Below are 249101 nucleotides of genomic sequence, written 5' to 3'. Positions count from 1 at the left end.
TGAAGGAGGGGAAGGATGGGAGGGAGGAAGGAAGGGGAAGGAGGGAGGGAGGGAGGGAGGGAGGAAGGAAGGAAGGAAGGGAGGGAGGGAGGGAGGGAGGGAGGGAGGGAGGGAGGGAGGGAGGGAGCGAGGGAGGGAGGGAGGGGAGGAAGGAAGGAAGGAGGAAAGGAAGGAGGAAAGAAAGGAGGAAAGGAGAGAAGGAAAGAAGGAAGGAAGGAAGGAAGGGGAGGAGGAAGGAGAAAAGGAAGGAAAGAAGGAAGGGAGGGAGGAGGGAGAGAATGAAGGAAGAAACGGGAAGGAAGGAAGAGGAAGGAAGGAGAGAAGGGAGGAAGGAAGAGGAAGGAAGGAAGGAAGGAAGGAAGGAAGGAAGGAGAAAAGGAAGAAGGAGAAAAGGAAGAAGGAAGGAAGGAGGGAAGGAGCCAAATCATCTCTAAGGATCCCTTGCCGTAAGTTGTTGGTAGGCCTGGAGGAACAAATCGACCAATATGGACAGATGGCCATGACTCCAGAGGAGGACAACAGCAAGACATCGACAACGATAATAATATTCTATCTTCCTGCCTGTCAGAATGGGGTTGGACTGGATGGCCCTTGGGGGTCCCCAACAGGAGAAATCTGTGAGGAAGACGTTGGGAGAAAGAAAGAGGGGGAAGGAAGGCACAGGGAGGCCTTTTCAGACATTTCAAGATTATTCTGAAGCCAATATTAAGGACGGTTAAGACCAGAAAAGCTTGTTTGGAGGCCCCGCCCTGCTTCAGCCCACAAGGGCCACAACAAGGGCCCCAGAAGTCCCTTTCCAGTATTGAAATGCTTGTAACGTAAGCTGCTTTACGTCTCCTTGTGGAGGGAAAAAGCGAGGTAAACATAGTAAACACACAGCCCAGGCCCAGATTTCCACCCAGAGGGATACTTGTCTCCCACACCTTGTGGCAGGGAGTTCCCCAGGTTAGCGCTCTCCTCCCACCAGCCTTGTTTCCCTTCAGGCTTCAATATGAGGAGAGAGAAAGGTGGGGGGGGGGGGCTTCCTTCCTTCTGGGCCTGACTTTGGACCCCTGCATTTCTGCCCAATCAGAGCCCAGAGCCCCCCCCCCCCACCCTCTCCTCTTCTTCCTCCTGCAGCTAAAATGTCCCAAATGGGAGAGCTGCTCCAGCCCCTTCCTCAAGACTTCCTTCAGCTCTTCCTGCAGGAAGGAAACAGGGGAGACTGGGGGAGTCTCTCAAAGGAAGGAAATGGGGGTCAAGGGGGGGGTGAGAGCCAAGGAAGAGATGAGGAGTAAACAAGGAGGAAGGCTGTGGCCAGGAGTGGACTGGAGGAAGGAAGGAGGAAGCCCTGCCTTTCCATCTTCCCTTCTTTCCTTCCCATCTTCCCTTCTAATCTTTCCTTCCTTTCTTCCTTCCCATCCCATCTTTCCTTCCTTCCCATCTTTTCCACCCTTCATTCCTACCTTTCCTTCTTTCCTTTCCATCTGTCCATCTATCCTTCCTTGTCTTCCTTCTCTTCTTTCCTTCCCACCCATCTTTCCTCTGGTCCTTCTTTCCCATCTCTCCTTCCTTACCACCATGCCTTCCTTCCTTGCTTGCCTCTATCTCCCCTTCCATCCTTCCTTCCTTCCAATCTTCCCTTCTTCCTTCCCTTCCCATCTTCCCTCCTTTTCCTTCCTTCCCTACTTCCCTTCCTTTCCATCTTTCTGTCCCTCTTTCCTATGCTTTCCTTCCCATCTTTCCTTCCTTCCTTCTCTACTTTCCTTCTTTTCCATTTTTCTGTCCTTCTCTCCTTCCTTCCTTCTTTTCCATGTTTTCTTAACATCTTTCCTTCCCTCCCTTCCTTCTCTTGCTTCCTTCCCTACTTCACTTCCTTTCCATCTTTCTGTCCTTTCCTTTCTTCTTTCCCGTGCTTTCCTTCCCATATTTCCTTCCTTCTCTCTTGCTTCCTTCCGAAATTCCTTTCCGCCCTTACCTCTTCTTTCCCATGCTTTCTTCACATCTTTCTTCCCTACCCTTCCTTCTCTTTCTTCCCTACTTCCCTTCCTTTTCATCTTTCTGTCCTTCTTTCCTTCCTTCTTCCTCATGTTTTCCTTCCCATTTTTCCTTCCTCTCTTCTCTTGCTTCCTTCCTTACTTTCCTACTTTTTCATCTTTCTGCCCTTCTTTCCTTCCTTCCTTCTTTCCCATGGTTTCCTACCCATCTTTCCTTCCTTCCTTCTCACCCTTCCTTTTCTTGCTTCCTTCCCTACTTCCCTTTCAATTTTTCTCTCCTTCTTTCCTTCCTTCTTTCCCATGCTTTCCTTCCCATGTTTCCTTCCTTCTCTTGCTTCCTTCCCTACTTCCTTTCTGCCCTTACCTCCTTCCTTCTTTCCCATGCTTTCTTCCCAACTTTCCTTCTCTTCCTTCCTTCCCTACTTCCCTTCTTTTCCATCTTTCTGTCCTTTCCCACCCTCCCTTCTCTTGTTTCCTTACCTACTTCCCTACTTTTTCATCTTTCTGTCCATCTTTCCTTCCTTCCTTCTTTCCTATGTTTCCCTTCCCATCTTTCCTTCCTTCCCATCTTTCTGTCCTTTCCTTCCTTCCTTCCTGTTTTCCTTTCCATCTTTCCTTCCTTCCCAGCCTTCCTTCTCTTCCTTCCTTCCCTACTTCCCTTCCTTTCATCTTTCCTTCCTTCCTTCCTTGCCACCCTTCCTTCTCTTGCTTCCTTCCCTACTTCCCTTCCTTTCCATCTTTCTGTCCTTCTTTCCCATGCTTTCCTTCCCACCCTTCCTCCTCTTCCTTCCTTCCCTTCTTCCCTTCCTTTCCACCTTTCTGTCCTTTCCTTCCTTCTTTCTTATGCTTTCCTTCCCATCTTTCCTTCCTTCCCTACTCTCCTTCCTTTCCATCTTTCTGTCCTTTCCTTCCTTCTTTCCCATGCTTTCCTTCCCATCTTCCCTTCTTTCCTTCCTTCCCACCCTTCCTCCTCTTCCTTCCTTCCCTACTTCCCTTCTTTTTCATCTTTCCTTCCTTCTTTCCCATGCTTTCTTCCCATCTTCCCTTCTTTCCTTCCTTCCCACCCTTCCTCCTCTTCCTTCCTTCCCTACTTCCCTTCCTTTTATCTTTCCTTCCTTCCTTCCTTCCTTCCCACCCTTCCTCCTCTTCCTTCCTTCCCTACTTCCCTTCTTTTTCATCTTTCCTTCCTTCTTTCCCATGCTTTCTTCCCATTTTCCTTTCTTCCCTTCCCTCTCTCCTCCCTCTGGGCCTGGGCAAGGAGACCCACAAGGGGTCCTAACCCCCAAAATTAGGAACTTGGGGAGGGGCTCCTCCTCCACTTCCTGTTCTCCCCATCAAAGAGCAGCAGGCCTTGGGGTGGGCCTGGGCCAACTTGGGCCTTCCTCCCTCTCTCCCTCCCGGTGTGTTGGCCTCCCCCCCCCCATTCCTCACAGCCTTGGGGCCCTTCCTCCCCCCCCCCCCTCAGTCTGGGCCTGGGGCTGTGAGGAAGGGGGGGGGCAGAGGAAGTCCAAAACACCAGGAGGGAGGGAGAGAAGGAGGGAGGGAAGGCCCAAGTTGGCCTCCTTCCTTCCTGTTGGGGATCACCCATAATCATGGGGGGGGGGGGCTTAGCCACAGGCTCGGGCCCAGATTATTATTGGGGGGGGGTTCTCCACACCCAGCTCCCCCCCTCCCCAAATAAGACCCAGGCCGCCCGCCTTGCCTCCTTTTAGCCCCCCCCCCCATTAGACCATTTGCTCTTGCCCCTCCCAAGGCAAACAACCCCCCCCCCCCAATCATCATCATCATCACAACAACAACAACAACAATAATAACACTCCCCACTTACGGAATCCGTGAACTGCGCCCCCCGGCTTCCTTCTTCTTGTGCCCCCCCTTTTCGAGAGGGGGGGTCTGTCCTTCGGGGGGGGGGGTAAAAGAGGAGGAGGAGGAGGAGGAGGGAGCGCCTCGCCGCCAGACCCCCCCCCCCCTTTCGCTCCCTCCCTCCCTCCTTTCACCCCCCCATCAGGAAAAAGAGGAGGAGGAGGGGGGAATGAGGAGGAATCCTCAGGGAGGAGGAGGAGGAGGGGGGGCTACTCCCTGGCGGGGGGGTGCGGGCCCCCTCCCATCGCCCTTCCCCTCCCTCCCTCCCTCCCCCCCTCCCTCCCCGGGCGCCCCTTTTGCCGCTAATCAATGGGGGGAAAGGGGGGGGGAAAGGGGGGAGGAAGGAAGGAAGGAGAGACGCAGAGCCCCCCCCCTCCCCGGTGGCCCCCTCCCTCTCTAATTCGCCCCCCACCCCAACACCCCAAAATGGAGGGAGAAAGAGGAAAGGGCCCGATCCCTCCTTCCTTCCTTCCTTCTCTTCCTTCTCTCTCTTTTCCAAGCCGGGGGGGGGGGGGGGTCTGACTCCCCTCTTTTTTGGGTAGGGAGGGGGGTCTGTAGGGAGGGGCGTTGGTTGGCGAGAAAAGAGAGAGAGTGGGGGAAAGAGGGAGGGAAAAAGGGAAGGAAGGAAAGAAGGAAGGAGGGAAGAGGCTGGTGCTGATGCTGCTGCGGCGCTGCTGCCTTCCTCCTCCTCCTCCTCTTCTTCCTCCTCTTCTTCCTCCTCCTCTTCTTCCTCCTCCTCTTCCTCTTCTTCTTCTGCCGCGCGTAGAATCCTGATGAGGAAGAGGAAGGAAGGAAGGAAGAAGGAAGGAAGGAAGAGGCGCCGCCAATCCGGGTTCACTCCCGACTCATCCTCTTCCTCCTCCTCCTCCTCTTCATCAAGGCCTTTTTTGGGGGGGGGGTTCTCCCTCTCCCTCTCTGCCCCCTCCCTCCCTCTCTCCCCCCTCCCTTTTGAAAAGGTACCTACCCTCGGCCATTTTGGGCAAGCGGGCGAGCGTGCCTCTGAGCATGGGCAGAGCGCCTCCGTCGGAAGGAGGGAGGGAGGACACACAGGGGGAGGGGGGAGGGGAGGGGAGGGGGCCCTCCCTCCCCTTGCAAAAAGGAAAATAATACTTTATATATTTTTTATTTTATATATATTGTATAAATAACTTTTTTAAATTTTTTATTATATATTTATATTTTTATTTTATATATATTGTATAAATAACTTTTAAAATTTTTATTATATATATATATATAATAAAAATTTAAAAAGTTCTTTATACCATATATATATAAAATAAAATTGTAAAAAGTATCCTTTTCCTTTGGGCAGTTTTATTATTTTTTTATGAAAATGCATTTTATATATGTATAATAAATAACTTTTTAAATTTTTATTATATATATATATAATAAAAAATTTAAAAGTTATTTATTATACATATATAAAATGTATTTTCATAAAAAAATAATAAAACTGTTAAGCAGGCCTGGGCTGACTTGTTCCCTCCAATATATATGTGTGTGTGTGTGTATATATAATTTTTATATATTTTAATATATATATGTATATATATAGTGCATTTTCATAAAAATAATAAAGCTATTAAGCAGGCCTGGGCCAACTTGGTCCCTCCAAGATATATATATATATATATATATATATATATATATACACACATATTATTTTATATATTATATTTTTATATATGTGTGTGTATATATATATATATAGTGCATTTTCATAAAAATAATGAAACTATTACGCAGGCCTGGGCCAACTTGGTCCCTCTGATATATATATATATATATATATATATATATATATATATATTCATAATAGTATCAATATTTATTTATTGAATTAATATTCATCATTATATATATATATAATTTTATTTTATATATATATATATATATATATATATATATTGTGCATTTTCATAAAAATAATAAAACTATTAAGGAGGCCTGGGCCAACTTGGTCCCTCTGAGATATATATATATATATATTGTCGAAGGCTTTCATGGCTGGAATCACTAGGTTCTTGTGGGTTTTTTCGGGCTATAGGGCCATGTTCTAGAGGCATTTCTCCTGACGTTTCACCTGCATCTATGGCAAGCTTCCTCTGAGGATGCTTGCCATAGATGCAGGCGAAACGTCAGGAGAAATGCCTCTAGAACATGGCCCTATAGCCCGAAAAAACCCACAAGAACTGAGTATATATATATATAATTTTAATATATTTTAATATATATATGTGTATGTGTATATATATATATATATTATGCATTTTCATAAAAATAATAAAACTATTAAGGAGGCCTGGGCTGACTTGGTCCCTCTGAGATATATATATATATATATATATTCATAATAGTATTAATATTTATTTATTTATTGAATTAATATTCATCATTCTCTCTCTCTCTCTATATATATATATATATATAGTGAATTTTCATAAAAATAATAAAACTAATAAGCAGGCCTGGGCCAACTTGGTCCCTTCTATAAATATATATATAACAGTGCATTTTCATAAAATAATATGACTATTAAGCAGGCCCGGCTGTTAGGAATTGTGGGAGTTGAAGTCCAAAACACCCGGAGGGAAGGAAGGACCAAGTCAGCCCAGGCCTGCTATTAAGATACGGCTTTCATTTTCCTTATTTATTTTAATATTCATAATAGTATTAATATTTATTTATTGAATTAATATTCATCATCATAATATTTATCTATTAATTTATCGGGTGAGAAGCGAATTGAGAGTACTGCTATAATATATATTTTTTAAAACCTATAAAGGTATAACAATATATTATTTATTTATTTACTTCATTTATATACCGCTTTTATAATAGATGATAATCATAGAATCCTAGAATCCAAGAGTTGGAAGAGACCTCCTGGGCCATCATCCAGTCCAACCCCATTCTGCCAAGAAGCAGGAGTATTGCATTCAAATCACCCCTGACAGATGGCCATCCAGCCTCTGTTTCAAAGCTTCCAAAGAAGGAGCCTCCACCACACTCCCTCCGGGGCAGAGAGTTCCACTGCTGAACGGCTCTCACAGTCAGGAAGTCCTTCCTCATGTTCAGATGGAATCTCCTCTCTTGTAGTTTGAAGCCATGGCTCCCTTGCGTCCTAGTCTCCAGGGAAGCAGAAAGGAAGCTTGCTCCCTTCTCCTCCCTGTGGCTTCCTCTCACATATGTATACATGGCTATCATATCTCCTCTCAGCCTTCTCTTCCTCAGGCTAAACATGTCCAGTTCCCTAAGCCGCTCCTCATAGGGCTTGTTCTCCAGACCCTTGATCTGCTCCCTCCTCCCTGTGGCTTCCTCTCACACATTTATACATGGCTTTCATCATATCTCCTCTCATCCTTCTCTTCTTCTGGCTAAACATGCCCAGCTCCTTAAGCCGCTCCTCATAGGGCTTGTTCTCCAGACCCTTGATCTGCTCCCTCCTCCCTGTGGCTTCCTCTCACACATTTATACATGGCTTTCATCATATCTCCTCTCATCCTTCTCTTCTTCAGGCTAAACATGCCCAGCTCCTTAAGCCGCTCCTCATAGGGCTTGTTCTCCAGACCCTTGATCATTTTAGTCGCCATCCTCTGGACACATTCCAGCTTGTCAATATCCCTCTTCAATTGTGGTGCCCAGAATTGGACACAATACTCCAGATTAATAATTAAGTTATTATTATATGTCAATAAGAAGACTATTAAGATACAATGGGAGTGGGATTTTGTGCTTTCTTTTTATTTATTTATTTTAATAATCATCATAATAATAGGATGATAGGGATTAATGGTTATTTTGTTTTAATTTGTTTTTAGAGGGGAGGGGGCTTTAAAAAGGCACCCCCCCCCCTCCGGAGACTCTTCTTCCGGCTCAAAAGGACTCTGGGGGGTTGTTTTTGTTTCAAGGGGGAATTAGACCTCACGGCCCCACCCTCAAAACACCCCCCCCCAATGGGAAGAGACCCCAAGCGGGTGCCATTATTATTATTATTAACGTATTCTCCCCTACGAACCATCAAGATTACTAAGATCATCTGGAGGGGCCCTGCTCTCGGTCCCACCGGCCTCACAAGCGCGGCTGGTGGGGATGAGGGACAGGGCCTTCTCGGTGGTGGCCCCGCGACTCTGGAACTCTCTCCCGCCAGAGGTTAGAACCGCCCCAACAATCCTGACATTCAGGAAACAGGTGAAGTCATGGTTATGGAGGCAGGCTTTCGAAGAATGAGACAACGATCTGGATGGAAGACGGTGTGTATTCGATATTCGTGTTTAGTATGACGACTGACCACTGTAGTTTTAAATATATGTGCTTTTTTAATGTTTTATTGTAATGTGTATTTTGATATTTTACCGATTGTATGTGTTTTTATGGTTGGAAACCGGGCTGAGTCCCTCTTATGAGGTGAGAAGCTCGGTATATAAAACTTTGAAATAAATAAATAAATATTATAATTATTATTCCTAGAGTTGGAAGAGACCAGCCTTTTTCAGCCAGGAAGATAGATTATTGTTATTATTATTATTATTATTATTATTAGAAATTATTACTGACATGAATACTTAAAATGAGGGGATGAGAGACAGGGTCTTCCTTCTCAGTGGTGGCCCCTTGGCTGTGGAACTCCCTCCCTAGGCATATTATAGTTTTTATTGGTTTTTATACAGATTTTTATACGGATTTTATGTGATATTAAATGTTTTTAATTGGTATGTATGTACGTATGTATGTATGTATGTTTATGGCATCTAATTGTTGCCAATCTGTACGCCGCCCTGAGTCGCCTTCGGGCTGAAAAGAGCAGGATAAACATGCTGTAAATAAATAAAGTATCTATATATATAAATCTGTTAGGTTGGTTCAACGGGACAGCAAATCTCTAAAAAAACCCAACGAAACTTAACCAAAACTCCCATGCCCATAACACAACCCACAAGGTACAAACATATCTACTCAAAATGGAAAACAACACAACAACACACTCACAAAACGGCAAAACAGCAAAACTAAAAAAAACCAACGAAACTTAACCAAAATTCCCATGCCCATAACACAACCCACAAGGTACAAACATATCTACTCAAAATGGAAAACAACACAACAACACACTCACAAAACGGCAAAACAGCAAAACTAAAAAAACCCAACGAAACTTAACCAAAATTCCCATGCCCATAACACAACCCACAAGGTACAAACATATCTACTCAAAATGGAAAACAACACAACAACACACTCACAAAACGGCAAAACAGCAAAACTAAAAAAAACCAACGAAACTTAACCAAAACTCCCATGCCCATAACACAACCCACAAGGTACAAACATATCTACTCAAAATGGAAAACAACACAACAACACACTCACAAAACGGCAAAACAACAAAACTCAAAAAAACCCAACGAAACTTAACCAAAATTCCCATGCCCATAACACAACCCACAAGGTACAAACATATCTACTCAAAATGAAAAACAACACAACAACACACTCACAAAACGGCAAAACAGCAAAACTAAAAAAACCCAACGAAACTTAACCAAAATTCCCATGCCCATAACACAACCCACAAGGTACAAACATATCTACTCAAAATGGAAAACAACACAACAACACACTCACAAAACGGCAAAACAGCAAAACTAAAAAAACCCAACGAAACTTAACCAAAATTCCCATGCCCATAACATAACCCACAAGGTACAAACATATCTACTCAAAATGAAAAACAACACAACAACACACTCACAAAACGGCAAAACAGCAAAACTAAAAAAACCCAACGAAACTTAACCAAAACTCCCATGCCCATAACACAACCCACAAGGTACAAACATATCTACTCAAAATGGAAAACAACACAACAACACACTCACAAAACGGCAAAACAGCAAAACTAAAAAAACCCAACGAAACTTAACCAAAATTCCCATGCCCATAACACAACCCACAAGGTACAAACATATCTACTCAAAATGAAAAACAACAAAACAACACACTCACAAAACGGCAAAACAACAAAACTCAAAAAACCCAACGAAACTTAACCAAAATTCCCATGCCCATAACACAACCCACAAGGTACAAACATATCTACTCAAAATGAAAAACAACACAACAACACACTCACAAAACGGCAAAACAGCAAAACTAAAAAAACCCAACGAAACTTAACCAAAATTCCCATGCCCATAACACAACCCACAAGGTACAAACATATCTACTCAAAATGAAAAACAACACAACAACACACTCACAAAACGGCAAAACAGCAAAACTAAAAAAACCCAACGAAACTTAACCAAAATTCCCATGCCCATAACACAACCCACAAGGTACAAACATATCTACTCAAAATGAAAAACAACACAACAACACACTCACAAAACGGCAAAACAGCAAAACTAAAAAAAACCAACGAAACTTAACCAAAATTCCCATGCCCATAACACAACCCACAAGGTACAAACATATCTACTCAAAATGAAAAACAACACAACAACACACTCACAAAATGGCAAAACAACTGAGCATGTGCATTGGCGCCCAGCCACAGAAGAGAAAGAAAAAGGGGGAAGGAAGGAAAGAGGTACAGAAGGAAGAAATGAGAGACAGAGGGAGGGAAAGAAAAAGGGGGAAGGAAGGAAGGAGAGAAGGAAAGAAAAAAGGGAATGAAGGAAGGAAAGAGGGAGTGAAGGAAAGAAGGAAAGAGAGAAGGAAGAAAAGAGACCAGAAGAGAAAGAAAAAGGGGGAAGGAAGGAAGGAAGGAAGGAGAGAAGGAAAGAAAAAAGGGAATGAAGGAAGGAAAGAGGGAGTGAAGGAAAGGGGAAGATGTAGAGAAAGAGGGAGGGAAGGAAAGAAGGAAAGAGAGAAGGAAGAAAAGAGACCAGAAGAGAAAGAAAAAGGGGGAAGGAAGGAAAGAGATAGAGAAGGAAGAGGAGGAGGAAAGATGGGAGGGAAGGAAGGAGGGAAAGAAGGAGAGAAAGAGGGAAGATTGGCCACAGCAACACGTGGCGGGTAAAGGTTGTTATTTCTATTATTATTATTATTATTATGCTATTGTTCCTCTGAGACCCTTTTAGGGGGAATGGGAGAGGCAATGCATTGCATTACTGTTATTGTTATGATGGTGGTGAAATAAAAGGAAATAAAAAGTGAAAGAAGGAAGCAAACAGGGAGGGAAGAAAGGCAAAGGAAGAAAGGGGGAGGGAAGGAAGGAAAGAGAGAAGGATGAAACCAAGTAGTGAAAGAAGGAAAGAAAGAAAGAGGGAGAGAAGGAAGAAAGGAGAGAAAGGGGGAGGAAAGGGGGGAAGGAATAGGTAGGGACCTCTCTTTCATCATAGTCCAGATATCTACCTCAACTTTGAAAAGATTTACTATAGGCCACAGCAACGCGTGGCAGGGCACAGCTAGTACATTATAATGAAGTATGTGTAAATATCCAAGTGGGTGCCTTTGGGTGAGGGGTTTTCACACATGAAAAAATAACCCCTGGTGTGTCTTTTGGAGCAGGAATTAACACAAAGCCTGGTCTTACGTGCAGGGAAATGCAGCCCACTCAGCCAAGTGGAGTGGGTTGGTGAAGCGCTTCCTGTTGCTTCTGCCTTTCATTTAAAATTATTTTTATATTATGCATTTTGGTATTGTTGGGTTTTACGGAGCTAATGTGTTTGTTTGGATAGTTATGCTTTGTTAATTATGGTTTTGTTTTTTTTTTGTCTAGTAATCCACGAGTCTATAACGTTTACCTTGCACTGTTTTGTGCATTGCCTATCACCAATTATTTATTTATTTATTCATTTGCTTTATTTCTATACTGCTTTTCTCAGCCCTTAGGCGACTCAAAGCGGTTTACATAATACAAATTATCACAAGACAGTATCATAGGCAAATTAAAACACATTATACATTCTACATAACAATCAATATCAATAAACAATCATTATCATAGCGTCTCAACAACAAATCAGAATCCATTCTCGTAATCCTTTGTTCCATATTCCTATGTTCGATTGCACCGTGTTCCTATATTCCATTGCACTGATTAGCCAAATGCTTGTTCGAAGAGCCAGGTCTTCACCTTCCTCCAGAATGCCAGCAACGAAGGTGCCTGTCTGATGTCTACAGGTAGGGTGTTCCACACCTGAGGGGCCACCACCGAGAAGGCCCTGTCCCTTGTCCCCGCCAACCGTGCTTGTGATGCAGGCGAGACAGAGAGCAGGGCCTCCCCAGACAATCTTAATGTCCTGGTCGGTTCATAGGAGGAGATGCGTTCGGAGAGGTAAGTCGGGCCGGAACCGTTTAGGGCTTTATAGGCTAACGCCAGCACTTTGAATTGTGCCCGGTAGCAAACTGGCAGCCAGTGGAGTTGGCGCAACAGAGGAGTGCTGTGCTCCCTGAGTGCCGCTCCTGTTAGCAACCTGTCTGCCGAGCGCTGGACCATTTGAAGCTTCCGAGCAGACTTCAAGGGCAACCCCACGTAGAGAGCGTTGCAGTAGTCTAGGCGGGATGTAACCAGAGTGTGGACCACCGTGGCCAAGTCAGACTTCCCAAGGTACGGGCGCAGCTGGCGCACAAATTTTAACCAAGACATTTTAATGTTTTGCCTTTTTGTCTAGAAGTTGCCCTGGGTCCGCTTGGGGAGATATTTTTAATTAAAATTTTAATATAAATATTTATATTTTAATATATATATATATATATATATATATATATATATATATTATACTAGCGGTCCCCTGCCAGGTGTTGCTGTGGCCCAGTCTGTTGATCTGGAAAATAAAGTAATGAGAAAGTGTTGGTTTCTAATATATGTAATTTCTTTATGCTTGTGGGTAAACAGCGTTTCTTGTTCAATGTATTGTCGAAGGCTTTCATGGCTGGAATCACTCAGTTCTATGGGTTTTCTCGGGCTATAGAGCCATGTTCTAGAGGCATTTCTCCTGACGTTTCGCCTGCATCTATGGCAAGCTTCCTCAGAGGTGAGGTCTGCTGGAACTGGGAAAAAAGGGGGTTTATATATCTGTGGAATGACCAGGGTGGGACAAAGGGCTTTTGTAAGTTGGGCTGGGTGTGAATCTTTCAACTGACCACCTTGATTAGCATACAATGGGCTGACTGTGCCTGGAGCAAACTCTTCTTGAAAGGTGATTAGATGTCCCTGCCTGTTTTTTTTTTTTTTTGAAGTAATTTTTATTAAGGTATTTATCTAATACAACGAAAGAGGGGGAACATTTGAAGAGGATAGCACAGTAGGAAAAAGAAAAATATATAGGGAAAAAGGGAAGAAAAAGAAAAAGAAAGAAAGAAAGAAAAAGAGAAAAAAATACAAATACAAAAATACAAAAAACAAAACAAAAATCCATTTAAAAAAAGATAAAAAAGTTTGACTTCCATCTCCTCGTCAGGGGTTGTGTCTCCAATAATGTTACTGTTGCTTTCCCAAAATTGTCTCTTATTTACTTTTTTTCTTCTTTCTTGTACTTATCAAAGAGTATCCAGTCTGTCTTCTTTATTGGGTTTCCAGTATTTTTTTTTCAAAAAAAAGAGTCAGTTCATCCATCTCCCTTATTTCTCTGATTTTCCGTAACCATTCCTCCTTAGTAGGAGTACTTTCCTGTTTCCAAACCTTTGCTAGTACAATTCTTGCTGCCGTCGTCATATAAGTAAAGAGTTTGTCCTCATTCTCCTGTAGTTGTATTTCAGAGTCAGTAAAGCCCAGTAAGTAATATTCCGGTTGTCCCTGCCTGTTTTTCTCTCTGCTGTTTTTGCTGTTGCAATTTTAGAATTTTTTAATACTGGTAACTCTCAACTGGACTCTCCAGGCCAATGGATACTCCACCTCAGACCTCAGAAGAGCTGCAAGACCAAGAACAAGCCACGAGAGTCAAGATGAAGATCCACCCAGAGGGAAAGTGTTCCTGCCATACATCAAGGGAACCACTGACCGCAGAGGGAAGCTGATGACACAACATACAAACAATCTACAGACCCACCAAGAAAGTCCAACCAATGCTCCGTTCAGCAAAGGACAAGAGGGATCCTCTCACCTCTGCAGGAGTCCACCATTGTATACCATGCAGCTGTGGACAAGTCTACAGAGGGACCACCAAACGCAGCATTGCCCAGACACGCATCAAGGAACATGGAAGGCACTGCAGACTCCTTCAACCAGAGAAGTCAGCCATAGCAGAGCACCTGAGGAACCAGCCTGGACACAGCATATTATTTGAGAAGACAAAAATGCTGGACCACTCTCACAACCACCATGTCAGGCTACACAGAGAAGCCACTGAAATCCACAAGAAGCATGTGGACAATTTCAACAGAAAGGAAGAGACCATGAAAATGAACAAAATCTGGCGACCAGTATTAAAAAATTCTAAAATCGCAACAGCAAAAACAGCAGAGAGAAAAACAGGCAGGGACATCTAATCACCTTTCAAGAAGAGTTTGCTCCAGGCACAGTCAGCCCATTGTATGCTAATCAAGGTGGTCAGTGGAAAGATCCACACCCAGCCCAACTTACAAAAGCCCTTTGTCTCACCCTGGTCATTCCACAGATATATAAACCCCCTTTTTTCCCAGCTCCAGCAGACCTCACCCTCTGAGGAAGCTTGCCATAGATGCAGGCGAAACGTCAGGAGAAATGCTTCTAGAACATGGCCATATAGCCCGAAAAAAACCCCACAAGAACTGAGTATTTCTTGTTGTTTCTTTGTCAGTGCTGATGTAAAGATTGTCTGGCTTGCCCACTCTGGAACATGCAACATATAATTGTTCTTCTTTAGGGGTCCCTTTCAATCTATGGTACTATATCTGCTATAAACATGTGTGTGAATCATATATATTTATCTATATCTATGGCTGGTCTTTATCAGGAGGGTTTTATGTTTTCTTGCCCTGAGGAAGGGAGTTGGACTGGATGGCCTTCAGGCAGCATTTCTCAACCTGCGGGTGGGGGTCCCAGGGGGAGGGGTTGCAAGGGGGTGTCAGAAGAGTCACCAAAGACCACCAGAAAACACATTTTCTGTTGGTCATGGGGTTTCTGTGTGGGAAGTTTGCCACAATTCTGTTGTTGATAGGGTTCAGAATGCTCCTTGATTGCAGGTGAACTATAAATCCCAGTAACTACAACTCCTAAGTACCGCTCCGGTGGGAAGGTAACGGCGCTCCATGCAGTCATGCCAGCCACATGACCTTGGAGGTGTCTACGGACAACGCTGGCTCTTCGGCTAAGAAATGGAGATGAGCACCACACCCCAGAGTCAGATATGACTGGACTTAATGTCAGGGGACTACCTTTACCTTTACTAAAGGGAGCAAGAAGGAGAAAGAGTGAAGGAATCTTTACCTTTACCTTTTTACAACTCCCAAATGTCAAGGTCTATTTCCCCCAAATTCCATCTGTGTTCACGTTTGGGCATATTGATTATTCGTGCCAAGTTTGGTCCAGATCCATTATTGTTTGAGTCCATGGTAGTCTCTGGATGTAGGTGAACTACAACTCCCAAACTCAAGGTCAATGCCCATCAAACCCTTGTAGTGTTTTCTATTGGTCGGGGAGTCCTGTGTGCCAAGTTTGGTTCAATTCCATCATTGGTGAAGTTCAAAATGCTTTTGATTATAGGTGAACTATAAATCCCAGCAACTACAACTCCCAAATGACAAAATCATATTTTTTTTGAGTGATGGTCACTCCTTGTGTTGTGAGACGTTTTGTTGCCAAACTTGGTGTGATTTCATTCATTGCTTCTTTTGTTTTTAAGGTACTCATTATGCACAGATCATTTTTATACATATAGATTATTTCTAGAGACACTCGCTGGAGCACCTCAGCAAGCGAGAGTCCAAAAGTGGTAGGCTCAACCCCAGAACCTCAATCCATGGCTGATATCCAATGAGAGACTTCCCCCTGGGCACACAGAAGACAGGGCGACGTGGAAGGCGCTGAACAGACTGCGCTCGGGCACCACCAGATGCAGAGCCAACCTCAAGAAATGGGGCCACAAAGTGGAATAATCCTCGACATGCGAGTGCGGAGAAGAGCAAACCACTGACCACCTGCTGCAATGCCACCTGAGCCCTGTCACATGCACAAGGGAGGACCTTCTTGTGGCAACACCAGAAGCACTCCAAGTGGACAACTACTAGTCAAAGGACGTTTAATCAACTACCAAGTTTGCAAACTTTGTGTTTTGTATGTTTGTTTGTTAAAAATGCAATACAACTGTTTGGTTTGCTCCTGACACGATAAATAAATAAATAAATACATCATATTATTATTCCTGTTTGAAGCCATTGCTCTGCTTTCGCTCAAGGAGTTTGCATCGGCTGTTGTCATGTTTTGTTGCCGTTTACACCGTTTTGCATTTTCCCGGCGTGTTACTCTTCCTTCAGATTCAGCTGCAATCCATAGGCAGGAAGTGCAAAGGGGGGTGAATGCAAACCAGGTTCTGGAGTTGCAGATTGGCTTGAGGTTGTCATCCATCGAGATCAATGCAGCCATGTGAGTTCGGGAACCCCTGCCCCCCCCCCTGCTCCAGTGACCTCTTCCTCTCCCAGGTGAGCAGCAGCAGCTGCAGGTGAGAAGGGACTTTCTCTCCCTTCTCAAGAGAGCCTTTGGCCAAATATTCCTCCCCTTGAGGAAGGCCAGGCTTCTGGCCCCAAACCTATCGATAGAAGGGAATGCATGCTTTGGGTGCGTCTACACCAGTGCTTGTCAACCTGGGGGTTGGGACCCCTGGGGAGGGGGTCACCAGGGGGTGTCAGGGGAGTCGCCAAAGACCATCTGAAAACATAGTGTTTTCTTTTGGTCATACGGGTTCCATGTGGGAAGTTAGGCCCAAGTCTATCATTGGTGGGGATCAGAATGATATTTTATTGTAGGTGAACTACAAATCCCAGCAACTACAACTCCCAAATGCCAACGTCTATTTTCCCCAAACTCCACCAGTGTTCATTCTCATTGGGCATGTTGAGTATTCATGGCAAGATTGGTCCAGATCCATCACTGTTTGAGTCCACAGTGTTCTCTGGATGTAGGTGAACTACAACTCCAAAACTCAAGATCAATGCCCACCAAACGCTTCCAAGCCATTGAATGCCAATCAAGGTGATCAGCTGAAACATTCCCACCTAGCCCCAGCAGACAAAAGTCCTTTGTCTCACCCTGGTCATTCCACAGATACATAAACCCATTTTTCCTAGTTCCAACAGACCTCACTACCTCGGAGGATGCTTGCCATAGATGCAGGCGAAACGTCAGGAGAAAAATTGCCTCCAGAACATGGCCATATAGCCCAGAAAAACCTACAACAACCCAGCTTCCAATATTTTCTGTTGGTCATGGGAGTTCTGTGTGCCAAGTTTGACTCAATTCCATCGTTGGTGGAGTTCAGAATGCACTTTGACTGTAGGTGAACTATAAATCCCAGCCACTTCAACTCCCAAATGACAACAGCAATCCCTTGCCAACCCCACCAGTATTCAAATTGGGGCATATCAGGTATTTGTGCCAAATTTGGACCAGTGAATGAAAATACATTGCCGTTCAGCAGTGGAACTCTCTGCCCCGGAGTGTGGTGGAGGCTCCTTCTTTGGAAGCTTTTAAGCAGAGGCTGGATGGCCATCTGTCAGGGATGATTTGAATGCAATATTCCTGCTTCTTGGCAGAATGGGGTTGGACTGGATGGCCCAGGAGGTCTCTTCCAACTCTTTGATTCTATGATTCTATATCAGATATTTATATTATGATTCATAGCAGTAGCAAAACTGTAGTTGTGAAGTAGCAACAAAAACTTTAATTTTATGTTTGGGGGTCACCACAACATGAGGAACTGTATTAAGAGGTCGCAGCATTAGAAAGATTGAGAACCACTGGTCTACACAGTGCAATGAATGCGGTTTGGCAGCACCTGGGTTCCTAAGGCTCCATGCTATGGAATCCTGGGAGTTGTCTGTTCACAAGAGACGACTCCACTTTCTCTGCTCACACATCCCAAGACACTGTTGCATTCAGCCAAATGGGCCAAACTGCACGGACTCCAAAGTGCAGATGCTCCCAGGCTTTGGAGGGCTTTTCCTCTCTCAACACTCATTCCTCCTACTTTGTTTACCTCCAAACCTGAAAGCAGGAACATAGCAATACAACAATTCCAGTCTTTTTCTCTGTAGAATCATAGAGTTGGAAGAGACCTCATGGACCATCCATTCCAAGAAGCAGGAATATTTGTTTACTATATTTATTTACTTACTATATTTGTGTACCGCTCTTCTCAACCCTGGGGCGACTCGGAGTGGTTGGGAAGTAGCAGCCAATAGTGAAAGGACCAAGGAATTGGCATCTTTGGCCCATCCTCTATTCGGATATCAGGTAGCACTCTGTGACTCCTTACAGGTGCTCCATGTGCATTTAATGCAGATGAATGCACACTTCAGGTGGGCAGGACCCAGGCCAGGCTCAAAGTTAGTCCTTTGCTGTGGGAAAAACCCTCACTTTGTGCAACTCTCTCCAGACTGATGGGAAACCTTCCACTCACACACGCAAATCCAGCTTGCTAACTGCATCTTTACTCTTTGTCTAACAGACCATGGTTCTTACATCTGCTACAAAACAGGAGCTTTTTTGTTGAGTTCCAGGACCAGAGAAGCAGATGAAGACAGAAGAACGGCCTGTCTCTGGGGAGCGTGCTTGTTCCATCCATGTTCAACATTGACACAAATGATCAGCCACTGCCAGAAGGAACAGAGAGATTCATCTATGCTGACGATTGTGCCATCACCACCCAAGCAGGGAGCTTTGAAAAGATTGAACAGAAGCTTTCTGAAGCTTTAGGTGCTCTTACAGCCTATTACAGGGAAAACCAGCTTGCTGTTGTGGTTCAACAGCATGATGGGGATGGGAGTGCAGATGTTGGATTTCAGTTTTCTCAGTCACAGCCTGAGTCTGTAGGGAGGTCACGGTTCTCACAGGAAAGGAATGCAGATGATAACACAGACGCTGAGAACCAGGGTCAAGGTGGCCAGGTGTTGAGACGGAGCCCAAGGATTGCGGCCAAGTGTTGAGCTCATCAGTTCGGTGGGAAAGCTGATTTGTTTTGATGTTTAGTGAATATAGGCTCTGCTCTGGGGATTTCTCGGTGTCAGTTTCAACGTTACTCTTTGTGCTCATGTTCCTGCACCTTTGGAAGATTTCTTCATGTTGATTCCTGGATTTGGCACTGAACTTGTGCTTCATGCTGTAAGGCTTATATTGGACTCTTTTTAAGGATTGCATTTAACCTGACATATTGAACTTTATATTGCTTTATGATCTGTCCTCTCTTGGAAACCTTACAACTGTGGTTTGGTGTTGGTTGAGAGCAAGGTGAACCTTATTCTGAGACACAACACTTGCTCCATCAATGTTTAACATTGACACCAATGATCAGCCACTGCCAGAAGAGACAGAGAGTTTCATCTACGCTGACAATCATGCCATCACCACCCAAGCAGGGAGCTTTGAGATGGCTGGACAGAAGCTCTCCAAAAGCTCTAGGTGCTGCCTATTACAGGGGAAAACCAGTTGATTCCTAATCCACATAAAACACAGACATATGCTTTTCATCATAAGAATAGACAAGCATCTCAAGCTCTGAGAAAGCAATCTATGCTGATGATCATGCCATCACTGCTCAAGCAGGGAGCTTTGAAAAGGTTGAACAGAAGCTCTCCGAAGCTTGAGGTGCTCTTACTGCATCTTACAGGGAAAACCAACTGATTCCTAATCTATCTAAAACACAGACATGTGCTTCTCACCTTAAGAATAGACAAGCATCCTGAGCTCTGAGGATGACCTGGGAAGGAATCCCACTGAAGCTTTGCAGCATACTAAAATACCCGGGAGTCACTCTGGACCGTGCTCTGATCTACAAGAAGCACTGCCTGAATATCAAGCAAAAACTGGGTGCTAGAAATATTTCTCATTTGATTGCTATGACTCAATGCTATGCAATATCACAAAGGATTACTACTTCACCTCCTTCATAGGAAAGCTACTACAAAACAGGAGCTTTTTTGTTGAGTTCCAGGGCCAGAGAAGCAGATGGCGAAGATAGAAGAACGGCCTGCCTCACGGGAGCGTGCTTGCTCCATCCATGTTCAACATCTACACAAATGACCAGCCACTGCCAGAAGGGACAGAGAGCTTCATCTATGCTGACGATTGTGCCATTACTGCTCAAGTAGGGAGCTTTGAGATGGTAGAACAGAAGCTCTCTAAAGCTCTAGGTGCTCTAACTGTCTATTACAGGGAAAACCAGCTTGCTCCACCCATGTTTAACATTTACACAAATGATCAGCCACTACCAGAAGAGACAGAGAGTGTCATCTACGCTGACGATTGTGTCATCACTACTCAAGCACAGAACTTTGAAATGCTTGAACAGAAACTCTTCAAACTTTAGGTGCTCTTACTGCCTCTTACAGTGGAAACCAGATGATTCCTCATTCATCTAAAATACAGATGTGTGCTTTTCACCTTAAGAACAGACAAGCATCTCGAGCTCTGAGGATTATTACCTGGGAAGGAATCCCACTTGAGTATTGCAGCACACCCACATACCTGGGAGTGACCCTGGGCTGTGCTCCAACTTTCGAGAAGCCCTGCTTGAATAACAAGCAAAAAGTGGGTGCTAGAAATAATATAGTACGAAAGCTGACTGGCACAACCTGGGGATCACAACCAGACACAGCGAAGACATCTGCCCTTGCGCTATGCTACTCTGCTGCTGAGTATGCATGCCCAGTGTGGAACACATCTCACCACGCTAAAACAGTAGATGTGGCTCTTAATGAGACATGCTGCATTATGGCAGGATGTCTACACCCTACACCGCTGGGGAAATTATACCATTTAGCCAGTATTGCACCACCTGACATCAGTTTATTTATTTACTATATTTGTATATCGCTCTTCTCAACCCTGGGGCGACTCAGAGTGGTTGGGAAGTAGCAGCCAATAGTGAAAGGGCCAAGGCATTGACATCTTTGGCCCATCCTCTGTTCGGATATCAGGTAGTACGCCAATGCTTTAAATCAAGAAATAGCCTCCTAAGATCTACAGAGATACTCGCAGGAACACCCCAGCAAGTACTATATTCTCAATTCACTTCTGACAAGACAAATAAATAAACAAACAGCCTGGGCAGTATTCCATCCCCACTTGCTTGACTACCATCCAATCCTCTAGAGATGCCATTACAGTCAGTGTACCAAAGCTAGTGTCATCCTGAGGAGAGTGAGTAGGCCAAAGCCTGAAAGTCAGTGGGCCAAAGCTAGTGTCGTCCTGAGGAGAGTGAGTAGGCCAAAGCCTGTAAGTCAGTGGGCCAAAGCTAGTGTCGTCCTGAGGAGAGCGAGTAGGCCAAAGCCTGTTAGAGTCAGTGGGCCAAAGCTAGTGTTGTCCTGAGGAGAGTGAATAGGCCAAAGCCTATTATAGTCAGTGGGCCAAAGCTAGTGTTGTCCTGAGAATGAGTAGGCCAAAGCCTGTTAGGAATCAGTGTGCCAAAACTAGTGTCGTCCTGAGGAGAGTGAGTAGGCCAACGCCTGTTAGAGTTAATGGACCAAAGCTAGTGTCATCCTGAGGAGAGCGGGTAGGCCAAAGCCTGTTAGAGTCAGTGAGCCAAAGCTAGTGTCATCCTGAGGAGAGCGGGTAGGCCAAAGCCTGTTAGAGTAAGTGAGCCAAAGCTAGTGTCATCTTGAGGAGAGCGAGTAGGCCAAAGCCTGTTAGAGTCAGTGTACCAAAGCTAGTATCGTCCTGAGGAGAGTGGGTAGGCCAAAGCATGTTAGAGTCAGTGTACCAAAGCTAGTATCGTCCTGAGGAGAGTGGGTAGGCCAAAGCATGTTAGAGTCAGTGTACCAAAGCTAGTATCGTCCTGAGGAGAGTGGGTAGGCCAAAGCATGTTAGAGTCAGTGTACCAAAGCTAGTGTCGTCCTGATGAGAGTGGGTAGGCCAAAGCCTGTTAGAGTCAGTGTACCAAAGCTAGTGTTGTTCTGAGGATAGCGAGTAGGCCAAAGTGTGTTAGAGTCAGTGTACCAAAGCTAGTGTCGTCCTGAGGAAAGTGGGTAGGCCAAAGCCTGTTAGAGTCAGTGTACCAAAGCTAGTGTCGTCCTGAAGAGAGCGAGTAGGCCAAAGCCTGTTAGGCAGTAACATCTTTGGCCCATCCTCTGTTCGGGTATCAGCCAGCATGTCAACACCTTAAATCAAGAAATAGCCGCCTAAGATCTACAGAGATACTCGCAGGAACACCCCAGCAAGTACTGTATTCTCAATTCACTTCTGACAAGATAAATTAATAAACGAACGCCCTGGGCAGTATTCCATCTCCACTTGCTTGACTACCATCTGATCCTCTGGAGATGCCGGCCACAGGTGAAGAAATACTTCTAAATATCCAGGTATCGCACATACAATTTGGACTCTCGACCAGGGCTGCAACTTCTAATTAGCGGACAAGTCAAAAGCGAGAGGACTCAGTTAGGTTTCCAGTTAATTGCAAAGCGCATTTCCTAATTTCCTGACCGTTTGATTCTGTCAGAAGAAAAGAAGGAAGGACGACACCTTGAAGCCATCTCCTCACCTTCCTCTGAGAGGACACTTTGCTGGTTTGTTTACAAACCATTCCCCCAAAGACTCCATATCTTGAGGGTGGGGGGAGCACCTTGCCACTCATAGCCCACTTTAAACCACCACCACCCCCCCCCCACTTTAGTTGTATAACAACGTAAGGTCCTTCTCCCAACTTACTATCCCGTAAATAAAATGCCCCAAACCGTTACGATTAACTTATCTACATTCTCCAACTGGTTTGGACCCTTCCCACTCCACTCCCACTGCTTTCCTCTTGTGGTTTCCACTCATTTTACAAAACCTATTATTTAACCCAGATTTATTGTGTTTTAATTTATTACAGGAGTGTTAGGAGAGTGATCGGTGTCCATTTCTCCTTTTGTTGTTAATGGGGTCAATGGACTAATCAATGAAGAGATCTGCCTATCTGTTATGACGAGCAACATCTTAAGGAAAGATGGAACACTTCCATTATGACGGTGTTATGTTCCTATACGTTCATTGCTATTCCTATGAGAAATATTAAATATTAACTAGGTATTTTTTATTACAAAAGGGTGAGACAAGCACTGAAAGAGTGAGTAAGCCAAAATCCATTAGAGTCAGTGGGTCAAAGCTAGTGTCGTCCTGAGCAGAATGAGTAGGCCAAAGCCTGTTAGGAATCAGTGTGCCAAAGCTAGTGTCATCCTGAGGAGAGTGAGTAGGTTAAAGCCTGTTAAGAGTTAATGGACCAAAGCTAGTGTCCTGAGGAGAGTGAGTAGGCCGAAGCCTGTTAGAGTCAGTGAGCCAAAGCTAGTGTCATCCTGAGGGGAGTGAGTAGGCCAAAGCCTGTTAGAGTCAGTGGGCCAAAGCTAGTGTCATCCTGAGGAGAGTGAGTAGGCCAAAGCCTGTGAGAGTCAGGGTACTGTCAAAAGTACTGTCGTTCTGAGGAGAGTGAGTAGGCCAAAGCCTGTTAGAGTCAGTGAGCCAAAGCTAGTGTCATCCTGAGGAGAGCGAGTAGGCCAAAGCCTGTTAGTCAGTGAGCCAAAGCTAGTGTCATCCTGAGGAGAGCGAGTAGGCCAAAGCCTGTTAGTCAGTGTGCCAAAACTGGTGTCATCCTGAGGAGAGCGAGTAGGCCAAAGCCTGTTAGAGTCAGTGTGCCAAAACTAGTGTCATCCTGAGGAGAGCGAGTAGGCCAACGCCTGTTAGTCAGTGAGCCAAAGCTAGTGTCGTCCTGAGGAAAGCGAGTAGGCCAAAGCCTGTTAGTCAGTGTGCCAAAACTGGTGTCATCCTGAGGAGAGCGAGTAGGCCAAAGCCTGTTAGAATCAGTGAACCAAAGCTAGTGTCGTCCAGAGGAGAGCGAGTAGGCCAAAGCCTGTTAGAGTCAGTGAGCCAAAACTAGTGTCGTCCTGAGGAGAGCGAGTAGGCCAATGCCTGTTATAGTCAGTGGGCCAAAGCTAGTGTCGTCCTGAGGAGAGCGAGTAGGCCAATGCCTGTTATAGTCAGTGGGCCAAAGCTAGTGTCGTCCTGAGGAGAGTGAGTAGGTCAAAGCCTGTTAAGAGTCAGTGGGCCAAAGCTAGTGTTGTCCTGAGGAGAGCGAGTAGGCCAAAGCCTGTTAGTCAGTGGGCCAAAGCTAGTGTCGTCCTGAGGAGAGTGAGTAGGCCAAAGCCTGTTAAGAGTCAGTGGGCCAAAGCTAGTGTCGTCCTGAGGAGAGTGAGTAGGCCTAAGCCTGTTAGAATCAGTGGGCCAAAGCTAGTATCGTCCTGAGGAGAGCGAGTAGGCCAAAGCCTGTTAGAGTCAGTGAGCCAAAGCTAGAATCATCCAGAGGAGAGTGAGTAGGCCTAAGCCTGTTAGAATCAGTGAGCCAAGGCGAGTGTTGTCCTGAGGAGAGTGAGTAGGCTGAAGCCTCTTAGGAGTTAGTGGGACAGAGTGAGTGTCATCCTGAGTGACTAGGCCGAAGCCTGTTAGAGTCGGTGTGGCAAAGCTAGTGTGAGGTAAACCTCTGTGTGAGAGAAGCCTTGGGTGAAAGAAGCTCTAGGTTAAAGGCCTTGTGTGGAAAGCAACTATGTGAAGGTCCTGTTTAATATCGGTGTGAGAGGCGGCTCTGTGAGAGTGAAGCTGTTTATCTGCATGAGGAAGAAACCCAGCATGGAAGTAAAGAAGGAAGTATAAAGGACTTTCTGTGTGTTGTGGAAACTTTGTTCTTGTAAATATTGCAGCCATATTATTTTACTACAAAGAAAAGCCTCCAAAGGAAGAGAGAACATTGGTCGGTGCGTTGTTGTTCTTTGGGCTCCTGGTGCTGGGTCACACTGCTGCTTCTAAGTTACTCTGCTGTTACTAAGCCCACCCGCCCAACAATTCCGCCCAAAAGTGTCGTCCTTCGGCCCATCGCGGGAACAGACCACGCCTCAGACGCCCCAAGTACTTCATTTTCTTTTTGTTTAATTGTAATACCCAGTAACAAAATCCTCCCGCAGCCATGGGGACGAATCCAGTTAGCAAGAAGCCCGGTCGGGGAAGTGGTTACAAGTCATGGGGGGGGGCGATTGGGGGGGGCGGCGAGGGCAAACGGGGTCAAGAGGGGAAGTGGAGACCCGGCCATGGAAGAGGAGGCCTTTGTGGTCAAGGGAGGGGAAGGGAAGGGGGCAAAATAAAACCCACACTGTTGGGCCAAATGGCGGGGAAACGGGATGGAAGCCGACGGAGCTCACGGCACGGAGCGGAGCTCCCTCATGTTGGGGGATATTCCACCAGAGTGAGGGGCTTGGAAGACGGTGCCCAGGTCGCCTGATTCCCAACATTAAGAAGTATTATTATGGCTGATCCCAACAGGAAGAAGGCCTTAAGAAAGGCATGGGCAAACTTTGGCCCTCCAGGTGTTTTGGACTTCAACTCCCACCATTCCTGACAGCCTCAGGACCCTTCCTCAGGTCCTGAGGTTGTCAGGAATGGTGGGAGTTGAAGTCCAAAACACCTGGAGGGAGGGCCACATTTGGCCCAAGCCTTCTCTAGAACCGAGCCCGGAAGTAGGAGGAAGAGGAAGAGGGGGAGCCGGGGAGCAGTGACCCACTGCCCCCTCGCCCCCCCAGCCCCCCTCAAACTCCCCCAATCTGGACGTTCTCCACCTGGATGTTCTCAAAGTGTACGCCCCCGTCGGTCGGGTAGATCTCGATGGTCTCCAGCACGGGGATGGTCTCCATGATGGTCACCGTGTTGCCGTACACCTGCTCGCCCGGTCCCGAGGGGGGAGTGGTGGTCGTGGTCGATGTGGCCGCTGCTGCTGCCGCCGCCGCTGCCGCCGCGATGGCCTCGTCCATGACCTCCTTCTCGTGCTGCAGGCGCTGCTGCTGGTGCAGCTTGCGGTGCTTCCAGAGGTTGGAGAAGGAGCGGTAGGCCTTGCCGCAGTCGTCGCAGTTGTAGGGCCGCTCGCCGGTGTGGATGCGCTTGTGCTCGGCCAGGCGCACGGCGATGGTGAAGGCCTTGCCGCACTCCCCGCACTTGAAGGGCTTCTCCCCGGTGTGCAGGCGCTGGTGGTCCTTGAGGTGGGTGGACTGCCGGAAGGCTTTGCCGCAGTCCAGGCAGGGGTAGGGGCGCTCCCCGGTGTGGATGCGGCGGTGCACCTGCAGCGAGGTCTCCGTGCTGAAGAGCTTCTTGCAGTCGCCGCACTCGTAGGCCTTGGAGGGGGCCCGGCGGGGCCGTGGAGGAGGGGGTGGTGGGGCGGGCGGCTCCGGGGGCCCCTCTTGCCCCGGCGGGACTGCTCCAGGGGGAACGCCGAGGTCGCCGTGGAGGCGCTCGTGGGCCCGCAGCTGCGCGGTGGAGCCCACTTTCTTGCTGCAGACGGAGCACTCGAAGTGGCGGCTCATCTTGCCACACTTGTGTTCCCGCAGCTGCTCGGCGGAGACGAAGGCGGCCCCACAGCCAGAGGTGCAGCGGTGGGGCTGCTGGCCGGTGTGGCTGAGCTGGTGGACCTCCAGCAGGCGGCGGAGCAGGAAGGAGCGGCCGCAGGTCTGGCACTTGTAGGGGTACTCGCCCGTGTGGTGGTAGCGGTGCATGAGGAGGCGGTAGGGCCGGTGGAAGACGCTGCCGCACTCCTGGCACTTGTAAGGGTAGAGGCGGTTGTGCACCAGGAGGTGCTGCTGGAGGGTGGAGCTCTGGGTGAAGCACTTCTGGCAGATCTCGCAGCGGTAGGGCCGCTCGCCCGTGTGCGTCAGCCGGTGGCGCTGCAGGTTGGCCGGGGAGTTGAAGCTCTTGCTGCATTCTTTGCAATGGAAGGGCCTCTCCCCGGTGTGGGTCAGCAGGTGGTTGCGCATGTGCGACTTCTTCTTGAACATCTTCCCGCAGGTCGGGCACTTGTGGCGCCGCTCCATCTTGTGGGCAAAGCGCTGGTGGCGCGAGAGCTGGTTCTGCTTGGGGAAGGTCTTGTCGCACATCTGGCAGGGGAACTCCCCCGGCCCCTGGGCCCCGCCGCCCCTCACAGAGAGGGCCACGTCCCTCACCGAGCAGATGAGGGCCACCGGGACCACCTCGTCCTCCTCCTGCTGCTGCTCCGGGACCTCCATCGGAGACGCCTCCCCTTCCCCGTGCTCTTCTTCTTCCTCCTCCTCCTCTTCCTCCAACGGCTGGTCCTCAGGGGGAGAGCTGGGTGTGTCGGGGGCCTCGCCAGAGCTGTGGGAGCGCCGGTGGTAGAGGAACTTGGTCATGTTGATGAAGGTCTTCCCACAGGTGCAGCGGTAGAGCGGGTTGGAAGAGTGGGTGCGCCGGTGGGCAAGGAGCACAGCCTCCGTGCCGAAGCCCAGGCCACAGTCCACACACAGGAAGCGCGACTCCCCGCTGTGCTCCTCACGGTGCTTCTCCAGGGCGCCCGGCGAAGGCAGGACCTTGGCGCAAAGTGGGCACTTGAAGGCACCCTGTTGGTGGCTGCGCATGTGCAGCTGGAGCTTGTGGGCCGAGGGGCACAGCTGGTTGCACTCCACGCACAGGAGTGCTTTGGAGGCCGGCTTTGTGGCTTTACGGGGCGGCGGGGGCAGTGGCTGCTCCCCAGAGGTGTTCTTGAGCTCGTAGCTGTGGTCTGAGGCCGTGACGCTGGAGGGGGCCGCAGCCACTACCCCGTTGTGTCCCGCTGTCGCCGAGGCCGGGGTCTGCTTCGCCTCCGCCACTGTTGGCAAGGAAGCCAGGGCCTCTCTGACCTGGGGCCCTGGGGGTGCCTGGATGACGTGGTGGGTGGCCTGGTGCTCCACGAACTCAGCGGTGGACTGGAAGAGCTGGAGGCAGTCGCCGCACTCGTAGATGAGGAGCTGCACGGTGCCCCCCAGGGCGGCCCCCTCCTCGGGCTTCCGGTAGGAGTGCTCCAAGCTGACGAGGGCCCGGCTCTGGGGTGGGTGGGCCGGGGGGTGGCGGCTCGAGGGGCTTGCGGTGGCTCTGGCGGTGGGCGAGCCAGACGTCCTGGCTGGCAAAGAGGGCCTTGCACTCGGTGCACTCGTAGTGGATCTGGCTGGAGCTCACCAGCGCCTTGGCCAGGGGCTCCGACTCCTGGGCCGCCATCTTGAAGTGCATCTCCTGGTGCTCCAGCAGCTGGGCCGGGGAGAGCAGGATCTGCCCACACTCCAGGCACTGGTACTGGCTCTCCTGGACGGCCAGGGTCTGGAACACGGCACCCTCGCCCCCCGCCACCAGCCCGGCCTCTGCCAGGCCCACCACTTCATACTGCTGCGGCTGGTGGTGCTGTTGCGGCTGCTGCTCCGGGGAGCAGAGGTGGGTCTCCTGGTGCACCACGGCTTCCTCCAGGCTGCCAAACTGCTGGTTGCACTCCGAACAGACATAGTGGTGCTCCACGTACAGGAGCGTCTCCTCGGGGGACTCCGCCATGGCAGGGAGGGCGCCCCGGCTGCTGGAAACGAGAGAGAAAGAGAGAGAAGCCGTGAATGCAGGTGGTTTTTACTGAGCTTTTGAGAAGACATTACCAGGTCTGTTGAGAATTTTGCTTTCTCCCAGGATATAGCCAGTGAACGATTGTGTGTCTCCCCCTCCCTTCTCTCCTGCATTGCTAGGTACATTCACACACACACACACACACACACAATCTCTCTTTCCATGGTGGGATGGAATGGAGGCTAGTCAGGCTGCTTTCGTGTTCTCTATTAGAAAAGATAATTGGGAGGAACATAATCTAATCTCGCTCCGGTTGCCTGCACAATTCCACCTTCAGCTTCAGAAGAGAGAGCGACAGGACGCAAGATGGACCTGTCCTTGCAGAGACCCAGGGGGAAACGGATTTGGAAGCGCACAGCGTTCATCGGCCAGTCTTTTAAAAAAAATAATTACTGAAAAATGTTGTAAAAAAATATTGAAAAAAAGTTGTAATTAATCCAAGTGTTGCTACATCTATGAATGGAAGCAACCTCCATTCTAGCTTTCTCTCTGTCTTCTATGGGTATACGTATAGATTATGTTCCTTTTAGTTTTCAGTCAACTTACGCCAACTCCAAGAATTTCACAGCTGTTTCCTCAACAAGCTATTTTTCCAGCTTTGACCTCTACAATAGTGGTTCCCAGCCTTTGCTCATCCAGGTGTTTTGGACTTCAACTCCCACAATTCCAGTTGGCTGAGGTATATGGGAGTTGAAGTCCAAAAGAACCAGAGGACTAAAGGCTGGGAATCACTGCTCTAAAATACGCCCTCTGTGCATTTGTCATCGAGACACCTGTCAACTGATGAATTCTGACCCTATGAATTCCTTAGGATTTTTAAAAGCAAGGAGCCTTTCAATAATAATAATAATAATAATAATAATCCTTTATTTATACCCCGCTACCATCTCCCAGAGGACTCGGTGCGGCTTACAAGAGGCCGAGCCCAAATACATCAATAAAACAACACAGCAATACAGACAATAAATAAACTCATAAACAAAGCAATAAACAATAACAATAACACCACGGCGCATTAAAAACCTATGGCAGGGCCAAATGTAATAGTTAAAATTTTAAAATACTGGGCATGACAAGGTGACATATGACTAGGATAGGTATTTGGAGAGAAATGGGGCGAGCAGACAATCCTAGATCATTAGTAAAGTGCGATTAGGGACATGTTGCTTAGGTGTTCATCAAGATGGTCCCCCCTGAAATGGAGTCCACGGACCTGGAATTTGTTGACAGACTCCCATCCAAATATTAACCAGGACTGATCCTGTTTAGCTTCAAAGAGTCCATGGGATCTGGGGCCTTGAGAGTATTACTGCTTACTCTGTTTACTCACTCACAAACACACAGGAGGGAATGCGCTTTCACAATGGGCCTTGTATAATAATAATAATAATAATAATAATAATAATAATAATAATAATATGGCACAAACCAGTCAAGGTGGTCCCAGTGGTGTTTGGCACACTGGGTGCAGTGCCTCAAGACCTTGGCCTGCACTTAAAGACAATTGGCGCTGACGAAATTACCATCTGCCAGTTGCAGGCCACATTACTGGGATCTGCACGCATTATTCGCCGATACATCACGCAGTCCTAGACATTTGGGAAGGGTCCAACGTGTGATCCAATTCAACAGCCAGCAGAGTGTCTGCTGTGGACTCATCTTGTTGTGTTTCAAATAATAATAATAATAATAATGATAATAATCACACAGTCCTAGACACTTGGGAAGGGTCCGACGTGGGATCCAATTCAACAGCCAGCAGAGTATCTGCTGTGGACTCATCTTGTGTTTCCAATAATAATAATAATAATAATAATAACTACTACTACTACTACTACTACTCTAATCTTAAATCCCGCCACCAGTTCCTGAAGGGACTCGGGGCAGCTTACAGACGGCACAAAGTGCTTAAAAACAAAACATATGAATGAGCACAATATAAAATACAATAAAACACATGCAGGTATAAAAGCATCAACTCAGACTCAATCTCAATCTCTGGTATGACATATTGAGCAATTTAAAATGAAGAAAGAAACCAGTTTTCAAGCCTAATTTAGAGTAATTTAGAAAAAAGGGGGGTCTTGCTTGTCCAAATGGCCCTTCCCACTGAGAGTGGGTGCAAGCGCCTGTGCGAGATTCCTGCTTCTTGGCAGGGGGTTGGACTGGATGGCCCATGAGGTCTCTTCCAACTCTTTGATTCTAGGATTCTATGATTGGGCTGCATGAGTGTAAGTGTCCATCATAAAGGCAGGTGATGACCCACTCTTGCAAACTTAGAAGACCTGACGCCATTACACTATGTAGCGAAAATTGAAAAATTATTATTATTATTATTATTATTATTATTATTAATAATAATAATAATAAACTTTATTTCTACCCCACCACCATCTCCCCGATGGGGACTCGGAGCGGCTTACATGGGGCCAAGCCCGAACAACATAATACAGCAATAAAATCAAAGCATATACAACAGACAACAACAACATTATCAAAATGACATTAAAAATAATAATAAAATAATAATAAAATAAAATAAAAATTTCAATAGACACAATCACCTTGAAGATTGCCCGGAAGTTTGAACTGGTACAACAGACGGCAGCCAGGCTCCTCACTGGAGCAAACTATAGGGAGCATACAACACCCTTATTAAAACAGCTTCATTGGCTGCCGATAAGTTGCCAAGCCAAATTCAAGGTGCAGGTCATGACCTATAAAGCCCTAAACGGTTCGGGTCCCACCTATCTCCGCATCTCCTTTTATGAACCCGTGCGAACTCTAAGATCTTCCGGGGAGGCCCTCCTCTCGGTCCCACTACCATCTCAAGCGTGGTTGGTGGGGATGAGAGAGAGGGCCTTCTCTGTGGTGGCCCCCGCCTCTGGAACGCCCTTCCAAGGGAAATAAGACAGGCCCCCTCCCTCCCCTCCTTTCGTAAGAGCTTGAAGACCTGGTGGTTTCAACAAGCCTTTGAAAATGGCCAGATCGAACTCAGTCCTATACATTGTTGAATACGGCCTTATTCTTCCTACCAATTACCCAGATCATTTCCTCTATTCGGCCCCGGAATGAACAGCCACAGACCCCTACCTCATATTATTGTTGCCTGCCATAGCATTACACTTCATTCCTGGACCCCCTAAAATTTTTGGGCTTACAGTAATCTTGGCCCGGCCTTTACATTTTTTTTAATTGCCTTGAACAGGCAGGATTACTTTTGATATAGGTGTGTTATGGCGACAATTTTTATGTTTATATTTTGTTTTGTTAACCTTATGGTTATGTGGTTTTTACTTTGTATGTTTTGTGATTTTTACCTGGGAACTGCTGAGTCCCCTCAGGGAGATAGAGCAGTATATAAATAAAGTATTATTATTATTATTATTCAAATCAGGTTACGTTAAGGAGAAGGAAGCCACTGGTTTCCCAAAACCCTATGAAGAGTCCTTCTTATTCCTGCTTGGGGCTGACCCTCTCCCTGCGCTCCCTCCATCTTTAGGACAGCCGGGCAGCCGTTGCATTTGGCCCAGCCCACTGTGTTCAACTTTTATTATTTTACCTCATACCCCGTGTTTACCCGATTATATTATTTTATTATTGTTTGCATTTCATTTGATGTTGTTATCTCTATATGTATTCTACTTGGTTTTATTGTAATATCCTGTGTTTATCCTATAGTACAGTGTTTCTCAACCTGGGGGTCGGGACCCCTGAGGGGGTCGCGAAGGGGTGTCAGAGGGGTCACCAAAGACCATCAGAAAACACAGTATTTTCTCATGGTCATAGGGATTCCATGTGGGAAGTTTGAGCCAACTCTATCATTGGTGGAGTTCAGAATGTTCTTTGATTGTAATGAACTATAAATCCCAGCAACTACAACTCCCAAAAGTCAAGGTCTATTTTCCCCAAATTCCATCTGTGTTCATATTTGGGCATATTGAGTATTTGTGCCAAGTTTGGTCCAGATCCACCATTGTGTGAGTCCACAGTGCTCTCTGGATATAGGTGAACTACAACTCCCAAACTCAAGGTCAATACCCACCAAACCCTTCCAGTGTTTTCCGTTGGTCATGGGAATTCTGTGGGGCAAATTAGGTTCAAATCCATCACTGGTGGAGTTCGGAATGATCTTTGATTATAGGTGAACTATAAATCCCAGCAACTACAACTCCCAAATTACAAAATCATAGAATCCAAGAGTTGGAAGAGACCTCATGGGCCATCGAAATCAATTCTCCCCCAACCCCACTAGCATTTACATGTGGTTGCATTGGGTATTTGTGGGTCCAGTGAATGAAAATACATCTTGCATATCTGATATTTACACTATGATTTATAACAGTAGTAAAATGACTGTTATGAAGTAGCAACAAAAACAATGTTATGGTGGGGGGTCCCCACAACATGAGGGACTGTATTAAGGGGTCGCGGCATTAAGAAGGTTGAGAACCACTGCTATAGTATTATTTTGTTATTGTTTACATTTAATTTGATGTTATTATTTTTGTATGCATTTTACTTTGCCTTATTGTAATTTTTGGGCTTGGCCTCATGTTAGCTGCCCCGAGTCCCCTTGCGGAGATGGTGGCAGGATATAAATAAAGTTTATCATTATTATTTTACTGACCCAAAACCCAGTATGTCACAGCAAATGAGATCTATATGCTGGATTTCGTATCACAAAATCACAACTTGAACACTGCTCAATGATTATTATTATATTATACTAGCCGTCCACTGCCGCACGTTGCTGTGGCCCAGTCTGTGTATATGTGTTTTTTGTGTGTATATGTGTGTGTATGTATATATGTGCATGCATTGTAATGGGTTTTTTTTTACTTTTTAAGTCTCTTCTGCTTTGTTTTCCAGTATTTTTATGAGTGATGGTCACTCTTTGGCCTGATTGGCGTATTGTGACCAAATGTGGTGTCAATTTGTCCAATGGTTTTTGAGTTATGCTAATCCCACAAACGAACATTACATTTTTGTGTCACTGTGTCATTGTTTTTTATTGTTCTAATCCTTTGCTTGATGTTTTTATTTGCTTATGACTTTTATTGTGTATGTGTATGTTATTGTTTGTTGGCGGCCTTGGCCTTTGTAAGCCGCATTGAGTCCTTCGGGAGATTTTGCAGGGTATAAATAAAGTTAAAAATAATAATAATAATAATTTTATTTATATAGAATAGCTGTTCCCTGCCACGCGTTGCTGTGGCCCACATGGGAGTTCTATGTGGCAGGTTTGGTCCAATTCTATCATTGGTGGGGTTCAGAGTGCTCTGTGATTGTAGGTGAACTATAAATCCCAGCAACTACAACTCCCAAATGTCAAGATTCTATTTTCCCCAAACTCCACCAGTGTTCACATTTGGGCATATTGAGTATTCATGTAGAATTTGGTCCAGATCCATCACTGTTTGAGTCCACAGTGATCTCTGGATGTAGGTGAACTACAACTCCAAAACTCAAGGTCAACGCCCACCAAACCTTTCCAGTATTTTCTGTTGGTCATGGGAGAACTGTGTGCCAAGTTTGGTTCAATTCCATCGTTGGTGGGGTTCAGAATGCTCTTTGATTGTAAGTGAATTATAAATCCCACCAACTACAATTCCCAAATGGCAAAATCAATTTTTTTGAGTGAAGGACATACATTGGTTTGTTAGGTGTCTCGTGTCCAAATTTGGTGTCAATTCGTCCAGTGGTTTTTGAGTTCTGTTAATCCCACAAACGAACATTACATTTTTATTTATATAGATGATATTATATTAATAACATTTATTATTATTATTATTATTATTATTTGAAACACAATGAGTCTACTGCAGACAAGATCACTCTGCTGGCTGTTTAATAATAATAATAATAATAATAATAATAATAATTTTTATTTATATAGGTTATATTATATTAATAATATTTATTATTATTATTTGAAACACAATGAGTCTACTGCAGACAAGATCACTCTGCTGGCTATTTAATAATAACAATAATAATAATAATAACAATAATATTTTTATTTATATAGGTTATATTATATTAATAATATTTTTATTATTATTATTATTATTATTATTATTATTATTATTATTTGAAACACAAAGAGTCTACTGCAGACAAGATCACTCTGCTGGCTGTTGAATAATAAGGCTCCCAGCCTCACCTCTCTTGTTACGTTTATTGCCATTCCCCCAGTTAAAGAACTCCTTTAGTATCATATTTACTCAAATCTAATGCTCACCTTTTTGGGCTAAATGGGCTTCCCAAAATTCGGGTGTGCATTGGATTGGCATAATCCAGGTTTGTTTGTTTGTTTTGTCATGACAGGAGCGACTTGAGAAACTGCAAGTCGCTTCTGGTGTGAGAGAATTGACCATCTGCAAGAACCCCTGGATATTTTGATGTTTTATCATCCTTGTGGGAGGCTTCTCTCATGTCTCTGAGTGCGGAGTTGGAGCTGACAGAGGGAGGTCATCTGCTCTCTCCCCGGATTCAAACCTGCGACCTGTCGGTCTTCAGTCCTACCTGCACAGGGGTTTAACCCAATGCACTGCCCTACAATCCAGATGATCCACATGGTCTGTTTTGAGCTGGACTATTGTTTTGTTTTATGAGTTTATTTATTGTTGTAATTGTTATGCTGTTGTTTTACTGATGTGTTGGGCCTCGGCCTCTTGTAAGCCGCACCGAGTCCTTCGGGAGATGTTAGCGGGGTATAAACAAAGGATTATTATTATTATTATTATTATTATTATTATTATTATTATTCAAGGCAGATAACCTGGAAGCGCAGGAGGAGCCTCTTCCTGGTCCCATGATTGACACCCAGCAGGCCCTCCAGACTACAAATCCCAGCACCCTGTGCACCTCATTTTCTCCCCTTATTCTTGTTGTTCATTCGTTCAGTCACTTCCAACTCTTTCATGACTTCATGCTAGTCACCACCCCCAGCTCCTTCAAGGTCCTCCCCTACATCAAATGTATTCATGCGCCCCCTTCATTCAGCCCCTCACCATTCTCCTTCAGCATGATTGATACCTAGCAGGCCCTCCAGACTACAAATCCCAGCACCCTATGAACCCCATTTCCTCCCCTTATTGCTGTTGTTCATTCAGTCACTTCCAACTCTTTTGTGACTTCATGCCAGTCACCACCCCCAGCTCCTTCAAGGTCCTCTCCTACATCAAATATATTCATGCGTCCCCTTCATTCAGCCCCTCCAGACTACAAATCCCAGCACCCTGTGCACTCCATTTCTTCCCCTTATTGTTGTTGTTCATTCGTTCAGTCGCTTCCGACTCTTTCGTGACTTCATGCCAGTCCCCACCCCCAGCTCCTTCAAGGTCCTCCCCTACATCAAATGTATTCATGCGTCCCCTTCATTCAGCCCCTCCATTCTCCTTCCTTCCCTCCCTCCCTCCTTACGTCCCTTTGGGGGACTCTTATTTTTTTTGGGGGGGGGGCAGCCTTCCTCCCTCCTCCTCCCTTCTTCCCCCCTCCTTCTGCTTCATCTTCCTCTTCTCCTTCATTTTCCTTCTTCTTCTCCTCCTCGGTCACTTTCTTTTCCTTCTTCTCCTCTTTCTCCTTCTCATCCTTATCCTTCTTTTCCTTCTTCTTCTCCCTCTTTTCCTCCTTCTCGTCCTTCTTCTCCTTCCTTTCTTTTCTCTTTCTTTTCCTTCTCCTCCTTCTTCTTCCCCTTCCTTCTTCTTCTCCCTCTTTGCCTCCTTCTTCTCTTTCTTCTTTTAATCCTTCTCCTCCTTCGCCTTCTTTTTCCCCTCCTCCTCCTCCTTTTTTCCTTCTTCTCCTCCTCCTTCTTCTTCTTCCTTCTTCTTCTCCCTCTTTTGCTCCTTCTCCGCCTTCTCCTTCTTTTCCCCCCTCCTTCTTTTCCTTCTTCTCCTTTTCCTTTCTCCTTCTTCCTTCTCCTCCTCTTTCTTCTTTTCCTCCTTCTCCTTTTTTTTCCTTCTTCTTCTCCCTCTTTTCCTCCTCCTCCTCCGACTCTTCATGACCTCATGGACCAGCCCAGGCCAGTCCCCACCCCCAGCTCCTTCGGCCGTCCCCACCCCCAGCTCCTTCAAGGTCTTTTCCTACACCATATGCATTCATGCGTCCCCTTCATTCAGCCCCTCCATTCTCCCTCCTTCCTTCCTTCCCTCGTTACGCCCCTTTGGGGGATTCCTCTTTTTTGGGGGGCACCCTTCCTCCCTCCTTTCTCCCCCCTCCCTCACTTCCGGTGCCCCCCCACTGCGCCCCTCCCCCTCCTTGCCTCCGTCCGGCCCGGCCTCCTTCTCTCCTCTTCTCTTCTCTCCCTCACCCTCCTTCTCCTTCTTCCTCTCGTTTCCGCCCAGCAAGCCCCCTCCCCATTGGCTGCCAGAGATCGCCCAATCAGCGCCCGCCGTTCTCAAGCGCGGCGCCCAATCCGCGCCCTCGCCTGAGACGCCGGAAGGGGCGGGACAAACGGGGAGGGGATGAAACGTCGTGACGTCAGCACGCCCTTTCCCTGCTTGCGTGGGTCGTACCATTAGGAGGCCGAAAAAGGGGGGGATTTGGGAGGAAAGGAGAGAGGGAGCCGTTGGGCCGAACCAAGTGGGGCCAAAAGCGCGGGAAGGGCGTGGGCGCCTCAGAAATGGCTGGAAATGGAGGAATAATCACGCCTTTTGAGGGAGGAAAGGCCTCAGGACCAAAAAAAGGAGTGGATATAGATCTCTCATTTGTAAAATGCCAAAATATCAGTTTTTGTTTGTGAGGGGAACATAGGAAATTGAGGGAGGCCTCATCTTGGAAGGCAGGCCTGTCTATTTCCCACCAGAGAGAGAGAGAGAGAGAGGCCTGTGTGGCTCCCAGAAGCCAAGCCATTGAATGGGGGCCCGCAGTTGCGGGCCCCCATTCAATGGCTTGGCTTCTGGGAACCACACAGGCCTCTCTCTCTCTCTCCCTAGTGGGAAATAGACAGGCCTGCCTTCCCTGTCATGGAGAATGGAAAGATCAACAAGGCAGCCTGGCTTTAGGCCGGGACGTGGAACTGAGACAGCCTTGGTCGCCTCAGGGGATGATCTTCACCAGGAGCTGGACAGCGAGAGTGTGTCCCTCTTGGTTCTGCTGGACCTCTCAGTGGCCTTCATAGAATCATAGAATCAAAGAGTTGGAAGAGACCTCATGGGCCATCCAGTCCAACCCCATTCTGCCAAGAAGCAGGAATATTGCATTCAAATCACCCCTGACAAATGGCCATCCAGCCTCTGCTTAAAAGCTTCCAAAGAAGGAGCCTCCACCACACTCCGGGGCAGAGAGTTCCATTGCTGAACAGCTCTCACAGTCAGGAAGTTCTTCCTAATGTTCAGATGGAATCTCCTCTCTTGTAGTTTGAAGCCATTGTTCCGCGTCCTAGTCTCCAAGGAAGCAGAAAACAAGCTTGCTCCCTCCTCCCTGTGGCTTCCTCTCACATATTTATACATGGCTATCATATCTCCTCTCAGCCTTCTCTTCTTCAGGCTAAACATGCCCAGTTCCCTAAGCCGCTCCTCATAGGGCTTGTTCTCCAGACCCTTGATCATTTGAGTCGCCCTCCTCTGGACACATTCCAGCTTGACAATATCTCTCTTGAATTGTGGTGCCCAGAATTGGACACAATATTCCAGGTGTGGTCTAACCAAAGCAGAATAGAGGGGTAGCATTACTTCCTTAGATCTATACCTTCAATACCGTTGACCACAGTATCCTTCTGGGACACCTCCCAGGAATGGGCCTTGAAGGGCTCCGGTCCTTCCTTGAGGGTCGCTCCCAGAAGGAGTTGCTGGGGGACACCTGTCACGTTGGCAGGACTCTGCCTTATTTAGGTAGAGATGAATCAAACTTGTTTTATCAAACAATTTAATTAAAATGGCACGTACTTGCTGGAAGGAAGAGACATGCTTTTGAACTGTGGTGTTGGAGGAAAGTGCTGAGAGTGCCTTGGACTGCGATAAGATCCAACCAGTCCATACTTCAGGAAAGAAAGCCTGACTGCTCATTGGAGCGAAAGATACTAGAGACCAAGATGAAATACTTTGGCCACATCATGAGAAGAAATTAAAGCTTAGAGAAGACAATTATGCTGGGGAAAAGGGAAGGAAAAAGGAAGAGTGGCCGACAAGGGCAAGATGGATGGATGGTATCCTTAAAGTGACTGGATTGACCGTGAAGGAGCTGGGGGTGGTGATAGCTGACAGGGAGCTCTGGCCTGGGCTGGTCCAGGAGGTCACCAAGAGTTGGAAGCAACTGAATGTCCTTTGGCCACATCATGAGAAGACAGGAAAGCTTGGAGAAGACAATGATGGTGGGGAAAAAGAAAGGAAAAAAGGAAGAGTGGTTCGCAAGAGTGCCTTCCCTGTCATGGAGAATGGAAGGAGGAAAAAAGGAAGAGAAAAAGGAGGAAAAGAGGGAGATGACGCTAACTCTACCACTCTTTTCCACCTGTTACTAAGGAGGCTGTCCAAACCTTGAACCGGTGTTTGGCAGCTGTGATGGTCTGGATGTGCTGTGGGCTTGGCCTCATGTAAGCCACACCGAGTCCCTTGGGGAGATGGTAGCGGAGTCCAAATAAATTATTATTATTATTATCCTCACTACCTCTGTGGATGCTTGCCAAAGTGCAGGTGAAACATCAGGAGAGAATGCCTCTAGACCATGGCCATACAGCCCGAAAAAACCTACAACAACCCAGTGATTCCGGCCATGAAAGCCTTCGACAATACATTATTATTATTATTATTATTATTATTATTAGGCCGAACAAATTGAAATTGAATCCAGACAAGACAGAGGTTCTCCTGGTCAGTCGCAAGGCCGAACAGGGCATAGGGTCACAGCCTGTGCTTGACAGGGTTACACTCCCTCTGGACTGTGATCCTGGACTCATCATGGAACCTGGTAGTGCCTGTGCTGGTCTTCTTGGGCGATGGGACCCCAAGGCTTGGAAACAAACTTGCACGCCAACTGCACCCGTACCTTGGGAGGTCTGACTTGGCCACGGTAGTCCACGCTCTGGTTACATCCTGAATAGACTACTGCAACGCACTCTACGTGGGGTTGCCTCAGAAGACTGCTCGGAAGCTTCAGCTAGTCCAACATTCGGCAGCCAGGTTGCTCACGGGAGTGGGATACAGGGAGCGGACAACTCCCTTGCTACACCAGCTCCACTGGCTGCCTTTTAGCTTCCAAGCACAATTTAAAGTTGGATTATTGTAGGTTTTTTCAGGCTATATGGCCATGTCCTTGATTCGTGTTTGGGCGCTGTGTTTAAAGACAAAGATCCACCCAGAGGAAAAGTGTTCCTGCCATACATCAAGGGAACCACTTACTGCAGAGGGAAGCTGATGAGGAAACACAACATACAGACTATCTCTAGACCCACCAAGAAAATCCAACAAATGCTCCGTTCAGCCAAGGACAAGAGGGATCCTCTCGCTTCTGCAGGAGTCTACCATATACCATGCAGCTGTGGACAAGTCTACAGAGGGACCACCAAACGCAGCAGCATGGCCCAAACACAAATCAAGGAACATGAAAGGCACTGCAGACTACTTCAACCAGAAAAGTCAGCCATAGCAGAGCACCTGAGGAACCAACCTGGACACAGCAAATTATCGGAGAACACAGAAATGCTGGACCACTCTCACAACCACCATGTCAGGCTACACAGAGAAGGCATTGAAATCCACAAGAAGCATGTGGACAATTTCAACAGAAAGGAGGAAACCATGAAAATGAACAAAATCTGGCTACCAGTATTAAAAAACTCTAAAATTACAACAGCAAAACAACAGAGAGGAAACAATTAGGGACATCTAATCCCCTCTCAACAAAACATTCCCCCAGGCACTAACAAGCCACACCAAAAAACTGCCAGGCCATCAAATGCTAATCAAGGTGGTCAGTTGAAACCTTCACACCTAGCTCCAGCAGACAAGAGCCCTTTGTCCCACCCTGGTCATTCCACAGATATATAAACCCATTTTCCTAGTTCCACTACCTCTGAGGATGCTTGCCATAGATGCAGGCGAAACGTCAGGAGAGAATGCCTCTAGAACATGGCCATGTAGTTTGAAAAAACCTACAGCAACCCAGTGATTCCAGCCATGAAAGCTTTTGACAATACAATTTAAAGTGCTGGCTTTGACTTATAAAGCCCTTAACGGTTCTGGCCCAGTTTACTTGTCCAAACGTATTCTCCCCTATAAACTATCAAAGGTGTTAAGATCTTCCGGAGAGGCCCTGTTCTTATCCCACCACTTTCACAGTTGCGTCTGGTGGGGACAAGAGACAGGGCCTTCTCTGTGGTGGAACTCTCTCCTGAAGGAAGTTAGATCTTCCCCTCCTTCCTGACCTTTAGGAAGCAAGGGAAATCCTGGCTATGGAATGAGGCATTTGCAGAGTGATGGCTGAGACCGGTAAATGACTAAAGTGATTGAATACAATGTGTGGACTGAGTTGGACAATGTTTTTTATCTTGGCGAATGGTTTTATATGTATTTTATCTTATATGTATTTTTAACCTATTGTTTACGCATGATGTTTTAAAGGCTATTATTGTTAGCATTGAATTCTTGCTGTTAGCTGTTTTGAGTCCCTCTACGGAGGTAGAGAAGAATGTGATGTAAAAAGAGCTTGTTCTGCTTTGCTTGTAGGGAAAACCATGCTTCCCAAAAGAGAGAGGCTGCGGCATTGGGCTTCTCTTGGGAACCTCAAGGCAGCTTCCATTCGTGGGGAGCCCTTGAGGCAGCTGGTGCCTGTTAGAGAAAGAGGCCAAATGGTCCTGGGTCCCTGAAGGACATCCCAGAGCCAGGGTCCCAAAGTGCTCACCTTGGAAGACACAGGGCCATGGCCTCCACTTGCAAGGAGGGCGGCCTCTCCCTCTGGGCAAAGCAGGGTGGAAGTGGCTTCCACGCCTGTGATTGAAACTTCCCTTCTTTCGAATTCTTCCTCCCTTCTCTCCTTTGATCTTTTTCCTTCTCATTCCTTTGCCTTCCTTCTCTTTCCTTCCTTCTCTACTTCTTTTCTTCCTTTGTCTCCTTCCTTCACCTTTCTTCCACCTGCCCTTCTTCCTTCGTCTTCATCTTCCTTTTCTCCTTTCCTTCACCTTCCTTTTTCTCTTTCATTCTCTCCTTCCTTCCCTTTCCTTCCATTCGTTTTCCTTCTTTCCTTCACCCTCCTTCCACCTGTCCTTCTCTCCTTCCTTCCTTTACCTTCATCTTCCTTTTCTCCTTCTTTCCTTCACCTTCCTTTTTCTCTTTCATTCTCTCCTTCCTTCCCTTTCCTTCCATTTGTTTTCTTTCTTTCCTTCACCCTCCTTCCACCTGTCCTTCTCTCCTTTCTTCCTTTACCTTCATCTTCCTTTTCTCCTTTCCTTCCTTCTTTCCTTCACCTTCCTTTTTCACTTTCATTCTCTTCTTCCTTCCCTTCCCTTCGTTTTCCTTCTTTCCTTCACCCTCCTTCCACCTGTCCTTCTCTCCTTCCTTTCTTTACCTTCATCTTCCTTTTCTCCTTCTTTCCTTCCTTCTTTCCTTCACCTTCCTTTTTTTCTTTCATTCTCTCCTTCCTTCCCTTTCCTTCCATTCGTTTTCCTTCTTTCCTTCACCCTCCTTCCATCTGTCCTTCTCTCCTTCCTTCACCTTATTCTTCCTTTTCTCCTTCTTTCCTTCCTTCTTTTCTTGACCTTCCTTTTTCTTTCATTCACTCCTTCCTTCCCTTTCCTTCCATTCGTTTTCCTTCTTTCCTTCACCCTCCTTCCACCTGTCCTTCTCTCCTTCCTTTATTTACCTTCATCTTCCTTTTCTCCTTCTTTCCTTCACCTTCCTTTTTCTTTCATTCTCTCCTTCCTTCCCTTTCCTTCGATTCGTTTTCCTTCTTTCTTTACCCTCCTTCCATCTTTCTCCTTCCTTCCTTTACCTTCATCTTCCTTTTCTCCTTCTTTCTTTTCTTCACCTTCCTTTTTCTCATTCTCTTCTTCCTTCCGTTTCCTTCCATTTGTTTTCCTTCTTTCCTTCACCCTCCTTCCACCTGTCCTTCTCTCCTTCCTTCCTTTACCTTCATCTTCCTTTTCTCCTTCTTTCCTTCTCCTTCCTTCCACCCATCCTTCTCTCCTTCTTTCCTTTTCTCTCAGGAGATATGGTGAGAGTCACGGTCCCAAACACTTGGAGGGAGGGCTGAAGTTGTCTGGGGCCTTCTGGCCATCGTAGCAAGAGGGGTCTCCTCAGTCCTTCTCATTTGAGGGCCTTGAGGCCAGTGTGTGTGTGTGTGTGTGTATGTGTGTGTTCACGATCCGCATCCCCCCAAGAGAGGCCTCCAATTCCCTTCCGACTCGTCTTTGGTTGCAAGATTTTTATTTTGTTTTTGCTTTTTTTAATTAAAAAAAAGACAGGGAAAAAAACACAAAACCACGACAGAACCAAATGAAAGAACAAATAAAAAAATCACTCAGAATATTTGTTACATTATCATTATCATCATCATCATCAATTTTTTTTCAAGTCACTTCTAAGCCCCACAAGTTACAAATAAATTAACGAGACAAGGATCGGACCCCGGAAGATTCGAAATTAATTAAAAAAAAGAGTCAAAATGAATAAGTACTAGGAACTAACTACCTTTGGCAAAGTTATCACACGATTTCCCCCACGGCTCCGGGTGGGACTCCGCAACGGGTTTGGCTGGGGGGAGGGGAGGGGGCCGGGCTCCCTGGCAGCATCCCTCAGGCCGGGCCCACTTCTGGCCTCCAAGGGCCCCGGGGCCAAAGCAGGCAACGGCCAGGCGGGCCTTTGGGTGGCACAGCTGTGCCCTCCTGCCCTTTACACAAGGGTCCAAGGTGCCCTCAGCTGGAAGGGGGTCTCCCTCCCTCTATGTAAACAAGGCCCACAGGGCTTGGCCTCCCTCCCCTTTTGGGAGGAGGGAGACCCCCATTCAGGGCAATGAATGTTGGGCCTCAGCCCCTGCCCCATTCCAAGAGAGAGAGATGCTGCCGCCACGCCTGCCCCGCTTCCCGTTCCCTAAAGCCACCCCAAGACAGACCCGTCCGGCACACACACCCTTCATAAAGCTTTTCTATTTGGTTCATCATTAAAGTATATGAGGTATATGGCAGGCTATCTCCAAAGAGCCTTGTGGTGGGTGCCTTGGCGCGCGGCGGAGGGCCCGGAGGAGGAAGAGGAGGAGGAAGCAGGTCAGCTGTTTGGTTTGGCCCGTTACTTGGGTGGAGGCCACCAGGGGCCGCTAGAGAGAGAAGGGCAGTCCGTTTTACTGGGGTGGCCGGAGGTTTGGAGGAGGAAAACCATTTCCCTGTTTCCCTGTCATTCCCCCCACCCATGTCCCATCCTGGAAACAACCCTCCAACAAAAACAGAGGAAATGGTTTTCCTCCTTCACGTTTTCCGCCGAAAAGGGACAATCCTTCTCTCTAGCTCCCCCCAGTGGCCTCCACCCGGGAAGACAACAGTGCCCTTGCCTTTAAAGCTTGAGGTGAGCAGAGGAGGCCACTCTCCCTCTGGATCCAAGGGACCTAAAGGCAGGGATCCCCCTCCCCAGAAGAAACCCCTTTGGGCTGCTTCCTGGCCAAGAAGACCACCTTCCCTCAAGCTGGAGGTCGTACAGAAGGGCAGGAAGAGGGCCGAGCGAGGCCTGGCCACCGATCTGAAGAAGGATCCCTGCACGTGGCTGGCCGCTCTTCTGTTTGGCACAAAGCTGCCTCTGGTCAAGCTTCCACTCCAGGGCCCATCGTCCTGCTCCGGGCCTTCCTCCTCCTCCGTGCCTCCGCCGCTGCCATTCGCCCACCGCTCCGCTCCATGCCTGGAGATAGGGTCATTTTTGGTCTAGAATCGTTTTTTTATATAAAAAAAACACATTTTGGTTTTTGTTTCTTCTTTTTCCCTTGGTTTTTTTTTTGTTGTTGTTCAGTTTTTTTTCCCTTTTTATCTATTTTTTTGTGTTGCAAACCTTTTAGCATTTGGTTTGTCTTTTTCATTTAATACAGTCAGAAGCGATAAAGCGGAACATAGACTTTTCTCTATAAAAAAAAATAGAAGGAACCCCCCCGCCCAAAGTTTTTTTTTTTTGCAAAACAGAAAAAAGAAAGGCAAGAAAAAAGAAAGGAGAACAAAGATCACTAAAACAGTTACATTCCACCTAGTAACACGTTCAGTAGCACATGAGAGAGAGAGAGAGAGAGAGAGAGAGAAGTCGAGAGAGAGAAACGGGGCGCCCCAAATGTTCTCCTTCCTTCTCCCCCCAAACGTCCACCGATAATCAAGAACCGCACCTGGAAAGAGACAGGGAAAGCTCTGCCGGTTGGTTGGTTCTCTCTCTCTCGCGCACAGGATGGGATGAAAAACACCTTCTCTTTTTTTCGTTTCCCAAGTCAAGTCTTTTCAAAACGAGGTGTTTCCTGTTTGTTTCATTTTTGGAAAGTTTCACAGTATTGTTATTTTTCCGCTTGTTCTCTCAAACCCACCTGAACGCTATTATAGCACAGCAAAAGCAGGAGATAAAATGAGGTCGAGGTTTGTTTGTTTGTGTGTTTGTTTGGTTTGCTTTTTCGGCTTCAAGAAAGGTTTCAAAGTCCTTTCTTTTCTTTTTTTGGTGTGTGTTTGGTTCGTAGTTTATCATATTTTTTGTTTTTTTGTCACTCTGTCCTTTTGGTTTGGTTTTGGTTTTTAGTTTGGTGTTTTCTACCAGATCGCAAGTATGCCATGGCTAACTTCCTTCTCTGCAACAGCAAGACTTTGGTTCGCAGGAGTTGAAAAGAAAAGGCAAACATTCAAAGAGCCCCAAAACACGGACTGGCACCCCCCCACCCCCACCCCCACAAAGAAACCCATTGGAAAAGAAGCCCAAACTGAGCAGGACTGAGAAAGGGGGAAAAGGAGAAGAAGAAGAAAGAAAGGAAAGAAAGAAAGAAAACCAAGAATTAAAAAGCAAAAGGCTGCAAGAGCCAAACGAGAAAGAAAGAGCATTTTGAGAAGCCATTTTTAAAGCTTTCCAGTCTTCGGGGAGGAAGGGCCGGGACCCTCTCTTCTCTCCCTCCCAAGTCCTTTGATTTGGTTTATTATTATTATTATTATTATTGTTACTATTATTATTAGTTTTCGCTTGTCTCTTTGCCATTTACAAAATCCTGGCTTCTCAACACAGCTTTCCATGAGGTATTTTTTTTTTAGGACAGAGAAAGATGGTTGAGCCATTGTCTCACCAGAGAAAGTCACAGCCTCCCTTGATTCCCTCGCTCGCTTCTTCCTTCTTTCCTTCCTTCTTTCCTTCCTTCTTCGGTCAACGCTCCCCCTGTTTGCTTGGTGTGTTCTTTTTGGTTAAAGGTTTCTCTCTCGCCTCCGAGTCTCTGCGGATCCACACAAAAGGGGGTCTTTTGGCCCCTCTTTCCCGTGGCCTCGTTTCCTTGATTCCCGTGATCTTCGTGTCATTGTTTGTAGTGATATCAATTTTTGGTTTCTATTTGTTTCCTGGAAAATGTAAAAGTAGAGATTCCCGTTTTGTTTGGTTGTTTGTTGGGTTTTTTTTGGTTGGTTTGGTTTTTGTCAGGCACTGGAATATGAGTATTTCTCATTTTCAGAACACAGATATAAAAATAATAATAACAACAATAAAAATTACACATCCCCTGTTTTCAGAAAAATAACCCCTGATAGTAAGTAATCCCAGGCAGAAATCATCACTGGTTTAGGAAATGTTTAAAAAAGGCAAAATCAATCACGGGGCATCTAGACTGTAGAATTGATGCAGTTTTGTCCCACTTGCTCTGCCACCACTCAAGGCGAGGGAGCCCCCGGAGTTGTACTTTGGCACTCTTTGGCTGGGAAGGCTTTGCGAGACTACGGCTCCCGGGACACCACAGCCTTGAGACGTCAAAGTGGTGTCAAACTGCATTCATTCCACAGTGTAGACGCACCCTAGACAAGCGAGGGGCAGCCTGCTTAGAGCCACAGGCTGAGGCTTTCAGGGCGTCTCTGCCCAAGTGGCCTCAAGGGGTTTGTGCCAATGGGCCCGACCCCCAGTTGGAAAAGGGTCTGCAGAGTGACCACCCCCCACACAGGGGCCAAGAGGGGAGCTTGGCGCCTGGGCACCACCGCCTTTGAAAACCTAAACCTTTGTGGTCAAAGCAGGCGCATGAAACCCCTTGCTTGTCGCTTTTGGGTTTGAAAGGGAAAAACAGAGGGAAGGAGAGTTCATAAACAGTTATCCACAGTAAAAACATGACGCAAAGAAGCCAACCTGCCCCTCCCTGCCCCCCCTCGCCCCCCCTCCTGGAACCCAAAGAGAACCGAGAATAAATAAGAATAAATAAAAGAGTATTTGAAAGACATTCGACCAGACACAGAAGTTAGAAAAGTCTGTAAAAAGCTTTGGGTGAAGCTAGAACTGGTGATTTTTGGTGTGAGATTCATTTCCCCCTTTAAAGGTCTTAAAGGTGGAGTTTGGTTTTTTTTCTTTCTTATTATTATTGTTTTTTGTCTTTTTCCTTTTTCTCTCTTTTTTTTTTTTGCTCGTATTTTTTTTACCAAAAAAGAAAAACTCCTCTCCCCGTTGTTCCCTGTGTGTTTCCTTCCTGGCGCTGTCCAAGGAAACCCGCAGGTGAAAAATAAAGAGAAGTCGTCGTTTTAAGAAAGCGTTTCGAGGAGTCACCTTTGGCAAGGCGGTTTGGTTCTTGCTGAGGACGAGGAAGAGGAGAAGGAGGGGGAAAGGAAACAAAACCCCTGGAAAAGAAAAGCACGGGTTTGGGGAATTCTTTTTGGTTTCTTCCTTTGTCCCTTTTTGCTTGGCTTGGTTTTGGCTACTTTGGGTTATTTTCTATTTTTTGGTTGGGTTTTTTTTTCTTCGTTTGGCTGTTGCTGACAATTCTTTGTTTGGTTTTGGTTCATACACTTTTTTTTGGTTTCGCTCGTCGGTTTGTAGGTCCAACGCTCTGCCGCCGCCGCCGCAATCCTCTGCCGCCAAGGCGCTGCGTGCGGGGTCTCCTCCTCCTCCTCCTCCGGCTCCCCTCTGTGCCGGCAGCGGCCCTCATTCCGTCTTGGCGTCCGGCTCGGCGGTGGCGGATCCCGGAGTGGCCTGGGCCAGAGTCTGTGCCATGTCGCTGGCGGCCGAGCTGCACGAGGAGCAGGAGGAAGAGGAGGAGGAAGAGGAAGAGGAGGAGGAAGAGGTCAGGCCGGGAGACTTGCTGGGCATGGAGGCCGCCGCTGCTGCTGCCGCTGCCGCCGCTGACACCAGGCTCCCCACGCTGCCTGCCGAGGTGGCGCTCAGCAAGGGCAATCCGGCGTGGTTCAGGAAGAGCGGAGAGGTCACGATGCTCTGGCTGCCGGCCCCTGTGACACTGGCGCTGGTGCTCAGGAGCAGGTTGCCGCTGGCATCAAGGCTGGTAATTGGCAGGCTTCCACCACTGGCCAAGGCTGAGGAGGGACAGAGAAAGGGGAGGGGGGTCAGCCAGATGGAAGCTGCTCTGAGTCTTATTATTATTATTATTATTATTATTATTATTATTATTATTTATTAGGAAGGAAGGGCAGGCCACATGTGGGCTCTCCTCCCACTGCAGCATGCCAAGGGTCCCAGGGGCCACGAGGGATGAGACCAAACTGAGAAAGGGAGATTGAGGAGAAGGACTCTGCCCAGGTTGGCTCCGCAGGGCATGGGGAGTGATGCCTTCGCCCAGGGGTCCTCAGACCTTTTAAACAGAGGGCCAGGTCACAGTCCCTCAAACTGTTGGAGGGCCGGATTATAATTTGAAAAAAACATGAATGAATTCCTATGCACACTGCACAAACACTTCAAAACAATACAATAATTAAAATGAAGAACAATTTTAAGAAATATAAAATTGTTAATACTTCAATGGAAAGTGTGGGCCTGCTTTTGGCTGGTGAGATAGGATTGTTGTTGTTGTTGTGCTTTCAAGTCATTTCAGACTTATGTTGACTCTCAGTGAGGGCCAGGTAAATGACCTTGGAGGGCCGTATCCGGGCCTTAGTTTGAAGACTCCTGCCTTAGCTGCTTTGAGTCTCCTTGTCGGAGAGAAAAGTGGGATCTAAAGAATACGTACAGTAATAATAATAATAATAATAGTAATAATAATATATGGATCCCACCGCCACTTCACAAATGCCTGGGCCAACAAGGGATGCTACAAAGGGCCCCCATCCCCATTTGGAGGCCCCATGGCCCCCTCCCCCTCGACATTACAGCCTTTGGGAAGGAGTGGAGCATGGCAGCATGGCTTCTCCCCACCCACATTAGCCAGGCCAGAAAACACACAAAACGGGCAGAGAGATGACTGGGAGAGATGAGAGTGCACACACAGGTGGAGGGTTAGCAAGGCACGGTGTGGAGGATGGGAGTTATGATGATGGTGATGATGATGGTGATGCCTCCTGGCCCTGAGGGGGGGCACTGCAGGAGGAAGGGGGGCTGGTGCTGGGCTCCACTGCCTGGCCGTGCTCGTGCGCACTCTGTCCTCCCACAGCCACTCACGTGCACACCACGCAAACACACAAACGCCAATCACGCTGTTTGCAGAGACCTTGGTTCCAGGGAATTCTGGGAGATCTGCTTCCAAAGAGGAAGCAAGTGTGGGAGGGAGGCCCATAGCCCCGTACTGTGCCCAAAGGAGGCCCCAGGCTCAGTTCTCTCTCTGGGAATATGATCTGATGCACAGAATGGGGAATCACCTCTCAACAAGATTCCCCAGGCACTCACAAGCCACACCAAAAAGAACTGCCAGACCATCAAATGCTAATCAATGTGGTCAGTTGAAACGTTCCCACCTAGCTCCAGCAGACAAGAGTTCTTTCTCCTACCCTGGTCATTCCACAGATATATAAACCCCATTTCCATCTGAACATTAGGAAGAACTTCCTGACTGTGAGAGCCGTTCAGCAGTGGAACTCTCTGCCCCGGAGTGTGGTGGAGGCTCCTTCTTTGGAAGCTTTTAAGCAGAGGCTAGATGGCCATTTGTCAGGGGTGATTTGAATGCAATATTCCTGCTTCTTGGCAGGGGGTTGGACTGGATGGCCCATGAGGTCTCTTCCAACTCTTTGATTCTATGATTCTATGATTTCCCTAGTTCCAACAGACCTCACCGAGGATGCTTGCCATAGATGCAGGCAAAACGTCAGGAGAGAATACCTCTAGAACATGGCCATATAGCCCCCCAAAAATATCTACAACAACCCAATGATTCCGGCCATGAAAGCCTTCGGCAATACATAGAATGGGGAATGGCTCTGTGTTCCAGTTTTGGGGCTGAAGAGGCCCCTTGTTGATCTCCAGAACAAGATACTCCAAACTAGTCAACCAGGATACACGGCTTAATTCCATTTTAATGTCAGTCCGTTTAACTGTGATGTACATATGCTTAATTTGGCTGAGATTGAGTGACTTGCCCAAAGGAAGGGGAGGGGTGTACTAACACCAGCAGAAACAATTGTAGTGGAGCTAGTGAAAGGCAACCACTTGTTTTCATGGAGCGAAGCGCATCTGAGCATCTCACGAGGGTCTGCCCAGTCAGGCGGCAGCCATGTTGTGTTGGCGGGTCAGACAGCGCTCACGGAGTGCCATCCCAAGTGGGTTCCTCCAGACGCTCCGTCAGCGCGCCCACGTCGTGCCTTCCACACAGCACAGAAGCCCCCCCCCCTCCGCCACGGCACGCAAAGGCACCCTTCCCTCTGCCCCCCCCCCCGCTCTCTCTCTCTCTCTGAGGCACAGACAGTGGAGCCGCGGATGGGATGATGACATCATGTCTGGGTCTTGGTTCCACAAACCTTGTATGGTGGCCAGCGGGTTGGTGGCCATGAGCGCGGGGTTTAACCCTGCATTCACCCCCAGCACTGTGCTTCTGCAAGCAAACCAGAGGCGGCAGGTTAACTTTGGGGGGGGGGGGGGGAGAGGGAGTGGGAGGCGTATTGGGGAAAACATTCGCCCAAAGGCTTCTTTTCAAAACACCCAGGAGGCAACGTGTTGACCTGTGACCCCGCCATCCCCGCTCTTCTTCTTCTCCTGTGTGATTTCTTAACACCTCATCCTGATGGAGAGGCCATGGAGCCTGAAAAGCTCAGAGGATGCGTTGTGCGCATTGCAGTGGCCCCAACAAAGGTGTGTCCCAGAGTAACAGAGTGCAAGAACACCATTTCACCCCCATCTACACTCCCATTGAGAAGGTTGAGAGGAGCTACGATAGCCATGTCTAAATATGTGAGAGGAAGCCACAGGGAGGAGGAGGGAGCAAGCTTCCTTTCTGCTTCCCTGGAGACTAGGACGCAATGGAAGAATGGCTTCAAACTACAAGAGAGGAGATTCCATCTGAACATGAGGAAGAACTTCCTGACTGTGAGAGCCGTTCAGCAGTGGAACTCTCTGCCCCGGAGGGAGTGTGGTGGAGGCTCCTTCTTTGGAGGCTTTGAAGCAGAGGCTGGATGGCCATCTGTCAGGGGTGCTTTGAATGCAATATTCCTGCTTCTTGGCAGAATGGGGTTGGACTGGATGATGGCCCACCAGGTCTCTTCCAACTCTTTGATTCTATTCTATTCTATTCATTGTAATGCAGATTGAACTGCATGGAACTGCGTTATATGAGTCAACACTGTTAGGGTTTTGTTTTTGTTTTTTTGTGTCAGGAGTAACTTGAGAGTCACTTCTGGTGTGAGAGAATTGGCCGTCTGCAAGGACGTTGCCCAGGGGACGCCCGGATGATTTGATGTTTTTATTATCCTTGTGGGAGGCTTCTCTCATGTCCCCGCATGTGGAGCTGGAGCTGATAGAGGGAGCTCATCTGCCGGCACAGGGGTTTAACCCACTGCACCACTGGGGGCTACTGTTATGGTAAGTCTTTGCAGGACACAAGTATATGTGTGAAGAAACACCTTATTGTTTGTAATTATCTGGTTCAGCTGACTAAGTAGGTCAAGGCAGTTGTCTTGTGCCACAGCCAAGGAGCTAGAACTGTTTGAGGTTTTTCAAGACAGTGTGGTGGGTGCTGGATTTCTGGGCTGCTGCTGGAGTTCTGTTTCACCAGCATGGAGTTCCAGCAGGAGTTGCTGATGGTGAAATGGCTATTGGCTTCCGGTTGTTTTAATTTCCCATTTGCTGCTTAGAAAATGTTTTGTTTTATGCTTATTACAAAGACTGTGTAAATTACAGTGTGGTGGGTGCTGAATGTCTGGTGGGTGCTGGATTTCTGGAGGGCTGCTGCTGAGTTCTGTTTCACCAGCGTGGAGTTCCAGCAGGAGATGCTTATGGTGAAATGGCTATTTACTTCAGGTTGTTTTGATTTCCCATTTGCTGCTTAGAAAATATTTTGTTTTATGCTTATTACAAAGACTGTTTAAATATGTTGCACGGCTGATTTGTGTGTGCTGCATTACCAGTTTTGTTTCATCTCTGCAAAGAGAGTAAAGATTTTCTGTTCACTTTGACTATTGGTCTGAGACTATTTTGCATCTGGGTTTTTGGGCATTAGGTCGCTGGAATAAGACACGTGCTGCGTAACAAACACTGCCACATAATCCAGTTCCATCTCCCTCACCATGGCAGTGTCAATGAGCCGTTTGTGAGGCACTCGAAGACGACAGAGAAAGGAGGGGATCTAGGTTCTCCATTAAAGATATTGAAGCCGGTGCTGGGAATGACCAGGTACGCATCTGGACATTTGGAAAGAGCAGCCCCAGAAACCACTTCTGACTTCTGGACCTCATCCTGGATTCCCGTGCTCCCACTTGCCCTGAACCGGCCAGGGCCAGCCTCCCTCCCTCCCTCCCTGGCGGCCCCTTACTTACCCCGGGCTGGGATTCAGGGCTTGCAGGCTGAGGGCCGGGTGGAGGCCTCCTCCTCCGCCACCGCCTCCCACTCCGCCACTGCCGGCGCTCAGGGGACTGGGGTTTGTGCTGTTGCTGGGGGGTGGAGTGGCCGAATTGAGGACGGTGGCCCCCACTCCCACCGCTGTCCGGCTCGGGGTCAGGGAGCAGATCGCTGGGGACAAGGTAGTCACTGCTCAGGAGAAAGCGCCAGGAGGTTAGAGCTGGGCCCCTTTGCCCAGCAGAACAGTCGCACCCCCACCATGCCATGGCCACCCTCTCCAGGGGCAACCAAGGGGCAGAGCTGGGGTTTTTCTGCAGTGGCCAAGATGGTGCCTCAGGCAGCAAGAGGCTCCCCGGGCACCCTGCTTGGCCAGAGAGGGACACTCTCGGGGTGCTCCACTGCACCCTTGGGGCCCTTGGCCAGCGTGACTTGGCGCTCCCCCTCCCACAGGTTCCGAGGAGGAGGGACCCCGGAAGAGCACAGGGAAAGAGCTACCTGTTGTGCTCAAACTGCTGGAAGCCTGGGAGAGAGGCAGACTTGTGCCGGGGCTGGTCACCTGCGGAGAAGAGCGGAGGGTCACGAGGGCAAGGCGAGGGATGGGACAGGCGTGGGCATCCCACCCAGGAAGAGCCGGCACAGGGCGCAACGCCCCAAACTGGCCCTGGAGGAGGACTTGGGGTGTGTGGTCTTCATTGATGTTTTAATGTTGGATATTTTAAATGGTTTGGATCAAAACCTCATTTATTGATATCTGTCTACGTATGGCATCCAATTGTTGCCTTTGAAAGGCCTGAGTCCCCTTCGGGGTGAGCAGGGCGGGTACAAGTGTGGCAACAAACAAACAAACCCTCTTCCTGTTTCTTTGTACCAAGAAGCAGACCATATTTGAGCACACAGCTGTTGTGATCAGAGTTTCCAGGAGGCTGGACTGTACCCCCTGAATCCCCAGTCACTGTTGGGGGAGATACGGTTGCATGATTCCCACATTAGAGACTGGGGACTCATGGAATTGTATCTCCCCCCATATTGTTTTGAGCTCTGCGAAGTTTTGTATACTGGCTAGGCCATGAACGGGTGCAAAGGTGTCTTCTGAAGGCTGGAAGTGCCTCCAGGGGAAAGGGAAGCCTGGTCCACTGGGGGGCTTTATCGCAGCTGGTGGTACAAAGATGCTCCTGGGGGTCAGGCACAACTGGAAGGCCATAAAATGAAGAGATGTGAAGGCAGGCAGACAGGCTGCAGCAAGAGAAAACAGCCCTGGCAAGTCTTGGGAGGCAAGGAGTTTGCAAAACGCCAAGACAGGAGGGAGGTAGGGATTGTGGCAGCAGAGAAGGAAGGAGTCCTGTTGTCAAACTGACCAAATGTGAGAGACACAACAGATGGTGAGGTAAGGCAGGATGGGAACCCAGCGGCCCTTCTCGGGGTGTTTCTGGAAGCAACAGCCACTCCCAGCACGTACAGGTATTGGCTATGCCAGGAGGTGAAATGCTGCAAGGGGAGGGGGAGGGGGGAAGGCCTGGAGGATGAATGGGGGGGGGCGTACCAAGAGCGGGCTGTATCCCGGGGGCTTGCCCTGGGCAGGCAAGACGGGGGCAGAGCTGCAGGGGTTGATCCGCTTCTCCTTCTGTCGGCGGTTGCAGAACCAGACGCGGATCACCTCCTTCTCCATGTTGAGCTGCTCTGCGATGAGCAGGATCTCCTCTGAGGTAGGCTTCTGGTTCTGCAGGGCAAGGGAGGGAAGGAGGGGGGCCCTGTGACAACGCCCAGGCCTTGGGCAAAAGAAGGGGGGTGCAAAAGAGGGGGCCCAGCACAACTGTGGGGTGACCGCCCCCCCCCCCCCCCGCCAAGGCCAGGGCTCTCACCGCGAGAAAGCTTTTCTCCAAAGCGAAGCGGACGTTGGTCTCGATGCTGGTCCGCTTCTTTCGGCGCCGGCCAGGCAACCCGTCAAAGCCCATGTTGGGGCTGGTCAGCTGGTTGGGGCTGGGAAGCGTGGAGTCCACCGACATGGTCTCTGCAAGGCAGGAACACGGGTCCTCAAAGTGCCGGCGGTGTCTACACCAGGCATGGCCCCACTTCCGTCCTCCTTCCCTCCCTCCCTCCCTCCCTCCCTCCCTCCCTCCCTCCAGGTGTTTTGGACTTCCACAATTCCTAACAGCCGGGAATTGTGGAAGCCCAAAACCCCTGGAGGGAGGGAAAGAGGGCCCATGCCTGGTACAAACCTTCTGGGAGACCTAGGCAACCCTGCCCCCCCCCCCCCCCCCCGCCCTTAGGAAGGCCTCGCCTCCTCACTCCCGCCTCCCCTTCCCTCGCTCACCAGCATCATTCAGCCATTTCTCCAGCAAAGGCTTGAGCTTGCACATGTTCTTGAAGCTGAGGTTGAGAGCCTCAAAGCGCGATATGGTGGTCTGGCTGAAGTCGTTCCCATAAAGCTTCCCCATGGCCAGCCCCACATCACCCTGCAGGAGCACACAACAAGAACAACAGGAACAGCATGGCTTTGCTGCTCTTTGGACCGGACACCCGGGGAAGAGTCCAGAACACTTTCCAGTCTTGATTCCGGGGGAAGCAGGTCAACCGCACTTTCTCTCTCCCCCCCCCCCCCCAAGAAGAAACAGGCAGGCCACTTGGGGAGTAGGGCGGGCACTTTGGACCTTGGGAGGCTGCCTTTTCCTCCCCCCAGGCAGGCAGGGATGAGTGGAAATGGGGAGAATAAAACACAAAAAGCTGAATTCTGCAGAAGAACAGAGGAGCGGTTTTACAATCACGTGAAACCAAGACAAGCGTCAAGAGAGGGCTATGTTTGACTGTTTCTGCACCGTGGGTTTTGTAGTCTCAGATTGGTGCGCACACGAAATCCAACTTCTTTCTCCCCTTCTTTCCTGCCTGTCATTTCCCCTCTGAGTTGACCCTTCAGCTCAGCATTTTTGTCTCTCTCTGTTCTGCAAACAATTATTGCATTCTGGAAACCATCTTCTTTTTGGAAAACGTGTCCTGTGCCTTTTCCTCTCTCCCCTCCTCTCCCCCTCCCTCTCAACATCCCCTTCACTGGAAACATTTAAAAAGGACCTCAAAACCTGGCTTTTCCGCTGTGCCTTTGGCGAGTAGGTGCTCAGCATAATATTTTATACCCCCTCAACATTTTTGGCTAATGGAGTTCGTGCCCTCCAAATAGAATGTTCTGCCCCACAACTCTGTGTGTTTTATGAGTTTCATTTAAACTTCCTGCTCCTATTTCATCTCATCATAGTCTGTTAATTGGTTTTTTTTAATTCGGAATATGTGGCCCGCCCATTGTCATCTCTATCGTGATTGTGTCTATTGGAATTTTTATTTTATTTTTATTTTATTATTACTATTATTATTTTAATGCCATTTTGATAATGTTGTTGTTGTCTGTTGAATATGCTTTGATTTTATTGCTATATTATGTTGTCTGGGCTTGGCCCCATGTAAGCCGCTCTGAGTCCCCATTGGGGAGATGGTGGCGGGGTAGAAATAAAGTTTATTATTATTTATGATTATTTATTATATATTATATAACGGTGCTCCATGCAGTCATGCCGGCCACATGACCCTGGAGGTGTCTACGGACAATGCTGGCTCTTTGGCTTAGAAATGGAGATGAGCACCACACCCCAGAGTCAAACATGACTGGATTTAATGTCAGGGGACTACCTTTACCTTATTATATCTCTGTCTCCCTCTCACCCACATACCGTGTCCCGGCAATGCTGAGCAACGCTATCTTTCCCCAGATTCTTTCACTCTTTCTCCTCCTTGCTCCCTTTAGCTCCCTTTAACCCAGGCACGGGCCAATCTCAGCCCTCCCTCCAGATGGTCTGGACTGCAACTCTCTACCGGCTGTTGGGAATGGTGGGAGGGCCTGGAGGGTTGGCCCGTGCCTCCTTTAAGCCATTCCTCCACTTCTTCTCTGTGAAAGGCCCTGGACATTTCCCAGGCCTTTGCCTCCTCGGCCCCCGGCCTACCTGCGTGAAGCCCAGCTTGATCCGCCGCTGCTTGAAGGTGCGGGCAAACTGCTCCAGCTCCTCCAGGTCGCTGGGCTCCTCGGGGTGGGAGGGGGGCTCCAGGCATTTGGGCGGAGGCGGCGGCTGCGGCTGCTGCTGCTGCGAGAGAGACAGGTGCGACTCGGGGAGGCCGGGCCGAGTCACTTGCTGCACAGCGAGGATGGAGAGACAGGAGAAGAAGGGTCAGGTGCAGCACAAAGAGGGGCACAACAGGAGCCACCCTCTGCTCCCCTTGAGATCTCTCCTGCCTCTCCTGGAGGCTACAACAGGTGTGCTCTGATGTCTCCTCCCAGCTGGAGGAGGGAGGGCTGCAACTCTCCTCAAAGCTCTTTCCACAGATGTTCTGCCAGAGAGAGCTTTGAGGAGGGATGCAGGCTGTCATTTGTACCTTCCGAATGTTGTTGCACAGCCCCCCCCCCCCCCGCTTTATCGCTAGTCCTTTTCACTTCCCAATGAGGACTAGGCATGGCTCGGTGCTCCTCCCTTCCTTCCTGTCCCGTTGGCCTGTGCTCACCTGTGCTGGGAGTCCTGCGCGAGGCTGATTCGACAGGAGGCTCCCGGGGTTTTGCTGAGGTAGCTGAAAAAGATTTGGTGTGGAGAGCAGCCCTGCAGAAGACGAGGAGGAGGAGAGAAGAGGCTCAGGGCTCAAGCAGAGAGGGATGGCCAGCCTACTACCTGCCTCCCAGGCTGGCCCGTCCGGACTCAGGGCTTCCTGGGCAGGCTGGTCACCCCTCCTCCCCTTGGCTTCACCGCAGTCTGGGGACAATGAGAGCTGCAGTCTGTCTTTGATGCTGGACCCCCACCTTGCCCTGCCCCACCCTGTGTGGGTGTTTACCTTGTTGCCCGGGCTGGGCCTGCGGCAAGAGGAACTGCGCAGGAGGCTGGAGGTGGTGCCCTGGGACCAGGACTAACTGCTGGAGCTGGAGCAGCTGCTGGATGTCCTGAGAAGGGAGAAGGCGCAAGGAAGGAGGGAAGGAGGAATGGAACGGATGAGAAAAGGGAAGGGGTCAGTGCATGCGAGTGAGCGAGAGTAGAAAGAGAGAGGGGCAGGAGGAGCAGGTCTCGCCCCAGAGGAGCCGGGGAATCATAGATTCATCGTTGGAAAAGACCACATCCACATGGGCCATCTAGCCCAACCCCTTTATTTCTTCCTTGCAGGAAAAGCACAATCAAAGCACCCCTGACAGATGGCCACCTAGCCTTCACGGAAAGAGCTTCAAGTCCACCACATCCTCAGGCAGAGAGTTCCACTTCTGAACAGCTCTCCTTACAGGAAAAGCACAATCAAAGCACCCCTGACAGTTGGCCACCTAGCCTTCACAGAAAGAGCTTCAAGTCCACCACATCCTCAGGCAGAGAGTTCCACTTCTGAACAGCACTCCTTACAAGAAAAGCACAATCAAAGCACCCCTGACAGATGGCCACCTAGCCTTCACGGAAAGAGCTTCAAGTCCACCACATCCTCAGGCAGAGAGTTCCACTACTGAACAGCTCTCCTTACAGACAGGAAGCTCTTCCTCATGTTCAGGTGGAATCTCCTTCCCTGTCATTTGAATCCACAGCTCCTTTGAGTCCTATTTCCAGAGCAGCGGAAAACAAGGCGGCTCCCTCCTCCTTAAGACATCCTTTCACATATTTAATAAATAATAATAATAATAATAATAATAATAATAATAATAAATTTCCCATCGTGGTCCCTGTGAATTGCACATATGGTTATTTCTGCGCCTGGGCAGACAGCTTCAGAACCTTCTAGAGATCTTATTTTATTTATACCCTGTCACCATCTCCCCGAAGGGACTCGGGGCAGCTAACATAAGGCCAAGCCCAAACAAAATACAATAAAGTACATATGAACAAAACAATAACATCAAATAAATACTTACTAATAACATAGTAATGAAATGAAAATAACCAAATCATAATAAAAAAAACAAATTATAAAATGGTAATATTTAGACATGGTTCTCATCATGTCTCCCCTCAGCCTTCTCTTCTGAAACTGGCTGGACAGACTCTTTAAGACACTCCTCAGGGGGCTTATTCAGGGTCTTCGGGTTGCCCCCTTCCTCGAGACCCCTTCCAGCATAGAGTCAATATCTCTGAAATGATGGTGCCCAGAATTGGACACCGTATTCCAGAGAGAGGACTGACCAAAGCAGAAGAGAGAAGCACCATCACGTCCCTTGATCTGGACACAAAAAGGGAAGGGAAGGGGGTCTCCCACCCAGAGCCGTCCTGTGGCGCAGTGGCCTTGAGAGCGGCTGAAACAGGCGTCACTCCTCCTCCCACCTTTGGCGTGACCCCTCTGGCACCACAAGCAAGTGCAGAGCGGCTTCGCTGGTCTGGGAGGGGGCCGGGCGCTGCCTGCTTACTTGTGCCGTGAGCTGGATGGGCTGCGAGAGGGCCAGCTGGGGCGCCTGGGGCTGGCTCTGCGGGGCCGGCAGGTCGGAGCCCGGCTGCTGGGAGGCGGCGGCGGCAGCAGCGGCATTGGATTGCTGCACGGCAGCCGCCAGGAGCTGGGCCTGGGCTTGCTGCAGGAGCAGCTGCTGTTGCGCGGGCATCAGGGCCGTCAGCTGGGGCACCGAGGGGCGCCGGGGGGGAGGGGGTGGGCAGGGGCAAGAGGAAGCAGCAGCGGAAGGGCAAGGGAAGGGCGGAAGGAAGGAAGGAAGGAAGGAAGGAAGGAAGGAAGGAAGGAAGGAAGGGAGGGCACAAGCCAGGCAAAAGAGAGAAGGAAGAAGCAGGTGAGCTGGTGCTGCAGCCCCACTCGCCCCCAGCAAGCACAGAGGGAGCCAAGCAAGCCCACTCCCAGCCCTGAGGGGGACCCTTCTCATTCATTCACACGCATCCCACATAATTTCACCCACATTAAAGCAATCCACAGGTGCTTGTGAGAAAGACTCTAAATCGGGGGCTTGAAGAAGAGTCAGAGCCCTGCCTTTCTCATCTTGTCTCAGGGTTAGATCAGATCACGGCAGCCACTGATCATGGTACCACTGATCACGGTACCCAGCCACCCAAGCCACCCTGTTTATGGAATCGAGAGGCTGCTCCTGAATGATGAAGAATGTCGTGGTGCTTCCGCCACACAACCTTGCACAAGTCGCCTTGGAATCACAAGCCTTGGCCCGTGTCACCCAAGCAGGGTCCCCCAGCCTTTGGCCCTCCGGGTGTTTTGGACTTTGCTTCTGGGAATTCCTGCTGACCAAGCTGGGCAGGGCTCTCAGGTAGAGGGGGGGGAGTCCAAAGCCCCCAGAGGACTAATGGCTGGGAGCCTTTGCTCAAGAGCTGAGTCTCACTGCCACCATTGCTGCTGCGTGGGCCCCCACTTACCCCCGCAAGCTGGCTGCCGGCTAACATCAGCTGGGCCTGGGGCAGGTGGGGCGGCTGGACTGGGGCCGGGGCCGGAGCCGGGGCTGGAGCTGGAGGCACCTCTGTGGGCTCTTCGGCTTTGATCTGCGGGAAGAGAAGAAGGGAGTTGCGAGTCACCCGGGATCCCCAGCATCCCTGCCTGGCTCCTTTCCCCATTCTCTGCTCATTTCCAAGGCTTTACTGTGCAAAACGATCCCCTCACAACACACAACTAAAACCCTCGGATTCCCCTTTCATGTCTGTATCTACATCCTAGGTAGTCAGGGCAAATGTCGTTTGGGAAGGCACCACAGCTCTGGGTCGGAACATTCCAAGTTTTCTCAACACCAGGTATGGGCAAACTTTGGCCCTCCCTCCAGGTGTTTTGGACGTCAACTCCCACAATTCCTTGCTGGTGATCCTTGTTTGTTTTCTCCTAAAGCTCTTGAGAGTCCACTGAATGATGGGCATTTGGGAGGAGGTGGCCTGTCTGGGCTGCCCTTTATAGAGCAAGTGTCTCTCCTTGGCATCTTCCTGTTCCTACTCTGTGCTGAGCCCAACCACTAATTCTCAAGACAACGTCTTAAGACTTCTGCCGCCCTTCTGTGGCCACAAAGAGCCCCGCCAGGCAGACAGGAGCATCCCACCCCTGACCCCTGACCCCTGGAAGTTCTGACACATTGCCGCTCTGTTTCCTGTTTTGCTGCAGGTCCCCAGAGGCAGGGAATTCCCCCCCAAAACCAACCTTGATTCATGGGTTCCTACCCGGCTGATAAGAGAAGAGCGAGGCAGTGCAGCGCCCGCCATGTGCCGCCACAGACCTCTCCTTTTGCACTGACACACAGAGACAAGGGCAACAACGTGAACTGATCCTATTCGGATTCAGGGGGAAATGAGGCAGGGGTCTGGCCCACCCTCAGCCCCTTTGTCGCTTTGCAGGGAGAGCCACAACACTCCCGGCTCGCGTCAAGGGCAAAAGGCCTTATCTGATACTTCCTCTCTCTTCTGAAGAAAAGGCAGATTGCGGTGGTTTGCATATTATGCAAATTCCCTTCAGTTTCTCTATTAATAATCAAAAGGCAGGTAATAATCAGGCCCAAACATCTTTAATAACTTTGCAAGCTCGAGTTTCTGAACAGAAGCCGCTCTTTGCAGGCTCCCCTTGCACTCCAAAGCTTGTTTACTTGCCCAAAAGCGACGACAGAGAGAGCATGCATGGGCCAACTTTGGCCCTCCATTCAGGCACTGTGGAAGTCCGAAATACCTGGATGGAGAGCCAAAGTTGGCCCATGCTTGCTTGACATATTGAAGGATGGGCTGGCGCTCTCATAGAATCCTAGAATCAAAGAGATGGAAGAGACCTCCTGGGCCATCCTCCAGTCCAACCCCATCCTGCCAAGAAGCAGGAATATTGCATTCAAATAACCCCTGACAGATGGCCATCCAGCCTCTGTTTAAAAGCTTCCAAAAAAGGAGCCTCCACCACACTCCGGGGCAGAGAGTTCCACTGCTGAACGGCTCTCACAGTCAGGAAGTTCTTCCTCATGTTCATGTAGTTTGAAGCCATTGTTTCGCGTCCTAGTCTCCAAGGAAGCAGAAAACAAGCTTGCTCCCTCCTCCCTGGGGCTTTCTCTCACATATTTATGCATGGCTATCATATCTCCTCTCATCCTTCTCTTCTTCAGGCTAAACATGCCCAGCTCCTTAAGCCGCTCCTCATAGGGCTTGTTCTCCAGACCCTTGATAATTTGAGTCGCCCTCCTCTGGACACATTCCAGCTTAAAGTCAATATCTCTCTTGAATTGTGGTGCCCAGAATTGGACACAATATTCCAGGTGTGATCTAACCAAAGCAGAATAGAGCATGGGGAGCATGACTTCCCTAGATCTAGACACTAGGCTCCTCTTGATGCAGGCCAAAATCCCATTGGCTTTTTTTGCGGCACTTCTCCCTTCACTGCTCCCAGAAAGAAGCCTCCCGGCACTGCCAGTAATCACGAAAGGACGGAGGCGGATTTCTAATTGGAAGAGCGGGAGACCCGAAGAAATACCGGGGACTGGCCAGAGAGACTGATCGGAGCCTCTTTCCAAAGGAAGGAGTAGCATTACGTGTAACTGTCAAAAAGAAAACGCACTTCTTCCCTGCGCATATGGAGCTCTTCCTTCCAGACAGAACAGCTGGAAATTCGGGCTCTCCTGCAGCCCCTGGGGCAACGTTTAGGCGAATGGTGGCAAGGAACACACAGGGAAATGTCAGTGTCGATGCGGGTCTGAGGGGCACCAAAGCCTGTTCTGGCTTCATGGATGTCCACAGAGAGAATTACACTACAGTTTTTGTTCCTGGGTTATAAATGTCATTTCCTAATTGGTTTGATCATTAAAAATATGGAAAAAGTTTATTAAACTGCCAGTAATTTGCATTTGCGGGAGGGAGGGACATCATCCTGTAGCGGATTTTGCTCTGGTTTTTTCAATGAGTATCTCATCATCAAGTCTCAACCAATCCAACCTAGTTTGTGTCAGCCACAAAAATAATAGTTTCTGGAGTAGAACAAGCATTTTCAAAGAAATTAAACAGCAATAACACTTTAAAACCAGAAACAGATTTTTTTTCCAAATTTTGTTACATCCTGTTATTGTTGTCACTATTGTTGTTGTTGTTAATGGTTGCTAGAAATGCAGCAGCCAGTGTCCAAGGAAGCCTTGATTTGCAGTGCTGCTCAGCCCTGGGCTTCCTCCAAGGTTGCGAGGAGCACACATGCAATGAGGAAAGACAGGGCTTCCCGCTGGCCAGAAGACCCCTCCAAGCCATTCCTTTCCTATGGTGTGGGCCATCGGTCCCCCTGATTCCTGCCCACTGGCCACATTGATTGGGGCCGGAGGGCCGGTGCTGGTGGCGCAGGGAGGCGGGCCTTACCTTGGTGCCGGTGCTGGTGGGGGACGGAGAGAACGGAGAAGGCTTGCTCTGCTGGGTCTGTGGGGGTCAAAGAGGGGAAGAGAGTGAGCAACCGGGCAAGCAGGGGCTGTGCCGCCATGGCTCCCCACCCCCCCCCCCGCGCCCCCACCCCATGCCCCACTTTGCCACTCCAAATTCCTGCCCCACATTTCTCACCTGGTGGTTTGTGTCAGGTCCATTTCTTTCTGTATCTATAACCAAAGAAGAGAAGCTCATCACAAATGCGACCCAGAGAGCTCACTTCCTTCCTAGACCCACATCCCTAGCCCCACGGAGCCCCCACGGAGCCTGCTGGGCCCACTCTGACTTTTTCTCCAGGATTGCCTGCAGTGTGCTCATCTCCTCTCCAGCCTTGAAGCCCCCAAAAGTAACTTCCCCAACTCTGGACATGGTAAGCCGAATACCCAGCAAATCTTGCTTGTGGGATGATACCACCATTCTGGGCTTTCTGGGTCAAAACCCTTGCTATGGGGCAGGTCATGGGGGAGAAGGGGGTCCCCGTCCCTTGAGGGCCCCTTGTTCCTACGTCCCCTGAAGCAAGGGGGCCCGGGGGCCTGGCTACCTGTGTGCTCTTCTTGCAGCTCCAGCCGTGCCTTCTCCAGCTCCAGGGGCTTAGACATTCTTACTTCTGAAAAAGAGGAGGAGGACGAGGGGGGCAAGCGGGGGGGGGGGGGGGAGGGGGCAGAGAGAGGGGGGCAGCCATTGAGATGATGGGAAAGGCCTGGGACAGGCTTCACAGAACAGAGCGGGGAGATAGGCCTGCCCATCAGGACACCACTCTGCGGAATCCTCACACGCTCCGATTAAAAGAATCCCCAAGACCACCGCCATTGCCCCCAAAGCCCAAAGGAGCCTTTCTAAGCGCAGGTCTGTTTGCCTTTTTACGAAATGCACAGAGATCTGCACCCTGAGCACTTCCCCAGCATTTCTAGCACGAGGATTAGGAAGATTTCCTGTCATCACTTGGCTTTGCTGTTAACCAAAACAGAGACTGTGGTCAAGAAATGAGAAGAGGACCGAGACGGTGACGGAACCAGGGGAGAGGCACCAAAGCCAGGCTGGCGACAGGTTCCTGGTCTCGGGCTGTGGGAGCGTGCGGGAGCAGAGCCAACACAACTGAAGCTGGAGTTTGGACCCCAAAGGAGAGAGGAAGGGGCCGCAGAGGAGGGACTGAGCTGTGGCTGCCCTACTGGGGCCATATCCTGAGGAGAAGAGAGCAGGAAAAGGAGGTGACCAGGCAACAGGTGGGACTGACACCATCCAGGAAGCCACAGCACCTGCCCTGACCTTCCCGTGAGTGATGGGAGCCCTTGGGGGTCTCTGGGGCTTCTCTGGCAGGGCCTGCGACCTGCTGCTGCGGCGGCGTTGGCGTTCTTCACCCCCCTCCCTTCCTCCAAACTGCTGGCCACCCTCCTCTTCTTCTGGCTGGCTTTCACTTCTGCTTCCCTTTCACATTTTTAGACGCTTTATAAACAGCCTCTCATTTACTGAAAGCCCAGCTAAAAACAGATGCCCTGGGGCTGCCCCCTCCCTCCCTCCCTCTTGTCCAAGGCCCAGATCCTCTGACTTTTTCTCCTCTGCCATGGGGCAGCTACAAGGAGGACCTCCTAATGAGATGCTTTCACGTTTAGAAACCAGCCTCGCCCACAGGTATTGGGGAAGAGATTTCTAGCCGGCCCCGTTTCTCAGGCAGGTCTCCTCAGTGTTTGGCCTGCCACCATCAGAGCTTCACCTGGGGCAGCAGCTTCTTGCAGATGCTTCCACTCTCCCACAGATGTGTCTGCTGCACATCCACAAACCCTCTTGACATTTATTTTCCTTTGGTCCCAACATTTCTAACATTGCAATTACTTCCAGTAGTTAGAAACCAAGAGTTTAGGTACTGCAAGAGAAGGACCGCATCTCTGTTTACAAACCCACACAATCTCTACGATCATCTGGAGAGGCCTTGCTCGCAATCCCACCTGAATCGCAAGCACGAGTGGTGGGGACAAGGGACAGGGCCTTCTCAGTGGTGGCCCCTCAACTCTGGAACTCTCTCCCTAAGGAGAACAGGCACGCCCCAATGTTGGCAATTTTTAGGAGGAGCTTGAAAACATGGTTGTTCCAGTCAGAGGCGGCCCTAGGTAATTTTCAACAGTAAGCAAACAGTATTTTGGCACCCCCCCCCCCCCCAAACCAATCACTGATATATATTTTCTGTTTGTCGTGGGAGTTCTGTGTGCCATATTTGGTTCAATTCCATCATTGGTGGAGTTCAGAATGCTCTTTGATTGTAGGTGAACTATGCATCCCAGTAACTACAACTCGCATATGTCAAGGTCTGGTTTCCCCCAAAAGCACCTCAAGAGCACCCCTGGGCAACATCAACTCTACTGCGAATGCTTACTTTGCGTAATGGGTTGAGCTACCCCTGGTTCCAGTGTGCCTTCCCAGAATAAGGAAACTCCAAGCAATATGTCCCCAAATGCACTTTACTAGAGACCCAGGATACCTGCATGCCCCACCCCCCTCCAAACACCTACCCTTTTCACCTGGTCATGCCCAGCATATTTTTAATTTTAACTATTACATTTGGCCCTGCCATAGATTTTAATGCGTCGTGGTGTTTTGTTAATGTTATTGCTTTGTTTTGATTTCATTTTGTTGTATTGTTGTTGTTTTACTGTTGTATTTGGGCTCGGCCTCATGTAAGCCGCACCAAGTCCTCTGGGAGATGGTAGCAGGGTACAAATAAAGGTATATTATTATTATTATTGTTATTGTTATTGTTATTGTTATTGTTATTGTTATTGTTATTGTTATTGTTATTGTTATTGTTATTGTTATTGTTATTATTAGGAGGCGGGCCAAGTGAGCAAGGAAAGGAAAGTTAAGAGTTCTAGGCGTGGAGGATTTTGCAAGAGCTCAGGCTGTACCATGCTAGAAATGGGAGGGTTGAAGGGAAAGGTCAGGATGGCCTGTCCAGGAGGAACCTCCCTGGCCAGAGACAAGCCAAGGCTGGCTCCTGCGCTCCTTGGCCAGCTCAAAGGTCTGTCTTGAAAATTCCATGACTGCATTCGAAGCTGAGCCTTCAAAAGACTCACTTCCTAAAGTTTATTAAAAGGAGGTGGTCAGTGAGGGGGGGAGGGGGTGCATTGAGGGACATTTAGGGCATGGCACAGCCAGCCCAGAAGGGCCCGAAGGAGACGGGACTAGGATTCCTTTAGTTGGGTTGTTGTAGGTTTTTTTGGGCTATATGACCATGGTCTAGAGGCATTCTCTCCTGACGTTTCACCCGCATCTATGGCAAGCATCCTCAGAGGTAGTGAGGTCTGTTGGAACTATTCCTTTAGTTGTTGTGGGACTGCAATTCCCACCCTGGCCAGGAGAGAGGGCTGCTGGGAGTGCAACACATCTGCAACACCTGGAGCAAACCCTTGACAGAAAGGAAGGAAACAAGTGCAGCTTGAGAGCATTGGAGCTGAAAAGCCAGCGGCCCCAGCAGCCCTCTCCACAAAGCCAGTGGGATTCCTTCCTTGCCTTTGCCCCACCAAGGACCATCCGTCTGCCTCTGGTCAATGGGGATGCAGAATAACCGCTGGCAAGGCGGGCTCCCTGGCGCAGAAAAGGGAGGTGACTGCAAAAGAGAGCGTGGCAACAGAAGCAAGGCAAGCGCACAAAGGCATGGCTGCTTACCTGTTGCCCACAGGCCCCAGTTCACCATGGCTAGGATCTGCTGCCTGGCACAAGAAGAGGAGGAAGGGTGGCCGGTGCCAGCGGCGCAGATGGCAGGCAGTGTGTGTGTTCCCCAGCAAGCAAGCGAGTGAGCAAGAGGGGAAGGGCAGCAGGCAGACAAGGAAGGGCCTCTCCTCCTCTGTCTTCGGGGCAAGTCTGGGGGAGTCCCCGTGCGCCTCAGAAGCCAGAGCAGCAAATGTGGCAGGAAGCAGCTGGGAGGAAGGAGCCATAGCAGGCCTTGTGTGTGAGAGAGTGAGGGAGGGAGTGAGTGTGTGTGAGACGGAGAATGTGAGCGCACACAGGCGGGGAGCGTGGCCCTGGGCACACCACAAAGGCAACAGTGCCAAGGCGTCCCCTTTGTCTTCAGACTCCTCCTGGAGTCTGTATAAGGCAGGCATGGGCAAACTTTGGCCCTTCCTCCAAGTGTTTTGGACTTCAACCCCCACAATTCCTAAGTTTGCCTATGCCTGGTCTAAACTCATACATTCCTGTACACAAACATTAAGTGTAGCCAGAGGTGGCCCTACGTAATTTTCAACGGTAAGCAAACAGTATTTTGGCACCCCCCTCCCCCAACCAATCACTGATATATATTTTCTGTTCGTCGTGGGAGTTCTGTGTGCCATATTGGGTTCAATTCCATCATTAGTGGAGTTCGGAATGCTCTTTGATTGTAGGTGAACGGTACATCCCAGTAACTACAACTTGCATATGTCAAGGTCTATTTTCCCCCAAGAGCGCCTCAAGAGCTCCCCTGGGCAGGCCCGTAGCCAGGATTTTGTTTCGGGGGGAGCTGAGTTTGATTCGGGGGGGGGGGCTGAGTCTGAGTGAAAGAGGGTCTACCCTAGCAAACCTTTTGTATCGTTACCCCAATACCCCCATGCATATGGGATATGTTGAGCAAGGTGATCAGATCATGATATGAATAAACATAACAGTTTAAATAATATACTAGTAAGGCCTTCTCGCGGACCACCATGAGAATTTCATGGGGGGCTGAAGCTCCCCAAGCCCCCCCCCCCCCGGCTACATGCCTGCCCCTGGGCAAAATTAACTATACTGCAAATGCTTACTTTGCATAATAGGTTGAGCCGTCCCTGAGTGTAGCTTTCCTGAACTTTTCTCCTCATAATGGCATAGACGCTTTGGTGTCCTTGCAGAGCAGGCAGACAACTTCCTTCATGATTTGTCTCGCATAAGGGGGCAAAATAAGCCAAGATGTACCTCCTTGCTCATCACCAAAACAGACACAAATGCTTTCTGCTCATGCTCAGAAACACCTGGGTATGACTTCAGTGTCACAATGGCTGGGCACGAGCATCCAAAACATCCCGCTAGACTACTTCTCCATGAAACCCAAGGCCTTGAAGGCAGCAAGAAGAGGCGCTTCCAGACCTTCAGTCAAAAAACAACTTTTGCCTCCCTCTTTCTTTCTCTCCCCTTTATGGCAAGTACAGAAGACACAAGAAGCAAACAGAAAGGAGCTCTCTGCATCCCCATAAAATGCAACAAATGAAGCTGGGCACCAGTCCTATCCTCACAATTGAGTGGCACTAGTCTGCCCACTCATGCCCAGGAATTGTATATTATTGCAGATTCATTGGTGGTTGTTTTGATGGTTGCTTTAATTTACAATGTTATTGCTTTATTCTGTTTTGTGCTGTTGTATTTTATATGTGAGTGTATATTTTAAACATGTTTGTTCGGGCTCCTCCCTACGTGAGCCACCCCGAGTCCCTTTGGGGAGATGGAGGCAGGGTAGAAAAATAGTTATTATTGTTGTTGTTATTATTATTAAGGAGGCCACTAGCCCCCAGCAATGGTCAAGCGCCCGGGTGGACCTTAGTGACTGGGCCAGCATTCCCAGACTCTGGCCACTGGGGGGCAGCAGGGCACCACAAATGCCTCCCTCCCCTGGAGCCGCCCAGAAGCGCATTCACGCTCTGCCTTCAGAGGAGAGGAGTCCAGCCAGCGACTGGCTCCCAAGAGGACACAGGGCCCCAAGAAGTGCCCCAGAGGAGGCCATTTAACTTGGCCACATCCTTCTCTCTACACATTACTAGGCTCCTACAACTGGACTTGGGATCATTCCTTTCCCAAACCCCAAGTGCAGAGGCCACAAACTGCCACAAAAGCTTTGAGTGGTTAGAGAGTGGATGCTCAGCCTGGGTCAGCCACCACAGCACTTCTGCCAAGGTCCACTTGAAACACACAAAACAAACACATGCTCACAGAACCCTTGCAGAACTAACACTCAGGCGTCCAACGCCAAGAAGGTACGCAGCCCTTTGTGCAAGCTGTGTTGCGTGCCTTTGCTCTTGGCAGAGAAAGGGGACCCAAGGGCCATCGAGTCCAGCCTCTGCTTTGCATGAACGGCCTGGAATTGCGAGGCCTCCTGAGCTTAATGGGCTGACATCTCCAAGGAGCCAGGGCATCTCCCAAATAGGCATCTCCCATATTAATTCTCACACTCTGCTTTCCTAGCAAAGGCTGCCTCTGTGCTCAGGACAGGATTCTTGTACCTTCATCCGAAGGATGTCCAAACAAGATCCATAACTGCTGGGTAGCACTGAATGTCAGCCACAGCCGTGAGAGCTAAAGGCCCAATCCGTGAGGCACGGACCAGTATGGGAACGCGATGCCCAGAAGTTGGCGTTCCCTTCAACACAAAGCTGGGCTCACATGCAAAGGACACCTCATACTGTTCCATTGCAGCCCTGCCATTTGGTTCCCAGGCATCCAGACCGAAGGCCACTCTGAGGCTGCCATCTTGTTCTGCTGCTCTGGAGGCAACCGGAGGGGAGCGACAGGTGGCCAGGCGCGAGCAGAGCCAGGGCTGTTGGGTCAGTGCTGGTGTGGCAACAGCCCTGTCCCTGCCCCATCTCCCCCCCCCTCTGATGGAAGGAGAGCCTTGTGGGCATCGTCCAGAGCAGCCAAAGTTCCAGCGTCGAGGGGCAGGGACCCCTCCGCCGCCCGACCCCTGCCTTCCCCCCCCCCCCATCGTGGCTGCCGTGGCCGGCTGCAGCGGGCGGTAATGAGAGGAGACGGCCGGTGTCGCGGGCGCTCCCCCGGGGCTGCGGTTATTGTATGTGACGCGCCGGCTCCATCGCGCTGCTCATATTTCTCCCCCGATCAATACTTTTGACTCCCTACAAGACAATAATCGCTTGTCCGCGGCCGCCAGTCGATCAAATACATTATTAGAGTGTGCTCCCGGGGGAGCAGGCGAAGGGGGAGGCGGGGAGGGCAGCGGCATTGGGGGGCAGCCCAGGACCAGTGCGGAACAACGGGGGGCGTGGGTGGGGGCACGGCTGGTTTGGGGTCCACCGCTGGCAACAATCGGCTTCCTTCCACAAACACAGGCCTCCACAGGTGTGCTGCTACCGCACCCAGAATCCTCCAAACAGCAGACCCACAGGGAGATCTGATAGATGGGGGGGGGGGGGGGAAGTAACTTTTAATCCAAACCTGTCCTGTACCCTCATTTTTCACCCAAAAGACAGGAAAGGCTTTGTGCCGGGTTTTGTGAGCTGTGTTGAAATGTCTAGTTTTCCTCCAAATTTCCGAGATGCTTGTCTGAGGAGCGATCTCCAAAAACATTCAAGTATCAGAAACCACGTCTAACAAAATCTGGTGACAATCTCTGAAGATACAGAAGAAACCCTCCAGGGAGAAGGCATTCATCGCATTGGACTTTCTCCCGATAGTGGATTTCACCCACAATCAGGGTTTGCTCCAGACTGTCCTTCTCCAGGTGACACTTCAGGGCCCATTTGCCCAGGCCGGCACTGTCCGTGGCCAGGGATGCTGTGAGCTGCACTCCGGCAAGGCATGGAGGGCCACCGTTTAGTGCGACAAGAGTGGCCACTCTGCTCCTGGCTCTTCCCCTCAGAATAGCTGTAAAGAGTTTGGAAATTTCTCTTCCGATTCCACCGCAAGTCCAACACTGTTTAGCGTGTCAATCAAGCCCAACACCACAATTGTTAATCTTAACCAAAACAAGTCATCTTCACAAACAATGGTTAGAAGTATCTCCATCTCCAAGGAAAAGCTTCACTGTAGACAAGGCTGGCCACCATGGATTCGTCAAGAACCCCTCTTGGCGTTGCAGCCAAGAATTATTATTTTATTTTCCTTTGACTCCGGCTTCCAGGACGTCTCAGAACTTGGCTTGTATCACATCAATTGCATTTTGCATTCCAACACTCAAAACAAATTTACAAATTCTTTTTTATAACTCCAAGGTGTATCGGAATTTTAAGAGTCTTTTCTTCCCTATTCCTTCCCCTAAAAATCTGAGGCCCCTCCATTGAATTTTCTTCAGGCTTCCAAAGATCTTGCATGAAACAGGCTGGCAAGAGACAACAGAGAGGATAGAAAGAATTTAAAAAATATATTCCTCTACATAAATATTCCTAGACTGATGAGAATCTTCACAATTCAGGACTGATTCTGCATGAAATTCAGGAACGAGTTTAATGCACAGGAATCACCCTTTTCTGTGCAGAAATAACATCTTTGGTCAGAAGCAGAATTTTCTGCAAGGAATGTTTTCTGTGCCAAAATAGTCCTGGTGTGAATTTTGCACAGAGAAAATTCCATGCTGCAAATAGTCTTTGAAACGGGTGCCGCTGAGCCTTGCCCTCATCGATGCACATCCAACGCTCATTTGGGATCCGAAGGCAGAAGAGCTGGTGCCCCAGAGATGCTCCTCTCTGTCTCTGGGTCTCTTTTTCCTCTGTCTTTATAAAACACTTTTTCCTCTTCCTTTCTCTTCCTTAATATTCTCTTATGACTCTTTTAAAAGTATTATTTAAATAGATTACGAGCAGAAGGGGCTGCCTGTTTGCTGCTTTTGCATAACCTGCACATGCCTCCCTCTTGGCACCCTTTCCCTTCAGTCGCTTCTCCGTAATTACCCTGTAAGCGTTCGGAGGCGGACGTGGCTCTATTTCAATTTCTGCAAAGCGTCTTGTTTATTTTAAGCACTATAGGAATAATAAATCATCGCAGCTGGGTCCAGGGGGAAGCCAGCTCCAGGGACCCATGGGACCCCATCACAGAGGTGGGTTTTTTTGGGGGGGGGGAGAAGAAGCGGCCAAGGCTCCCCTGGCCCTCCCTGTCTCGCCAGCCAAGTCAAGGACAGAGCCCAGTGTCTCTGAGCATGGGCAAAGTGCCCTTTTTGGCACTGCCAAAAGAACCACAGCATCTCCTCCCAACACCTGGGATGTGAGAGCAATTCTTACAGGAGACTCAAAACGTAATTCATGTCTGCAATGCCAGATAAGCTGCCTGTTTTCCTGGTCACTACATTTATTTTTAACTTTTGTCATCTTTCTTTTGAAAACTAAATCTTTAGGATTTGGAAAAGAGGGGTAGGAAACCCCAAGGAAGGTACTGAGAACAATGAGATGCATGATGCACACACAACTGCTTTGGTCCCACTTGTTCACATTCCTTGAGGTCCATGCTTCCGCTGCCGGCTCCTTCTCTAATTTGTAATTGAGCTCCAGTGTCAGGGCTCCCATAGCACTGCCAAAAGAACCACAACATCTCCTCCCAACACCTGGGATGTGAGAGCAATTCTTAAAGGAGACTGTGGCAAGAACTGTGGGGGGGGGGGATACTTCTTGAGAAAGCCCAATTGGGTGAAGGGGCTCCACGATCTCAGGGCGCCAAGAGACCCCTCTGAACAAGGGCTACGAAGAGGATAAGCACTTATGAAATGGTCACAAAAGTCGTTGCAGCAGAAGTCAGTCGGTATGTGTGAACGCATGAAGGAGGCATGGATCTTCCGCGCTTGCAGCTGGGGAAACGAAGCCAATTGGAAATTTGCCATTGTCACTTCTGTCATTAAGGAGCCATCAAACGGAACGGACGTGAGCGAGCGAGAAAGAGGGAGAAGCGAGAGGCGCAAGCACACGGCCTTGCTTTGCACAACCAAGAGTACTTTGCCAGGGAGTACACAACTGCAAAAGCACAAGGGGAAAGCAAAGCCACAAATCTCCAAAGGAATAAATACATCGCAAGGCACAACATGAACGGCGAGACCCCAAAAAACATGTGTTCTGTGAGGCCGAGCGGATGCAGAAGCAAATGGGTGGGTGCAGAAAGGATGGGGACGGGCCACAGAGAAGCAGGAGATCGTGGGGTTAGGGTTGTGGGAGAGCCACACATTGGAAAGCAGCCCCACAACCGCACTCCCGTTCTCCGCCATGTGAGAAGACAAGCGGAGCCAACTCTCCCGCCACCGCACAGCTACAAGGGAGAGCATGGAATCATTTCAATGCGCGCTGGAAATGTTTTGCGGATGGGCAAATGGATGGGCAGTAAGGGAGGGGTCTCTTTGGAGGCACCTGCCCAGGTGTCACTTCTTTGAGAGGGAAATGGTGGTGATCAGCCCCCATTTTCCCTCGAGAAGAGCCTCCTGCTGCTGCTGCCGGCGCCTGATGGACCATTCTGTGCTGGTGGAGTGTTTCCATTTCCGTCCATTTCCGTCCCTCTCTGCACCTAAATGGGCTTCGGAGCAAAGCTTCACCTCGTAATGTCTCCCAAAACCTTTCCTCAAAGGCTCCAGCATCTCACTTGTCTCCACGAATCCAACCCGGGGCACACAGCCACCTGGCCCCTCCATTTGGCCACCCATTAAACCACATCTAATCCTACTGCCAGGATGTGGCCAGTGCCAAGTGGCCCCTTGGCTCCTCAGGGGTGGATGTGGGGCCCTTTTCCCTCCTCCTCCTCCTCAGCCTTGACTTCAGGCTCATTAATTGGGAATTACTCTCCCAAGTGGTGGTTCGGACTTCACTTCCCCCCAAATGGGAAAGGATCTAATCCGATTCGGAAGGCAGTGCAGATGGATCAGGGGGGAGAAAGTGTCTCTTGTGTGCAATGAAATCCCATCCTCTTTGCGGCTTTATCGGAGCCCCGGTTGCAAGTAGGGGAAGGAAGGTGCTTAATGTGTGCTAAGGGGTAACTAATCCACGTTGCGGGGTCTGAAGCATGCCCCCGATGATAAGGGGAAGCTGCGGAGTGGCGTGAGGGTGGGCCAGGGGGCTTGCAGGGTGTCTATCTATACAGGAGTGTGTGTGTGTGTATGTGTTATTGGTGGGGGGGGGGAGCTTCCGATGAACAATGGACCTCCTGAAGGAGCAGAAAGGGATGGAGGCAGGGGGCCAGGAAGGAAGGAAGGAAGGAAGGAAGGCAGGCAGGCGAGAGGGCGAAGAGGGAGGGAGGGAAGGGGAGAGGGACACTGGAATTTGCAGCGAGGTGTTATGATTATTTTGGAGCAGGGATAAAACTGAGGCAGGGATGATAAATAGGATTAATATGGCGGGGCGTGGGGAATCGGCCCCCAAGCCGCCACTGCCACCGCCGCAGCATCCCTCTCCCATCCCCCAGCGGTGGCTGCGCTTGCTTTGAGGGGGGGGGGGGCAGCATCCGTCAGCCCAAGCGCCTGACAATGAAAATGGTTTCGAGCCACGGCTGCCGATCGATACTGAGCAGGGAGGAGGGAGGGAGGGAGGGAGGGAGGGAGGGGGCTCCGGGCGATGGCAGGGCCAGGCCTCTCTCTCTCTCTCTCTCTCTCTCTCTCTCTCTCTCTCTCTCGTGCTCGCTCTGGCTGTTCTCTCCTTCACTCTCTTTCGCTCTGGCGCCCCCTCCCTCCCTCCCTCCCCCCCTCCCCCCCCACCTCTTCCACGACCATTTCTCCTTCTCCTCGCTTCAGACGCATTTCATTTTCTTTCCTATTCCATTCCCTGGTTTCTGCGTTGCAGCAGACTTTGTGTGTATGGGGGAGGCTGGATTGGGGGGGGGGGGCAGGTGACATCCCCTCCCTGTCTGGTCTCTCTCTCTTTTTCTCTCTCTCTCTCTGTGTGTCACGATTTCGCAGTTCTCAGCAGGCCCTGCCAGAGCTATAATAGTAATAATAATTTTTTTAAAAGCAATAACGGCAGCAAAACCTGGGGGAACAGCTGGGCTGCTTTCCCCTCTGCCCACCGACCCACCCACCCCCCAGCATTAAATTAACACCCAGAAGTCGAGGAGCAGGAAGGAGCCCAGGCCGCTCGCTCGCTCGCTCGCTCGCTCTCTGGCTGGCCGCAGTCCCCCAGAAGAGCCCGGCGCCGCTGGCAGGAAACACAGGCACGGAAACCGTGGAGGAAGGAGGCCCCCCAATCATGCAGGACTGGACAGCTCCAGGCTCGCCGGAGTAGTTGCTCTTCAGCACCACACAGAAGGGGAAAACAAGGGCTGCCCCACAGAGGGGAGAAGGGGCAGGTCTCCCGTTCGCAGCCCAGCGCCCAAATGCCGGGGGTCTGGGGCTGAGCCTGAGGGAGGCCTGGCGGGCCGCCCCATTTGGGGGTCAAGCTCAAGGAGAGGGAAGCAGAGGTCAACTCCTCCACGGAGGCCCAGCCCCCCATTTGTTGGGTTTCAGGGTATCATTACAGGGCAGCAAATAGTGGGTTGCTTAATGGGTAATGGCCCCTTCCTTCCTTCCTCCCTTCCTTCCTCCCTCCTTTCCTTCCACAGGGGCTCCTCAGCCAGAGGCACCCCGGCACCTGCAGCAGAGGTTCCTTCTGGGGGAAAGAGGGAGGGAAGGAAGGAGGGGTTGCAATGCCAAAGAGGAAGGGGAGCAAAGGACAGAACCTTCACAAACCACATTTCTTAAAACAGAGGTCCAACGGGCAGCAGCCAGGTTGTTAACCGGGGCTCCTTACAGGGAGCGGTCAACCCTCCTGTTCAAGGAGCTCCACTGGCTGCCATTCATCTACCGGACCCAATTCAAGGTGCAGGTTCTCACCTACAAAGCCCTGAACAGTTTGGGACCTGCCTACCTCTGTATATGAACCCACACGATCTCTTCAATCATCGGGAGAGGCCCTGCTCACGCTCCCACCTGCATCGCAAGTGCGATTGGTGGGGACGAGAGAGAGGGCCTTTTCGGTGGTGGCCCCTCGACTTTGGGACTCACTTCCTAAGGACATCAGGCATGCCCCAACTCTGGCAGTCTTTAGGAGGAGCTTGAAGACATGGTTGTTCCAGTGTGCCTTCCCAGAATAATGATCCCTTCGCACAGTGGTTCTCAACCTGGGGTCCCCAGATGTGTTTGGCCTACAACTCCCAGAAATCCCAGCCAGTTTACCAGCTGTTAGGATTTCTGGGAGTTGAAGGCCAAAAACATCTGGGGACCCCAGGTTGAGAACCACTGCCTTAGCACTTTGTCCTCCAAAGCACTTGATATTGTTTAGGTCTGCTTGTGTTTCCACAAACTGCCCCATCACTTTTTCGCCCATGTCCAGCATTATTTTTAATTTTAATTACATTTGGCCTACCCATAGATTTTAAAGTGTGTTGTCCTACTGATAATGCTTATGTTATTGTTTTATTGTTTTGTTGTTTTTAAATTGCTGTTTTGTTGTTGTTATTGCTTGTATCGTTATATTTTGGGCTCGGCCTCATGTAAGCTGCACCGAGTCCCCTGGGGAGATGGTAGTGGGGTATATATAAAGTGTTGTTGTTGTTGTTATTATTATTATTGTATTGTCGAAGGCTTTCATGGCTGGAATCACTAGGTCCTTGTAGTTTTTTTCGAGCTATATGGCCATGTTCTAGAGGCATTTTCTCCTGACGTTTCGCCTGCATCTATGGCAAGCATCCTCACTACCTCTGAGGATGCTTGCCATAGATGCAGGCGAAACGTCCGGAGAAAATGCCTCTAGAACATGGCCATATAGCCCGAAAAAACGCACAAGAACCTTATTATTATTATTATTATTATTATTATTAGATGTCAAAACCTGAAATGTGCTGTACATCTGACTTCCAACTGTGTTTATATGATGCACAACCTAAAATAGGGTTGCCGTGTTTGACTGGCCCTTGGGAGAGCCGCCTTCAAAGCACCACAGCGCACCAGGAAGCCTTGGTCCTCTCCATCTTTCCCTCCAATAATCATCATCATCATCATCTTCATCATCACCATGAGAGGGTTGTTAGGGTAAAATAAAGAAAGGTGGCATGTGCCCAATGAGCCCCTTTGTGCGAAATGTGCGAAAGGACTGGCCACAGCCTCCCCTTCTTCCGACCTTCCTCCTCCGTGCCTTGCCACGCACCCCTTTCCCCAGTCGCCCTCTCCCCACGGCGCTGTCCTTGGGGCCCTTTGTGTCCACCAGTCCTTGTCTCCCTTCCCTCTGTTCAATGGGGGTCATTTCCCCCGCACTGTATCCAAAACACAAAGCCAATTGCCCCACAACTGCCCCCATGCCCTATTTGTTCCCAGGCTTCTTCCCACTGAAATCTCCCTCTTGTTGGATAAGCCCTTCCTCTGCCCTCTCCCCATGGAACGTCAGGCTTGGAGGGAGAGGCCATTCCAGTACATTGGAGGTGTGGAGGCACCAGGTCTCCCAATGGCAACCGAGGGCCATTCATTCGCTGCATCTGCTGCTGAGGAAGTCGGAGGCTCTCCTCGGTGCAGCCCCTTGGGAGCAGGCCCAGAGTTTGTGCCAGCTGTCAGTCCTGCCCTGCCTTTAACCCCCCCCCCACCCTGTGTGCCCATGCACACACACACACACACACACACCTGGCTTTGCACTGCCCTCCAAAGAGCTTTGCACTCAAAATGGCCCCGCTGCTCACAGCGAGAGTGCCTGCGGCAGACCCCGAGGCGGGAGCACACGCAGCCCCCTCCCTCTTGAGGGGTGAGGGATCGGGGCCCCAGCAGCCTCCCTCTTGGGGTCAGGCAGCCCTTCTCCCCTCGGCTACCTGCCCTGCCTCCAAAATGGAGGCAGGGCAGGTACGCGCTTCACTGGGCTTTTCTTGTGGGGGCAGCAAAGTACGTTCCCCTATGTGCATGCAAGATGTGAGAGCAGGGTCGTAGCCAGAACAAAAATTCAGGAAGGATTGAAAATTGGGGGGGGGGGGGGGTTGAAAATTTCAGGGGGGGGGGTTGAAACCTGCCTCCTAGCTCACGCTGAAGCAAAGAGCACAGCAGGGTTGCAGCTCCGGCCTTGTCAACCACTTCCACCAAGTCTGGCCTCCTTAATAAGAGCATTCAACACCCCCCCACCCCCAACTTGGTTGCTTCGTTACATCAGCTATTGCTGCAAGTAATGACAGTGTGAATAAATTGTCAATATTTGCTTGAGATCGTGCTTGCAGTTCTGGAGGGACTCTTAATTCTTTGCATCTCATAGACTTAGCATGGGGATTGGGTTAACCAGTTAAAATTCATGAGTAAACCAGTTTTTTTTTTTTAACCTGAAAAATTTCGGGGGGGGGGGTTGAACCCATAACCTACCCCCCCTCGCTAGAGGCCTGTGCAAGAGGGGCTAATTTGTATGACCTGCCTCTAAACTGCCCTGTTCCATGGGTTCCATGGTTTAATGTGCTGCTGGTCTTTATTTTACGATTTCGAATTATTCCAAGCTGTTCTCATTGGTTTTATTGTATGCCAGGCTTGGGTGTTGGTGGTTGTTTCTAACATCAGGCAGCCCAAAGGTGAGCCGAGGACGGCGTTTGGGGGATTTGCCTTGGCCTTCTTCTCTAGAGAGAAGAGCACAATGGCCAAAAGTGCTCCTAGGAGGCCACAGGGTCCAACGCTTCCAACATTTCTGGGCAGGATCTGAACTACAAGCCCTATGAGGAGCGGCTTAAGGAGCTGGGCATGTTGAGCCTGAAGAAGAGAAGGCTGAGAGGAGATATGATGGCCATGTATAAATATGTGAGAGGAAACCACAGGGAGGAGGAGGGAGCAAGCTTGTTTTCTGCTTCCCTGGAGACTAGGACGCAATGGAACAATGGCTTCAAACTACAAGAAAGGATATTCCACCTGAACATGAGGAAGAACTTCCTGACTGTGAGAGCCGTTCAGCAGTGGAACTCTCTGCTCTGGAGTGTGGTGGCTCCTTCTTTGGAAGCTTTTAAGCAGAGGCTGGATGGCCATCTGTCAGGGGTGATTTGAATGCAATATTCCTGTTTCTTGGCAGAATGGGGTCGGACTGGATGATGGCCCAGGAGGTCTCTTCCAACTCTTTGATTCTAGGATTCTACGGATGGTCCCAAACGGAAAGACACTGGAGGCCGCGAGACCAAGGTGATCATCATATGCAAGAGTGTCAACATTTCCAACTGGTTCCAGAGCAGGGGATCAGTGAATCCCCTCCTCTAACACAATTTTACGAAAACAATGCCTTGCGATTCAAATCCTTGCAATGCCACACTCCACTTCCTTCCCTCTTCTGAGCTACCACTTCATTTCCTCTAGTGGGGGAGGTATGGGGCAAAACACCAATGGAAACCAATGGAGGAGGACCTTTGGGATCCTCCTCATGGGGGGCAAGGACCCTCCGCAGCTGCCATTATCCCCCATTGGGTCCTGTTCCCCCTTGACTGAGCCCCAGGGGCAGGGAGACCACAAGGCTCCCTCGGTGATGCGGGGAAACTACTAATGTTTCATTCCATCTGCATGGGGCAGAGGAGAGCCTATGGCCCCAGACTCCCGGTTTCCATGCCCTCAATGCCCTGGGGGGAAGGGGCTGAGAGCCCACCAAATATGCTGCTGCCCACTCCGCTGTGCACATGCACGGCCACGATCCTCTGTGCAAAGGCAGAGGAGTCCACAAGGGAGTAGCTGAGGTCCTGGCCCTCCCAGGCCCCTGTCGAGGGGGCCTCCAGCTCCCCGACACACACACACATGCACACACACACACACACACCCCATTTGCCCGATTGCCAGAGCTGTCTGTCAGGCCCGCGTCGGCTGCCAGGAGCCATGCTGCGAGGTGGGGACGCTGCGCCCTCAGGGGGCCGGGAGTCGGGTCGGGGGGGTCACGGTGAGGCCCCCTCCACTAACAAAGGGGCAGCCCTACCTCCGCCTCCCTCCCTCCCCTCCCTCCCTCCCTCCCCAAACCTCTGCTTCTGGGTCAGGGGAGGAAGAGGGCAGAGGAAGAGGGCTCCAGGGATGCCCACGTTCCCTGGAGCAAAGTGGCGCCCATGGCCCACACCAAAAGCCTGGTATTCAGGCCTCTGCTCATGCCCAAGCGGTCTCCTTGCTTGCCTTGACAAGAAGGCTGGGCACAGGCAGAGACTCGGAGGGCCAGTTTCCGCTCCCTCTGGCCCTCAGCAGGCCACATTGAAAAGAAAGGGCTGGGGACAGTGGCACGGATCAGGGAGGGGGCGAAAGGCATGCACCCCTCCCCTCGCTCTTTAGCACCTCCACAGCAAGGAAAGAGCTTCCTGCTCTCTCTCACAGAATCGTAGAACTAGAAGGGACAACATGGGCCACCGAGTCCAACCCCCTACCATGCGGGAAAAGCACCATCAAAGTACCCCTGACAGATGGCCATCCAGCCTCTGTTTCAAAACAAGGAAGGAGGTCCTCTATACTGACGCAGAGAATTCCACTGCTAAACTGCTCTAAGAAGTTCTTCCTAATTTATTTATTTATTTATTTGGAGTTTTTATAACCCGGTCTTCTCGACCTCTGAGGAGGGACTCAGGCCGGCTAACAACATAAGATTCAATACAATAAGAAAAACATTATAAATCATCAATATAAAATACATTAAAATACAATTCATGCAATTCATACAAGTTACAGCAAAAATCAGTTCGTCAAAAAAGAATCACAAATTCATCGCCATCCGCCAGAAAAGTCAGCAGTTATTGACTCAGTCATCATTCTGCGAATGCAGTATCCCAAAGCCATGTTTTTACCAGCTTTCTAAACGTCAGGAGGGAAGAGGCAGATCTAATCTCCATTGGGAGGGAGTTCCAAAGCCGAGGGGCCACCACTGAAAAGGCCCTGTCCCTCGTCCCCACCAAACGCGATTGCGAAGGCGGTGGGACCGAGAGCAGGGCCCCTCCAGAAGATCTTAACAATCTTGATGGTTCGTAGGGGAGAATCCGTTTGGACAGGTAAATATTAGGCCAGAGCCATTTAGGGCTTTATAGGTCAACACCAGCACTTTGAATTGTGCTCAGAAGCTGATTGGCAGCCAGTGGGGCTGGCGCAACAGAGGAGTAGTATGCTCCCTGTACCCTGCTCCTGTTAGTAATCTGGCTGCCGCTCGTTGGACTAGTTGCAGCTTCCGGGCAGTCTTCAAAAGCAACCCAACGTAGAGAGCGTTGCATTAGTCTATATGGGATGTAACCAGAGCATGTACCACCATGGCCAAATCAGACTTCCCAAGGTACGGGCACAGCTGGTGGTCTTCCCTTGCCAGTCATTTGAACCCACTGGAGCCCATTCCCTGCCCGAGGGGGTGTCCCTCCCCTCCCCTGAGCACACCTTCTCTCTCAGGCGTTGTTCTTCCCAGGCCGTCTGGCCAGGAGGGAGAAGGGGGCAGGAAGAGGGGCGCTGTGGGGCAGGCGGAGGGGCCCGCTCCGGCCTCTGTGGCTCTTGCCAGCCTTTCCCCCGAGGCTCTTTCTTTCTTCCCTTCCCAAGGCAGTGAGTGGCACCCCCATCGCTCTGGTGGCAGCTGCCTCGCCTCCTTGCCGAGCGGGTTCTTCGCTCTGCGCTGCCAGTAATTAAAACCCCGTTAAAGTTCATTAAGCAGCTCCGCTTCCGACCTCATTAAATGGTGATAAGGGGGGGAGAGAGAGAGAGAGAGAGCGCAAGTGCATATGAAGTGATCGCTCACTAAACCTCCGCTCAGGCATGCCCTGCTCGGTGCCACTTTTCCTCCTCTCTTTGCTTCTGCCTTTTCTTTCCCTTTCTTTTCAATTGGGGAATTTGGGGCTAGGGGTGTTGTCCTTGCAATGATTACGCCAAGGAATCAAACCTCTTTGTGGATTTAGAGCCAGTGCCTCAGGGACATATGATGACTCAGAGGCACTAGTTCCATTCCACCTCTTCCTGGCAGGGGAAGGAGGGAGACCCTTTTTGAACTTCTCCCCCCCCCCCCCCCCACCACCACCGGCCCCATTTTGCCTGAAAGTTATCCCAGGTCCAACCCTCTCACAGTGGAGATTTGGGCAGAGCTTGAAGGAAAGCGCCTCTTTTGGGCCGCAGCTCCCAACCCCCCCCCTCCAAAAATCAGTGTGGTGGCCTTTGAGGCGCTTCAGGCCAAGCCCAGATACTGAAGCCCTGAGCGAAGAGGAAACCAAGAGGTGACCCGGAAGCTTAATCTGACCCTTGGCGCTTCCCACCCGACCCCCTGCCGACATCAAAAGAGCTTAGCCCCAAACCTGACCCCGAATATTGTTTTGAAATGTCAGCTGCTCGGCGTGGGGGGGGGGGGGGATTTGAGGCACAAATGCTCCTCTGAAAAGAAACGGTGGCACCGGCACCACTATCGCAGGCAGGCATGCAGCGGCTCCTATGGCAGCCCCAATGCCGCCCCTCCATCTGCCGCCCTTCGGCATCCTGCCCCTTCCCATTTCAAGCCTCAGTTGCTTTGGAGTGAAACATTAGGCACAAGGACGGCGCTCTGTGCAAAATAAAACAGGTGAAACTTTAAAACTACAAGAAGCCAGGACAAGAGTCTTCCAGCCTTTCACACAGGCATGGGCAAACTTCAGCCTACTGGCTGTTAGGAATTATGGGAGTTGAAGTCCAAAACACCTGGAGGAGGGACGAAGTCTGCCCACGCTGGCAAGTTTAGCCTAAACTCAACCAGGTGCATCTCCTGCCCATGTTTCCAGTGTTTTTGGCTCAGAAGCCTTTCCACAAGAGTGGCTCTGAAAGCCCTGCTCTGGCTCACATTTGCCCTTCGGCATGAAGTGGAGGACAGGACTTGGAACACATTACCTTTTTGGACTACAATTCATAGAATCATAGAATCAAAGAGTTGGAAGAGACCTCCTGGGCCACCCAGTCCAACCCCCTGCCAAGAAGCAGGAACATTGCATTCATAGAATCATAGAATCATAGAATCAAAGAGTTGGAAGAGACCTCCTGGGCCATCATCCAGTCCAACCCCATTCTGCCAAGAAGCAGGAACATTGCATTCAAATCACCCCTGACAGATGGCCATCCAGCCTCTGTTTAAAAGCTTCCAAAGAAGGAGCCTCCACCACACTCCCTCCGGGGCAGAGAGTTCCACTGCTGAACGGCTCTCACAGTCAGGAAGTTCTTCCTCATGTTCAGGTGGAATCTCCTCTCCTGTAGTTTGAAGCCATTGTTCCCTTGCGTCCCAGTCTCCAGGGAAGCAGAAAACAAGCTTGCTCCCTCCTCCTCCCTGTGGCTTCCTCTCACAAATTTATACATGGCTATCATATCTCCTCTCAGACTTCTCTTCTTCAAGCTAAACATGCCCAGCTCCTTAAGCCGCTCCTCATAGGGCTTGTTCTCCAGACCCTTGATCATTTTAGTCACTCTCCTCTGAACACATTCCAGCTTAGAGTCAATATCTCTCTTGAATTGTGGCGCCCAGAATTGGACACAATGTGATTCCAGGTGTGGTCTAACCAGAGCGGAATAGAGCATGGGGAGCATGACTTCCTTAGATCTAGACACTAGGCTCCTATTGATGCAGGCCAAAATCCCATTGGCTTTTTTTGCCGCCACATCACATTGTTGGCTCATGTTTAACTTGTTGTCCACGAGGACTCCAAGATCTTTTTCACACGTACTGTGAAGCATCCCCAACCAGCACAGCCAATGGGAATACAGCCTTAACCCCTGTGCAGTGCCTCTCCCTCCAAAACATCTAGATAGGAATTAGAAACAGGCTTTTATTTTTATTTTGGTTTTTTTTTTCTTTGCCCAGAGTTTTGATAAATGATGTTTCTCCTCTGGTGACAAATTGTTCGTTTTAGTTGTGCTTTTATGGGATTTCACAGCAGACTGCCTTGATTTTTGTAAACTGCCTCAAGGGCCTGGTAATGATGGAAGGACCCAGGGTACAAGTGTTTTAATTGGGTAGCTAAATAACTAAACAAAGCCTTGCTTATCTTGGGCTAATGGGTGAGAAGTGTGTTTGTCTGCCCAAGCTGAGGAACATTCCTCCCTTTTTTAGATGGTCGTTTCAGGAATCCCTTCCAGCCTCTCTGCTGTGTTAAGCAGAGAGAACACTGTAATCATCCGTCCTGAAAAGATCACTTCCTCCAGCTGTGGGATGCCTAGATTTGCAAGTGCTTTTGGGACAGGATTCAGAGACGTGATGCTGAATCAAGTGATATTTAAGGATTCTTCTTAGATTATTTTTAAGTTTTAAAAGCCTGTTTTAATATCTCTAAATCAGTTTTTTTAAGTCTATCTACTGGTTTATATAATTTCTTCTGCCTCACCTTGAGGGCCTTTCTGGGCTGGGAGGTGCTATAGACATATTCCACATAAAAGGATAAATACATCAAGGGAAACCCCAATTTTCCTCCATCCTTTGACATGCTCTTTTTCAAAATCCATATCTACAGCAGGACTGGGTATAAACGCAAACAAGTAGAGTAGAGGAATAAGGTTGGCAACAACAACAACAACAACAAGGTGGGCTTATGGCAGAATGACCAAAGACCATGTTATCAACCGCTCAAATTCCCAGTAACATTAACACACCGCAGTGTCCCCAGCACCACAATCCTCATGCAGACCCCACAGAGAAACCCATAATGCTGCTGCTGTTGTTGTTTATTTTGCACCATAAAATACAGATGGGCAAATGTGGCTGGCCAGGGTCTGTACACAGGGTCTGTACCAAGAACTCACTCTCTGCCATCCATACCAATGACCAACTACCATGAAAATGGGAACCGCTGGCTCCCATTTCTATAGAACATGCCACAAGAAGGGTGCATTCACTCGGCCTTTTCCTATGCCGACTGTGTCCACAGGCACGGGTTGCAAAGACCCTGTGTGCCAAAAGCAATGAGGCAGCTGCATACAGTGTTCACCACCTGCTTGCAGAGCTACATGGAAACCCACACACCTCACCACACAACATGCACTAGCAGCCCGTGACAGATGACTCACATGCAACTCACATGAACCACACACACAAACATACACAAGACACAGTTGCCAAAAGTTCTATTCTCCTTGCCCATGCTTATCCATAAGAATATCAGCTCGGATTCAGGCATGGGCAAACTTCAGCCCTCCAGAAGTTTTGGACTTCAACTCCCAGAATTCCTAACAGACAGTAGGAATGTGGGAGTTGAAGTCCAAAATACCTGGAGGAGGGCCCAAGTTTGCCCACACCTAATATAAACCCACACAACATGAAACATAGCTTTTTCTGTACATTTCTCCTCATAGGCCCAACCTGTTTGAGAGAATGGCAGCATCTGGTACCTTGGACAGCTCCTTCAAAATCCCCATGAAAATCCAAATGTGTTCCACTGCCCCTCTGCCTCGGACACTGCCTTCAGCCACCCTCTCCCCCTGCTTCCCTCCTCTGCCGCCTGAGGCAGCCGCTTCACCTTACTCATTACCAGGCCTTCCTGCCTTGCGTCTGGGGCTAATTCTGGGACATTTCTCTTCATATGCCCTTGGAAGACCGACAGGCAGGGTTGTTTCGTTTTCTGACCGCCTGCCTCCATTATCTGGAGCCAAGAAGCAAGGGCTGAAGCCACCCTGTGGGTCCGGGGCCATCGGGGACATGCCTGCGGCCACGGCTCATCCACCATGCTCTCCTCCTCCTCCGTAGGCCGTCCTCCACGCCATGCTCCCCATTAATACACAGGCCGGCCTCCTGACAGCTCTCATGGCCACCGTTCACATTAGTGCAGCAGCCATTTTATTACCTTCGCTATCACAACTCACCGGCCCTGAGTCCAGCCCGAAGAAGAACAGAAGGAAGGAAAAGGGAAAGGGGGACCCACTGAAGAACAAGAAGAAGAACTTTATTTTTCTACCCCACCTCCATCTCCCCAAGGGGACTCGGGGTGGTTTACATGGGGCCAAGCCCATTGGGAATGTGAAGATAGTACCCCTAATCCAGCGGAGGAAGAACAGAGCAGCAAGGAAGATGGAGGCCAGATGGAGGAATTGGGGGCAAGATGTGGGTGGGAAAGAGGGTCATGGCTTTGGGAGGTTCAAAGTAGAGGGTGACACGGGTGAGCAGGCATGCACAGGCAGCAAACACATGCAGTTCCACCACTGCACACAGTTGCTCAGGTTTGACCCATCAGCACTGAAGCAGGGATGTGTAAGCAAAGGGGACACCTTGCTTGGCCAGCTTGGAGACTCTCCTCGGGCATTTTGGCCAAAAGACTTGGTCTGAGGGAGGAACAACAGGAGGAAAGCTTCCTTCCAAGAGCCACAGAAGAAGAATGGCTGGAGCTGAGGGGGTTACAACAGAGCTGGGGGGGAGTGATGGTTGGGCTACAAGTCCAAGAGTTGCAAGTGGCTGGCAGGGCTAGAGGCACAAACAGGTTGTGGGGAGAGCATCTCTGCGGGGAGGAGAGGTGCCACTTCCCCGGCCACATTGGCCAGGATCCGGGAAACGGAGCCTGTTCCTGCATGTGTGTGTGGCCACTTCAAGGCAAATCTCCCTCATCCAAGGACCAGAGAGAGGGTTGGAGGAAGGCAGTCAAGGCAATGGAGGGAGGGAAGGAGGAAAGGCCTTTCTCTCTCTCTCTCTCTGTGCAAGACACGGCTCAACCCCCTGCCCTTCTCATCCCCCTACCCTTCCTAGACAAGGGCTCCAGCACTGAGCCTCCCCCCCCCCCCCCGCTTGCCAATGGCCAGTCCCTTGGGAGGCCTGCCCCCCTCCTCTCCCCCCTCCAGCCCCCCCATCCGCTGACCCCGGCGCGTGGCTCTGCCCGGAGGCTCGGCTGGAACAAAGGGCCCAGAGCTCGGCCAATCAGGGTGTGCGGCTCTCCTGCCGCTGACCTTTTTATGATTATTATTTAAGGGAAAAAGCAGAGGCTGTGAGGAGAGGGGAGGGGGAGGGAGGGAGGGAGGCAGGAGGAAAGGAGCGCTGCAAGGAGAGAGGCAGCCGGCCTTCCTTCCTTCCTTCCTTCCTTCTCACAGCCCTCCATGGAAATGCCCCACATCTTCTCCTCACACAATCCCCAGCCTAGGTCTTGTTCCAGAGAGTCTGGGCCACTTCACCCACACACACCAAAGGCACCACCCCAAGGAGCCATCTTGCCTCCACCCCAAACACATGTCTCCACACTCAGGGAAGTGTGGAAAGGGCATGTGCATCCTTCACTTCACCCTCACCAACACTCTCTATGCATGACCAGAGGGAGTGGGCCTTCCAACCCCCACCCCAAGTTTGCAATCACGATTTGCCCAAATTACTAATCATTTCAGGGAAAACTCCCCTCACCCCACCCAGCATGAATGGGAGACAAACCAGGGGCATTTCATAAGGTTGCCTTGTGCAAATGCCAGGCCTCCTTCCTTGGCCTCTATGATGGTTCTGACCAGTTGGAATGGCTGGTCCTCATGCGTCTCTTCAGATTGTGCCTTTGGAGGCCTGGCGATTGTGGCCTTTGGGGTTGGGCAGACACTCTTCCATGCATACCTCCTCACACACAAGAACCTGCACATACAGCATGAAGTTGCGTGCCACGAATCAGGAGCACTTGTTACACATGGCTGCAAAGGAAGTGTGGGCACCCAAGAGCCCAGAGAGTCCAGAGCTATGCCCCAAGCTGACCTGGCCAACCTTCTGGGCCAAGTGAAAGACAAGAGTTGCCACCCAAGAGGCATCAAACGGAGCAAAGCTTCAGCCCAATGCTGATCAGGCCATTTGCCAGCCAAGAAGCACGACCGCCTGCTCTGAGCCACTTCTGATTTGGCTCCACACACATCTGGTTGGAGAATTAACAACCTTGCATGCTAATAATAATAACAACAATAACTTTATTTTTATAACCCGTCTCCATCTCCCCAAAGGGACATGGGGTGGCTTACAAAGGGACAAGCCCACAATTTATTTATTATTTATTTATTTTGCGCATTTCTACCCCGCCCTTCTCAACCCCTGAGGGGGGACTCAAGGCGGGTTACAAAAGGCACAATTCGATGCCAACACAAACAATAAGATAAAACATATATAAACAGCAATTAAAAACAATTAAAACAATCAATTATACATCATAATCAATAAAACCAATCTAGTGCTCAACGTTTGCCAGCTCAGAGTCCATAAATTCATTCCACATTGTCAAATCCTATCAATTCTAGTCGTCAATTGTCCTTTGTCTATCTGCCAGATTACCCAAAAGCCCGGTCCCATATCCATGTTTTTAATTTCCTTCTAAAGGAGAGGAGGGATGTTGATGACCTAATTTCCCCGGGAAGTGAATTCTACAGGTGAGGGGCCACCGCTGAGAAGGCCCTGCTCCTCATCCCCACCAACCTCACTTGTGATAGAGGTGGGGCCGAGAGCAGGGCCTCCCCAGAAGATTTTAAACTCTGAGGTGGGACATAGAGGGAGATACGTTCGGACAGATACGCTGGGCCGGAACCGTATAGGGTTTTGTAGGTCAAAACCAGCACTTTGAATTGTGCTCGGAACTGCTCAGCTAGTGGAGCTGACATAACAGAGGGGTTGTATGCTCCATGTATGGCGCTCCAGTGAGTAATCTGGCTGCTGCCCGCTGGACTAATTGAAGTTTCCGAACAGTCTTCAAAGGCAACTCCACGTAGAGTGCATTGCAGTAATCTATTCGGGATGCAACAAGAGCGTGGACCACTGTGGCCAGATCAGACTTCCCAAGGTACGGGCACAACTGGCGCACAAAACACCAATTAAAACAGCACAATAAAATAAAGTCAAGAAAGAACACATCAAGGTAAAAACCTATCACAGTAAGAGAGCTTCCTCCTGCCCTAAGCATAAATTAACTCCATTACCCTAACCAAACTTGCAACGCATCCAAGGTGTCTCCAGGTCTGAGAGACACCAGCCAAGGCATCATTGGCTTTGTGGAAACGGTGGCATGAGTCAACTATCCCTGGCACAGCTTGGCATCAGCCTTTGTCCAGCTGCTTTCAGGTATAGATTGTACATCGAAAACAGAAATGAAAGGAAACTCTGCATTGAAGCGTTAGGTAAAGCAAAGTGCTGTGCTGGAACAGAATGGATTTCATTCCCAAACCAGTCCCATCGGCTCCCTCTTCCTCCTCCCTTTGGGGAAGGTTGTCCTTCAACTCCACAAAGGTTTCCTACTCATGGAGCAGGGCTTAGTTTGCTATTAGCAGGCGCATGGCTTGCCACTGTCAGGAGGGGACAGGGGAATTCAAGACATAACTTGGGCTCAGATTTTTTGACAGGTGCCTGCTTTGATTTTAATCAGCCCTCAAAGCACACGAAACCGGCTTCCAGCAACCAAAGCCACGTCCTCACCCAAATCAAAGGAGGGCAGAGCTTCTTGGTGGGGATGAGTCTCCACAGCCCCCAGAAAGAAGGGATGCGCACAGAAACTTAGGCCTCTGGGAGTCACACTTTGGGGCCACCGAGTCATACACACAAAGGCTGCTCTCTCCCCTTTGAACAAGACTTGGGTCGAATCTCTTACTTTGCTCTCTTACTTTGCCGTGAGAACCAGTTCAATACAGGCACCACTTGCATATTTTCAGATCTCTTCAAGCTTCAAATCACATCATGTAAAAAGCAGACACAACACATTGACGGCATCTTCATAACTGGCCTGTCAATCTCAACCTTATTACTTAGAATGTCTGAATGGAAGGCAGAGCCAGGGTGCCATGGAGGATAATAATGATAATAATAATTAATAATAATAATAATAAATGGTTATTTGTACCCCACTACCATCTCCCGAAGGACTTGGTGCGGCTTACAGGAGGCCGAGCCCAATTTACAACAATAAAACAACAACAACAACAATATAGCAAATTAAAATCAAAAACAAGGCAGTAACATTAAACACACAATGACACAATTAAAATCTATGGAAGGGCCAAATGTAATAATTAAAATTTAAAATTAAAAAGTGCTGGGCATGATCAGGTGAAAAGGCTTTTGGAGAGGGATGGGTATGCAAATATCCTAAATCTCTGATAACGTGCATTGGGGACATAATGCTTAGAGTTTCCTTATTCTGGAAAGGCACACTGGAACAACCCCATTTTCAAGCTCCTCCTAAAAATTGCCAGTGATGGGGCTTGCCTGATGTCCTTAGGGAGAGAGTTCCGGAGTTGAGGGGCCACCACTGAGAAAGCCCTATCCCTCATCCCCACGCAGGTGGGATCGTGAGTAGGGACTCTCCAGATGAACGAAGAGTTCGTGTGGGTTCGTACACAGTATTCAGGATGCTGAATAAGGCTGCTACGAAGGAGTCGAGGCCTTGTTTTGATGCCACTCTGAAAAGCGGTCTAAATCAATACCCAGTCTGTAAGGCGCATAAAGGCATGAGATACCAGGAGCAAACACACCTCGCAACGCACGAATAGGGTGCTGGGAAGCCAAAGCCGCAAAATGCCAGTTCGGCCCTAAAACTGCCCATGTGAGCATGAAAATAGGAATGCTTGCCTCTTGGAACTGGCTTCTTCTCTCTTTCATACAACAGTGGAGCATTTGGTGCCAACGGGACACGCGGAGAGGCAGCCCACAACTTTTTGTGCACCTGCACACACAAACTGGCTTTGTGAACATGGTTCATGTCCACACGTACACTCATGTCTGCACAGACTGAGGGCCTTCTTTGGCCAGGGAAGGAAAGCGAAAGAGGGGGAAAGAAAGAGGGAGAGAGAGAGAGAAGGGGGAGGGGGAGGCTATGCGGGGGCGGAGGTGGGGGCAGTTACTACAGCCAGGAAAATCGATTTCTGCCTCTGAACAAGCTTCGCTTCCCAGATCTCCGGGTTCATTAGCACGGACCGGGCTTGACACCAATACAATTTCCACACCGCGCGCAGCAGAGGCAGAGGCTGCAGCAGAGAGGGGGTGGAGGGGAGGGGGGCAGGGAGGAGGAGGAGGAAGAGAAGAGGGGCCGCTTTGGCTAGGCCACATCTCCCCACACACCACGGCCACACTCTGCCTCTTCCCTCTTCTCTCCTCTTCCGTATGGGGTCACCATCCCAGCCCTGCCAAAGCTTCCTCTCTTGGGCCACTCCACCCTGGGTAACCTCCAGAAGGCTTGAGGCCTGAGAGGGAAGGAAGAGGAAGAGGAAGAGGGAGAGCCCTTGCCAGGCAAGCAGGCAGGCTGGTCTCTTCCTCTGGAGCCAGAGGCCTAGGCCTTCTCCTCCTCGTTTTAGGAGAGAGGGGAGCCTCCTTCACCCCAAGGTCACTCAGGAAGGCCTTTTGTGCCCTGAAACACCCCCTTTGCCCCCCTCCCCCCCCCCCAGGCCCATCCTCTCCCATCAAGGAGCCCAGGCCCGGGTTCTCCAGAGTTCAAGGGCGACATCCAACCCTGCCGAGGGGTGAAGGTGGGGTCACGCCTGGCCTGGCTGCGAGGAAGCAAACACAGAGCTGCTCGGGAAGGGAATCAACTGGGGGGTCAAGAGAGTGACAGAGCCAGGAAGCGGGGCACAAACTGTGTGGGGGGACTGGATGGATGGATAGATGGATGGATGGATGGATGGGGCTCTGTCATAACTGCTGGAGGGGGCCTGAGGAGGGCCTGTACCTCCTGCTTTAGCCCTTCTAGTCAGAGGGAAAGGGGGGGGGGTCCCAGCTTTGTCATTGGGAGGGGGGGCGTCCCAGTCTAGTCTGGCAGGTGCCTGCCTCTGTGTGTGTGTGTGTGTATGTGTGTCCCCCTCACTGCCACTGTGGGGCCCACAAGCTGTTTGGGGGGGGGGGACTGGATGGATAGATGGAAGGGGCTCTGTCACAACTGCCTCCTGCGTTGCCCTTCTAGTCAGAGGGAAAGGGGGGGGATCCCCAGCTTTGTCATGGGGGGGGGGGGTGTCCCAGTCTAGTTTGGCATGTGCCTGCCTGTGTGTGTGTGTGCCCCCCTCACTCCCACTGTGAGGCCCACAGAGCCAGGAAGTGGGGCCCAAGCAGTTGGGGGGGGGGGGGCTGGATTGATAGATGGAAGGGGCTCTGTCACAACTGCCTCCTGCTTTGCCCTTCTAGTCAGAGAGAAAGTGGGGGGGCGGGTTCCCCATCTTTGTCATTTGGCCTGTGCCTCCTGCTTTGCCCTTCTAGTCAGTGGGGCACAAGCTGTTGGGGGGGGGGGTCTGGATGGATAGATGGAAGGGGCTCTGTCACAACTGTCAGAGGGAAAGGGGGGGGGGGGTCCCCAGCTTTGTTATTTGGCCTGTGCCTCCTGCTTTGCCCTTCTAGTCAGAGGGAAAGGTTCCCAGCTTTGTCATTGGGGGGGGGGGGGTCCCAGTCTAGTCTGGCAGGTGCCTACGTCTGTGTGTGTGCGTGTGCGTGTGTCCCTCACTGCCAGACCCTTCTTGCTGGGTCTGCTTGGAGTCTCCTTGTGGGTGTCAACACATAAGAACAACAACACCCCCACAACCTGGAGTGCTGGGGGGGGGGGCAGCCCTGGGCCATGCTGGGGGGGGGGGAGGGTTCTCAGGAAAGTAAAGTTGGGGTCCTCCTCTCTCTCTCTCTTTCTCTCCCCCCCCCCCACCCCCCGGGCCCCTCTTTTCCACTTTGGCTCCTTCTTTCCTTCCTTCTTTGCTTCTTTCCTTCCCGCCCCCCGCCCACCCTCGCCCGCCCGCCCGCCCGCCTATCGACCGCAGGAAGCCGGCGCCGGAGGTTCGATACGGAGCAGTGACACTCCGGATCAATACCGCATGAATAAAAAGCCCGCGCGCCCGGCCCGCCGCTCCCTTTCTCTCTTCTTCCTCCCTTCCTTCCTTTCTTCCCGGCTCGCTCTTCTTTCTCCCTTCTCCCTTCTTCTCCCCGCTTCCCTTCCAGGCCTCTCTCTCTCTCTGTCTCTTACCGGGAGCCGAGCGGAGGGCCAGCGGGGGCTTGAGGCGCCATCCCTCGCTGTTCTCGGCGGCGGCGGAGGCGGAGGCAGAGGCAACGGGAGACCTTCGGAAGACCAGCGGCACCGGCAGCGGGATGAACATGGCGCGGGACGCGGCGGGGGGCGCATCCCCCCCAGCCCCGCCGGATCCCCGGGAAGGAGGAGAAGAAGAAGCAGGAAGGAAAGGAAGCGAGGGAGGAAGGAAGGGGCCTTGGGGGCCTTGGGGGGGGGGCAGACGGCCGGGAGGGTCTCTCTTCCTTCCTTCCCTCCCTCCTTCCTTTCCTCCCTCCCTCTCCCTCTCTTTCTCCCGGGGAGTGGGTCCTCCGCCGGCCTCCTTCCTCCTTTCCTTCCTTCCCTCTTTCCTTTGCTCGATGGAGCCGGACGGGCCAGAAAACACGGAGGGAGGGAGGGAAGGGAGGGAGGGCCAAGGCAGGTGGACACGGGGCGGGCGAGTGGGCGAGGGGGGGGGCTGTGAGTGTGCGTGCGCGCGCGCCTGCCCCCTCCCTTCCCTTGGCTTCCCTTTCCCCGATTCCTTCCTTCCTTCCTTCCCTCCCTCCTTCTTTCTTTCTTTATTCCTCCTCTCTCCCTCCCTCCCTCCCTCCCCCCTTCCTTCCTTCCTTCTTTCCTTCCTTCCTCCTCCCTCCCTCCCTCCCTCCTTCCTTCCTTCTTCCTTCCTTCCTCCTCTCTCCCTCCTTCCCTCCTTCCTTCCTTCCTTCCTTCCTTCCTTCCTTCCCTCCCTCCCTCCCTCCTTCCTTCCTTCCTTCCTTCCTTCCTTCCTCCTCCCTTCTTCCCTCCTTCCTTCCCGCCCCCCTCGCTCTCCTTCCCTCGTCCCCCACTTTTATTGTCTCTTTCTCTCTCTCTCCTTTGACAGATGACATCCCAGGCAGGGCCCGTCCCTCGCGAGACCCCCGCGAATGGGGAGGGGAGGGGGCTGCCAGGGGGAAGAGAGACTCCCAGCCGCCCCCCTCCCTCCCTCCTCCCAGACAAAAGGAGCACATTGGGACGGGGGGAGAGGGGCAAAAGCCAAGGGAAAGACCCCAACTCGGGGCGCATCCTGGCATCGCCACAACAAACAAGCAAGCAAGCAAAGAGGAAACAAGGAGCCCCCCCACGGGGAGGAGGAGGAGGAGGCCTGATGCTCAACTCTAGACCGGGCAAACTCCCCGACGGATTCCCTTTCCCTTTCAGGACGGGGGGGGGGGGGGTTAGATGCAGCTCCATCCTGTCTCCCCCCTCCCTACTGAAGACCTGGTCCTTGCTCCTCCAGCATACCCCCCCCCCCCACGGACTTCTTCCACGCGCGGCGCCGCCCCCGCCTTCTTGCCGCCCGAAGCCGGCCTTGGCCCGCAAAGCGCCCTGGCGCACATTCTTCTTCTTCTTCTCCTTCTTCTTCCTCCTTCTTCTTCCTCTTCCTCCTCCTCCTCCTCCTCCTGCTCGGGCTCCTTCCTGGGGGAGAGCGGGCCAAGCCCTGCTCCGCCGTCCTGCAAGCCAGACCCCCCCCCACCCCACGCCCCAACCCGGGTGCCTTTGAGCCGCCTGCCCACGTTTCCTTGCATTGCCCCCCAATCTGGGAGGCACCCGGGGAAGCCCTCTGGGTAGAAAAGGGGATGGGGGAGGGGCACAGGGGTGAAAGGGCGTGCGGGGGTGGGGGGTGGGAGGCAGAGGGGGGCGCTGCACACATTGGGTTGGGGCCAAACATGACCTGCTGTTATAGACCTGCCTCGTTTCCTCCTTTTCTCCAGGTGTTCATGGGAAGGTGAAATCCATCACACACTCTCCCGGGTCACCCCCCCCCCAAAAAAAGACCTTCCCAACGCAAGAGTGCGGGCAAGAAGACAGACAGACAGCCTTGGGACCCAGAGAGACCCCAGGAACAGAGTCCTCAAGAAGACCCCTCAGCTGGACAGGCCTCTTCAGCCAGGAATGGCCCGCCCGCCCTTCCTTCCTTCCTTCCTTCCTTCCTTCTTTCCTTCCTTCCTGCCCTTCCCTTCCCTTCCCTTCCTTCTTCCCTTCCCTGCCCTGCCTTGCCCTGCTGGACAGGCCTCTTCAGCATGGAATGGCCCTTCCTTCCTTCCTTCTTTCCTTCCTTCCTTCTTTCCTGCCCTTCCTTCCTTCTTTCTTTCCTGCCCTTCCTTCCTTCCTTCCTTCCTTCCTTCCTTCCTTCCTTCCTTCCTTCCTTCCCTGCTTTCCAGCCTCACAAAGCCCCATCCTAAGGGGGCACTTGGGGAAACAGGTGTGGGAGTGCCTGGCACTCACCTTCTTCTTCCAGCCCAGCTCTGCCAAAGGGGCCTGGGCAGCATTGGACCTTTCCTTTCAGGCAGAGAGAGAGAGAGGAGTGGCGGCTTCCTTGCTTTGGCCTTCCTTCCACTGGTCATTTGGGAGGGTGCCTTCCTTTGGGGAGCAAAGGTCCTTCCCTTTCTCCCTTGGGACACTCCCTCTGGTTCTGCCAGGCCCTTCAGGTTGGTTGGGATCCTGGCTTCAGCTTCTCTATTCTAGAGAGAGACCTGGCCTCATTTTTGCTATTCTAGAGACAGACCAACAGATAGATAGATAGATAGATAGATAGATAGATAGATAGATAGATAGTTGGATAGATAGTTGGATAGATAGTTGGATAGATAGATAGATAAACAGACAGGTAAATAGATAGGTGGCTCTACCTGCGTGACCGCATCTCTGTGTACGAACCCACACAATCGCTTCGTTCATCTGGAGAGGCCCTGCTCACGATCCCACCTCCATCGCAAGCGCGATTGGTGGGGACAAAGGATAAGGCCTTCTCGGTGGTGGCCCCTTGACTCTGGAACTCGCTCCCCAAGGACATTAGGCATGCCCCAACTCTGGCAGTCTTTAAGAGGAGCCTGAAAATGTGGTTGTTCCACTGTGCCTTCCCAGAATAAGGAACCCTAAGCAACATGTCCCTCATCGCACTTTACTAATGATCTAGGATTGTCTGCTCGCTCCATTTCTCTCCAAATACCTATCCTAGTTATATGACACCTTGTCATGCCAGTATTTTAAAATTTTTAATTATTACATTTGGCCCTGCCATAGGTTTTTAATGCGTCATGGTGTTACTGTTATTGTTTATTGCTTTGCTTATGAGTTTATTTATTGTCTGTATTGTTGTGTTGTTTTATTGATGTATTTGGGCTCGGCCTCTTGTAAGCCACACCAAGTCCTCCGGGAGATGGTAGCGGGGTATAAATAAAGGTTTATTATTATTATTATTATTATTATTATTATTATTAATCCAGGCTTTATGCTGCAATTTGGAGCCACCTGGGTGCAGAGAGGCAGCCCATGCAAATCGTGAGCATGTCAATGTATCGTCGAAGGCTTTCATGGCTGCAATCGCTGGGTTGTTGTACGTTTTTCAGTGAGCATGGCCGTCAAAGCCAGCCGTGCTCATGGGCACAAGGCATGCTCAGCTGTATCCTGTGTGTGTGTGGAGGGGGGGGGGGCTCCACTCTGCACTAAGCAGGGGCAGTTCTGGTTGGCCCTGACTCACTGGCCCTGCCAATGCTCTTCCTAATCCAGGGTCAGGAAATACACGCATGGGCTAGCGGTGCAGGGGACTGGCATTCAGCCGAACCCTCTAGCCATGCAGGAGCCTGGTGCCTTCCTGCAAGCAGAACTTGCACCAGAAAGAGAGTCCCCGCTTGTTCTTCTGGCTCTCCTGTGATGGATTGGGCATTGGGCCCTCGGCATTGTGTGCGCTTGAATTAATCAACCTGGCACAATTGATCAACTCAGGTGCATGAAGGGATCATGACTGAACATACCTATTCAGACCCTTTTGCCATCGGACTACGGGGGCTGAAATAGATCTCGGCCATCGGTATGGCATATCCCTAAGAAGGTGCGCTTGTTGCCTGTTGCGCACACGCTGCACTTAGCAGCCTTGTCTTTTGTATGCATCGAGGTCCTTCCTCTCTTCCTCAAGAAGACCCAAGCCGAGCCTTTCTCTACCCCCCCCCCCCGCCCCTCCCACGTTGGTTCATCAGGAAAAGTATAATTATGAGCACCTTTCCTCCTGGACAGCCCGGCACTTACGTTTCAGCCTGGGCCTACTTTCAAAGAACTACAAGGGTCTAAAGGACTACATCCCGGCGCGGAAAATCAATACCACAGCAACGAGGATTTGAGAGAAGGAGAAAACGAAGGGAGAAAAGATCTCGCTGTGCGGCTAATGGACTGTCTGGGAAATTGCTCCCAAAATCCAGAATTCATATTCTTGTTCCATTTTTTTTTTCATTCAAACCTAATTAAAATATTGTCAGATCTTGCTGTTGTTTTTTTTTTAAAGGCCATTAATTTGAAAGAATGGAAATATGGTTTAAAGGCAATGATAATGTATTTTTTTTTCTTACAGAAAAAGGAGTCGTTTTTCTCCTCCAGAAAATAAAATAAATTTTAAAGGGGGTGGGACTCAAAGACCAGGGAGAGGAGAATGGGAAATGGACCTTCCTTTGTTGTTAGCCAACCCTCGCTGGGGCGTCATTGTGAGGAGGTGATGCTTTGCCCTTTATCTGCTTTGTGGGTGAAGGCAGGAAGGTGCCTAGAAAGCGCCTCACCTGCCATTCCCTACTTCCTAGAAGGAAGGCAAGGAAGTGGAATATTTTGCAAGGAGATGGTGCAGTGGGAGAAGAGCAAAGATGGAGGTGAGGGAGGGATGCATTGGAGACGCAGAGGAGGAAGAGGAGGAGGCGGCATTTGGGGTAAGCAGCAGCATCAGCATCAGAGCCACAAGGCTTGAGCATCAGACCACGACTTTGAGGCCAGGGTTCAAATCCCAGCTCAGCTATGGAAACCCACTGGGTGGACTTGGGCAAGCCACACTTTCTCAGCCTTAGACCACTCCACTCCGGCCAACGGTTGCCAAGAAAACCCTGCAATGGGCCCACCACAGGGTCACTATAAATTCAAAATTATTTGAAGGTGCACAACAACAATATCAATAGGGAGCAGTCGTCTGTGTTTTTGGCAAAGACATCCTTCTTGATCTCCTCACAATTTTCCTCACGTGGGACCAAAAATTGGCAGGGAGAAGGTTTGGTGTGCAGAGGAATTCCTTTGTGGTCATTTGACCTAAATGAAGTCAAATGATGTCAAATGAAGGCACTGTTTGTTGCCACACACACAACACTCCACAGAATAAAGGCCACAGACTATGATATTGGATTGTGCAATTTTAAATAAGTGGTTTTAAATGTTTGACATGCTTTTAATGATTGGGTTGTTGTAGGTTTTTTCAGGATATATGGCCATGGTCTAGAGGCATTCTCTCCTGCCGTTTCGCCTGCATCTATGGCAAGCATCCTTAGAGGTAGTGAGGTCTGGTGGAAATAGGAAAATGGGTTTATATATCTGTGGAATGACCAGGGTGAGACAAAGGACTCTTGTCTGCTGGAGCTAGGTGTGAATGTTTCAACTGACCACCTTGATTAGCATACAATGGGCTGACTGTGCCTGGAGCAAACTTTTGTTGAGAGGTAATTAGATGTCCCTGCCTGCTTCCTCTCTGTTGTTGTGTTGTTGCAATTTTAGAGTTTTTTAGTGATTGTTTTAATGTATATGTTTATTTGATTGATATATGTTCTTATAGCATCAAATCGCTGCCTATATATGTGCACCACCCTCAATCCCCTACGGGGTCAGAAGGGCAAGGTATAAGTATGGTAAATAAAAATAAATAATACTGTTCAAGAAAAAAAAGAAGAATTGAGAGACTGTCTTTTGTTTCATAGCACGGCAGACTCCATGGGCTGCCCTTAAAAGAATCACAGACACGCTTTTCATTGAGCATTTCCAGCCCTGAACTGGAGGCAGAGACACTCGGGGAACACATCCTTTTCCCGCCATTCTGAATAGAAACGCAGTCGGTGCAGACATTTCACTCAAATGCGTGAAGGCCTGATCACAATCCCTATGCCCTGAACGACTAGCAGCGGGTCCTATGCTGCAGCGTCTACACGGGAAGATGACGAAGATGGAGATGACTGGTGGTTATTTATTTATCCTTTTTAACGTGTGCTGGCCAGAAGACAAAGAAGAGAAAGGAGTGCTCAAGAGGACAAAGGGCCCGGCTGTAGCAACTCCCACCACGGAAGCAAAGCGTCAAGCCACCGTTCCATTTTGAAAGAGGCTTCCTTCTCTGGCAGGAAAGGCTCCCACTGCAAGTCAGGAAGGGAAACACTGGCCATGTGCAAGAGGCATCTCCCACAGGCCTGGCTTTTGATCCTGGGTTTGAACTCTTTCCCTTCCAGGCTGATAACCCTGCAGTCCCTAACATCCGAACCTATCATTTGTCATCTACTAGGCAGAGAGCCTTCTCGATCGTAGCCCCTTATTTATGGAATGCCTTGCCGGTCGAAACTCGAACCATCCGAGACCTACTTGCTTTTTGGAAAGCCTGTAAAACTTTTCTTTTCCGGCAAGCTTTTGATGGGTGAACAACCCGGGCTATGCCTGTTCTCGCTGCCTATTGTTATTGTTATGGTCATTTTTAAAGCTAATTGTATTGTTTTAATCTGTTTCTGTAAACCGCTCCGAGCCAAATTGGGAGTAGTTAAATAAATAAATAAAATAAATAAAAGTCAAGTACCACAAGTTCCATTATTATTATTATTACTATTATTGTATTGTCGAAGGCTTTCATGGCTGGAATCACTAGGTTCTTGTGGGTGGTTTTTGGGCTATATGGCCATGTTCTACAGGCATTTTCTCCTGACGTTTCGCCTGCATCTATGGCAAGCATCCTCAGAGGTAGTGAGGTCTGTTGGAATTAGGACAATGGGTTTATATATCTGTGGAATGACTAGGGTGGGGCAAAGAGCTCTTCTCTGCTGGAGCTAGGTGTGAATGTTTCAACTGACCACCTTATTATTATTATTATTATTATTATTATTATTATTATTATTACCTTTGTTGGGACCCACCAAGGCAACATATTGCAACCCCAGGCAGCCAAATCACCAATATTTCCTTCACTGCCTGTACCTAAAAATGCTGCTAATCCCACTTTTGCTGACAAACGTGAAGGTCCCTTGGGTGAACCCAATGCAAATGGCCTGCTTCATTCAGGCCTCACCTTGATGCCCATCTGCACCCATCAGCTTCCACACAAAAGCAAGGAATGACGTGGTCCCATACTGAAGGTTCCATCTATTCGTAAAGGCCAGGAATTACCCTCCTAGGCCAGATCTCTTTTGTTGGCTTCCCTATCTCTAAATATTTACTCACAACTCACTCCTAAGCCCAGAACACACACCTACCTCCATTAATACATTATAGTCACTTTGGACCAAGCCCGTTTTCTAGCCTTTCTTTCTGACTTCCTTGTCAGGATCCAGGAAGCATGGCTAGGCGAGAGGAAGGCGGATTCTCCCTCTCAGGGGACCGAGAGGCCTTACTTACACTCCCCTCCAGCCCAAAGGATGGCGGTTCCCAGGGGAGAAGGAAGGTCTAAAGCCAGGCCCGTCTTGTAATGTAAAATCAGTTGGCTTTTACAGTCTTTGCAGACAGCCGACTCCAAGCACGACTTCTCAAAATCACTGCACAGTACTTACCTTTCCCTCCTTTTTTGTGGAAACAAAAAGGGAAGGCAGCAGGAGAGGAAAGCTCAGAAGGGTTATGAATGTCTGACAACGACAACATCTGGTCCATCGCATAAAACTCCCTGAATAAAGCAGGGGGGCTACAGAACACCAGCCTAATCTGGACAATTAGTTCCTGCGTTGACACTTCTGCACTCTGCAAAATGATCCAGTATTACCTGCATGGGGTTTATCTGCTTCCATATTCCCTCCCTATGAGGAGCATTTATGGTAGAACCAAGTAGAGCAGTGTTTCTCAACCTTCCTAATGCCACGACCCTTCAATACAGTTCCTCATGTTGTTGTGACCCCCAACTATAACATTATTTTAGTTGCTACTTCATAACTGTAATTTTGCTAATGTTATGAATCGTAATGTAAATATCCGAGATGCAGGATGTATTTTCATTCACTGGACTAAATTTGGCACAAATACCTGATACACCCAGATTTGAATATTGGTGGGGTTCGGGGGGGGGGGGGGGGTTGATGTTGTCATTTGAGAGTTGTAGTTGCTGGGATTGATAGTTCACCTACCATCAAAGAGCATTCTGAATTCCACCAACAATGGAATTGAACCAAACTTGGCACACAGAACTCCCATGATCAACAGAAAATACTGAAAGGGTTTGGTGGGCATTGACCTTAAGTTTGGGAGTTGTAGTTCACCTACATCTAAAGAGCACTATGGACTCAAACAATGATGGATCTGGACCAAATTTGGCATGAATACTCAATATACCCAAATGTGAATACTGGTGTTGTTTGGAGAAACTAGAGCTTGACATTTGGGAGTTGTAGTTGCTGGGATTTATAGTTCACCTCCAATCAAAGAGCATTCTGAACCCCACCTACAACAGACTTGGGTAAAACTTCCCACACAGAGCCCCCATGACAAACAGAAAATATTGTGTTTTCTGATGGTCTTTGGTGACCCTTCTTACACCCCCTAGTGACCCCTCCAGGGGTCCCAACCCCCAGGTCGAGAAGCACTGATGTAGAGGGAAAGCACAGCTTTCTGGTGTCATAGAGGGATGGCTTTCCTCCTCTTCTGCCCCCTCTTAACAACCCAGAAGGACATTTCCTCAAACAAAAAGGTATGTTTGAAACCAGGAGAAGAGGGTGTGTGGTGAATAAGTGGAGGAATGTGGCAGGGATCAAAGCAGGTAGGGCAAGGGATAAGCAGCCAATAGACACTCTGCTCTGGAATACAGGTTTTCTCTACGAAATGAAGCCACTAAACTTTTGGGTGTAAAAACACGTAGCTCTGCCGTTACATGTAGCACAACCATGATGGGGGGAGAGACAGAGAAGAGGAGGGGAGGTCTGAATGTTGCAACAGTGGGTCATCTTTCTCCCCACCCCCTTTTCTGATTTTGGTGAGAATCAGCCGGCACCGTCCCTCCCCATCAATCCAGAAAGAGATGTGACAAAACACCTACCTTTCAGGCAGAAGTGGCAGCTGTAGTACATTCACTCCAGTCCAGTCCAGAACCTGAAAAGAGAAGAGAACAGAAGGTGCCAGTAAGCTTGACAAAATATGAAAGGTACCATGTTACTCCCATCTGCAAGAGACTGATATATTCCCTAAGGGCACTGGTCCCTTCTTCGGCCACCATACGCCATCACAATGGTTTGAAAAGACCCTTGGCAATGCGGGACAGCTGGGTGTGAGGATGCCTTGGTTCTTTCAGGGATAAAGTTGCATCAATGGCACTGAAGGGAATCAGAACGGGGGCAACAGGAGGACAAGAGGCACATGAGTGCCAAAGCCTTCAAGAATGCCAAGTGCCAAGCACCCCCCCCCCCCCTTTGTAGGTCTGCCACATCTCAAGACATTATAATATGAACACACAAACCAGTATTATGGGGGGAAGCTCAATGCTCAAGAGAGACCCAGCTCCAAATCTTTGTCAGCTACAATCCGGGGCCCCGGGGCCCTACTTCTAGCAGCCAGCGCCACAGGCTCTTAGCACCTTTGCCCTTTTGAATCTCCATGACTAAGGGCTAGCCCTGGTCTTTACCAAGCCATTGGGCCACCAATGGCAGCTAGCTCCTGAACTGGCATCCAAGGCCAGTCCCTCGACTCAAAAGGCCCCTCAATTTTGCAGGAAATAGGGCTGCACTTTATTTATTTATTTATTTATTTATTTATTTATTATTCAAACTTCTATGCGGCCACTCCCCTGGGGCTCGGAGCGCCTTACAAGAATGGCTAAAATCTAACACAATTTAAAAACAATTTAAAACAATTTAAAAACAGCAATATCAAAGCTCAAAGGTCTGTCGAAACACATATGTCTTACATGCCCTGCGGAAAGCTGATCAGTCCCGCAAGGCACGGACTTCAGGTGGCAGAGTATTCCAGAGCGATGGTGCCACTACTGTAAAGGCTCTGTGTCTAGTTGCTGTTAGACGCAAGGTTTTAAAACTGGGAACTTCCAATAAATCTTGGTCCTCAGAATGGAGGGATCTCTGGGGTTGGTAGGGGGTGAGGCGGTCCCTTAGGCCTTAAAGGTAAGTACCATCCCTTTGAAAGTGATCCGGTGCTCAATTGGCAACCAATGCAGCTGCAGTCAGATTGGGGTTATGTGGCATCTCATCGGAATTCCCGCAAGAAGCCAAGCAGCTGCATTTTGTACCGACTTGAGTTTCCGGATCATCTCTACTGGTCAATGTAGAGGGCATTACAGTAGTCGTCTTGAGATGACCGTGGCCTGGATCACCATAGCTAGGTCAGGGAAGGGGCCAGCCGTCTAGCCTGCCGCAGGTGAGAGAAGGCGGTTCTGCTCAGGGCGGAGACCTGGGCCTCCATCGTCAGCGGAGGGTCCAAAAGGACTCCCAGGCTCTTGACCAACGATGACGGGTGTAGTGCCTCGCCATCCAGGGTAGGCAGCTGGATATCCCCACTGACCGGTCGACCCAGCCATAGGATCTCCGTCTTTGCTGGATTCACCCTCAACCTGCTGGCATGCAGCCAACCAGTAACGGCCTCGAGGCACTGATGGAAATAATCGGGTACAGAGTACTTGATCGCAGCACACATCTTGTAACAAGGAGGACAATATTTCTGTGAATTACCAAGTAGAGAAATGTATAAGGCTACGTAGAAGCCTACGTAGAGAAGACAATTATGCTGGGGGAAATGGAAGGAAAAAGGAAGACGGGCCGACCAAGGGCAAGTTGGATGGATGGTATCCTTAAAGTGACTGGATTGACTTTGAAGGAGCTGGGGGTGGTGACGACCAACACGGAGCTCTGGCGTGGGCTGGTCCATGAAGTCACGAAGAGTCGGAAACGACTGAACGAATGAACAACAAACATAGAAGCTAAGACTCTGTTTCAGTTTTCCAGGGTCGATCCTTAAATAAGCATGAAGCCAAAACACAGACTTGGGGAAATAGATTTTGACGGTCAACGGGAAGTAGGGGATCACTCCTCTCTAAATTTGTCTCTCCCCCCCCCCCCCCCCCCCCCCTCTATACACAGACTTTCAAGGGAAGCATTTCAAAGCATTTATGGAAACAAAATGTGCCGGGGAAACCAGAAGTGAAAGGGGTGGGTGCCTGGCCGGGGGGCTCCGCAGGTGTGCTTGCAGGCCCCGAGGTGGACTCAAAAGGGCACTGCCCTTCTCCAACCTGACCCATTGCCCCCAAACCCTGGCTCTTCCCTTGCAAGCCTGCCCCAGCCCCAAAGCCCACCGAAACCCCCTCCCCTTTGCTGGAGGCCAGGCCCCTGAGCTCTGCCTGCTTCTCCTGAATTGACACAGCAACACCCCCCCTACACTCCTCGTCCCGTCCCCCCCCCCCCCCCCGGCTTCAGAGCGAACCCACAGTTGTTCCTGCTAATCAGCCGATGTCATCTGCGGAGTGAAGTCTTTGCTTAAAGAGATTTAGGGCAGGAATCAATAGGAAATTTAAAAATCAATGCGGTTAGTATGAGAAAATCAATGGCGTTTAATCGGCCTGCCGATCCCCAGTCACAACAATTAGAAGGCTGGGATGTTCTACATCCCGCTACATGCCATTAGCGTCAATATTTGTGTAAGTGATGGCAGGGGGCAGCGAGGGGGGGGCAGGCGTGGGAGAAAAGGAGGAGGGGGCCCCCACTACCATACGGAAGCAGCCGAAAGGCAGAGAAGCAAGCAAGCAAACCAGCCAGCCTCTGTGCAAGCGAGCGCCTGCGTCCGCAAGAGGGGAGCCCCACATTGATGGCCCTGGCTTCCCTTTGGGGACGGGGCGCATACACCTGCCCTCCTCATTCTTCTTCCTGGGGGTGCCCGCCCCAATCACTGGGATGTTGCTGTGTGGCCATGTTCTAGCACAGGCCTGGGCCAACTTTGGCCCTCCTTCCTGGTGTTTTGGACGTCAACTCCCAGTAGGCTGTTTCGGTGTCATCTGTCCACAGATGATGTCCAACTCTGTCACTCCTTTCCACCTACCACTAAGGAGGCTGTTCAGGTCATGAACCAGTGCTTGGCCGCTGTGACGGTCTGGATGAGGGACAACAGATTGAAACTAAATCCAGACAAGACAGAGGTCCTCCTGGTCAGTCGAAAGGCCGAACAGGGCATAGGGTTACAGCCTGTGTTGGACGGGGTCACACTCCCCCTGAAGACACAGGTTCGCAGTCTGGGAGTTCTCCTAGATTCATCGCTGAGCCTGGAGCCCCAGGTTTCGGTGGTGGTCAGGGGAGCTTTTGCACAATTAAAACTTGTGCGCCAGCTGCGCCCGTACCTTGGAAAGTCTGACTTGGCCACAGTGGTCCACGCTTTGGTTACATCCCGTTTAAACTACTGCAACGGTCTCTACGTGGGGTTGCCTCTGAAGACTGCCCGGAAGCTGCAGCTAGTCCAACGCTCGGCAGCCAGACTACTAACGGGTGCTGGGTACAGGGAGCACACCACTCCGCTGTTACGCCAGCTCCACTGGCTGCCAATTAGCTTCCGAGCACAATTCAAAGTGCTGGTGTTAACCTATAAAGCCCTAAACGACTCCGGCCCTGTTTACCTCTCCGAACGTATTCTCCTCTATGAACCATCAAGATTATTAAGATCGTCTGGAGAGGCCCTGCTCTCGGTCCCACCGGCCTCTCAGGCGCGTCTGGTGGGGACGAGGGACAGGGCCTTCTCGGTGGTGGCCCCTCAACTCTGGAACTCTCTTCCACCGGAGATCAGAACCGCCCCTTCTATCCTGACATTCAGGAAACAGCTGAAGACGTGGTTATGGAGACAGGCATTCGACGAGTGAGCCAGATATGGATGGAGGATGATGAACAACGAGTGACGACTGACCATTGTAGTTTTTGAATGTAATTGCTGTTTTAATGTTTTATTGTAAAATGAATTAACTATCTCTGACATTATGGTTGGAAACCGGTCTGAGTCCCTCAAGAGAGGTGAGAAGGTTGGTATATAGAACTTTAAAATAAAATAAATAAATAAATAGGCTGGGAGTTGACATCCAAAATACCTAGAGGAAGGGCTGAAGTTGGCCCAGGCCTGTTCTAGCAGCATTCTCTCCTGACGTTTCACCTGCATCTGTGGCTACTGGCATCTTCAGAGGAATTTGCTGCCTGGAGACATCCTTAGCCCGGGTGGCATTCCCCGCTAGCCTTTCATTGCTGGCTGCCTGGAGACCACCAGTGTCCGTGTGGCATTCCTGCTTCTGGTGTTTGTCAATACTGGTAGCCAAATACTGTTCATTTTCATGGTTTCTTCCTTCCTGTCGAAATAGTCCATGTCCTTCTTGTGGATTTCAATGGCTTCTCTGTGTTAGCCTGACATTGCGGTTGTCGGATCAGAATTTCCGCGTTCTCAAATAATAATAATATTATGTGCCCATCTAGGCAGGAAACAATTGAAAAGAGAGATATTGACAAGCTGGAATGTGTCCAGAGGAGGGTGACTAAAATGATCAAGGGTCTGGAGAACAAGCCCTATGAGGAGCGGCTTAAGGAGCTGGGCATGTTTGGCCTGAAGGGGAGAAGGCTGAGAGAAGATATGATGAGGGCCATGTATAAGTATTTGGAGGAAGCCACAGGGAGGAGGAGGGAGCAAGCTTGTTTTCTGCTTCCCTGGAGACTAGGACGCAATGGAACAGTGGCTTCAAACTACAAGAGAGGAGATTCCATCTGAACATGAGGAAGAACTTCCTGACTGTGAGAGCCGTTCAGCAGTGGAACTCTCTGCCTTCCCCGGAGGGAGTGTGGTGGAGGCTCCTTCTTTGGAAGCTTTTAAACAGGGGCTGGATGGCCATCTGTCAGGGGTGATTTGAATACAATTTTCCTGCTTCTTGGCAGAACGGGTTTGGACTGGATGACCCAGGAGGTCTCTTCCAACTCTTTGATTCTAGGATTCTATGAAAAAGAAACAAAAGGCCCAGCTACGGCTATGTTGCTTCACAACAACATTAATTGGGAAGAGCCGTTCCTAAAAGAGCAGATATTGGGGCGCAGTGGGGAAGGGTGGCAAGAATGGCCAGAAAAGGAGCGGTCAGTTCCCTGTGGTCCTTGTTTAATGCCATTCAGACCCAATGTACCAAATGCCCTGAGCCCTTTTTGAGGGGGACAGGGTCTCCAAAGCAATGCTAAACAAAGTGCCCTCGTTTATAGATCAAGCATGGGAAAACTTGGGCCAAAGGTTTTGGACTCCAACTCCCAGCATTCCTCACAGCCTCAGGGAAAAGGAAAGGGCCTGAGGCTGTGAGGAATGCTGGGAGTTGGAGTCCAAAACACTTGAATGGAGGGAGAGCCCAAGTTGGCCCATACCTGATCTACCCCACAGGGAGCTGAACATCTGGCCATTTAAACTGAGGGGCCAAAATGCCTGAAGCCATTTAACCGAAGGGTCAGAAATGGAGGCTGCACCAAAATAACAGCACAAATGGCCGAGTATAAAATGGACAGGCTCCCTGAGGCACCAGACCAGATATTCGTGGAGGCCACGCAGAAAAATGGCTTAGTTCCTGGACATACGTTTCCACCTCATAAGAGAATCTGAGGTGCCAAAATGGCGGGAGGCTTCCACTTGGGGAAGAAGGACAACCAAAACCACTCTGAGTTGCCTCCGGATATGAACGGAGTAGAAATAATGCAAATAAATAAATAATAAATAATAGCTGCTCTTTTGGGTTGGTCCATTTCTGTCCCTTCATTTAAGAACCACGGGAAACTTAACATTTGCCCACTTTGGCTGCTCTTTTTCCCCAAGTGGAAACCTTCCGCCATTTTGGCGCCTCAGGCTTTGAATAGTGTTCTCTTATGAGGTAAACATGGACATTAAGGAACAGAGCTCTTGAGCCTTTTTTCTGAATGGCCTCCCCAAATACCTCCCCAAATACTTGCTCATGAGGTTAAAAGACTACACAGAGCTTACAATGTAGCCATTTTCTTCCCCAAGTGAAAGCCTCCGCCATTTTGGCGCCTCAGTTATAAGAGCGTCTTCTCATGAAGTGAACAAAAAAGGTCCAGGAACGAAGCTCTTGAGCCTTTTCTCTGAGTGGCCTCCCCAAATACCAGGGCCAAAGGGAGGCTAGGCTGCCCATGAGGTTAAAAAGGACTACACAATGTAGCCATTTTGGTTGTCCTTCTTCCCCAAGTGGAAGCCTCCCACCATTTTGGCTCCTCAAATTCTCTTATGAGGTGGAAATGTATGCCTCGGGTTTTGCCATTTTGGGTCCTCAGGTTTTGAAAAGGGCAGCAAAATGTCCAAATTTAAAGTTCCCCATGGTGTTTTTTTTAACCTCATGGGGAAGGACACCATTTGGAAGGACACCCCAACACCAGATCAGATGTTGGGGTAGAGGATGAAGGGAAAGGGCTCAAGAACTTAAATCCTGGGCGTACATTTTTCCCTCTTATGAGGGCAAGTAGAATCCACTTTCCCTCATTGAATAGTATTCAGGTTTTGAATAGTGCTGAATAGGACCCAAAATGGCAAAACCCGAGGCACCAAAATGGCAGAAGGCTTCCACTTGGGGAAGAAGGGCAGCCAAAATGGCTACATTGCAAGCTCTGTTTAGTCCTTTTTAACCCCATGGACAGGTATTTGGAGAGGCCACTCAGAAAAAAAGACTCAAGAGCTTCGTTCCTGGATGTCAATGTTTACCTCATAAGAGAACACTATTCAAAGCCCGAGGTGCCAAAATGGCGGAAGGCTTCCATTTGGGGAAGAAGGGCAGCCAAAATGGCTACACTGTAAGCTCTATGTAGTCCTTCTTAACCTCATGGACAGGTATTTGGGAAGGCCACTCAGAAAATAGGCTCAAGAGCTTCGTTCCTCGATATACATGTTCACCTCATAAGAGAACACTATTCAAAGCATGGGCCGCCAAAATGGTGGAAGGCTTCCACTTGGGGAAGAAGGGCAGCCAAAATGGCTACATTGTAAGCTCTGTGTAGTCCTTTTTAACCTCATGGACAGGTATTTGGGAAGGTATTTGGGAAGGCCACTCAGAAAAAAAGGCTCAAGAGCTTCGTTCCTGGATGTCCATGTTTAGCTCATAAGAGAACACTATTTAAGGCTTGAGGCGTCAAAATGGCGGAAGGCTTCCACTTGGGGAAGAAGGGCAGCCAAAATGGCTACATTGCAAGCTTTGTTTAATCCTTTTTAACCTCATGGACAGGTATTTGGGGAGGCCACTCAGAAAAAAGGCTCAAGAGCTTCGTTCCTGGATGTCCATGTTTACCTCATAAGAGAACACTATTCAAAGCCTGAGGTGCCAAAATGGCGGAAGGCTTCCACTTGGGGAAGAAGGGCAGCCAAAGCGGCCAAATGTTAAGTTCCCTGTGGGGTTTCTTCAGCCTCCATTTGCCCCGAAACACCAATTCTGAGACCACTTGGAGTGCCTCTGGTGTTGCTCTAAGAAGGTCCTCCATTGTGCATGTGGCAGGGCTCAGGTTGCATTGTAGTCGGTGGCTTGTGCTTCTCCACACTCTCATGTCATGGATTCCACTTTTTAAGGTTGGCTCTGCATCTTGTGGTGCCAGAGCTCAGCCTGTTCAGCGCCTTCCAAGTCAAATGACATTTAATATAATGCCATGTTTTTTAACTTTGTGGGGGTTTTAAAAATACATTACAACTGTACCCTTGGTTTGCTCCTGATGCAATAAATAAATAACCTATTCTGAGCATATACTTGTGCTTCATGAGGGGACAACTATTCAAAATGGCGGAGGCTTCCACTTGGGAAAGAAGGCCTCAATGTGACTGTGAGGTGATGTATCAGAAACAGAGAAAACCCCAAAAGGGCAGCAATTGAAAGGAACAGCAAAAATCATAGCATCCTAGAGTTGGAAGAGACCTGGTGGGCCATCATCCAGTCCAACCCCATTCTGCCAAGAAGCAGGACAATCGCGTTCAAACCATCCCGACAGAGGGCCATCTAGCCTCGGTTTAAAAGCTTCCAAAGAAGGAGCCTCCACCACACTCCTGGGCAGAGAGTTCCACTGCTGAACGGCTCTCACAGTCAGGAAGTTCTTCCTCATGTTCAGGTGGAATCTCCTCTCTTGTAGTTTGGAACCATTGTTCCTTGTCCTAGTCTCCAGGGAAGCAGGAAACAAGCTTGCTCCCTCCTCCAACTGCCTGTTGGCAATGGCCGCACGACAGCTGATAAACATGGAGACTTCTTCACCATGTGTATTTCTTTCTTTCCTGAGGCCTCTTCTCCCAGAGAAGGCCGGGCCTTGGGTTGCCTTAAACTCAAATGGCGTCCAGAATGCGGCAGCGAGGGGCTGAACGGCCCTTTTCCAATGGCGGCCCAGATCCTTCTGCTCCCGATGCTGCTCCTCTTCCTTCTCCTTTTCCTCTTAAAGGACATCGATGGAGGGATTGGCGCACCTTCCAATGGCAGCCAACACCTGCTGAGACATCAAGGGCGGCCTCTTCTGGTTGTTCTTCCCACAAAGTAGGCCCAGGGCAAGACAGGAGGTCAAAATGTCTGCCAAGGAACACAACCCTGGAGACTTTTGACTCAGTGGCCTCCCCAAATATCTGGCTTGTTGCCTCAGGATCCAATGGAAGCTGAAAAAAGTATCACGGGGAGCTTAAATTGTAGCCATTTTGGCAGCCCTTCTTCCCCAAGTGGAAGCCTTCCACCATTTTGGCGACTCGGGTTTTGAATAGTGTTGTCTTATGAGGTAAAAATGGGCATTGAGGAACTAAGCTTTCTCCCCAAATATCTGGCTTGGTGCCTCAGGATCCAAAGGAAGCTGGAAAAAGTATCACAGGGAACTTAAATTGTAGCCATTTTGGCAGCCCTTCTTCCCCAAGTGAAAGCCTTCCGCCATTTTGGCTGCTCAGGTTTTGAATAGTGTTGTCTTATGAGGTAAAAATGTACATTGAGGAACTAAGCTTTCTCCCCAAATATCTGGCTTGGTGCCTCAGGACCCAATGGAAGCTGAAAAAAGTATCACAGGGAGCTTAAATTGTAGCCATTTCATAGAATCATAGAATCAAAGAGTTGGAAGAGACCTCATGGGCCATCCAGTCCAACCCCCTGCCAAGAAGCAGGAATATTGCATTCAAATCACCCCTGACAGATGGCCATCCAGCCACTGCTTAAAAGCTTCCAAAGAAGGAGCCTCCACCACACTCCCTCGGGGGCAGAGAGTTCCACTGCTGAACGGCTCTCACAGTCAGGAAGTTCTTCCTAATGTTCAGATGGAATCTCCTCTCTTTCTCTGGGGTGAGAAAAATTTTGGCTCTCCTTCCCCAAGTGGAAGCCTTCCGCCATTTTGGCGACTCAGGTTTTGAATAGTATTGTCTTATGAGGTAAAAATGTACATTGAGGAACTAAGCTTTCTCCCCAAATATCTGGCTTGGTGCCTCAAGGCCAAAGGGAGGCTGTCCATGAGGTTAAAAAGGGCCACGAAAAGCTTGCAATGTGGTCATTTCGGCTGCCCTTCTTCTTCCCCAGGTGGAATCCCCTGCCATTTTAGGTCCTCAGGTTGTGAATAGTGTTCTCTTATGAGGTAAACATGGAACTAGGCTTTGGAGCCTTCTTTCTCCTCAAATATCTGGTTTGGAGCCTCAGGGCCAATGGAGGTAAAGAAGTACCACAGGGAGCTTGCAGGGTAGCCATTTTGGATGCCCTTCTTCCCCCCAAGTGGAAGCCTTCCTCCATATTGGTGCCTCTGGTTGGAACAGTGTCCCCTCCTGAGGGAAAAATGTCTGCCCATGAACAAAACCCCCAAAGCCTTATTTCAGAGTGTCCCCCCTCTCTCTCTTACTGCCGAATAATACCTGGTTTGGCACCCCAGAGAAAGCCAGGCATTTTGTTGCCTGGAGCTCAAATGGCGTCCTCTTCTGAGAGCAATAGAATATATATTTCAAAAGAGACCATGGGGAGTTCAAATGTTGGCCATGGGATTTTGGCATGCATCAATAGGAGTCCAGGGGAGTCATGCTCCCTATGCCCTATTCTGCCTTGGTTAGACCACACCTCGAATCACACCATGTCCATTTCTGGGGACCACAATTCAAGAGATATTGACCCTAAGCTGGAATGTGTCCAGAGGAAGGCAACTAAAATTATCATGGGCCTGGAGAACAAGCCCTATGAGGAGTGGCTTAAAGAGCTGGGCATGCTTTGCCTGCAGAAGAGAAGACTGAGAGGAGGCATCTATAAATATATGGGGGGAAGTCATAAGGAGGAGGGAACAAACTTGTTTTCTGCTGCCCTGGAGACTAGGACACAATGGAACAATGGCTTCAAACTACAGGAAAGAAAGGAGCTTCCACCTGACTGTGAGAGCCGTTCAGCAGTGGAACTCTCTGCCCCGGAGTGTGGTGGAGTGCTCCTTCTTTGGAAGCTTTTAAACAGAGGCTGGATGGCCATCTGTCAGGGGTGATTTGAATGCAATATTCCTGCTTCTTGCAGAATGGGGTTGGACTGGGTGGCCCATGAGGTCTCTTCCAACTCTATGATTCTATGATTCTAAGTGTTTACTGCCTTGTTTTGTATACACTTTGTGTATTTTTCACCTCTCTTTGTAAGGGAATGCCACTGAAGTCTGAGGCCAGGGTTGCCAGAGTAAAAATCAGAGGCCCCATCTACACTGACCATGCAATCCAGTTTCTGAATGTAGATTACACCATGTCACAAAATTTGAAAAATTCCTGGCTTGAGAGTGTTGTTTCCTGTTTAATGGTGCAGTCCTGACTTTGACTTTGAAAGATATTGTTTGCCTCCAGAAATTACTTTGTTTTTGTGGCTGCCAAACTATATGCTGAATTGGTTGAGATATTGAATTGGAGGCTCCTTCTTTGGAGACTTTTAAACAGAGGCTGGATGGCCATCTGTCAGGAGTGCTTTGAATGTGATTGGGGTTGGACTGCATGGCCCACAAGGTCTCTTCCAGCTCTATGATTTTATATTCGTTAAAAAAAAAAACTAGAGCAAAATGTGCTGCAGGATGTGCTGTCCTTCCCACAGAAACAAAGTCTGTGCGGTTATAGGTTTTTTCGGACTATATGGCCATGTTCTAGAGGCATTCTCTCCTGACATTTCGCCTGCATCTATGGCAAGCATCCTCAGAGGTAGTGAGGTCTTCGACAATACAAGCCTTCGGCAATACAAAGTCTGTGCGGTTTAATTAACTTTCCCCATGTTTTATGATAGAAACAACTAGGAAATAGTGCCATTTATAACCCAGAAACAAAAATCATGTCACATAGTGTTATTGCTGTAATCTGGATTAGATGGCAGTGTAGACTCCTATAATCCAGTTTAAAGCAGACAATCTGCATTCAGAAACTGGATTATATTGTTGAGTGTAGATGGGACCAGAGAGGACTCCTGGGCCTTTATAGAGAAGACTTGAAATTATGCAGTTAACTTGTCAAATGAGTGTGGTTTGAAACCATAATGTGGAATCCTGGGAGTTGCAGTTTAGCGAGATACCAGTCCTCTTGGACAGAGAGAGAGAGAGCTAAATACCACAAAACTACAACTCCCATGACCCTACACAGCATGGAGCCATGACAATTAAAAGCAGTATCAAAAGTCCTATCTACGTTACCATATAATCCAGATTCAAGATGTAGATTAATTGCACTGAACTGGATTACATGGTGGTGTAGGCTCATGTAATGCAATGTAGTTCAATCTGTGTTATATAAGTCTACACCAGGCATGGGCAAACTTAAGCTCTCCAGGTGTTTTGGAGCTGTTAGGAACTGTGTGAGTTGAAGTCCAAAACATCTGGAGGGCCCAAGTTTGCCCATGCCTGGTCTACACTGATCAATATAACCCAAACTGCATTATATGGCAGTATAGATGGGCCAAAGTGGCGTAGTAATGCTACAGTGTAGATGCTCAGCTCTCCGGGTGTTTTGAACTTCAACTCCCACAATTTCGAACAGTCTACCAGCTGTTAGGAACTGTGTGAGTTGAAGTCCAAAACATCTGGAGGGTCCAAGTTTGCCCATGCCTGGTCTACACTGATCAATATAACCCAAACTGCATTATATGGCAGTATAGATGGGCCAAAGTGGCGTAGTAATGCTGCAAACTACACCTGCTGAAATTCCCTCTCTTAAACAACCCTTAAAGTAGAGAAGCCAACCCAAATGCTCCAGGCCTTCTATTTGGGCGGGGGGGGGGGGGGGTCACTGTTGTGGTCACAATGCCCTGAGAGACTGGGCCGATGACTACAAGGTGGCCATGTTAAATCTGGGAGTCCTAGCCCACCTGCCGCTGCTGCCACCACCCCTTTCTGGAGCACACTCTTGGCCTAGTGGTTATAGCAAAGGGGGATCATAAGTGAGGCCGTCCTAAGAACCAGGGAACCCCACAACCCGGGGCCTCTCCACCGCTTTTGGCCCATCTCCGTCGCCGCCAACACCGCCGCCTTCTTCCGCGAGGCGCTGACAGAGAGTTGGCTCCCGGGAGCCGGATCAATGTGTCAGCGCGGGGGTCGTGAGGAATCCCCCAAAAAATCAATGCGCTGGTGTTTCCGGGCTGTGGCCGCCTAGATTAGCCGGGTACCGAGCTGACAGGGGCACTAATCAGGCTGTCAATAGCCCTGACCCTGGGCAATTAACCTATCGACAGGCACGGGGCAAGGGGGACACGGGGCTGGGGCAGGAGGTGCAGGGAACAGCCCCCCTGAAGAGGGAGGGGAGGCGGAGGGGGGAACACCTTCTCCCCGCCCTGGGGACCCCAGCCCCACATTTCGGAGCACTAACGACGGCGTCTCAATTAGCCAACACCTGCACAGAAATCATGCACAATCCCGACCCTCAAAGTCTCTTTTGGCGGCCCTCAACTGCTCCAGATGTCAGGAATTGCTCCTTTTCTAGAGCAGAAGTCTGGGGTTTCCTTTCCTGAAAGAGGCCATTCACCTTTTAAATTGCTAGAGACTCCCTTGGCATAAAAAACATTGTTTTTAAAACAACAGACATGGACCTCTGGCCACTTGTTTAAGTTTCTTGAGTTTTTTGGCAACCCACAAGACCCTGGGAGAATCCCAAAAGCAGAAACTTGGCTTCCTGACCCATCCCAGTGGTCCAAACAGTTCTAGAATCCATAATTCTGACTACAGTATCCCAAAATAGGAAGGGCTTTGCCTTTCTGTCCTGGGATCCTTTCTACACGTCCCATTTATAAACTAGTCATGTGGGTTAGTCCCAACGGCTGCAGGCTCACAGAATCAGCTATCAATACACAGGTAATACCCACTAATTCAATGGGTCTTCTCAGCTGTGTCACACAGATGAATAAACACAGAAACCTTCAAGACAACTCAAAGAGAAATGGTCTCTGAAGATGGTGATGATGATAATGATGATGATGATGATGATGATCTTTATTTATATCCTGCCCCCTCTCCAAAAGGACTTGGGGCGACTAATTCTACCCCTCTATTCTGCTTTGGTTAGACCCCACCTGGAATATTGTGTCCAATTCTGGGCACCACAATTCAAGAGAGATATTGACAAGCTGGAATGTGTCCAGAGGAGGGCGACTCAAATGATCAAGGGTCTGGAGAACAAGCCCTATGAGGAGCGGCTTAAGGAGCTGGGCATGTTTAGCCTGAAGAAGAGAAGGCTGAGAGGAGATATGATAACCATGTATAAATATGTGAGAGGAAGCCACAGGGAGGAGGAGGGAGCAAGCTTCCTTTCTGCTTCCCTGGAGACTAGGACGCGGAGCAATGGCTTCAAACTACAAGAGAGGAGATTCCACCTGAACATGAGGAAGAACTTCCTGACTGTGAGAGCCGTTCAGCAGTGGAACTCTCTGTGTGGTGGAGGCTCCTTCTTTGGAAGCTTTTAAACAGAGGCTGGATGGCCACCTGTCAGGGGTGATTTGAATGCAATATTCCTGCTTCTTGGCAGAATGGGGTTGGACTGGATGATGGCCCAGGAGGTCTCTTCCAACTCTAGGATTCTATGAATCTATGACTTACAGCAAGATGTCTTGGTGTTAAATATCTCAAGTCTTCACCAAAATGGAGTTCTAATACTTCTTATTCCACGCAGACTATATCGATGCCTGTATCCAGTTACCAGTCCCAGCTGGAGGAGACCCCCTGAACAAACTACTGAACAGTAAGTCAACACCTGTGTGAATCCTTGACATTTGTAGTAAAAGTATAAATCCTAATGCTATGACTACTAATTTAAAAAGTCAGAAGGGTTCCCAAGGACCATCTAGTCCAGCCCCTGCTATGCACAAATACACAACTAAAGCATGCCTAAACATACAAATTCTGAGTCAGGACAGCTCAAGAAGAACCCAATTTGGGAACATGAAAAAGCACACCCCAAGAGCCCCATGCCGTATCTGCTGGATTGCGCTGAAAGAGACGCAGACAGCTTAGGTGTCCATATGGCTTGTAATACATACGGTATTGAGGGCCGGCGGGAGGGGGGTCGCGTTTGTCCTCCATCCCATTGTGTTGCCCTGCCCTTCCTGCCTTCCATCCCATCCCCCACCTTGTGACCCCATAAATATGAATTTGAAACCCTCCTGGTAAAAGGTCACAAGGGCAGCCCAGGAATAATGGGCTTGAGGACATGATTGGTGATCAGGCGCTGGTGTTTCCAGCAGTGCGAAAATATGCCAATGGGCCGGGGAGGGAGAGAAGAGCGCCGGCCGGGGCCACGTCTGACAGGCAGAGAGACCCGGACACCAACAGACCGAGCGCCAAGCCAACCAGCAGAAAAGAACATATCTTTGGAGAGCAGCAGACAGGCTGGCACCAGCACAAAAAGAGAGAAATGCATCCAGGTTGCACAGGAGACGAAGGGAGCAGTCACGTCCTGGGCTATAGGGTCTGTCCAGGAGGCATGTCGGCTCCTCCAGCAGGAAAAAACATCGTTTTCCTCCTCTGGGCCTTTCTCCCTCTTAGGATAGTCTTTAGAGCACGTATGGGCAAACTTTGGCCTTCCAGGTGTTTTGGACTTCAACTCTTGCAATTCCTAACAGCCGGAAGTTGAAGTCCAAAACACCTGGAGGGAAGGCCAAAGTTGGCCCATGCCTGCGTTACAGGTCTTAGGCTTTGCATTTGCCCACTTGCTTTTCAGAAAAAATGGAGAGTGATCTGGGAAAAGTTATTTCCACCCATGTCACCCAAAGCCATCCCTTTTGTCTCTCTCTTCGCTGCTGGGCAAACAGGTTTAGTAGATTGTTGTAGGTTTTTTCGGGCTATATGGCCATGTTCTAAACGCATTTTCTCCTGACGTTTCGCCTGCATCTATGGCAAGCATCCTCAGAGGTTGAGTAGGGTTTTTAAAGAAAACAGAAAGCTTGCCAAACCCTTTTTGCCAGAAAGGAAAATGCAGCAAAGTGGCAAAAGCTCTTTCAGTATGGCTTCAGTTTCCAGGTGAGGATGGGGGACAGAGGCCATAACTGTCTGTCCTGCATCAGTAAGCCAAGCAAAAAGAAAGGATAAAGTGGATGAGGATGGAGGGAGGGAGTTACTCAGGACCGATTCATGCAACTTACACTAAAGACATCCATAAATCAAACTGTTTGTTGACGCAGTGTCATCTTGACGAAGGGAAAGATGAAAACCAACACTTCCCTGTCTTTCTGGCGGATGTTTGGACCCTGCTCTCCCAGAGTCCTTGTCCAGCGCTCAGACCAGGATGCTGTGCTATTGCTAAAAATGGATTGTTGCTATTAGGTGCTTTCAGTTCAACTCTGACTTATGGTCAGCCACTCCTAGGGTTCTCTTGGCAAGATTTGTTCAGAGGGCCTTGCCAATCCCTTCCTCTGAAGCTGCTGAGAGAAGATGGTGATTTGCCCAAGGCCACACAGTAGGTTTTCCGGGCTGAGAGGGGGTTTGGACCCTGGGCTTCCTAAGTCTTACCAACAAACAAACAATCCACATCCCAAAAGGGGAAAAAATGATCCTTGTACATTCAGGAAGTACACAATGCTCATTCACACATGCGCTCAAATATTCTGGGTCTGCCTCAAGGCACGTTTAGCAACTCCTCTATTATAACAGCACTAGTGAGGCAGAAGGTAAGTCCCCTTGTCCAAAAATGTACCAGTCTGCTCATGTAGTTGCTTGAGCCACTTTAGCTGTGCATTCCTGCATGGAAGTGGGGTTGGACCGAATGGCCCCTTACAACCCATAGGAATCCCTGGTTCTTTGCTTTCCTATGTGAATTCAAAGGCACTGCTTGCGAGGACCATGTCCTATTTCGGTCAGAGGGGTCAGAGGAGGGGGAAAGGGCCCCAGCCCCACTCTCCCCCATCTCTCTCTCTCACTCACAGACACCCCACAATCCCCAGGCATCCTTCAAGGAGAAAAAGCAAGAACCCTCTACAACCCTTTCTCTTCCTTCCTCCCTTTGCTTTCCCTGGTTGCCAAACTGCTGGGCCTGAATAAATGGGGATGAGGAAGCTGAAGAACCAAACAGCCCACCATCCCCAGCCGGGAATTGCTGAACCTGTGAAAATCTGCTTCAGAAATCCGGTTAGCAGAATCCAGTTACAGTCCAACTGCATCAGGAGGTGAGGAGGAGGAGGAGGGCCAGGGGAGGGGAGGGGAGGTGGAGCGGAAGCAGAAGAGCCCCCCCCCCCAAGACTCCCAGAGGGGACAAGGGGAAGCAGGAGCAGTGGTTAGAGCAGGGGCAAGGCATAAAAGCCAGGCTTCTGGAACCCGCCTGTCTCCCTCTGAGCAAAGCCCAGTGTCTTTGGGGATCCGAGATAAAGCAGAGTGGACATTGCCCTAGAATAATATCATTACAGGAGCCCCTGGTTGTGCAATGGGTTAAAGCCTTGTGCCAGCAAGACTGAAGACCGACAGGTCGCAGGTTCGAATCTGGGGAGAGCACGGATGAGCTCCCTCTGTCAGCTCTGGCTCCCAATGCAGCGAAATGAGAGAAGCCTCGCACAAGGATGGTAAAACATCAAAACACCCGGGCATCCCCGGGCAACGTCCTTGCAGACAGCCAATTCTCTCAAACTAGAAGTGACTAGCAGTTTCTCAAGTTGCTCCTAACATGAAAAAAAGTCATTACGAGCTCACATCCAGATCGTTTTCTCACAACTTGTCTATACTTTGTCTACACTTGTTACTTCTCACAGTCCTCGATATATCCGTCTAGAAGATATTATTGCCTATATTTATATTTAATTCACTCAGCAACGAATAACATGCAAAGCAAGGACAGAAAATTCATCCACAATTTAAACAATAGTCACAAAGGTGTAGCCATCTGTCAGGGGTGATTTGAATGCAATATTCCTGCTTCTTGGCAGAATGGGGTTGGACTGGATGGCCTATGAGATCTCTTCCAACTCTATGATTCTATGGTTGGTTTGCAGCAAAGACAGACCTTTTTGTGGGTTTTGTTTTCTCCGCCCCACAAGAAAGACAACCCTTGCCTACGAACTCATCTCCCTTTATTTTTCCAGGAAGATTCCCTCTCTGGCTTTTGGGAAAGCTGGCAGTGTTGCTCCGTGCTTATTTTGTGTTGGCCTTCTTTCAATAACTGCTATCCTACCATGAAGACATTGTAGAAGAAGAAAATAGGAAGCAAGTTAAAAAGCAAACAAGAAATGTGAACATAAAGAGGAGACAGAAAAAGAGAGAGATTATGATTGAAGAGAACAATGAAAAGGAAGGAAGGAGCGAAAGAAAAAAGAAGGGAAAGAGAAAGGAAAGCTTTAGAAATATTGGAAGCATCGCTCTGTTTTCTCTCCTGACAACCCCCCACTTTGGGGTTTCAAAGCTGGTTTTTCTGCAAGAGAATCTTCTATGAGGCAGTAGGATATGGGCTAATTATGAAATAAAACTAATTAATCACTGCAAACCACAAGCCTGGCCCAGCGGGGCACTAAAGAGACGGCTTTCCTTCCCCTCCTCGGGGCACAGAAATTATTTGCTGTCGATGAATTATTTAATGATGCGGTGTTCATTATGTATTATTGATCAGGAAGGACGGTTATTGTCGCCCAGATAGCCCAAGCTGTCTACCTAGGCTCAGATTCACTGTCACGGTTGGGGACAAGGTATTTATAAGCCTTTCTTTCGTCCCATGCACACACAAGACACACACCTCCATTGTTGGGGAAGGAGGGCCCTTCTCTTCCATCCAGAAGATCTGCGGAGCTCACAGAATCACAGCCACAGAGCTGAAGGGCACCCCAAGGGCCATCTAGTCCAGTCGCTGAGGCTACTGCAGGAACCCACCACCAAAACGCTCCCAACTGAGGCATGGCCCGCAATCTCTCCTTCAATACCAAAGAGGGAGGGCCTCGTTGAACAGCTCAGGCCTTGAACCCTTCTGTCCTATTTGCACCCAAAGCAGCTTGAGGAGTTCCCACTGCTGATCCACAAACCCCATCCACACTCTTCTTACCTCTCTGTCCCTTTCTGTCTTTTAAATGCCTTTATTGCCATGGATATAAACAATGTGCATACCACTTTCCATAGACTCACGGAAGGTGGCATTCAAAATGCTGCAGAACAAATGCTTCAATAACAGGATGCCACTGTTGACCCTATTCCTATTCCCCTATTCAGGTGCTACTTGACTTTATGTCATTGCCAATTCCTTTGATGGGGCTTGGAGAAGTTCTTTGAAATCACACTCCCAGAATCCCCCAATTTGAAGATGCCACAGCAGTGGCTATGCTGGCTGGGGATTCAAGGAGAGGCCATCTTCCAAGCTCTGTCCAAAAGACCTGTTGTCCTTGCCCCACAAATCTCAACATCTTGTGCCACATGGAGCCCCCTTCCACACAGTTATTTTGGAATCCAGAGAGATCCCAGCATCCCTTACCACACGTCTGTTCTGCCAAAAAAGAAGGCCAGGAATAGTATTGTTTCCAAGTTACACCTCCACCTCTGCCTTTTCATCCGTGCCTTAGACATTACATGGGATAGGCTTCATGACAAAGAAAAGGACACACTTCTCTGCAAGGACAGTAGGCTCAGTTTTTAGAATCCACTGCCACGCAAGCCCATTTGCAGAGATGCCTTCCCCCTTCCCGTCCCCTTCTCCACCTGGCTGCTCAGATCAGAAGACTATCCCTCATGAAGACCTCAGCAAGCAGCCAGTCACCCACCAAATGGCGTCTTAATTTGCAAAGACTTCAGCCTTGCGGTGGGTCTGCCATTGTGCCAACCAGTGGAGGAGGCAGGCTCAGACAGAGTGATGCGGATAAATTGGGAAAGCGTCTCCCTCGTGCTTTTTGTCCAGGAGAACCTAATTCTGTAGAGATGTGTCATACTCAAGTTATGAAAGCCCAACACATCCATTGTCACAGACAAGGAAACAAATCCTCGGTCGGGTAAAATGTAGGTGACAATGTGCTCCCGCCCCTGGCCCAGAGGAAATTTCTTGTGGCCAATTTCAGGGAGGGGCTTTGTTTTCAGACGTTCTTGTCCCAATTTTGTTCTCCCAAGGTTCATTCCCTTTAGAAGCACCATTCAAGCCTTGGCATACCATGCAAAAAGAATCTGCGAAGCCCACCTCCTCCAAGATGAACTGAACCACCTCAACTTGGCTCTCCAAGCCAATGGAAACTCCACCTCAGACATCAGAAGAGCTGCAAGACAACCGAGAAGAAGCCACGAGAGTAAAGACGAAGATCCACCCAGAGGAAAAGTGTTCTTGCCAGACATCAAGGGAACCACTGACCGCAGAGGGAATCTGACAAGGAAACACAACATACAAACTATCTACAGACCCACCAAGAAAATCCAACAAATGCTTCGTTCAGCAAAGAAGGATCCTCTCACTTCTGCAGGAGTCTACCGTATTCCATGCAGCTGTGGACAAGTCTACAGAGGGACCCCCAAACGCAGCAGCATCGCCCAGACACGGATCAAGGAACATGAAAGGCACTGCAGACTACTTCAACCAGAGAAGTCAGCCATAGCAGAGCACCTGAGGAACCAACCTGGACACAGCATATTATTTGAGAACACAGAAATGCTGAACCACTCTCACAACCACCAGACTACACAGAGAAGCCCTTGAAATCCACAAGCATGTGGACAATTTCAACAGAAAGGAAGAAACCATGAAAATGAACACAATCTGGCTACCAGTATTAAAAAACTCAAAAATTACAACAGCAAAACAACAGAGAGGAAACAATCAGGCACATCTCAACACCTCTCAACAAAAGATTCCCCCAGGCACTTCCAAGCCATTAAATGCTAATCAAGGTGGTCAGTTGAAAGGGGCAGCAGCTGTGGCCACCCACTTCAGTAGCAGGGCAGGAGGACCCCAACCTCCCTTCCCTGGCTTCCTTCTCCAGTTGGTCCTCCGAGAAGCTTTGCATTGCAGCCCTCTCCAGATCTTTGTATTGAGAATCCTTGCCCACCATGAAAAGAGCAGTGCTTCTTGGACCAGCTGCCTACAGCTCTGGAATTCCATCAGAACCTGGGAAAGTTACTTTTTGAATTAAAGGTCATAACAACTATGGGAATTTTGGGAGCTGCCTTCTCAAAAGGAAGGAACTCAGATACAAACTTCCAATGCCAACAAGCAGAGCTGCACAAAGACCAAGTGAAAAGGCAACTAAGTAACGCTCTTATTTTGTAAAAGAATAGCACCATGACTGAGAGAAAAAGTGATTGGCAAAATAAGATAGAATAGAATAAATCAGGCATAGTAACCAGAGACTTTTGGCAACTTGCATCCAATCACCCAGAGATCTACCCAACCATCCTCAGGAAAACCTTCCTCCATCTTCAGGGCATCCATGAGAAAGCCCTCAGCAGAAAGGCTATCCAAAAATCTGATATTTGGGCAGTTTGGAAACCCCCCACCCCACCCCATACACACACCCCATAACGCAGGGACTCAACCTTCATGCAGCCTCCATGAAGAGGGGCTACCACCCCCCCACCCCCAAGAGAAAGAGAGGAGGCAAAGAGTCATGTTGGCAACCACAGGTTTTACCATCTGTGTACAAACAGAGTTTCTCCGATTTTAATAGCCGGAAGACATGATAATACCACCCTAAGGGGCATACAGAAAGATCAATACTACTGTTTATCATGTCTGCGTTGCCTTTTAGTGCACGGCAGGCTCAACCGCTCTTAGCACACTTTAATTCTGAAACAATTATTCCAGAGTAAGTGTCCACCGCACGGGGAGAGGCACCACTCTGATCTGAAATTCAGAGGCCAAGACGGTGCTGGGAAGGTGTGGGAAAGACCCACTTTGGCACAAGCCTGGCTGGTTGTACAGGTGTTTCGCTAAATGGACGCTCAGACCATTTTTCTTACTCTCAGAATTGTATGGGTAGAGAGACTCGTTCTGAAGCTCCTCACCCTGGAATTCTTTCTGGGTGGATGATGGTTCGTCTAACATTGATGGAGCCAGGGCGGGCCTGTCCCTGTTGAGTTTCTGCCTGCCAGGAGCTGTCGAGGCCCCCAATGCGTTTGCCAGGAGACAAGCCGGCAGCCCAAACATGGCCGGTGCTGCTCTCTCGTCATGTGACAAAGAAGCAGCTGCCATGTTCTGTTCTGTGGAGCATTTTCAGGGGACACCGTCACAACATAAAAGCAATAGCAACCCGAAAAAAGGACGCCGTTGTTGATAATGGACATCATAATGGTTAATCTCCCATCAACACATATACCCCGCCAACCTAGGACTTTGTCCTTCACATACACACCAAGTTATGTGTGGCTGCGTGCTGTTTTCTCTCTTGCACTTGCCCATATTCCTCCACCCATGACAGGTTTCTCCTTGTGCCAATCACACCCCAAATAAATTGGAGTTTTAATCTTCCGTTCCATTTAAGATTTCGACCTTCCTCCTTATACCTGTCTTCTGCCAACGCTGCCTTTCTTTTCTTCATCAAAGCAGTCGGTTTTTGAACTTGAGGAGTATCCATTATAGGCGACAGAAGCTGTCGTGTCACCAGAATAAGGGGCAGTCCTTTCAGGGAAAACTGGGGGGCTCGGGTTCCCTTCAATGTAGCAAAACTGCACCCTTCTAAACAGAGAACTGGCTAACTTGGATCAAGTACCTGGTTTCACAACTGCCTGCACAGAATTGCAGCAAAAGGAGTGGAGGAAGTTTCCAAAATCTGAACACAAGATGAGATTAAAATGTACGGTGGGATAATCAATCTGAGATAAAACCAGGGATGCCGGGTATGTATCCACTTCTCTGACAAGAAGGGAACCAACTGGGGGGCTTCTCTGTCCCTGAAGCCCTTTCCAAAAACACAGCACAAACACTCAGCATTGTGACTACTACAGTTGCTAACTTTCGTTAGAAAGAGACACACCCCAACAGTGGTGCATACATTTCTCTCAAGACTATTTCATGCTAATTTCCACCAAAAACCCTTTAACCAGAGCCATTTTCACAATCTAAGTAGTTAAAAGAATGGAAAGAAAGCATATCTTCTGACTGCACATCTTTATGAGCAACACAGGATCCTTTACAATAGTCCTGTATTGTGATCCTCTGCTTGCTAACAAATAATCATTTTTACAAAAGAATAACAAAGAAGCGTTTTAACCAAAATTGACAACCAGAAAGCCCCCAAACAAAATAGCAACCCTACACAACAAACACTATGATTAAAAACATTTCAGAGATTGTTCGCAGCAATAATAGCACACAACCGGTGTTTCAAGAAACATTGTTCTACAGCAGGCAAATTCCCACACACTTTTAGGAGTCGGTCATTTCATTTAATTACTAATCAAAAAGGTACCAATTCCCAAAATGAACCTTTTATTTTTCTCTCCGATGCATTGAGACCCCTCACGATTTCAGAGCTAAAACAATATTTCTCCTATTTCCAACACTTTGCAAGCATTAAAGGAATCAATCTGGACTATAAGCCTTTAGTTCATATTAACACAAAAAGTAGGGAATTGCAGGGAGGTTAGATTTCACCATCTATAAATAACTGTGAATCCATCAAGCAATCTACATTATCAGATCTAGATTGGGATGTTAAACCTCAAAGGAGATCCAAACAGGCGGACAAAGTTCTTACTTTTTAGGCTCAGCCAGGAACACAGTTAAGATGAAGTACATCTGGATTTAAGACGACCTGCCCCAATCATAAAAAGGTAACTAAACCGGTATGCCCTTCTTACACCTGGCCTGCTGAAAGGGGTAGGTTTAAAGCAAACACAGAGTAACGGATATGGATAAATGACATAGGAAATTGACGATGGATGATGGAATTGGACAATGCTTGACAATAAGGAGACGCTAATGATGTTGTTTTTATTGCTGTTGTGGTTATATGTAATTGTAATATTTTTAAATTGTTTTATGATACTATGTATACTGTTTTGTTGGAAACCGCCTTGAGTCGCCGATAAGCTGAGAAAGGCGGTATACAAATACAGTAAATAAATAAATAAAGCAAAATCTTACATGAGGAATATTTCTGCTCCAACTCATCAACAGACCAAGTTTATTTTATTTATTTATTTATTTCGAGTACTTCTATCCCGCCCTTCTCAACCCCCTAGGGGGGACTCAGGGCGGCTTACAACTGGCACAATTCGATGCTAACAATTCAACAAATAAAATACATAGCAACAGTAATCACAAATAGTTAAAAACAATCAATTAATACAGTAACAACTAAAAGAAAGTTACACAGCCTTTGAGGGTGTGACCAACCATTTTCAGGATGGTCCAGAATGGGGCTCAGAGGGTGACTGGGGCACTCAGACCTCACACAAGTGGGTTGCACAATTCCCACAACTGCAGAAGTGCTTTCTGACAACCCCAGGATAGTTGTGTGGTGAATGTAGTTTTTAGGGACGCAGGGACAAGGCTTCACTAAGCACCAGGTGTCAGCCTCAAAGCTTCTAGGACAGGAGGCCTCTGGTCCAAGAGTCTGAACTGTCCAAAAAGGGCACCAGAGACTGTATTTCATAGCTCCAAATGAAGCATGGGGACTTGATCAAAGCACACGCACCTAGTACTGAGGCAAAATGATTCCCTTCCCCAGCACAGAGAGCCCAGCACGCCCATCTTGCTCCTTGCACTGGTCCTGTTAACGTTCATCACTGTTCCGAACATGGAGGCCATTTCCTTCCTGCAAGACAAGGTGCCCGTCTTCACAGCTGTGGGAAATGGAAGGCATGGGTTGCCTTCCCAGCACAAGAAGCCCAAGGGTGTGCTGCCTCTAAAGTGTGGCCCCTGTGGGGTGTTTGGGCAAGGGAGGGGCCCCAGGCACAGACCCCCCACATTCCCCTAAAGCCACACCTGAAGCATCACAAGACCCCAGTGCCTCTCCTTCCCCAAAGGCCACACGTCGCGTCCCTTGCCATGACACAGACCCCTTTCGGATCACCCCAATATCCCTTTCTTTGCAGCTGGAATTGCTGGATGCGCCTCGAAAGCCACCGGAAGATTCTCCTCTGTTTGTATCTGTGGAGCGATTAGCGCCTCAACCCCTCCGTACGAGAAAGAGCGATCGAACAAAGAAACACAGGTACTCACATTGTAGGATTGTGGTGAACTGATGGAAAGTTTACAATATTAATTTCCACCAGCAGAATTTTCCGTTTTTACTTGTGAAATTCTGTCCGAGTGCCCTAAAAATATTTTATACACGGATGTTATGACTTCAGCACTGAACCCTCCATCTACTCCCATACGCAGCATTTAACATCAGCCCATATTTCAAAATCAATCAGAATGATACCAGTAAGGAAAGGCCAGAACTACATATAATCCTGTATTTGTAGGAAAATCTACTGCAAGGAATAATCATTAAACCTTAATCGATCTTTGAAATATAAATTTACATCTATTTACACGCAGAGATACGGTATGCAAATATTGAAAATGCACCTGTTGCAGTTATTTTTCAATATTTCAGAGAGGAGTCATTATCCCCCATTCAGCCGATTCAAAATCCTACCTCCCCACAATTCTGTCTGTGTTTCATCTGGAAATATGATTTGGAACAAAGCTAACTAACAATAGATTTCACTCATTTTGCTGTGACAGTTGACAGTATTTAGAGACAAAAAGAACAGAAAAAGTGAAGGGAGAAAAATCCAGTCACATTATCGCACAATCCTGCACGAAACTGGAAGCCCTTCTTAATTAGATAATTTATTTGCATCTTAAAACGTCTATGCAAATCTATGCAAACGTATTTAGAGAGGGAGTTTATAATGGGTGGCCTGGTGCTTGATTCCATCCGTGGCTCCTTTTAAAAACCGGTGTCCAGGAGCTGACCGGCTCTCCCTCAATCGTCCTTTGACGACGCGGCATAAGTGCTTTGAAGGGCTCTTGGTGTAATGGAAAATGAAGGATGCAAGGTAGCCATGTATATTATTTATAGGTTTGTAAATCGATCCCTTTATCTTTATTGAACCGTATTCTACAGATAGATAACGGATATTATTGATACAGAAGAATGTATCTGCTGGTTGATCCTATTATCGGTAGATCCATTTACAGACACTCAAAACAAAAGGCGCCTTCCGACGTGGTGTTACACGTTGAGCTAAATGGTTTTTTATTAGAAGGACCGCTATTAGTACAACAAGCCCCTTGTATTAATAGTACACATGTGCTGACCTCAGGCAAGTCACCCATAATTTAGGAGAGGCATGCTTGTTTGCACAAAATCTATGCAATAACACTGCTAAGAAAATTCAAAAGGAAAGACTTTAAATAAATAAAGAGAATTGTGACACATGGAGGAAGCAATCCCTGCAACAACTAGGAAGCTCGTGCTTTAAACTCTACGATGGGTCGAACGGGAATTTTCTAATTACAGATCAGTTTGCTGTTTATGGATTGATTGCACCTATACTTACATGAAAATCAATCTTTCTCCTTGCTATATTTCAAAAACATGCTCACAGTAGTAATTTACTGCTTTGTAAAGAGATCATTACGTTTGAGTTCAGCCTTAAAAATAAATCTGTAATGGGAAGATTGTGTTTGAGAAAAGCTGGTAATTAAATTGATTGCCTCCCATTTAACATGCATTGATTTGTAAATGCCACCCAATTATGCCTGAAGGGACACGCATCGCATGCAGCCCACATCACAGGTAAATCCCACCTCGGCCAGAAGGACAGCAAGGGATCCCTCCTCATTGTCGCTGGGGCCTTGTCCCCGCGTTGGGGTGTGCATCTCTATGCAGCCCTCTCATTTTGATTCCTCCTTTTTCAAAAATCCCAACTGTTTGGGACACTCTCAAGGTGAAAGAAGGCACAAAACCCCTTTTATTTCCCACGTTCTGCCCCCCTCCCTGCCTTTCTTCTGGGGCTTAAGAGTAGGAGGCTGTTTTGCCAGCGATAAAGCAAACAGATCCCTGGTTCCAGATATGGCTCCCTTCCCCTTTCTTCCTCCAGCACAGAGGCACTCACACCAGACCCATCCCTGGCCTTCTGGACACCCTCCCCCCCCCCCAAGAATATATACATCTATATGGTAAAGGTGTGTTTTGTGGGGGGGGGGAAGCATTTAATTCCCACTGAAACTGACACCAAAGTGGGGCAAGGAGGGCACAAAGTGTGTTTGATGGCTGGAGTGCGAGGCTGCTTTCTCCCCCCGCTTTCAGGTGACATTCATGGAATAAATGACCTGGACTCTTTGTCGGGGAGATGGAACTGACGGTCAGTTCTCTTGACCAGGAAATGGCTGCTCTCACGTAGCACTGGCGGGAGGAGGAAACCGAGGGGGGCTCGGCTCCATTAAGGCCATCCTCCCTCATAACTGGGGAGGGCTGGGGTTCGGTCATAATTTGGAATTAAAACAAAACAACATTAATTATCACTCTTCTGTACTATTGCAACTCACATTCTGGATTTCAGGAAGGAGGAGAGAGGGGGGTGGGCTTTCCTTTCACAGCAGAAAATATGACTTGAAGGGAAATGGAGGCTGGGGGGCACTTCAGGGCAAAAGCGTGTTTGCACAAAGGGGAGCAGGGCATTCAAATAGAAGCCATGGGGTTTGGAGAGGTTTTATCAAAGCGGCCGGGAAGGAAGAAGAGAAGAGCAAAACTACGCACAGCCCAGAAGGACAGGTGCACGTAAACAGAACTGGGAAGGGGGAAAAGAATATCATTGCTATGATCATTATTGCAATCATAATGCAATGGGAAAAAATAAATAAGAGGGGAAATGAAGGAGGAGTGAAGAAGTGCAGCGAAAGAGTGGAAAGGATGAAAGGCAATGGGCAAAACCCCGAGGAGCCTCTGTGGATGGACAGAGGACAAAATATGTGCATCTATTTGGGGGTCTCATTCTGTCAGGCGAGGGGAGAGGAGGAGGAGGAGGGGGCATTGCAGGGGTCAAGGTCGGCTATGTCCCAATGCGGGGTTAGGAACAGGCACCAAAGAGCTGGGAGAGTGGCCTGTCGCGATAGGGTCAGTGATGGAGGCACCAAGGGCACACACAAACACACATGTAAACACATATCCATGCTCTCCATAGCAGGTCACTTAAGGCAAATGTGCCTGAAGGGTCCAACCGGGAGGTGAGTTGCCGAGGGAGTGGAAGGGGCAGGGCGCAGCGCAGAAAGGGTTACTGGGAGACAACCCATGCACACATACAAGTGCACACGACACACACACACGCTCTCTCTCACAGACACCAGGCAGCAATAAAAAGGTCACTGCAGAGAAATGAGGTCTCACTTGACAAGAGCAGATGCCTCCCCAACACACACACACACACATATACACAGAGGCTTCCTCCAAGGCAGGTCCCCCTCCAAGCCCCATGGAGCACACACTTGTTTAAAAGAGAGGTAAGAGGTTTGGGAGTCACAGCCACAGTAATGCACAAACAGAGGGATTGCATACACACAAAAGCACCCTCCTTAACTGAGAAGCACCACATTAAAAAACCAAAACCACATGAGTTCCATGCCACTTTTGTATTGTCAGGTCCTCCCAATGTAAAGGATATTTCCCTTGTTCATCCCGGTTGGCCATAATCCCGCACTCACAATGAAGGATGGCCGAAAAGAGCAGATCCGCCCAGTGTACACACAGACACACTCCCCGCCCTTCCAGCCAAGGCTCATGGGCAAGAGACTGGACGCTAGCCCATTCCCAGGACCCTGGAGCAATGCAATTTGGGGGGGGGGCACGATGGTGGGCTCTTCTGTTTTCAAAAAGAGGGCCCCTCCTGCCCTCCTCTCAAACCAAAGGAGCCCAGTTCCAACTCTCAAGGCCTCAACGTCAGGGGGAATCCTCACTGCCCATTCTTGGGTGTTATGGCTCCAATGTCCCTGAAGAGAAAGGGAGATAAAAACCCCCACAAACCAGGCCATCAATCCAAGCATCCCTTATGGGCCCAGGGTGTGGGACCCAGGGACAATCGTGACAAGGGACTGGGCCCAGGGAGATGGGGTGAGCTCAGGGCCCCGGGTGACAACACACCAAGGAAAAGTGAGGCTGCTTCCAGGCCGGGGCCCCTCTTCTCCCAGTGCGGGGCCCAAAGGCTCCAGAGGCCTAAGGTCTGGGAAACAGATGGGGAGAGGACCCAAAAGGACCCCCCCACACACACACCTTGATCAGGACCTGCACTTTCCCATTTCAAGCAGGAATCATGGAGAGAATTTGGGACGTGGTCTTTCTCTTTTTGAAGTGACGAGACTTCCCCAAACCACGCTGACAAAACTCAAGTGCGCGTGCACACACACTCACACACGCATGGCCCCGTGCGACCAGATAATGCATCCCCTCGCTCCCTTAATTTGCTTTAATCGCCCTCTTGTTTGCACTCCGGGCGCCTTCCCCCGGAATCACTTAATGCAGATTAATTACCCGTCCACCGTGCCATTTAATCACGCCGGTGTCCCCTGAACCAGGGTGAAAAAGGGACTGGATTCAGACCAGGCTTATTGATCAAGTTGGGGTTCTTTATCAAGCGGGGTGAGGTTTCCCCAATGAATTAATACGGACTGGAGCCGAAGGGTCTGCGAAGGATGTCAAGCCACTTCCGAGAAAAGCACCTTGGAAAGGTTTGTTGCTTTCCGGGGTTTGTACAGACGGAGAGGAGCAGGTGTGGGAAGAGCAGCCTTCCCAAAGGGTGTGCAAGTTCCCTGTGACCCACACCGCCCTCATGCCAGCCTCCACTGAAGCAGGGGTGAGGGGCAAGAGGAGGGAATACCATGCACATTCTCATAGCAGATTAATAGGCAACCGCGTGTGACACGGCAGGCACCCAGGCATTCACACACACTGCAAGTGACACTCAAAATAATACGGTGCTATTTAGTAAGAGAAGAAGTAGCAATGCTTAGGACAGGAAAACATAGTAACAACAATAATACACTTGATTTATACCCTGCCACCGTCTCCCCAATGGGGACTCAAGGCGGTGAACATGAGGCCAAGCCCAAAAAAATACAATACTACGCAATAAGATACAGAATGCAAAACAAAATTTAGACCAGGAATAAATGACAGCAGCAAAGCAAAACAAAGCCAATTAACACAATATAAAACCGAACAGGATGGGCAGGCCAAATGGATGGGGATTTCCCTGAGCAAACTCTTCCCCGCTGCCAAATTTCCACTCCTTTTTGTGTCCCAGGAATACCCTGGAGAAATGGAGGGTTGGCTTCCTAGAGAGCGCTTTCCAGGCACACCTGACAGGTAAAGAGTCCCAGGTGCTGGAAGAGTGGGAAGGGCAGTGGCCTGGTGAAGGTGACACACTCCCAAAGGAAGGGATGCTGGAAGAGTGGGAAGGGTCAAGGCGGGGGGGGGGGGGGGGCTGGAATAATGATAATACTACTACCAATAATAATAATAATAATAATAATAATAATAATAGTGTGTGATGTCTATCCCACCTTTCTCCCCAGAGGGAGTCAAGGCAACAAACAATAACAGGGCGCCACAGGCCAAGCCAAGTGCGCAGCCAGTGATCAGGGTGAGACTTGTGGCCCTTCCAAAGCACAGGAAACTCCCCCTAAAGCTCTTTGCAGCTGCCCAAGCACGCCCTGCCTTTCTCCCCTTCCAAGAGGGGCTGTTTCCCCTATTGCAATATCCCTGGGGGGGGGGGGGTGTGCCTTAGAATCGCAGGCGTCTCTTAGGGATTGGTGGCAGTGGGACTGAAAGGAGGAGGGTGCACCTTAGAACCCGTGCCATATGGGATTGGTGTGCAAGGAGGGGTGAGGCCTGAAGGGCTTTTCGGGGAGAGGACACGGGGGGGGGGCAGAGCAAGGAGGGCCCTCAGACTGAATTGGGGGGGAAGAGGGGGCATGTGGGGACCCCTTCCCAGCTTCCAGGAGTTTGGCTCTTTGGCTCCCCGGGGACCGTGGCCAGGAAACCATCACTACCATCATCATTGAGGAATTGGTGGAGCTGAGTGCCCAAAAGCTAGGAAGCAGAGGCCTGGCTCAGGGAAGAGAAGGCTTTTTGGTCCTGGTTTGGCCCCTTCCCTTCCTTCCTCCCTTCCATCTCATCCTCTGAGTTTTTCTCATTTTCCCTTGTCCGTGTGGCCCGCTCCCTGTGATTGTGATTGATCTATTACTGTATTTTGCATCATTTTATTGTATTCTTGTGTTTTATTTATTTTACTGTGATGTTTATTTGGTGTTTTGGTTTTGTTTTGTGGTCAGGTATTTCCAGGCTTGGCCTCATGGAAACCACACAGAGTCCCCTTTGGGGAGAGAGAGGGAGGCTGGGTATTAATAAACATTATTATTATTATTATTATTATTATTATTATTATTTGATGATGATGGTGTGTGATGTCTATCCGACCTTTCTCCCCAGAGTCTATTACTGTATTTTGCATTATTTTACTGTATTCTTGTGTTTTATTTATTTTACTGTGATGTTTATTTGGTGTTTTGGTTTTATTTTGCGGTCAGATATCTCCAGGCTTGGCCTCATGGAAGACACCAAGAGTCCCCTTTGGAGGGGGAGAGGGTGGCTGGGTATTAATAAAGATGATGATGATGATGATTATTATTATTATTAATAGCCGTCCTCTGCCACGTGTTGTTGTGGCCCACTCTGTGCATATGTGTTTTGTGTGTGTATATATTTGTGTATATTTGTATATGTGTATGTTTGTGTATATATGTGGTTTTGCACTTGTGTTGTAATGTATTTTAATATATTTTTTGGCTTTTAAAGTCCCTTCCGTTGTGTTTTTCAGTGTTTTTAGGAGTGATGGTCACTTGTTGGCCTGAGAGGTGCCTTGTGTCCAAATTTGGTGTCCATTCGTCCAGTGTTTTTTGAGTTATGTTAATCCCACAAATGAACATTACATTTTTATTATATAGATTATTATTCCTTCCTTCCTCTCCCCTGCCTTTCTTCTCCTCCTCCTCCTCCTCTTCTTTTTCCTCCTTCCTTTGCTTTCTTTCCCTTCCTTCCCTTCTTTTCCTCCCTTCCTTTGCTTTCTTTTCCTCCCTTCCTTTGCTTTCTTTCCCTTCCTTCCTTTGCTTTCTTTCCCTTCCTTCCCTTCTTTTCCTCCCTTCCTTTGCTTTCTTTTCCTCCCTTCCTTTGCTTTCTTTTCCTTCCTTCCTTTGCTTTCTTTCCCTTCCTTCCCTTCTTTTCCTCCCTTCCTTTGCTTTCTTTTCCTCCCTTCCTTTGCTTTCTTTCCCTTCCTTCCCTTCTTTTCCTCCACCCGCTCCCCCTCGCAAGACAAAAGGAAGGTCGGGGGAGCTCCCTTCGGCCACTGTACCTCCACCCCAGTTACCTTCTATTCGACCCTGAGTTGGGCCACCCCCCACCTACCCACCCCCCGCTCCCCAATGCATTGTGCCCAGCAGCCTCGGGGACCCCCCCCCCCCCCCAATCATCCACGGGAGAGACAATGCTGGGACCAGCCCCTGCCTTGGGTCTCCGGTGCAGCCCAGCTTTGGCAATGCAAACATTTCTTTCCAGTGTAGGTGTATGTATCGATAGATGAAAATAATAGGATATATACATCCATAGACTATGTGTGTGTGTGTGTATGTATAATCCCTGTCCCGGTGCACAAAGGCATTGAGGAGACGGGGAAGCGGCGCCCAGCCTGGGAACCCTGGGGGAGGCGAGGGAGGGCCCCCAACCCTGGGCAGGGACCCCGACCCCTCGCCCGTTGGTTGTGGTTGTGATTCGGCGCGGCCTGGGCTTGTGTGTCCCCGCAGGTGGAGGGGTGGAAAGAAGGGAGGAAGGAAGGGAGGAAGGAAGGTAGAAGACAATGCGCGCCCTCCTCTCTATCTATCCTTCCTTCCTTCTTTCCTTCCTTCCTCCCTGCCCTCCGCTTTCCCTCTTTGCCGGCCAGGGAGAGGCGCCTGCCTGGCTACTTGGGGGGCCGTCCTCCCTGGAGCCGAGAGAGAGAGAGAGCAAGAGGGGCTCCTGGGGCCCCGCAAAGAAGGAGCCTTGTCCGCCTCCTCCTCCTCCTCCTCCTGGGCTGCTGGTGCTGGCGGTGGTGCCTCAGTTCCTTTTGCCGCCTCTGCTGCTGCTGCTGCTGCTGCCTCTGCCTCCTCTGCTTCTGCTGCGCCTGCATTAAGCGGCGGGCAATCAATAGGGCGCGGGCGAGCGGTATGCAAAGCGCGGGCATTAATATGCAAAGTTTTAAAGATTTTTAAATGGGAGAGGGAGAGAGGGAGCGGGAGGAGGAGGAGGAGGAGGAGGAAGCGGGGAGGCAGGCGGGCAGGCAGGGAAGCGGGCAGGGCGACGACGGAGGCGGGGAGGGGGCCTGCTCGGCGTGGAGCTGCACCTACCTCTGCTTCCATCGGTGGGCGCACGATGACTCCTCCATGCGCGCGCCGAGCAGCCCAGATACGAGCGGGAGGGAGGGGGGGGAGAGGAGGAGGGGGGAGGAGAAGAGAGGGAGGGGGGAGGAGGACGGAGGGAGGGGGAGGCAGAGCCAAAGCCAAGGCAAAGCGAAGCACAACACAGCCAGGCAGAGAGGAGGCGCGCGGGCACGCGGCGCGCCCCCGACCCTCTCCCCCCCACCCCTCCCTCCATCCTTACCCCCTCCATCCCTCCCTCCCTCAGCCCGGCGACGGTTGCCCCGGCAACGGGAAAGATGCAGGAGCAGCAGCAGCAGCACCAGGGATGAAAGATGCTCAGGGCAGCAGCAGCAGCAGATGGGGAGGATGGAGGAAGGACAGAAAGAGGGGCAGGGCAGGGGAGTGGGGCAATAAAGAGTGGGCACATGGAGCAAGAGGGGAGGCCTTGCCAGGAGGAGTCCCCTTCTGCACAGAAAAAGAAGGGGTGTAACTACACATAATAATAATAATGATAATGATAATGATAATAATAATAATAACAAACTCTCAAATTACAAGAGCAAAACAACAGAGAGGAAACAAATCCGGGGCAGCTAATCACCTCTCAACAAAAGATTGCCCCAGGCACTAACAAGCCAAATAACAGATATATCCACAGATATATAAACCCCTTTTCCTACTTCCAACAGACCTCACTACTACCTCCTCTTCAAACTACAAGAGAGGAGATTCCATCTGAACATTAGGAAGAACTTCCTGACTGTGAGAGCCGTTCAGCAGTGGAACTCTCTGCCCCAGAGGGAGTGTGGTGGAGGCTCCTTCTTTGGAAGCTTTTAAGCAGAGGCTGGATGGCCATCTGTCAGGGGTGATTTGAATGAAATATTCCTGCTTCTTGGCAGAATGGGGTTGGACTGGATGATGGCCCAGGAGGTCTCTTCCAACTCTTTGATTCTATGATTCTATGATTCTACCTCTGAGGATGCTTGCCATAGATGCAGGCGAAACGTCAGGAGAAAATGCCTCTAGAACATAGCCATATAGCCCGGAAAAACCTACAACAACCCAGTGATTCCAGCCAGTGATTCCGACCTTCAACAATACAAATAACAAACTCTACAATTACAAGAGCAAAATAACAGAGAGGAAACAATCCGGGGCAGCGAATCACCTCTCAACAAAAGAGTGCCCCAGGCACTAACAAGCCTCACCAAAAAAAAAAACCTGCCAGGCCACCAAATGCTAATCAAGGTGGTCAGTGGAAACATTCACCCCTAGCTCCAGCAGACAAGAGTCCTTTGTCCCACCCTGGAAACATAGACCCTTTTTCCTACTTCCAACAGACCTCACTCCCTCTGAGAATGCTTGCAATAGATGCAGGCGAAACATCAGGAGAGAATGCCTCTAGAACATGGCCATATAGCCTGGAAAAACCTACAGCAACCCTGTGATTCTGGCCATGAAAGCCTTCAAAAATATTTATTTATTTATTTATAGGTTTTATATACCGACCCTCTCACCTTCAAAGAGGGATTCGGACCGGTTCACAACATGTGTTAACATACAAAAAATATACAATAACAACACAATGCTACTTCATTACACGGTTAAAATATCAGCACTATACACGTTAAAACATTATCATCACAGTTAAAAGAGCCAAATCATCCGACACCATCACAATCCCATTCATCATCCTCCTTTCATGTGGGCAAAGAATTAAATCAGTTGTCAAATAACAAACTTAAAATTACAAGAGCAAAACAACAGAGAGGAAAAATCAGGGCAACTAGTCACCTCTCAACAAAAGATTGCCCCAGGCACTAACAAGCCAAATAACAGATATATCCACAGATATATAAGCCCATTGTCTTAATTCCAACAGACCTCACTACCTCTGAGGATGCTTGCCATAGATGCAGGCGAAACGTCAGGAGAGAATGCCTCTAGAACATGGCCCTATAGCCCGAAAAAAACCTACAACAACCCAATAATAAACTTTATTTATACCCCGCCACCCTCTCTCCCCCCAAAGAGGACTCGGGGCAGCTTACATGAGGCCCAGCCCAACAGTACATTACAACCAAATAAAACCAAGACATCAAAACAAATATCACAAATAAATAAAACCATAAGAATGCAATACAAAATAATACAATGCAGAATCAATCCCAAAGATAACATGATAAAATTCAGGATGAGATAGAGATGAAAGAGAAATATTTGTATGGGAGAAGCTCATAGGAGAAGCTACAAACAGGCGGGGGGAATTGCATAATCAGAGTCATAATAATAATAATAAACAGGAAGTGTCCAACATGTGATCCAATTCAACAGCCAGCAGAGTGTCTGCTATGGACTCATCTTGTTGTGTTTCTAATAAAAAAATAAACAACCAAGGGGTCAGGGCACTGGGGCCAATGCGGGACCCCCCCAATCTAGAAAGTTCCATTATTCTTATTCTTATTATTGTGTTTATTTATACTCCGCATAACATAACAATTACAATAATAATAATAAACCGAGGGGACAGGGCACTGGGACCAAGGTGGGACTTCTCCAATCCAGAAAGTTCTATTATCATTATTATTTTTGTGTTTATTTATTTATTTATTTATTTATTTATTTATTTATTTATTCACGACATTTCTATGCCGCCCTTCTCACTTCACTTCACTTCTTCACTTCACTTATATTTCTTAATGAGTCGCTCTCACCCAAGGTGCTCCAAGCGACTTACAATCTAAAATAGTATTTACACAATATAAAAACAGTAAACAGTGACTATTTGGCAAATTAGATCTGATCACTTTACTTAAATGCACAACCAAACAGCCAAGTCTTGAGCGCTTTTACAAAAGGTCACAATCCAATATTGCTCTAACATATGGAGGCAATGAGTTCCACAGAATTGGAGCAGAGGTCGGAAAAGCTCTACCGCTTGTAGCTTCCAGGTGTCCCTCCCCTTCTCACCCCGAAGGGGACTCAGAGCAGCTTACAAGATATATATATACATACATTATATTATATTATATTATTAGCACAGCAAAATATCTGTATTATATATTACTATATTGTACTATACCATTATATTGTCATATTATTAGTAATATTACATGTCATATAAAATATATAATTATATCGTATTATATATAGTATTATATTATACTCCACTTTTACTGTCCACAAGTAGACTCAAAGTAGTTTTGGTTCTCTGTGGAGAGAAAAGCCCTTGAGGAAGAGTCTAGGCTTCATCTGAGGAAAAGCAGCATGGGACATGGGGACATGCCGCCCAACTTTATTAATTGGGGGGGGGGGGGGTTAAAAGGATGGAAAGGGCATTGTTGGGTGGAGAGTGGAGGAGGCCGCTCTGGTTTGGGGAAAGCTTTGGGAGAGGGTCCCCAGGGCTTAGGGCTGAGAGGGAAACAGCCCAGTTCCCCTAAAGTGGTATTTATTTATGTATTTGGGGGGGGGGGGGGAGGTTCCTGATGCTGAATCCTGTGTGTGTCCAAAGCAAGTGCAGGTTGAGGTGGCGGGGGGAGCTTGAAAGCCCTCTTCTTCCCTCCTTCCCCCCCCTCCCTTGGCCACTTCAGGTCCTCAGCAATTTTGCACAGATGAGCCTTAAAGCTTAGGACCTGTGTGCATTCTCACTCAGTCTCAGGCTTGCCCCCACCTCCTTTGGAGCCTCCCCTGGATGCCCCAAACACCCCACAAGGACCTTCATTTGACACAGAGATGCAAGAAGGAGATGGTGCCGGAAAGGAGTTGTAACTCTCCAGCATAATAATAATAATAGTAATAATATTGACACGAAAGCACAGTATGTCACAGCAAACGAGATCTATATTTGGGATACGAAATCCAGCTTTAGTGTCAATTAATAATAATAATGCTAAAATGAGGAATAATCAATATTCCTCATTTCCAAAATGCATCCGACTTGGCCAAATGTTCTTTACACACTAGAGGATTTATACCTCTCATTCAAATGTGAAGGCCCTGCATGCAATATATAATAATAATAATAATAATAATAATAATAATAATAATAAACCTTTATTTATACCCCACTACCATCTCCCGAAGGACTTGGTGCGGCTTACAAGAGACCGAGCCCAAATACATCAGTAAAACACAACAACAACAATACAGACAATAAATAAACTCATAAACAAAGCAATAAACAGTAACAATAACACCATGATACATTAAAAACCTATGGTGGGCCAATTGTAATAATTAATTTTTTTTAAATGCTGGGCATGACAAGGTGACATATAACTAGGATATTTGGAGAGAGATGGAGTGAGCAGACAATCCTAGATCATTAGTAAAGTGCAATTAGGGACATGTTGCTTAGGGTTTCCTTATTCTGGGAAAGCACACTGGAACAACTACGTTTTCAGGCTCCTCATAAGGCTGCCAGAGTTGGGGCATGCCTAATGTCTTGGGGAGCGAGTTCCGAGTCGAGGGGCCACCACCGAGAAGGGCCTATCCCTCATCCCCACCAATCATGCTTGTGATGGAGGTGGGATGATGAGCAGGGCCTCTCCAGATGAACAAAGAGATCATGTGGGTTCGTGCACAGAGATGCGGTCACGCAGGTAGGTGGGTCCCAAACCGTTTAGGGCTTTGTAGGTAAGCACCTGCACCTTGAATTGGGACCAGAAAATGAACGACAGGCAATGGAGCTCCTTGAACAGGAGGAATATATTTGCACAGGAAACATTCTTGAAACACACCTCTTTTACATCAGTTGATACTTGACATGTATTTCCGTTTAGTGCCCCCCCCCCATCCCACCCCAATCAAGTGCAAATATGTTCCTTACTTTTTGAATAAACTCTGCTTAGTAAGGCAGAGGAAGTATTCTGCTATAGTGAAGGGTTGAGGTGCGTGATATTCAGAACGAAACGCCATTCCTCCTGAGAGCAGAAATTGCAAGCAACATTCATAAAATAAGTAACATTTTAGCAGATGAAACATTAGGCATTTTGAAAGAGAAAAGGCTGATGGGCCAAAGTAGGACCTGATTTCCATGCATTGCATACTGAGATTGCAACAGCTCTTTTTAAAATGCAGAAGTTCTATGTTGGTCCATTCCTTGAAAAACCAAAAAGATGGATAAGAAATATAATTAGAATATGCAAGCCCATTATTATTAAAAAATGCATATTTATGGTGTATGCCATCTTGCTACTAATATAACATCATTATTGTAGTGTTTGACTCACAAGGATTCACTATTGAGAATTCAGATCATACAAAAATAAGTCATAGTATGTCTTAATTGTTAAGACTGTAAGTATTTACAAACAAGCAATGCATACATAATATTCATATGTATATATCTATCGTTACCGTATGCACACTCACCCAAAACTCCCATTAACACACATCATGGAAACTTTTATTATTCTCTGAGCAAGCATAGCAGGATTAAATACCTTTCCTTATTAGCACTAAAAAGTGGGCATTAATCACAGCAAAAGGGGATTTTCATCTCCAAGAAGGTCTGCAAGTTTGTTAGTAAACAAAAAGAAAAAGCACGTTCCATTGCATTTTTAAAAAACCAAGGATTTTGTGTTCTATGTTCTGTATGCAAAACGATTTCATGTAAATATGGCATGCAAATTTACCTTGTAAATATTAAATATCATATGCAAATTGGACAAAAAATGTTTATAAGCTTCTAAGGGTTGGTTTATATATAACTATAACTTGAGTATAGAAATGAGATGCAAATATTAAAATTGTAGGTAAAATGGAAAGAGTTTGCATACAATGAATTAGTGACTGAATTGTCTTGATACAAAATAGGAAATGTTGTGCTTGACTGATACTTTGAGGGCACGCTTCACACATGGCATGGTTTACATTTTGGAAATTAATGTATCCTATCTATAATTGTTTGATTAGTTTTCAGTAGGTGCATTGTGTGTAAAACAATTAAGACCAATCGGATCCCCCCCCAAGAGGTTATATCTGATTTTTGTTTAAATGCTGTTGGAAAAAAGATTGGATTTCCGGTAGGGATTTTCAGGAATTTTGGGTGAAGAATTAATATGCTAATTGGTAAGCTGTTGTTCAGAAATATATGCCTAGTATTAAATGAAGGGGTTTCTATCACGGAAGAATAAAACCTTTATATCCAATAATGCAGAAATAGAAAAATAATACCACATCTTTGGATAGAAAATACAGATTCCTTCGTAAAGGCCAAATCTTACAGAACAGAGTATTTAATATTTCATTTCCAGATCCAAATACAGAAACAAGTCACATGCAATGCAAGGCAATTAACTTTAACGTGTTCCATCTCATGGCATTCTTTGTCATGCCAAACATGTTTACAATGTGTTCAATTATTGTAGGAACAAAAAATATCTTATTGCAATTAGCTCATGAGTATTATTCTTTAATGAATTCATAGGAATGTTGTGAAGAATTTAGGACCAATGTAAAACAAGAATTCAACTCTGCGTCTCTGGATGGCTGCATTCAGCATTTGGGGGGATTATATATATATATCTATATGTCTTCCTCTCTATATATCTGGTGTTTGGCTTCCTTCTGACACCTTCGTTGCCGCTTTTATTCCCATTGTAAGCTCTGGGTGACTCCGAATTAATTCCTATTAGCCAAGTCACTCCCGTTAATAATACACGCCACTTTCACCAGAAAGCCATAATTTCTCTTTGGAATGAAACGGCTTTCGGTGTGACATTGGTCGCCGGGTGCCTACAATCCTGATTCTCACGCAATGCAAGGTTCAGAAACAACACAAAATTAGCACCAAATCTGTCGGACATTAGGATACCTGCCGTTCCCAGAACACTGTGTGGAATAATAATGTTATAGAACACATTCTGCCTAATGTGAATTTTTGGTGCATCCTGAAAGTTAAACATTAGTTATTCCAGGCAGACCTTATTTTCATCTAAGAAATTAATATTCAATGCGGAAGAGAAATAGGGATTACTGTATATACTCGAGTATAAGCCTAGTTTTTCAGTCCTTTTTTTAGGCGGAAAAAGTCTCCCCCGACTTATACTCGAGTCAATGTTATTTATTATTTTACTTTGTTGTTATTTATTTATTTATCGTGTCATCAGCAACCATACCATTGTATTTTACTTTACATTGTATTTACATTGTATTTTACTTTGCATTGTATTGTATTTTGTTGTTGATGTTATTATTATTATTACATTTATTATTTTATTATTGTCATTACATTTATTATTTTACTCTATTATTATTATTACATTTATTATTTTATTGTTATTATTATTACATTCATTATTTTACTCTATTATTGTTATTGATACATTTATTATTTTAATCTATTATTATTATTATTACATTTATTATTTTATTGTTGTTGTTATTATTACATTCATTATTTTACTCTATTTATTATTGTTATTCTTACATTTATTATTTACTCTATTATTATTGCATTTATTATTTTATTGTTGTTATTATTACATTTATTATTTTACTCTATTTATTATTGTTATTCTTACATTTATTATTTACTCTATTATTATTGCATTTATTATTTTATTGTTGTTATTATTACATTCATTATTTTACTCTATTTATTATTGTTATTCTTACATTTATTAATTTTTTATTATTATTTTACTCTATTTATTATTGGAGGACATGTAAGCATATTTACATTGAAAAAGGTTAGAATAATGGTTCAATCAGAGTTGGACAGTCTTATCTTGAATTACATTTGGCCATCCCACTGTTTTTAATTGCTTGTTGTCTTATTGATAATGTTGTATATTTTATTGTCTATGTTTTTATTTTATTTGCTTGTATTGTTGTTATTATTGCTTGTATTGTTGTGTTTGGGCTCGGCCTCATGTGAGCCACACCGAGTCCCTTGGGGAGATGGTAGCGGGGTACAAATAACGTGTTGTTGTTGTTATTATTATTATTATTACAGTTTTATGTAAATATTCAAAAACATCTAACCTACTAATGCCTAAATTAATATAATTTTTATTTTGAAATTTACCCGTAGCTGCTGCATTTCCCACCTTCGGCTTATACTCGAGTCAATACATTTTCCCAGTTTTTTGTGGTAAAATTAGGTGCCTCGGCTTATATTTGGGTCGGCTTATACTCGAGTATATACGGTATCTTATGAAATAAATAAAGCCATGCAAATAATTTGAATTGTTGGGTTAATGGCAAATGACGATGTTATTAAGAAATGCAAGCATCCAGATAAAGCAGAGACAGTGACGCACAAATGGGGAACTGTTGCACTTGTCTGCCAGGGAAGTGGGAATCGTAATTATGGACACCATTATTTTGGATCCAGATCGACAGATTGCTCTAAAGAGCCATTAAAAGAGCTGGAAAGGATCCTCGCCAAGGAGCCTAAACCGTCCGCTGTGTGCTTTATTTCAGCGTGATGTGATATGGTTGCGGGCGAAGGACGGCACACAGAATTTTTGTCCAGTGGAAAATCCCCGATTCCTTCTTCTTCCGAGGAAAGGGAGTGCGCGGAGGCTCAAGGAAGGTCCAGGAACCTGTTTTGCAAAGTGGAATAATACGGCTTGGAAGAGGTGTCGCGAACCTCCCCGCTGGTCTTTATCGGGGAAATCGGATCGGATTAATTTTGCCAATTAATTTGAAATGTGCGGATCAATGGGTGATAGATGACAGCGCGGAGCTTCTTCCTCCCTCCCTCTCTGCCTCTCTTTCTTTCTTTCTCGTGTGTGTGTGTTAATGTGAGCGCAGCCTCTCTCTCCGCACGGCCGGCTGACACGCAGCGGCTTTGTGTGTCCGTCCAGTCCAGTCCGTGCGCCGGCCACAAAGCGGCGGATGTGCGGACATGCCTGCAAAGACCAGGAACCGGCGGTCAGTTGGGCCACCGCTGCCTTCTTAGCCCTTTGGCCCCGCGTTGAAGGCATCCCACTTGGGCTTTTTAATTAACTTTGCACAAACCTTGCACCTTCCTTCCTTCCCCCTTGTGACGCCACAAAGGCCCAGAATGACATGTTCTCAAAAAGCCTCTGGGAAAACCCTGGCCCACCGGCCCTGCCTCCCCCCCCCCCCATGCGCTGCTTTAATTTATAAATTTGCAGGATGATGCTTTCTCTCACATCGGACTGGCCGCTTGGAAAGACACACGGGGACGGGGGAGAGCGGTGGGCTTTGCAGAAAGGGATGCTTCCCCACTGAGCCCATACAAGCCTGCAATGGAGAAACACATTCTAATGCACAGCCCCCCCTCCCCCCCCCTGATCACCTTGGAGGAGCCCATTCTGAGTTGGAAAAGGGTTGGTGCGTGATTGATCTTGGTGATCCTTTGCAACAAAAGAGAGAGACGGAGAGAGAGAGGGGTTGTTTGTATGGAATCCGTGGTCTCCTTGAACTCCTCGGCCCTGTTCTCTCAAGCAGAAGCCAGGCGCAGGGAGGAGGGAAGGAGGGGAGACCGGCCTCTGGGCAGAAAGGCCTCCTCACACTCCGGGGGAGGCGGGGATCCCTGGCCCAGAATGGCACCGAGGGGCAGGGACTGGGCCTCCCTTCCTGAAATACCTGGAGCCCATTGGGGACCAAGGCGAGGTCATCAAATATCTCTTCCCTTGCTTGCAAGAACTCCAAAGGTCATCATTTTTTTCTTTGGTTGCAAGAGCTTAGCTGACTAAGTCATCATGAGGGAGTGCATCTCCATCCATGTGGGCCAGGCTGGTGTCCAGAGGGGCAATGCTTGCTGGGAGTTGTATTGTCTGGAACACGGGATCTTGTCGGACAGGACCATCGCTAGCGCCATCCAAGAAGGACAAGTGGATTCATCCTTCGAGACCTTTTTCTGCAAAACGAGGGCAGGAAAGCATGTCCCCAGGGCAGTTTTTGTAAACCTGGAACCTTCCGTTGTCGATGAGATCCGTACTGGGAAGTACCGTTCCCTCTTCCACCCGGAGCAGATGATCAGCGGCAAAGAAGATGCTGCCAACAATTACGCCCGAGGCCATTACACCATCGGCAAGGCAGTCATCAACACGGTTCTGGATAGGATTCGCAAAGTGGCAGACCAGTGCTGTGGCCTCCAAGGTTTCTTGGTCTTCCACAGCTTTGGTGGAGGGACAGGGTCAGGCTCCACGTCTCTCCTAATGGAGCGGCTCTCGGTTGGTTTTGGAAAGAAGGCCAAGCTCAAATTCTCAGTCAACCCTGCCCCACGCATCTCCACTGCAGTAGTGGAGCCCTACAACTCCATCCTGACCACCCACACCACCCTGGAGCACTCGGACTGCTCATTCACGGTGGACAATGAAGCCATCTATGAGATCTGCAACCGCAACCTCAACGTGGAGCATCCAACATATATCAACCTCAACCGGGTGTTTGGGCAGATGGTGTCCTCCATTACTGCTTCCTTGAGGTTTGATGGGCCTTGAATGTTGACCTGACTGAATTCCAGACCAACCTGGTGCCCTATCCCCGTATCCACTTCCCCTTGACCAAGGCCCTTTCGAAGGCTTCCTCCAGGGATGGCCTGGGTGCTAGATTGTCATGGAAGAGCTGACCTGCGGCTGCGTTGCCTAAGAGGGACCAGCAAAGATTGGATGATCTGAGACTTTTAAGGAACCAGCAACTGAATGGCAAGCTGTACGATAGTGTTCTATTTCACCTATGGCATATGGTTTACCATTCCTGCTGCCTGAAGAAAGCGCCATTTTTTCCCTTAAGGATCCATCTCACCCTTGATATTCTATTATTATTATTATTATTATTATTATTATTATTATTTACTTAGGCGATCCCTCGTTTTCCGAGGATAATTGTCTTCCAACATTCTTGTGGGTCCGCATGTGGCTGTGGAGCCCTATTCTTGCTCTGCATCTTCTTCCGCAGTGAGGGCATTGGTTTCCAGGTGGAAGGCGGTCCTGGTCGGGGTTAGCTTGACGTGCCTTCCTCTTGGCACGCTTCTCCCTTTCGCCCTCCATTCGTGCCTCCTCAAATTCTGCAGCACTGCTGGTCACAGCTGACCTCCAGCTGGAGCGGTCAAGGGCCAGGGCTTCCCAGTTCTCAGTGTCTATGCCAGAGTTTTTAAGGTTGGCTTTGAGCCCGTCTTTAAATCTCTTTTCCTGCCCACCAACATTCCATTTTCTGTTCTTGAGTTCGGAGTAGAGCAACTGCTTTGGGAGACGGTGGTCGGGCATCCGGACCATTATTATTACCATCTACCAAATAGTGAAGAGTAGAGACATCACACTGGCAACAAAGATCCGCATAGTCAAAGCAGTGGTATTCCTCATAGTCACTTATGGATATGAGAGCTGGACCAGAAGGAAGGCTGAGTGAAGGAAAAGAGGCACTTTTGAACTGTGGTGCTGGAGGAAAGTGCTGAGAGTGCCTTGGACCACCAGAAGATCCAACCAGTCCATCCTCCAGGAAAGAAAACCCAGCTGCTCGTTGGAGGGAAGGATAGTAGAGGCAAAGATGGAGTCCTTTGGCCACATCATGAGAAGTGCCTTGGACCGCGAGAAGATCCAACCAGTCCATACTTCAATAAAGAAAGCCCAACTGCTCACTGGAGGGAAGGAGATGAGAGGTCAAGAGGAAGTCCTTTGGCCACATCATGAGAAGAAAGGAAAGCTTAGAGAAGGGAATGATGCTGGGGAAAATAGAAGGAAAAAGGAAGAGGGATCGACCAAGGGCAAGATGGATGGATGGTATCCTTGAAGTGACTGGATTGACCTTGAAGGAGACCCTGGGGGTGGTGACAACTGACAGGGAGCTCTGGCGTGGGCTGGTCCATGAGGCCACAAAGAGTTGGAAACGACTGAACAAATGAACAACAACAACAAAACCATCTAGCAGACATTATAGGATGATAAAAGCAAGGACAAATATGCAAAGAGAGAGCTTTTATCCTAAAGCGGTGACTATATGGAACTCTCCGGTTTCACGCTGATATGTCAATTGGGGTTCTGCGATAGTGATTAGAATGTGGAAGGATGGGTGCTTTGTTTTGTAATCCTACATATCTAATGTGCATTAGGGGTGGCCTTTAATTTCATTGTACGATATACATTGACAATACAAGTTGTTCTATTCTATTTAGGCAGGGAGCCAGGCCCACGGGGGGGAACCTCTGGCTCTTTGCAAGGGCCTTCCAGGGGTCCTGGGTGCAGAGGTTGCCCCCTTTCTCTCCGGCCACCTTTCTGGCCTTCTCTCCACCACGCAAGGGGCTCCAAGGCAATTGTTTGGTGCCCGGAGTTGGCTCAGGGGGTCTCCGTTTGCTGCAATGCCCGGCTTAGTTTTCCTTTTGAGTTGTTGTTGTTGTGACCATGGTTTCTTCCCGACTGCCACCATTTCATTCGGTGTGTTTGGTGTGGAGGGGGGGGGGGGGGCAGAGGAACCGATGAATTACGACTAATGTGGAAAGGGCCCATGCGGCTCGGGAGTGGTGCGCCCCCTGCTACAAGATGAGGGAACAGCGGCCCCCAACGACTACCCTTCTGCAGCCAGACCATTTCGGTGGCAAGGATTTCTGCAGGGATTATGTATAAGGGGGTCAAGGATTTGGTGTTGAAAACTCTCTGGTGAAAGGAAACCAAAGAGAGATTCTCAGGGAAGGTCTAGTAAAGCATGAGAGGCCACAGGAGGCATGCCAGGTAAGCCCATACGGGAGGCATGGGCAAACTCCAGGTGGGTTGTTGTAGTTTTTTTCAGGCTATATGGCCATGGTCTAGAGGCATTCTCTCCTGACGTTTCGCCTGCATCTATGGCAAGCATCCTCAGAGGTAGTGAGGTCTGTTGGAACTAGGAAAATGGGTTTATATATCTGTGGAATGGCCGGGGTGGGACCAAGAGCTCTTGTCTGTTGGAGCTAGGTGTGAATTATTAAAGGACTCAAAAATCACAACAGCAAAACAACAGAGGGGAAACAAACAGGCACATAAAATCACTCTCAACAAGGGATTCCCCCTGGGCACTTCTAAGCCATTGAATGCTAATCAAGGTGATCAGCTGAAACATTCACCTCTAGCCCCAGCAAACAAAAGTCCTTTGTCCCACCCTGGCCATTCCACAGATATATAAACCCATTTTTCCTACTTTCAACAGACCTCACTACCTCTGAGGATGCTTGCCATAGATGCAGGTGAAACGTCAGGAGAAAAATCGCCTCCAGAACATGACCATATAGCCCGGAAAAACCTACAACAACCTAGGTGTGAATGTTTCAACTGACCACCTTGATGAGCATTTGATGGCCTGGCAGTGCCTGGGGCAATCTTTTGTTGAGAGGTGATTAGATGTCCCAGATTGTTTCCTCTCTGTTGTTTTGCTGTTTTAATTTACAACCTTTGCTTAGTAAGGCAGACGAAGAGTGTTCACCTGTAAGGAACAGGTATGAATGTTTCAACTGACCACTAGGTGTGAATGTTTCAACTGACCATCTTGATTAGCATATAATGGCTTGACAGTTCCTAGAGCAAACTTTTGTTGGGAGGTGATTAGAGGATTAGACAGTGCTCTAGGCCCTGTCAAGGCATTAAATGCTAATCAAGGTGGTCAGTTGAAACATTCCCACCTAGCTCCAGCAGACAAGAATCCTTTGTCTCACCCTGGTCTTTCCACAGATATATAAACCCCTTTTCCAAGTTAAAACAGACCTCACAACCTCTGAGGATGCTTGCCATAGATGCAGGCGAAACGTCAGGAGAGAATGCCTCTAAACCATGGCCATAGAGCGCAAAAAAACCCTACAATAACCCAGTGATTCCGGCCACGAACGCCTTCGCCCAGGTGTTTTGGGCTTCCACGCCCACAATTCCTAATAGCCGGAAGGCATGGGCAAACTTGGGCCCTCCCTCCAGGTGTCTTGGACTTGAACACTTAGGATTCCTACCAGCTGGTAGGCTGTTAGTAATTGTGGGAGTTGAAGTCCGAAACACCTGTAGGGAGGGCCCAAGTTGGCCCATGCCCGCTCTAAAGGCCACCAAGAGAAGCAAGGCCAAAGAGCAATGGCACCTGCCACATTGTGGGATCAGGCTTGGTTGCAGCCTGGTAAAGCAGTGGAGTCTCCCAGAAAAGAAGAGAGGCGGAAACCCAAATGCCTCACTCCCCTGCTCAAGGAAATGGGCTCTCTCGCATTGGGTTTTTTTTTTTTTCAAAACCTCAGGTTCTTTCCCTCCTGAATATGCAGAAATCTGTCCACGTGGATGAATGCTCAGGGCCCTTCCACACAGCCCTCTACCCCAGAGCATCCAGGCTGGAAATCCCACAGTATCTGCTTTGATCTGGGTTTATTTATTATTTACTGTACTTGTATTCCACCTTTCTCAGCCAATCAGCGACTCTAGGCAGTTTCCAACAAATCAGTACATATAAAACATAATACAGATTAAAACATTAAACAATATAAAACACCATAAAAGCAATAACATCATTAGGTTCTTGTGGGTTTTTTCGGGCTATATGGCCATGTTCTAGAGGCATTCTCTCCTGACGTTTCGCCTGCATCTATGGCAAGCATCCTCAGAGGTAGTGACTGAGGATGCTTGCCATAGATGCAGGCGAAACGTCAGGAGAAAATGCCTCTAGAACATGGCCATATAGCCCGAAAAAACCCACAAGAACCTAGTGATTCCAGCCATGAAAGCCTTCGACAATACAAATAACATAATTAGCGTCTCATTATTATCAAGCATTGTCCAGTTCCATTGTCAGGTCATTTGATTTCCTATATTAGCTACTCTGTATTTGTAAACACTTGCTCAAACAGCCATGTTTTAATTTGCCTCTGAAACGTTAACAGGGAGGGAGCAGATCTAATCTCCCTAAGGAAGGTGTTCCATAGCCAAGGGGCCACCACTGAGAAGGCTCTGTCTCTCGTCCCTGCCAAATGTACTAGAGACAAAGGCGGGACCGAGAGCAGGGCCTCCCCAGATGATCTTAGAGTCCTCGATGGTTTGTTAGGGGAGACACATTCGGACAGGTAAGTTGGGCCAGAACCGGGTTATCTGAGTCCACACTGCTGTATATTCCAGTTCCAAGCAGATAATGTGGGATGGTATTCAGCTGTGTGGAAGGGGCCTGGAAAACGCAAGCCAGCAAGAAATGCTCACCTCTCTCGACCAGTCTTATTATCCCACAAGCCACCCCCCAGTAACCTCCAGCATCAACATGCGCTTGCACTTCAGCCCCACAACTTAGACTAGCCTTGAATGAAACTCTCTCCCAATTTTTTGGAAGCAGCAGCTGTGCAGAGGCCGAGATGGAAGCGGGGAAGCCTTTTCTGGGGGGGACCCTCTCCTGACAGGGATGTCCTCGCTCCCACCGTACCCCATAATTAATCACAGGCAGTGGAGGAATGGTATTCCTTCAGGGACGTGGGAAAGTAATAGGAAGAACCCTCTGGACCAATATGGGGAGAAAGAAGGGCAAACATAGAGGAGTGGAGTCACCTGGTGGCCAGGTTGGGAACAACATGCAATACACCGGTTGGAGTGCTATGGGAGTTGGAGTGGGGAAAACCAGTAGTTGGGTTGTTGTAGGTTTTTTCGGGCTATATGGCCATGTTCTAAAGGCATTCTGGATGTGGCTCTTAATGAGACATGCCACATTATCACAGGGTGTCTGTGCCCTACACCACTGGAGAAATTACACAGTCTAGCCAGTATCACACCACCTGACATCCAGGAAGTAGCAGCCAAGAGTGAAAGGACCAAGGCAGAGACATCTCCAGCCCATCCCTTGTTTGGGTATCAGCCAGCACGTCAACGACTTAAATCAAGAAATAGTTTTCTTAGATCTACAGAGACACTCGCTGGAACATCTCAGCAAGCGAGAGTCCAAAAGTGGCAGGCTCAAATCCAGCACCTCAATCCGTGGCTGATACCAGATGAGAGACTCCCCCCTGGGCACAAAGAGGACTGGGCGACTTAGAAGGCGCTGAACAGACCGCTCTGGCACCACGAGATGCAGTGCCAACCTCAAGAAATGGGGCCACAAAGTGGAGTCCACGACATGCGAGTGTGGAGGAGAGAAAAACACAGATCACCTGCTGCAATGCAACCTGAGCCCTGCTACATGCACAATGGGGGACCTCCTTGCGGCAACACCAGAGGCACTCCACGTGGCCAGATACTGGTCAAAGGACATTTAATCAACTACCAAGTTTGCAAAATTTGTGCTTTTTTTATCTGTTTGTTTTGTTCTGTTAGAAATGTAATACAATGGTATGGTAGCTGATGACACGATAAATAAATAAATAAATAAATAGAGGCATTCTCTCCTGATGTTTCGCCTGCATCTATGGCAAGCATCCTCAGAGATAGTGAGGTCTGTTGGAACAAGGAAAAGGGGTTTATATATCTGTGGAATGACCAGGGTGGGACAAAGGACTCCTGTCTGTTGGAGCTAGGTGAGAATGTTTCAATTGATCACATTGATTAGCATGTCCACATGCATTTGGCGGTCCCTATGTAGTCTTGACCACAGCTGCATGGTATATGGTAGATAAATGCTCCATTCAGCAAAGGACAAGAGGGATCTTCTCACTTCTGCAGGAGTCTACCGCGTACCATGCAGCTGTGGACAAGTCTCCAGAGCGACCACCAAACGCAGCAGCATTGCCCAACACACGAATCAAGGAACATGAAAGGCACTGCAGACTCCTTCAGCCAGAGAAGTCAGCCATAGCAGAGCACCTGATGAACCAGCCTGGACACAGCAGATTATTATTGGAGAACACAGAAATGCTGGGCCACTCTCACAACCACCATGTCAGACGACACAGGGAAGCCATTGAAATCCACAAGAAGCATGTGGACAATTTCAACAGAAAGGAGGAAACCATGAAAATGAACAAAATCTGGCTGTTATTGTTCATTTGTTCAGTCGTCTCCGACTCTTCGTGACCTCATGGACCAGCCCACGCCAGAGCTCCCTGTCGGTCGTCACCACCCCCAGCTCCTTCAAGGTCAGTCCAGTCACTTCAAGGATGCCATCCATCCATCTTGCCCTTGGTCGGCCCCAACAGAAAATAGTGGAAGGCTTTGATGGGCATTGCCCTTCAGTTTTGGAGTTGTAGTTCACTTACATCCAGAGAGCACTGTAGACTCAAACAATGATAGATATGGGCCAAACTTGGCATGAATACTCAATATGCCCAAATGTGAACACTGGTGGAGCTTGGGCAAAATAGGCCTTGACATTTAGGAGTTGTAGTTGCTCGGATTTATAGTTTACCTACAATCAAAGAGTATTCTGAACCCCACTAATAATAGAATTGGGCCAAACTTCCCACACAGAGACCCCCAAGATCAACAGAAAATACTGGAGGGATTTGGGATGAATTGACAGTGATTTAGGGGAAATGTAGTTTACCTACATCCACAGAGCACTGTGTACCCAAATGACTATGTCGAAGGGATTTCTAACACCATCAGAAATGTGTTTTCCGATGGTCTTTGGTGACCCCTCTGAAACCCCCTCGCAACCCCCCCAGGGGTCCCGACCCCCAGGTTGAGAAACACTGTTCTAGAAGATGCTTTTGCCATCCCATTCCCATGGATAAAAAAGTATTTCCTGGCCCCAAATGCTCTCTGTTGTTCATTCGTTGTTGTTGTTGTTCATTCGTTCAGTTGTCTCCGACTCTTCGTGACCTCATGGACCAGCCCACGCCAGAGCTCCCTGTCGGCCGTTACCACCCCCAGGGTCTCCCTCAAGGTCAGTCCAGTCACTTCAAGGATGCCATCCATCCATCTTGCCCTTGGTCGGCCCCTCTTCCTTTTGCCTTCCACTTTCCCCAGCATAATTGTCTTCTCTAGGCTTTCCTGTCTCCTCATGATGTGGCCAAAGTACTTCAACTTTGTCTCTAGTATCGTTCCCTCCAGTGCTCTCTAGTGCTTGTTTACCACACGTGGGCCCTCCTTTAGGCTCAGGAGGCCTTTTTCAGAACAAGAAGTGACTTTTTGTGGCTGAAACGGTTGCCTTGCCTGGGCCGAATAAGACACCCCCCCCCCCCCCCCAGAGAGACCACCATGTGCACAGGAAAAACACACTGCCCATCCCCTTGAGGTCATGTGGTGGGAAACTCTATGCCTGCGAAACGTGGACTGTCTACAGATGTCACATGCAACTCCTGGAACGATTCCATCAGTGTTGCCTCCGGAAAATCCTGCAAATGTCTTGGGAAGACAAGCGGACAAATGTCAGTGTGCTGGAAGAAGCAAAGACCACCAGCATTGAAGCGATGCTCCTCTGCCATCGACTCCGCTAGACTGGCCATGTTGTCCGGATACCCGACCACCATCTCCCAAAGCAGTTGCTCTACTCTGAACTCAAGAACGGAAAAAGGAACGTTGGTGGACAGGAAAAGAGATTGAAAGATGGGCTCAAAGCCAACCTTAAAAACTCTGGCATAGACACTGAGAACTGGGAAGCCCTGGCCCTTGAGCGCTCCAGCTGGAGGTCAGCTGTGACCAGCAGTGCTGCAGAATTCGAGGAGGCACGAGTGGAGGGTGAAAGAGAGAAATGTGCCAGGAGGAAGGTGCGTCAAGCCAACCCCGACCGGGACCGCCTTCCACCTGGAAACTAATGCCTTCACTGCGGGAGAAGATGCAGAGCAAGAATAGGGCTCCACAGCCACCAACGAACCCACAAAAATAGGCATCAAGGAAGAACATCTTACTCGTCCAAGGAGGGATTGCCTAAGTAAGTAAGTAAGTATGTAGTGGGAAACTCTCAGCCTCTTCCCCTGGATGCCAGTTGTGTCTGCCTGTGCTAGAAATGAAGAATCATCCCAAAGTGCTGCAAACTGTCTTCTTTATTAACATTGTCCATTTGCAAATACAACACATTAAGAATTTTGTCCAAAAGTCTCTCTTTTTTTCTGTAAAAAAAATACGACTTTTTAAATTACACGCTTTGGGCCTCTGACCTTCCTCATTTCCGCTAAGTAGTTCTCTCTACCCGCGGGTGCTGCAATCACAGATCCTCCACCTTCTTAAAAACCCTATTATGTATATTATATACAAAGAGCCACACAGCCGAAAAGTGACTCGTGTCCACCTTTAGTCCTTGGCTGTCTTCCTGACTCAAAGGGAAGAAAGCCGGTGCCTAAATCAGATCTGAGGGAAAATAAGGTGGTTCTCCTTTTAAAGAAAAGGAACGGTTAACACAGAGCGCTTTGCTGCCCGCCCGCAACTCTGCCCAATGAGTGCTACCCTCCTCTGCAAGAGACCTGGCAAAAACCCACCACCACAAAAACAATGCCAAGGGGCCCAGGACCCCCTCTCAGCTTCATCAGGACAGGACGGTCTCCCCAAGATGCCCCCTTGGCTCTGGACGGCTGGCACTGCTCCTGCTGCTGCTGCAGGGGCACCCCACACCCGCACGGCCCCTGCGGTCCTTTCCGCCCTTCAGCTTCTAGGAGAGGAGCCCCACTGTGGTCAGGATCCAGCCCTGCCTCCCAACGGGGCGAAGAGTCCTTTCCTCAAAGTCCTTCTCCTCCCCTTCAAGTCCATATCCGATGCAGAGAAGCCACGTGGAAACAGGGGACTGACAGTGAAGTTCTCTGCAAGAGAAGAAGAGCATGTTCAGCAGGGCACAGCCCACATGGAGATCTCTGCCCACATTTACGAACCCACACGATCTCTTCGATCATCTGGGGAGGCCTTGCTCACAATCCCACCTGCATCGCAAGTGCGATTGGTGGGGACGAGGGACAGGGCCTTCTCGGTGATGGCCCCTCGACTCTGGCACTCTCTCCCCAAGGACATCAGGCACGCCCCAACGTTAGCAATTTTTAGGAGCTTGAAAACATGGTTGTTCCAGTGTGCCTTCTCAGAATAAGGAAACTCCCAGCAATATGTCCTCAAATGCACTTTACTAGAGACCCAAGATATCTGCATGCCCCATCCCCCTCCTAATACGTACCCTTTTCACCTGGTCATGCCCAGCATTTTTTTTTAATTTTAACTATTACATTTGGCCCTGCCATTGATTTTAATGTGTCGTGGTGTTTTGTTAATGTTTATTGCTTTGTATTGATTTCGTTTTGTTGTATTGTTTTTGTTGTTTTTACTGATGTCTTTGGGCCCAGCCTCATGTAAGCTGCACCGAGTCCTCCGGGAGATGGTAGCAGGGTACAAATAAAGGTTTATTATTATTATTATTATTATTATTATTATTATTCAGATGTCAGGCAAAGGACCTTCCCTTCATGCCTTTAACCACCCGAGGCCCGCAGTGTCTAGCCATGTGTCCTTTTTCTAGCCTTGTTGCTTTTATATTATCCATTGCTATATTTGGAATAAACATGTCTTTAATAAACAGGGGTTTGTTTTGTTTGTTTTTTTGTCGTGTGAAGAGCAATTCGCTTCTGGTGTGAGAGAATTGGCCACCTGCAAGGACGTTGCCCAGGGGACGCCTGGATGATTTGATGTTTTTATCATCCTTGTGGGAGGCTTCTCTCATGTCCCCGAATGAGGAGCTGGAGCTGATAGAGGGAGCTCACCCACCTCTCCCCGGATTCAAATCTGCGACCTGTCGTTCTTCAGTCCTGCTGGCACAGGGGTTTAACCCACTGCGCCATCAGGGGCTCCGTGTGTATAAAAAACATGTCTTTAAAAAACAGTAACAATAGGACACAGTCTGCCTGAAAATGGAAACACAAATAACTACAGTCCCCATCTATGTCTCAGGTTCATCTATGGAGACAGAGCTTATTTAGGGAACAGGACGAGCCACAACATGGAGAGAAGGACATGATTTTGACCTATAAAGCCCTAAACGACTCCGGCCCAGTTTACCTGTCCGAACAGATTCCCCCCTATGAACCATCAAGGTTACTAAGATCTTCTGGAGGGGCCCTGCTCTTGGTCCCACCACTTTCAATCGCGTTTGGTGGGAACGAGGGACAGGGCCTTCTTGGTGGTGGCTCCTCGGCTTTGGAACTCCCTCCCACCAGAGATTAGATCTGCTCCCTCTCTCCTGACCTTCAGGAAAATAACAAAAACCTGGCTTTGGAACATGGCATTTCAGGATTGAATCCTCGTCCACATGGAAGGAGGATGATGAACTATGACTGTGACTGTATTGACGACTTGGCTTGTGTAATGTGATGATGATGTTTTTATTGTACTTATATTTTAACGTGTAATGATGATGCACTGTGTTGTTTTTGTTGTATATGAACACATGTTGTGAACCGGCCTGAGTCCCTCCTTGGAGGTGAGAAGACCAGTATATATAACTTCTAAATAAATAAATCTATACACATAATAAAAGTGAAAATCTGTATGTGACCCAGGTGTCTGTTCACACAGACAGCCTCCACTCTCCACAAATAGGCTATTGCTTCCAGTGCTGAGAAGACAGCAAGTCACTCTCTCAAAGGACATTGCAGGTTATAGCAAGCACATCCCAGTGTTCCTTTCTCTCTTCATTTGCATGACCCCACCCACTGCTTCTCCCTTATCCCGTTCCAACCCTTTCCTTTGGCACACAGCAGAGGAATTGATCAGCAACCGGAGAGGTTTGGAGAGAATTCACCATGATTTAGAGGAGTTGTAGGGACTGGGATGCATAGTTCACCTGCAATCTAAGAGCACTCTGAACTGCACCAATGATGGACCTGGAACTCACTTGGCACACAGACCCACCATGGGCAATTGTCCATACTTGCAGAGTTTAGGGGTGATTGCCCTGAGAGTTGTAGTTCACCCTTATCTAGAGAACAGTGAACTCAGCCAACGATGGATCGGGACCAAACTTGGCACACAGAACCAACATGGCCAATTGTACATACTGGCTGAGCTTGGGGGTGATTACCCTGGGAATCTGGGAGTTGTAGTTCACCCTTACCTAGATACCACTGAACTCAGCTGCTGTCGGATCTGGACCAAACTTGGCACACAGATCCAACATGGCCAATTGTAAGCAATGGCAGGGTTTGGGAATGACTGACCCACAATTCTGGAAATTGTAGTTCACCCACATCTTTATGCATTTTCTAATGGGAGCATTAATTAAAAAAACAAAAAGAAAGACTGTTTATTTTCCTAATAAATAGCATTACATATTACCAAACTGATATTACCAAACTTCACAAAACAAAAAATGCCTTCTCAAATAACCCGGGCAGCGCTGGGTCCCCAAGCTAGTAAATAAATAAATGGTGTGGCCTCATTTGTGATCCCAGCCTCAGCCAAGTCCCAGGGCCCTCTCATCTCTGGAGCCAAATGACCCCACAATTGCAGCTGGGGAACACAGGAAACCGACGGATGGCGAGGGATCTGTACAAAGTGGCACAGGTCCGCACAGGCTGCTCTGGAGGGAACCTACCTACATGTCCATCAGGCTGGTACTACCAGGCCTGTGGGATGACGCTTTCCAGCAAGAGGCGCCGGCCCTCCTCGTAGTCGTCCTCATCGACGTTGACAAGGAGCCGGATGGCCTCCTGGCCCACGGCCTCTTTGAGGGACTCCGTGATGAAGACGCCCTTCAGGGCCTCCAGCAGCGAGCCGTTCATGTAGTCGCTCCAGAAGGCATCCAGGTAGGACAGCTCGGAGAACTTGATGTCACAGATAATGGAGCCCAGGTCGCGGGACTTGAGGATGGTGTTGGACTGCCCAAAGACATCGAACTGGCGCTCCAGGTGGTTCTGCTTGTTCGACATCACGTTCTGCCGCAAGACAGAGTCATGCTCACAATATTCAGCACGAACACGGAGCCGGATGTCTGAGCAAGACACAGGAGACAGAGAGAAAGAGAGAAGGGGAAAGGGGAGAAAAGGAGAGAAGCGTCAGAGCTGGGGTCCCACACCGGCGGCAGAGACAAACACACACAGTCATGCAGCTGCCCAACATCCCTGACCAGGTGCCGGTCTTAAAACCAACCAAGCTGAAGGTCCAGGCCACCCAGGTGGCCCAAGAAGCTCAGGTCCCTTGAGATGGTCCGTCCCAGCAAGGGGCGCCTGCACTCGTGGTTTCAAACTGCTTTCAACTTTTGGTGTGGCACCAAGTTAGAGCTGAACTTCACTAATGCCTCACCCCGTGCCACAGCTCCTTCACGCAACACACCCACCCAAGAGAGGCATACAGGCCCACCCGCCCATCCACCCTCTTAAGGGTCAGCCTTTGACCTCGCCTCCTGCCCAATCTGTACTCCAGCCCCCCTCATAGGACTAATGCCTGGAGCCAGCGGAGTGGCTCCTCAGAAGTCCCTGAGCTACATTCAACCCAGAATCTTGGAAGGAACCTCTACCAGGGAGTCCCGGTTGCTACTGGTATCAGAACAGAGGCCGGGTTGTTGTAAGTTTTCTGGGCTATAGGGCCATGTTCTAGAGGCATTCTCTCCTGACGTTTTGCCTGCATCTATGGCAAGCATCCTCAGAGGTAGTGAGGACTGTTGGAACTAGGAAAATGGGTTTATATATCTGTGGAATGACCAGGGTGGGACAAAGGACTCTTGTCTGCTGGAGCTAGGTGGGAATGTTTCAACTGACCACCTTGATTAGCATTTAATGGCTTGGAAGTGCCTGGGGGAATCTTTCTTTGAGAGGTGATTTGCCTGATTGTTTACTCTCTGTTGCTTTGATGTGCCTGACTGTTTACTCTCTGTTGCTTTGCTGTTGTAATTTTTGAGTTTTTGAATACTGGTAGCCAGATTTTGTTCATTTTCATGGTTTCTTCCTTTCTGTTGAAATTGTCCACATGAAAATGAACAAAATCTGGCTACCAGAGACGTGATGGATTGTTTTCCTGTATTGTTGTATTGATGTTCTGATGTTAATTAATTGAAATTACTGTTTTAAATGATTAATGATTTTGTACTGTGTTGTTGATACTGGTTGTTAACCGCTCTGAGTTGCCTGATGGCTGAGAAGAGCAGTATACAACAGAAACCAATAAATAAATAAATATTTAAAAACTCAAAAATTACAACAGCAAAACAACAGAGAGTAAACACCAGGCACATCAAATCGCCTCTCAAAGAAAGATTCCCCCAGGCACTTCAAAGCCATTAAATGCTAATCAAGGTGGTCAGTTGAAACATTCACCTCTAGCTCCAGCAGACAAGAGTCCTTTGTCCCACCCTGGTCATTCCACAGATGTATAAACCCATTTTCCTACTTCCAACAGACCTCATTACCTCTAAGGATGCTTGCCATAGATGCAGGCGAAACGTCAGGAGAAAATGCCTCTAGAACATGGCCATATAGCCCAGAAAACCTACAACAACCCAGTGATTCTGGCCATGAAAGCCTTCGACAATACATGGAACAGAGACCTTTCCTCCACCTAGGCTTGACCTCTCTTCCCCTCTCTGAACATGGAAGAAATACACAGGAAACCCATTAAATCTGCTGATTGAGAGTCAGGTGAACTCCCCTGCATAAAAACTCAAAGTCTCTAAGCTCGCTGGTTCTAGCCACAGGGGACACAACACGTGGCAAGTGAGGCTTTCCCGCCATGTGACCGACATCCTCAAAATTAGTGAAGTTCAGATGTAACTATGGAGAGTGGAAGCAGGAGGGCAGATGGGTTTTGTTTCAGAGGCCCAAAATGTATCAGCATCACAGTCGAAATTTCGAAAGGTTCAAAAGGGAGGGAGAAATGGAACAAATACAGAGCAGGAGACATTGAGAAAGTGAGGCAGGTGGGATGTTACATACGCTCAACAAGGCCGCCAGGTTTAATTTCTCTGTGTCTTGTGGTCATCACCTGTAGAAGCATTAACTCAAGAGTGCAGTAGTCACAGCCCTGTACCAGCAACATTGAAGGGTCCTGAGCCCGTCCCCCTCCCCGGCTGGCCCAAGGGACAACACCCCAGGCACTAAGTGAGGGGCCTAGACCCCTGGAAACACGGCCTTTCCAGGTAGGCAACAGAAAGGCTGCCATTCGGGTTTTCTATTCCATGGCAGAGTGGCCAGGAAAGGACAGCAATGCAGTCCAGGCAAATAAGGAAGAGGAGCTTCTCTTGGGAGAACTGCCACCCACAGAAGAGAGAAAAAGCCCAAACGTGGGGAGCCTCCTGTTTAGGGCAGAGACGCCCATGGGGCCACCGGCCAAGGAGTCCAGCTGCTGGCCCCACTGGAGACTGTGCTCACAGGCCCACCCAACCACCTGGCTACATGCCACTCAGTTGAGAGCTTCCTCTTTGATTAGCACTGAATACAATTCATGTACAGACAGCTGACCCCCATGGTTTAACTAATGAGCTTTGAGGGAACAGAAGAGCTCATCCACCTTCCTGTATCAACAGTGTGGTGATACCACAGCTGCCAGAGTTGGCATTAACACACTGGCACTCCTTGTGCCATCCACCAGTGTGGCTCTGAAGCAACTGGAAACATTTCCCCACTCAAGATCGGGCAAGGCTGCAGGAGTTTGTGTCAAAACACATTGGGAGCACGTCAACCAGAAGGTTGTCAGGAAACGGTTTCTGCACAACTGTTGTGTACAAAATGGGAAGCAGTTTTGTGGCCTTCCCCAGGCAGCACTCATGCCCGCCTTGAGTAGCTACATCAGATGAGAAATGGGGCCAACATTGGTAAGAACAGCAGCAGTAGAAAGACCACTGACCCCCCACCCCCCACCTCCAAATGCACATCCAGGCCTCAGTTCCAGTGAAACAATCCTACTGCGGTCACCCTCTTTGCAGCCTGAAAACAGGTCAGCAAGCCCCCCGTGAGAGGGTCTTCCATGAGTTTGGAATCAGAAGCAAGCCCCAAAAAGAAACCTCAACTGCATTACAACACAAGTAGGATGTTTCCAGAGAATGAGGCCTGTCACCTCATCATCCATGCAATCCCCGTAACATGGGCTGAGCATTTTTTACAAACCAAAATGAGAGGATTTGGCAAAAAAGTAATGAGATATTAAAACAGCAGTTTCCACAAAAGGGACCCACAATTTCTGGTTTTTAGAGCACAATTCTGCCCCACCCCGTTCACTTGATACACAGATTTAACTTTCACCGAGCAGCAAAACCCATCAGAATAACCTCCCGCCCCCTGTGCTGAAGGCAAGCAGTCCCAGAGCCCAAGGCCTCTTCTAATATAATAAGAGAAGCAGAGAGGAGGCAGAAGCAATAATCATGAGGAGCACTTTTAGGCTTTGTTTTTAGTTTGTATGGGTGTTTTTGCCATGTCTGGTACTTGGCCCACTTGCCTGGGCCAATACTTATGCTTTTCCAGGGATGGATGCCAACTGTAGACTGAGAGGAAGGTGTTTCAAGACTTTCAGCATATGGCCATCTCAAGAAACCATTCTGCGTTTCAATATGGCAGAAAGATACAAAGTGGTGCAAAGGCCCTGCCCTGTCTTCCTTCTGGGTTTTGGCTGCTGCAGATAGCAGACCGAGCGCATGGAAAGGCGGGCTGTGAGGAGGCAGCAGAGAGACTGCTCCCTGGAGTGGCACCAAGACCAACACAGGGCTGTATTCCACCTCACCATGGGTTTACTGGACATGGAATTGCAGCACGACTATTGTGTTTAGGGTCAAGAAAGGTGGCCCTTCTCAGGACTACAAAGGGTATTTTTTAAGTAAGGTCCGTTTTGTTGTAGACACTAGTAGTTCGCGTGCATACCGCAACGAGCGTGTGCGTCGTGTACCGGCATGCCTCGGGAACAACTGTGCTCAGTTTCCGCTCTGTAGCCCACCTGTACGGTTCTGTTCTGTGCTTTTAAAATGTTTAAGACTATCAACTCACCCTCTGCATGTGAGGTTCGCTCAGGGATACGGTTTTTGTCAGCAAGGAACCTGCCTGCTGCAGAAATTCATCGACAGATTTGTGAAGTGTACGGTGATACTGTGATGAGTGAAAGCCAAGTGCGTAAGTGGGTATAACAATTCAAAGATGGCCGTGACAACGTCCATGATGAGGACCGCTCCGGTCGCCCTTCTTTGATTACAGTGAACTCTTGGTTATCGGAGCGGGCGGCAAGTTTTTATGAAGAGGGTATTTTAAAATTGGTTCAGAGGTATGATAAGTGTTTGAACAAACTTGGCAACTATGTCGAAAAATAGAGTGAAGTATGTACTTTCTGAAAATAAATTTACTTTTTTGAAATAAACTTTCGTTCAAACGGACCTTACTTAAAAAATACCCCTCGTATTAACTGCTTAGATGGGCATCTGCCAGTTAGGCTTTGTCTGGCCAGCAGAAAACGAACAACAGCATCTGAAGTGCCTGGTTCTGCCGCCCCTGGCTGTATAGATTATTATGAAAAGAGCCCAACACATATCATGGCCTGATATCTGCAGCAGTCGTAGCAGTTCCGCCTGCACAGCCGAGGGGAGCCCTCCTAAGGGAGCAACTGGCTCCCGGCCAGCGCTGGTGGCCCTTCCTTGGAGCTGTGTGCCCCCACCTGCTCCCATGGGGCCCTGCTGGAGGTTTGCGGCACAAGCCCCTCGCCGTGCCGGTCTGGAGCGGCCCCCCTGCCCCCAGGAACCTCTGGAGCGCCATCGTGCCTTTGGGACTTGGCCGGCATGCAGGAGAGAGAAGGGGAAGGAAGGAAGGCGCCTGGGCCTGCTCCGGAATGAGGCAACGCAGCACAGAGTTAAAACAGTTTGCTTCACAAAGAAGTGGTGGAAATCTGGGTGCGTGGATTCATTTACCTTTGCGAGACCATTCTGTGAGAAGAGTGCACAAGAGAGACAGAGTCTCTTTATCATCAACTTTTGCTTAGCAACCTGGAATTTAAATGGTGGATTGAGAAAGAATTGGCAGAAAGCAAGCAGCAACAAAAAACCATTTGTGGACGTGGACGTTTTCCCCCTTAGTAGCCAAGGCCTAGCTTTTATGAAGGGTGAGATTGCGCTCTGGGAGGCAGATGGGAGCCGGCCCCCTCCCCGCCGCCGCTCAAGGCCGTGGCTGGACGTGGAGCCCATGACGGGAAAGCAGCTGCCTACGCCCCACGAGCCTCCGGTTCTGCCCCAGGGAAGCAAGGGAACAGGACAAGGAATACAGGCAACAATCTAGTGTGGAATGGAGCTTACAGTTTGATCCTTGCACCTACCCGGCAGAAGCCTTAGCTGCACCTTGAAGTTGCAGTTTTGACACTCATTGTATTATTTTTGAACCTTCTTCGTTAGAACCCCTTTGCCTGTAAATTGGTCAGACGGTAAGACAAGCGTTTTTGTGTATTCGCTTTGGTTTCATTTGCATTGCACTGAGACAAAGAAAGCAGCACATTGGCTGGCCCTGGGCACCCACCTCCTCGCCACGGACCACTTCCAATACAGTCCATGGCAAACAAAAAGCACCCCCAAGTTGAAGAAACTGTAAAAACCACGTGTGGACCGTCCCACACGACAGTCTGCAAGCAGATTTCACAGTTTCTCTATGTTCAGGAAATACATGGCTGAAAAGGCCTAGCAATGCAGGAATAAATGACAGATGCTGGTCTTTGAGACAGACATGAGGCAGAAATCTGAATATAATTTAACTAGGCAGACCAAAATCCTTCAAAGACTTGGACCTTTAAACAAAGTCCAGTTCCAGAAGTTGGTATGATGAACCAAATTGCGAGAAAAATCCTCTTTAAGAGGGCCAGTGATAAAACCGTGCAGTAGCAACATGGCGGGATACTGCAGCCACATGGCCACAGCTTATCTATATGTACGTTTCATTGCCACTTGCATAACACCCACGAAAAGGCTGTGGCACATGGTGCTCCTGGCACAATGACTCCAAATCACTCTTTTCAAAAGCAGCTCAATTTGTACTTGAGTCTTTTTCTAGTTAAGTATCTTTATCTGAAGCAGAGGGAGCATCTTCACACCTTGTCATGCTCCCTACCCAGGACCCGTTTCTTTAGAATTCTTGATTTAATTGGGATTCTCTTCCATTCAATTGTGGGAATAATTTTTAATCTGAAATTACCAAACCAGAAAAATGGGAGATGGCGAGAAGAGAACCAGATCAGACCCACCGCCTTGAGCCGCCTCCAATTTACACAGAAAAGGACCTCAAAGCAGCGAAGGCCGTCTCTCTCCAAGACCAGTTCTTTAAGCACCTTAGGGCACTGAATTAAAAGCTCCCAGTTTCCCCAGCAACTGATGCTAAGGGTTTAGCAACCTGAAGGCACCCTTTCCCATGTTCATAAAGCTGCTGGTTTCATGCAATACACCCGGGACAATTTTTTTTCTGATTTAGTTATCTATCATCATGGGCGAGTTAGAAAATTCACCATTTAGGAATAAATAGACTGTGGTCATTTGAAAATAGGAAACCAGTAAACTCAACTAGGAATAGAAACCAGTAAAACTCAACTAGGAATGGAAGATAACTTAGTCCCAAAGAGTGGGACTAAAATCTCCATGCTCCCAGTGGACTGGAGCCCCGTGGTGTCCAGCTGCACCTAACAATGCAAGCCCACCACCACGTTCCCTGGCCTGCCACTGGAGCCTTTCCTGGCAGCGATGTGCACCGGGCCGCCTCCTCCCCCCGCCCCACCCACCTCCCACTTTGGCTCCAGTCACCCTTAGGGCTCCATTCCCTTAACAGAGACCAAGATGCTCATGGCGTATTATTTGGAAGGACTCGAGGGAGCCCTAAGAGCACAGCACGGGCCAGGCAGACACTTACCACAAGTCACTTTGGTTGGAGTTTGGACCTCCTGCTTGGGAGCAGAAGGCCCTTTGGCTCCCCGACGCCTGCGGGGAGCAGCAGATTTTGCTCGGCCTCTGCTGACTCGTTTCCTTTTGCTGGAACTGGAGCCTAGAGGAAACAGAAGAAGGGAGGCTGGGAGTTTCTTGGGGCATCAGGACCCAGGGATGGCAGCTCACGTTCCCTTGAGCTGTGGTCCCTGGCTGGCCCCATGGCGCTCAACGCAGAAGCCGTCCCCCCCACAAACAGACACAAGAACCCAAACAGGCTGCTTGTGGGGCTTCACAGAAAGGGACTACTGGGTAGAGAAGGGGAAAAGGCAGACGGAAAAGGGAGAAACGCATGCCGCTCCTTCCCTGGGTGGTCCAACACGCACCTGCCTCCCACTGATCACTCTGAGGCTCTGCAGAGGCTGAATTGAGACAGTTGTCCACCTGCTGGTCGGATGACAGGACAGACGGCCCGTAAGTGTATCTCTCAGGAGAAACTAGGGAAAGAGTGACACAAGTCAAACAAAGGGAGAAGCACCTTTCTGGCAAGCAAGCCCAGGTAGCAAGTGCAGGAGAGGTAAGTGTCACCCCCACCCAGAACTGTGAAAGGAGCCAGCCCCGTCATGGAATTCCTCCATCCTGTTTGGATAAAGTTGGCCTGCAAGCTAGAATTAAGTACCCACTAAAGGAAGAGCGACAGCACTGTCATAAGCGAGTCAAAGGTTGAGTCATTTCCTTCCTGCCTGCGCGGCTGCATACCTGTCCGCTGCCTTTTCAGAGTGACGTAGGGCAGGAGGTCGTGCCTGGTGAGCACTCGCAGGAGCTGCAGCAGCTGCACAAAGTTGGTCTCGTCGCACTTGCCCCTCCGCTCGAGCTCCAGGAGAAGCCGGACACCGTCTTTGGGCAGCCCCCTGGCCCCCTCGAGGCTGCCTTCCGCCCAGGCTGAGCCCCCCTCCTGCTGCTGCTTCTTCCTCCAGCCCTGCAGGGCGGGTGAGGCCGTCTCTGCGGCCCCCTCTTCTGAGGCCGCCACCGCCCAGAGCTCCGGGTCCAGGGGGTGGTGCAAGGGCTGCGTCTCCTCCAGCAGGAAGGAGAGCACCTCCACGTCGTTCTGGGTCAGCTGGGCCCCCACCACTTCGAACATGCGGTGCAGGGGGATCATCCCGTAGTACTCCAGGCACTCCTCCTCCTCCCAGGCGTGCGCAAACAGGGGCCGCCGGAAGTCAGACATCATTGGGGCGGGTGGCGCAAGCAGGAGGAGGGGAGAAGCGCGGCAAGGAGCAGAAGCGCTGCGCAGAAGGAGGAGCTTCGAGTGGGTGAGACAGACAAGAGCCTGCAATGGAAGAAACAGCACTGCTCAGGGATCTCCAAACCACTGGCAGTGCGACACTTGGGCAACAGACATGAAACACAGAGACAAGGTGGGCTTGGAGATCGTCAGTGTTTGGAAAGGGAGCAAGGAGTCTTCTCAGGAGGCCACAAGCTGAGCGCTAGTCCACAGCGTGATCATGAAGTGTGGCTCTGGGTTGTGTCAAGAAGCACGCATGCAAGCGGAGGGAAGTCATGGTGCCCTCCCCCTCTCCTGCGTGGCCTGGAATGGGGCTCCCCTTTGGCTAGAAGCATTGGCCGTGCGCCCAGAGGACAATTCTCTTCAGAGCATCATACAGTTGGAAGAGACCACATGGGCCAAATCATCCAACCCCCTTCCATGCAGGAAAAGCACAATACTAATAATAATAGTAGTCTCCTCTATATTGTTTATGCCCAGCATTATTTTTTAAACTTCAATTACATTTGGCCCAGCCAGTCTTTTAAATGTGCATTGTGTTTTTGTTTATGTTTATGCTATTTGTGTATGAGATTTATTTTAATTGTTTTGTTTTGTATTGTGATTGTTATTGCTTCTATTGATGTATTGTGGGCTCGGCCTCATGTAAGCCGTTGGGGAGATGGTAGCAGGGTATAAATAAAGTTTTATTATTATTTATTATAATAACCTTTATTTATATTCCGCTACCATCTCCCCTGACGGATGTTTAAAGGCTTCCAAGGGATGAACTTCCTCCAGACTCTGAGGCAGAGAGTTCCACTGCTGAACAGCTTTTCTTACAGTTAGGAAGTTCTGTTTGGGCATGTAAGAAATACGTTGGGATGTGTGTGTCCGTCCTTTTTGGACTCCTCTCAATTACACTTTATTTTCTATTCCTTCCTCATCCAGGGTTTTATCATTTTACTTCGTCCATTTGGCCTGCCCATTGTCCAATGCTATGTCAATATGCTTTATCTATTTTACTTTTGCTACTGTATGTATTTTATTTTTATATAATTTTTGTTGCCTGTTTTTTGCATTTTATTCTGTTGTATTGTATCATGTAAGCCGCACTGAGTCCCCTTCGGAGAGATAGTGGCGAGGTAGAATTAAAGTTGTTTGTTGTCGTTGTTATTATTATTATAACTGTAAAATAAATAATAATGATAATAATAACAATAATAAAACTTTATTTATACCCCACTACCATCTCCCAAGGGACTTGGTGCGGCTTATAATAATAATAAGAAGAAGAATAATCATCCTTTATTTGTACCCCGCTACCATCTCCCGAAGGACTCAATGCGGCTTACACAAGGCCGAGCCCAAAATACAACAATAAACAATAACAACAATAATACAGCAAAATAAAACAAAAACAAGCAATAACATTAACAACAAGCAGTGACACAGTTAAAAACAATGGCCGGGCCAAATGTAATAATTAAAATTAAAAGTGCTGGGCATGACAGGTGGGGTGTTTGGAGGGGGGTGGGCATGCAGATATCTTAGATCTCTGAATAAAGTGCGTTGGGACATAATGCTAGGAGTTTCTTTATTCTGGAAAGGCACACTGGAACATCCATGTTTTCAAGCTCCTCCTAAAGATTGCTAGCGACGGCGCCTGCCTGATGTCCTTAGGGAGAGAGTTCCAAAGTCGAGGGGCCACCACCAAGAAGGCCCTCTCCCTCGTCCCCACCAATAGCACTTGCGATGCTGGTGGGATCGTAAGCAGGGCCTCTCTAGATGAATGAAGAGATCGGGTGGGTTCGTACACTGAAATGTGGTCATGTAGGTCATGTATTGTGGGCTCGGCTTACATCAATACAAGCAATACAACCACAATACGAAGCAAAATACAACTACTAATACAAAGCAATTAAAATAAATCTCATACACAATTAGCATAAACATTGAATGGTAGCACAAGACACATTTAAGAACTATGGCTGGGCCAAATGTAGTTAAGTTAAAAAATAATGCTGGGCATGAACAAGACAGAGATGCATATCTGTCCGAACGCATCTCCCTCTATGTCCCACCTCGGAGTCTGAGATCCTCTGGGGAGGCCCTGTTCTCGACCCCACCTCTGTCACAAGTGAGATTGGCAGGGACGAGGAGCAGGGCCTTCTCAGTGGTGGCTCCTCACCTATGGAATTCACTCCCCGGGGACATTAGATCAGCAACATCCCTCCTTTCCTTCAGAAAGAAATTAAAAACATGGACGTGGGACCAGGCGTTTAGGCAATCTGGCAGATAAATAAAGGACTGTGACGACGGATAGGAATAGACAATGTGGAATGAAGTATGGACTCTGAGTTGGTGAATGCTGTGTCTGAGATTGGCTATCGATTGTGAGATATATTGTTGTTTTAATTGTTAACCATTTAATTGCTGTTTTTATATGTTATTGTATTTGTGCAGGCACCAAATTGTGCCATTTTGTAAGCCGCCCTGAGTCCCCCCTCGGGGGTTGAGAATTATTTATTATTATTTATTTCGAGGTTTTATATACCGACCCTCTCACCTTCAAAGAGGGATCCGGACCGGCTCACAACATGTGTTAACATACAAAGAATATACAATAACAACACAATGTCACTTCATTACACGATTAAAATATCAGCACCATACACATTAAAACATTATCATCCCAGTTAAAAGAGCCAAATCGTCCGACACCATCACAATCCCATTCATCATCCTCCTTTCATGTGGGCAAAGAATTAAATCAGTTGTCAAATGCCGCGTTCCACAACCAGGTCTTTGTTAGTTTCCTGAACGTCATGAGGGAGGGGGCAGTTCTGATCTCTAATGGCAGGGAGTTCCAAAGTCGAGGGGCCACCATCGAGAAGGCCCTGTCCCTCGCCCCCACCAGCCGTGCTTGTGCAAGCGGTGGGACTGAGAGCAGGGCCCCTCCAGACGATCTTAGTGGTCTTGATGGTTCAACTGCGGAACTCTCTGCCCCAGAGGCTGGTGGAAGCTCCTTCCATGGAGGCTTTCTAAAAGAGGCTGGAAGGCCATCTGTCGGGTCGGGATGTTGATGGTGCTTTTCCTGCAGGGCAGAAGGGAGTTGGACTGGATGACCCAATGATTCTGTGAAGCAGGAGCCAAGTGCCAGGGCTTCCCTTCTGCTTGCTTCTTGTTGCAGATCAGGCAAACTGAAGGTGCCGGAATGGGTGGATACGGTCAAGCCGTGATTGTGCAGGCGGTGGGACCGAGAGCAAGGCCCCTCCAGACGAGAAGGGCGGGGTAGAAGTAGACGAAATACATAATAAATAAATAAATAAATAAATAGAGGAGGTGACACGAAGCTGAGTGTTGGGGCCACGTCCGTTCTAGCAAGCTTGGGCCTTCCTCCCTCCCTCCCTCCCTGTGTTTTGGACTTCAACTCCCAGCATTCCTCACCGCCTCGGGACCCTTCCGCTTAAGCGGAAAAGGAAGGGCCAGAGGCGGTGAGGAATGCTGGGAGTTGAAGTCCAAGTGTTTCTGGCTTGGAAGGAAGGTTCCTCCCGGCCAGGCCTTCCCAACCGGAAGAGGAGGCTCCCTCCCTCCTTCCTTCCTTCCCTCCCTCCCAGTTCCTCTTTTGCGGGAGGCCAAGCGCGCACCGGCCGCCAGGGGGCAGCACACCAAGGAGCCTCGGAGCCGAGGGAGGGGGATAGAGAGGGGGCACTTCAGCCCCTCCTTCACTCCCCCTCCCCCCCCTCCGGCCTGCCCGCTTCTCCCTCTCTTTGTGCGGGGGGGGGGCAGCCATGGCGAGAAGCCTTCAAAGCCAGGCGCCCCCCTGCCTCGTCCCTTCGAGGGAGGGAGAAAAGAGAGAGCCCCCTCCCTCCCTCTGCCCCCCCTCTGCCCCCCTCCCCCGTTCTCACCGAGCCTTCGACGATGAGCGTCCTCCTCCTCTTCCTCCCTGCGCCGTCCTTCTGGTCTTTCTGGTCCCTGGATCGCTTCTGCGCATGCGCCAGCCTCTCCTCAGCTGAGGGCCCCTCCTTAGCGCATGCGCAGCGCCTCTGTTTGTGTCTCGCAGGTGTCCAGCCCGCGCATGCGCCCCACGGCCTCCCTCCCTTTCGGCTCGCTCACGCGGACGGCCCACGTGAGGGGGCGGGGCCTCCCCAGCGCGGCCTCGACGACGAGGAAGACAACAACAAGAGACGTCACAAGCTCCGCCCCTCCCTCCCCTCGCCTGGGGCGTCGTCAAGGAGACGGCGGGGGTTAGGTAACCAGGGGCGGGGAAGGAGCAAGGGTGAAGTGCCGCCCTCCGTCCGCTTGGTGGCTCCGCCCAGGAAGGCGCCGCCGTGACGTCTCAAGCCTGCGGCGAGCGGAAGCACCTCTTGAGTATCGAGGGCGCTGATTGGCCAGGCCGTGAGGGAAGGAAAGCAGGCGGTGGGAGAGGGCCTGCGCCTGCCAGGGAGACCCAGAGTCCCAGGTGAGTGGCCGAGGGAGGCAAGGAGGAGGGCCGGAGCCCCGCAGGAGAGTCCCAGGCAGGCGGGGAGCAGGCCCAAAGCCTCTCTTCCCTGGGCATCCCGGGCAGGAAACTCAGCTGCCTCCAAATGGGCCTGTGGGCCTTCTGCTGCCATTCTGTCCCATGCAGGGGTGGCTCAAGCCCTTACGCAAAGTGAGCATTCGCAGTAGAGTTGATTTTGCCCAGTGGGGCACTTAAGGCACTCTTGGGGGGAAAATAGACCTTGACATATGCGAGTTGTAGTCACTGGGATGTATAGTTCACCCACAATCAAAGAGCATTCTGAACTCCACCAATTCTGGGCACCACAATTCAAGAGAGATATTGACAAGCTGGGAGAATTTGCCCAGAGGAGGGCGACTAAAATGATCAAGGGTCTGGAGAACAAGCCCTATGAGGAGCGGCTTAAGGAGCTGGGCATGTTTAGCCTGAAGAAGAAAAGGATGAGAGGAGATATGATGAGAGCCATGTGTAAATATGTGAGAGGAAGCCACAGGGAGGAGGAGGGAGCAAGCTTGTTTTCTGCTTCCCTGGAGACTAGGGTCTGGAGAACAAGCCCTATGAAGAGAGGCTTAAGGAGCTGGGCATGTTTAGCCTGAAGAAGAAAAGGCTGAGAGGAGATATGACGAGAGCCATGTGTAAATATGTGAGAGGAAGCCACAGAGAGGAGGAGGAGGGAGCAAGCTTCCTTTCGGCTTCCCTGGAGACTAGGACGCAAGGGAACAATGGCTTCTTTGGAAGCTTTGAAGCAGAGGCTGGATGGCCATCTGCCAGGGGTGCTTTGAATGCAATATTCCTGCTTCTTGGCAGAATGGGGTTGGGCTGGAGGATGGCCCAGGAGGTCTCTTCCAACTCTAGGATTCTAGGAGAGTCCCAGGCAGATGGGGAGCAGGCCCAAAGCCCCTCTTCCCTGGGCATCCCAGGCAGGAGACTCAGCTGCCTGCAAGTGGGCCTGTGGACCTGGAGGCCAGGCTGGCCTGTGGACGCAGGGGCGGCTCAACCCATTACACAAAGTAAGCATTCGCAGTAGAGTTGATTTTGCCCAGTGGGGCTCTTGAGGCACTCTTGGGGGGAAAATAGACCTTGACATATGCGAGTGGTAGTTACTGGGATGTATAGTTCACCTACAATCTGAACTCCACCAATTCTGGGCACCACAATTCAAGAGAGATATTGACAAGTTGGAATGTGTCCAGAGGAGGGCGACTCAAAGAATCAAGGGTCTGGAGAACAAGCCCTATGAGGAGCGGCTTAGGGAACTGGGCATGTTTAGCCTGAAGAAGAGAAGGCTGAGAGGAGACATGAGAGCCAAGAAACGAGATTCCATCTGAACATGAGAAAGAACTTCCTGACTGTGAGAGCCGTTCAGCAGTGGAACTCTCTGCCCCGGAGTGTGGTGGAGGCTCCTTCTTTGGAGGCTTTGAAACAGAGGCTGGATGGCCATCTGTCAGGGGTGCTTTGAATGCAATATTCCTGCTTCTTGGCAGAATGGGGTTGGACTGGAGGATGGCCCAGGAGGTCTCTTCCAACTCTAGGATTCTAGGAGAGTCCCAGGCAGGTGGGGAGCAGGCCCAGAGGCCCTCTTCCCTGGGCATCCCGGGCAGGAGACTCAGCTACCTGCGAGTGGGCCTGTAACCTGGAGGCCAGGCCGGCCTCTGAGTGGGTGCGTGTTGGGGGCATATTCAGGGGCGGCTCAACCCATTATACAAAGTAAGCACTCACAGTAGAGTTGATTTTGCCCAGGGGTGCTCTTGAAGTGCTCTTGGGGGAAAACAGACCTTGATATTTGGGAGTTGTACTTACTGGGATGTATAGTTCACCTACAACCAAAGAGCATTCTGAACTCCACCAAGGATGGAATTGAACTAAATAGGGCACAGTGTTCACATTTGGGCATACTGAGTGTTCATGTAAAGTTTGGTCCATATCCACCATTGTTTGAGTCCACAGTGCTCTCTGGGTGTAGGTGAACTACAACTCCAAACTCAAGGTCAAACCCAGGGGCGTTCCTGGGGGAAAATAGACCTTGACATATGCGAGTGGTAGTCACTGGGATGTCTAGTTCACCTACAATCAAAGAGCATTCTGAACTCCACCAATGATGGAACTGAACCAAATATGGCACACAGAACTCCCATGACGAACAGAAAATATATATCAGTAATTCATAGAATCCTAGAATCCTAGAGTTGAAAGAGACCTCCTGGGCTATCATCCAGTCCAACCCCATTCTGCCAAGAAGCAGGAATATTGCATTCAAAGCACCCCTGACAGATGGCCATCCAGCCTCTGCTTAAAAGCTTCCAAAGAAGGAGCCTCCACCACACTCCAGGGCAGAGAGTTCCACTGCTGAACGGCTCTCACAGTCAGGAAGTCCTTCCTCATGTTCAGATGGAATCTTCTCTCTTGTTGTTTGAAGCCATTGCTCCGCGTCCTAGTCTCCAGGGAAGCAGAAAACAAGCTTGCTCCCTCCTCCTCCCTGTGGCTTCCTCTCACATATTTATACATGGCTATCATATCTCCTCTCAGCCTTCTCTTCTTCAGGCTAAACATGCCCAGCTCCTTAAGCCACTCCTCATAGGGCTTGTTCTCCAGACTCTTGATCATTTTAGTCGCCCTCCTCTGGACACATTCCAGCTTAGAGTCAATATCTCTCTTGAATTGTGGGGCCCAGAATTGGACACAATATTCCAGGTGTGGTCTAACCAAAGCGGAATAGAGCATGGGGAGCAGGACTTCCCTGGACCTAGACACTATACTCCTAATTGGTTGGGGGGGGGGGGATATTATTATTATTATTATTATTATTATTATTATTATCTTTATTTGTACCCCGCGAGCATCTCCCGAAGGACTCGATGCGGCTTACAAAGGCCAAGGCCTCAAAACACAACATAACAATACAAAACCTAAAGCAAATTAAAAACAGTTAAAGCAATATTAAACAACAAGCAATAAACAATACATCAAAACACTATAAAACTGGGCCAGGCCAGAGTTATGGGCACAGGATTAAAAGTGCTGATGTGACAGGTGGTATATAAGGATTCTAGGGTAAGTGCAGTGTGCCGCAATCATAGTTCTACTAAAGTGCTTCTGGGACTTGGTATTGGAGATTTCCTAATCGGGAAAGGCACATTGGAACAGCCAGGTCTTCAAGTTCTTTCTGAAGACTGCCAGTGTAGGGGCCTGTCTAAGATCTTTGGGGAGGGTGTTCCAGACAACAACACTGAATACTGTTTGCTTACCGTTGAAAATTACCTAGGGCCACCTCTGTGTGGGTGGGTGGGTGTTGGGGGCATATTGAGAGCATGATGGGGAGTAATAAGTCAGTGGTGAACCAAGGGTGGCCTGGGGTGGGGGCAGGCAGCCTTTCTTCACCCGCTCTTCCCCCTCCCTCCCCAGGCGCCATGGCGGAGGACCTGTCCCAGTCGCTCTTCCTGCAGCACCAGTACATGTGCTCCGAGTGCGGGCTGCTCTACGACACGCTGGAAGCAGTGCTGATCCACCACCAGAGCCACCTCCCGGAGACCCCTACTCCTCCTCCTGCGGAAGAAGGAGCCGTGGCCCCGACCCAGGAGAGCAGCGGCTTCCAGTGCCTGGAGTGCGGCTGCGCCCTGGGCTCCCCGGACGAGCTCCTGGCCCACCAGGAAGTGCACCCCAGGGAGGTCCCCTCCCGGCCCCCGCCCACCCCGGGGCAGATCCGCTACCAGTGCAACGAGTGCCAGGAGCTCTTCCCCTCCACCGCACTCTGGCTGGCCCACCGCCGGGCGCACCGCCAGAAAGAGCCGGCCGCAACGGCCTGCCCCTCGCCTCCCCTTCCCCGCCCGCCCTCCCTTCCGCCTGCCCCGCCGGTGCACCCCTATGAATGCTCCGAGTGCGCCGGCCTCTTCCTGACTCCCGAGGAGCTGCTTGAGCATCAGGGAGAGCATTTCACGGAGATCGAGAAGGAGAGCGCAGAGCCCCCTGAAGGCACGGTGGCGGCAGCGGCGGTTCAAGAAGCGGCCAGCCCCCGGACATCTCCATTGCGGGGTCCTGAAGAAGACGCCCCCCTGCCCGCATCGCCCTCCACGAAGGCGCTCAGCTGTGGTGAATGCAAGCAGGCCTTTGCCTCAGCGGAAGCCCTGGAGCAGCACCGGCTGGAGCATCATGCGCGGAGCCAGCCGGAGGAGTTCCTCTGTGGGGAGTGCCAGCGCGGCTTCACCACGGCCAAGCGGCTGCTGGCGCACCAGCGGGCGCACATGGACGGCACCTACGAGTGCCCCAACTGCAACAAGATCTTCAAGAAGGCGGCCTCCCTGGAGCAGCACATGCGGGTGCACAAGGGGGAGGCGCTCTACCTCTGCGTGGACTGCGGCCTGGGCTTCTCCACCGAGATGACGCTCGTCACGCACCGCAAGAACCACACCGCCAACCCCCTGCACCGCTGCCACTGTGGCAAGGCCTTCAGCAACATGACCAAGTTCCTGTACCACCGGCGCACACACGCGGGCAAGAGCGGGGTGCCCCCCGCCCGAGGGAACGTGAAGCCGGGGCTCGGCAGGCAGACCCTGGAGCCAGTCCCGAGCGATGGGGAGACGGTGGTCAACGGTGGCAGCAACAGTGGTGGAGGGTCCTCTTCCTCCCCCAAGCCCCCCTCCTCCACTTCCTCCCCAAAGAAGGGGCCGGGAGCAGAGGGCAGCGGGGCGGGCTTCCTGTGCCCGCAGTGTGGCAAGGGCTTCTCCACCTACCTCCGGATGGTGCGCCACAAGCGGGTGGTGCACGTCCTGGAGCGCAAGCACAAGTGCCCCATGTGCAGCAAGAAGTTCAAGAAGCTGGTGCACGTGCGGAACCACCTGCGCACCCACACCGGGGAGCGGCCCTTCCAGTGCTCCGAGTGCGGAAAGACCTTCGTCTCGCAGGCCAACCTGGCGCGGCACCACATCACCCACACCGGGGAGCGCCCCTACCAGTGCCAGGTGTGCGGCAAGCGCTTCACCCAGTCCTCCAACCTGCGCCAGCACCGCCTCCTGCACCTCGTGCCCGCCCGCCAGGGCCCCCACACCTGCCAGGACTGCGGGGCCACCTTCGCCCGCCCTTACCAGCTGGCCCTGCACCAGGCGAGCCTGCCCTTCCCCTGCCCCGAGTGCGAGAAGACTTTCCCCCGGCGCTGCCTCTTGGAGCTGCACCGGCTCAGCCACGCTGGGCGCGAGCCCCACCGCTGCCCGGACTGCAACGCCCTCTTCGCGGAGGCCGCCAAGCTGCAGGAGCACCGCTGTGCCCGCCGCCGGGAGCTGGGCCCCTCCCGGACGTACCCCTGCCTCTCCTGCGGCAAGTACCTGGGCTCCCCGGCCAAGCTGGCTGCCCACCAGCTGGCGCACTCGGGCCAGCGCCCATTCCCGTGCCCGCTCTGCGGCAAGACCTTCACCACCCCGAGCGGGCTGAGCCGGCACCAGCAGCGCCACGCCGGCCTGCGTCCCCACAAGTGCGCTGTCTGCGGGAAGGGCTTCATGGCGGCCTCGGGGCTGCAGCTGCACCAGCGCATCCACACGGGCGAGCGCCCCTTCCCCTGCCCCGAGTGCGGGAAGGCCTTCCGGCAGGCCACCCACCTGCAGGAGCACCGGCGGCTGCACACGGGCGAGCGCCCCTTCCGCTGCCGGGACTGCGGCAAGACCTTTGTGCAGTCCATGCACCTGGCCGAGCACCGGCGCATCCACACGGGCGAGCGGCCCCACCCCTGCCCCCTCTGCTCCCGGACTTTCAAGACCCTCTCCCACCTGCGCAGCCACCGCAAAACCCACGCGGAAGCGGAGCCTCAACAGGAGGCGCTGGTGCTGGCCGCGCCGGACCCTTCGGTGGGAGCCACAAACGGAGGGGCGGCTGTCCAGCCTGTCCAGACCATCATGTGCACCGAGTTCGGAGAGACCATCGCCATCATCGAAAGCGCTGAGCCGCTGCCCTTGGTGGAGACCATCGAGATCTACCAAGCCACGCTGGAAGGGAACCTCCAGGTCCACGCCTTCGTCTAGGAGCAGAGCCAAGGGACTCCGGGCTCCAGGCAGAGGCTGGTGTTTGGCCCGTGCGCCTCTTCTTCCGTGCCATGGGCGCTTGTTCAAGTGTGCGTGTGTGTGCGATGGACTCACCTGGGCCACCTCTGCACACCTATTTCCAGTATTTATTTTTGCTTTTCTAAGAAAGGTTCCAATACATCTTTTTTCCAGTTTTGTTTCTGCCAGAGAGGGTTGTGGGAGGCAGGGGGGAGGCTGAGGTCCTGCCCGCTCCCCATTAAATTATTCCTCTGTGCTTAGAACCTGATCTCCGTGTCTCCTCTTCTTTGCAGAGCAACAACAAGCCAGGCCAGGCCTTTTCCCATTTGAGTTGTGATGCCACTGGGGACACCCCCGCCTCTGGAAGGGGGGGTCCATTACAACCAGAGAAGGGAATGGCGGAGTTATCATTGAAGTAACGTCGCAGCCAAGAGAGCTCAAGGTTCCTAGGGCTGAGTGGATGAGCAAAGCAGGGGGAAAGGCTTTATTTATTAGGTTCTTGTGGGTTTTTTCGGGCTATATGGCCATGTTCTAGAGGCATTTTCTCCTGACGTTTCGCCTGCATCTCTGGCAAGCATCCTCAGAGGGAGTGAGGTCTGTTGGAATTAGGACAATGGGTTTATATATCTGTGGAATGACCAGGGTGAGACAAAGTACTCTTGTCCGCTGGAGCTAGGTGTGAATGTTTCAACTGACCACCTTAATTAGTGGGTTGTTGTAGGTTTTTTCGGGCTATATGGCCATGTTCTGGAGGCATTCTCTCCTGACGTTTCGCCTGCATCTATGGCAAGCATCCTCAGAGGTTGTGAGGTCTGTTGGAATTAGGAAAATGGGTTTATATATCTGTGGAATGACCAGGGTGGGGCTTTATTTATTTATTTGCAGCTTTTCTATTCTGCCCTTCTCCTCACCCCGCAGGGGACTCAGGGGAATTACAGTGTACACATATATGGCAAACATTCAGTGCCAATTTTTGACATACAAACATATACAGACATACACAGACGCTATTTAACTTTTTCTGGCCGTTGCTTTCATCGTCCATCTGCGACACTGATGAAGCACTTCCGCATTCCCCGCATGCTTCCCTGCTGGAGTCTTCTTTATGGCCTCATAAATCAGTTAATTTAGCCTCCCCACACTTTAAGGTGGTACCTAATTCTCCTACTTGACAGATGCAACTGTCTTTTGGGTTGCAAAGGTCGGCAACAGGCTACACACAATTGGTTGGAAACCCACTCCAACCGGGTTGATGAAACACTTCCGCATTCCCCGCATGCTTCCCCGCTGGAGTGCTGGAGTCTTCTTTATGGCCTCATAAATCAGTTAATTTAGCCTCCCCACACTTTTTAAGGTGGTACCTAGTTTTCCTACTTGACAGATGCAACTGTCTTTCAGGTTGCAAAGGTCGACAACAGGCTACACACAATTGGTTGGAAACCCACTCCAACCCAGGCTGATGAAGTACTTCCGCAATCCCCGCATGCTTCCCCGCTGGAATGCTTTTGCTGGAGCCTTCTTTACGGCCTCATAAATCAGTTAATTTAGCCTCCCCTCACTTTTTAAGGTGGTACCTAATTCTCCTACTTGACAGATGCAACTGTCTTTCAGGTTGCAAAGGTCGACAACAGGCTACACACAATTGGTTGGAAACCCACTCCAACCTGGGCTGGCTTCGAACTCATGACCTTTTTGGTCAGAGTGATCTTAATGCAGGTGACACTCATCCAGCTACGCCACAATCCCAGTGCTTGCTTGCTGAACCTTGGGGGGCGGGAAGGGGGATAAGAGAAGCAGGTCCTTCAGGGTAAGGCTGGCACAGGCACAGGCTGGCACAGGTGGGCAGAAATGTTTGTCTGCCCAGCAATCTCCAGCTGATAAGCCCTTGAAAGTGAGCTGGAAGGAGAAAGGACCCAAACTCTTTTCCGGCCAGCTGTAGTTGTGCCGAGGAGGCAAAAGGTGGCCAAAGGACTTGGCAGAGCAAATTGGAGACCATGTTTACATAATGGCATGGGGCTCAATCCAGGGTTATGCAACCAGGCTCATGTCCCTGGGTCAGGAGTTTCTTTCCTCGGTCTTCATTCCCCTCCGAAACGTGGCTTACTCGGCTGCGGCTGTGAGGGGAAAGGGGGTGCCCGACTATTTATTATTTTAGGTTCTTGTGGGTTTTTTCGGGCTATAGAGCCATGTTCTAGAGGCATTTCTCCTGACGTTTCGCCTGCATCTATGGCAAGCTTCCTCAGAGGTTTGAGGTGGAAGCTTGCCATAGATGCAGGCGAAACGTCAGGAGAAATGCCTCTAGAACATGGCTCTATAGCCCGAAAAAACCCACAAGAACGTAGTGATTCCAGCCATGAAAGCCTTCGACAATATATTTATTATTTTATTTTGCGCATTTCTACCCCGCCCTTCTCAACCCCCGAGGGGGGACTCAGGGCGGCTTACAAAAGGCACAATTCGATGCCAGCACAACAGATAAAACGTACATCACAACCATTATAAAACAATTAAACAATCCAGTTATACATCACAATTAATAAAAAACAATCTAATGATCAACGTTCGCCAAGCTCAGAATCCGTAAGTTCATTCCGCATTGTCAAATCCTATCCAATTCTAGTCGTCATTGTCCTATCATAGAATCAAAGAGTGGGAAGAGACCTCCTGGGCCATCATCCAGTCCAACCCCATTCTGCCAAGAAGCAGGAATATCGCATTCAAATCACCCCTGACAGATGGCCATCCAGCCTCTGCTTAAAAGCTTCCAAAGAGGGAGCCTCCACCACACTCCCTCCGGGGCAGGGAGTTCCACTGCTGAACGGCTCTCGCAGTCAGGAAGTTATAGAATCATAGAATCCAAGAGTTGGAAGAGACCTCCTGGGCCATCATCCAGTCCAACCCCATTCTGCCAAGAAGCAGGAATGTTGCATTCAAAGCACCCCTGACAGATGGCCATCCAGCCTCTGTTTAAAAGCTTCCAAAGAAGGAGCCTCCACCACACTCCCTCCGGGGCAGAGAGTTCCACTGCTGAACAGCTCTCACAGTCAGGAAGTTCTTCCTCATGTTCAGATGGAATCTCCTCTCTTGTAGTTTGAAGCCATGGCTCCATTGCGTCCTAGTCTCCAGGGAAGCAGAAAACAAGCTTGCTCCCTCCTCCTCCCTGTGGCTTCCTCTCACATATTTATACATGGCTATCATATCTCCTCTCAGCCTTCTCTTCTTCAGGCTAAACATGCCCAGCTCCTTAAGCCACTCCTCATAGGGCTTGTTCTCCAGACTCTTGATCATTTTAGTCGCCCTCCTCTGGACACATTCCAGCTTAGAGTCAATATCTCTCTTGAATTGTGGGGCCCAGAATTGGACACAATATTCCAGGTGTGGTCTAACCAAAGCGGAATAGAGCATGGGGAGCAGGACTTCCCTGGACCTAGACACTATACTCCTAATTGGTTGGGGGGGGGGGGATATTATTATTATTATTATTATTATTATTATTATTATCTTTATTTGTACCCCGCGAGCATCTCCCGAAGGACTCGATGCGGCTTACAAAGGCCAAGGCCTCAAAACACAACATAACAATACAAAACCTAAAGCAAATTAAAAACAGTTAAAGCAATATTAAACAACAAGCAATAAACAATACATCAAAACACTATAAAACTGGGCCAGGCCAGAGTTATGGGCACAGGATTAAAAGTGCTGATGTGACAGGTGGTATATAAGGATTCTAGGGTAAGTGCAGTGTGCCGCAATCATAGTTCTACTAAAGTGCTTCTGGGACTTGGTATTGGAGATTTCCTAATCGGGAAAGGCACATTGGAACAGCCAGGTCTTCAAGTTCTTTCTGAAGACTGCCAGTGTAGGGGCCTGTCTAAGATCTTTGGGGAGGGTGTTCCAGACAACAACACTGAATACTGTTTGCTTACCGTTGAAAATTACCTAGGGCCACCTCTGTGTGGGTGGGTGGGTGTTGGGGGCATATTGAGAGCATGATGGGGAGTAATAAGTCAGTGGTGAACCAAGGGTGGCCTGGGGTGGGGGCAGGCAGCCTTTCTTCACCCGCTCTTCCCCCTCCCTCCCCAGGCGCCATGGCGGAGGACCTGTCCCAGTCGCTCTTCCTGCAGCACCAGTACATGTGCTCCGAGTGCGGGCTGCTCTACGACACGCTGGAAGCAGTGCTGATCCACCACCAGAGCCACCTCCCGGAGACCCCTACTCCTCCTCCTGCGGAAGAAGGAGCCGTGGCCCCGACCCAGGAGAGCAGCGGCTTCCAGTGCCTGGAGTGCGGCTGCGCCCTGGGCTCCCCGGACGAGCTCCTGGCCCACCAGGAAGTGCACCCCAGGGAGGTCCCCTCCCGGCCCCCGCCCACCCCGGGGCAGATCCGCTACCAGTGCAACGAGTGCCAGGAGCTCTTCCCCTCCACCGCACTCTGGCTGGCCCACCGCCGGGCGCACCGCCAGAAAGAGCCGGCCGCAACGGCCTGCCCCTCGCCTCCCCTTCCCCGCCCGCCCTCCCTTCCGCCTGCCCCGCCGGTGCACCCCTATGAATGCTCCGAGTGCGCCGGCCTCTTCCTGACTCCCGAGGAGCTGCTTGAGCATCAGGGAGAGCATTTCACGGAGATCGAGAAGGAGAGCGCAGAGCCCCCTGAAGGCACGGTGGCGGCAGCGGCGGTTCAAGAAGCGGCCAGCCCCCGGACATCTCCATTGCGGGGTCCTGAAGAAGACGCCCCCCTGCCCGCATCGCCCTCCACGAAGGCGCTCAGCTGTGGTGAATGCAAGCAGGCCTTTGCCTCAGCGGAAGCCCTGGAGCAGCACCGGCTGGAGCATCATGCGCGGAGCCAGCCGGAGGAGTTCCTCTGTGGGGAGTGCCAGCGCGGCTTCACCACGGCCAAGCGGCTGCTGGCGCACCAGCGGGCGCACATGGACGGCACCTACGAGTGCCCCAACTGCAACAAGATCTTCAAGAAGGCGGCCTCCCTGGAGCAGCACATGCGGGTGCACAAGGGGGAGGCGCTCTACCTCTGCGTGGACTGCGGCCTGGGCTTCTCCACCGAGATGACGCTCGTCACGCACCGCAAGAACCACACCGCCAACCCCCTGCACCGCTGCCACTGTGGCAAGGCCTTCAGCAACATGACCAAGTTCCTGTACCACCGGCGCACACACGCGGGCAAGAGCGGGGTGCCCCCCGCCCGAGGGAACGTGAAGCCGGGGCTCGGCAGGCAGACCCTGGAGCCAGTCCCGAGCGATGGGGAGACGGTGGTCAACGGTGGCAGCAACAGTGGTGGAGGGTCCTCTTCCTCCCCCAAGCCCCCCTCCTCCACTTCCTCCCCAAAGAAGGGGCCGGGAGCAGAGGGCAGCGGGGCGGGCTTCCTGTGCCCGCAGTGTGGCAAGGGCTTCTCCACCTACCTCCGGATGGTGCGCCACAAGCGGGTGGTGCACGTCCTGGAGCGCAAGCACAAGTGCCCCATGTGCAGCAAGAAGTTCAAGAAGCTGGTGCACGTGCGGAACCACCTGCGCACCCACACCGGGGAGCGGCCCTTCCAGTGCTCCGAGTGCGGAAAGACCTTCGTCTCGCAGGCCAACCTGGCGCGGCACCACATCACCCACACCGGGGAGCGCCCCTACCAGTGCCAGGTGTGCGGCAAGCGCTTCACCCAGTCCTCCAACCTGCGCCAGCACCGCCTCCTGCACCTCGTGCCCGCCCGCCAGGGCCCCCACACCTGCCAGGACTGCGGGGCCACCTTCGCCCGCCCTTACCAGCTGGCCCTGCACCAGGCGAGCCTGCCCTTCCCCTGCCCCGAGTGCGAGAAGACTTTCCCCCGGCGCTGCCTCTTGGAGCTGCACCGGCTCAGCCACGCTGGGCGCGAGCCCCACCGCTGCCCGGACTGCAACGCCCTCTTCGCGGAGGCCGCCAAGCTGCAGGAGCACCGCTGTGCCCGCCGCCGGGAGCTGGGCCCCTCCCGGACGTACCCCTGCCTCTCCTGCGGCAAGTACCTGGGCTCCCCGGCCAAGCTGGCTGCCCACCAGCTGGCGCACTCGGGCCAGCGCCCATTCCCGTGCCCGCTCTGCGGCAAGACCTTCACCACCCCGAGCGGGCTGAGCCGGCACCAGCAGCGCCACGCCGGCCTGCGTCCCCACAAGTGCGCTGTCTGCGGGAAGGGCTTCATGGCGGCCTCGGGGCTGCAGCTGCACCAGCGCATCCACACGGGCGAGCGCCCCTTCCCCTGCCCCGAGTGCGGGAAGGCCTTCCGGCAGGCCACCCACCTGCAGGAGCACCGGCGGCTGCACACGGGCGAGCGCCCCTTCCGCTGCCGGGACTGCGGCAAGACCTTTGTGCAGTCCATGCACCTGGCCGAGCACCGGCGCATCCACACGGGCGAGCGGCCCCACCCCTGCCCCCTCTGCTCCCGGACTTTCAAGACCCTCTCCCACCTGCGCAGCCACCGCAAAACCCACGCGGAAGCGGAGCCTCAACAGGAGGCGCTGGTGCTGGCCGCGCCGGACCCTTCGGTGGGAGCCACAAACGGAGGGGCGGCTGTCCAGCCTGTCCAGACCATCATGTGCACCGAGTTCGGAGAGACCATCGCCATCATCGAAAGCGCTGAGCCGCTGCCCTTGGTGGAGACCATCGAGATCTACCAAGCCACGCTGGAAGGGAACCTCCAGGTCCACGCCTTCGTCTAGGAGCAGAGCCAAGGGACTCCGGGCTCCAGGCAGAGGCTGGTGTTTGGCCCGTGCGCCTCTTCTTCCGTGCCATGGGCGCTTGTTCAAGTGTGCGTGTGTGTGCGATGGACTCACCTGGGCCACCTCTGCACACCTATTTCCAGTATTTATTTTTGCTTTTCTAAGAAAGGTTCCAATACATCTTTTTTCCAGTTTTGTTTCTGCCAGAGAGGGTTGTGGGAGGCAGGGGGGAGGCTGAGGTCCTGCCCGCTCCCCATTAAATTATTCCTCTGTGCTTAGAACCTGATCTCCGTGTCTCCTCTTCTTTGCAGAGCAACAACAAGCCAGGCCAGGCCTTTTCCCATTTGAGTTGTGATGCCACTGGGGACACCCCCGCCTCTGGAAGGGGGGGTCCATTACAACCAGAGAAGGGAATGGCGGAGTTATCATTGAAGTAACGTCGCAGCCAAGAGAGCTCAAGGTTCCTAGGGCTGAGTGGATGAGCAAAGCAGGGGGAAAGGCTTTATTTATTAGGTTCTTGTGGGTTTTTTCGGGCTATATGGCCATGTTCTAGAGGCATTTTCTCCTGACGTTTCGCCTGCATCTCTGGCAAGCATCCTCAGAGGGAGTGAGGTCTGTTGGAATTAGGACAATGGGTTTATATATCTGTGGAATGACCAGGGTGAGACAAAGTACTCTTGTCCGCTGGAGCTAGGTGTGAATGTTTCAACTGACCACCTTAATTAGTGGGTTGTTGTAGGTTTTTTCGGGCTATATGGCCATGTTCTGGAGGCATTCTCTCCTGACGTTTCGCCTGCATCTATGGCAAGCATCCTCAGAGGTTGTGAGGTCTGTTGGAATTAGGAAAATGGGTTTATATATCTGTGGAATGACCAGGGTGGGGCTTTATTTATTTATTTGCAGCTTTTCTATTCTGCCCTTCTCCTCACCCCGCAGGGGACTCAGGGGAATTACAGTGTACACATATATGGCAAACATTCAGTGCCAATTTTTGACATACAAACATATACAGACATACACAGACGCTATTTAACTTTTTCTGGCCGTTGCTTTCATCGTCCATCTGCGACACTGATGAAGCACTTCCGCATTCCCCGCATGCTTCCCTGCTGGAGTCTTCTTTATGGCCTCATAAATCAGTTAATTTAGCCTCCCCACACTTTAAGGTGGTACCTAATTCTCCTACTTGACAGATGCAACTGTCTTTTGGGTTGCAAAGGTCGGCAACAGGCTACACACAATTGGTTGGAAACCCACTCCAACCGGGTTGATGAAACACTTCCGCATTCCCCGCATGCTTCCCCGCTGGAGTGCTGGAGTCTTCTTTATGGCCTCATAAATCAGTTAATTTAGCCTCCCCACACTTTTTAAGGTGGTACCTAGTTTTCCTACTTGACAGATGCAACTGTCTTTCAGGTTGCAAAGGTCGACAACAGGCTACACACAATTGGTTGGAAACCCACTCCAACCCAGGCTGATGAAGTACTTCCGCAATCCCCGCATGCTTCCCCGCTGGAATGCTTTTGCTGGAGCCTTCTTTACGGCCTCATAAATCAGTTAATTTAGCCTCCCCTCACTTTTTAAGGTGGTACCTAATTCTCCTACTTGACAGATGCAACTGTCTTTCAGGTTGCAAAGGTCGACAACAGGCTACACACAATTGGTTGGAAACCCACTCCAACCTGGGCTGGCTTCGAACTCATGACCTTTTTGGTCAGAGTGATCTTAATGCAGGTGACACTCATCCAGCTACGCCACAATCCCAGTGCTTGCTTGCTGAACCTTGGGGGGCGGGAAGGGGGATAAGAGAAGCAGGTCCTTCAGGGTAAGGCTGGCACAGGCACAGGCTGGCACAGGTGGGCAGAAATGTTTGTCTGCCCAGCAATCTCCAGCTGATAAGCCCTTGAAAGTGAGCTGGAAGGAGAAAGGACCCAAACTCTTTTCCGGCCAGCTGTAGTTGTGCCGAGGAGGCAAAAGGTGGCCAAAGGACTTGGCAGAGCAAATTGGAGACCATGTTTACATAATGGCATGGGGCTCAATCCAGGGTTATGCAACCAGGCTCATGTCCCTGGGTCAGGAGTTTCTTTCCTCGGTCTTCATTCCCCTCCGAAACGTGGCTTACTCGGCTGCGGCTGTGAGGGGAAAGGGGGTGCCCGACTATTTATTATTTTAGGTTCTTGTGGGTTTTTTCGGGCTATAGAGCCATGTTCTAGAGGCATTTCTCCTGACGTTTCGCCTGCATCTATGGCAAGCTTCCTCAGAGGTTTGAGGTGGAAGCTTGCCATAGATGCAGGCGAAACGTCAGGAGAAATGCCTCTAGAACATGGCTCTATAGCCCGAAAAAACCCACAAGAACGTAGTGATTCCAGCCATGAAAGCCTTCGACAATATATTTATTATTTTATTTTGCGCATTTCTACCCCGCCCTTCTCAACCCCCGAGGGGGGACTCAGGGCGGCTTACAAAAGGCACAATTCGATGCCAGCACAACAGATAAAACGTACATCACAACCATTATAAAACAATTAAACAATCCAGTTATACATCACAATTAATAAAAAACAATCTAATGATCAACGTTCGCCAAGCTCAGAATCCGTAAGTTCATTCCGCATTGTCAAATCCTATCCAATTCTAGTCGTCATTGTCCTATCATAGAATCAAAGAGTGGGAAGAGACCTCCTGGGCCATCATCCAGTCCAACCCCATTCTGCCAAGAAGCAGGAATATCGCATTCAAATCACCCCTGACAGATGGCCATCCAGCCTCTGCTTAAAAGCTTCCAAAGAGGGAGCCTCCACCACACTCCCTCCGGGGCAGGGAGTTCCACTGCTGAACGGCTCTCGCAGTCAGGAAGTTATAGAATCATAGAATCCAAGAGTTGGAAGAGACCTCCTGGGCCATCATCCAGTCCAACCCCATTCTGCCAAGAAGCAGGAATGTTGCATTCAAAGCACCCCTGACAGATGGCCATCCAGCCTCTGTTTAAAAGCTTCCAAAGAAGGAGCCTCCACCACACTCCCTCCGGGGCAGAGAGTTCCACTGCTGAACAGCTCTCACAGTCAGGAAGTTCTTCCTCATGTTCAGATGGAATCTCCTCTCTTGTAGTTTGAAGCCATGGCTCCATTGCGTCCTAGTCTCCAGGGAAGCAGAAAGGAAGCTTGCTCCCTCCTCCTCCCTGTGGCTTCCTCTCACATATTTATACATGGCTATCATGTCTCCTCTCAGCCTTCTCTTCTTCAGGCTAAACATGCCCAGCTCCTTAAGCCGCTCCTCATGGGGCTTGTTCTCCAGACCCTTTGTCTATCTTCCAGATTACCCAAAAGCCTGGTCCCATATCCATGTTTTTAGTTTCCTTCTGAAAGAGAGGAGGGATGTCGATGACCTAATTTCCCCGGGGAGTGAATTCCACAGGAGAGGGGCCACCACTGAGAAAGCCCTGCTCCTCGTCCCCACCAATCTCACTTGTGATAGAGGTGGGGTTGAGAGCAGGGCCTCCCCAGAAGATCTCAAACTCTGAGGCAGGACATAGAGGGAGATGCGTTCGGTCAGATATGTTGGGCCGGAGCCGTATAGGGTTTTGTAGGTCAAAACCAGCACTTTGAATTGTGCTCGGAACTGGATCGGCATAACGGGGTGGGATGCTCCCTGTATGACACTCCGGTGAGTAATCTGACCGCCGATTAGCCAGCACCGTGGGGTCCAAGCCGCTCCCATTCCTCCTTTTCCAGCCGGCCCCCTTGATTGCAGATGGGGACCCCACCTTTCCCACCCACCACCCTCTGAGGGCAGGAGGGCTTCCTCCCCGCCAGGGCTTCTCTACCCACTCCTCGTCCACACGATCGGAATAAGGCACCCCACGCGATTCTCTCCGTTCATGCCAATAATTTATTGAACCGGATGTCTGTACACAGCCAAAAAACCTAAGAAAGAAACTAACACACAATGTTTGGGGGGGGGGTGATTTTGGGAGGGGGCATCGTGAGGGCATTTATCCACAGGCTGCTCCCTGGTTCTTCAGGGCACCCCTCAAACCTAGAGCAATTTGAAGGTGGGGGTGGGAGGGGCGGGGGTCTTGGGGCCATCGTTGCATTAAGAAAAGAAATCATCATCTATTTACAGGGAGAAACGGGAGGAGGCCGTTTGGTGGGGAGGGGGGAGGAGGAGGAAGGGGAAGAAAAAAGGTATTTACAGATGGGGGGAGGAGGGGGGGCCTGGAATCTTCTTGCCTCCTCCTTCTTCCACCCTCCCTTTGGGAGCCCCCTCCCACTGGGGAAGAAAGGGCCAAACCTGTGATACCAGGGGGGGAGAGGAATCGTGGGCCCCCGCCTCAGCAGAGAAGAGGGGAGCTTGTTCCCAGTAAGAGGCTGCGGTGGGTGGAGGCAGGTCCGAGGGGAGGGGGAGGGGGCAGGAGGGGCGGGCCCAGCTCCCCCCTTGAAGGGGACACACCTGTTTCAACTGGGAGCTTCTTTTTTTTAAAGGGGGGGGGGGAGAAGGGGAACCTAACCTGCTTAAAAATAACAGCATCCGTGTTTCAGAGGCAAACAGGCCCAGCAGGTCTTTTGGGGGCTGGGGGGGGCACAGGTGGGAGAGACCTAGTGCAGGAACTGGACACGAAGCTGGAACTAAAACCATGTTATCATTTTGTTTTCTCCGGGGGGGGGGGGGGGTGTTAAAAACAAGAGGGACTTAAAAAACAAGCTGGGACCCCCCCCCTTTTTTTTGAGAGGGGTGGGGAGGAGAGGGAGTTGGGGAGAGGGTCAGCAGAAACCGCAGGGCGATGGTGTGCCCCCCCCCCCCACTTGCGGAGGCACCAGCCTGGACTGATGACCAAGAAAGGAGCCCTGAAGCCACAGGATGACCGTTCACTGCTTTTTTTCTGCTGCCTCCCTGTGCAAAGGAGGGGTCGCGAGGGAACCTCCAATGGTGTCGGGAAGAGGTGACTGCCCCCTCCTGTCCGGCGCCCCACCCCTGACCGACTGCCCCCTTGACCAACAGGAGGGGGGTGGGGTGCCGCTTGGTCCCCGGCCATGAATCCCCCTCCTCCTCTTCCTCCTCCTCCTCCTCCGTTGTTCACAGTTCAGAGAAGTCCGTGTGAGTGGCCGGTGGGGGGGCAGGGGGTGGTGGAGGGGACCTGCCCCCCGGCCCAGAGGCAGCTCCTCAGGACGTGTTGGCGATGGGTCCCGTGCCACTGCCGTCCCCCGGCGTGCCCTGGCTCCGGTCCGGTCCGAGTCTCCCCTCGCCTGCAGCAAAAGGGGAAAGTGAGCCTTGACCACCTCCCCTCCTTCCTTCCTTCCTTCCTATCTAAATATTTGCTTTTTTATTTATATATATATATATATATATATATATATATATATATATATATATATAAAAATAAATAAAAATAACCGGCCTCTGAGTCTCCGGAGGTTCAGAAGACCTGTGTGTGTGTGTGTGTGTGTGTGTGTGTGTGTGTGTGTGTATCTTTTGTTGTGAACTGGCCTGAGTCCCTCTCTGGAGGTTGAGAAAACCAGTATATTTATATTTATTATATTATATTATATTATATTATATTATATTATATTATATTATATTATATTATATATACACTGGTCTTCTCAACCTCCGGAGAGACTCAGGCCGGTTCACAACAAAAGATAGATATATATATATATACACACACACACACACATACTGATCTTCTCAACCTCCGGAGAGGGACTCAGGCCGGAGATATATATATATAAACAAATATACAAATAAATAAATATAAATATATAAATAAACAAATATATATACACACACACATACACACTGGTCTTCTCAACCTCCGGAGAGGGACTCAGGCCGGAGATAGATAGATAAATAGATAGATAGACAAATATATACACACACACACACACACTGGTCTTCTCAACCTCCGGAGAGGGACTCAGGCCGGTTCACAACAAAAGATATATATACACACACACACACACACTGGTCTTCTCAACCTCTGGAGAGGGACTCAGGCCGGTTCACAACAAAAGATACACACACACACACACACACACACACACACACTGGTCTTCTCAACCCCTGGAGAGGGACTCAGGCCGGTTCACAACAAAAGATATATACACACACACACACACACACACACACTGGTCTTCTCAACCTCTGGAGAGGGACTCAGGCCGGTTCACAACAAAAGATATATACACACACACACATACACACACTGGTCTTCTCAACCTCTGGAGAGGGACTCAGGCCGGTTCACAACAAAAGATACACACACACACACATACTGGTCTTCTCAAGCTCCGGAGAGGGACTCAGGCCGGTTCACAACAAAAGATTCATAAACAATAGTGTAAAATATCACATCACATAATGCACTAATACATAAAATAATTACATAAGACCAAGTCATCAGAATGAAATCACAATTCATCACCATCTGTCCGTGTGGCCAAGAGTTATTGACTTACTCATCGAATGCTAAATTCCAAGTTTTCACCAGCTTTCTAAAAGTCAGGAGAGAAGGGGCAGTTCTAATCTCCAATGGGAGAGAGTTCCAGAGCCAAGGGGCCACCACCGAGAAGGCACTGTCCCTCGTCCCCACCAGACGCGATTGCGAGGGTGGTGGGACCGAGAGCAGGGCCCCTCCAGAAGATCTTAATAACCTTGATGGTTCATAGGGGAGAATCTGTTCGGACAGGTAAACTGGGCCGGAGTCATATTACACTATGTAACACTATGGTTTATGTCCCTGGGTTGTCAATGCCATTCTCTAATTGGTACTCTCACAAGGGGAAAGTTTATTAAACTGCAAAAGACTTGGGTTTTTACGGGAGGGACATTATTTGTTATAGTTTTTCAATGAATATCCCACAACCTAGTTTGTGGCAACCACAACAAAACAAAGAAGTTTCTGGAGTCTAAAAAACATTTCCAAAGTAAGTGCTGCACAATGAAACAGGAAATAACACTTTCAAACCAGGGACAGATTTTTTTTCCCCAGATTTTGTGACATAGTGTTATGCAACTCTTGCCCCCAAAACACAAAGTCCAGGCACTCACTGTGTGCGGTTGTCGAACTCGTTGCTGTTCCCACCGAAGTGGTCTGAGACCGGATGTGTGGCGGAATGAGGTTGGAATTCAGGCCCGGCTGAATGGACAGCTCTGCAGGGGGAACACAGAGGTAGAGATATTTATTTATTTATTTACAGCTTTTATATGGAACAAATCAAGAACTTTGGTCCCAAAGCAAGGCGCGGCTGCTGGAGCTGATGAACAACTGCACTGCATCCTGTCAGATCCCCAAAATCTGGAGGAAAGCAAGAGTCATCGCCATCTTGAAGCCAGGCAAAGACCGTAATGACCCAAAAAGCTACAGACCAATCTCCCTGCTGTGCCACCTCTAGAAAGTTCTGGAGAGACTTATTTTGCATAGAATTATGGAAAATATAGACCCCTGTCTGATTCCACAGCAAGCTGGCTTCAGGAAAGGCAAAAGCTGCACATCGCAAGTGCTGAACCTCACTCAGCACATAGAAGATGGCTTTGAAAGGCAGCAGATCACAGGAGCTGTCTTCATAGACCTGTCAGCAGCCTATGAGACTGTGAACCACTGCTGCCTCCTCCTGAGGAAAATGTATAATATCACAAAGGACGACCACCTCACCCGCCTCATAGGAAACCTGCTACAAAACAGGAGCTTCTTTGTTGAGTTCCAGGGCCAGAGAAGCAGATGGCGGACACAGAAGAGCGGCCTGCCTCAGGGGAGCGTGCTTGCTCCATCCATGTTCAACATCTACACAAATGACCAGCCACTGCCAGAAGGGACAGAGAGCTTCATCTATGCTGATGATCGTGCCATCACCGCCCAAGCAGGGAGCTTTGAGAGGGTAGAAGAGAAGCTCTCCGAAGCTCTAGGTGCCCTTACTGCCTATTACAGGGAAAACCAACTGATCCCTAATCCATCTAAAACACAGACATGTGCCTTTCATCTCAAGAACAGACAAGCATCCCGAGCTCTGAGAATGATTACCTGGGAAGGAAGGAATCCCACGGGAGCATTGCAGTGCACCCAAATCCCTGGGAGTCACTTTGGACTGTTCTCTGACCTCCAAGAAGCACTGCCTGAACGTCAAGCAAAAAATGGGCACTAGAAACAATATCATACGAAAGCTGACTGGCACAACCTGGGATCACAACCAGATACTGTGAAGACATCTGCCCTTGCGCTCTGCTACTCTGCTGCTGAATATGCATGCCCAGTGTGGAACACATCTCACCACGCTAAAACAGTGGATGTGCCTCCTAATGGGACATGCTGCATTATCACAGACTGTCTGCGCCCTACACCACTGGAGAAATGACACTGCTTAGCCGGGATTGCACCACCTGACATCCGCCAGGAAGTAGCAGCCAATAGTGAAAGGACCAAGGCAGAGACATCTCCAGCTCATCCCCTGTTTGGGTATCAGCCAGCACGTCAACGACTTAAATCTAGAAATAGCTTTCTTAGATCTACAGAGACACTCGCTGGAACACCTCAGCAAGCTAGAGTCCAAAAGTGGCAGGCTCAAACCCAGCACCTCAATCCGTGGGTGATGCCAGATGAGAGACTCCCCCCTGGGCACACAGAGGACTGGGCGACTGGGAAGGTGCTGAACAGACTGTGCTCTGGCACCACGAGATGCAGAGCCAACCTCAAGAAATGGGGCCACAAAGTGGAGTCCTCGACATGCGAGTGCGGAGAAGAGCCAACCACTGACCACCTGCTGCAATGCACCCTGAGCCCTGCCACATGATGCACAAGGGAGGACCTTCTTGCAGCAACACCAGAGCCACTCCAAGGGGCCAGAGACTGGTCAAAGGACATTTAACCAAATACCAAATTTGCAAAATTTGTGTTGGTTTTTTTGTTTTGTTTTTTTATCTGTTTGTTTGTTTTGTTCTGTTAGAAATGTAATACAATGTTCTGGTTGTGGATGACTTGATAAATAAATAAGCTTTTATATTCCGCCCTTCTCCTCACCCCATAGCAGGGGAGTCAGGGCAGATTACAGTGTACACATATATGGCAAACATTCAATGCCAATTTTTGACATACAAACATATACAGACATACACAGAGGCTATTTAACAGGCTACACACAATTGGTTGGAAACCCACTCCGACCTGGGCTGGCTTCAAACTCATGACCTTTTGGTCAGAGTGATCTTAATGCAGCTGACACTCAGACAGCTGCACCACAATCCTGTGATAGATCCTGTGGCTCCAGTGGTCCACACACAGAGATGTTTCAGACACCTTGAGAGAAGGACACATATCTGCGGCCTTCCTCCTTTGGGGATCACTGGACTCTCGGTGCCCTGCGGCCCCTGGATGACCCTGGAGTTGACCAAATGCCCTCTCCCCCCTCCCAGGGCTTTAAATGGACAGCCAGCCCCCCTCCAGCTCCCTTAGGACAACCACTGTGGCCCCTTCTGCTTGACCCCGTGGGTCCCAATGCTGCCCACTCACCCACAGGGCTGAAGTTGAAGAGTGGGGGCAGCTCGCGGCCATTGGGTAGCCGGGCGTTGGGCTCTCGCAGCTCGTCGAAGAAGCTGTTGGCGCACGCCTCGAGCGGGGAGAGGCGCGTGGCTGGCGTGTACTCCAGCAGCCGGCTGCACAACGAAATGGCCTCCAGCGGCGTGCGGGGCTTGAACACCTGCGGCAAGGAAGGGAGGGGAGGGGGTCAGCCACCGGACGATGGCCTTTCCTAGTCCCGACCCACTGGCATGTCTCCCTCCTTCGTGGTACCTTGATCCAGGGGTGTGCTTTGATCTGGGGGAACTTGAACTCTGTGTAGTTGGGGTTCATCTCTCGGATCTGTTCTCGCGTCGGCGTGCCCAGCACCTGCAGCAGGGAAGGAAAGGGAGGGAAGTGGCACTCGGCAGGCAGCACAACTCTGGCTTCAGCCAATACACTCACCCCTACTCTGGCACCCCTCCTCTTAGAAAAGTTCATTGGAATATTGGGGGGGGGGGGGGACAAAATTCAAACTTCTCGGGGATCAATGCACTTGCTCAGGAGCGTCTTGGGCATTCCCAAAGGCAAACCGAATGCCCAGCCTCTCCTCCTGCCAGCATTTATTTATTTATTATTTATTCCGCGCATTTCTACCCCGCCCTTCTCAACCCCCGAGGGGGGACTCTGGGCGGCTTACAATAGTAAGATAAAATATATATCAGCAACCATTAAAACAATCCAGTGATACAACACAACTAATAAAAACCAATCTAATGATCAACGTTCGCCAAGCTCAGAATCCGTAAATTCATTCTGCATTGTCATAATCCTATCCAATTCTAGTCGTCAATTGTCCTTTGTCTGTCTGCCAGATTACCCAAAGGCCCGGTCCCATATCCATGTTTTTAGTTTCCTTCTAAACAAGAGGAGGGATGTCGATGACCTCATTTCCCCAGGATGTGAATTCCACAGGCGAGGGGCCACCACTGAGAAGGCCCTGCTCCTTGTCCCCACCAATTTCACTTGTGATAGAGGCGGGGCCGAGACCAGGGCCTCCCTAGAAGAGCTCAAACTTCGAGGCAGGACATAGAGGGAGATGCGTTCAGTCAGATATGTTGGGCCGGAGCCGTATAGGGTTTTGTAGGTCAAAAGCAGCACTGTGAATTGTGCTCGGAACTGGATCGGCAGCCAGCGGAGCTGACACAACAGGGGGGTGGCATGCTCCCTGTATGTCGCTCCGGTGAGTAATCTGGCTGCCTCCCGCTGGACTAATTGAAGTTTCCAAACAGTCTTCAAGGGCAACCCCACGTAGAGTGTGTTGCAGTAGTCTATTCGGGATGTAACAAGAGCGTGGACCACTGTGGCTTCCTCCCTAGGACTTCCTCTCACGTATGTATACATGGTATGTTCCCTCCATGGACTCCATGGACACATAAGGCCCCTTCATCTCTATAGTCAAGCTTGGGATGGAGAATGACCCAGGAACGGCCAAGACGATGAAACGGATGAGGATTGGAATGAGAGGATATAGCTCTTTTTAAATTATTATTGCACTGTCTTTTTTCTCTAAATGCACTTGCTTTTGCTTTAGAATGTATATATTGATGGCATCGAATTGTGCCGATATGTAGACCGCCCTGAGTCGCCTATGGGCTGATATAGGCGGGATATAAATAATGTAAAATAAATAAATAAATAATAGTCCGCTTTCTCCATGGGGCACGAAGGGAGGTGGGACAGGCCCAGCCCCACTCCCCATGGACTATGACCAGGCACAATGTAAAGACCGGGAGTGTGAACCAGGAAGCCCACTTGCAATTACCTTGATGATCTCCACCAGCTGGTCCACACCGCTGTCGCCGGGAAATATGGGCTGGCCCAGGAGCAGTTCCGCCAGGACACAGCCGGCCGACCAGATATCTAGCCAAGGCAAGGGTGGACAAAGAAGAAGAAGAAGAAGAAAGGGGGGCCTTCAGCACCAGTTGAATCTCTTGGGGGGGAGGGGGGCAGCAGGCCAAGACCACAGGTCAAACTCCATGGGGAGAGGAGGGGCAGCTCCTTGTGGTTGAGTGTGAGTGCATGCAAAGGGCTGAAGGGAGGGGGTGGCCGTGGTCTCACCGATGTTGGAGGTGTAATCGGTGGCTCCGAAGATGAGCTCCGGGGCCCGGTAGTAGCGAGAGCAGATGTAGGAGACGTTGGGCTCTCCCCGCACCAGCTGCTTTGCGCTGAGAGGGAGAAAAACAGAAGAATATAGATTTTATATTGCATGTAATATTACTTATAATATTACAATACAATGGTATAGTACAATATAGTAATATATAATACTGATACTGCACCGGGATAGTGGCGCAGCTGGCTGAGTGTCAGCTGCATTAAGGTTACGCTGACCAAAAGGTCATGAGTTCGAAGCCAGCCTGGGTTGGAATGGGTTTCCAACCAATTGTGTGTAGCCTGTTGTCGACCTTTGCAACCCAAAAGACAGTTGCATCTGTCAAGTAGGAAAATAAGGTACCACCTTAAAGTGTGGGGCGGCTAAATTAACTGATTTATGAGGCCGTAAAGAAGACTTCCCAGCGGGGAAGCATGCGGGGAATGCAGAAGTGCTTCATCAGTGTCGCAGATGGACGATGAAAGCGACAGCTCCCCTGGCGGCCAGAAAAAAGTTAAATAGCCTCTGTGTATGTCTGTATATGTTTGTATGTCAAAAATTGGCATTGAATGTTTGCCATATATGTGTACACTGTGATCCGCCCCGAGTCCCCTGCGGGGTGAGGAGAAGGGCGGAAGAGAAAAGCTCTAAATAAATAAATAAATAAACAAATAATACTATGTCAATAATATAATATATTGCATGTATACATATATTATAGTATTATTTGTTTATTTATGTCAATAATATAATATATTGTATGTATATATAGGGGCCCCCCGGTGGCGCAGTGGGTTAAAGCACTTGTTGATCGAAAGGTTGCAGGTTCAATTCCAGGGACTGGCGTGAGCTTCCGCTGTCAGCCCTAGCTTCTGCCAACCTAGCAGTTCGAAAACATGCAAATGTGAGTAGATCAATAGGTACCGCTCCGGCGGGAGGGTAACGGCGCTCCATGCGGTCATGCTGGCCACATGACCTTGGAGATGAGCGCCACCCCCAGAGTCAGACATGACTGGACTTAATGTCAGGGGACTACCTTTACCTTTATGTATACATATCTCGTAAACCGCTCTGAGTCCCCTTCAGGGTGAGAAGGGCGGCACAGAAATGTCATAAATAAATAAATAAGAGGGCTCTCCATCACTCAACCCAGAAGGACCAGGGTCCAAGGCCCCGCAAGACCCCTCTGCCTTCTTTTCCTGAGCTAAACACCCTGGTCAATCACTGACCGCCTTGTTGCTGGGCTGTGCAGGTCCAGAACAGAAGAGCACCCGGTGCCTGGGCCATGGCAGAAGCTCCACTGTCCAGGCAGCAGGGGAGCGGACAAGCAGGACTGCAACCCGGATGGACATATGGATGCCAAAACCCCTAACTCCCTGCTCCACAAAGCCTTCAATTCACAAAGTGCCCCCCCCCCCTTGTGCTCCCCCTCACCTGCCGAAGTCACAAAGCTTCAGTACGGCCGTGTCGGGGTCCACCAGGAGGTTCTGGGGCTTGATGTCCCGGTGACAGACACCTTGAGAATGGATGTAAGCGAGGCTGCGGAAAAGCTGGTACATGTACACCTGAGGAATGAGAGGGAGACGGGCGTTCACGTGGTGGCTCCTGTCCACACCTGGGCGTCATCAGGTGGCTATATATTTGAAAGGCTCTTTTTACTGTACGTATTGGGAATATTGTTATTCTCTGGACTGCGTGGCCCTTCTTTTAGTAGTAGCCGTACATTAGCTGCTGCAAGCATTTCGATAGAATAGAAGAACATTGTCATTAAATGCTAGGGAAGCACACATCACAAAACAACACTCCAAGCCCCCCAAGGGCACATCAATGCAAAGCCATGGAGTAGAATATTGTTACAACCTCAGATTAAAGCTGTGAGCATTTACGTTTGAGTAAAATGGGAAGTCTGGTCAAGGTAGGCACTCAATGAAATGATCAAATCCAAAGAGGCATTGCAAACTGTTAGAATTGCAACCTGCCAGTGATTCCCAACTTTTCTCTCTCCTGGAACAGAAAACTGAGTGACTTGGAAGTGCTGAACCCAAATCCCTGGGAGTCACTCTATGCATGCTCCCACGGGAGCATTGCAGCGCACCCAAATACCTGGGAATCACTCTGGACCGTGTCCTGACCTACAAGAAGCACTGCCTGAACATCAAGCAAAAAGTGGGTGCTAGAAACAATATCATACAAAAGCTGATTGGCACAACCTGGGGATCACAACCAGACACAGTGAAGACATCTGCCCTTGCGCTGTGCTACTCTGCTGCTGAGTATGCATGCCCAGTGTGGAACACATCTCACCACGCTAAAACAGTGGATGTGGCTATTAATGAGACATGCCGCATTATGACAGGGTGTCTGCGCCCTGGAGAAATGACACTGCTTAGCTGGTATTGCACCACCTGACATCCGCTGGGAAGTGGCAGCCAATAGTGAAAGGACCAAGGCAGAGACATCTCCAGCCCATCCCTTGTTTGGGTATCAGCCAGCACGTCAACGACTTAAATCTAGAAATAGTTTTCTAAGATCTACAGAGACACTCGCTGGAACACCTCAGCAAGCGAGAGTCCAAAAGTGGCAGGCTCAAACCCAGAACCTGATATCAAAGGAGAGACTCCCTCCTGGGCACACAGAAAACAGGGTGACTTGGAAGGCGGTGAACAGACTGCGCTCTGGCACCACGAGATGCAGAGCCAATCTTAAGAAATGGGGCCACAAAGTGGAATCCACGACATGCGAGTGTGGAGAAGAGCAAACCACTGACCACCTGCTGCAATGCAACCTGAGCCCTGCTATGCTGATGATCATGCCATTACTGTTCAAGCAAGGAGCTTTGAGATGGTGCTCTTACTGCCTATTACAGGGAAAACCAGCTGATCCCTAACCCATCTTAAACACAGACATATACCTTTCACCTCAAGAACAGACAAGCATCCCGAGCTCTGAGGATTATTACCTGGGTTTTCTAAGATCTACAGAGACACTCACTGGAACACCCCAGCAAGCAAGAGTCCAAAAGTGGCAGGCTCAAAACCGGAGCCTCAACCAATGGCTGATACCAAAGGAGAGACTCCCCCCTGGGCACACAGAAGATTGGGAGACTTGGAAGGCGCTGAACAGACTGCGCTCTGGCATCACGAGATGCAGAGCCAACCTCATGAAATGGGGCCACAAAGTGGAATCCTCAACATGCGAGTGTGGAGAAGAGCAACCACTGACCACCTGCCGCAATGCACCCTGAGCCCTGCCACATGCACAAGGGAGGACCTTCTTGCGGCAACACCAGAAGCACTCCAAGTGGCCAGATACTGGTCAACGGACATTTAATCAACTACCAAGCTTGCAAACTTTGTGTTTTGTCTGTTTGTTTGTTTTGTTAAAAATGTAATACAAATGTCTGGTTGCTCCTGACACGATAAATAAATAAAATAAAATAAATCCCTCCTGGAAAGGCAGCCAAGAAGGAACCGGAGAAATCCCTCAAGCAGAAAGATTCACAACGGACGACGAAGGGACAGGTACCTTCACGTAGATGACAGGGATGGTCTGCTTGGCTTTGGTGAAGTGCCGGGCCACACGGTAGACGGTCTCTGGCACAAAGTCCAGGACTAAATTGAGGTAAACCTCGTCCTTCTGCAACAGAATGTGGGGAAAAGGGGGATTACAATGGGACCTACAGAACAACTCCCATCGGACCCAAACAGCAACAGCAGGAACACGGAAGAGCGTACATGGGTAAGTGAGGAGTGCAGCTTCCATTTCAAGATCAAGACAAAAAAATACACTTTCAAGACGCAAATATGCAGCCTTCCTTTTCAACAGGAGACATTTGTTTGCTGTGGAAGTTCTGACCACAGAAAGACCCAGGGTTGTGCTGTCAGCCCCAAGGATGGAATATTCTGGAAGGAAGACATTCGACTGCAACCACACCGTGTGACAGTGGACTCAGCTCCAGAGAGAAGAACGTGACCCACAGCTGAGGACTAAGAATGCCCTCAAAACAGGCTGTGGCAGGAACACCAGAGTGGAGGCCAGCTAAGGGAAGCCCCTGCTCAGGACAGACCACCGCCCTGTGGCTACCCAAAGCCAGGTGTTTTCGACTCCAACTCCCACCATTCTGTGGTCTGTGGCTTTGGGTAGGATGTATTTTTTGAAGCATGGGTATGCAAAACCATGGGCACCAGATCCATGGATCCATCATCATTTATTATTTTATTTATTATTATTATTATTATTATTTATATCATTATTATTATTATTATTATTATCCATCATCTGCAAAACAGAGTTGCCTGGCTAGGCCGGTGCCCATTCCCAAAGGCCTGGCACAGTATTTTCTGGACAGACAGACTACACAGGACAAGGAAAGGATGCCTGAGAGTTCTAATGGGATGCCTGTCAACAAAGGAGTGCGTGTTCACCAGAAGCTGTTCCCAATCGGATTTTCTGGGGGTGAGGGGGGCAAGAACCAGCAACGCCGCTGCAAGGTTCCATCAGGACCCAAGGATGACAAGGATTTAGGCCTCTAGGTTCTTGTAGGTTTTTTTCGGGCTATAGAGCCATGTTCTAGAGGCATTCTCTCCTGACGTTTCGCCTGCATCGATGGCAAGCATCCTCAGAAGTAGTGAGGTCTGTTGGAAGTAGGAAAAATGGGTTTATATATCTGTGGAATGGCTGGGGTGGGGCAAGGAGCTCTCTGCTGAAGCTAGGTGTGAATGTTTCAGCTGACCACCATTAGCATTTGAAGGCTTGGCTGAGCCTGGGAAAATGTTCTGGACACAGCATATTATTTGAGAACACAGAAATGCTGGACCACTCCAACAACCACCATGTCAGACTACACAGAGAAGCCACTGAAATCCACAAGCATGTGGACAATTTCAACAGAAAGGAAGAGACCATGAAAATGAACAAAATCTGGCTACCAGTATTAAAAATCTCTAAAATTACAACAGCAAAACAGCAGAGAGGAAACAACCAGGCACATCTTAACACCTCTCAACAGAACATTTTCCCAGGCTCAGCCAAGCCTTCAAATGCTAATGAAGGTGGTCAGCTGAAACATTCACACCTAGCTTCAGCAGAGAGCTCTTTGCCCCACCCCAGCCATTCCACAGATATATAAACCCATTTTCCTATTTCCAACAGACCTCACTACCTCTGAGGATGCTTGCCATAGATGCAGGCGAAACGTCAGGAGAAATGCCTCTAGAACATGGCCCTATAGCCCGAAAAAACCCCACAAGAACCTAGCCATGAAAGCCTTCGACAATACATTGATTTAGGCCTCGCTTAGCCCAGAAACTCAGGGCTGCCTTGGGAAGTTGTTATCTCTTAACTTAATGGACACCAAGGCAGGTGAGGGGCTTCCAGGAGGCTGTTTTACACCTACACACACACACCCCGCTGGCTCACCTTTTCCCCACTGGAGTAGAAGAAATACCGCAGGCGCACAATGTTGCAGTGGTCCAGCTTCCGCATGATCTGCAGCTCCCGGTTCTGCAGAGGAGAGAGACCAAGGTGAGGGGCGCAACCCGAGGATGACGGAAGGGGAGGGGAGGGCAGGCCGGGCGGGGCATCACCTTGAAGCGCTTGTCCTGCAGCACCTTCTTGATGGCCACCAGCTCCCCCGAGTCAGCCAGGCGGGCCTGGTACACCACTCCGAAGGAGCCGTTGCCGATGACCTTGATGTCCGAGTAGGAGACCTCCTGCGGGCGGTCCGGCCCTTGGCCCGGCGTGGCCACCACCGTGGTCACCTTCCCGCTATCCCCTGCAATAATAATAATAATATAATAACACTTTGTTTGTACCCCGCTACCACCATCTCCCCAAGAGACTCAGTGCGGCTTACATGAGGCCGAGCCCAAACACAACAACAACAACAATAATAACAACACGTTATTTGTACCCCGCTACCACCATTTCCCCAAGGGACTCGGTACGGCTTACATGAGGCCGAGCCCAAACACAACAACAACAACAATAATAATAATAATAACAACAACACTTTATTTGTACCCCGCTACCACCATTTCCCCAAGGGACTCGGTACGGCTTACAAGAGGCCGAGCCCAAACACAACAATACAAGCAATAATAATAATACAAGCAATTAAAAACATAAACAATAAAGTACACAACATTATCAATAATGCAAGGAGGAAGGAAGGAAGGAAGGAAGGAAGGAAGGAAGGAAGGAAGGAAGAGGAGTGTCAGGGGCCTGGCCTCGGCCCCCTTGCCTTGCCTGGCCCGTTCTCTCCAGGGTTAGACCGGGGTCTCTGGAGGAGGGCTTGCGTCCCTCCTGCTTTGCCCCTTGACCACCACCCTTGCTGCCCCTCAGGAGGAGAGAGTGACCCTCGGCATCTCCCTCTGAGGCTCGGCCTAGGACTGAACTTCCCACTCAAGGAGGGGGGCACCAAGATGCCCTGCTTACCTTTGAAAATGGCATTCAAAGCACTCCCAACAGATGGCCATCCAGTGGGAGCCCGTGTGCCCCACTCCCTTGACCACTGGGGTGCCCCTCAGCACCTCCCTCTGAGGTGTGTGTGTGTGTGTGGAGGGGGGGTCTTGACCTAGGGCTGCACTGAGATGCCTTGCTCACTTTTGAAAATGGCATTCAAAGCACCCCAAATAGATGGTCATCCAGGAGGAGCCCGTGTGACCCACTCCCTTGACCACTGGGGTGCTTCTCTGAGGTGTCTGTGGGGGGGGGGGTCTTGACCTAGGGCTGCCCTGAGATGCCTTGCTCACCTTTGCCCCCACCCACCCCCACCTGGGCTGCCCCCTCGGCACCTCCCTCTGAGCTCTGAGGTGTGTGTGTGGTGGAGAAGGGTCTTGGCCTAGGGCTGTACTGAGATGCCCTGCTCACCTTTGCCCCCACCCACCCCTACCCCCACGTGTGAAAATGGCATTCAAAGCACCTCCAACAGATGACCATCCAGGAGGAGCCTGTGTGTCCCGCTCTCTTGACCACTGGGGTGCTTCTCTGAGGTGTCGGGGGGGGGGGAGTCTTGGCCTAGGGCTGCTCACCTTTGCCCCAACCCGCCCCCACCTAGGCTGCCCCCTTGACCACTGGGGTGCTTCTCTGAGGTGTCTGTGTGGGGGGGGGGGGGGGGCTGCACTGAGATGTCCTGCTCACCTTTGCCCCCACCCACCCCCACCTGGGCTGCCCCCTCGTCACCTCCCTCTGAGGTATCTGTGTGTGTGGGGGGGGGGGGGGGGGTTCTTGGCCTAGGTCTGCACCAAGATGCCTTGCTCACCTTTGCCCCCACCCACCCCCACCCCCACCCCCCATTCAGAGCACCCCCAACAGATGGCCATCCAGTGGGAGCCCGTGTGCCCTGCTCCCTTGACCACTGGGGTGTCCCTCGGTGTGTGTGGGGGGGTCTTGGCCTAGGTCTGCCCTGAGATGCCCTCCTCACCTTTGAAAATTGCATTCAAAGCACACCCAACAGATGGCCATCCAGGAGGAGCCTGTGTGACCCACTCCCGTGAACACTGTCCCTCTGAGGTGCGTGTGTGTGTGTGTGGGGGGGGGGGGGGGGTGTCTTGGCCTAGGTCTGCCCTGAGATGCCTTGCTCACCTTTACCCCCCTCCACTCCTACCCCCACCCCCCCATTCAAAGCACCCCCAACAGATGGCCACCCAGGAGGAGCCTGTGTGCTCCACTCCCTTGACCACTGTCCCTCTGAGGTGTGTGTGTGGGGGGTGCTTCTCTGAGGTGCTTCTCTGAGGTGTCTGGGGGGGGGGGTCTTGGCCTAGGTCTGCACTGAGATGTCCTGCTGACCTTTGACCCCACCCACCCCTACCCCCACCCCCCATTCAAAGCACCCCCAACAGATGGCCATCCAGGAGCAGCCTGTGTGCTCCACTCCCTTGACCACTGGGGTGCCCCTCGGTGTGTGTGTGTGTGTGGGGGGGGGGGGGGTCTTGACCTAGGTCTGCACTGAGATGCCTTGCTCACCTTTACCCCCACCCACCCCTACCCCTACCCCCAGCCCCCATTCAAAGCACCCCCAACAGATGGCCATCCAGGAGGAGCCTGTGTGCTCCACTCCCTTGACCACTGGGGTGCCCCTCGGTGTGTGTGGGGGGGTCTTGGCCAAGGTCTGCCCTGAGATGCCTTGCTCAGCTCACCTTTGCCCCCACCCACCCGTGCCCCCACTTGGGCCACGCCCCTCCCGTCTGCGGTTGCCAGGCAACCAGATCCTCCTCCTCCCTTTCCCTTACTTAGTGGGCCACCCCCCTAACCCCTAACCTGAACCCGGATTCTCAAGACCCCTTCCCCAGTCCAATGACCTCCCCGTGACGTCACCGCGAGAGACCCAGGCCCAGGTATCTATCATAATAATCCTCATCATAATAGGAATAGAGACAGAACAGTGAAGGGAGGGGGGTGCGACCCTGGAGACCCCCTTTCCCCCTCTCCGCGCAGACTCACTTCCGAGCTTGAGTCCCGGGAAGGAGCCCCCCGACGACAAGCTCCCTCCCCCTCCTCCGCCCCCTCCTCCAGGCCCGGGCCCGGCGGCCTTGCTCCCTGCGGGGGGCGGCAGCGGGGGAGGGGGGGCCGAGGCGGCGGAGGAGGAGGGGGCGGCGGAGGTGTTGGGGGCGGCGACGGCGGCGGCGGGGGGCGCGTTGGAGGGGTCGGCGAAGGAGCTGGTTCTAGGCCGCGAGGAGGAGCCGCCCGCGCTGCCGCTGCTCATGGCGAGGCCGGGACGCGGAGAAGGAGGAGGAGGAGGAGAAGCCTGGCTCCCTATCTAGAGAGAGAGGCCGTCGCCACCACCACCACCACCGCCGCCGCCACCGCCGCGAGGCCCCACGGGAAATGGAGTCCCCTCCACTCTCTCGCCCCAGTGCCGGCAGCCGGACTCCGCTTCCCAGAAGGCGCCGCGCCGCCCTCCCGAGGCGCCGCAAAGCACGACGGGAGCGAAATGAGTTCCCCCGAGCCCGGCACGACTACACTTCCCAGACTGCGCCGCGCGGCAACGACTCCCACACTGACAGACCGACCTACCTTCAGGGGCGCGGGCGGGCCCCCCTCCTGTTTCTCCCCCTGTTCCTCCCGCTCCGCCTCGGCGCTGCTCCATGTCGGCGGTGTGGGCGGAGGGCCCTCCCGGGCGGAAGGCAAGCGAGCTCGGGCTGCGGCCTGGGCGCCGCGGGGCACGACGGGAGGCCGCGGGCCCTGCTCTGCTGCTCCCGGCATGCCCCGCGCCCAGCCTTAGCAGCAGGAGGCAGGAGGAGGAAAGAGTCTCGTGACCCGGCGGCGGAAACTACGTCTCCCGTCGTGCTTCGCGGCAGGAAGTGTGAGGGTTGGGACGCCCCCCCCCCCGAAAGGGCTGCTGGGAGGTGTAGTCCCGCGGGAGAGAGAGGGAGGAGACTCCGCTCCCATCAGCCTCTTGGATGCTCCGGGCCCAAAGGCAGGCAGGAAGGAAGTATTAGTATCCCTGTATTGCCGAAGGCTTTCATGGCTGGAATCACTAGGTTCTTGTGGGTTTTTTCGGGCTGTATGGCCATGTTCTAGAGGCACTCTCTCCTGACGTTTCGCCTGCATCTATGGCAAGCATCCTCAGAGGTAGTGAGGTCTGTTGGAAGTAAGAAAATTGGTTTATATATCTGTGGAATGGCTGGGGTGGGGCAAAGAGCTCTTCTCTGCTGGAGCTAGGTGTGAATGTTGCAAAATAGCAGAGAGGAAACAACCAGGTACATCTTAACACCTCTCAACAAAAGATTTTCCCAGGCTCAGCCAGGCCTTCAAATGCTAATGAAGGTGGTCAGCTGAAACATTCACACCTAGCCCCAGCAGACAAGAGTCCTTTGCCCCACCCTGGTCATTCCACCGATATATAAACCCATTTTCCTACTTCCAACAGACCTCACTACCTCTGGGGATGCTTGCCATAGATGCAGGCGAAACGTCAGGAGAAAAATTGCCTCCAGAACATGGCCATATAGCCCGGAAAAACCTACAAGAACCTATTAGTATCCCTATTGGAATATGGATTAATGGACAATGAGAGTGGATGCTGATTCTACTGATGAGACGTGATGGATTGCTATTTTGTTGTATTGTTGTATTGATGTTTTGATGTGAATTAATTGATATTGCTGTCTTAATTGAGTAATGATCTGTTTTGTGCTGCTGAATTCGTTGTTAACCGCTCTGAGTCGCCTGAGGGCTGAGAAGAGCAGTATACAAGGGAAGTAAATCAATCAATCAATCAATCAATCAATAATAAGTAGGTTCTTGTGGGTTTTTTCGGGCTATTTGGCCATGTTCTAGAGGCATTCTCTCCTGACGTTTCGCCTGCATCTATGGCAAGCATCCTCAGAGGTTGTGAGGTCTGTTGGAAATAGGACAATGGGTTTATATATCTGTGGAATGACCAGGGTGGGACAAAAGACTCTTGTCTGCTGGAGCTAGGGGTGAATGTTTCAACTGACCACCTTGATTACAATTTGATGGCTTGGAAGTGTCTGGGGGAATCTTTTGTTGAGAGGTGATTAGATGTCCTTGAGTTGTTGTACTTTTTTCCGGGCTATAGGGCCATGTTCTAGAGGCATTCTCTCCTGACGTTTCGCCTGCATCAATGGCAAACCTCCTCAAAGTTAGTGAGGTCTCTTGGAAATAGGAAAATTGGGTTTATATATCTGTGGAAAGACCAGGATGGGACAAAGGACTCTTGTCTGCTGAAGCTAGGTGGGAATATTTCAACTGACCACCTGGCAGTGCCTGGGGCAATCTTTTGTTGAGAGGTGATTACATGCTGGACCACTCTCACAATCACCACTGTTTACAAAAAACAGAAGAAGGTTGAATCTGTATTGTCAAAGGCTTTCGTGGCCGGAATAACTGGGTTCTTGTGGGTTTTTCCGGGCTGTATGGCCATGTTCTAGAGGCATTCTCTCCTGATGTTTCGCCTGCATCTATGGCAAGCATCCTCAGAGCTTGTGAGGTCTGTTGGAAGTAGGAAAATGGGTTTATATATCTGTGGAATGGCTGGGGTGGGGCAAAGAGCTCTTCTCTGCTGCAGCTAGGTGTGAATGTTTCAACTGACCACCTTGATCAGCATTTGATTTCCTGGCAGTGCCTGGAGCAATCTTTTGTTGAGAGGTGGTTAGATGTCCTTGTTTGTTTCCTCTCTGTTATTTTGCTGTTGTTTTGTTCAATGAACAAAATCTGGCTACCAGTATTAAAAAACTCTAAAATTGCAACAGCAAAACAACAGAGAGGAAACAACCAGGCACATCTTAACACCTCTCAACAAAAGATTCCCCCAGGCTCAGCCAGGCCTTCAAATGCTAATGAAGGTGGTCAGCTGAAACATTCACACCTAGCTCCAGCAGAGAAGAGCTCTTTGCCCCACCCCAGCCATTCCACAGATATATAAACTCATTGTCCTATTTCCAACAGACCTCACTCCCTCTGAGGATGCTTGCCATAGATGCAGGCGAAACGTCAGGAGAGAATGCCTCTAGACCATGGCCATACAGCCTGAAAAAACCTACAAGAACCTAGTGATTCCAGCCATGAAAGCCTTCGACAATACAAGGAAGGAAGTATTAGTATTAGCTCCAGGCTCAGCGATGAATCCAGGGTCACACCCAAGCTGCGAACCTGCATCTTCAGCGGGAGTGTAACCCCGTCCAACACAGGTTGTAACCCTATACCCTGTTCGGCCTTTCGCCTGACCAGGAGTACCTCTGTCTTGTCTGGATTTAGTTTCAGTTTGTTCGCCCTCATCCAGACCGTCACAGCGGCCAGGCACCGGTTCAGGACCTCGACAGCCTCCTTAGTAGCAGGTGGGAAGGAGTGACAGAGTTGGACATCATCCGCGTACAGGTGACACCGCACCCCGAAACTCCGGATGATCTCTCCCAGCGGCTTCATGTAGATGTTAAACAGCATGGGGGATAATATAGAGCCCTGTGGAACCCCACAAGACAATGGTTGTGGGGATGAACAGGTGTCCCCCAATAACACCTTCTGGGAACGACCCTCCAGAAATGACCGGAGTCACTGCAAAACAGTACCTCCGAGACCCATTTCCGCAAGACGCCCCAGAAGGATACCGTGGTCGACGGTATCGAAGGCCGCTGAGAGGTCCAGCAGAACTAACAGGGACACACTCCCCCTGTCGAGCTCCCGGCGAAGATCATCCACTAAGGCGACCAAGGCTGTCTCGGTACCATGCCCCGGCCTAAAGCCAGACTGTGCCGGATCCAGATAATCCGTGTCTCTCAAGAATACCTGGAGTTTGCCTTTGGGCAATTGAGTGTCCTGCATTTCCTTTTGGCCCAATGTCCCATGGCCATGTGGTTTGTGTCAGTTGTATGGCATGAGCTGGAGATCATGAGAAAGAGCCACATCCACTGTTTTAGCGAGGTGATATGTGTTCCCCTCTTGGTATGCGTACTCAGCAGCAGAGTAGCAGATGCCTTCTAGAATCCTAGAGTTGGAAGAGACCTCCATGTATATTAATATGTATCTGCTGTAAAACAATGTATAACAAATGTATTAAACCATGATAAAATAATAAAAAATATTTACAGAAAAAACATACATCAATTACGTCTCCTATTTGTCCAATCTCATCATCCGGTTGTTCCAATTCCTATGTCATTTACCTTACATTTTCAAATGCTTATTCAAACAACCAAGTCTTGACTTTTTTCCAAAATGTTAAGGGGGCCGATCTAATGTCCTCGGGAAGGGCGTTCCATATCCGAGGGGCCACCACTGAGAAGGCCCTGTCTCTCGTCCCTGTTTGTGATGCAGGCGGGATCGAGAGAAGGGCCTCCCCGGACGATCTTAAAGTTATGATAATGTATTCCCGTCCTCCCCTTTCGGCTGGAGGCGGGTGCAACTCAGTCCCATTCCTCTGTAAAACACAGCTAAGAAAAGCATATATGAAGGCATCAACATATGAAGACTGGGATTGTGGTGCAGCTGGCTGAGTGTCAGAGCTGCATTAAGATCACTCTGACCAAAAGGTCATGAGTTCGAAGCCAGCCCGGGTTGGAGTGGGTTTCCAACCAATTGTGTGTAGCCTGTTGTCGACCTTTGCAACCTGAAAGACAGTTGCATCTGTCAAGTAGGAAAATAAGGTACCACCTTAAAAGTGTGGGGAGGCTAAATTAACTGATTTATGAGGCCATAAAGCAAAGCAGAGCAAAGCATTCCAGCGGGGAAACATGCGGGGAATGCGGAAGTGCTTCATCAGCGTCACAGATGGACGATGAAAGCGCCAGCTCCCCTGGCGGCCAGAAAAAGTTAAATAGCCTCTGTGTATGTCTGTATACACGGAAAACGGAACGTTGGTGGACAGGAAAAGAGATTGAAAGATGGCCTCAAAGCCAACCTTAAAATCTCTGGCATAGACACTGAGAACTGGGAAGCCCTGGCCCTTGAGCGCTCCAGCTGGAGGTCAGCTGTGACCAGCAGTGCTGCAGAATTCGAGGAGGCACGAGTGGAGGGTGAAAGAGAGAAACGTGCCAGGTGGAAGGCGCGCCAAGCCAACCCCGACCGGGACCGCCTTCCACCTGGAAACCAATGCCCTCCTCACTGTGGGAGAAGATGCAGGTCAAGAAGAGGGCTCCACAGCCACCTACGGACCTACAAGGAAACCCATCATGGAAGACCATCTTACTCGTCCAACGAGGGATCGCCTAACTCACTATGTCTGTATATGTTGTATGTTAATATTGGCATTGAATGTTTGCCATACATGTGTACACTGTAATCCGCCCTGAGTCCCCTGCGGGGTGAGGAGAAGGGCGGAATAGAAAAGCTGATGGGAGGCTTTGGTGGGAGGAAAGGAACCACGCCTGGAGTTTGCACACCATGGAAGGGATCGGAAATGCTTTTGTCCACGCCACGGTTCTCATGCAAAAAATTGGAAGCCAAACCCACTGGGTGACCTCTTGGGAAGGCCCCAGCTCCTGCCAACCTAGCAGTTCAAAAACATGCAAATGTGAGTAGATCAATATGTACCGCCTTGGTGGGAAGGTAAACAGTGCCACATGACCAGGAGGTGTCTATGATCAATGCAGGCTCTTTGGCTTACTTACTTAGGCAATCCCTCGTTCTCCGAGTAGGATAATCTTTTAAGATCAGTGTACTGGCGGTGGGCCCATAGGTGACTGTGGAGCCAGATTAAGGTATCCCAAGCAATTTGTCCCAAATGCACTTTACGAGAGAGTTAGAATTGTCTGCACACCCACTTATCCCTAAAATATCCATCCTATTTCACCTAGACATGCCCAGCATTTTTTAAATTTTTTAACCATTACATTTGTCCCTACCACAGGTTTTTAAATGCGTCATGATTTTTGTTATTGTTTTGCTTTGCTATGAGTTGTTTATTGTTGTATTGTTGTTGTGTTTTTGTCTCTGATGTATTTGGGCTCTGCCTCTTGTAAGCCGCACCAAGTTCTGCGGGAGTTGATAGCGGGGTATAAATAAAGGATTATTATTATTATTATTATTATTATTATTATTATTATTATTATTGACCTGCATCTTCTGCAGTGAGGGCATTGCTTGACATGCCTTCCTCTTGGCACGTTTCTCCCTTTCACCCTCCATTCGTACCTCTTTGAATTCTGCAGCACTGCTGGTCACAGCTGAACTCCAGTTAGAGCCCTCAAGGGCCAGGGCTTCCCAGTTCTCAGTGTCTATGCCAGAGTTTTTAAGGTTGGCTTTGAGCCCATCTTTAAATCTCTTTTCCTGTCCTCCAACATTCCGTTTTCTGTTCCTGAGTTCGGAGTAGAGCAACTGCTTTGGGAGACGGTGGTTGGGCATCCGGACCATGGGTCCAGTCCAGAGGAGTTGATGGCGGAGGAGCATCGCTTCAGTGCTGGTGGTCTTTGCTTCTTCCAGCATGCTGACATTTCCCCACTTGTCTACCCAAGAGATTTGCAGGATTTTTCAGAGGCAGCGCCAATGGAATTGTTCCAGGAGTTGCATGTGACGTCTGTAGACAGTCCACGTTTTGCAGGCGTAGAGCAGGGTTGGGAGGGGAATGGCTTTATAAACCAGCACCTTGGTCTGCCTACGGATGTCCCGGTCCTCAAACACTCTCTGCTTCATTCAGAAAAAAAGCTGCACTCACAAAGCTCAGGCAATGTTGTATTTCCGTCTCAATGTTGACGTCTGTAGACAGTCCATGTCTCGCAGGCGTATAGCAGGGTTGGGAGGGGAATAGCTTTATCAACAAGCCCCTTGGTCTCCCTATGGATGTCCCGGTCCTCAAACACTCTCTGCTTCATTCAGAAAAAAAGCTGCACTCACAAAGCTCAGGCAATGTTGTATTTCGGTTTCAATGTTGATGTCCGTAGACAGTCCATGTTTCACAGGTGTAGAGCAGGGTTGGGAGGACAATAACTTTGTAAACAAGCCCCTTGGTATTCCTACGGATGTCCCGGTCCTCAAAAACTCTCTGCTTCATTCAGAAAAAAAGCTGCACTCATAAAGCTCAGGCAATGTTGTATTTCGGTTTCAATGTTGATGTCTGTAGACAGTCCACGTCTCACAGGCATATAGCAGGGTTGGGAGGGGAATAGCTTTATCAACAAGCCCCTTAGTATTCCTACGGATGTTCCGGTCCTCAAACACTCTGCTTCATTCGGAAAAAAAGCTGCACTCACAGAGCTCAGGCGGTGTTGTATTTCAGTGGCTTAAAAATGTAGATGAGCAACACACCTGAGCTGGAGATGAAGGGGAAGCCTTTACCTTTACCTGTGTGTCATTGTTTTGAGGCATTGAATGTTTGCCTTGTGTCTCTGTCTATGCTGCAATCCATCCTGAGTCCTTTCGGGGAGATAGTGCGGAATGTAAACAAAGTGTTGTTGTTGTTACAGAGATCCACTTCCCATTCCAGAAATGCAGCGCAGTGCATTTCGAATGCTGGGTTTGCACTCCTAGAGCCCAGGGTTCAAATCATTGCTGGGGACACCCTGTGTGAGTCCCTCTCTCTCGGCCTCAGAGGGAGGCAACAAACTTCCTCCAAAGGAGCCTTGCCAGGAAAAAGTCCCGAGGAAAGCGTTGCCCGGAAGGCAGAGGAGTTGTCCTGATCTCGGGTGGCCGCAAGGGGGCATGTGGGGCCTTCCTTCCTTCCTTCCTTCCTTCCTTCCTTCCTTCCTTCCTTCCTTCCTTCTTGCCTGCTGCCTGCCATGAAGCCCACTCCCCAAAAGAGCCAGAGAGGCTGGAAGACCCTGCACCCCACTAAGCCCTGCCCTCCAGAGGTTTTGTGACTACAACTCCCATCGCAGCAGCAGCTCGCATTTGCTTGTGCTGGAGCGGGGATCACAGACCTTGCAGTCCACACAGCTGGCAGTCGGGATATTAGGATGTTTAAAAACCTTCTCGGTGGTGGCCCCTCGCCTGTGGAATTCGCTTCCTGGGAAAATTAGGTCATCGACATCCCTCCTCTCTTTTAGAAGGAAACTAAAAACATGGATATGTGACAATACAATAATTAAAATGAAGAATAATTTTAACCAATATAAGCTTATTAGTATTTTAATGGGAAGTGTGGGTCTGCTTTTGGCTGATGAGATAGCATTGTTGTTGTTGTTGTTGTGTGTTTTCAAGTTGTTTCAGACTTAGGTTGACCCTGAGCGAGGGCCGGGTAAATGACCTTGGAGGGCCGTATTCGGCCCCTGGGCCTTAGTTTGGGGACCCCTGGTCTAGAAGCATTCTCTCCTGACGTTTCGCCTGCACTTTGGCAAGCATCCTATTTTATAATTGTTGCTGCTATGTATTTTATTTTACTATGTGTATTGCTGGCATCGAATTGTGCCTTTTGTAAGCCGCCCTGGGTCCCCCTTCGGGGGTTGAGAAGGGCGGGGTAGAAATGCTCGAAATAAATAAATAAATAAATATTTGAAGCATTTAAGGTGACCTTGAAGGAGCTGGGGGTGGTGACGGCCGACAGGGAGCTCTGGCGTGGGCTGGTCCATGAGGTCACGAAGAGTCGGAGACGACTGAACGAATGAACAACAACAACAAGGCAGCCCTGAGCAAACTTTGGCCCTCAATCCAGGCATTTCCTAGGATTTGTAGTTGCGTTGCGTGTCACGGGGCTTTGGGTGACAAATCCTGAGCCTTTGCAGCAGACATGGGCCAACTTTGGTCCTTCCAACAGGTGTTTTGGACTCCCAACTCCCACAATTCCTAACAGCCTCAGCCTTCCTTTTCCCCCTCCACCACTTAAGTATCAGCTTAAGGGCTCAGTGTGTTAGTAGGCCTCAGTATGAGTAGGCCTCAGTGTGAGAGAGGCATTACTCCTTCACTTCACTTTATTTCTTAATTAGTCGCTCTCCACCAAGGTGCTCCGAGTGACTTACAATCTAAAATAGCATTTACTCAATATAAAAACATTCAACATAAAAACATTAGTCTGAGAGAGCCCTCAGTGTGAGAAGGCGTCAGAGGGCAAAAGGCCTCGGTATGAATCCTAGAATCAAAGAGTTGGAAGAGACCTCCTGGGCTGGATGATGATCCAGCCCAACCCCATTCTGCCAAGAAGCAGGAATATTGCATTCAAATCACCCCTGACAGATGGCCATCCAGCCTCTGCTTAAAAGCTTCCAAAAAAGGAGCCTCCACCACACTCTGGGGCAGAGAGTTCCACTGCTGAACAGCTCTCACAGTCAGGAAGTTCTTCCTCATGTTCAGATGGAATCTCCTCTCTTGTAGTTTGAAGCATCCTAGTCTCCAAGGAAGCAGAAAACAAGCTTGCTCCCTCCTCCCTGTGGCTTCCTCTCACATATTTATACACGGCTCTCATCATATCTCCTCTCAGCCTTCTCTTCATCAGGCTAAACATGCCCAGCTCCTTAAGCCGCTCCTCATAGGGCTTGTTCTCCAGACCCTTGATCATTTTAGTCGCCCTCCTCTGGACACATTCCAGCTTAGAGTCAATATCTCTCTTGAATTGTGGTGCCCAGAATTGGACACAATATTCCAGGTGGTGTGGTCTAACCAAGGCGGAATAGAGCATGGGGAGCAGGACTTCCTTAGATCTAGACACTAGGCTCCTCTTGATGCAGGCCAAAATCCCATTGGCTTTTTTTGCCGCCACGTCACATTCCTGGCTCATGTTTAACTTGTTGTCCACGAGGACTCCAAAATCTTTTCCACACGTCCTGCTCTCGAGCCAGACCTCATCGTCCCCATTCTGAATCTTTGCATTTTGTTTTTTCTGCCTAAGTGGAGTATCTTGCATTTGTCTCTCTGTTGAACTTCATTTTGTTAGTTTTGGCCCATCATCTCTCTGTCAAGATCCCTTTGAATCCTGCTCCTGTCCTCTGGAGTATTGGCTCTCCCTCCCAATTTGGTGTTGTCTGCAAACTTGATGACCCTGCCTTCGTATAAGTCATTAATGAAGATCCTGAGCAGGACTGGGCCCGGACGGAACCCTGCAGATGGCACTCCGCTCGTCACTTCTTTCCTGGATGAAGAATAGGAAGCATTGGGGACAGAGGCGGCCCTAGGTAATTTTCAATGGTAAGCAAACAGTATTTTGCCCCCCCCCCCCCCCGCCCCAACCAATCATTGATATATATTTTCTGTTCATCGTGGGAGTCCTGTGTGCCATATTTGGTTCAATTCAATCCTTTGTGGAGTTCAGAATGCTCTTTGATTGTAGGTGAACTATACATCCCAGTAACTACAATGGAGCCCCCGGTGGCGCAGTGGGTTAAAGCACTGAGCTGCTGAGTTTGTTGACCGAAAGGTCGCTGGTTCGATTCCAGGGAGCGGCATGAGCTTCCGCTGTCAGCCCTAGCTTCTGCCAACCTAGCAGTTCGAAAGCATGCAAATGTGAGTAGATCAATAGGTACCGCTCCGGCAGGAAGGTAACGGCACTCCATGCAGTCATGCCAGTGGCCACATGGACAATGTGTGGCAGGGGACAGCTAGTGTATGTATATATATGTGTGTGTCTGGCACAGTGGGTTTAAAGCGCTGAGCTGCTGAGCTTGTTGACCGAAAGGTCACAGGTTCGATTCCAGGGAGCGGCGTGAGCTTCCGCTGTCAGCCCTAGCTTCTGCCAACCTAGCAGTTCGAAGACATGCAAATGTGAGTAGATCAATAGGTACCGCTCCGGCGGGAAGGTAACGGCCCTCCATGCGGTCATGCTGGCCACATGACCTTGGAGGTGTCTACGGACAACGCCGGCTCTTCGGCTTAGAAATGGAGATGAGCACCACACCCCAGAGTCAGACATGACTGGACTTAATGTCAGGGGACTACCTTTACCTTTAACTACCACTCGCATATGTCAAGGTCTATTTTCCCCCAAGAGCGCCTCAAGAGCGCCCCTGGGCAAAATCAACTCTACTGCGAATGCTTACTTTGCGTAATGTTTGAGCCGCCCCTGATTGGGGAGAATCACCCTCTGGGTTCGTTCATTTAACCAATTCCAGATCCACCTCTGTGAATGAGTAGGTCTGTTGTGAGAAGTGGCTGAGGGAGAAAAGGAAGGGGCCTGAGGCTGTTAGGAATGGTGGGAGTTGGAGTCCAAAACACCTGGAGGAAAGGCCAAAGTTTGCCCGTGCCTGATTTAAGGCCTCCTAATTGGACAAAAAGCAATTATCCAGGATGCAAGGACTCATTCCAGAGGAGGGCGGCTAAAATGATCAAGGGTCTGGAGAACAAGCCCTATGAGGAGTGGCTTAGGGAACTGGGTATGTTTAGCCTGAAGAAGAGAAGGCTGAGAGGGGATATGATAGCCATGTATAAATATGTGAGAGGAAGCCACAGGGAGGAGGAGGGAGCAAGCTTGTTTTCTGCTTCCCTGGAGACTAGGACGCAATGGAACAATGGCTTCAAACTACAAGAGAGGAGATTCCATCTGAACATGAGGAAGAACTTCCTGACTGTGAGAGCCGTTCAGCAGTGGAACTCTCTGCCCCGGGGTGTGGTGGAGGCTCCTTCTTTGGAAGCTTTGAAACAGAGGCTGGATCACCCTCTGTCAGGGGTGATTTGAATGCAATATTCCTGCTTCTTGGCAGAATGGGGTTGGACTGGATGGCCTATGAGCTCTCTTCCAACTCTTTGATTCTATGATTCTATGATTCTATGACTCAGGCGGCCCTGGCTGCCATTGGGTTCTGAGTCCCATCATCACCACCACCACCACCATCATCCCCAGAAGGCAAGGCCGAGGTCAGACGGCTCTCCTCCTCCTTCCTCCCTCTCTGACTTGTCCTTCTCTTGGGAGACTTTGCAGGCGGTTGCAGCTCCCATGGGCCCCAATCCCACAGCTGCCGGATCACCAAGGAAGGGAAGGAGGAGGGGGAGGGCGCCAGGTGGAGGGTGCGGCCCAGGGAAGAATCCGCCCGAGGCCGGCAGCGCGGGCCCGCACTTGCCCAGGCAGGTTTCCCCTCCACAGACCCATCCCTCCAAAAGGCCTTTGTTTACACTATGTCCCACGGCTTTTGTTCCTGGGTGATCCACGCCATTTCCTAATTGGTTCTGTCGTGAAAAACACGGGGAAAAGTTTAATCAGCGGCAGAAACGTTGTCCTTGCACAGAGTTTGCGCCATAAAAACAAAGTTTCTGGATCGGAATGACTTCCAAAGTCAGGACGGCACAACGAGACAGGAAGCAACACTTGCAAACCAGGAACAGAACATTTTCCAAATTGTGTTACACAGTCTGATATAACAAGAACAACAACAACAACAACAATAACAACAAGAGGGCGAGAGACAGAGCCTTCTCAGTGGTGGCCCCTCAGCTATGGAACGTTGTGTTACACAGTCTGATGTAACAGTAACAACAACAAGGGGACGAGAGACAGGGCCTTCTCAGTGGTGGCCCTTCAGTTATGGAACTTTGTGTTGCACAGTCTGATGTAACAAGAACAACAACAAGAACAACAAGAGGACCAGAGACAGGGCCTTCTAAGTGGTAGCCCCTCAGCTATGGAACTTTGTATTACACAGTCTGATGTAACAATAACAACAACAAGAGGGCGAGAGACAGGGCCTTCTCAGTGGTGGCCCCTCAGCTATGGAACTTTGTGTTACACAATCTGATGTAACAGTAACAACAACAAGGGGACGAGAGACAGGGCCTTCTCAATGGTGGCCCCTCAGCTATGGAATTTTGTGTTACACAGTCTGATGTAACAATAACAACAACAAGGGGATGAGAGACAGGGCCTTCTCAATGGTGGCCCCTCAGCTATGGAATTTTGTGTTACACAGTCTGATGTAACAATAACAACAACAAGGGGACGAGAGACAGGGCCTTCTCAATGGTGGCCCCTCAGCTATGGAATTTTGTGTTACACAGTCTGATGTAACAATAACAACAACAAGGGGACGAGAGACAGGGCCTTCTTAGTAGTGGCCCTTCAGCTATGGAACTGTGTTACACAGTCTGATGTAACAATAACAACAATAACAACAACAAGGGGACAAGAGACAGGGCCTTCTCAGTGGTGGCCCTTCAGCTATGGAACTTTGTGTTACACAGTCTGATGTAACAAGAACATCCACAAGAACAACAAGAGGACGAGAGACAGGGCCTTCTTATTGGTGGCCTCTCGCTATGGAACTTTGTATTACACAGTCTGATGTAACAATAACAACAACAAGGGGACGAGAGACAGGGCCTTCTCAATGGTGGCCCCTCAGCTATGGAATTTTGTGTTACACAGTCTGATGTAACAATAACAACAACAAGGGGACGAGAGACAGGGCCTTCTCAATGGTGGCCCCTCAGCTATGGAATTTTGTGTTACACAGTCTGATGTAACAATAACAACAACAAGGGGACGAGAGACAGGGCCTTCTTAGTAGTGGCCCTTCAGCTATGGAACTGTGTTACACAGTCTGATGTAACAATAACAACAATAACAACAACAAGGGGACAAGAGACAGGGCCTTCTCAGTGGTGGCCCTTCAGCTATGGAACTTTGTGTTACACAGTCTGATGTAACAGTAACAACAAGAAGAACAACAAGAGGACGAGAGACAGGGCCTTCTTAGTGTTGGCCCCTCAGCTATGGAACTTTGTGTTACACAGTCTGATGTAACAATAACAACAACAAGGGGACAAGAGACAAGGCCTTCTTAGTGGTGGCCCTTCAGCTATGGAACTTTGTGTTACACAGTCTGATGTAACAATAACAACAAGGGGACAAGAGACAAGGCCTTCTCAGTGGTGGCCCCTCAGCTATGGAACTTTGTGTTACACAGTCTGATGTAACAATAACAACAAGGGGACGAGAGACAGGGCCTTCTCAGTGGTGGCCCTTCAGCTATGGAACTTTGTGTTACACAGTCTGATGTAACAATAACAACAACAAGGGGACGAGAGACAGGGCCTTCTCAGTGGTGGCCCTTCAGCTATGGAACTTTGTGTTACACAGTCTGATGTAACAATAACAACAACAAGGGGACGAGAGACAGGGCCTTCTCAGTGGTGGCCCCTCGGCTATGGAACGCCCTCCCTAGGGATATCAGATCGGCCCCCTCTCTGTTTGGAGAAAAGTTAAGACGTGGTTGCTTGAGCAAGCATTTACAAATGCAGAGTAACTGACGTAGGAAGTGGAATGACTAGATGATGGGATTGGACAGTTTTTCAACAAGGAGACGCTAACGATGCTGGTTTTATTGCTTCTGTTGTGGTTTTATATTCCTTTTAATGTTTTAATTTGTATTTTGATATGATGTGTCCTGTCTTGTTGTAAACCGCCTTGAGTCGCCGACAGGCTGAGAAAGGCAGTATGCAAATACAGTAAATAAATAAATAACAAATAAGAATCAAAACATGGGTAAAAGAATAATGACAACAATAAGGAAGAGAGGAGACTGTCCTCCTGACCTGCTCAGAGGTTGCTCCATCCAGAACCCATGGCCAGGGCCCTTTCTGGGTGGGCTGCTCTAGAGTCACACTTACCTGGAAAGGAATGCTTCACGCCACACAGAAGCTTGCGGATACCAATATGTCTTTATTGTTCAGAATACATTAATCATGCTTGACGACACACACACACACACACACACTAGCTGTACCAGCCACGTGTTGCTGCGGCCAACTTTCCCTCCCTCTTTCTCTCCTTTCTTTCTTTCTCTCCTTCCTTCCCTTCCTCTTCCCTTCCTTTTTTCTTTCCCTTATTCTTTCTACCTTCTCTACCTGTTTCTTTTCTCACTTCCTTTGCTCTTGGGTTCCATCCTTCCTTCCTTCTTTCTTTCCTTCCTTCCCTCCTTCTCTCTTTCTTTCCTTCTCTCCTTCCTTCCTTCCTTTCTTTCCTTCCTTCTCTCCTTTCCCTCCTTCTCTCCTTCCTCTTCCATCCTTCTTTTCTTTCTTTCTTTCCTTGCTTCTCCTTCCTTCCTTCCTTCCTTCCTTCCTTCCTTCCTTCCTTCCTTCCTTCCTTCCTTCCCTTATCTTTCTTTTCCTGCCTTCCTTCTTCCCTCCCCTCCCTCCTTACTTTCCCTTTTCTTCTTTCTTTTTTCCTTCCTTCCTTCCTTCCTTCCTTCTTTTTCCTTCATTCCTTTCCCTTCCTTGCTTTTCTTTCTTTCTTTCCTCCCTTTCACTTCCTTCCTTCCTTCCCTCTTTCGTTCTTTCTCTCCTTACTTCTCTCTTTCACTTTTTTATTTCCTTCTCTCCTTTCTTCCTTCCTTCCTTTCCCTCCTTCTCTCCTCCCTCCCTCCCTCCCTCCCTTCGTCGTCCTTCCTTCTTTTCTTTCTTTCCTTGCTACTCCTTCTTCCTTCTTTTATCTTTCTTTCTTTCCCTGCCTTCCTTCTTCCATCTCCCTCCCTCCTTACTTTTCCTTTTCTTCTTTTTTTCCCTTCCTTCCTTCTTTTTCCTTCATTCCTTTCCCTTCCTTGCTTTTCTTTCTTTCTTTCCTCCCTTTTACTTCCTTCCTTCCATCTTTCGTTCCTTCTCTCTTCCACTTTTTATTTCCTTCTCTCCTTTCTTCCTTCTTCTTCCTTCCTTCTCTCCTTTCCCTCCTTCTCTCCTCCCTCCCTCTTCCTTCCTTCCTTTTCTTTCTTTCCTTGCTTCTCCTTCCTTCCCTTATCTTTCTTCCTTTTCCTGCATTCCTTTTTCCCTCACCCTCCCTCCTTACTTTTCCTTTTCTTCTTTTCCTTCCTTCCTTCTTTTTCCTTCCTTCCTTTCCCTTCCTTGCTTTTCTTTCTTTTCTCCCTTTCACTTCCTTCCTTCCTTACCTTTCTCTCTTCTGTTCCTTCTTCCTTCTCTCCTTTCTTCCTTCCTTCTCTCCTTTCCCTTTCCCTCCTTCTCTCCTCCTTTCCCTCCTTTCTGTGTATGTGTTTTGTGTGTGCATATATGTGTGTATATATTTGTGTATATGTGTGTGTGTGTGGTTTTGGGCATGCGTTGTAATGTTTTATGTATTTATTTACTAGTGGTCCCCTGCCATGTGTTACTGTGGCCCAGTCTGTGTATATGTGTTTTGTGTGTGTATATATATGTGTATATGTTTACCTATGTTGTTTTATGCATGTGTTATAATGTATTATTTATTTATTTATTTTGGCTTTTAAGTCCCTTCTGCTGTGAGTTTCAGTATTTTTATGAGTGACGGTCACTCGTTGGCCTGAGATGGGTCTTGTGTCCAAATGTCGTGTCCATTTGTCCAGTTTTTTTGAGTTCTGTTCATCCCCACACATCAGAGCAACCCATCTATCCTGCTCTGCCATCCATATGCATAGGACTTGTACCCATCATGTGTCAATCACCCCAAATTTCTGATTCCCCCACCCCACCCTTTCCCACACATCAAGGCCATTGGTCCTTATGGCCAGCTGATGTCACCTTCCCATTTCCTGCCCCGTTTTTCCATGTGCTATGTGACTGCTCTGGGGATGTCACCATTAAATAGTATATGATTGTGACACCTATGGTCGTGGTGTCAGGGCAACCAGTCAATTGTATTACATTTCTAACAGAACAAAACAAACAAACAGACAAAACACAAATTTGCAAGTTTGGTAGTTGATTAGATGTCCTTTGACCAGTATCTGACCCCTGGTGTGGCCGCAAGAAGGTCCTCCATGGTGCATGTGGCAGGGCTCAGGGTGCATTGCAGCAGGTGGTCAGTGGTTTGCTCCTCTCCGCACTCGCATGTCAAGGATTCCACTTTGTGGCCCCATTTCTGAAGGTTGGCTCTGCATCTCGTGATGCCAGAGCGCAGTCTGTTCAGCGCCTTCCAAGTCTGTGTGCCCAGGGGGGAGTCTCTCATTCGGTATCAGCCATTGGTTGAGGTTCTGGGTTTGAGCCTGCCACTTTTGGACTCTCGCTTGCTGAGATGTTCCAGCGAGTGTCTCTGTAGATCTTATTATTTATTTATTTATTGTTCTTATACCCTGCTACCATTTCCCACAGGACTCGATGCGGCTTACAAGAGGCCAAGCCCAACAACATCATGAAAACAACAACAACAAAATAATAAATAACTCATAAAAAGCAAAAACAATGCAATAATAACACAACACATTTTAAAAACATGAGGCGGGCCAAATGTAAAAGTTTTAAAAGTTAAAAGCTGGGAAGTTTAAAGGGAATAGGAGGAATATTTTGGGAAAGGTGGACGTGCAGACAGTTCTAAATCTCTCATAAAGTGCATTGAGGACATATTGCTTAGGATTCCTTATTCTGGGAAGGCACACCAGAACACCCACGTTTTCAAGCTCCTTCTAAAGACTGCCAACGTTGGGACCTGCCTGATGTCCCTGGGAAGGAGTTGCAGAGTCGCAGGGCCACCACCGAGAAGGCCCTGTCCCTCATTCCTACCAATCGTGCCTGTGAAGCAGGTGGGATCGTGAGCAGGGCCTCCCCAGATGAACGAAGAGCTCGTGTGGGTTCGTATACAGAAATGTGGTCGCAAAGGTAGAAGGTAGATGTTAGAAAACTATTTTTAGATTTAAGTGCTGGCTGATACCCAAACAAGGGATGAGCTGGAGATGTCTCTGCCTTGGTCCTTTCACTCTTGGCTGCTACTTCCTGGCGGATGTCGGGTGGTGCAATACTGGCTATTGGTGGTAGTGGTGGTGGTGGTGTGGGGTTCCACACTTTCATTGGCATCAAATGGGCAAGCGGTCAGCCTGCAGCCAGAGAGCAGCACTTCCTTGCACAAAGGCAACCCTGCATGCCCTTCAAGGTGGTACCTTCGCCCTGGGATTCCTCCTGAGGGTTTGGGATGTGGGAGATGGTTCAAGGGAAGGCACTCCAAGGTCTCCTCCTGCTGCCAAAGACAAGCCCTCTGGCCCCATTCTCCATCTCTTTCCGGGGGTGCAAGTGCCCCCTTGGCCGCTGACCTCTGCCTCAAGAGCCCTCCCCACCCCTTCCCTCTGGTTCCAGGCCACACAATAGCATCCCCCCCCCACTTTGTTTTGCTGCTTCCTGGAACCACTTTGGCGCCTTGGCTTCCTTTGCCTGGCCTGAAGGGCTTCTTGCTTGCTTGCTTTCTCTGGCAAACCAGAAAGGCAGGAAGGGTGGCTCCAACTGCCCCCCCCCCCCACTGCCTCCAGGTCTTGGCAGGGGGGGGGGAGGTCCCAGAGGGTATTCTCAAGGACTTCCCAAATGACCCCTGGGGCATCGGCATGGATGGTTTTGCAGAATCTGCAAAGTCAATTGAGAGGGGAGGTAGGGAAAGGATGGGGGGCAGGAGGAGGGTATACACTCTCTATGACAGTGTTTCTCAACCTGGGGGTCGGAACCCCTGAGGGGCTCGCGGAGGGGTGTCAGAGGGGTCGCCAAAGACCATCAGAAAACACAGTATTTTCTTATGATCATGAGGATTCCATGTGGGAAGTTTGAGCCAATTCTATCGTTGATGGAGTTCAGAGTCTTCTTTGATTGTAATGAACTATAAATCCCAGCAACTACAACTCCCAAAAGTCAAGGTCTATTTTCCCCAGGCTCCACCAGTGTTCACATTTGTGCATGCTGAGTATTCATGCCAAGTTTGGTCCAGATCCACCATTGCGTGAGTCCACAGTGCTCTCTGGATATAGGTGAACTACAACTCCCAAACTCAAGGTCAATACCCACCAAATCCTTCCAGTGTTTTCCATTGGTCATGGGAGTTCTGTGTGGCAAATTAGGTTCAAATCCATTGCTGGTGCAGTTCAGGATCCTCTTTGATTATAGGTGAACTATAAATCCCAGCAACTACAACTCCCAAATTACAAAATCAATCCTCCCCCAACCCCACTAGCATTTACATGTGGTTGCATTGGGTATTTGTGCCCAGTTTGGTCCAATGAATGAAAATACATCTTGCATATCTGATATTCAAATTATGATTTATAACAGTAGTAAAATGACTGTTATGAAGTAACAACAAAACAATGTTATGTTTGGGGGTCACTACAACATGAGGGACTGTATTAAGGGGTCACGGCATTAGGAAGGTTGAGAACCACTGCTCTATGAAACATTTGAATGGGGGGGGGGGCGTTATCCAACGGCCCTCCCTGTGACCCCCCCCCAAACAACCCCCAAAAGCCAGGCTAGGCCTATGGAAGGTTCAGGCCACCAAGAAGCTTAAGTGACCCGGAGGGCCAGAGCAAAGGTGGGCCAGTGACACCTCAACCTTTGGTCACTCTGCTCTTACAGATGCAGGAACCTGCCCCTCCCCTCCCCTCTGTGTTTGTGTGTGGGCCCCACAGGCAAGGAGGGGGGGGGGGGTCATTCATTTTGGAAGGAGGAGGGTGAAGAAGAATTGGAGAAGGAAGAAGATGAAGAGGAGGCACCACAATTCAAGAGAGATATTGACAAGCTGGAATGTGTCCAGAGGAGGGCGACTAAAATGATCAAGGGTCTGGAGAACAAGCCCTATGAGGAGCGGCTTAGGGAACTGGGCATGTTTAGCCTGAAGAAGAGAAGGCTGAGAGGAGATATGATGAGAGCCATGTATAAATATGTGAGAGGAAGCCACAGGGAGGAGGAGGGAGCAAGCTTCCTTTCTGCTTCCCTGGAGACTAGGACGCGGAACAATGGCTTCAAACTACAAGAGAGGAGATTCCATCTGAACATGAGGAAGAACTTCCTGACTGTGAGAGCCGTTCAGCAGTGGAACTCTCTGCCCTGGAGTGTGGTGGAGGCTCCTTCTTTGGAAGCTTTGAAGCAGAGGCTGGATGGCCATCTGTCAGGGGTGCTTTGAATGCAATATTCCTGCTTCTTGGCAGAATGGGGTTGGACTGGATGATGGCCCATGAGGTCTCTTCCAACTCTTTGATTCTATGATTCTATGATTCTATGAATGAGAAGAAGAAAGAACCAACTGCTCTCTGATGTCCTGCTCTTAGGAAACCAGCACCAAGGAGGCCAATCTATATAAATAAAAATGTCATGTTTGTTTGTTTGTGGGATTAACAGAACTCAAAAAGCACTGGACGAATTGACACCAAATTCAGATGCAAGACACCTAACAACCCAATGTATGTCCTTCACTCAAAAGAATTGATTTTGTCATTTGGGAGTTGTAGTTGCTGGGATTTATAGTTCACCTACAATCAAAGAGCATTCTGAACCCCACCAATGATGGAGTTGAACCGAACTTGGCACACAGTTCTCCCATGACCAACAGACCACCAACAATAGAACTGGGCCAAACCTCCGACACAGAACCCCCATGACCAACAGTAAATACTGAAAAGGTTTGGTGGGCAGTGTCCTTTGGTTTTGGAGTTGTAGTTCACCTCCATCCAGAGATCACTGTGGACTCAAACAATGATGGACCAAACTCTACGCGAAAACCCAATATGCCCAAATGTGAACACTGGAGGAGTTTGGGGAAAATAGAATCTTGACATTTGGGAGTTGTAGTTGCTGGGATTTGTAGTTCATCAACAATCAAAGAACATTCTGAACCCCACCAACGATGGAATTGAACCAAACTTGGCACACAGAACTCCCATGACCAACAGTAAATACTGGAAAGGTTTGGTGGGCAGTGTCCTTTGGTTTTGGAGTTGTAATTCACCTACATCCAGAGATCACTGTGGACTCAAACAATGATGGACCAAACTCTACGTAAATACTCAATATGCCCAAATGTGAACAATGGTGGAGTTTGGGGAAAACAGAATCTTGACATTTGGGAATTGTAGTTGCTGGGATGTGTAGTTCACCTATAATCAAAGAGCATTCTGAACTCCACCAACGATGGAATTGAACCAAACTTGGCACACAGTTCTTCCATGACCAACAGAAAATACTGGAAGGGTTTGGTGGGCAGTGTCCTCTGGTTTTGGAGTTGTAGTTCACCTACATCCAGAGATCACTGTGGACTCAAACAATGATGGATCTGGACCAAACTCTACACGAATACTCAATATGCCCAAATGTGAACACTGGTGGAGTTTGGGGAAAACAGAATCTTGACAGAGTGGGGCTCCCCAGTGAGCCCCAACACCGCCTGCTGCTGCTGCTCCGGAGGCGCCAGTCCTCGCCCTGCCCCTTCTCCCCCTCCTTTTCTCCTCTTTCAACCCAAAGGCTCCTCAAAGCAGGCGGGCAGCGCCCAGTTCTGCAGACGGCTGCCTGGCTGGCGCTGGCATGGAAGAGGGTTGCCTGGGGCAGAGACCAAAGAGGAGGCCGCTCCCTGCTTGCCTTCAAAGGGCGGGCGGGCAGGCAGACAGGCACCCAAGGCAAGCAGGAGCAAGCCTCCCTCCAGAAGGGAGCCTCAAAGGGATTCCCAAATGGCACAGCCAGGGACACAACACGGCACCCTTCGCCTCATACACCCAAGTGGACCGCTACACTACCTAACACGACACTTCTTCCTGGGTTAGATATACATGCCATCTCCTAATTAACTCTATCAGAAGAACATGGGAAAATTTACCAAGGCTGCCAAAAGTTTGTTTTTGCGGGAAGGAGGGAGATCATGCAGCTATAGCACATTTTGCTCCCATTTCCCAAAGAATCCTAGAGTTGTGCCATCCATTCCAACCTGTTTCTGCCAAGAAGCGGGAAAATTGCCTTCAAAGCACCCCCGACAGATGGCCATCAAGCCTCTGTTTCAAAGCCTCCAAAGAAAGAGCCTCTATCACACTCCAGGGCAGAGAGTTCCACTGCTGAATGGCTCTCACAGTCAGGAAGTTCTTCCTCATGCTCAGGTAGAATCTCGTATCTCGTAGTTTGAAGCCATTGCTCCCTTGCATCCTAATCTCCAGGGCACCAAGACACTGAAAGACAACACGAGACGTGGACTGTCTACAGACGTCAAAATGCGAGACATGGACTGTCTACAGACGTCAAAATTGAGATGGAAATACAACACTGCCTGAGCTCTGCGAGTGCAGCTTTTTTCCAAATGAAGCAGAGAGTGTTTGAGGACCGGGACATCTGTAGGGAGACCAAGAGGCTTGTTTATAAAGCCTTTGTCCTCCCAACCCTGCTATATGCCTGCGAGACGTGGACTGTCTACAGATGTCAAAATTGAGACGGAAATACAACACCGCCTGAGCTCTGCGAGTGCAGCTTTTTTCCGAATGAAGCAGAGAGTGTTTGAGGACCAGGACACCTGTAGGGAGACCAAGAGCCTTCTTTACAAAGCTATTGTCCTCCCAACCCTGCTATACGCCTGCGAGATGTGGACTGTCTACAGATGTCAAAATTGAGATGGAAATACAACACTGCCTGAACTCTGCGAGTGCAGCTTTTTTCCAAATGAAGCAGAGAGTGTTTGGGGACCGGGACATCCGTAGGGAGACCAAAGGGCTTCTTTACAAAGCCTTTGTCCTCCCAACCCTGCTATATGCCTGTGAAACATGGACTGTCTACAGATGTCACATGCAACTCCTGGAACGATTCCATCACCGTTGCCTCCAAAAAATCCTGCAAATCTCTTGGGAAGACAAGCGGACAAATGTCAGCATGCTGGAAGAAGAAGCAAACATCACCAGCATTGAAGCGATGGTCCTCCACCATCAACTCCGTTGGACCGGCCACGTTGTCCGGATGCCTGACCACCGTCTCCCAAAGCAGTTGCTCTACTCCGAACTCAAGAACGGAAAATGGAATGTTGGTGGGCAGGAAAAGAGATTGAAAGATGGCCTCAAAGCCAACCTAAAAACTCTGGCATAGACACTGAGAACTGGGAAGCCCTGGCCCTTGAGCGCTTCAGTTGGAGGTCAGCTGTGACCAGCAGTGCTGTAGAATTTGAAGAGGCACGAATGGAGGGCGAAAGAGAGAAATATGCCAAGAGGAAGTCACGTCAAGGCAACCCCGACCGGGACCGCCTTCCATCTGGAAACCGATGCCCTCACTGTGGGAGAAGATACAGGTCAAGAATAGGGATAGACAGTCACCTATGGACCCACCGCCAGAACACTGATCCTGGAAGGCTATCCTACTTTGACGAGGATTGGCCAAGTATTGCCCAAGGAAGAAGGGTGCTTGTGGCTCTTTCTGTCTCTTCCTCATTTAGGAAAGGCTCTCCTTGGCCTCCAGCACCAGCCAAGCTTCCCTGGCTGTGACCCAGGGCCAAAGCCGCCTTCCTGCCTTGATTTCTTCGGTTGTGGCCGGAATGCAGAGGCGGGTTTGGCCACAAGGCCCTCAAGGAGGGAGTCCAGCCTTTTCCAGCCCGGCCTCCAGTTGACCGCCCGAGAGAAGAGCCTGGAAAGTTCTGACCGGAAAGGCCTGTTCTTGACCAACATGCACCCCCACACCCGCCGACACCACGTAAACAAGTTCCAAAAGGTAAACACTTCAATGGCCAGCCCTTTGGACAGTGGTCAGCAGAGACTTGGATGCCTCCCATGACTGCCTAGTCAAACTTCAGCCCTCCAGGTGTTTTGGACTCCAGCTCCCACAATTCCTAACAGCCTCAGGCCTCTTCCTTTTGCTGAGAGGGGGAAAGGAAAGGGACCGAGGCTGCTGAGGAGAAAAAGGAAAGGGACTGAAGCTGCTGAGAGGGAAAAGGAAAGAGACTGAGGCTGCCGAGGGGAAAAAGGAAAGGGACTGAGGCTGCCGAGGGGAAAAAGGAAAGGGACTGAGGCTGCTGATAGGGAAAAGGAAAGGGACCGAGGCTGCTGAGGAGAAAAAGGAAAGGGACTGAAGCTGCTGAGAGAGAAAAGGAAAGGGACTGAGGCTGCCGAGGGGAAAAAGGAAAGGGACTGAGGCTGCTGATAGGGAAAAGGAAAGAGACTGAGGCTGCCGAGGGGAAAAAGGAAAGGGACTGAGGCTGCCGAGGGGAAAAAGGAAAGGGACTGAGGCTGCTGATAGGGAAAAGGAAAGGGACCGAGGCTGCTGAGGAGAAAAAGGAAAGGGACTGAAGCTGCTGAGAGAGAAAAGGAAAGGGACTGAGGCTGCCGAGGGGAAAAAGGAAAGGGACTGAGGCTGCTGATAGGGAAAAGGAAAGAGACTGAGGCTGCCGAGGGGAAAAAGGAAAGGGACTGAAGCTGCTGAGAGGGAAAAGGAAAGAGACTGAGGCTGCCGAGGGGAAAAAGGAAAGGGACTGAGGCTGCCGAGGGGAAAAAGGAAAGGGACTGAGGCTGCTGATAGGGAAAAGGAAAGGGACCGAGGCTGCTGAGGAGAAAAAGGAAAGGGACTGAAGCTGCTGAGAGAGAAAAGGAAAGGGACTGAGGCTGCCGAGGGGAAAAAGGAAAGGGACTGAGGCTGCTGATAGGGAAAAGGAAAGAGACTGAGGCTGCCGAGGGGAAAAAGGAAAGGGACTGAAGCTGCTGAGAGGGAAAAGGAAAGAGACTGAGGCTGCCGAGGGGAAAAAGGAAAGGGACTGAGGCTGCCGAGGGGAAAAAGGAAAGGGACTGAGGCTGCTGATAGGGAAAAGGAAAGGGACCGAGGCTGCTGAGGAGAAAAAGGAAAGGGACTGAAGCTGCTGAGAGGGAAAAGGAAAGAGACTGAGGCTGCCGAGGGGAAAAAGGAAAGGGACTGAGGCTGCCGAGGGGAAAAAGGAAAGGGACTGAGGCTGCTGATAGGGAAAAGGAAAGGGACCGAGGCTGCTGAGGAGAAAAAGGAAAGGGACTGAAGCTGCTGAGAGGGAAAAGGAAAGAGACTGAGGCTGCCGAGGGGAAAAAGGAAAGGGACTGAGGCTGCCGAGGGGAAAAAGGAAAGGGACTGAGGCTGCTGATAGGGAAAAGGAAAGGGACCGAGGCTGCTGAGGAGAAAAAGGAAAGGGACTGAAGCTGCTGAGAGGGAAAAGGAAAGAGACTGAGGCTGCCGAGGGGAAAAAGGAAAGGGACTGAGGCTGCTGATAGGGAAAAGGAAAGAGACTGAGGCTGCCGAGGGGAAAAAGGAAAGGGACTGAGGCTGCCGAGAGGGAAAAGAAAAGGGACTGAGGCTGCTGAGGGGAAAAGGAAAAAGACTGAGGCTGCTGAGGAGGAAAAGAAAGGGACTGAGGCTGCTGAGGGGGGAAAGGAAAGGGACTGAGGCTGCCGAGAGGGAAAAGAAAAGGGACTGAGGCTGCTGAGGGGAAAAAGAAAGAGACTGAGGCTGCTGAGGGGAAAAAGGAAAGGGACTGAGGCTGCTGAGAGGGAAAAGGAAAGGACTGAGGCTGTTGAGAGGAAAAGGAAAGGGACTTAGGCTGCTGAGAGGGAAAAGGAAAGGAACTGAGGCTGCTGAGGGGGGAAAGGAAAGGACTGAGGCTGTTTAGAGGAAAAGGAAAGGGACTGAGGCTGCTGAGAGGGAAAAGGAAAGAGACTGAGGCTGCTGAGGGGAAAAAGGAAGGGACTGAGGCTGCTGAGGGGAAGAAGGAAAGGGAGTGAGGCTGCCGAGGGGAAAAAGGAAAGGGACTGAGGCTGCCGAGGGGGAAAAGGAAAGGGACTGAGGCTGCCGAGAGGGAAAAGAAAAGGGGGTGAGGTTGCCGAGAGGGATAAGGAAAGGACTGAGGCTGCTGAGGGGAAAAAGGAAAGGGACTGAGGCTGTTGACCCTTCTGGATGGCCTCAAGTGGCCCCGCAATGCAAGATCCATTCACCGAGAACAAACCCAAAGCAGGGATCACAAGGTTATAAAATCTCAAAACCCTTTATTATTGGTTGCTTGTGTTCAAAACGTGTCTTCCCCATTCCCCCCTCCCTCCCTCCCCCCAAAAACCGCTTACATTCTTAAATGGAGACCCTCTCCTCCCCCCACCCAGTTCTTTGATATGTACAAGGATCTGAATAAGGCTGCGTAAGGCACCCCTCCGCGTGGAAACGGGCCCCAAAAGCGGGGCTCAAAGTGGGGGGGGGGGGGCAACGTCTCTTTGTCTGGAAGCAATATCAACAACAACAACAACAGAAGAGAAGAGCACCCCGAAACAAAGGCCTGGCGAGGCCCTTCATGGCTTGGGGCCCAACCTGGAGGGAGGGGCTTGTTTATGGGGGGGGGGGAGATGTGGGTTTTCTATGGAGAATCCCTGCTTTTTTTTCTTTTTAGTTGAAGGCACCGTGAGGCTGCCGTCCTCCCTGGAGGGCCGTTTCCAGCCACTTCCTGGGAGCGGAAGGAAGGAATCCAAAGGAGGCACTGAAGACTCCCCCAAAATGTCATTGTCGTTGGCGGGAGGCAGAGGGAGGGGCTGAATGGAGAAAATGAGAGGAGCCCAAAGGGGGGGGGGGCGCCCCTTCTTTTCTCCCCTCCCCCCCCCCAAACCCAGGAACAGGAACTTATTGAACAGGCACTTAGAGGCCCCATAAGACCCCCCCAAATAACCCCATTGCCCCCCAGCAAGACCTGGGGGAGCGGCTGCCATGTGCAACGGGTCCAGAGGCCCCCGCTGCTTCTTTTTTGGTTAAGTAAAGGGATGAACTTTGGGGGGGGGGATTTCTTTGGAGGGAGGGGCTCAATGACAGATTGCAGGAGGGGCCACAAAAGAGAGAGGAGAGGGTTTCCTGCCCACTTTGATGGCAAGCAAGGGGGGGGGGAAGGACTCGGTCTCTCTTCAGAAAATAAGGCAAGAAAGGGGGAGGGGCGCTCATGGCGTGCCTCCCCCTCCCCGCCTCCCAGGCACAGGCGCCCCTCTTAGTGCTATTTTGGACGTGCAATTGTGGGGGGGGGGGGGGGGCTGCAGATATGGCTAATTCTCCTTCCAGTCCCATTGGGGGGGGGGTCCTGAAAAGTCTTATCTTGTGCTTCTTCTCACCAATGGGAGGGGGCTGCAAGGGGGGGGGCAAGAAAAGAGACAGAAACCAGGGTGGGATCTTCTGCAAGACCACCTGGATGCCCCCCTCCCCCCAAAGAAAGGCAAAGGAAGGAGGGCAGGGTTTCTTTCCTGCTCCTTTTTCCTGATTTGTTTATCTCTCATTAACAACAACAACAACAACAATAAAAAAGGCCTTGGAACTGCATTTGGAGGGAAACTGGGGAGGGGGGGTGTTACCTAAAAGTTGCACCAACATACTTTTATAAATCCCCCCACCCCTGCAAAGCTTATATATAATATATATATAGAGTCATATTTATAATTATATATACGCTTATAGACAAGTAAAAACTGCTTTGATATTCCCCCCGCCCCTGCCCCACCGTACCCCCCCCCCATTTGTTGTTTTTCCTGGCGTCCAGAAAAAAAAATAATAAAGAAGAAACAACAAAATGTCCAGTTTTGGGACAAAACAGGGAGGGAAGGAGGTGGGGAGTCTCGTGGGGGGAGGAGGAAAGGCAGGTCATCTCTGAGTTAAGGCAGCAAGAGCCGTGCCCCTCGGCGGTCAGTCTGTCCGTCCGTCCGTCCATTGGTCGGCCGGCTCTAGGAATCCCGGTTCTCCAGGGTCAGTTCGGCCGTCGCCCGCTGCAGCTCAGTGCTGATCCGCCGGCCGCCCGGCCCCATCCCTGTCCCGGCCCCAAGGCCGCCTCCGCTGTTGTCCTCGCTCTCCTCCCCCTTGACCTTCTTGTCGTCCGTCTCCTCGGTCCCCGCTCCGGCCTCCAGCCGCTGGTCCTCGCTCCAACGGCGCTTGAAACGCAGCTTCAGCGGGATGCATTTGCCGCTCTCCGCTGCTGCTGACGACAACGGCATTGGGGCTTCGGCCACCGCTGCCGCCGCAACCTGAGCTTCTCCCACCTCCTCCTCCTCCGGCTCCTCCGCCTTTTCGGGGGGCGCTGTGGGGGGCTTGAAGACCTCCTCGTCGTCGTCATCCTCACTGATGTCGGTCACTTCGACGGTGAGGTCCTCCTCTGACTCCCCCTCCGAAATGGGCTCCACCTTGATCTGGGGTAAGAGCGGCGGGAGCGATGGCATCTCCGCGGCGGAAGAGGGACCCCCGTTGGAGGGCTCGCTGGGGGCCGTGGCGGAAGGCGGGGCTTGTTGCTTGTCGCGGTTCCGTCGGCCGAGGGGCGGGGGCTGGAGTTTGAACTTGAAGGGGGTGGGGGGCTCCTCGGCCTGCGGGGGCGGCAGCGGAGGCGGCAGCGGGGGCTTCTCCAGGCGCTGGGGCTGCGGGATGACGATGGTGCTGGGGTAGTGGAGGAAGGCCCGGGGGCTGAGGTGGTAGTTGTAGACGCTCTGCGTGTGGGCCTGCAGGTAGCGCTTCATGTCCTCGGCACTGAAGGAGAAGTGGGAGCCCCCACTGCCGCCGCCGCCCCCTCCGGGGGGGAACATGGGGCTGAGAGTGGGGGACGGGGTGTAGTTCAGGTGGGAGGGGGTCAGCGGCAGCGCCGGAGAGAGCTGCGGGGGCGGCAGCAGGGCGGCCGGCCCGGCCAGCGGGGAGACCGGGAAGGGGCTGAGGGGCTCGGGGGCCAGCCGCGGGCGGGGGTACACCCGGAAGAGGCTCTCGTGGGCCAGGCGCGGGTGGCCCGGCAGCGGGGGCCCGCGGAAGCCCACCTCCCCTCCTCCTCCACGCCGCTGCTCCTCGGCCAGGGACTCCTCCACCTCCGAGTTGGCCGAAGTGCCGTCGCTGCAGTCGCTGACCGACCCCCGGGCCAGGCGCCTGGCCACGGCCGAGAAGACCCCCGGCGAGCGCAGGTCCTCGGAGGGCGAGAGGAGGTCGGAGGGCGTGGAGGGCGGGAAGCGGAAGTGCGAGCCGCCCGAGGGCACCGGAGGAGCGCTCTGCGGCACCGCGCCACCTGCGGAGACACAAGAGGGAAGCGTTACGGTCGGTCCTGCTTGCCAAGGAAAACCATCATCAGCTTGCCTTCAGGTCACTGTAAGAACTTGAAGACACACAACAACTTGGAGGAAGTGTAATGAAGGAACACAAGCGAGAGAATGCAGGCCTCCCACCATACGTTGTGGCTTCTGCTCCGACACAGGACCTCGGTGACTTCGGCCCCACAGATTCCATAGGGTTTTCCCAGCACAGCATACGACCCACAAGCCGCTTTCAGCCCACCAAAGGATTTTGTGCAGCCCACAAAAAAATGTATAGCTATGAGTACTTTGTGCCTATCCTATGAACTGGGGCTGTCCTACTTCACCCGCCTCCCACTAGTCCAGTGTTTCTCAACCTGGGGATCGGGACCCCAGGAGGGGTCACTAGGGGGTTCCAGAGGGGTCACCAAAGACCATCAGAAAACACAGTATTTTCTGTTGGTCATGGGGGTTCTGTGTGGGAAGCTTGGCCCAATTCTATCATTAGTGGGGTTCAGAATGCTTTTGATTGTAAGTGAACTATAAATCCCAGCAACTACAACTCCCAAATGTCAAGGTCTATTTTCCCCAAACTCCATCAGTGTTCACATTTAGCATACTGAGTATTCGTGCCAAGTTTGGTCCAGATCCATCATTGTTTGAGTCCATAGTGCTCTCTGTAGGTGAACTACAAGTCCCAAACTCAAGGTCAATGCCACCAAACCCTTCCAGTGTTTTCTGTTGGTCGTGGGCATTCTGTGTGCCAAGTCTGGTTCAATTTCATCGTTGGTGGAGAATACTCTTTGATTGTAGGTGAACCATAAATCCCAACAACCACAACTCCCAAATTATGTTTCATAACAGGAGCAAAATAATGTTATGGTTGGGGGTCACCACAACATGAGGAACTGTATTAAGGGGGCGCGGCATTAGGAAGGTTGAGAAACACTGCACTAGTCCCTATTGCACCCATCATGTGCGGGCCACTACTGTGCACTTTCTCCTCCTTGTCACGAGACCTGCGGGAACCAAACATCATCACTCTGTCTCTACTCTGACCACCATCTCCCAAAGCAGTTGACCAAAGACCCCAAAGATCACTCTGACCAAAAAGGTCATGAGTTCGAAGCCAGCCTGGGTTGGAGTGGGTTTCCAACCAATTGTGTGTAGCCTGTTGTCGACCTTTGCAACCCGAAAGACAGTTGCATCTGTCGAGTAGGAAAATAAGGTACCACCTTAAAGTGTGGGGAGGCTAAATTAACTGATTTATGAGGCCATAAAGAAGACTCCAGCAGAGCATTCCAGCGGGGAAGCATGCGGGGAATGCGGAAGCGCTTCATCAGCGTCGCAGATGGACGATGAAAGCGACAGCTCCCCAGCAGCCAGAAAAAGTTAAATAGCCTCTGTGTATGTCTGTATATGTATGTTTGCCATAGATGTGTACACTGTAATCCGCCCTGAGTCCCCTGCAGGGTGAGGAGAAGGGCGAAATAGAAAAGCTGCAAATAAATAAATAAATAAATAAATAAATAAATTGCTCTACTCCGAACTCTAGAACGGGAAACAGAATGTTGGAGGACAGGAAAAGAGACTGAAACTTCTAAAACTCTGGCTTAGACACTGAGAACTGGGAAGCCCTGGCCCTTGAGCACTCCAGTGGGAGATCAGCTGTGACCAGCAGTGCTGCAGAATTTGAAAAGGAACGAATGGAGGGCGAAAGAGAGAAACGTGCCAAGAGGAAGGCACGTCAAGCCAACACCGGGACCGCCTTCCACCTGGAAACCGATGCCCTCACTGTGGAAGAACATGTGGGTCAAGAATCGGACTCCGCAGTCACCTACAGACCCACTGCACACTGACCTTGGAGGATCATCCTACTCGGACAATGAGGGATTGCCTAAGTAAGTCAGTCTACTGTGATGCTGTTCATCTTATCTTTCAGTTGAAGGTTAACTCTACTGTTATCCCGCCCGAGCCCAAGTCTTAGAGCACTTTCTATCTCTCTCACCCTTGGATTTTATCCATTTTTTATCCATTGGCCTAGCTCTCTTTGTCCAATTCTATTGCCATTTTATCATTTTTTAAATTATGATTTTGTTATTTTCATTTCATTACTATGTTATTAAGTACTAGCTGTCCCCTGCCACTTGTTGCTGTGGCCCAGTATGTGTATATGTGCTTTGTGTGTGTATATATTTGTATATATGTGTGTTTTGCACATGCGTTGTAATGTATTTTTATTTTTTGGCTTTTTAAGTCCCTTTCACTGTGTTTTTCAGTGTTTTCATGAGTGATGGTCACTCCCTGGCCTGAGAGGGGTCTTGTGTCCAAATTTGGTGTCAAGTTGTCCAGTGGTTTTTGAGTTATGTTCATTCCACAAACAAATATTACATTGTCGAAGGCTTTCATGGCTGGAATCACTAGGTTCTTGTGGGTTTTTTCGGGCTATAGAGCCATGTTCTAGAGGCATTCTCTCCTGACGTTTCGCCTGCATCTATGGCAAGCATCCTCAGAGGTTGTGAGGTCCTCACAACCTCTGAGGAAGCTTGCCATAGATGCAGGCGAAACGTCAGGAGAAATGCCTCTAGAACATGGCTCTATAGCCCGAAAAAACCCACAAGAACCTAAATATTACATTTTTATTTATATATATTTTATTTGATGTTTTTCTTTTGTTTTATATGTACTTTTACTCTATTGTAATTTGTTTGGGCTTGGCCTCGTGTTAGCCGCCCTGAGTCCCTCAGGAGAGATGGTCGCAGGGTATAAATAAAGTTTATTATTATTATTAGTACTCAGGGAGGAGCAAGGGCAGTTGTATCTTCCGCTGTGTTTATGGTCCTTACTAGACTTGAGCGAGACCAAGGGTTGAGTGCAGACGGGCACCATCACAGGCACCAGAAAGCCACCTGGGCAGACCTTTAAGTGGAGGCCAAGTTCCCCCCCCCCCAATCCTCCATCAGCACAACCTGACACCCCGACCCCCCTTCACACATGGCCCCACCCACTCACCTGCCATCCCCATGTCGATGAAAGGGTAGTTGACCAGCACCAACTTGTTAAAGTTGAACTTATAGGTGAAGCGTTTGCCTTTGGTCTTGTGCAGGATCCGCTTGTTGTAGTAATACCTGGAGGAGGAGGAAGCGGAGGAGGAGGAGGAAGTGGAGGAGGAAGCAGAGGAGGAGGAGGATTAGGAAGAGGAGAAGGAAGTGGAGGAGGAGGAGGAAGCGGAGGAAGAGGAGGAGGAGGAGAACGAAGAGGAGGAGAAGTAGGAAGTTGAGGAGGAGGAGGAAATGGAGGAGGAAGTGGAGGAGGAGGAAGAAGAGGAGGAGGAGTAGGAAGTGGAGGAGGAGGAATATGCGGAGGAGGAGGAGGAAGTGGAGGAGTACGAAGAGGAGGAGGAGGAAGAGGAGGAGAAGTAGGAAGTTGAGGAGGAGGAGGAAATGGAGGAGGAAGTGGAGGAGGAAGAAGAGGAGGAGGAATAGGAAGTGGAGGAGGAGGAATATGCAGAGGAGGAGGAGGAGGTGGAGGAGGAGGAATACGAAGAGGAGGAGGAGGAAGAGGAGGAGAAGTAGGAAGTTGAGGAGGAGGAGGAAATGGAGGAGGAAGTGGAGGAGGAGGAAGAAGAGGAGGAGGAATAGGAAGTGGAGGAGGAGGAATATGCAGAGGAGGAGGAGGAGGTGGAGGAGGAGGAATACGAAGAGGAGGAGGAGGAAGAGGAGGAGAAGTAGGAAGTTGAGGAGGAGGAGGAAATGGAGGAGGAAGTGGAGGAGGAAGAAGAGGAGGAGGAATAGGAAGTGGAGGAGGAGGAATATGCAGAGGAGGAGGAGGAAGTGGAGGAGGAGGAGTACGAAGAGGAGGAGGAGGAAGAGGAGGAGAAGTAGGAAGTTGAGGAGGAGGAGGAAATGGAGGAGGAAGTGGAGGAGGAAGAAGAGGAGGAGGAATAGGAAGTGGAGGAGGAGTAGGAAGTGGAGGAGGAGGAATAAGTGGAGGAGGAAGCGACGGAGGAGGAAGTGGAGGAGGTGGAGGAAGCAGAGGAGGAGGAGTAGGAAGAGGAAACAGGAGGAAGTGGAGGAGGAGGAAGAGGAAGTGGAGTAGGAAGAGGAGGAGGAAGAAGAGGAGGAGGAGTAGGAAGTGGAGGAGGAGGAATAAGTGGAGGAGGAAGCGACGGAGGAGGAAGTGGAGGAGGTGGAGGAAGCAGAGGAGGAGGAGTAGGAAGAGGAAACAGGAGGAAGTGGAGGAGGAGGAAGAGGAAGTGGAGTAGGAAGAGGAGGAGGAAGCGGAAGAGGAAGCAGAGGAGGAGGAAGTGGAGGAGGAGTAGGAAGAGGAGGAGGAAGCGGAGGAGAAAGCCAAGTCAGGACCATCAGGACAACTGGAGGCCCCTACCTCCCTCCCCACCCTCAGTGGAGCAAGTCAACAATGGAGACAAGCCCTGGCCAGTGCCGGACATGATGATGGTCCTGCTCCATTCACAGAAGAGACATATTCTGTGGGCTATGGAAGCGGAAGCCCCTCCCGCAAGGGCCACATAGGGACCTGGAGCCAAAAACCCCTTCGTGAAGGAGGAAGCGGCAGGCCGTGGGCAGCCTCCGTGCGGGAAGAGCGTAGCGTGAAGCTGACACAGGAGAACACCCACAAGAGGGAATTTCCACCGGCCCCGAAGACAGAAGCAAAGGGAAACAGGCAGTTTCGTGGCTGTCACACAGGAGCTGCCTTGTCTCCTCCTTCCCTCCTTCCTTCCCAGTGAAGGGGCCCCTACCCTTTGTGGCCCCAACCCCCCTCCCCCGCAAGGGGCCCCTACCCTTTGTGGCCCCAACCCCCCTCCCTCGGAAGGGGCCCCTATCCTTTGTGGCCCCAACCCCCCTCCCTCCCTCCCTTGCAAGGGGCCCCTAGCCTTTGTGGCCCCAACCCCCCTCCCTCGCAAGGGGCCCCTACCCTTTGTGGCCCCAACCCCCCTCCCTCGGAAGGGGCCCCTATCCTTTGTGGCCCCAACCCCCCTCCCTCCCTCCCTTGCAAGGGGCCCCTACCCTTTGTGGCCCCAACCCCCCTCCCTCGCAAGGGGCCCCTACCCTTTGTGGCCCCAACCCCCCTCCCTCGGAAGGGGCCCCTATCCTTTGTGGGCCCAACCCCCCTCCCTCCCTCCCTTGCAAGGGGCCCCTACCCTTTGTGGCCCCAACCCCCCTCCCTCGCAAGGGGCCCCTACCCTTTGTGGCCCCAACCCCCCTCCCTCGGAAGGGGCCCCTATCCTTTGTGGCTCCAACCCCCCTCCCTCCCTCCCTTGCAAGGGGCCCCTACCCTTTGTGGCCCCAACCCCCCTCCCTCGCAAGGGGCCCCTATCCTTTGTGGCCCAACCCCCCTCCCTCCCTCCCTTGCAAGGGGCCCCTACCCTTTGTGGCCCCAACCCCCCTCCCTCGGAAGGGGCCCCTATCCTTTGTGGCCCCAACCCCCCTCCCTCCCTCCCTTGCAAGGGGCCCCTACCCTTTGTGGCCCCAACCCCCCTCCCTCGCAAGGGGCCCCTACCCTTTGTGGCCCCAACCCCCCTCCCTCCCTTGCAAGGGGCCCCTACCCTTTGTGGCCCCAACCCCCCTCCCTCGCAAGGGGCCCCTACCCTTTGTGGCCCCAACCCCCCTCCCTCGGAAGGGGCCCCTATCCTTTGTGGCCCCAACCCCCCTCCCTCCCTCCCTTGCAAGGGGCCCCTAGCCTTTGTGGCCCCAACCCCCTCCCTCGCAAGGGGCCCCTACCCTTTGTGGCCCCAACCCCCCTCCCTCGCAAGGGGCCCCTATCCTTTGTGGCCCCAACCCCCCTCCCTCGCAAGGGGCCCCTGCCCTTTGTGGCCCCAACCCCCCTCCCTCGGAAGGGGCCCCTATCCTTTGTGGCCCCAACCCCCCTCCCTCCCTTGCAAGGGGCCCCTACCCTTTGTGGCCCCAACCCCCCTCCCTCGCAAGGGGCCCCTATCCTTTGTGGCCCCAACCCCCCTCCCTCCCTCGGAAGGGGCCCCTACCCTTTGTGGCCCCAACCCCCCTCCCTCCCTCCCTTGCAAGGGGCCCCTACCCTTTGTGGCCCCAACCCCCCTCCCTCGGAAGGGGCCCCTACCCTTTGTGGCCCCAACCCCCCTCCCTCGCAAGGGGCCCCTACCCTTTGTGGCCCCAACCCCCTCCCTCGCAAGGGGCCCCTACCCTTTGTGGCCCCAACCCCCTCCCTCGCAAGGGGCCCCTATCCTTTGTGGCCCCAACCCCCCTCCCTCGCAAGGGGCCCCTCCCCTTTGTGGCCCCAACCCTTGCTCCCACCTGAGTGCGCGGCTGAGCTTGTCGTAGTTCATCTGGGGCTTGCACTTGCGCACCCCCCAGAGCCGGGCCACCTCGTCAGGGTCCTTGATGACGAACTCCCCGTAGTCTCCCTGCCAGGCGATGACCTCATGGTACTCCTCTTTGCGCAGCAGCTCCAGGATGAAGTGCCACAGCTGGATCTGCCGCGAGCCCGGGCTCGACTCTGGCTTGTAGGCCCAGTCCGGGAAGGCGAACCCTGGCAAAATAGAGGGGGGGGGGGAGAGAGAGAGAGGCATGAGACCCCAGAGGCAAAGCAGGAGGGGAGGGGGGGCCACCCCGCCTTGGCCGTGCGCCTGCCTCTACCTCCCTCCCCGCCCTGCATCCCGGCGGACAGAGCGAGCGCCAGAGGCAACCGCGGCTGCAACTTCTGAGACTTCTCCTACCAGGAGGAAGGCGGGGGGGGGGGGGGAGAATATGGGGGGAAACAGGAAACCGGCTGCCCGGCCATGGCTGCCTTTGCGCCGCCAGCGCTGCCCCCCCCCTTCTCCCTCTCTCAGGAGGCATCTGGGAGGACGGCCAAGCCGCCTTGCGACTTCCAGGCGAGGTCCCAACCAGATCCTCCTCCTCCTCCTTTGCTGCTTCCAAAGCGTGGGAGGAATTGGAGTATTGGGGACCCCTCCCTACCTGGAGGAAAGGCTCCAGACACACACGCATACAGAGCGAGAGTTTGGGGGCACTTTGCAAACTCTGGGGCGGCCCTAGGTAATTTTCAAGTGTAAGCAAACAATATTTTGGTGTCCCCCCCCCCCAACCAATCACTGATATATATTTTTTCTGTTCGTCGTGCCACGTTTGGTCCAGATACGTCATTGTTTGAGTCCACAGTGCTCTCTGGATGTAGGCGAACTACAACTCCAAAACTCAAGGTCGATGCCCACCAAACCCTTCCAGTATTTTCTGTTCGTCGTGGGAGTTCTGTGCGCCCTATTTGGTTCAATTCCATCATGGGTGGAGTTCAGAATGCTCTTTGATTGTAGGTGGACTATACATCCCAGTAACTACAACTCGCATGTGTCAAGGTCTATTTTCCCCCAAACTCCACCAGTGTTTACATTTGGGCATATTGGGTATTTGTGCCAAGTTTGGTCCAGATCCTTCATTGTTTTGAGTCCACAGGGCTCTTTGTATGTAGGTGAACTACAACTCCCAAACTCAAGGTTGATGCCCACCAAACCCTTCCAGTATTTTCTGTTCGTGGTGGGAGTTCTGTGTGCCATATTTGGTTCAATTCCATCCTTGGTGGAGTTCAGAATGCTCTTTGATTGTAGGTGAACTACAACTCCCAAACTCAAGGTCGATGCCCACCAAACCCTTCCAGTATTTTCTGTTTCCCGTGGGAGTTCTGTGTGCCATATCTGGTTCAATTCCATCCTTGGTGGAGTTCAGAATGCTCTTTGATTGTAGGTGAACTATACATCCCAGTAACTATAACTGGCATGTGTCAAGGTCTGTTTTCCCCCAAGAGCACCCCTGGCCAACATCAAGTATACCGCGAAGGCTTACTCTGCGTAATGGTTGCGCCGCCCCTGGCCCTGGGGGAGGCATACCTGGGCACCCCCCCCTCCAAAAAAACAACACACTACGCACGTCCCGCTTGTGCCAAAGTATGCTCAACGTGCAAGAACAGGGAAAGAGGGCGAGACAGGAGGGGGGGGGGCACAATGTGAAATCAGGGACTGGGAAAAGAGGGAGTCTCGACATGTTTGGGAGTGTGCAGAGGGGGGGGGGCTCCCTTTTATCCTTTGTGTGCTTGCTGCCTCTCTCACACACACACTCCTGGGCAAGCAGTGGAGGAGTGGGGGGGGGGGGCTATGGCTAGCGGCTGAGGTCAGCAGCTCCAGACAAGGGGCCCTTTTTTCCAGCCATGAGGCTCCAGCCGCCCAGGCATTCCTGGGGAGGGAGGGAAGGGGAAAGGGGGGAGGAGAAAGCCTGCAGAGCCTTCTCCTGCCCCCCCCCCATTGGAAACCCTGCTGGCCCCAGGGCTCAAGGACGGCCTTTGACCCAGGACCCCCCCCCCCCCAACACCTCCCCAAAACAACCCCATGGAGCAAAGCCAGAGGAGGAAGGGGCTTCACCCTCACTCTTTTGCAAACAGGAAGTCCAGGAGGGACGACAATAGGACCTTTCCCAGCATGCCCTGCAGCTGTGTCCCGTAAACAAAGCGGTCCTCCCAGTCAAGGAGATATTTTGGGAAGGAAGGAAAAAAGGAAGAGAGCCGCTCTCTAGAGAATATGCAGGCACTCGGGGTTTGTTTACTTTTTGTTTTGGACATGTCAGGAGTGACTTGAGAAACTGCAAGTCGCTTCTGGTGCAATAGAATTGGCAGTCTGCAAGGACGTTGCCGGGATGTTTTGATGTGTTACTATCCTTGTGGGAGGCTTCTCTTGAATGCAATATTCCTGCTCTGTACACAAGATGCAAGCACCCAGGGTTTGTTTATTTTTTGTTTTGGACATGTCAGGAGCGACTTGAGAAACTGCAAGTCGCTTCTGGTGCGGGAGAATGGGCCGTCTGCAAGGACGTTGCCCAGGGGACGTTACCAGGATGTTTTGATGTGTTACTATCCTTGTGGGAGGCTTCCTGCTCTGTACACAAGATGCAGGCACCCAGGGTTTGTTTATTTTTTGTTTTGGACGTGTCAGGAGCAACTTGAGAAACTGCAAGTCGCTTCTGGTGCAATAGAATTGGCAGTCTGCAAGGACGTTGCCCAGGGGACATTGCCGGGATGTTTTGATGTGTTACCATCCTTGTGGGAGGCTTCTCTTGAATGCAATATTCCTCTTGAATGCAATATTCCTGCTCTGTACACAAGATGCAAGCACCCAGGGTTTGTTTATTTTTTGTTTTGGACATGTCAGGAGCGACTTGAGAAACTGCAAGTCGCTTCTGGTGCGGGAGAATTGGCCGTCTGCAAGGACATTGCCCAGGGGACGTTGCCCGGATGTTTTGATGTGTTACCATCCTTGTGGGAGGCTTCTCTTGAATGCAATATTCCTGCTCTGTAGACAATATGCAGGCACCCAGGTTTTGTTTATTTTTTTGTTTTGGACGTGTCAGAAGCGACTTGAGAAACTGCAAGTCGCTTCTGGTGCGAGAGAATTGGCCGTCTGCAAGGACATTGCTCAGGGGACGTTGCCAGGATGTTTTGATGTGTTACCATCTTTGTGGGAGGCTTCTCTCATGCCCCCTTTGCATGAGGAGCTGGAGCTGACAGAGGGAGCTCATCCACGCTCTCCCCGGATTTGAACTTGCAACCTGTCGATCTTGAGACGGATGTTTTGATGTGTTACCATCCTTGTGGGAGGCTTCTCTCATTCCCCCTTTGCATGGGGAGCTGGAGCTGACAGAGGGAGCTCATCCGCACTCTCCACGGATTCGAACCTGCAACCTGTCGATCTTGAGACGGATGTTTTGATGCGTTACCATCTTTGTGGGAGGCTTCTCTCATGCCCTCTTTGCATGGGGAGCTGGAGCTGACAGAGGGAGCTCATCCGCGCTCTCCCCGGATTCGAACCTGCAACCTGTCGATCTTGAGACGGATGTTTTGATGTGTTACCATCCTTGTGGGAGGCTTCTCTCATTCCCCCTTTGCATGGGGAGCTGGAACTGACAGAGGGAGCTCATCCGCGCTCTCCCCGGATGCGAAACTGCAACCTGTCGATGTTGAGACGGATGTTTTGATGTGTTACCATCCTTGTGGGAGGCTTCTCTCATTCCCCCTTTGCATGGGGAGCTGGAGCTGACAGAGGGAGCTCATCCGCACTCTCCACGGATTCGAACCTGCCACCTGTCGATCTCGAGTCGGATGTTTTGATGTATTACCATCCTTGTGGAAGGCTTCTCTCATGTCCCCTTTGCATGAGGAGCTGGAGCTGACAGAGGGAGCTCATCCACGCTCTCCCCAGATTAGAACCTGCAACCTGTCGATCTTGAGACGGATGTTTTGATGTGTTACCATCCTTGTGGGAGGCTTCTCTCATGTCCCCTTTGCATGGGGAGCTGGAGCTGACAGAGGGAGCTCATCCACACTCTCCCGGATTCGAACCTGCAACCTGTCGATCTTGAGACGGATGTTTTGATGTGTTACCATCCTTGTGGGAGGCTTCTCTCATGTCCCCTTTGCATGAGGAGCTGGAGCTGACAGAGGGAGCTCATCCGCACTCTCCCTGGATTTGAACCTGCAACCTATCGATCTTGAGACGGATGTTTTGATGTGTTACCATCCTTGTGGGAGGCTTCTCTCATATCCCTTTTGCATGGGAGCTGGAGCTGACAGAGGGAGCTCATCCACACACTCCCCAGATTCGAACCTGCAACCATGCTCTAGGCCAGTGCAGGGAGATCGTGGTGCACCACGGCAGCGAATGCACCATAGCCAAGCTCCCTCTTGTGCAACTGCAGACCCCTGCCCCAAATGTAGGCAGCACTCTTTCCCAGGAGGGTGGTCTTCTGGGACTGCTCCCCCTCCTCCCCCCCCCCACTGAACTTCTGGGGAGGGGGCTGAAGGAGGGGAAAGGGAGGGCGGGGGGGTGGGGGTCTGCGGTTTCCCATTTCCCAAACCCCAGGCGCTCTGAGCCCATCAATAATTCAGGGCCCTGTAATGGAGGCCGGGACTCGGGCGCCAGCTCAAGGGCATCGCAGAGACGGAGCCATTAGGGCGGTGATGTCATCCTGGCAGCCGAGGGGGAGGGCAGGTGGGGGGGGGCAAGGCAAGCTGGACCCACAAGCGCCGCAATGGGGAGGAATGCGGGGCGCCCCGCACCCCCATACCGGCCCGTGGATACGGGGTGCACGAGGGCTGCCCCACAAATCCAGGAGTGGGGCGCCCCAGGGCGAGTGGAGCGCCCTTCTTGTGCACCACGCTCCCTGGCACCGCCACACACATCCCTCGCACGAACATGGGGAGGAATGCGGGGGCCCCGCACCCCCAAACCGGCCCGTGGATACGGGGCGCGCGAGGGCCGCCCCACAAATCCAGGAGTGGGGCGCACCAGGGCAAGTGGAGCACCCTTCTTGTGCGCCACGCTCCCTGGCACCACCACGCGCATCCCTCGCACGAACATGGGGAGGAATGTGGGGGCCCCGCATCCCCAAACTGGCCCGTGGATACGGGGCGCACGAGGGCCACCCCACAAATCCAGGAGTGGGGCGCCCCAGGGCAAGTGGAGCACCCTTCTTGTGCGCCACGCTCACTGGCACTGCCACACACATCCCTCGCACGAACATGGGGAGGAATGCGGGGGGCCCGCATCCCCAAACCGACCCATGGATATGGCGTACGCGAGGGCCACCCACAAACACAGGAGTGGGGCACCCCAGGACAGGTGGAGCACCCTTCTTGTGCGCCACGCTCCCTGGCACCACCACGTGCATCCCTCGCACGAACATGGGGAGGAATGCGGGGGCCCCACACCCCCAAACCGGCCCATGGATATGGCGTACGCGAGGGCCACCCACAAACACAGGAGTGGGGCACCCCAGGACAGGTGGAGCACCCTTCTTGTGCGCCACGCTCCCTGGCACCGCCACGCGCATCCCTCGCACGAACATGCCACACGCAGCCGCCACCGCCACCACCACCATCACCAGCAGGCACCAGTCTCCAAGCAACAGGCGACAGCAAGGGAGACAACCGGCTAAAAATAAAACGGGAAAGGGGGGAGCAGCATGCCGTGGGTGGCAGCACCCCACGACTCCGTGGAAGGCGGGGGGCGGGGAAATGGGGGGCGCCCAGGTGCAAGGAGACCACCACTTTGGGAAGTGGGAGAGAAAGGAGTGGGGCACAGAGGGGGGCATCACACCTGCCTCACCTGTGTGTGTGTGTATATGGGGTGGGGGGCACGCTCCTGCCACTTCACGGGGACATTGGGGGTGGGAGGGGAAGGAGGGGAGCCACCTCCAGCCTCTGAGTCACCCCACTCTCCCGCCCCCCCCAGTCTCAGGCGCACACTCACGGGCCTGTTCTCCCTAATTAGCAAAGGGGGGAGGAGGGGGCGGCCGTGACATCACCCGCCTGCCTGCCCAGCTCCGCTCCCGGCACGGCTGAATGGGCCACTGTTCTCCCGCTGGCTGGCACCGCCAGATACCACCGCCATCGCTGGGCCCACCAGCCCCACACGAGCGAGTGCTCCAGGACGGCAACAGAGGACAACGTGCAGGAACCCCCCCCCCCCAAAAAAAATCCAGCCCATTGCAAGGCGCACATGACCCTTGTGTCACCCGTTCCATCATCATGCGCGGAGATCTGACTGCACCCCAGAGCAACCAGGCACACTCCTCCTCGTGCAAGGAACCCCACGTGCAAGGGCCACGTCTGTCGCACAAGGCCAGGCACTTTGCACCATTGTGTGCAAGAAGAGAAGAAGACAGGCAGACGTGTGTTTTGGAAAATGTCTATCTCCCCAAAAATCCCATGCGGATTCAGAGGCAGAGCGCACAACCCTAGTGTTGTATGCTCCCAGTGCACGCTCACAGAACACTATTGCCGAATTTCTTCCGTTCGGAGACACACTTTCCCTCTTATGTGAACATCACAAAAATGGGGAGCCTCTCCAAATTGCAGGGGGTCTCATAGATCTTTGTTGGTGGTGGCACCAGCAGCACTGAAATCAGGGTGCACCTGGACATTGATGTCATCTTGCAATGGAAGAAATACAATTATTATTATTATTATTATTATTATTATTATTGTTAGAGCAACACCAAAAGTGGGGTGCAACAGTCATTGCAAGGTTGCATGCAGAGTACCACAGGCATGGGCAAACTTCAGCTCTTCCTCCAGGTGTTTTGGACTCCAACTCCCAGGATTCCTCACAGCCTCTGGCCCTTTCCTTTCCTCCTTCAGTCACTTAAGCGGCTGAGGAAGTAAAGGAAAGGGACGGAGGCAGCTGAGGGGGAAAAAGGAAAGGAACTGAGGTTGCTGAGGCGGAAAAGGAAAGAGACTGAGGCTGCCAAGGGAGAAAAGGAAAGGGACTGAGGCTGCCAAGGGAGAAAAGGAAAGGGACTGAGGCTGCTGAGTGGAAAAAGAAAAGGCCTGAGGCCGCCATGGAGAAAAAAGAAAGAGACTGAGGCTGCCGAGCGGGGAAAGGAAAGAGACTGAGGCTGCCGAGAGGGAAAAGGAAGGGACTGAGGCTTCCATGGAGAAAAAGGAAAGGGACTGAGGCTGCTGAGGGGGGAAAGGAAAGGGACTGTGGCTACTGAGAGAGAAAAAGAAAGGGACTAAGGCTGCTGAGGGGGAAAAGGAAAGGACCTGAGGCTGTCGAGAGGGAAAAGGAAAGGGACTGAGGCAGCTGAGGGGGAAAAGGACCTGAGGCTGCTGAGGAGGAAAAGGAAAGGGACTGAGGCTGCCGAGGAGAAAAATAAAAGGGACTGAAGCTGCTATGAGGAAAAAGGAAAGGGAGTGAGGCTGCTGAGGGGGGAAAGGGAAGGGACTGAGGCTGCCGAGGGGGAAAAGGAAAGAGACTGAGGCTGCTGAGGGGGGAAAGGACCTGAGGCTGTCGAGAGGGAAAAGGAAAGGGACTGAGGCTGCCGAGGGGGGAAAGGAAAGGGACTGAGGCTGCTGAGGGGAAAAAGGAAAGGGATTGAGGCTGCTGAGGGGGAAAAGGAAAGGGACTGAGGCTGCTGAGGGGAAAAAGGAAAGGGATTGAGGCTGCCGAGGGGGAAAAGGAAAGGGACTGAGGCTGCCGAGGGGGAAAAGGAAAGGGACTGAGGCTGCTGAGGGGGGAAAGGAAAGGGAGTGAGGCTGCTGAGGGGGGAAAGGAAAGGGAGTGAGGCTGCTATGAGGAAAAAGGGAAGGGTTTGAGGCTGCTGAGTAGAAAAAGGAAAGGGACTGAGGCTGCTGAGGGGGAAAAGGAAAGAGACTGAGGCTGCTGAGGGGGAAAAGGAAAGAGACTGAGGCTGCCGAGGGGGAAAAGGAAAGAGACTGAGGCTGCTGAGGGGAAAAAGGAAAGGGATTGAGGCTGCCGAGGGGGAAAAGGAAAGGGACTGAGGCTGCTGAGGGGGGAAAGGGAAAGGGACTGAGGCTGCTGAGGGGGGAAAGGAAAGGGACTGAGGCTGCAGAGAGGGAAAAGGAAAGGGAGTGAGGCTGCTGAGAGAGAAAAGGAAAGGGACTAAGGCTGCCGAGGAGAAATAGGAAAGAGACTGAGACTGCTGAGGGGGAAAAGGAAAGGGCCTGAGGCTGTTAGGAATGCTGGGAGTTGGGAGTCCAAAACAACTGGAGGGAGAGCCCACGTTGACCAATCCCTACTCTACCAGGACAAGGAGCTCCTTGACCCCATGCAGTTCTCCTTTGCAGCCCAGGGTCTCCTGGGAGGCAGAGAAAGATGTGCACAGAAGGAAATTGGGGGTGGTCCTTGCCCCCTGAAACCAGGAGCTCAGGGAGCGTGACCCAGCCCCACTTCTAGCACTGGAAGGTGGGCCTCTGGGTGGGTTTCCCAGAACCGTCCTTCATCTTGGCCAAACCTGGGCATGTTTGGGGAGAAGGGGTGCGTGGGCGGCAGCCCCCTCCCTCCCCCCAGTGCCTGGGCCACCCAGAGTCCCGCTCTGCTGCCACGGAGTCTCAGCCACTAATCCCTGCCTGCTCTGCTGCCAGCCTTTCAAAGGCTCCAGAGGGAAGGAGGAGGAGGAGTGTTTGTTGGCTGGCAAGGCAAGCCTGGGCCTGGCACCAGGAGCCGCCACAGGCAGGCGGGCAGGCAGGCAGGCAGACGCCATTGCCGTGGACGTGGTCCCCCCCCCCCCCAGGCAGAGGAAGCCGTCACGACTGCCTGCCTCCCACACGCCCCAAGCAGACCCACATGCCAGTAGGTGGTGAACAATGAAGGGGAGGGGGTCTGCTCAGGGAAACGGGTACCCCCATCCCCAAAGGCACCCTCAGAGCATCACAGTAAAGGTTCCCCCCTGACATTAAGCCTAGTCGTGTCCGAATCTGGGACTCATCTCCATTCCTAAGCGGAAGAGCCGCGTTGTCCGTAGACACCTCCAAGGTCATGTGGCCACTGGCATGACTGCATGGAAGCACCATTATTTTCCCTATTGATCTACCCACATTTGCATGTTTTCACACTGCTAGGTTGGCAGGAGCTGGGGCTAACTGCAGGAGCTCACCCCCCGCCCCTAGGATTCGAACCACCAACCTTTCGGTTAGCAAGTTCAGCAGCTCAGTGCTTTAGCCCTTATCTTCCCGCCGGATTGCTACCTATCGATCTACCCACATTTGCATGTTTTCACACTGCTAGGTTGGCAGGAGCTGGGGCTAACTGAAGGAGCTCACCCCCCCCCCTCCCCCCCCCAGGATTCGAACCACCAACCTTTCGGTTAGCAAGTTCAGCAGCTCAGTGCTTAGCCCTTATCTTCCCGCCGGATTGGTACCTATCGATCTACCCACATTTGCATGTTTTCACACTGCTAGGTTGGCAGGAGCTGGGGCTAACTGAAGGAGCTCACCCCGCCCCAGGATTCGAACCACCAACCTTTCGGTTAGCAAGTTCAGCAGCTCAGTGCTTTAGCCCTTATCTTCCCGCCGGATTCGGTACCTATCGATCTACCCACATTTGAATGCTTTCATACTGCTAGGTTGGCAGAAGCTGGGGCTGACAGTGGGAGCTCACCCTCCCCTTCATTGTTCACCACTTACTGGCATGTGTAAGTGGTAGTGTGTGGGAGGCAGGCAGACCTGTGACCTTTTGGTCAACAAGCTCAGCAGCGCTGCGGTTTTAACCCGCCGCCTCCCCCAAATTTTCATATATCTATATAAATAAAAATGTAATGTTCGTTTGTGGGATTAACATAACTTAAAAAAACACTGGATTAATTGCACATTTGCATGAGGAGCCCCCGGTCGCATAAGGACTGAAGACCGACAGGTCGCAGGTTCAATTCCGGGGAGAGCGTGGATGAGCTCCTCTGTCAGCTCCAGCTCCCCTATGTAGGAGGACATGAGAGAAGCCTCCCATAAGGATGAAAAACATCAACATATCCGAGCAATGTCCCCTGGGCAACGTCCATGCAGACGGCCTATTCTCTCACACCGGAGAGACTTGCAGTTCTCAAGTCACTCCTGAGACGAAAAAAATATTATATTATATTATATTACATTACGGTCCCCTGGGCAACATCCTTGTAGACAGCCAATTCTCTCACACCAGAAGAGACTTGCAGATTCTCAAGTCACTCTTCACACGAGAAAAATATTATATTATATTACGGTCCCTGAGCAACATCCTTGCAGACAGCCAATTCTCTCACACCAGAAGAGACTTGCAGATTCTCAAGTCACTCCTGACACAACAAAAATATTATATTATGGTCTCCTGGGCAACATCCTTGCAGACAGCCAATTCTCTCACACCAGAAGAGACTTGCAGTTTCTCAAGTCACTCTTAACACGAGAAAAAATATTATATTATATTATATTATATTATATTACGGTCCCCTGGGCAATATCCTTGCAGACAGCCAATTCTCTCACACCAGAAGAGATTTGCAGTTTCTCAAGTCACTCTTCACACGAGAAAAAATATTATATTATATTATATTATATTATATTATATTACGGTCCCCTGGGCAATATCCTTGCAGACAGCCAATTCTCTCACACCAGAAGAGACTTGCAGTTTCTCAAGTCACTCTTAACACGAGAGAAAAAATATTATATTATATTATATTATATTATATTATATTATATTACGGTCCCCTGGGCAATATCCTTGCAGACAGCCAATTCTCTTAACACCAGAAGAGATTTGCAGTTTCTCAAGTCACTCTTAACACCGAGAAAAAAAATATTATATTATATTACGGTCCCCTGGGCAACCATCCTTGCAGACAGCCAATTCTCTCACACCAGAAGAGACTTGCAGATTCTCAAGTCACTCCTAACACAAGAAAAACATGGCCATATAGCCCGGAAAAAACCTACAACTACCCTGTGATTCCGGCCATGAAAGCCTTCGACAACACAAGAAAAATATTATATTATATTACGGTCCCTGGGCAACATCCTTGCAGACAGCCAATTGCAGACAGTGTCTCAAGTCACTCCTGACACAAAAATAAATAAATAAATATGCATGTTTTCCAACTGATACATTGACAGAAGCTGGGGCTAACAGCGGAAGCTCATCCCACCTCCCAGATTTGAACTGCCAACCTTCCGGTCAGCAAGTTCAGCAGCTCAGCAGTTTAACCCACTGCACCAACAGCGGCCTCAAAAGGGGACCAAAAGGGGGGGGGGGGCACGATAGACAGAGAGAGCCAGGCACACAGCAAAAAAGACCCCTGTGTTGGGCAGCCCGGCCTCCCCTCTCTGGCCCCCTCCCCAAATGAATGTGTCCCATTCTCTTCCTACTAAGCTCTGGTCTGGGTTTGCAAAACTCAAAAGTGGGGGGGGGGGGGGGGGGGTCTATTGGATCCCCTTTTTGCAATGTGGGAGGGTCTCCCTCTCAACTGAATGTGTACCATTCTCTTCCTACTAAGCTCTGGTCTGGGTTTGCAAAACTCAAAAGCGGGGGGGGGGGGTCCATTGGATCCCCTTTTTGCAATGTGGGAGGGTCCCCCTCTCCAACTGAATGCGTCCCATTCTCTTCCTACCAGGCTCTGGTCTGAGTTTGCAAAACTCAAAAGCGGGAGAGGGGGGGGGTGTCCATTGGATCCCCCTTTTTGCAATGTGGGGAGGGTCTCCCTCTCCAACTGAATGCGTCCCATTCTCTTCCTACTAAGCTCTGGTCTGGGTTTGCAAAGCTCAAAAGGTGGTGGGGGGGGGTCCATTGGATCCCCCTTCCTTTTTGCAATGTGGGGAGGGTCTCCCTCTGTCTCTCTAGTTTGGGGAGACTCCAAAGAGAGCAGGGAGGGGGAGGGCCCCTTGGATCCCTATTTGCAATTGGGGGGAGGGGGGGTCTCCCACTCTCTCTCTCTCTCTACTTGGGAAACTCTTTGGCTCCTGGAGAGGGATTTTCCTGGAAGGGAGTGAAAGAGGGAAGGAGTTTGGGGGGGGGGAAGAGTTTGGAAAGAGAAAGGCAAGTGGGCGGGGCGCCGGAGGGGCTTGGAACCCCCCCCCCCCCCTTTGCAAACCGCACCGCCCTGTGACTAATCCCTGGGGCCAGAGCAAAAAGGGATGGAATCAATCCCAGCTTCAGGAAAGAAAGAGAGAGAGAGAGAAGAGAGAGAGAGTATTACATCACCCCCAGAGCCCCCCCCCCCCATTTAAAGGAGGCTTCAAGCCACAGCAACAAGGGAGCCTTTCTCTTCCCAGTAAGGGAAAAAAAGAAGTGGGGGGGACACTCAAGGAGAGGCAGAGAGGGATCAAAAAAAGGGGGGGAGAAAGGGAAGGAAAAAA

The 249101-nt window shown here is 50.2% G+C and overlaps 10 protein-coding genes across 14 annotated transcripts in view; 3 read left to right on the top strand and 7 right to left on the bottom strand.

Annotated features, from left to right (window-relative positions):
• LOC132780493 (glutamate receptor ionotropic, kainate 5) overlaps positions 1 to 3877 on the bottom strand; it is a 96733-nt gene extending 92856 nt beyond the window's left edge. The window contains 1 exon segment of the mRNA XM_067461187.1: positions 3805 to 3877. The gene's annotated coding sequence lies outside the window, so the exon portion shown is untranslated.
• A 21529-nt stretch (positions 3878 to 25406) lies between these two features.
• On the bottom strand, positions 25407 to 36734 carry LOC132780156 (zinc finger protein 574). The gene is given in 3 exon segments (XM_060783712.2): positions 25407 to 27819; positions 27821 to 28324; positions 36635 to 36734. Coding segments are annotated over 2 exon segments (2769 nt in total). The 5' UTR covers positions 28306 to 28324; positions 36635 to 36734; the 3' UTR covers positions 25407 to 25535.
• Positions 36735 to 47256: 10522 nt separating this feature from the next.
• LOC132780157 (POU domain, class 2, transcription factor 2-like) lies at positions 47257 to 133805 on the bottom strand. 4 transcript variants are annotated; one of them, XM_067461182.1, is made up of 17 exons: positions 133736 to 133805; positions 101058 to 101110; positions 63081 to 63146; positions 62675 to 62709; positions 62480 to 62536; positions 59546 to 59668; positions 58588 to 58788; positions 57048 to 57153; positions 56727 to 56818; positions 56174 to 56359; positions 54502 to 54643; positions 54050 to 54198; positions 53731 to 53907; positions 52686 to 52746; positions 52169 to 52379; positions 50159 to 50232; positions 47257 to 47791 (listed from the first exon to the last, which is right to left on the bottom strand). In XM_067461182.1, the coding sequence occupies exons 2-17, from the start codon at positions 101086 to 101088 to the stop codon at positions 47406 to 47408; spliced, it is 2097 nt and encodes a 698-aa protein (XP_067317283.1). In that variant the 5' UTR covers positions 101089 to 101110; positions 133736 to 133805; the 3' UTR covers positions 47257 to 47405. The 4 variants fall into 4 exon arrangements, with proteins under 4 accessions (XP_067317283.1, XP_067317282.1, XP_067317284.1 ...); XM_067461181.1 differs by lacking the exons at positions 101058 to 101110; positions 133736 to 133805 and adding an exon at positions 91991 to 92176; XM_067461183.1 differs by lacking the exons at positions 101058 to 101110; positions 133736 to 133805 and adding an exon at positions 66197 to 66288.
• A 9622-nt stretch (positions 133806 to 143427) lies between these two features.
• LOC137095018 (tubulin alpha-2 chain-like) lies at positions 143428 to 144171 on the top strand. Its single transcript, XM_067461185.1, has one exon. The coding sequence runs from the start codon at positions 143428 to 143430 to the stop codon at positions 144169 to 144171; it is 744 nt and encodes a 247-aa protein (XP_067317286.1).
• Positions 144172 to 152537: 8366 nt separating this feature from the next.
• On the bottom strand, positions 152538 to 164686 carry LOC132780127 (DNA-binding death effector domain-containing protein 2). The gene is made up of 5 exons (XM_067461186.1): positions 164099 to 164686; positions 163726 to 163836; positions 163329 to 163460; positions 156077 to 156472; positions 152538 to 153305 (listed from the first exon to the last, which is right to left on the bottom strand). Exons 1-4 carry the CDS (start codon positions 164568 to 164570, stop codon positions 156099 to 156101), a joined length of 1089 nt encoding a protein of 362 aa, XP_067317287.1. The 5' UTR covers positions 164571 to 164686; the 3' UTR covers positions 152538 to 153305; positions 156077 to 156098.
• A 4306-nt stretch (positions 164687 to 168992) lies between these two features.
• On the top strand, positions 168993 to 175393 carry LOC132780123 (zinc finger protein 574-like). The gene is made up of 2 exons (XM_060783664.2): positions 168993 to 169068; positions 172510 to 175393. Exon 2 carries the CDS (start codon positions 172515 to 172517, stop codon positions 175110 to 175112), a length of 2598 nt encoding a protein of 865 aa, XP_060639647.2. The 5' UTR covers positions 168993 to 169068; positions 172510 to 172514; the 3' UTR covers positions 175113 to 175393.
• A 3748-nt stretch (positions 175394 to 179141) lies between these two features.
• LOC137095017 (zinc finger protein 574-like) lies at positions 179142 to 182100 on the top strand. Its single transcript, XM_067461180.1, has one exon. It carries the CDS (start codon positions 179222 to 179224, stop codon positions 181817 to 181819), a length of 2598 nt encoding a protein of 865 aa, XP_067317281.1. The 5' UTR covers positions 179142 to 179221; the 3' UTR covers positions 181820 to 182100.
• A 4335-nt stretch (positions 182101 to 186435) lies between these two features.
• On the bottom strand, positions 186436 to 202728 carry LOC132780118 (glycogen synthase kinase-3 alpha-like). Of its 2 annotated transcripts, none has more exons than XM_067461179.1 (11): positions 202474 to 202728; positions 199044 to 199231; positions 198877 to 198960; positions 196984 to 197094; positions 194893 to 195023; positions 193425 to 193531; positions 193129 to 193226; positions 191598 to 191693; positions 191319 to 191505; positions 188867 to 188968; positions 186436 to 187062 (listed from the first exon to the last, which is right to left on the bottom strand). In XM_067461179.1, exons 1-11 carry the CDS (start codon positions 202544 to 202546, stop codon positions 186980 to 186982), a joined length of 1260 nt encoding a protein of 419 aa, XP_067317280.1. In that variant the 5' UTR covers positions 202547 to 202728; the 3' UTR covers positions 186436 to 186979. The 2 variants fall into 2 exon arrangements, with proteins under 2 accessions (XP_067317280.1, XP_067317279.1); XM_067461178.1 differs by lacking the exon at positions 202474 to 202728 and adding an exon at positions 201901 to 202350.
• Positions 202729 to 228920: 26192 nt separating this feature from the next.
• The window catches only part of LOC132780058 (ETS domain-containing transcription factor ERF), a 21164-nt gene continuing 983 nt past the window's right edge, over positions 228921 to 249101 (bottom strand). Inside the window, exons 2-4 of the mRNA XM_067461177.1 lie at positions 236732 to 236966; positions 233457 to 233572; positions 228921 to 230440 (exon numbers count right to left, since the gene is read on the bottom strand). Coding sequence (XP_067317278.1) covers positions 229131 to 230440; positions 233457 to 233572; positions 236732 to 236966 — 1661 coding nt within the window. The 3' untranslated portion in view covers positions 228921 to 229130. The remainder of the gene's footprint in view (positions 230441 to 233456; positions 233573 to 236731; positions 236967 to 249101) is intronic.
• LOC137097941 (uncharacterized) lies at positions 233578 to 234798 on the bottom strand (the record flags this gene model as incomplete). Its single annotated transcript, XM_067473410.1, is given in 1 exon segment — positions 233578 to 234798. A coding segment is annotated over 1 exon segment (1221 nt), but the record flags the coding sequence as incomplete, so codon positions are not given.

This window comes from Anolis sagrei, chromosome X (assembly GCF_037176765.1).
Source record: "Anolis sagrei isolate rAnoSag1 chromosome X, rAnoSag1.mat, whole genome shotgun sequence".
NCBI classification, from domain to species: Eukaryota; Metazoa; Chordata; class Lepidosauria; order Squamata; family Dactyloidae; genus Anolis; species Anolis sagrei.
Note: the sequence above shows the minus strand (reverse complement) of the source record. Positions and strands in the feature narration are given on the sequence as shown.

What these genes read in the sequence shown, in the direction of transcription:
- LOC132780157 (XM_067461181.1), bottom strand. Translation starts at nt 92,120, where the DNA reads ATGTTCATCCCGCTGCCGGTGCCGCTGGTCTTCCGAAGGTCTCCCGTT. An exon ending in GGCCCTCCGCTCGGCTCCCG is followed by an intron (nt 63,147 to 91,990) that starts GTAAGAGACAGA and finishes CCTCTTTTTCAG; the next exon opens with AAGTAAGAATGTCTAAGCCC. An exon ending in GAAATGGCTGAATGATGCTG is followed by an intron (nt 54,199 to 54,501) that starts GTGAGCGAGGGA and finishes CCTGCCTTGCAG; the next exon opens with AGACCATGTCGGTGGACTCC.
- LOC137095018 (XM_067461185.1), top strand. Translation starts at nt 143,428, where the DNA reads ATGAGGGAGTGCATCTCCATCCATGTGGGCCAGGCTGGTGTCCAGAGG.
- LOC132780127 (XM_067461186.1), bottom strand. Translation starts at nt 164,570, where the DNA reads ATGATGTCTGACTTCCGGCGGCCCCTGTTTGCGCACGCCTGGGAGGAG. An exon ending in TCTGAAAAGGCAGCGGACAG is followed by an intron (nt 163,837 to 164,098) that starts GTATGCAGCCGC and finishes CTCTTTCCCTAG; the next exon opens with TTTCTCCTGAGAGATACACT. An exon ending in TCCAACCAAAGTGACTTGTG is followed by an intron (nt 156,473 to 163,328) that starts GTAAGTGTCTGC and finishes TGTCTTGCTCAG; the next exon opens with ACATCCGGCTCCGTGTTCGT.
- LOC132780123 (XM_060783664.2), top strand. Translation starts at nt 172,515, where the DNA reads ATGGCGGAGGACCTGTCCCAGTCGCTCTTCCTGCAGCACCAGTACATG.
- LOC137095017 (XM_067461180.1), top strand. Translation starts at nt 179,222, where the DNA reads ATGGCGGAGGACCTGTCCCAGTCGCTCTTCCTGCAGCACCAGTACATG.
- LOC132780118 (XM_067461178.1), bottom strand. Translation starts at nt 202,162, where the DNA reads ATGAGCAGCGGCAGCGCGGGCGGCTCCTCCTCGCGGCCTAGAACCAGC. An exon ending in TCCCTGTCATCTACGTGAAG is followed by an intron (nt 195,024 to 196,983) that starts GTACCTGTCCCT and finishes CTCATTCCTCAG; the next exon opens with GTGTACATGTACCAGCTTTT. An exon ending in GAGTTCGACAACCGCACACA is followed by an intron (nt 187,063 to 188,866) that starts GTGAGTGCCTGG and finishes CTTTTGCTGCAG; the next exon opens with GCGAGGGGAGACTCGGACCG.